Source organism: Oncorhynchus mykiss, chromosome 31 (assembly GCF_013265735.2).
Source record: "Oncorhynchus mykiss isolate Arlee chromosome 31, USDA_OmykA_1.1, whole genome shotgun sequence".
NCBI lineage: Eukaryota > Metazoa > Chordata > Actinopteri > Salmoniformes > Salmonidae > Oncorhynchus > Oncorhynchus mykiss.
Genome location: NC_050571.1, coordinates 40,981,385 through 41,208,075, shown reverse-complemented (window position 1 = coordinate 41,208,075; position 226,691 = coordinate 40,981,385). Strand labels below are relative to the sequence as shown.

The following is a 226,691-nucleotide window of genomic DNA, read 5'->3' as shown; positions in this document are numbered from 1 at the left end:
GTCACTATGTCTAAAATTAATATCGTTGGTTCAGAGATATTTCAACCTGCGTGTCCTGATCGCGTCTGGTGTGGGTGGACAAAAATCAACATGAGTGTGATGGCACGCACGCGGTCTGGTCAGCATGTTAGTGTATGCCTATTGTCTGAAATTGCCTCTGGAAACTTGGTGTGTATGCTTGTGCAAGTTAACAGATCACTAGATTAATATGCACAAATGTGCAGTGACTCCTGTTTGAAGGAGGGAAGACAAAGTGCTAAAGCAAAATATATATATATATATATATTTTAAAAACCAGCCACAACCAAAATCAAACAGTTGTCTGCATGGCGAGAGTCTCCTCAATGAATGGAGGAAAGGTGTATTTATCCCCGGGACAAACGCGAGCCCAGGTGTGTCCCATTTCGCTGAAGACCCTCCCGGCTCCACTCACCGACATCCTATTAAGGAAAACAAGAGCAAAGAGAGAGAATTCCTCAGACTGAGTGGGAGGGTTGTCACAATTAGATCATTAGATTGATGGCCATTTTGTTTTGCCGCTACTTTTTACTGCACACACACACTCATCTCTACCTGTGTAAACTATGGTTCCTCCTGAAAATATTCGGTGGCACAACCATATCCAGGTCCTAATACTTATAATAATATGGTTATTATGTGCTAAAATAGCAAGGATTTCTTTCTTACTAAAGCCAATTCTAAAGTATAATTTCAAGTATAGTAATCTAAAAGGCTCTATCTACATGGTCAATCCGACATGCATGGCCTCTGCAGAAGTCAGGATAGTAAAAGCCAATTTATCCTGGATCCGAAGATTTGGACAAGGGCTTCAAGGCACTGCATGGTCAATCTGGCGTATGCATTGGCTGTGCAGCATTTACATGATAAGGCATCTGCAGAAGTCAGGGCATTCATACTTCTTGTGCTTTGTGGAACAGCACCGAGCTGTTGTGAAGGAAGTTGTCAAGGAAGTGAGTTTGTGTTTATACAGGACCTCCTGCCCTCAACTTCCATCAACCAATCATGTCAATGTGGAGCTATACTGAGCCCTCCACATTGTTACATTTGAGAGAGGTGATGCGGTACAGAGCTCAATTTGGCCTCTGCATTGCCTCTTGAGGCTCTGCAATTGCATCACACCATCCATATGACTCCTCTGACCACATTTTCAGATCAAGCATAAATTGGCTTTTAGTATGGAGTGTGTGAAGCAATTGCAGATCCACAGGAGGCATGCAGAGTCCAAATCAAGCTCCATACCACATCGCCGTGGGCCTCTCAAATGTTTAACAATACAGAGGGCTTTGTATAGCTCCGCATTGACATGACAAATCCTGTATAAACACAAACTCACTACTTTGACAACTTGCTCTGCTCTGCTCTACTCTACTAAGAGCAAGAAGTGAAACCCCTGAAGGCTGTATCAAAGTAAATGCTGTACAGCCACTTCAGACATCAGATTGACCACGCAGAGCCTTTTATACTTCTTGCCTATGCTGAGCAGAGCAGGGCTGTTGTGAAGGAAGTTGTCAAGAAAGTAAGTTTGTGTTCATACTGGACTTCCCACACCCACCTACCATAAACCAATCATGCCAATGCTGAGCTATATGGAGCCATCTGCATTGTTACAAAATTTGGGCTGCTCACAGCGATACCCTATGAAGCTCAATTTGGCCTCTGCATGCCATGGGAGGCTCCGCAATTGCGTCACACCATCAATATGGCGCCTCCGACCACATTTTTGGGATAAAACATAAATTGGTTCAGGTATTTCAACAGTGGCATGCACAGCAACTGGGAGCCAGGGAGACATGCACTTAACCAAATCCCCCACGTTCATCTTGAAATATAACTCTGTTCTGAAAATGTAGACTTTATTCTCTAAATTCAATGTTGAGATTATTCTCAAAATATTGCTACTTTTTTAAAGTACTATTGTGCAAAAAATAAGAATCCAAGTGCCACCACCCTTTGCTGTTCCTTTTTTTCCCTCTTCACTTGGCCTTAATACTCTTCCATACATCTAGAAATGACCTCTGAGAAGAGTGGAAGGGAAACAGATGTATTGTTTGAAACTGTTGGCGAGTTAGGTGAAGACGAGAGCACGGAGAGTAAGAATGAATGGGATACACTGGTGAAAAGGAAAGTCAAAGTTGTGGTTGAAATTAGGAAACCCCTAGACTCTTTTTTTTCAGAGTGAGGGTTTTGGACCAACGTAACCTGGACGATCCTTTGGAAGTTTTGTTAAATGTCATGGGTGTGTTGGTTGAAGTGGCATCAGTGAGGGTATCAAGAAGTGGGCTTATTTTGAGTTTACAGCTGAGGCATTAAATAAATCCTGTCAAAGGATGTTCTGCCCTCACAGGCCCCTGAGCCTGTATAGGGATGAGACTTGAATTAGAATGTGACTGAAGGAGTGGGATGTTTTTTTTATGTGCCACATTTTTTATATTGTTGATGATGTTGGTTTATCCCCTTCCTACAATGGATTTTTTTCTATAGTTTACCACACGTACTGTAGGTGGCGCCAGGCACCTCTAAGGACTGTTTGGGGACCGCAATAATACCATAAAAGAAGAAAATACTTCGTTTGGAAAGAACAATCAATCATAAGGCTTGGCGCTGCAGGTAAATAACAAGTGTTACTTATAGAAGCCAACCTCATATATTGGCCTCATCCAATAATTTTGTCATGATGGATCAGCGTTTACCAAAAACGTTGCAACCTGCCGCGAACCAGGAAGCTAACATCCCTCTCCTGTAGCCAACTAACGTTAAGCTAAAGCTACTGTAGATAATTGTCCTATAAGTTATCCACAATAATCAATCAATACTAAGTTGTATCTCCCCTAATATGCATGTGAGCGAATAGATTGTATAGATACTAGGCTGCCTTAAATCACATTTATGTGATTGGCATGCAATACTCAATTGTGTAGACCGGCCTTGTGTTAGTGAATGGTGTTAGGCTAACGTTAGCCTGTAAGCTACAAACAATGCAGATTCTCTTTCGCTCATTCCTACAAAATTGGTTGTGCAGTAGTGATGGGAAGTTCGGCTCATTACTGACTCTGGTTTTTTTTAACTTAACGAGTCAAAACGATAACGAATCTTTCGACTCATTTCACCAATTTGAATCAGTAATGCCCAGAGCACGCAGGACCCCCTACCGGCGAACGATGAACTGAACACTCGAAGGAGTACATTGTACATGCCTCTCGTTCATAGGGGCCTTATTGGAGTGGGGATTTGTGACTGAGACGTATTAACATTTGTTGGTTGCTAAGCATACAAACAACGTTGCTCCACGATAGGCCTACATTTGAAATCAAATTAATTTATAAAACAATTTTCACGCCAGCAGATGCCTCAAAGCGGCTGGGTAGCCTAGAACGTTGGTGTAGTAATACTATGAAAGTTTAGATGCCAATCACCATATAAGTTCAAAGATGAAAAAGCCTGGAAGGAGGAGAGATGACTAGAAACGATTCAGTTGACCGTTTTAGCTAGCAGTGTAGTTAGTTTGCCAATTATTTTATTCACCACTCTAGCTTATAGAACAGCTAGTATAATAGGTAGCTGACTCCTACCTGCTTTTAAAGAGTGACTGCCCCTAAAAAGCAACTTCTCATTTTGAAAATGGCATATGTGCCATCGATGTGAGTCAGAAACATTTATTCTAGTGTCAACATTGACTACAAAGTGTAAATAGGAGCATTTTTGGTCACAAAGTTAGTCTCGTCCAAAACTGAGATTTGCCAGATGATAGGGAAGAATTGTCACGGAATGAAGGTTACCGTAACAGTTTTCCGTGGATTGGGTTTATTTTAATCCTGTCCACAGCTGGCCGCATCCAAGTAATCATACATTTGGAGAGCAGCTTTATGGGGCCTGTAATGTCCATGGTCAATTTGGGGCGGCAGGGTAGCCTAGTGGTTAGAGTGTTGGACTAGTAACCGGAAAGTTCCAAGTTCAAACCCCCGAGTTGACAAGGTACAAATCTGTCGTTCTGCCCCTGAACAGGCCGTCATTGAAAATAAGAATTTGTTCTTAACTGACTTGCCTAGTTAAATAAAGGTTAAAAAAAACATTTGGTTTGACATCTAACCCTATGGGGGTTAGATGGGGACCATCAGTAAACTACACAATGTACATATTTTAAAAGGTCAGTAGCTCCGCACTCCAACTATAAAATGTAATAATTCATATACAAATATTGAAAGCATTTGAGACAACTAAAACATGTGCAACCTGAAAATATCGTCAGATTTCCAGTTTGTAATTCATTGACGGTCCCTAACTAGCCCCAGAGAAAGGCTATCCAAAGTCAAACTAACTTTGCCACGGCAAGCCAGTTGAAGCTAATTGGCTAAATAATTTGTCTAACTCTTCCCACATCCACATCAAACCACACCCCGAAACCAACTCACGTTTGAATTCAGTCAAAACCAAATCACGTTTGAATTCGGTCAAGGCCGCTAGCCTTTATTATTATTGTTTAAAAAAAACAAATCAAAACCCAGAATTTTTACGTGTAATTATAGTGAGACACGGAAATTCTGGTCTTAATTTTGACAGTTCGTTGCAAAAGTGATATATTTTGGTATTTTATTGGTAAATCTAGCTCTTTTTGCCGCTAGCGGTTCAACTCTACCATTAAAATCATGATGTAGGTACGTCATCTCAAGGGAGGGTTCGGTTTGGGATGTACTGGGTGGTACCACCTCAAGGCTTACTATAAAATCAGGTGATAGGGCGCCTTATTTGACAATGGTCATGATAAGTGGAGTGTGCCAATATATTTTGCATCATGCTTCCTTGACAAGACAACTGACGTTACACCAAATTAAAATGGCCGTAAATCACATTTCTGCTTATGACCAAATTCAATGTTTTTGCTTACCGTTTCATCTGTGCTTTTACAAAGGAAAAAAAAAACATGTAGGCTATGAGGATTATATGTTTATATTCGTTGCTACATCCAAAGTAACAAGAAATAGATGACAATGGTGGTCATGTCAACTGTGTATATTTCCCTAACGCTGTGACTGGGGGCACAGCCCGCTAAAACAGTTGATTTATAGTTCAATGGTTGTGAGTTCTAATCCCACATGGGGCAGATATCTTTTTTTCTCTCCAAATCCTTTACAGTATTCATCCAATGCCCACACACCTCTAAGTCAAAAGAGTGAAAAGCATACCTGTGAGAATGGGTCACCCTGGTGGTAGTAGTAGTTGTAGGTGTTTATACAGTAAGACCAATCTGTGAGTCAATTTGACCATTTGAAAAAGGGCTACTGCATAAATACTGCGGGTTGGATTGAATTGAGCCCCTAATCTTCATTTTCAAGGTGATGATTGCACTTTTCTTCCCAATACAATACTGCAATAAACGTGAGTCCATATTTCAAATGTATTTTTTGTGCCCCATGCGTTCTTGCCCCACACCCACCCCAAAGTTAATATTTATGAGCAGTTCACCTCACCCACAACTTCTCAATTTAATGCATTTTTTTAAAATTTGAAAGGGTTGGGCAAAGGCTAAATTGGGGTTGAGAGTTACCCTTTAATGAAACAATTCTAAAATGAGGCCAAATAAGGGAGTGTAGTCGCCCTTTAAAACAATGAGCTACTACAGAGATCATTAAATGATGTCGAGATACTAATGTCTCCACCAAAACAATGGGAGTCGTTGTCCCAAAGGCAGGAAGGCGTGCTACAACCTTAGGTCCAAAATAAGCCCATAGAAACGCATTGTGCTTATTTTGGACAGATTTTGGCGAGCGTGAATCCTCTCGCTTCGCCTCTTCTTCTCTGGCTACTATGAATGCATGATTAGGTTACCCAACAAGAAGTGAAAGGGGATTTTAAATTTACTGGTAGTAGAACAAAGACCGTCAAGTGAATGCATTTGTTATTCATTGCTTTTGTCTTCACTCCACAGGGATGTCGGGCCTAAAGCTGATCTCTGCAACTGACACCCGGTATTCAGGAACGGTGCTGAAGTCGATGAATAGACAGCGGAATAATGGATTGTTCTGTGATGTCACCATAATTATACAGGACCGTAAATTTAGAGCACACAAAAACATCTTGTCCGCGTCAAGTACTTATTTCCACCAACTCTTCTCAGTGGCTGGACAGGTGATCGAGTTGAATTTCATCAAGGCGGAAATCTTTGAGGAAATCCTGAATTACATTTACAGTTCCAAAATTGTCCGCATTCGTTCCGACATGCTCAATGAGCTTATCAATGCTGGGCAGGTGTTGGGCGTGAAGTTCATTGCGAATCTAGGCGTACCGCTCTCACAAGTCAAGGGCTTACCTGGCCTGTCCAAAGACACAGAACACAATGAAGTAAGCTCCGTGGAGAAAAGCAGTACAGACTCAATGGGGATGATGCCTATTGTCACCGAGTCCTTTTCACTGTCTGCAGAGGAGTTCAGTCAAACTGACAAAAGTGCAAACAAGGATCAGGACTCGGACGAAGACGACATTATGTTTGTATCCGAAACGGACGCCACCAAGAAATGCAAGCCCTGCGAAATCATCGATTTGGATGGACCCAATACAGAGGAAGACTCTGTGACAAAGCAACCGGGAGAGGCCAGACCCGCTTTGACAAAGGACCAAGAGAAAACAGTCAAAGCAGCTCCGCACCTCAACAGCTCCTCGCAGACCTTGCAAGGCCAAACTCCTCTGATCAGACCCATGGTGTCCCCTGACACAAGCTCAAATATTGCGTCTTCACCCGCTGGAGCCTCCTCTTGCAGCACACCCACTACGCCGGCTAGAATTGGCACTTTCACCCCCGAACCCATCAGCACCTCCCTGCCCTCAGAAAACAACAAGATAATAGGAATCCACAAGAAGCAGGTTACACTAGCTCGACAGAGTGACTTAAAAATCAAGCTCTCGGCCCTTAAGTCACCTGGCGGATTCATCAACGAGGCAGGCCTCAACATTCCCCAAATATCCGCCACCACAAAAAAGACGATAACATTAGATAAAGCCTCAGAGATCGACTCGTTTTCTCCAGGCTGCAAGGTGTATGCCAATATTGGGGAAAACACATATGACATTGTCCCCATGAAGGACGACCCCGGGGAGGGAGACTCTAAAAACAGTAGAGGGGGAAAGAGGTCTCTGATGGCTACCCCTCTTCAACCTTTCAACACCTCTCAACTGCCACAGGGTGCCACGATCAAGAAGACCAAAACAGAGCAGCAAGATCACTACGAGCTCATCATGGACGGGAAGACTTTCTTTGTGTGCATGGTCTGCAAGCGTCCCTACGTGTGCTTGACGAGCCTCCGGCGCCACTTCAACACCCACTCCTGGGAGAAGAAGTACCCGTGCCACTACTGTGACAAGGTGTTTGCTCTGGCCGAGTATCGGACCAAACACGAGATCTACCACACAGGCGAGCGGAGGTACCAGTGCCTGCTGTGCAACGAGATGTTAATCAACTACCAGCTACTGTCGACTCACTGCAAACAGGCCCACAACCAGGACCCATCCGGGAGGAAACAAAAGGACGACACCGACAACAACTTGTACCGCCTGCTCCCTTGCAAAACGGTGCAGTTCAAGACCTACTCATATGAGACAGACGATTCAGATTCACGAGGAGTCCCTATTATCCAAGAGGATGGGAGCGTCCAGCACATTAACCCTGGAAGGGGGCACCTGGCCAACCCACTACAGTTACAGTCCACCCAGGGCAAGATGTTGAACTGGGATGACATCTTTGTGGAGCCTGAGGCACAGCCTGGATCAGGTGCCCACCGGCCAGGGAGCCACCCTATCCAATCTCCCCCAGGCTCTTCTGAGTTTGAGTTTGTCATACCAGAGACGTACTGAGCAGGGTGGCTCACCGCTCTGTGATCTATGCCTTGTCAGTGGGTCCCCTTATTTGAATTTTGTTTCCTGGATCCACATCGAATGTTGTCTTTTTCAAATGTTCAACAGTTGTTTTAGCTAAACTGTACAAAAATATAAACATACAACAATTTCAAATGTTGTACTGAGTTACAGTTCATATAAGGAAATCAATCAATTGAAATAAATTCATTAGGCTCTAATCTATGGATTTCACATGACTGGGCAGGGCCAGCCATGGGTGGGCCTGGGAGGGCATAGGCCCACCCACTGGGGAGCCAGGACCATCCAATCAGAAAGTTTTTATTACAAACAGAAATACTCCTCAGCACCCTGTGACCACCCCCACCTCGCCCCCATTCAGATGATCTGGCAGGTGAAGAAGCTGGATGTGGAGGTCCTGGGCCGGCGTGGTTACACGTGGTTTGCGGTTGTGAGGCCGGTTGTACGTACTGACAAATTCTCTAAAACGACATTTGTGGCGGCTTATGGTGGAAAAATGAACATTCAATTCTCTGGCAACAGCTGGACATTTCTGCAGTCAGCATGCCAATTGCACGTTCCCTCAACTTGAGACATCTGTGGTATTGTGTTGTGACAAAACTGCACATTTTCAAAGTGGCCTTTTATTGTCCCCAGCACAAGGTGCACCTGTGTAATGATCATGCTATTTAATCAGCTTCTTGGTATGCCACACCTGTCAGGTGGATGGATTATCTTGGCAAAGGAGAAATGCTAAATAACAGGGATGTAAACAAATGTGTGCACAACATTGTAGAGAAATACGCTTTTGGTGCTTATAAACAATATTCTGAGATTTGTTATTTAATCTCATGAAACACAGGACCAACACTTTACATCTTGTGTTCATATTTTTGTTAAGTGTAGTTGTTTTTAGGAAATTCCTATGTGCTCTAGCTAGCCCATCCGGAGTGTAATGTGACTTTTGTTCTTATCAAGCTCTTGTCATTGAACTATGTATTGGCGCTCATTGTATTTCTACTTACCCCTTTTTATGGTAAATATTTGTGAGTACTCTGTCTGGAGTGCCCATGCAGTTCAACAGAAGGACCCTAAATCTAGGCATACACATTTATTTATTGTTAGATCTTTATTTTTTTATGAAATATATTTTTTTATCGGGAGTCAAATTACCTTATGCCTTTCGGGAGATAAAATGTACAGTGGTGCTGAATGGTAACAGTTGATGTTTGTTGTTTGAACAGAGATTGGATCAGGATGCTGGATATTGATGGAATTAATGGATGTCATTCATCCCTTTGTTTTCTGAAATCCACACTTTTTAATTAAACTTTAATTAAAAACAACCACCGACTCTTTCCTCATTGCTGTTGCTATAAGATGAATCTCAACAAGGAAACAGTCAGTGGTTGTATTTGATTCACATTTTATTAAAAAGTATGGATTTCAGAAAACAAAGAAAGGCACACAACTACAGAGGACAAACATAGGTACAAGGTAAGTATTTCATAATTACATTTTTTAAAGTATTGATCCACAAAGCCTGGTCTCTGCTTTACTCCGTTGGTGGAGTTCATCAGAAACTTCCTTCACCATGGAGTTGAGTTTAGTCAGCTACCTCCTACTCTGTATGTATACAGTTTGCCTACATAGGAATCATGTAACTTGAAAACCATTTATTTCTGTTATGAAATAGCACCTAGTGCAGGATTGTTCTGTAGATCATTCTTTTGTTATGTCCCTTCCCCTTGTCAGTATGTATTTGAATTGAGTTAGACTGTGGAGAGCTAACTTGACATTTTATACTGCTTCATTATGTCCTTCACTGACAACTTTTATGGCAAAAAAACCTTACACAATTAACAGTGGTGTAACTTGTACATAATTGTGACCTTTTTCACTTGAAAATGTTTCTGTTTTAAAAACGTATTTATTAGGTATAGTGCTAAACAAATGTTAATAAAGATTTTTTTGTTTTAAAGTGTGCCTCATTTTGGCAGAATGGAAGAGACCTATTGAATGAGACGACTACACAGCATTTTAGTTTGAATCTGATAGTTTTCCTAAATCCCATAGTAATGAAGGCCCCTCCCCTCCATTGGCATTTTTTCCCTGGTGGATGGTGGTTCTCAAAAATGGAAAACAAAATGCACCTTGTGGGGTAGGTATTTCATTAAGGACATGTTGACTATTTAACCTTTTTGTCGTCTATGGGGAAACAACACCGTACAAGCATTTTACACAATTACTTTTAATGGCGAAACAATCAATCCACGCCAGTCAACAGAAGTCCATCTTAAGCGCAGCGGTTGAGAAAGTGCTATTCAAAACAAATTTTGCAAAACCAAAACGGACTACTTTAATCGATCATCTCAAGAGGCTGCACTTTACTTTGAGGTCAATGCATTTTGTGATTAAGACAACACAAAGGGGTGTTCTTTTGGTATACTCAAGTGTACGTGTGTAATAACCTATTATATTACACCCATATAGAGACAGGAGAGTTTAGTGTTTAGTCCCTTTACAAAAATAAATAACATTAGGAGTGATCATTTCTTTTTCAGATTCCTATGGAGCCAGATACCTGCCAAAAGGATGAATGTACATATTGTTAGGATCGTAAGAAAATCCATACTTAAATTGTTAGGATCATAACAAAAGCCAAGTGTGAAACAAACGTAAACGTGACATTTCATCTGTGAACATACAAACACCATGTTACGACTACGGACTGACATTTTAGGCTTGAACAAATCTTGTGTTGCAATTCTGACGTACAATAATACCTTAAAGAGTTTTGACAGTTTAATCTCGCCAACAAACAAAAAAACGTACACCAAATGGCCTGTGAGGAGTGCTACCCAAACAAGTATAACAGCATAAAAAAAAACAGATGTCAGAGAAACCGGAAAGAGGTATCCTGCACGTTTTCAAGTTAAAAGTCTTCATTCTCTAGTACTCATCAGTTGAGTTTATCTCACATTGACGTAGCTAATGTAATAGATTTGTTTACCAGCGCATGTCTAGATGGCATTATGCCTCTCTTTTATTGATGTATCTACAGTACCAGTCAAAAGTTTGGACACCTACATTCAAGGGTTTTTCTTTATTTTGTCTATTTTCTACATTGTAGAATAATAGTGAAGATATCAAAACTATGAAATAACACATATGGAATCAAATAGTAACCAAAAAAGTGTTAAACAAATCAAAACATATTTTAGATTTGTCAAAGTAGCCACCCTTTGCCTTTGACAGCTTTGCACACTCTTGGCATTCTCTCAACCAGCTTCACCTGGAATGCTTTTCCAACAGTCTTGAAGGAGTTCCCACATATGGTGAGAACTATTTGGCTGCTTTTCCTTCACTCTGCGTTCCAACCCATCCCAAACCTTCTCAATTGGTTTGAGGTCGGGTGATTGTGGTCATCTGATGCAGCACTCCATCACTCTCCTTCTTGGTCAAATAGCCCTTACACGGCTGGAAAACAAATGATAGCCCCACTAAGCACTAACCAGATGGTCTTCTTCTTATTGCTGTAATTTTGGTAGTGGTTTCTTTGCAGCAATTCAACCATGAAGGCCTGATTCACACAGTCTCCTCTGAACAGTTGATGTTGAGATGTGTCTGTTACTTGAACTCTGTGAAGCATTTATTTGGACCAAAATCTCTGAGGCTGGTAACTCTAATGAATTTATACTCTGCAGCAGAGGCAACTCTGGGTCTTCATTTCCTGTGGCGGTCCTCATGAGAGCCAGTTTCATCATATCGCTTAATGGTTTTTGCGACTGCACTTGAAGAAACTTTCAAATTCTTGAAATTTTACAGATTGACTGACCTTCAGGTCTTAAAGAAATCATGATGGACTGTCGTTTCTCTTTGCTTATTTGAGCTGTTCTTTCCATAATAGGAACTTGGTCTTTTACCTAATAGGGCTATCTTCTGTATACCACTCCTACCTTGTCACAACACAAATAATTGGCTGAAACGCATTAAGAAGGAAATACATTTCACAAATGAACTTAACAAGGCACACCTGTTAATTGAAATGCATTCCAGATGACTGCCTCGTGAAGCTAGTTGAGAGAATGCCAAGAGTGTGCAAAGCTGTCATCAAGGCAAAGGGTGGCTACTTTTTGAAAAATCTCAAATATAAGATATTTTGATTGGTTTAACACTTTTTTGGTTACTATATGATTCCATGTGTTATTTCATAGTTTGTCTTCTATTCTACAATGTAGAAAATAGTAAACAATAAACAAAATCCTTGAATGAGTAGGTGTGTCCAAACTTTTGACTGGTAATGTACTTTGAAATGAACAAGGGAGAGGTTAAATGTAGGCTAAGTCTGGTATAAGCTTATTCCCACACTTCACAATAACTCTGTTGCAGTGGTCTTAGGTAGTCTCCATATAGGCTATTCCCTCCATCACGACACTGCTGCCCAGTTGAAGAGCTTGTGATCTCCATGCAGCACCATGAGCCTTCAGAAAAACAACCCTCAGCCTCAGAAGATGCTCTTCTGGAGGCCTGCAGTCAGAGTCATTATACCCTAATAAAGTGCAGAGTATGCATGATGCGTGCAACTTCTCATTCCAACATATTTTAACATTTGAATTAATCCTTCATTCAGTTCAGTCAGTATGTCACCCATTCAGTCATATGTCTGAGTTGCAATAGGAACTAAATCAAAGAGAATAGAACAGTCTTATCCATTTGTTTATTTTAATCCATGTGTATTCAAACGTATTTGGCCTATCACATTAATAATATGTTTAATTTAGTCATATCCAAATTAAAAAATAGGCTTTCAACTTGTAGGCGTTGCAATTTAGGCTGTCATTTTGGGTACTGGTGTCTTGCGGAATAATTTTAGAACTCTCTTTTATGACTGTTTTTATTATAGGGCTCTCCTTAAAAAGAGACCCTAGCTCACAGGCCTCTAAATATAGCCTCCAAATAAAATTTTTACATAATAGTTAAAGCACGTGCAGTGGCTGATTGGAAAGATTTCACTCAGGACAGGTTATGACCAAGACGTAATCAATATTTAGTTTTGTCTTGTTTTGGATATGGATATATCCTCTGCGTGATGGGGTTGTGCATCGCAAAATGGCTAGAACAAGCCTACATACCGAGTCGGATTCACTAACAGTCAAAATGCCTAATATAAAGGCCTACAGTCCGTGCTCCAAATACTGGAAAAAGTGTGATTCATTAGTTTACATGATCACCACAATAGCCCCACGCGGCTATAAAATTAAAATTCTGCCATCATATAACACACAACAGCATTGCATATTTAGATAGAGTTGATTTAGGTTTATTCCGCTAACATCTGGGCTAGAGTTGCTTGATTGACTAGCTAACTTCGACTAGCTACGTTCGGTTCATGTCCTTTGCAGATGCCACATCACTGACAAAAGTTTGTACGCATAAAAAAAGATCTGTAAACGAGTAAAGGGATGTGTAAAGTGAGAATTTAACGTGTAAATGGGGCGGCAGGGTAGCCTAGTGGTTAGAGCGTTGGATTAGTAACCTAAAGGATGCAAGTTGAAATCCCCGAGCTGACAAGGTACAAATCTGTCGTTCTGCCCCTGAACAGGCAGTTAACCCACTGTTCCTAGGCCCTCATTGAAAATAATAATTTGTTCTTAACAACTTAAAGGTAAAAAATATTTTTTTTAAATTCATAGTCGTAACATAAGGTTTGTACATTGGACAGATATGTTTCACACATGGTTTTTATTACGATCCAAACAAGTCACATATGGATTTTCTTACGATCCTAATGATACGTATGTTTAACCTTTTGGCAGGTATCTGGCTCCATAGATTTCCCCCCAATCCACCCCACAACAAAGGCTTTTTTGTCATTATTGCCTCTGCTATAACCCTGCTCACAATCTGCGAACAACAACGTGAGATAAAGAGTAATATGATGAACTGTGATCTATGCTTCAAAACCTTCATTTTACATTACACTTTGAGATACAATTGTGTACCTTTACATATGTCCAAGCAACGTTACAGATTATATTTCTAATGATGTACAGTAAATTGCACGCTTTTGGTCCTAATGGAAATACACTAAAAGTTCAGCTTGAAAGCAATCTAACAGTGTTAATACTGGTTCAATGTGACATTACCAAGGCGTATCAATCAGTCCCGAATCAGACAAACCATTCCCAAACCACGACACCAGTGTCATGCCACTTAAATGTGATGCAAAAAATAAGGAGCAATCACGGTGCCACTTTTGACAGGAAGCATTCATAGAAAACAGAGAGAGAGAGAAACACACTGACTGAGGTGCGAGTCAGAGGGAGGAGACCTCATTGTCCAAGGTGGCGAGCTTCTAATCTGGTCAGGATAACTGGTGCTTCTCTGAGAGTCGACAGATATGGATAAGGCACATCTGTACAGTCGTGGCCAAAAGTTTTGAGAATGACACAATTTTCACAAAGTCTGCTGCCTCAGTTTGTAGGATGGCTATTTCTATATACTCCAGAATGTTATGAAGAGTGATCAGATGAATTGCAATTAATTGCAAAGTCCCTCTTTGCCATGCAAATGAACTGAATCCCCCAAAAATATTTCCACTGCATTTCAGCCCAGCCCTGCCACAAAAGGACCAGCTGACATCATGTCAGTGATTCTCTCGTTAACACAGGTGTGAGTGTTGACGAGGATAAGGATGGAGATCACTCTGTCATGCTGATTGAGTTCGAATAACAGACTGGAAGCTTCAAAAGGAGGGTGGTGCTTGGAATCATTGTTCTTCCTCTGTCAGCTATGGTTACCTGCAAGGAAACACGTGCCGTCATCATTGCTTTGCACAAAATGGGCTTCACAGGCAAGGATATTGCTGCCAGTAAGATTGCACCTAAATCAACCATTTATCGGATCATCAAGAACTTCAAGGAGAGCGGATGAATTGTTGTGAAGAAGGCTTCAGGGCACCCAAGAAAGTCCAGAAAGCGCTAGGACCGTCTCCTAAAGTTGGTTCAGCTGCGGGACTGGGAACCACCAGTACAGAGCTTGCTCAGGAATGGCAGCAGGCAGGTGTGAGTGCATCTCCACGCACAGTGAGGACTTTTGGAGGATGGCCTGGTGTCAAGAAGGGCAGCAAACAAGCCACTTCTCTCCAGGAAAAACATCAGGGACAGACTGATATTCTGAAAAAGGTACAGGGATTGGACTGCTGAGGACTGGGGTAAAGTCATTTTCTCTGATGAATCCCCTTTCCGATTGTTTGGGGCATCCGGAAAAAAGCTGGTCCGGAGAAGACTCGGTGAGCGCTACCATCAGTCCTGTGTCATGCCAACAGTAAAGCATCTTGAGACCATTCATGTGTGGGGTTGCTTCTCAGCCAAGGGAGTGAGCTCACTCACAATTTTGCCTAAGAACACAGCCATGAATAAAGAATGGTACCAACACATCCTCCGAGAGCAACTTCTCCCAACCATCCAGGAACAGTTTGGTGACGAACAATGCCTTTTCCAGCATTTTGGAGCACCTTGACATAAGGCAAAAGTGATAACTAAGTGGCTCGGGGAACAAAACGTCAATATTTTGGGTCCATGGCCAGGAAGCTCCCCAGACCTTAATCCCATTGAGAACTTGTGGTCAATCCTCAAGAGGCGGATGGACAAACAAAAACCCACAAATTCTGACAAACTCCAAGCATTGATTATGCAAGAATGGGCTGCCATCAGTCAGGCTGTGGCCCAGAAGTTAATTGACAGCATGCCAGGGTGGATTGCAGAGGTCTTGAAAAAGAAGGGTCAACACTGCAAATATTGACTCTTTGCATCAACTTCATGTAATTGTCAATAAAAGCCTTTTACACTTATGAAATACTTGTAATTATACTTCAGTATTCCATAGTAACATCTGACAAAAATATCTAAAGACACTGAAGCAGCAAACTTTGTGGAAATTAATATTTGTGTCATTCTCAAAACTTTTGGCCACGACTGTAAGCAGTCCTGGTGTCTTGAGCGAGGTAAGCTTGTTTTCGATACACGTACAGCTGATCCCGATCCCTTGAGCGAGGTAAGCTTGTTTTCGATACACGTACAGCCGATTCGCACCTTGGCTCTAACTCTTCGATGTTGGCAGAACTTTAAGGTGTAAACGATAGGATGTTTACATCCCCCAATACACTGTTTATACCTATCCAGACCCCTGCAAACATAGAACAGTTAAGGCCAAGGGAAAGATGTAGGGAGCGAACTGGCATCGACAGAGAGTCTGCTGAGAAAAGCGTGTTGGGCAAGCAGCATCTTGTTATATCCCCCACTCCATCCAGGTTGGGCTGAACTGAATCCTAACAGGCTATACTTATTGGGGGATGAATGAACCTTGCAGCCCTCCTATGACAAATGGCACGGGCTTCTAGTCACATCAGTGACGCATGCTATTTTTTTCTTCCAGTAACTCCTTGTCTCTGTATACACAACAAAGCCCAGGCAGGCTTGGCTGCTTTAGAACGGTATGGAGCACCAGATGTAGCAGCAGTTCTCTTTCAAACAGGTTAATATTCAAGGCCCACCGACACCTATCATTGCCCATTGTTGTTACTGCAGCTGGCAAAAGAGGAGATGATGCTGGATGCCCTCCCCTGTTCTTTCCCAGGACCAGCCACTCTCCTAGGGGCTGTATGGTGGGGGCTTCTCATCGGGGGGGGAGTAAGGGGGAGAGTAGCTTGGGGGGACCAGGGTGGGCCACATGCGGCTGGCCCCTATGCGGCTAGCCCCTGACTGGGAGTCATCAGACAGGCCAGAAGAGTCAGGGAACATCATGCTGGAGCCCTGAGGAGAAGGGAGTGAGAAGATGAGCCGGAGTTAAAACAAGACAGATGACTTGAGTTTGTACAGTACTCATCCTATGATCAAGCAGTAAGGACAGAATCTTAACTTGAAATCCACCAGTGTAACTTGAATTTGTGCATATTTACCATTGACATAAATGCGTGATCTCATCAAAAGTTTGACTTACCCACACATAGTTCATGTTAGTCTTCAGTCCTAATGCATTATTCATGTTAGTTGTGGCTATGTGGGGGATAATGTATGATGGGTATTAGTAGTATATTACCTGCAGGTCGTAGGCAGTGTAGGGTGGCAGGTAGGGGGCAGTGTTGAGGTAGGAGTTGAATGGGGGGGTGCTGGGAGCTGGAAACTCTAAGGGGAAAGAGGCTGCAGGAAGGGGCTCTGATTCACACGAGTCAGGGGTCAACATGGGCGTCTGTCCAAAACACAAAAAAATAATGAGCAATACTGATACCTGTGGTTCATGGTGTGTGCACGTCACAAAGGGCAACACTAAGGGCCACATATACTGAGAATTTGCATCCGGGGGGGGGAATACCTGGACTTGTCTAATAATAACCGCTTGCTTTCCTTTTGTCTGTTGAAAAACGCTTTAAAATGTTATGCTAGGATGTGCCCTAATAAATACAACCCTGCTGCTCATCTCACCAAGTCCTTGAAACCTCCTAGCACGCCGGCGGTAATGATGCCCAGGAAGAGAGCGACAATGTTGAGAATGATGGCGGACCACAGCAGGTGGTGGAGGTGCACCACGTCCTCGCAGCTCCCCACCTCCGTGTACTCATGGTAGCCCCCCATAAGCTCCACACGGCTGGACCAGTGTGTGGGAGAGGTGGGTGGACGAGATCAGGGAGGAGAAAGAGTAAAGACAGAAGTAAGAACCACCTTATTGAGATGCAAGGCTAAAGAGAAATGTGTAATGCCTACGACATTCAGTGTGACAAATGACAGGCAAGCATAAATCCCAAATCAACAACATAGAAATGAACACAAGTGCACCTTTGGTTGTAAAACGGATGACAGTTTCAAATCAAGTTGGAAAGGGGGAACTACTGTAGCTACAGCTACTAGAGAGAGAGAGTTGGGGGAAACCGGTATGAGGATTGGTCTTCATGTAGGAGTGAGGGCAGGGCATCCAATCATTCCCATGGTGGATTCCAAGCAGGAAGACTTATACACAGCTACTCTTAAAATCAACCACACCAACAATAATGTTTCACAAGGGGCTAAAAGAAAGGGACCTATTTCCAAATCATGGACGTTTTCCTCAACTTTTTCAAAACATCTTTATTCGCATGTCCCAAAAGAGGGTGTTCTCTGAAACATAAGCAGTGTTGACCTTAAAGCTACTAAAAAGACACTAAAACAACAAGTGTATACATTTGAGGCAAACAAGTAAATAATCAAACAAAATTGAGCTGAGTTTAGCTGCCCCTCAGGCAGAAAAATAATCAAAACAACGAAGGAGGCTTAGCAAACTCACTTGCCACAGTTGTAGAGGTCACAGCAGTAACAGGTATTGGATTTCACACGTAAGTTACAGGTAGCCCGGGATGCTGTCTGGCAGTGAACCTAGATTTAACACAGATAGTCACTGTTATGACAGGTAATGCATATGGATCATGCTCTATATTATGTGAAACTGATGGATTTTCAACTCTAAGGCAACATTTAAACAACTTTAAACCAACCAAAATGGTGAGATGAGGTGTGCACTCACATCTTCATAATCAACAGAGGGTTTGGAATTGGCGTGGAAATCACAGCGACCGGCGTAGTAGGGTCTAAGGTCCTGGGGCGCAACACAAAGTCATCATATCCACATTTTATCCTACTGATTAGGTTTTACACATCAGTAAAGAAACAACAGCAGTAGACCCTCCCTCTGCAACTGGATCCTGGACTTCCTGACGGGCTGCCCCCAGGTGGTGAGGGTAGGTAGCAACACATCTGCCACGCTGATCCTCAACACTGGAGCTCCCCAGGGGTGCGTGCTCAGTCCCCTCCTGTAATCCCTGTTCACCCACGACTGCATGGCCAGGCACGACTCCAACACCATCATTAAGTTTGCAGACGACACAACAGTGGTAGGCCTGATCACTGACAACGACGAGACAGCCTATAGGGAGGAGGTCAGAGACCTGGCCATGTGGTGACAGAATAACAACCTATCCCTCAACGTAACCAAGACTAAGGAGATGGTGGTGGACTACAGGAAAAAGAGGACCGAGCACACCCCCATTGTAACTGGATTCTTCAGTTGAAGGAGAGGCGGACCAAAACGCAGCATGGTTATTGTGATACATCTTTAATAAAGATGAAAATAGAACAATATACAAAAAACAAGAAAACGTGAAAAAAACTAAAACAGCCCTATCTGGTGTAACAAACACAAAGACAGGAACAATCACCCACAAAACCCAACACCAAACAGGCTACCTAAATATGGCTCCCAATCAGAGACAATGACTAACACCTGCCTCTGATTGAGAACCATATCAGGCCCAAACACAGAAACAGACAAACAAGACATCCAACATAGAATGCCCACTCAGATCACACCCTGACCAAACAAAACATAGAAACATACAAAGCAAACTATGGTCAGGGTGTGACAGTAACCCCCCCCAAGGTGCGGACTCCGGCCGCAAAACCTGAACCTATTGGGGAGGGTCTGGGTGGGCATCTGTCCGCGGTGGCGGCTCTGGTGCTGGACGTGGCCCCCACTTCACCATAGTCTTAGTCCGCCACATTGTCCGCTTCCGTGGCCTCCTAACCACGGCGACCCTTCTAAATGACCCCACTGGACTGAGGGGCAGCTCGGGACAGAGGGGCGGCTCGGGACAGAGGGGCGGCTCGGGACAGAGGGGCGGCTCGGGACAGAGGGGCAGCTCGGGACAGAGGGGCAGCTCCGTACTGGCTGACGACTCTGGCAGATCCTGGCTGCTTCATGCAGACTGGCGGCTCTGGCTGCTCCATGCAGACTGGCGGCTCTGGCTGCTCCATGCAGACTGGCGGCTCTGGCAGCTCCATGCAGACTGGCGGCTCTGGCTGCTCCATGCAGACTGGCAGCTCTGGCTGCTCCATGCAGACTGGCAGCTCCATGCAGACTGGCAGCTCTGGCTGCTCCATGCAGACTGGCAGCTCTGGCTGTTCCATGCAGACTGGCAGCTCTGGCTGCTCCATGCAGACTGGCAGCTCTGGCTACTCCTTGCAGACTGGCAGCTCCTTGCAGACTGGCAGCTCTGGACAGGCAGGAGACTCCGGCAGCGCTGGAGAGGAGGAAGGCTCCGGAAGCACTGGACAGGCTGTAGGGATGAGACGGAGAGACAGCCTGGTGCGGGGGGCTGCCACCGGAGGGCTGGTGCGTGGAGGTGGTACCGGATAGACCGGACCGTGCAGGCACACTGGGGCTCTTGAGCACCGAGCCTGCCCAACCTTACCTGGTTGAATGCTCCCGGTCGCCCTGCCAGTGCGGCGAGGTGGAATAGCCTGCACTGGGCTATGCAGGCGAACCGGGGACACCATGCGCAAGGCTGGTGCCATGTAAGCCGGCCCAAGGAGACGCACTGGAGACCAGATGCGTAGAGCCGGCTTCATGGCACTTGGCTCGATGCCCACTCTAGCCCGGCCGATACGCGGAGCTGGTATGTACCACACCGGGCTATGCACCCGCACTGGGGACACCGTGCGCTTCACAGCATAACACGGTGCCTGCCCGGTCTCTCTCGCCCCCCGGTAAGCACAGGAAGTTGGCGCAGGTCTCCTACCTGGCTTCGCCACACTTCCTGTGTGCCACCCCCCAAGAAATGTTTGGGGCTGACTCTCGGGCTTCCATCCACGCCACCGTGCTGCCTCCTCATACCAGCGCCTCTCCGCCTTCGCCGCCTCCAGCTCTTCTTTGGGGCGGCGATAATCTCCTGGCTGTGCCCAGGGTCCTTTACTGTCCAATTCGTCCATGTCCATTCCTCTTTGCGCCGCTGTTGCTGTTGCCCGTTACCACGCCGCTTGGTCCTGTTTTGGCGGGTGATTCTGTAACGGGATTCTTCTGTTGAAGGAGAGGCGGACCAAAACGCAGCATGGTTATTGTGATACATCTTTAATAAAGATGAAAATAGAACAATATACAAAAAAACAAGAAAACGTTAAAAACCGAAAACAGCCCTATCTGGTGTAACAAACACAAAGACAGGAACAATCACCCACAAAACCCAACACCAAACAGGCTACCTAAATATGGCTCCCAATCAGAGACAATGACTAACACCTGCCTCTGATTGAGAACCATATCAGGCCCAAACACAGAAACAGACAAACAAGACATCCAACATAGAATGTCCACTCAGATCACACCCTGACCAAACAAAACATAGAAACATACAAAGCAAACTATGGTCAGGGTGTGACACCCATTCTCATCGACGGGGCTGTAGTGGAGCAGGTTGAGAGCTTCAAGTTCCTCGGTGTCCACATCAACAACAAACTAGAATGGTCCAAACACATCAAGAAAGTCGTGAAGAGGGCACAACAATTCCTTTTCCCCCTCAGGAGAATGAAAAGATTTGGCATGGGTCCTCATATCCCCAAACAGTTGCATCACTGCCTGGTACGGCAATTGCTCGGCCTCTGACCGCAAGGCACTACAGAGGGTAGTGCGTACGGCCCAGTACATCACTGGGGCTAAGCTGCCTGCCATCCAGGACCTTTACACCAAGCGGTGTCAGAGGAAGGCTCTAAAAATGGTCAAAGACCCCAGCCACCCCAGTCATAGACTGTTCTCTCTACTACCGCATGGCAAGAGGTACCGGAGTGCCAAGTCTAGGACAAAAAGGCTTCTCAACAGTTTTTACCCCCAAGCAATAAGACTCCTGAACAGGTAATCATATGGCTACCTGGACTATTTGCATTGTGTGCCCCCCCCAACCCCTATTTTTTACGCTGCCGCTACTCTCTGTTTATCATATATGTATAGTCACTTCAACTATACATTCATGTACATACTACCTCAACTGGGCCGACCAACCAGTGCTCCCTCAGAATTGGCTAACCGGGCTATCTGCATTGTTTATCTGCACCCACCAACCGCTCTTTTACGCTACTGCTACTCTCTGTTCATCATATATGCATAGTCACTTTAACCATATCTACATGTACATACTACCTCAATCATCCTGACTAATGATTGTCTGTATGTAGCCTCGCTACTGTATATAGCCTGTCTTTTTACTGTTGTTTTATTTCTTTACTTACCTATTGTTCACCTAACACCTTTTTTGCACTATTGGTTAGAGCCTGTAAGTAAGTATTTCCCTGTAAGGTCTACACCGGTTGTATTCGGCGCACGTGACAAATAAACTTTGATTTGATTTGAACAGCATCAACCACACCAGCAGAATACACTCCAACAACACAAGATGCAAATGAACTTGTATCATAATCTATGCGTAAGTAACCTGTATGTAAAATAATCATTTCTCATGGAAAATTTAAAATGTACAAAACAATGATGTCATCATGTGGCAATGGTCAGATTCTATATTAAATCAGTTATTGGTGTGGTTACTATGTAATAACACTGAAACAGTGACATTCCATATGACTGCATGGTATCTGTGCATCTGTCTTCTGTATGATTGCTGCTTAGAACTAGGCTTACTCGCTGTGTTTGTTACTGGTACTCACAATGCGTCTTGCTGCAAACACCCCGTCCACAATGGCACAGCAGAAGGCAGCCACCACTCCGAAACTGATGAACATAATGGACACCACCAGCTGGAAGACACACAAAGAGTGACGAGAGAAGCAAAGTGTTATCCACTCAGACCTTTGTCTTATTATCTTCCATAGCAAAGTCAAATCAAGGGAAATATTCCATGAACATTCCATGAATAAATCATTGTGTTTGTTGTTCTGCATCTAATGCTGTACATTTATTTATTTTACATGATGGTGCGTTGGATGTTTGTTGTCTACTGTTAGCTATTTGCTCCTCGTCCAGTTTTTGTGTGTAAAGGCTGACAAGCTACACACTCATTCTTCATTTCGGGAGCTAGGGGGCTAGTAGCTACGCCCCTGGCAACACCCCACGGCTCTCATCTGCAGTTCCGTCCATACATTCCTGCGTGGACATCTGTCCCCCTCCTCTTACCCATGTTTATTTCTGGCTGCATCTCGCAAGAAGCCCTAAGATACATGTTCTGACAGCCATGCTAAAATCCCTGTGAGCCAACTGAGACATTCTGCTAAAGAAGGTAGCAGTGTTTCTGTGCCCATGCCACATGAAGACCACAATTTGGGCGTAGCCTATCAATGTCAAGTGATTGTAGCTTGACGAATTGAATTGGGTTATTGGCTGTGTTTGTCTGCAGAGAGCTATAGAGGTGTGGCATAGAAATGAATATGGAAGCGCAGGCGTAATATAAATACTCTTACCATCTGCCTCTTATTTTCTATCAAATGGGCTCCGATGATTCCGAGAAAGGAGCCTAGGCCCAGCTGAAAAAAGAGCACAATGTTGTTAGGTCACCAGTCGAACCAGACTAAATGGGAAATTAATTTGAATGGTAATAAAGACCAACAGCAAATAGAACACAACACTTCACTTCTGTTGACTCATTCAGGATCAGGAAATGGTCCTTCTATTTAGTTCACCCAACTGACTTTTCCCCGGAAATAATCAACCCCAATTATTGTGATAGAAAATGACCAAGTTCAAATTCTGTAGAAATGTTTCCTTGACCTAAGTGTAGCACATGTAATGTGGATGTGAAACTTACTCCTCAGCCTGAAGTGTCAATGGATACAAACAATGGATACACTCTACAAGGAAACGGTTAGGTATGTGAAGGGCAATCAAGTTATAGCGGCAATCTACCTCACCAAGCAAAGTGAGAAGAATAAGAGCACCACATTGAATCTGCCCAGCAACATCCGTGGGGATGGTGTTATCATCATGTTTGACAGTCTCCTAGAGGGGAAGGAGTCTCTCCAAGAAATGGCCATATCACAGTCTGCCGATATGGACAGCCCCATCAAGAGGATCCTCCTGGATGATGTATTTTGGGAGAGAGTGGTAAGCAGCCTGAAATCTATAGAGGTAGCCATTGATGGATTGAGGGAGACAATGCCATTCTGTCTGATGTTCAGACTCCGCTTTCAGATGTAAGAGAAGAAATCCGTACTGCCCTGCCCACTTCACTGTTGTTCCAAGCAGAGGAAACTGCAGTTCTGAAATACATCAAAAGGCGTGAAGACCTCTGCCTGAAGCCAATACACTCTGCAGCGTACAAGAGCATCCTGTCTGATGCAGAGAACAACAAGGCCTATGGTGTCATTACTACCGTGTCTCTCCACCTTGGCCTGGATGAGGGCAAGGTTCTTGGCAGTCTGGCGAAGTACACTTCCAAGCAAGGGCTTTGGGGTGGAGATGCCAACATATCTGATCAGCCACCTGGTGGAAGGGACTTTGTGGATCTGAGGCTCTTTCCCCCGTTGCCTCCATCCTCCTCCAAATCTAACCAACATCAGCCACCTCAGAGCGCAACTGGTCCTTGTTTGGAAACACACACACCAAAGCACGCAACAGACTGACCAATACAAGGGTTGGAAAATTGGTGGCCATCTGGGCAAATTTGAGGCTTTTTGAGCCTGACAACGAGCCATCCTGACCAATACAAGGTTGGAAAATGACAGTGAAGATGAAGCCTGACAGTGAAGATGTTCAGTGAAGATGTTCAAGAGGTGGACATTGAGGAGGTCCAGGGAGTAGACATGGAAGCCTGAGAGGAAGACAATGAAAGCTTTAGTTTCTAGACTATAATTTTACAGATGTATATTGAAAACATTTTTGGGAGATGCAATGGATCATTGGGGATCATTCAAAATAAATCATCCCATGAAGAGTCAACTCATTTAATTAAAGTTCAATTCGTAACATTTTTATTTTAGATATATCTATTGGAAGGATTTAATCATTTGTAATTATGTCTCTATGATGAGGTAAAAGGTTTATGTTTCTGTCTCCATATGACATGGTAAATATATCCAATGCAGAAAACATCTACATTTTTGTAAGGGGTGCATACTGGCGGCAGAGAAGTCAGACGCAGGAGAGCAACGGTGCAGTTTATTCATAAAAACATAAAAACATAACAATCAATAAATGGGTACAAAACCCGACGCACACCAGACATAACGTGCACGAGCACTTACAATAAACAATACCGGACAATGGGGGGAAGAGAGGGTTAAATACACAACATGTAATTGATGGAATGAAACCAGGTGTGTGGGAAGACAAGACAAAACAAATGGGAAATGAAAGGTGGATCGGCGATGGCTAGAAGACCGGTGACGTCGACCGCCGAACGTCGCCCGAACAAGGAGAGGGACCGACTTCGAAGGAAGTCGTGACAATTTTAAATTGCATTCATATTAATTTGCATATATTTATGTTAATTCCCATATATTCCCAAAGAAAGTTTCCACCTCTGAATATTCCCCAAAATGTGCAACTCTAAATCCAACCAATTCAGATCTGTGATTACTTCAAGGAAAGCAAGGACTTCTGGAAACAGCAGAGGGAGCACCCCCCTATCCACATCGACAGGACAGTAGTGGAGAAGGTTGAAAGTTTTAAGTTCCTCGGCGTACACATCACGGACAAACTGAAATGGTCCAACCACACAGACAGCATGGGGAAGAAGGCGCAACAGCGCCTCTTCAACCTCAGGAGGCTGAAGAAATTTGTCTTGTCACCAAAAACACTCACAAACTTTTACAGATGCACAATCGAGAGCATCCTGTAGGGCTGTATCACCGCCAGGTATGGCAACTGCTCCGCACACAACAGCAAGGCTCTCCAGAGGGTAGTGAGGTCTGCACAACGCATCACTGGGGGCAAACTACATGCCCTCCAAGACACCTACACCAGCCGATGTCACAGGAAGGCCAAAAAGATCATCAAGGACAACATCCACCCGAGCCACTGCCTGTTCACCCCGCTATCATCCAGAAGGCGAGGTCAGTGCAGATGCATCAAAGCTGGGACCGAGAGACTGAAAAACAGCTTCTATCTCAAGGCCATCAGACTGGTAAACAGCCATCACTAACATTGAGTGGCTGCTGCCAACATACTGACTCGAATCTCTAGCCACTTTAATAATTAATAATTGGATGTAATAAATGTATCACTAGTCACTTAAACAATTCCACTTTATATAATGTTTACATACCCTACATTACTCATCGCATATGTATATACTGCACTCTATACCATCTACTGCATCTTGCCTATGCCGTTCGGCCATCGCTCAACCATATATTTATATGTACATATTATTATTCATTCCTTTACACTTGTGTGTATAAGGTAGTTGTTGTGAAATTGTTAGACATTACTGCATGGTCGGAACTAGAAGCACAAGCATTTCTCTACACTCGCATTAACATCTGCTAACCATGTTTATGTGACCAATAAAATGTGATTTTGATTTGGATGCATTTCTGAAGTATTTAAACAGGGCCCATATCTATGATCGTGGCATCGATCTCCCAGTAAGAATGATGTAATGAAAGTACAACCAGTCTCTGCTCTATTAATACAAGTCTCACAATAACATTTTTCTTGATCTATAGATTGTTCTTCAATACCTGCCCTATTCTTGTACCTGAAATGTGATTCACTGGTCTTTTTCAGATGAATAACCATACATTATTTATTCTTAGAGACAACCTAGTCATCATGCACACTGAATATAATCGAGGAACTTTATTTTTCCTGTTAGGGAGCTTCTTATTTTTATAGAATATCATGTCTATAGGATCAACACAGTTAGTTTCTCCTGAGGCAGAATGCTGAGGGTTATATAGATGGGGTCTCTGAAGCCACTTTATAGGTGATCACATATATTTTAGCCTCTAATGACAACAATGCTAAATAATGAATATGGGGGAAAATCCTCCCTCTGGGAGACCATCATTAATTAGCACTGAAAATGAGGTCAAACACAGCTTACATCAGCCAGAGGATATTACCCTTGATTGTATGGAATACCCTTTCGGTAACACTTTACCTGACGTCTGCAGGTATAACACGCTTTAGAGTAGAATAGAATAGTAAATAATAACTGAATTTTTCATGTGAAGAAATGTCTTGTTTCTAACTTGTTATTATAATAACATATAAGCATGTATGAATGTATAAGCATGTGTGAATCTTTATAATGTATTATAATAATCAAACTTATAACAAGTTATGTCTCTCTAAGTATCAACATTTCAACTGACTCAAAATGGCTGGTATGTAGTCAGGATCGAGATGATTATAAGACATTGCAAGAGGGTCATATACTCATGACAAGTCTTGCGATGCATTATAACTGCATCATAATGCATTCGTGGTGTTACCCTCTTTTCATTGAGGTATGTCTCTAAGACAGTAAGATGTTAGACTGCTACTTACAAGGACTCCTGGGTAGTAGCCACCGACGGTAATGTTCTGTGTCCTGGTGGTGGCTGCCAGTCCAAAGACAAGGATGAGCACAGACACTATGAGCAACATCACAGTGACCATGATGGACTTCTGTTTCCTCTGTTTGAATGATCCTGGAAGACATGCACAGCGTTAGACAATATACTCCTATATCCATTCAATATACAGGTAATTTAACAGACCAGTTTTTGCTACTGAAAGTGTTCCTGAAAACTTAACTCCTGCCATGAAACATTTTAGTTGAATTGTATGAACAGTAGACTAGTAGACAAAGTACTTAAATATATTTTGACTGTAGTATCCCTGTGTTACGCACTCCTCTTCAATGGATAGGGTAATTTCAACAGGAGTGTGTTTTGGTTAGCTGGGTCGTTCCACCAATTAAGTGCCTTTTGAGTAGTGTACCTTAAAAAAATGTAATAAATATTTTTGTCACCTAATTTTAACATTCTGTCATAAAGACATCTTAAGAGGTTATGGTCCCGTGTGCCTCAGTTGGTAGAGCATGGCGCTTGCAATGCCAGGGTTGTGAGTTTGATTCCAATGGGGGACCCGTGTGGAAGAAAAAAAAAGTTTGAAGATGTATACACTCACTACTCTTTAGTCGCTCTAGATAAGTGTCTGCTAAATGACTAAAATGTAAACGTTAAATTAAAAAATGACTACATTAAGTGCCAAATAAAGTAACAGGCTTGACAACTTCATATTAAATCATCCAGAAATCATAAAAAAAACCTGTGAAAAAACACGTGGTTTTCAGACGTGAAAAAAATATTCAAAATACACACATATTTTTCATTTTCATGAGTCAGACAAAAACATTTACAGTGTTTTTCCCCTCATGTCCCCATAAATGTTCCCCATATTTTTCACCACTTCCAACTAAATCTGATCTCCCATCCAGGGACCGACACTGTCATGTTGTCTTGTCTCTGTCCTTTCCCTTCACCCTGTCTCCCTCTGCTGGTCGTGTTAGGTTACCTTTTCTCCCCCGCTTTCCCCCAGCTGTCCCTTGTCTCCTCTAACTACCCATTCACCCCGTTCCCCACCTGTTCCCTTTTGTCCCTCTGATTAGGTCCCTATATCTCTCTCTGTTTCTGCTCCTGTCCTTGTCGGATTCTTGTTTGTTTGTGTCATTCATGCCTGAACCAGACTGTCGTCATGTTTGCTGTAACCTTGTCCTGTCCTGTCGGAATCTGCCGGTCCATCTGAGCCTACCTATGTTTGGTAATTAAAGAAGCTCTGTTTAAGTTGATTCGCTTTTGGGTCCTCATTCACGCACCGTAACAGAAGAATCCGACCAAGAATGGACCCAGCGACTTCGGATCCTCTCCACTCAGCCGTCGAGATCCAGGGAGCGATGCTAGGCAGACACAAGCAGGAATTGTCTGCTGCTCGACATGCCGTTGAGACCCTGGCCACCCAAGTCTCCAACCTCACAGAACAGGTTCACCATCTCCGCCTCGATCCACCGGCCACTTCCAGGGCTTTCGAATCTCCGGAGCCCAGAATCAATAACCCGCCGTGTTACTCTGGGGAGCCCACTGAATGCCGCTCGTTCCTCACCCAGTGTGATATTGTGTTTTCTCTCCAGCCCAACACTTACTCCAGGAGCACTGCTCGTGTCGCCTACGTCATATCTCTCCTTATTGGACGGGCTCGTGAGTGGGGCACGGCAATCTGGGAGGCAAGGGCTGAGTGTACTAACCAGTATCAAGACTTTAAGGAGGAGATGATACGGGTTTTTGATCGATCTGTTTTTGGGGAGGAGGCTTCCAGGGCCCTGTCTTCCCTATGTCAAGGCAATCGATCCATAACAGACTACTCTATTGAGTTTCGCACTCTTGCTGTCTCCAGTGGCTGGAACGAGCCGGCCTTGCTCGCTCGTCTTCTGGAGGGTTTCCGCGCAGAGGTAAAGGATGAGATTCTCTCCCGGGAGGTTCCTTCCAGCGTGGATTCCTTGATTGAACTCGCTATTCGCATTGAGCGACGGGTTGATCTTCGTCACCGAGCTCGTGGAAAGGAGCTCGCGCTCTCCGTCGCCTCCCTCTCCGCATCACTACCATCTTCCTCTGCCGGCTCGGGTGCTGAGCCCATGCAGCTGGGAGGTATCCGCATCTCGACTGAGGAGAGGGAACGGAGAATCACCAACCGCCTCTGTCTCTATTGCGGTTCCGCTGGTCATTTTGTCACTTCATGTCCAGTAAAAGGCCAGAGCTCGTCAGTAAGCGGAGGGCTACTGGTGAGCGCTACTACTCCTGTCTCTCCTTCAAGATCCTGCACTACCTTGTCGGTCCATCTACGCTGGACCGGTTCGTCAGCTTCCTGCAGTGCCTTAATAGACTCTGGGGCGGAGGGCTGTTTTATGGACGAGACCTGGGCTCGGGAACATGACATTCCTCTCAGACAGTTAAAGGAGCCCACGGCCTTGTTCGCCCTGGATGGTAGTCCTCTCCCCAGGATTCAGCGTGAGACGCTACCTTTAACCCTCACTGTTTCTGGTAATCATAGTGAAACCATTTCTTTTTTAATTTTTCGTTCACCTTTTACACCTGTTGTTTTGGGCCATCCCTGGCTAGTTTGTCATAATCCTTCCATTAATTGGTCTAGTAATTCTATCCTCTCGTGGAACGTCTCTTGTCATGTGAAATGTTTAATGTCTGCTATCCCTCCTGTTTCCTCTGTCTCTTCTTCACAGGAGGAGCCTGGTGATTTGACAGGGGTGCCGGAGGAATATCACGATCTGCGCACGGTGTTCAGTCGGTCCAGGGCCACCTCTCTTCCTCCACACCGGTCGTATGATTGTAGTATTGATCTCCTTCCGGGAACCACCCCCCCCCGGGGTAGACTATACTCTCTGTCGGCTCCCGAACGTAAGGCTCTCGAAGATTATTTGTCTGTAGCTCTTGACGCCGGTACCATAGTCCCCTCCTCCTCTCCCGCCGGAGCGGGGTTTTTTTTTTGTCAAGAAGAAGGACGGGTCTCTGCGCCCCTGCATAGATTATCGAGGGCTGAATGACATAACAGTGAAGAATCGTTATCCGCTTCCTCTTATGTCTTCAGCCTTCGAGATCCTGCAGGGAGCCAGGTTTTTCACTAAGTTGGACCTTCGTAACGCTTACCATCTCGTGCGCATCAGGGAGGGGGACGAGTGGAAGACGGCGTTTAACACTCCGTTAGGGCACTTTGAATACCGGGTTCTTCCTTTCGGCCTCGCTAACGCTCCAGCTGTCTTTCAGGCATTAGTCAATGATGTCCTGAGAGACATGCTGAACATCTTTGTTTTCGTTTACCTTGACGATATCCTGATTTTTTCACCGTCACTCCAGATTCATGTTCAGCACGTTCGACGTGTCCTCCAGCGCCTTTTAGAGAATTGTCTTTTTGTGAAGGCTGAGAAGTGCACTTTTCATGCCTCCTCCGTCACATTTCTCGGTTCTGTTATTTCCGCTGAAGGCATTAAGATGGATCCCGCTAAGGTCCAGGCTGTCATTGATTGGCCCGTCCCTAAGTCACGCGTCGAGCTGCAGCGCTTTCTCGGCTTCGCGAACTTCTATCGTCGTTTCATCCGTAATTTCGGTCAGGTGGCAGCTCCTCTCACAGCCCTTACTTCTGTCAAGACGTGCTTTAAGTGGTCCGTTTCCGCCCAGGGAGCTTTTGATCTCCTCAAGAATCGTTTTACATCCGCTCCTATCCTTGTTACACCTGACGTCTCTAGACAGTTCGTTGTCGAGGTTGACGCGTCAGAGGTGGGAGTGGGAGCCATCCTTTCTCAGCGCTCCCTCTCTGACGACAAGGTCCACCCATGCGCGTATTTTTCTCATCGCCTGTCGCCGTCGGAACGTAACTATGATGTGGGTAACCGCGAACTGCTCGCCATCCGGTTAGCCCTAGGCGAATGGCGACAGTGGTTGGAGGGGGCGACCGTTCCTTTTGTCGTTTGGACTGACCATAGGAACCTTGAGTACATCCGTTCTGCCAAACGACTTAATGCGCGTCAGGCGCGTTGGGCGCTGTTTTTCGCTCGTTTCGAGTTCGTGATTTCTTATCGTCCGGGCTCTAAGAACACCAAGCCTGATGCTTTGTCTCGTCTCTTCAGTTCTTCAGTAGCCTCCACTGACCCCGAGGGGATTCTCCCTGAGGGGCGTGTTGTCGGGTTGACTGTCTGGGGAATTGAGAGGCAGGTAAAGCAAGCACTCACTCAAACTCCGTCGCCGCGCGCTTGTCCTAGGAACCTTCTTTTCGTTCCCGTTCCTACTCGTCTGGCCGTTCTTCAGTGGGCTCACTCTGCCAAGTTAGCCGGCCACCCTGGCGTTCGGGGTACGCTTGCTTCCATTCGCCAGCGTTTCTGGTGGCCCACCCGGGAGCATGACACGCGTCGTTTCGTGGCTGCTTGTTCGGTCTGCGCGCAGACTAAGTCCGGTAACTCTCCTCCTGCCGGCCGTCTCAGGCCGCTTCCTATTCCCTCTCGACCGTGGTCTCACATCGCCTTAGATTTTGTCACCGGACTGCCTTCGTCAGCGGGGAAGACTGTTATTCTTACGGTTGTCGATAGGTTCTCTAAGGCGGCTCATTTCATTCCCCTTGCTAAGCTTCCTTCTGCTAAAGAGACGGCACAAATCATCATCGAGAATGTTTTCAGAATTCATGGCCTTCCGTCAGACGTCGTTTCGGACAGAGGTCCGCAATTCACGTCTCAATTTTGGAGGGAGTTTTGCCGTTTGATTGGGGCTTCCGTCAGTCTCTCTTCCGGCTTTCACCCCCAGTCTAACGGTCAAGCAGAACGGGCCAATCAGACTATTGGTCGCATCTTACGCAGTCTTTCTTTTCGCAACCCTGCGTCTTGGTCAGAACAGCTCCCCTGGGCAGAATACGCCCACAACTCGCTTCCTTCGTCTGCGACCGGGCTATCTCCTTTTCAGAGTAGCCTCGGGTACCAGCCTCCGTTGTTCTCATCTCAGTTCGCCGAGTCCAGCGTCCCCTCCGCTCAGGCTCTTGTCCAACGTTGCGAGCGCACCTGGAAGAGGGTCAGGTCTGCACTTTGCCGTTATAGGGCGCAGACTGTGAGAGCTGCTAATAAGCGTAGAACTAAGAGCCCTAGGTATTGTCGCGGTCAGAGAGTTTGGCTCTCCACTCAGAACCTTCCCCTTAAGACGGCTTCTCGCAAGTTGACCCCGCGGTTCATTGGTCCATTCCGTATCTCTCAGGTCATTAATCCTGTCGCAGTGCGACTTCTTCTTCCGCGATATCTTCGTCGCGTCCACCCTGTCTTCCATGTCTCCTGTGTTAAGCCCGTTCTTCGCGCCCCCGCTCGTCTTCCCCCCCCCCCCCCCCATCCTTGTCGAGGGCGCACCTATCTACAGGGTCCGTAAGATCTTGGACATGCGTCCCCGGGGCCGTGGTCATCAGTACCTAGTTGACTGGGAGGGGTACGGTCCTGAGGAGAGGAGTTGGGTTCCCTCTCGGGACGTGCTGGACCGTGCGCTGATTGATGATTTCCTCCGTGGCCGCCAGGTTTCCTCCTCGAGTGCGCCAGGAGGCGCTCGGTGAGTGGGGGGGTACTGTCATGTTGTCTTGTCTCTGTCCTTTCCCTTCACCCTGTCTCCCTCTGCTGGTCGTGTTAGGTTACCTTTTCTCCCCCGCTTTCCCCCAGCTGTCCCTTGTCTCCTCTAACTACCCATTCACCCCGTTCCCCACCTGTTCCCTTTTGTCCCTCTGATTAGGTCCCTATATCTCTCTCTGTTTCTGCTCCTGTCCTTGTCGGATTCTTGTTTGTTTGTGTCATTCATGCCTGAACCAGACTGTCGTCATGTTTGCTGTAACCTTGTCCTGTCCTGTCGGAATCTGCCGGTCCATCTGAGCCTACCTATGTTTGGTAATTAAAGAAGCTCTGTTTAAGTTGATTCGCTTTTGGGTCCTCATTCACGCACCGTAACAGACACTGTTTAGCTTCAGAGGCAAACCAGCAGTGGGATGCAGGGTGCTATGTTGCTGGAATGAATGTGCCAAAACCTGCAACTGGAAAAAAAGGCAGCAAAAGCAAAGGCCATAGTAACATAACCAAAGACAGGGGAAATTACAGGAAAGAGGGAGGTGTTTTATATACTGATTAGAGGTCGACCGATTATGATTTTTCAACGCCGATACCGATACCGATTATTGGAAGACCAAAAAAGCCGATACCGATTAATCGGACGATTTTTAAAAATGTATTTGTAATAATGACAATTACAACAATACTGAATGAACACTTATTTTTACTTAATATAATACATCAATAAAATCAATTTAGCCTCAAGTAAAAAATGAAACATGTTCAATTTGGTTTAAATAATGCAAAAACAAAGTGTTGGAGAAGAAAGTAAAAGTGCAATATGTGCTATGTAAGAAAGCTAATGTTTCAGGTCCTTGCTCAGAACATGAGAACATATGTCCATGTCTATCCAATCCAAGATGGCGTAGCAGTCAGACGTCTTTGTCCTGTCGTGTCCCTTGTATATATCGTTTTACATCTTTTTCATTGCATATCCTTTATTTTGCTAAACCTCAACATCTAAATACTCCCCTGCAACCCGCCTCACCCAATGTGGCGTGGATCTGCTTTTTTTTCCTAAAGTATTTATATTTACTTCGGATCTGGAATCCCTCAACTGAAGCTAGCCAGCTAACTACAGCTAACTATCAGTCAGCAAACCATTGCCAGCGGTCATCAGCTAACCTTCAGCTCGGAAAGCTCTCATCAGTTCGAACAACGTGACTCTAACCAGAGCATAACGGACCTGTTGTTTTTATCCCTGGATTCCTACCGCAAACTGAACATTTTCATCTGGATCTTCACAACTAGCTAACCGCAATCCCGGATGACTACTCCTGGCTAACGTTTCCATCCCAGAGCAAGCACCAATTAGCTTGAAGCTAGCCCGGCCAGGGCTCCTGTGCTACCACCAAAGTATACTCATGGGCTTCAATATCCGGACCCCCTATACAGCCGGTACTGGGCATGGAACCCCGCAGATCCCCTACGACTGGAATACCGACATAATCTGCCCAAGGACCTCAACAGGCCCCTCAGGCGCGACGCCCGCTGAAGGCCCATTATGCTAACCAGCTAGGCCTGCTAGCTACCTAGAGCTACTTGGAACCCTGCTAATTCCACGACTGGTCTATCGACGTTACCGCACGAAGAGGAAAAAACAGATTTACCCCCACCGCAACGTCCCCCAAAGGCTAACTTTCTAGCCCTTGCTATCTGCTTGCTTGCTAACTCGGTCTGCTAACTGCTAGCTTGCCTTCCCGGTCTGCTAACTGCTAGCCCCTGCTAACTGCTTGCTAACCCGGCCTGCTAACTGCTAGTTTGCCCCGGTCTACTAACTGTTAGCTGCCGGCCTGCTAACTGCTAGCTTACCTGCCCGGTCTGTAACTGCTTGCTTGCTAACCCGGCCTGCTAACTGCTAGCTTGCCCCGGCCTACTAGCTGCTAGCTTGTTTAGCCCCGGCCTACTAACTGTTAGCTTGTTAGCATCGGTCTGCTAACTGTCTGAATCGCCGTGTCCCCAGCCAGCCCAACCACTCACTGGACCCATATGTTCACTTGGCTACGCATGCCTCTCTCTAATATCAATATGCCGTGTCCATTACTGTCCTGGTTAGTGATTACTGTCTTATTTCACTGTAGAGCTTCTAGCCCTGCTCAATATACCTTAACCAACCATGTTGTTCCACCTCCTACATATGCGATGACATCACCTGGTTTAAACATCTCTAGAGACTATATCTCTCTCTTCATTCCTCAATGCCTAGGTTTACCTCCAATGTACTCACATCCTACCTTACCTTTGTCTGTTCACTGTGCCTTGGATCTATGCTATCGTGCCCAGAAACCTGCTCCTTTTACTCTCTGTTCTGAACGTGCTAGACGGCCAGTTCGTATAGTCTCTAGCCGTACCCTTATCCTACTTCTCCTCTGTTCCTCTGGTGATGTGGAGGTTAATCCAGGTCCTGCAGTGCCTAGCTCCACTCCCACCCCCCAGGTGCTCTCATTTGTTGACTTCTGTAAACGTAAAAGCCTTGGTTTCATGCATGTTAACATCAGAAGCCACTCCCTAAGTTTGTTTTACTCACTGCTTTAGCACACTCTGCCAACCCAGATGTCTTAGCCGTGTCTGAATCCTGGCTTAGGAGAACCACCGAAAACCCTGAAATCTCCATTGCTAACTATAACGTTTTCCGACAAGCTAGAACTGCCAAAGGGGGCGGTGTTGCAATCTACTGCAAAGATAGCCTGCAGAGTTCTGTATTACTATCCAGGTCTGTACCCAAACAATTTGAGCTTCTACTTCTAAAAATGTCCCTTTCCAGAAACAAGTCTCTCACTGTTGCCGCTTGCTATAGACCTCCCTCTGCCCCCAGCTGTGCCCTCGATACCATATGTGAATTGATTGCCCCCATCTATCTTCTGAGCTCGTGCTACTAGGTGACCTAAACTGGGACATGCTTAACATCCCGGCCATCCTACAAACTTAGCTTGATGCCCTCATCACTGTCAAACGCTCCCTAAAACACTTCAGCAAGCAGGCCTTTCTAATTGACCTGGCCCGTGTATCCTGAAGGATATTGACCTCATTTCGTCAGTAGAGGATTCCTGGTTATTCTTTAAAATATCTTTCCTCACCACCTTTAATATGAATGCCCCATTCAAAAAAATGTAGAACCAGGAACAGATTGAGCCCTTGGTTCACTCCAGACCTGACTGCCCTTGACCAGAACAAAAATATCCTGTGGCGTTCTGCATTAGCATCGAATAGCCCCTGCGATATGCAACTTTTCAGGGAAGTTAGGAACCAATATACACAGGCAGTTAGGAAAGCAAAGGCTAGCTTTTTCAAACAGAAATTTGCATCCTGTAGCACAAACTCCAAAATGTTCTGGGACACTGAAAAGTCCATGGAGAATAAGAGCACCTCCTCTCAGCTGCCCACTGCACTGAGGCTAGGAAACACTGTCACCACCGATAAATCCACGATAATTGAGAATTTCAATCAGCATTTTTCTACAGCTGGCCATGCTTTCCACCTGGCTACCCCTACCCCGGTCAACAGCCCTGCACCCCCACAGCAACTTGCCCAAGCCTCCCCATTTCTCCTTCACCCAAATCCAGATAGCTGATGTTCTAAAAGAGCTGCAAAATCTGGACCCCTACAAATCAGCCGGGCTAGACAATCTGGACCCTCTTTTTCCAAAATGATCCGCCACAATTGATGCAACCCCAATTACTAGCCTGTTCAACCTCTCTTTCGTATCGTCTGGGATCCCCAAAGAATGTAAAGCTGCCGCAGTTATCCCCCTTTTCAAAGGGGGAGACACTCTAGACCAAAACTGTTACAGACCTATATCTATCCTACCCTGCCTTTCTAAGGTCTTCGAAAGCCAAGTTAACAAACAGATCACCGACCATTTCGAATCCCACTCTATCTTCTCCGCTATGCAATCTGGTTTCCGAGCTGGTCATGGGTGCACCTCAGCCATGCTTAAAGTCCTAAACGATATCATAACCACCATCGATAAGAGACAATACTGTGCAGCTGTATTCATCGACCTGGCCAAGGCTTTCTACTTTGTCAATCACCGCTTATCGGCAGACTCAACAGCCCTTGTTTCAAATCAAATCAAATTTTATTGGTCACATACACATGGTTAGCAGATGTTAATGCGAGTGTAGCGAAATGCTTGTGCTTCTAGTTCCGACCGTGCAGTAATATCTAACAAGTCAGCTAACAATTTCATAACAACTACCTTATACAAAGAAGTGTAAAGGAATGAATAAGAATATGTACATATAAATATTTGGATGAACGGTGGCCGAACGGCATAGGCAAGATGCAGTAGACGGTATAGAGTACAATATATACATATGAGATGAGTAATGTAGGGTATGTAAACATTATATAAAGTGGCATTGTTTAAGTGACTAGTGATACATTTATTACATCCAATTATTAAAGTGGCTAGAGATGTTGGCAGCAACCACTCAATGTTAGTGATGGCTGTTTTTCAGTCTCTCGGTCCCTGCTTTGATGCACCTGTACTGACATCGCCTTCTGGATGATAGCGGGGTGAACAGGCAGTGGTAGTTTGCCCCCGGTGATGCGTTGTGCAGACCTAACCACCCTCTGGAGAGCCTTACGGTTGTGGGTGAAGCAGTTGCCGTATCAGGCGGTGATACAGCCCGACAGGATGCTCTCGATTGTGCATCTGTAAAAGTTTGTGAGTGTTTTTGGTTACAAGCCAAATTTCTTCAGCCTCCTGAGGTTGAAGATGCGCTATTGTGCCTTTTTCACTACGCTGTCTGTGTGGGTGAACCATTTCAGTTTGTCTGTGATGTGTACGCCGAGGAACTTAAAACTTTCCACCTTCTCCACTACTGTCACGCGATGTGGATAGGGGGGTGCTCCCTCTGCTGTTTCTTGAAGTCCACGATCATCTCCTTTGTTTTGTTGACGTTGAGTGTGAGGTTATTTTTCTGACAGCACACTCCGAGGGCCCTCACCTTCTCCCTGTAGGCCGTCTCGTCGTTGTTGGTAATCAAGCTTACCACTGTAGTGTCGTCTGCAAACTTGATGATTGAGTTGGAGGCGTGCATGGCCACGCAGTCATCGGTGAACAGGGAGTACAGGAGAGGGCTGAGAACACACCTTTGTGGGGCCCCAGTGTTGAGGATCAGCGGGGAGGAGATGTTGTTTCCTACCCTCACCACCTGGGGGCGGCCCGCCAGAAAGTCCAGGAACCAGTTGCACAGGGCAGGGTAGAGACCCAGGGTCTCGAGCTTAATGATGAGTTTGGAGGGTACTATGGTGTTGAATGCTGAGCTGTAATCGATGAACAGCATTCTTACATAGGTATTCCTCTTGTCCAGATGGGTTAGGGCAGTGTGCAGTGTGATTGCGATTGCGTCGTCTGCAGACCTATTGGGGCGGTAAGCAAATTGGAGTGGGTCTTGGGTGTCAGGTAGGGTGGAGGTGATATAGTCTCTCAAAGCACTTCATGATGACAGAAGTGAGTGCTACAGGGCGATAGTCGTTTAGCTCAGTTACCTTAGCTTTCTTGGGAACAGGAACAATGATGGCCCTCTTGAAGCATGTGGGAACAGCAGACTGGGATAGGGATTGATTGAATATGTCCGTAAACACACCAGCCAGCTGGTCTGCGCATGCTCTAAGGACGTGGCTAGGGATGCCGTCTGAGCTGGCAGCCTTGCGAGGGTTAACACATTTAAATTCTTTACTCACGTTGGCTAGGGTGAAGGAAAGCCCGCAGGTTTTGGTAGCGGCTGGCTTCCGGGTTGGATGCGCGCTGTGTTAAGAAGCAGTGCGGCTTGGTTGGGTTGTGTATTGGAGGATGCATGACTTTCGACCTTCGCCTCTCCCGAGCCCGTACGGGAGTTGTAGCGATGAGACAAGATAGTAGCTACTAACAATTGGATACCACGAAATTGGGGAGAAAAAGGAGTAAAAATTCAACAACTAAAAAACACAAAAAAAAGCATCTCCAACCCAAAATTAAATCTAGAAATGGCTTCCTATTTTGCAACATCACTCATGCTGCCAAACATACCCTCGTAAAACGGACTATCCTACCAATCCTTGATACCTCATCCCCATTGTGTTTTATTTTTTTGCTCCTTTGTATCTCTACTTGCACATTCATCTATCACTCCAGTGTTTAATGGCTAAATTGTAATCATTTTGCCACTATGGCCTATTTATTGCCTTACCTTCCTTATCTTACCTCATTTGCACACACTGTATATAGACTTTTCTATTGTGTTATTGGCTGTATGTTTGTTTATTCCATGTGTAACTCTGTGTTGTTGCTCTTTGCTTTATCATGGCCAGGTCGCAGTTGTAAATGAGAACTTGTTCTCAAGTGGCCTACCTGGTTAAATAAAGGTGAAATAAATAAAAATAAAAAAAATAGTGGAAAGAGCAGGTGTTTATAATGTTTTGTACACTCAGTGTAACAGTATAGCTTCCGTCCCTCTCCTCCCCCTACCTGGGCTTGGACCAGGGATCCTCTGCACACATCGACAACTGACACCCAGGAAGCATCGTTACCCATCGCGCAACAAAAGTCGCAGCCCTTGCAGACTAAGGGAAACAATTACTTCAAGGGCTCAGGGCGAGTGACGTCACCGATTGAAACGCTATTAGCGCGCACCACCGCTAACATCAGCGCATGTGATGATGCATGGTAGTCTACCTTTTGAAAATACCCGTCTTTGTTAGATTCTTCATTTGAATCAATAGGTCTATTGGTGATTTTCATGATTTCAATAATTATCTGATGTAGAATCAGGTGTTATTAGGCCTACAATGTAATTAATTAATGATTATAACATCTCATGGAACTACTTTGTAAGGAATATAAATACAATGTAACCGTAACGTGTGTGAATGTAGTAAAAAAAAAAAGGTAGTAAAAACAGAATCACAAACACTTATTGGCTACATTATATTGTAACGACCCTGGGTTTATAACGTTGCTGGTTGTGAGCAAGAAGCACATCAATTACTTAGCTAATGTAAACTAGCGCTTTCCAATATTTGAATAATGTACAGCTCTACTCGTGTCAAACACATTTTATTCCCACATAGTCAGTATTACATCCTATCTAAATGATTTATCCTGTCAATATGACCACGTCGTCAAATTGTACCTTCCTTTTAGAATGTTGACAACACCACACAAAGATAAACAGTCTGACAGTTCAATGTAGCTTACAGCAGTCAATAGGCTACAGACAAAAATGTTGCTGTCGCCCACCCAGATAACCGCACAACATATGCTTCGACGTTACCAAGTAGCCTATATTGTTTTTGCTGCAACCACGCAGTTGATCTTGCACACACATACCTATAGGAGTTTCAGTCAGAATTCCGGGTTGTTGATTCTGTACGAGAGGCATTTTCTAATCAAACGAAGGAGCTGGATATAGGCCCAGAATTATGATTCAAGGATAAACACTAGATACCTGACAAGCAGAACAAATAGGCCTACTTGTTCACTGCTATGAACTAATACAGGCGTGATATTTGATTGCAGTAGCATACTCTAAAGCAGACGTCCCCGCACCGTTACGGTTGTTGTCGCTTTTACGTTAACAAATATTGACATATCCACTCTCTTCATCTTTCGTGAACAGCGGAGCATCAATAGGTGCACAGTTTGGAACATGAGTTACGCTCCAGTGACAGGTCTTGTCCTCTGCCCAGGCGTTGCCAACACATGCCAGATCTTACAACGCCTGGATAAGGTTTTTAAGTATCAGCTAACCACATCATATGTTATACCAATCTGTCAGTCGATGACATCATCGAAACGTAGCACGCAACCATTGGTTGATGCGTGCAACGTCTGAGCGGGGAACGCGACCACAGTCATACCAGACAGTCCAACTCAAGACAAAAGTACATTTAAATCAGTCCTAAAATCATCATGGGAACATTTTCATATAGACTACATCTGAAAAAGGCAAACACTCGTTTTAGCCTAGTTTTTTAAATCCCAAATAATTAGACATATTTCGTTTCTGCTTTTTTAATTCGTTTTCATTATTGTTATAATACAGTAGCCTAGTTGTAACAGTTATTTTGATCATACAGGACGACATACATATTAGCTGACAAGAGGCTCGTTTTACGCAAGAGTGGACTAAAATTGACCATTTGAGATGTTCGAGCGCCACCCCATGTCAAAACTGAAAATAGTTGCCATCAACTCCTATAAACTGCAGGGTTTTACATAGTAATCTATTAGCCTACTTATTTCAGATGTCCTCAAAGTGTTCCCTTTCATTGTGATCTGCGCTAAATAGACCTACTACCCATGATTAATTACAAACCTAATCATACGATGTTGCGTGGCGTGTGGCACAGAGGCAGACGTTATGCTGTATCTGGTTGGACAGTCAAGGTGGACGCAATTGATTTATTTAAAAAATATATAATAATATTTTACAATGATTTTAATTCAATTAGCCCATGGTCTGTTTAGGGCATCTACCTGGCCTTTCACCTGACCATCTCACATAAAAAAGCTAAGCCGTGATAATGTAACTAGGCTAATTGACCAATACCAGGGTACATAATAGATACATGATAAAATATAAGTAAAGCAAAAATGATATAGGCTAACGTTATAATGTGTAACAAGATCTAGGCCTATAACACATATATCACCCTTCAGTAGGCCTAACAAGTAAACAATTTGATTAATAAGCAGTATTAAAATAACTATCTACATTTGATTAATAAGAAAAGTGTTAAAATAACTATCTAGGCCTATAACAAATATATCACCCTTCAGTGGGCCTAACAAGCAAACCATTTGATTAAGAAGCAGTGTTAAAATGACTATCTACATTGGATTTATAAGCAAAGTGTTAAAATAACTATTTTGGTGCGTGCGAGAAAATTTCCCTTCACAAATAAGTGAAAAAAATGAGCACAATGGTAAATAAAATATGTTTTTCCATGACGACATGCCTCCTTTCATGTAAAACAATATCAAAAACGAAACAAAAAAAAACAGCAAGTCCATGGGCGAGCAGATCGGGACGTGACTGGCGTGCAGATAGATAGCCCTTGATGATGAGATATATTTGAACTTCGCAGAACGACGTTTATGGTGATCAGTCGGTGATGGGCGGTTGCACACATTGGGTCTGTACTTTCAGAGTGAGATGCAGATACTTAATGCACGATCATCAATACACTATTGAAATGTTCCAGTTGCATGCCATTTCCCCTAGCCTTCAGCAAACAATGGCCATTTAAAAAAGCACAAACATAGATTCAAAATTAGTGATAAAACCCCAGTTAATCCAGATTTGTGCACGATGGTGACTGACGGTAGCATGTTGGGAATGACAAAAAATATTTTTGGTGTGCTGCGGCTTTGCCTGAGCCTCGGCTCAGTTCAACAGACAATGGTGCTCTGGTGTGCGTGTGCAGAATACGGTGCATCGGCCCATGCACTGTTGCCAAAAGTTCTTCTCCGATAAAAAAAAAAAGCCCTTGCCCCCCCCCCCCCCCCCCCCCCACCACCAGTTTTCCTCTTTTCAGTGTGCACTCATTCATTCTATGATGCTCGCCTAGTTGAGAGGAGATTCTCTGTGCCCAGCTCCCGTTGTTTGCGTTAAACTTTCTAATGAAATCAAAAATTACTTTTTGACCAATTTAGAATTCGTTCTACTTAGGGTCAAGAGGGATTCAAGACAATCACAGAACTTTCCCTGCAAAAGAAAACTTCAGGTATGTCAAGATAAGTTTTTAATATTTTTGGGAAATCAGACCCAGGAGTTGAGCCCCAAAAATGTTTTAAATAGTTTCTCAATGTTTGGTCCTCAAACTTAAAAAACTGCAATGGATTTCCATAACTTTCTAAGGATGTTAGGATGTGTCCCTTTAATTCCTTGGGGACGCTAGTAGATGTGATTGGTTTAACAAGTACCTTTCTCCCCTGTGAAGAATTATGGAGCCCAATTGTACTGCGGGAGGGGCTGAGGAAGAGCACCATGGAAACTACTCACCAAATCCAGTAAGTCTGCTTTAGAATACAGAGGATGACATGAAAACGAATTGATTTCTGGGACTCATTCTACTGTCTACAAGTGCATGTCACAAGAGGTTTGGGGTACCATTCCTCATGAATTGAATTAATAATTAATTAAATTCCCATTTCTGTCTGAATATAATATAATAGGATACAATAGAACTTCATTAAGGAAGTGACATTCTAAAAACCCCAGGGGGTTCCACTGAACGCTGGGGATCTTTCTGGGGCCTCTCGATGCTGAGAATCAGTGTATAACATCTGGCTGTCGCCGTGACCCTCCAGCTTGGCGGCAGCTGTTTCTCCAAGCAGGAAGGTCAGCCTTGAGGAGGAGAGATCTCCCAAAGAGGGCCACTGGGGTCACGGTGAATGTCAATTTAGCAGAACATGGCGGGACATGATGGAACAGGATGAGACAGGACCATCGCGGAGTAGTGTTGCTATAGTGGATGCCATACAGTTTTAAAAAAACTGTAAATACTTGATACAAAGGAAATAATAGCATTTATCTAAATAATAAACATGGCGGTTAACCTAAAAAAACATGGCTGATTATAATAATCAAAATATGTCTTTCTGTAATGAGTTGGAACAAATAGATAGTGATTGTTAACATCGTGGCAAGGCAAAGTCAGACTGGGAAGATTCTTACCTTCCTTTTCCCGTCTCATTTGTCCCTGTGCCAGTCTGCCGAGGTGGCGCCTGGCAAGCACGCGGTGGCAGAGGCCTTGGAAGAGGTGCAGGAGGAGTTGATAGAACATCAACCTCTGGAGCAGGAAGACCTGAACTTCGAGAAGTGGAAGCCGAAGCCAAAACCCAAGAGGACGCTCCACGAGAAAGCGTTCGATGTGAAGACATATCTATGGAACGCTGAGACCAGAGAGTTCATGGGCCGCACTGGGCATAGCTGGTGTAAGTAGAAGTGCTCAGTTTGCAGAAGTGCTCAGTAGTAGCGGTAGTAACTGCGGTTGCCCATGCAAATCATATCATGCAAAATATATCACCCACAAGAAAACACATTCTGTGTTCAAAGCTGCAACAGGCCTGATGACACATTGGTTCTTAATTTCTATAAAAATCCATTAACTTCTCTCTCATTTGTAATCATTACAATTTTAATCGCCAATGGTTGAAGGCAAAAGTGCTGGTTTCGTGGCTTATTGTTTTTGGATGATGGTTGGGGTGCGCTGGGGCAGTGGGTGGGATGGGGGGAGGGGGGGGGGGGGGGGGGGTAGAAAGAAACGTGTCTCCCCAGTCCCTCGGCCCTGCTCACTGTACTGCGAGTGTGTGTGTGTCCAAGCTCAATGTTTACATAGGTGCACAGACGACTCTGTCCCGATGCGGACAAAAACAAGGCTGCCTGGGGACGGCTTCCCGGTAGGAGTGCGGTGTTCTGAGTCACACGCTGGCCAGGAATCACATTCCTCATACCCCTCACCCAGCTTTCCACTGCCTTTTTCACAAAGCCCCCGTGACCTCCGCATTTGACCCTAGCGTGCTTGTGGCCCCACGGTCGCAGGCGAACACGTAAAGAGTAGACAAGCAAGATTTTTTTCTGTAGACAGAAAAAGTTGTCAAATTTCATTGCCAGTTTTGCGCAGTCCGCCAGACAAACTTTATTGGCAGAGGCTGTTACCTAGAGTTTGTTTAGGCGGTGATGATGGAGCAGAGCTCTTTATCCGACAGCCTGGTTGCTATGCAATCTGACAGCCTCGTTACTATGTGACTCGTTTGGGTTTGAACTCCCTCAAGCCTAACCAATGCACTACCATACGAGAGCACTAACATACGAGACCGGTCCAACGGGCCAAGATTTGAGAAAATGACGCAAGCAAGAGCATGTTCCTCCTTCCTTGTCTGAAAATGATAGTTTTTTTCCCTCATCGTGCCCAGTACTGAAGAAGACAAGAGGCCAGGCTCAAGACAGGAAGCGATTGCTTAAGAAAGCAATGTGTGCACACTTGTGAAGGAATGGGGCCCCATGTGCCTCCTGGCAAGAAAGGAGGGGGGACTGAGTTTGAAGTCGGTGATGTGTGTCCTGTGTGAGAGGAGTGTGAGAGGGGGACACAATACCAGAGTGGGGTGATCGTGGCTCCTTGGAGCTGGCCGCGGCTCTATGGCTGCAAAAGACCGTCACTATGATGGCAACCGGAGGTTCACTGTGTTCCTGAGTGAAAGGACAGCTGGGAGAATTCTCACTGAGCTCAAACAGAAAGGCCTTTGTGGGCTCAGGGGACGCAAAGCTGGCTGCAACCAGCCTCCTGTGAAATTGCCTGCGCAGCAAAAGCCATTTAAATTTAGGGCACATTTGGGTTTGATTAGTTGCTAATGGACTGTTAATTGTAATTCGGGCAGAACAATGGTAGTTCTCAAGGTTTCCTTTTTCATACAGTTCAGGTCATTTGAATGAGTTTGTTAGTTAACAAATGAGTTTCGTAACAAAGTACAAACTGATTGGAGTGATTTCCATTTACAGACGTGGAGAGGCAACACTTTTGTCACATTGGAGAGCATCCAGAGCAAAGACAGTAGAAGTGTCTAGACAGCCCAGACAGTTCCAAATTCCAACATAATAACTGGAGATTCTTTATACTTCATTATTTTCCCCAACTCAAATCAAAGAATTTCCATTCTGATAGACACTGATAGCCATAACCACAACTATTACCCTTGCCGTTCTTCTAATGATCTCCATTAAACTGAATGACAGTGACCGTGAATGTAATTCATTCTCTATATCTGACCTCCATGTTACCTCCTTCTAGTTCTGATCATCCTCTTTTACACTGCGCTGTATGCCTTCCTGGCGGCCATGTTTGGTGCCTGTATGTGGTGCCTCATGCTGTCCATCAGCCCCTACCACCCAACCCACAACGACAGGGTGATGCCACCAGGTAAATATGAATTCTAACCCCCCACTCCCTATTTCTCTCTCATTCTATCCCTCTATCCATCCTCCATCCCTCTATCTGTCCATTCTATCTGAACGTAAGCACAGTTGACTGTCTATGGGTTTCCTTTGGCAGGTATGACGATGTCCCCACAACTGGATGGGCACTATGAAATCGCCTTCAACGCCTCCGACCGCAAGTCTTGGAAGAAGTATGCAAAGCTAATGGAGGAACAGCTAAGATGTGAGTCAGATACCAAACATGGTGGAATAGTTGGCATTTTGCCAAACTTGAATAGTAACTTGCAGGAGTGTGGTCTGAAAGTTTGCTGAAGATAATGTTTATTATTGCTGGGTTCGATGGGATTCAAATGTTGGGGACATGTTGGGGGTATAACATTGAAGCAGAGCAGGCACACAGTTAGTTAATCCTCTCCCCCTTACCTTCCCTACCTTTGTCCCCTGTCCCAACTGCCACTGGGAGAACAGCATGCTGGGAAGGGAAAGCCTCTTTGTGGGCAGAGCGTATCCATTGAGTTCTGCTCTTTTTTTCCGTTCTTCAGCAGTCCGCTTTTGTCAGACTGCCTGAATCAGAGGCCCGGCGGAGCAATCGGTTTATTTATGGGATCCCCCCCTCACCCCTCATGTCCCTTGTTTTTTAACATTCTCAATTTCCGTGTTTCAGTACTAACCACTAAACCCCCATTAAAAAACGAAAAATAATTGTTTCATGTCTCTCTTTCAGCGTACAATGATGCCCTACAAGAGCAGAGGAACATCCAGTGTCCGCAGGATGCGTACTTCATGCAGGACGATCAGGAGGAGAGCGCAGAGAGGAAGTCGTGCCAGTTCAAGAGGTCCTGGCTGGGCGAGTGCTCAGGGCTCCAGGACCCCCACTTTGGCTTCTCCCAGGGGAAACCCTGCATTCTCCTCCGAATGAACCGGGTAAGACACAGCTCAGATTTGATGAGATCTCCACCATGGAGGGCCCCTCTGTTAGCCTGGTTCTGGATCTGTTTGTGCTGAGAGACCACCTCCTGTGGTCATTGTCATGCTATGGAGGGCCCCTCTGTTAGCGTGGTCTTAGATCTGTTTGTGCTGAGAGAACACCTCCTGTGGTCGTTGTCATGCCAAACATGGTTGGCACGATCATAGGAGTTGGGAACGACAGTCCAAACAGATCTGAGCTCAGGCTATCACTCTATAGCATCAGTCAAGTAACATGAACTTCATCCTATAGCTGCATATATAATCAGCGATTGCTAAGAGGTAATGTTATTTGTTATAGTCGTAAAGTGGAGTTTATCGATGAAATGGAGGAAGATGCCATTGAGGTAATCTGAGATAGATGCAGACATTTCAGTGACATCTTGTGGCCATCGTGAGGAGCAGATGAAAATGTTATTGTAATGTGAATACAGCAATTCTGTGACTAGTCAATGTCATTGTTACCATTATATACTGTAGCCTAAAGTTGTATTGTCCCCATTTGGAAAAGACTAGAGTGAAACCTGGCGGGGATATCCAAAATGAATCGTATTGCTAGGTAGATGATTAGACACATTTTTTAAAATTAAATGTTAATAAATCCTGACTTGGTAAAGTTGAACAAGATACCATATACAGCTGGTCTCAGCTGGAGGTTAGAATGGATGCGTTCAACCCAACATTATTTGGATGAGACCTGATGTCATGACTGGTGAAAAGTCTCTGAAGAAAACTGAAGACAGCCACTGGGAATGATAAATATGCATCGTTTTGCAACATTGTTTCTCAACAAAAATGATGATATAACAATACAAGGGTCCCTTTTATTGCTCTCGTCCTGTAGATTCTTGGCTATTTACCTGGTCAAGGCACTCCAGTGAACGTGACCTGTGGAGTCAAGGTACAGTAACCGACAGCATTCTTCCCTTCCAAACATCTCAACCATAACCGGGGCTGTAAAAGATCTCTCCGTGACTGAATATCATAACCGCTTATGGGACATGGTGTTAGTCACAAAACACGACTCACTGTGACCTCTCACTCTTTCAGAAAGGAGTGCCAGAAAGCTTGGGAGAACTTCAGTTCTTCCCCAAGAGCATTTTCAACCTGATGTACTACCCGTTCTATGGGAAGCTGAGACACGTAAGTGAGGATTTTCAGCAGCATGATTTCCGCTGCTGCTCTCATGATCTAGATTATATGCATGATCATAGTGACGATAGCAACTCAAGTTGCTTTTGTCCCATATCCCTTCTCCCAGGTGAACTACACAGCGCCGGTGGTGGCCGTGCGCTTCAATGGGCTGCAGTACGACACCCACATCGTTGTAAAATGCAAACTCAATGGCAAGGGCATCATCAATGATTCGCCTACCGATCGCTTCCTAGGCAGTGTGTCCTTCTCCTTTGATGTGGGCGCATAGTAGTATTCCCCATCCTACTGTTGGTGTGATGTCCTCATGACAACCAGGAGACAGGAGAATATAGGGGAAAAAATCTCATTATGTTGAATCCTTGTTTTTCATAAAATAGTTGACCAGCTTCTCTCTTCTCCCATTCCCTCCTGTACCCTTGTGCCTTTTGCTGAAAATAGGGAAATATTTTTGAATGTTAATGGATCATAAGCACAGACACCTCACCAATAGTCCTGAGCACAAGTTAAGTAGACAAACGGAATATTACCATTGAATACTTAGCAATATTAATACCACTAGCTAGGTTTCTGAAATACAAGGTTCATCTCACAGATATATTATTATACAGTACAAGCTGCCCTATAGTTAGTCTCTGTAGCTATGCAATTCCATGTATAATTTAAGACATGAATAGACCATTATTAACAGACAGAAACTGTACAATACTGTACAATAAGAATATAAGCGGAACATGTTAAGCACATTTTGATTTGAAATCAAATTCTGTACTAATTTCTTTTGATTTTGTATCTCTCAACATCATATCTATTGTGTTTTGTAGACTCCAAAGGCTACCACATGAACAATGGCAGGACACTTTTACTTACACAGTAAAAAAAGAAACAGTAAATGACTAGGTTACATTTCAGGTTTTGTTGTTTGTTAACTCCTTATTCCACATGTATTGATCATATATAAGCCCTATGCTGCCATTTTGTTTCCTTTTCTTTTGTATGAACACAACAAGACTGCTACTGAGAATGTAATACCGCAGGCTGACATTGATCCCTATATTAGCTGATGGAAACTAAGATCTACTCTGTAAACAGACAAGAGTTCACACCGTTGATAAACTTGTATACCAGTCTTGCACGCTCTTAACGAAATAACAGGCTATTTTGATATAGGCCTATACTTAATCCTTGTTACTGTATTTTTGCTATGATTCTACTAAACCTGGTATCCATGTTGTATTTATTCTGATGTATACTATAATAAATACAATGTTGATAAGAACAATGTTTTTCCATAGGAATGTATTACCTAATTGTGTAGCAGGCCAAAATATATTGTTTTAAGTAGTGATATATTTTTTACATGAAACTCTTTTCTTATGTTGGTTGTCAAGCAGACTACATTAAACATAACCTATTACACACGCACAAACAAGATAGGTCTACTTTGCCCAGATATGTTCAAAGGCATTGCAGAATTATTTATTAATTTTATTCCATAATGTTGACATGGTGCAATCAATTATCAAAACTGCCTAAAGAATTGGAAATTCGAGCTAAGAAATATTCGAATAGTGAGCGTTATGCCAATTCATATTGTTTAATAAAACCATAACACTGTAGGAAATGTATACAATAAACTTGAAACTGAATTGACTAAATTAACAATGTGTATCTGTCATTGTGTACTATTAAGAAATCCTGAAAAAATGACCTGATTTGACACTTGTCAAGTATCAAACCACAACATATCAAGTAAAATCAAATGACATTGTTTATTTGAGAGGCTTACTGATGCGTAAAACAACAACACTAACATTTAGGGACTCATTCGAATGGTTAAGGTTTGGGATAAGGATACAGTTAAACTTAAGTTCACGCATTAATTCTGAGTGGTTAAATTAAGGGTTAACGTTTGGAAAGACTTAAAACAACAACAAAAAACAAGTGTCTAGCACTAGGATTAAACACTCAACTCTCAGAGCCTGACGCCTCGATCACACCGACAGCATCATTGCATTTTGGTACACCAGAAGTACATTCATTTCCAATGTAACGCTGTTTGCCTTGCAGCATTGCGTTGCAGAGGCAGTTGCAGTGCATTCTGTGTGTGGCATACGCTGGATTTATCAAACGTATGCGTCAAACTTTGCATAGAAGGCTTGACAGAAATGGTAGCAGAAGGTGAAAGTTGCACACATTTTGTTGCACACCTATCCAGATGATGCTGCGTACCATTTTGCATAATGACTCTGTCGGTGTGATCTAGGCAGAGGTCTGCAGTTTAAACGCAACAGATTAAACGCAAGCCTAGTAGATGGAAATAGGTGCTCACGTTGCCCCTAGAGGACAGTTTAGCTTCCACATTTTGCCAATTCTGGTACTTGCAGAACCGGCACCTCCTGGTGTATTCCATAAGAGAATGGGCTGACTTATCCATAAGAGATAAACTGTACATGTATCCGTTGTTCTCTATAATATGTTGAGGTCCATAGGGACAGGCTCATGTGACCTTAAAAGGAGAATGAACTTGGGCACCTACCAACATACCAGTGATGACTGCACCCACCACACAGCACTGGGACGGTTTCCCAAATGACACCCTATTCCCTTTATAGTGCACTACTTTTGATCAGAGCCTATAGAGAATATATGGGTGATTTTACAATGGCCACTTTTGGCATTGGTTGAGAAATAAACTTTTATCAACAGAAATACTTTTCTAATTTTGTCACGAACCATTGTATTGGCTTTGACCATTTTATTCGACAATACATAGATTTCACTCAATTTTGCCAAAATATTTAGGGATTTATCTGCCAGGTAATGTTAATATGATCAGCTGTCATGAATTCCAACCACAACATAATGAGATGCATTCTTTCAAGTAGAGGACAATCTAGCTGAGTGCCAGCACTTGCGGTAATAACTGAGAATACAAATACTCTTATCTTGACATATTCAAAGTTATATCATACACTCTCTCCATGTCATATCCTTGTTCTCCACTGTCACTTCCCAGTGACAGTGGACTTGACGTGTACATTAAAATATATATATATATTGAGGACTCCTTTTCTAACCAGCTGCATATAAAATACACTCTAGTTTCTAACGGACAACAAATGCGTAACACATAGCTAGTACGAATTAGATTCGTAACATATCCCTAACCCACCCCCCAAGAAAATATCACAGGAAAAGGGTGTCATAGGACACAATTTGATGACGAAGCACACACACAAAAATGGGGCCCACTTTTGTCTCGTGAGCACCACTTTCAAAACTACTGGCTGAAATTATTTTTAAAATTGTGTGCGCATAAATATGTTAAACACTTTTCTTGTTGAAATACATAGAATATCAAAAGTCAGGGTGTGGGACCATTGGCTTCTCAATGGAAAATAGTGAAATCCACAAAAACATGCAAAAAATATAAAATAAAATATTTTTTTAAACTTTGCAAAATCGCCCATAATTTGGAAAGCATTTGGAAAGTATTCTTTTTCCACATTTTGTTACATTACAGCCTTTTTCTAAAATTAAATTGTTCTTTTCCCCTCAATTTTATTTTACCTTTATTTAACCAGGCAGTTAAGAACAAATTCTTATTTTCAATGACGTAAAGTATTTTTTTATAAAAGTATTCTTTTTCCACATTACAGCCTTTTTCTAAAATTAAAATTGTTATTTTCCCCTCAATTTTATTTTACCAGGCAAGTCAGTTAAGAACAAATTCTTATTTTCAATGACGGCCTGTTCTGAAATGCCGTCACGACAGATTTGTACCTTGTCAGCTCGGGGGTTTGAACTCGCAACCTTCTGGTTACTAGTCCAACACTCTAACCACTAGGCTACCCTGCCGCCCTCCAGCTACATACAAAGCAAAAACAGGATTACAAAAATTGAAAGATCACATTTACGTAAGTTTTCGGACCCTTCACTCAGTACTTTGTTGATGCACCTTCAACTTGAAGCCTTGAATCTTCTTGGGTATGAAGCTACAAGCTTGTATTTTGGGAGTTTCAATCTCTGCAGATCCTCTCAAGCCCTGTGAGGTTGGATGGGGAATGTCGCTGCAGAGATGTTCGATCGGGTTCAAGTCTGGGCTCTGGCTAGGCCACTCAAGGACATTCAGAAACTTGTCCCGAAACCACTCCTGCGTTGTCTTGGCTGTGTGCTTATGGTCGTTGTCCTGTTGGAAGGTGAACCTTCACTCCAGTCTGAGGTCCTGAGAGCTCTGGAGGTTTTCATCAAGGATCTCTCTGTACTTTGCGCCGTTCATCTTCCCCTCGGTCCTGCCCACTCTCCCAGTCCCTGCTGCTGAAAAACATCCCCACAACATGATGCTGCCACCACCATGCTTCACTGTAGGGATGGTGCCAGGTTTCCTCCAGACGTGACGCTTGGTATTCAGGCCAAAGAGTTGTATCTTGATTTCATCAGACTAGAGAATGTTGTTTCTCATGGTCGGAGTCCTTTAGGTGCCTTTGGCAAACTCCAAGCAGGCGGTGCCTTTTACTGAGTGGCGGCTTCCATCTGGCCACTCCACCATAAAGATATAAAGGCCTGATTGGTGGAGTGCTGCAGAGATGGTTGTCCATCTCCCATTTTTTGGTACCGTTCCCCAGATCTGTGCCTTGACACAATCCTGTCTTGGAGCTCTGCAGACAATTTCTTCGACCTCATGGCTTGATTTTTGCTCTGACATCCACGGTCAACTGTGGGACCTTATATAGACAGGTTTGTGCCTTTCCACATCATGTCCAATCAATTGAATTTACCACAGGTGGACTCCAATCTCAAGAATCGTCAATGGATGAACAGGATGCACCGGAGGTCAAGTTCAAGTCTCATAGCAAAAGGGCTGAATAGTTACGTAAATAAGGCATTTCAGTTTATTTGCAATACACTTGCAAAACGTTCTAATACCCTGTTTTTGCTTTGTCATTATGGGGTATTGCGTGTAGATTAAGGTCATTTTTATTTAAGAGGGGTCTGAATACTTACTGAATGCACAGGGAGTCATTGAAGAGGTAACATTCATGACGCCATTATGCTATTCGAGATTATACAGTCATGACCCTGACCAAAGTCTCATCTTTGGGCCTGAATATTGCAGTTTTTTTTTGCCTAACACTGCCAGTTTTACAACTGTATACACAGAGATAATGCCAGTCACGAGTGATGTCCTTGTGGTTCAACAAGCGCAATAAAAAGGAAAGGAGAACACCAACGGTGGTTAATGAAATAGGAGTCAGCAAATTGCTACAAAACAGGAAAGCAACTTTATTTAAACGTTTCCCTCAACTTTAGTTCAACGAGCTTACATCATTTCACAATCGTCATGAGATAAGAGACAGACTTGGTTATGAGGGGAATAGTAGTGCAACAAAAAGGCACAAAACCCCATCTTAGAGGCAAACTTAACCAGGATCAGTATAATCATAAGTATTGGTACAAAACAGAAGTTCACACCGAATAATGAGCATGATACAAGAACAGTAAGGAAATAGCATCCTTGGTCAAAACACACTGAATTCATTTTACTGTTTTGCAAAAAAAAAAAAATGTGGCTGTTAATTTACCTGCTCTGAGATGGGGAGGTTCAGAAAGGAGTTTCCTTCCTGTCCAGGCTTTGGTCATAAAATCATTTTGGTCAATTCTTATACTTCCTATTATGAGGCCTGGGTCGCATTCAGAAGGATACGCGGTAGCAAAAAGGGTTGCAACAGAATGTTTCTATTGTTTAGGCAGTACCTCACGGTTTATAAAGTTTCAAAACATTCTCCCTACTGAACATGACGCAGTTCTTGTTGTAGATTTCTTAACTGGGCCATTTCTGATACCAGACCCAAGACTATGCCATCATCCTCCTTTCCGAGGGGACTTTGTAACATTAGTGAAAATACAAACATCAAAATGACATTTATGCAACTGCTCCAAATGCTGGTTAGTAGCTATGTGTCTTTGTAAAGTTAGTGTCCCTTTCATTGGGTCATGGCTAGAAAGGAATACAATTTCCTAACCTTAACCTAATTCTCCTAACCTGCCATGAAAAGTCAAATCTGACAAAAGCTGTATCCAGTCTAGTCAAAACCCTTTTATTGTACTACGACTAAGAGAAATAAGTGCAGGGGGTACAATCACAATTAAGAATCTGCTAATTTAATGAGGGAATTCATAAAAATAAATGGCATTTTCTAATTCTGCAAAGATTTACCAATGGATACTTAGATATAACATTGGCTCTAAATTTCAATGCGCTTTCAATATTTTCTCAGTATAATTTGACATCTCTATTCATCAAAAATGAACATTCATTCTATACAAGAGAGCAATTAAAATGTACACAAATATAATACAGGATATCAACAGAACAGTGTGAGAAAACAGCCTCATTCATATGAACCTCTGGGAACAAACAACTGATGCCCTGTTATTAAGAGGAGCCATGATACTCCATGCAATTTACATCCAAACACACTTGGTGTAAAACCACTGATCATTTTGACATGTTTTGTTGCTTGATGACTTAAGTCATACGAAAAGGACTTTCAAAAGAACTGTTGGGTGGGGTGAGAAGTAGGGTAGGTGTGTGAAAAGGGAATTTGCTGAGGGTAACATCAAGGAAAGACCCATGGGAAATGGAAAGAAACATTTGGATGCCATAGAAGAAGCTTTGGGGATGGGGAGGCAACAGGGAACATGTTGTGAGGGGCTTGGAGGATATGAGGGAATGGGTAGAGGCAAAAGCAGCTGTGATTGGTTGGATTATACAGACTGGTAGCCAGTGCGACTCTTCCTCCGGCCAATCAGGTAAGAGATAAGCACAAGGATGATTAGGAAGCTGAGGGCCACGCCCACAGCAATGGGCACCAGAAAGCTCAAATCAGAGTCCATGAAGCACTCCACGGCTGCCACAGAGAAGAGACAGAGAAGAAGGGTTAGCAATTATAGCATGCTAGTGATTAGTCAGCAGAAAAGACCAGAGTTAAGAGGAGAGAAGAAACAGGATTTGGTTAAGTCCTTCACAGACATGGAATAAATTAGATTTTTTTTAAAAGCAGCAAGTTCAGAACCAAGACATATTCATCAGGGTCCGTCAGAGCATGGGCATTAATTGCAATTAGGAAAACATTTGGTCATCAGCCATCTATAGTCAACCATGTGATGAGGAATATAAGATGTGTCAATCAAAATCAATAAATTCTAATTACACACACAGCTGTTACATGCCATCGTTAACACAGCCGCTTCTCCAAGTCATTGTTTCATGAGAAAGAGCTTTCCATCCGGTGAATTTCACCATTAAGTAAACTCTGCACAGTATATTAGTCAAATTAAATCAACAATTATCCAGATGACCGAAGTTATAGCCTCAGCATAGTGAAGATAATTTAGAAGTGCTCATAGCCAGTGCCCTGGTTTCGCTTTCTTCCAATGAAATAGGCAACCAACACAATGAGGACCAGTAAAGTCAAGGCAACCCCGACCGCTATAGGAACAAGCCAGCTCTCTGTCGTATCGTCTTGGCAATCCTCCGCTGGATGACAGTAAAGAAAGTGGGCACGGGGGGGTTGCAGGGTGGAAGAAAGGTAAAACATCAAAATGGTGAATGCATGGTCAATCATAGACACTTCTCAGTCAAGAATAGTTGGAAAACAAAGGAGGGATTTACTAAAATGTCCGGGGGACCAATAATATTGTAAAATATTACAAATGGTCCACGCCAGTTTATGCACAATTTCCATTCCCATTTATTGCAGCTAAAAGCCTATTGAAAAGGAATTCAAAAATTAACATTGTTCACCGCCACAGAAGAAAATAATGTACACCGAGTTTAAACATTATGAACACCTTGCTTTTCCATGACAGACTGACCAGGTGAATCCAGATTAAAAGTATGATCCTTATTGATGTCACTTGTTAAATCCACTTCAAATCAACCAGTGTAGACGAAAGAGGAGACCGGTTAAGTAAGTATTTTAGCCTTGCGACATCGATTGTGTATGTGTGCCATTCAGTGGGTGAAAGGGAATGACAAAATTGTGTGGGAAGCATTGGAGTCAACATGGAGTCAACATGGAGTCAACATGGAGTCAACATGGAGTCAACATGGAGTCAACATGGAGTCAACATGGAGTCAACATGGAGTCAACATGGAGTCAACATGGAGTCAACATGGAGTCAACATGGGCCAGCATCCCGGTTGAACGCTTTCGACACCTTGTTGAGTCAGCCCAGACGAATTGAGGCCGTTCTAAAGTAACAAATATTAGGAAGGTGTTCAGCGTATCTTAATTTGAAGAATGGGTCTGTCCTGTAATTGGGATTTCCCGTTTCTTAACATGCTGCTTTATGAATACATAAACTAGGAGAGAAAAAAAATATGAGCCAAATAATCCGATTCATTAATGTAAATGTAATCAAACGTGATTGAATCTCAAAATGGAGCTGCTTTGTTGAGCAAGGCACAAAATTGTCACAATCATAACATTTGATCATGTCAAGTGAATGAAAATTGGGTATAGTAAATGTTTTCAAAATTGTATTTTAGAATTGATTGTTGACGTGGTGAAGAAAAAAAATACAATTTTAAAACCAAAGTAACAAACAGAATTTGTACAAAAGCAGTCAATTTTCCAAGACAACACACTGGAATGTAAAAGCAATAATCAATAATATATTTGAAAAGGAAAAAAAAGCAGATCATTCACATATACAGCATCTTAAATGTTTTGGGGTTGACTGATTGATCAACAGAAATTAAAGGCGGCAATCAAATTTCTTCATGTCTCATGCAGACCATCTCACTACGACAAAACGATAATACACAGCAACTACCCATTTTCACCTGTCCTAACAGTACGACAATATACACATGTACTGCAAATCCTGTGGACAATCATCCTTTCTCCTACTCGATCGATTGGTGCAACTTACAAGCGGTCAACTAGGCAGGGTTAGAGTCAATTCCATTTCATTTAAGTCAATTCAGGAAGTAAGCTGAACTTATAATTCCAATTTTCCTCATGAAAAAGCTGTGAGGCAAATTGGAATTAGAATTTATTAATTGAAATGGAATAGACCCCAGCCGTGGTCACAAGTGCCCCCTTACTAAGTGGCAGCTTTCGGGAGCAACACCACAGCAACAGCTATAATATACACAGGTGTAACATTGCAGCACACATTTTCAATTTATGTCAAACTTACTGAACAATTAAGTGCATTTAAAATGTATTTTAAAAAAAGAATCACCACCATCTGCGAAGAACAGGTTTGAATGACCGCAAATAATCAGAGCTATCCCTTTTTTAAACCTAACGCCAACATGTAATGACAGGAGGGGTTTTGTGTTACCTTTCTTTTCAGGTTTGTCTTTTACATCCTCAAACTAGGCATGGACTTTTCAAAGTTAATTAAACACTTGGTAGATTTCACACTACACAATGTGAGCCAGTCAGTCAAAGTCAGAGACAGACTGACATTGGTGGCAACCATACGTCAAGTATTGCTGTGCGTGAATATAAATGACGGAGGCCTTGTTTTGTCAAATCAACTTAGAGACGGAACTATATGCCAGCAATACCACCTTTTCTTTTTACCCGAGTTGCGGCCACACATTTCAGTCAAAAAGTCACATTTCCAAATTCAAACTAATGACCGACTAGTGGATGATCAGTAACGAGCTGAAAGAGCAAGGAGCGCAAAGCAGCAGACCTTGATCCTGGTTAGTTCATAAAATAGTTCCTGAGCCAAATCAACAAAGCTACTCAATGATGTCTCATTGAGCAGCGAGGCAAATGTGAAATGTTCAAGTCAGTCAAAATGGTGCACTGCTACGATGAGTTGTGAGGATGAATAAAACCACAAAAGAAAGGTTGAATGAAAATACACAAATTCAATAAGAACATAAACAAAAAAAAGATATGCCAAAGGGAGGGAGGGAGCAAGTGCATGATTCAGAGTGAAAAGGGCACAGCCCCCAATAGTCACAGCTCCTCGTGAAAATGTGCAAACTGTAGCACAAGGACTTTAACTGGTGTTTCTATGAAATGTGCTACTTCATAAAAAGCATCCCTACCCTGAATGAGAATCCTCCGGCAAGTAATGTCAGATGGGTCAGGTGCAATCACTGAGAATGTTCAATAAATAAGGCCTTTACTGGTTCCAAAGGTTTCAAAAAATTGCACAGAGGTCAAATAATCATGCACTTGCTCCTTTACAACAGAAAAAAAAGATTAAGCAAATCAAACAAAACGGAAATCAAACAAATAAACGGGGTATGACAGTCGAACCTGGTCCCGGAGAGCATTTTGAGTCTTCAGGTTTACCTGAATAAAGCTGCTCAAGTCTACACCTAAGCAAAGCTAGACTAAGCTCAAGTCTAAGAGCAGCTCTTAAGAGTGGCTGAAGTAAGGAGGTGACAGTCTGACTATTCCAGTTGTACAAGTCAGTCGTCAATTGAAAGACTGCACTGAGACAGCCATCCAGGACCAGGCTTTGGGACCGCCACCCCACACAAGGATCAACCTGTGTTCTTGATTAATTATCACAGATTCATGATCACAGATTGCTTTTTAGAGGGTCTGATATCCCACATAGGTCTTCCTACGACCAATCACGTAAGCAATCACTACAATGAGAATCAAGCCAGCCAGGGCGGCACCAACAATGATAGGGATTAAGATGCTGGTGTCATCCAGTGAACATTCATGGGCTGCAGACGAGAGAGAGAATCAATGAGCACAACTTGGAACATCTTCTCATGATCATTTGGATGTTAACCTTTTTAGGGCAGAAGCATGGCATGACCTCAAATACTTACCTGTTTCACCAAACTGGACATGTAACCTATTCTACTGAAGCCCATAATGGTTATTACAGTCCATGTCTCAGTTTCAAGCATGTTAGCTGCATTTGGCTTTAGCGTACCACTAACATAAGGGTAATGACGCAAAGTCACCATCTCAGGAAGACACCTACCTGTAGCGAATTCGCCTTTGTTGACTTCAAAGGGCTGGACGCGAAGCTCGAACGTGTAGAGAGTGAGCGTGTCGGTGACGTTTAAGGTCTGCTCCTTGTTGCACATGTAGGAGCTGCCTACCGCCGCCGCCCAAATGGACATGTTGGTATTGACTGCAACGACGGGAGCCCCTAGACATAACACACAGAGTGAGCAATGTTCTAATATGCATTGCATGTACTGTGCAGGTGCTGAGTGTGTAATGTATACTGTTTATTACAAAGCTGCACTGTTTCGAAGAAAAATGGCACCCCGGGGAGAATAAAGTTGTCCCTAATTGGATGTTAGGATAGGATCTTGGTTTCTGAAGGGGGTTTGTAGTGCATTGCTGCTTACCAGTGGCTGGTATCACTGTGACATTCAGAGCGTGCAGTTGGAACTTCTTGCCGTCCTGTAACGTGCAAGCAAACACTTATCAGTTTGACTGAAACAGACCCTACTCTGTATTTGTCCAACTGTCTACATGCTAAATGCAGCCAACCAGGATAATACCGGACTTGGTTTCAGATTTTTTTTTTTTACGTGTCTGGCTTCATCGCCTTACGTTGCTGAACGTGAACATGATGGTGATTGTATCCGATGTCAACATGAGATCGCTGCTGTTGGCCCTACAGGCTCCGCCCACTTCAGTCATATTGGGCACCAGGTTGATGGTCTCCTCTTTCTAATAAAGAGGAAAACACAGGTCGGTAAACAACACTAACATACTAGCAACAAAGACCTTTCTTCATAGACAAGAAAATCATGTTCTCTGACAAACATATCTGAAAATGTTCAATTGAACAGACTATTGCATGCTAAAATAAGAAACATCAAAAGTAAGGGCCTATTTTACAATCGCTATCCTACTTGTATACATACGTCTCCATGCTTGTAGCCGATCTGTAGGCCGAAGGTGGCCATCAGGCAGGCTGTGCTGTTGACGTCGGTTGCGATGCTGTACTTTCCAGTAGTGGGCGTGGGCAGTGTAGGGGTAGAAGTGGGGGCAGCTGTGGTGGAAACGGTCGTGGTGGGCGCCACAGTGGTGGAGGTCATGTCAGCGGAGCATATGGTGTCTATGTAGGGAAAACAGAGAACCTATTAAGTTCAGAGAACCAACAGGGTTGGGATCAACTGCATTTCAGGAAGTAAACTGAATTTCAGTTCACTTCCCGAATTGACCCTTATTAATTGGAATTGACCACAACCCTGGAGAAAACAGTAAAATAGTTTGACATACAGTGCATTTGGAAAGTATTCAGACCCCTTAACTTTTCCCACATTTTGTTACGTCACAGCCTTATTCAAAAATGAAAAAGCAAAAACAGTTAAGACAATTTTGCAAATATCACATAAGTATTCAGACCCTTACTAAGTACTTTGTTGATGCACCTTTGGCAGCAATTACAGCCTCGAGTCTTCTTGGGTATGACAAGCCAAGACACATGTATTTGGGGAGTTTATCCCACTGTTCTCTGCAGATCCTCTCAAGCTCTGTCCGGTTGGATAGGGAGCGCCGCTGCACAGCTATTTTCAGGCTGGACCAATCAAGGACATTCAGAAACTTGTCCCGAAGCCATCAAACCAGATTTCCTCCAAACGTGACGCTTGGCATTCAGGCCAAAGAGTTCAATCTTGGTTTCATTAGACCAGATAATCTTGTTTCTCATGTTCTGAGAGTCCTTTAGGTGCATCTTGGCAAACTCCAAGCGGGCTGTCATGTGCCTTTTACTGAGGAGTGGATTCCATCTGGCCACTCTAGGCTTGATTGGTGGAGTGCTGCAGAGATGGTTGTCATTCTTGAAGGTTCTCCCATCTCCACAGAAGAACTCTGGAGCTGTCAGTGACCATCAGGTTCTTGATCATCTCCCTGACCAATGCCCTTCTCCCCCGATTGCTCAGTTAGAGCTGGCTGCCTAGACTAGGAAGTCTTGGTGGTTCCAATCTTCTTTCATTTAAGAATGATGGAGGCCACTGCGTTCTTGGGAACCTTCAATGCTGCAGACATTTTTTGTACCCTTCCCCAGATCTGTGCTTCGACACAATCCTGTCTCGGGGATCTACGGACAATTCCCTCGACCTCACGGCTTGGTTTTCGCTTTGACATGCACTGTCAACTGTGGAACCGTATATAGACAGGCGTGTGCCTTTCCAAATCATGCCCAATCAATTGAATTTACCACAGGTGGACTCCAATTAAGTTTTAGAAACATCAAGGATGATCAATGGAAATAGGATGCACCTGAGCTCAATTTCGAGTCTCATAGCAAAGGGTCTGAATACTTAGGTAAATATGGTATCTGTTTTTTATTTTTTTTAATACATTTCCAAAAACCTGTTTTCGCTTTGTCATTATTTTGTTTAGACTGACGAGGGAAAAATGATTTAATCTATTTTAGAATTAACAAAATGTGGAAAAAGTCAAGGAGACTGAATATTTTCCGAATGCACTGTGTGATTGTGGCACAGTTGATCTTACAATGGCCTGATGCTCGTACTACCTACCGGTGTCACTTTTGCTGCCGTTAATCACAAACGCCTGTAGAGCAACATCATACAGTGTCTGAATGACAGACTCTACTGTCCGGACATCTGCACTCTTGCAGGAGTAGTAGGTGTCCACACTCACGTTGGTGATAATTGACTTTACTGTCACAGACTTGGTTTCTAAAAGCAAGAAGGATTGTCAAATATCAGCATGTGTCATATCAACAACAATACTAAATGTGTATATCGTGAATTAACAGTATCATGACATCATAACTATGTAGTCACTAGTTCGTTACCTTTTGATGTAGAGTTGGGGAAGACGCTTGAGTCATTGAGATTGTAGGAGAAGACAATGGTATCTACTTGGTAGGTTTTGTTCTTTTTAGTGAAATCCACTGTCCAACTGTGCCCATCTCCAAAACTGAGTTTCAATGTCGATGTTGTGTTATCACAGGCGCTCCCTTCAGTTGTCACATTTTCAGGCAGTACCAAAATAACAGTTTCACTCTGAAAGAGGACAAATATATTGGACAGTCATTAAAATATGGATTCCCTTTTATCATTTCCCGCCAAGTACTTCCTCAGGAACAGTGCCATTTCGCATCATGACAAAATAGTACAGTAGACATAACATAACAGTGTGTCCATTATAATGATGGATTAGCAGGGGGGGGGGAATGTATATTTCATATTCTGCGACAAAGGGTGGGTCTAATCCTGATTGGTTAAAACCGGCTTCCATCCGGTGTCTATTTCACAAGTTACCTCTGGCCAAATCTATGAAGGTAAAATGTCTATTTATTCTGTTCCATCTGACTGCGCAATCCAATGTCTCATCAGCCCAGCCAAGCAATTTATAGACTTGATCTCTACTATAAAAAGCATAGACATAATCTAACATTTCTTTTAAACTAACAGTTTTCAACAGAGATTTGTATAAATCCTGCTATCCTTCTCTCCGTCATTTGCAACATTGTTTCAATATTCAAATTCAATCCATCTGTCTCATAGTAATTAACGTTTCGTGAGTAGGGACGAGACAGACAGGCAGCATTTTTCAGCCGGTCTAAATTATGAATCAGCTGGCATCATTTTTATGGATATATACAAAGATATGTCAACCGAAAATGGGTAAAACGAAATGAAGTGCAGCTAGTTTGCAGTCTTCCCAGCTTCAGTTGGAAGTGATTGTAGTAGCTGTGTTGTTGGCTGGTTCCTATGAACAACGGTGTCTTGACAGGTAAGCAAATTTTCCATGCCAGGCAAAACCGCACCTCATTAGCTCATTGTTATGGATGTATCCAAATAAATGTCAATAGAAAACCGCTTATACAAATACTTCGCAGTTATTCTAGCTGCTTTTTTAAATGACTAAGTTAGCTGTAGTTGGCTAGCTAGCAAGCAAGCGATAAGAATGTTGCCAGCCAGTATGGCAATGGAACATTTAGAATGAACGACTGGGTCGGGTCCATAAACACAGAACAAAAAGACTGAACGACTCTCTAGCAACCGAACTGATAGAACAAACGACCAGCCGGCTTGGGTAGCAACCCTAGATTTGTGCCGGGACTATATCTTGTGGAAGGATGAAATAGTATGAGTATGCCAGTCATTATTTTAATACATTGCTAACCCGGCCCTCAACATCATCTCGAGCCTAACAACATGCCAATATATCCTCCAAACACCGGCTCCGAGGGCATTTTCACTTAATTATGCTTTTTTATTGCTAGGGACAATAACTTTGACAAACCCTGGTGTAACAAGACAAGCCATGACAATTACAGGATAAACCGCTGAACAGACAGAAGACTTTTCCTTGCAGTTACTCCCTCTTGTCCCCTCTGTGATTACATTAAGAACTATATTTGTCAAAGTAGACACTCAACTCAACTTAAGCAGAGTGACAAATCATATCAAGAGTTATTTATAGGCCTATGTATATTACCATGCAGAAAAACATTTAAAGAGTAAATACACACCTTATTTACACCAACTTCATATGCGACTGAGAAGTTGACCATCAAATTGGCGTAGAGGCATAATTTGTTATCCGTGTTGTTGACTGACACTTCAGTCCCATGTGATAGATGGAGTTCTGAAATAAAAATTAACAGCAATTTTCTTGATATGTTATGAGGCAGAATTTTGGGGGACTCCTGAAAACAAACTCAATTTCAATAAATTCACAGTAAACACACAGCATAGGTAGCCTAGTTTTGGTCATTTTCTACTTGCCTTTACAAGTACCCCAAATATTTAAATTATTGTAAAACTCAGTGAGGAACACACCATATGCTAACAATTTCCAAACCTTCATTGTTGTGAAAGTGTTCATCATCTGAGCAATCTCACATGGAACTAAATGGGCCCGGTTTCCAGATTGCGACGGAAATTAGGTTTACAATTGTTTTAAAGAGGCATTGTTCCTACCACGTAGAGAGAATGTTTGAAGTGTTAATCTTATCTTAACATTAGAATTACCCCACAAAACTGATGACAGATCAGCTCCTAGAACGATATTAGCCCCTATGGCTGCAAATATTGAAGTGGCGTATTATGCTTAGGCTTCCCAACAATAATGCACCAAATTATAGATTGGGCATTTCATTGCACACATGTTACACCATCATGAAATACATTGAGGCAAAATAATTACAGACAGTAGCCTATTGGAAAAATAGAACTCAATTGATTTTTTTAGAAAACATTTATTTCACCATTATTTAACTAGGCAAGTCAGTTTAATGGAGTCATCTCAGTTTTTATTTGAAGTATATTTTCATCCTTTACTTGATTGTAACAATTTGGCAACTTTGTATTTGCAGTCAATTTCATTCTGAAGATAGAAGCAAAATATTTATCTGACTGCTGATATGTTTAGCAAAGATATTCTATGAACAAAGTGACATGGAAGGGCAAAAAAGCTCTAACTACGCACTAAGCTGTTCTAGTGGTCTGAGGCAGTCAGTTAATAACAAGAGTTTCCAAATGCAACTTTAGTACGGGTTATTTTGGGAAACAGCTGAGATGTAACGATGCTCCTACAAAAGGTTCTAACAATGAACTAAGCCTGAAGATGCTTTTGTAAAACTGGCCCTGGTAGGTTATCACCAGTGACCCTGTGTCCCGTCACCCTGAGTGACTTGATATCAGAGGCCTTAGCTTGCAACAGAGGACTGGGGCCATTTCTCAACTGAAAACATTCTAATGAAAATTGAAAAAATTGGAAGAGGGGGAGAAAAAAAAACTTGAAGGATTCTGACTTGAATATCAAATGAGTCCTGGCAACACCATGGCAGGAGGCCAAAACCTATCCAGGCTATAAAAAAAGACATGCTCATGGCTCAATGTGCAAATTCCTTCTATCAATCATAACAAGGGGATTGGTTTATAGACAGCAACTGCTATAGCAATCACTTCGGTTACTGTGCAGGTTTAAAATGTTACTGCAGCTGTTTTACAATTAAATAACAAAAGGTCAATCAGCAGATACTTGGTCACGAGACAACTTCCTGATCAACGCGCAAAGCCATATATCATAAATAAGATACAGCTAACGTTACTGAAGTGAGAATCCTTGACGTAAATTTAGCTGAGATTTTGGATTGAACTGGATTTACAACAGTATAGTAACGCTAACGTTATCTAGCTAGTACATTACATATTGATACCTAAGAAAATGTGTGACTGGTAGCTAACGTTACTTAGCAAACTACGAGTTGTGAGCCTATTTCAGTCATCTAACATGTTAGACATGTTCCAAATGAACAGGGCGAATGAAGCTGGTCGATGTTGTCGTTACCGACACATAAGGACGATATTGCTAGCTAAGCCAAATGAAAGACAATGCCAAACATTACTTGGTGTTTAAGAGACTGCTGTTATTTTCCCTGTACACCCAGAAGTCCTTTCTGTAACATGACCTGTCAACTAAGACAGATATTAAAACCACAACGAACGTTAGCTAGCTAATTTAGCATGACAGGTCAACAGTGCCATAAACTTAATGTCTTAGATTATTGGGTCTTTGATTGCCGGTAAAGTTGGGTGAAATTTACATGAATAAGTCTTTACTTTTAATTTGTTGAGTTAAACTTAGCTACAGCTAATGTTTGATAGAAAACTAGCTAACTAGCCTAGCTAGCTACTGGCGCAGCAAATAAATAACGTAGTTGGCTCAAGCAATATGGCTGAAGATAGGCCTGCCGCCCGAAGTGACGGAGCACCTTAAGTTTCCTCTTATGTATTACAATATTACCCAACGATGACACAAAACAATATTTCGTTAATTTCTGTAAACATACCATATCCCAGAGCGAGGAACAAAATCAAAAACGCACAGCGAAACATGATGACTTGGTAGCCAAAAGACCTGTTCAGGAAGCGACAACAGCTTACGACTTCAGCTACCTTCCAAGTGCAGCTCGAGAGCATCCGCTCGTCAACAATACAAAAAAAAAGAAAGTACTTCCGGGTCACGGAATTTCGGGAACAATAAAAGTCCCCCGCGTAATAGTAAAAAAATAGTGTCCTTAGTCTGTATTTATCTATGATATATGAAAAATAATTTTCTAAACATTAACTATGATAAATATTTGTTCATATTTAAGTGAAATGTGCATTAAATGTGGGTTTAAAAAAACTTGTTCCAAGGTCAAATAAATGCTCCCAATGCAGTACACTGTATATGAAATATATATTGGTTTACAGATATGGAACTATTCTAGGTGCCGAAGTAAAAGTTGAGTTGGGATTACTCACAAGGGTCTATAAAATATATATATGGTGTTATTTCATGGAGGCCTTCAATCTAAATACCCAGCAAAACGTTCTCCTCAACCCACTCCATAACCCCTAATGCAATACATTGGTCTTTAAATTACATATTGGCTTAGAGAAAAAAGTATTCTATGAACCGATGTAAAATGTATTATGCCGATGTACACTACCATTCAAAAGTTTGGGGTCACTTAGAAATGTCCTTGTTTTTGAAAGAAGCACATTTTTTGTCCATTAAAATAAAATTAATCAGAAATACAGTGTAGACATTGTTCATGTTGTAAATAACTATTGTAGCTGGAAACAGTGATATTTAATGGAATAATTACATAGGCGTACAGAGGCCCATTATCGGCCACTATCACTCCTGTGTTCCGATTGCATGTTGTGTTAGCTTATCCAAGTTTATCATTTTAAAAGGATAATTGAGCATTAGAAAACCCTTTTGCAATTATGTTAGCAGAGCTGAAAACTGTTGTTCTGATTAAATAATCAATAAAACTGGCCTTTAGACTAGTTGAATATCTAGAACATCAGCATTTGTGGATTTGATTACAGGCTCAAAATGTCCACAAAGAACTTTCTTCTGAAACTATTCAGTCTATTCTTGTTCTCAGAAATGAAGGCTATTCCATGCAAGAAATTGCCAAGAAACTGAAGATTTCGTACAACGCTGTGTACTACTCCCTTGGCCCCGGTGCACAACTGAGTACATTAGAGTGCCTAGTTTGAGAAACAGACACCTCACAAGTCCTCTACTGGCAGCTTCATTAAATAGCACCCGCAACACTCCAGTCTCAACGTCAACAGTGAAGAGGCAACTCCGGAACGCTGGCCTTCTAGGCAGGGTTCCTCTGTCCAGTGTCTGTTCTTTTGCCCATCTTAATCTTTTTAATCAGCCAGTCTGAGATATGGCTTTTTTTTTGCAACCCTGCCCGGAAGGCCAGCATCCCGGAGTCACCTCGTCACTGTGATTTTAATGGATGCCCCTCTTCCCTGATTCTATGCTGGGCATGCAATATCAAGTGTGCCTCTATGTAGTGTTGTCTCAAACAAATGATCCATAGCCTATAGGCCTAGGATATACGAAATGCATGCTCGGAGAAGCACAGGGCAAAGTTATTTAGAAGAAAATATACTTCATTTTTTTGGGCTGCTGGGATGGTGTAAATAAAACTATCCCAAACATTAACCCTAGCCTGCTCTGCTCTTGCTGATGTAAACATTTTTGTGGTGCCTAACCTATCATGACTCAGGATATGACCCAGATGCAGACACGGGAGGCGGATAGTACAGGTCCCAGACTTATTAGAAACACGGGGCAGGCAAAGGGTGTGTCGAGGGCAGGCAGGTACAGGACAGCAGGCAGGCTCGGGGTCAGGGCAGGCAGAATGTCTCCTGTTTCTCCCGGTTCTGACCAAAGGGCTGTGAGACAGAGGTTTAATCCTAGACACATGAAAAGTGTGATGGGGGCAACAGAAGACAAACAGCAGAGGGGCTAAGGATCTTGGAGATGGGGAAAGGGGGGGGACAGCTTGCGGGACTCTACCTGGAGGGGCAGATCCCGACTGGACAGCCATACCCCTCTGCCCGAGACTATAACAGGGAGCCGGGGTCTGGTGACAGTCATCTTGTCATCGATACCTGGAGGTGGTCTTGAGAAGAGCTGACCAAGATCTCTTCTAGGTACAGCGACAACGGTGGACGAACATCTGGGCTGAGGGTATGCTTACCTTCCTCTTGCTCCGGGAAGAGTGGGGGCTGATATCGGAGGGAGCACTCAAAAGGCGAGAGACCAGTGGCTGAGCAAGGGAGGTTGTTGTGGGCGTACTCTACCCACAAATCCTACTGGCTCCAGGTGGTGAGATTGGCGAAGACCAGGCAGCGAAGAGTCATCTCCGGGTCTTGATTGGCTCACTCCGACTGGCCGTTAGACTGAGGGTGGAACCCGGAGGAGAAGGCTGGCCGACGACCCAATGAGCGTGCAGAACGCCCTCCAGAACTGACGAGAACTAAGGACCCGGGTCGGAGACCACGTCCCCTGGAAGTCCATGGATCCGGAAGATGTACTGCACCATGAGCTGGGCCGCCTCCTTGGCTGAGGGTAGCTTGCGGAGAGGGATGTGGGAGGCTTGGGGAGATGGAAATGGAAGTGGGTGGCTTTGGAAAACCGGTCCTCCATGGTAAGAATAACCATGTTGCCATCAGATGGCGGGAGACCAGTGATAAAGTCCAGGGATATATGTGACCAGGGACGGGAAGGAGTTGAAGGAGGCCAGCCGGAGCTAGCAGAGAAGTCTTATTCTGGGCAAACACAGTGCAGGCCACGACAAACGCGGAGATGTCAGTAACCAAGGTGGGCCACCAAAAACGTTGTCGTACAAAAGACCAGGCTCCGATGGGAGCCAGGCTGGCAGGCCAGTCGAGAGGAAAGAGCCGATTCCAGAACCGAGGAACAGATAGAGTCTGGGACAAACATCTCGTTAGCCGCCCCCGGGGTGCAGTGATATTCCAGGTTTTTGTGATCTGTCCATACTATGAATGGGTGTTCCGTCCCCTCTAACCAGTGCCTTTATGTGGGGTTGAGATGAGAGAGGAAAGCGCAAGAATGTAGCTTTTGGTCTTGGGCTGAACGCTGGGACAAGCCAGCTCCCACGCCGATGTCCGAAGCGTCGACCTCCACCACAAACTGCCGGGACATAATAGGATGGGGGAAGTAGTGAATTAGTGTTTGAGGTCCAAGAACGCCTGGTATGCAGCTGGAGACCACGTAAATGGGACCTTGGGAGAGGTGAGTGCTGACAGGAGAGAAGCCCGAGTGTTGTAGCCCTGGATGAACCGGTGGTAGAAATTGGCGAACCCCAGGAAGTGTTGCAGCTGCACTCTGGAGGTGGGTTGCGGCCAATCCACCACCGCTCTCACCTTTTCAGGATCCATCTGGATGTTGCCTGCAGCTAAGATGTAGCCCAGATGGTGGAGCGATGGAATTTGCATTTTTCCGCTTTGGCACGTTGTGTTGGCTAATCCAAGTTGATCATTTTAAAAGGCTAATTGATCATTAGAAAAAACTTTTGCAATTATGTTAGCACAGCTGAAAACTGTTGTTCTGATTAAAGAAGCAATAAAACTGTCCTTCTTTAGACTAGTTGAGTATCTGGAGCATCAGCATTTGTGGGTTCGATTACAGGCTAAAAATGGCCAGAAACAAAGAACTTTCTTCTGAAACTCATCAGTCTATACTTGTTCTCAGAAATGAAGGCTATTCCATGCAAAAAACTGCCAAGAACTGAAGATCTCATACAATGCTTGTACTACTCCCTTCACAGAACAGAGTAAACTGGCTCTAACCAGAATAGAAAGAGGAGTGGGAGTCCCCGGTGCACAAATGAGCAAGAGGACAAGTACATTAGTGTGTCTAGTTTGAGAAACAGATGCCTCAACTGGCAGCTTCATTAAATAGTACCCACAACACACCAGTCTCAACGTCAACAGTGAAGAGGCAACTCCGGGATGCTGGCCTTCCAGGCAGGGTTGCAAAAAAAAAGCCATATTTCAGACTGGCCAATAAAAAGAAAAGATTAAGATGGGCAAAAGAACACAGACACTGGACAGAGGAAGTCTGCCTAGAAGGCCAGCATCCCGGAACCGCCTCTTCACTGTTGACGTCTGGAATATAAATACACAGAACCAGTCAAAAGTTTGGACACACCTAATCATTCAAGGGTTTTTCTTTGACTATTTTCTACATTGTAGTGAAGACATCAAACCTATGAAATAACACATGGAATCACGTAGTAACCAAAAAAGGTGTTAAACGAATCAAAATATATTTTATATTTGAGATTCTTCAAAGTAGCCACCCTTTGTCTTGATGACAGCTTTGCACACTCTTAAACAGCTTCATGAGGTAGTCACCTGGAATGCATTTCAATTAAAAGCTGTGTCTTGTTAAAAAGTTAATTTGTGAAATTTCTTTCCTTAATGCGTTTGAGCCAATCAGTTGTGTTGTGATAAGGTAGAGTTGGTATTATATTACATATTATGCCAAGAACAGCTCAAATAAGCAAAGAGAAATGACAGTCCATTACTTTAAGACATGAAGGTCAGTCAATCTGTAAAATTTCAAGAACTTTCAAAGTTTCTTCAAGTGCAGTCTATGATGAAACTGTCTCTCATGAGGACCGCCACTATAAAGGAAGACCCAGAGTTACCTCTTCTGCAGAGGATAAGTTCATTAGAGTTAACTGCACCTCAGAAATTGCAGCCCAAATAAATGCTTCACTGAGTTCAATTAAAAGACATCTCAACATCAACTGTTCAGAGGAGACTGTGTGAATCAGGCCTTCATGGTCAAATTGCTGCAACAACAAAAAAAACACTACAAAAGGACACCAATAAGAAGAGACTTTCTTGGGCCAAGAAACACGAGCAATGGACATTAGACTGGTGGTAATCTGTCCTTTGGTCTGATGAGTCCACAACAACTGTGTCTTTGTGAGACACAGAGTAGGTGAACGAATGATCTCTGCATGTCTGGTTCTCACCATGAATCATGGAGGAGGAGGAGTGATGGTGTGGAGGTGGTTTGCTGGTGACACTGTCAGTGATTTATATAGAATTCAAGGCACACTTAACCAGCATGGCTACCACAGCATTCGGCAGGGATACGCCATCCCATCTTGTTTGCTCTTGGTAGGATAGTCATTTGTTTTTCCAACAGGACAATGACCCAACACACCTCCAGGCTGTGTAAGGGCTATTTGACCAAGAAGGAGAGTGATGGAGTCCTGCATCAGAAGACCTGGACTCCAGTCACCCGACCTCAACCCAATTGAGATGGTTTGGGATGAGTTGGACCGCAGAGTGAAGGAAAAGCAGCCAACAAGTGCTCAGCATATGTGGGAACTCCTTCAAGACTGTTGGAAAAGCATTCCAGGTAAAGCTGGTTGAGAGAATGCCAAGAGTGTGCAAAGCAGTCATCAAGGCAAAGGGTGGCTACTTTGAAGAATCTAAAATATATTTTGATTCGTTTAACACTTTTTTGGTTACTACATGATTCCATGTGTTATATCAGTGTTGATGTCTTCACTATTATTCTACAATGTAGAAAATAGTAAAAATAAAGAAAAACCCTTGAATGAGTAGGTGTTTCCAAACTTTTGACAGGTACTGATTATCAACTCATCAAGAAAAGAATCATACCTTTTTCAGGACCCTGTCTTTCAAAGATAATTCGTAAAAATCCAAATAACTTCACAGATCTTCATTGTTCATTCTTCATTTAAACACTGTTTCCCATGCTTGTTCAAATGAACCATAAACAATTAATGAACATGCACCTGTCGAACGGTTGTTAAGACACTAACAGCTTACAGACGGTAGGCAATTAAGGTCACAGTTATGAAAACTTAGGACACTAAAGAGGCCTTTCTACTGACTCTGAAAAACACCAAAAGAAAGACGTCCAGGGTCCCTGCTCATCTGTGTGTATGTGCCTTAGGCATGAGGACTGCAGATGTGGCAATAAACTGCAATGTCCGTACTGTGAGAAGCCTAAGACAGCGCTACAGGGAGACAGGACGGACAGCTGATCATCTTCACAGTGGAAGACCATGTGTAACAACACCTGCACAGGATCGGTACATCCGAACATCACACCTGCGGGACAGGTACAGGATCTCAACAACAACTGCCCGAGTTACACCAGGAATGTACAATCCCCCCCATCAGTGCTCAGACTGTCCGCAATAGGCTGAGAGAGGCTGGACTGAGGGCTTGTAGGCCTGTTGTAAGTCAGGTCCTCACCAGACATCACCGGCAACAACATCGCCTATGAAGAAGACTTCATATGTGTTTTTCGTTGAGTGTGTAGAGTATACTCCAACTTGGGCGAAGCTTGCTCCTCCCAGGAGCGCTCTGCAGTGTTTTGTTGTCTGTTAAGCTTTTTTCTTACAGGTCGACAGCATGCTACGAATAAGGGTGAACGGGCTGGGCCAACCTGTTTACAGTGCGAGGCTTAGTTGTCTCGTCTGTGTCTGTCTGCCGATTAGCCTCCCGGCTAATTGCGTTACCTGTTGCTTGTCAGCTTCAGCTGGACACTAGTCTTGTACTTTTTATAAAAAATATTGCTAGCTGGTAACCCATTATAATATATTGCATGCAAAACTCTCTCTCACTCTTGGGGAAATATATAAATAAGCCTTTGAGGTTAGTGAAAGAAAGGGGGGGGAACATTTGTTGTACCTCTGATAATAGGAGTGTTAAAATTCTGATAATCTTCTATGGTATTTAAACAAGACAAATCTGTCCCGATGAGAAATCATAATTATTGATTCTTCAAGACATTTCATCCTCTCATTATTAGGATGTCAACTTTGCCTTGCATTAAGAGAAACTGCAAGAATGTCTAGGAAAATTAATAGAGGGGGGGGGGGGGGGGGGGGGGACATAGAAACACTGACAATTACTTTAATCTGAAGCAAGAAAACAATTTATTCAGACACATGGCAAAGTCCAGTCAAGCATGATTTCTCAAACAACAAAGTATATTTATCTGTTGAGATTTCAAACAACTCCATTAATGCCCAAACGCAAGGCCTGCCATAAGCCCTACAGAGAGGACTTACAAAGAATAGAATGCTTGTAAATTGAGATATTATACTTGGAAACATGAGGGGTAACAGGGACTGATGTCGCTGTGCTTTTAGTAGTAGATCATCTCTAGGAGTTAAGAACAAGACCTAAAGGCGAGGTGACTGTCGAAGTTTGTTTGCACTTAAAATGTCAATGCATTTGTAAAGTCTTGTATATACAAAAAGTAAACATTGAAACAATCAGGGCAAAAGTGAAACGGAAAACTAAATGCATACAACTTGTAAAAGTTAGTGTTTGGTTAGCAGCATTTACAACCCCTATAAGAAAAGTGCTCAATTTTTGGCACGTACTGTCAATTCCTCATAATATCGCCTAGCTACTTAATCGTCTCATTGATTGCTGTTGATGAACAGGAGTAGTTTGAGACTAATAGCTATGGAGAATCGTATGACTTGGCTGCAGGTGCCCACATCTGACACTCAAATCCACCACAGAAAAAGAAAATCCCAATGTGAATGTTTATCCATGGGTCTCACATGCAACATTGAGACAAGCTTCAGTTTATTTGTTTCGCTCTCTTCCAAGTGTAGTATGGTAAGAGTAATGATATGCATTAGAACATTTGCGCATGGGATAGTACAGAGTGAATTAAAAGTAAAAAGTAGTGACTTAAAAAAACAAGGCGCAGAACACCGATGGACAAAGATCTACGTTTGAAAAGAAACTTATTTTCCCCCTCTGTAAAAAAAAAAAAAAAAAAAAACACTGAACAACATTGGTTGGTCTGCTTTTCTTCTTGTCCAAGGTAGCTAAGTCCAATTCTCACTGAGCAGCACTGAGAAAAGAATGGACGATATTCTTGTTTTAATGGGCATGCAGTCCACAGGAAAACAGGCCCGACAAAGTCCCACAGAGCAGTATCCATTCAGTTGTCGGTCGCTGGGTTGAAGAGGGTAACGCTGACGTCCAAGGTACCGAGTGCTCAGACAAGACTTCAGCCTGACTAGACCACCTGCTTCCCCCCCCCACCCCCCCTCCTCCTCCTCCTCTTCATCCCTCGCTCTTTAAGCCACATAGTTGTATTGGTTGGGGTTCTCCTTGTCGCGCTCCATGTAATCTCTGTCAATGAGAGACTCTATTCTCTTCTTTAGGTCAGCAGGCTGTTGAGAAGATGAGTGTTAGCAAACAGAAAAACATGAAACCTCAAAGTAACAGTCCACTATGAAGTGCTTGTACAGTTTCCATGCATCTTAATACAACGGATGGGTCTAATCCTGGATGCTGATTGATTAAAACAGTCTTCCAGCTGATGTCTATTCCACAAGTTACCGCCGGCTAAGTCTATGATGTTGAAATGCCTATTCAGCAATCCACTGTCTCATCAGCCCAGCTAGGTAATTTATAAACTTGATCTCCACTGTAAGAAGCATCTAGACATCATCTCCCATTTCTTTTGGACTTCAACAGCAGAGATTTGAATAAACCTTGCCGTCTCTCCGATATTTGCAACATTGTTTCAATATTGAAATTTGATCTCCAGCTGTTCCATAGTAATGAACACGTCGGGAGTAGGAATGAGACAGACAGGCAGGCAACTCTTCTCAGCCAGTCGAAATCATGAATTAGCATGATTATGACAAAGAAATTTCAATATAAAACTGGTCAAAACACAAAAACAGCAACTATATGCTATTATCCTGGCAACGGAACATTTACAACGAACAACTGGGTCGCATCCACAGATATAGAACTCAAGGCTTCACGACTATGGCAACCTAATCGATACAATGAACAAACTGCTGGCTTGAGTAGCAACCCTAGATTTGCATTGGGACTATATGTCGTGGAAGGATGAAACAGTATGAATAAATTCATCAAAATAACATTGATATATTTTCATTATTTCAATATGTTGGTAACCCATTTAATAAAAGTGATAAAGCCCTCGAAGCCGGTGTTTGGAGGATATATTGGCACGGTTTGCGCTCCGAGACGAAACACCCGTGCCAATATATCCTCCAAACAATTACATAACCCTTTACTCAGATTTTCACTGAAGCACCCTTGGCAGTGATTACGGCCTTGAGTCTTCTTGGGTATGACGCTACAAGCTTGGCACACCTGTATTTGGGGAGTTCTCTCATTCTTCTCTGCTAATCCTCTTGCTCTGTCAGGTAGGATGGGTAGTGTCGCTGCAGAGCTCTGGCTGGGCCAATCAAGGACTCATCCCGAAGCCACTCATGCATTGTCTTGACTGTGTGCTTAGGGTCATTGTCCTGTTGGAAGGTGAACCTGTGCCCCAGTCTGAGGTCTTGAGCAGGTTATCATCAAGGATCTCTGTACTTTGCTCCGTTCATCTTTCCCTCAATCCTGACTAGTCTCCAAGTCCCTGCCGCTGAAAAACATTCACACAGTATGATGCTGCCACCACCATACTGCACCGTAGGGATGGTGCCAGGTTTCCTCCTGACGTGACGCTTGGCATTCAGGCCAGAGTGTTCAATCTTGTTTTCTTCAGACCATAGAATCTTGTTTCTCATGGTCAGAGTCCTTTAGGTGCATTTTGGCAAACTCCAAGCAGGCTGTCATGTGCCTTTTACTGAGGAGTGGCTTCCATCTGGCCATTCTACCATAAAGGCTTAATGGGTGGAGTTCTGCAGAAATGGTTGTCCTTCTGGAAGGCTCTCCCATCTTCACAGAAGACTCTGGAGCTATGTCAGAGTGACCATTGGGTTCTTGGTCACCACCCTGACTAAGGCCCTTCTCCTCCGATTGCTTAGTTAGGCTGGGCAGCCAGCTTTAGGAAGAGTGTTGGTGGTTCAAATCTTCTTCCATTTAAGAATGATGGAGGCCACCGCATTCTTGGAGACCTTCAATGCTGCAGATTTTTTTTGCTACCCATACCCAGATCTGTGCCTCGACACAATCCTGTCTCGGAGCTCTATGGACAATTCCTTAGACCTTGGGGCTTGGTTTTTGCTCTGACAACTGTTGCACATTAGAGAGACAGGTGTGTGCCTTTCCAAATCATGTCCAATCAATTGAATTAATCACAGGTGGACCAATCAAGTTGTAGAAACATCTCAAGGATGATCAATGGAAACAGGATGCACCCAAGCTTAATTTAAAGTCTCATAGCAAAGGGTCTGAATACTTATGTAAATAAGATGTTATTTATTATACATTTGCAAAAAAATAAAATACGTTTTTACACTTTGTCATTGTGGTGTATTGTGTGTAGATTGATGAATTGTTTTTATTTAATCAATTTTAGAATAAGGCTGTAACCTAACAAAATGTGGAAAAAGCCAAAGGGTCTGAATACTTTCCGAACACACTGTATGTTGGACAGTCAGTTTGGGCCATCAAGAGAAATAAAATACCACATTAGCAACAAAGTGTTTGGGAACCTCACCCGGGTGAATAGTTATCTTCCTGCACACAAGGTCGTGTGTTTCAAACATGTTTGTTCCCCGTTTACTCACCTTTACGGGGAACTTGAGTTGGTTGTACACTTCCGACACCAAGAGATTATGGCTCAGAGTTTTCCTCATCTTCATGATCCGGACGATGGCGGCGTCGATCTGATACTGCCGGTCCTGGTAGACTCGTTCCGTGGTGCTGGCTTGCTCTTCCACCTACCAAGGACAATTCACCAAATTAATAAGTGGCTAATGTTCACTTTTCCCTAGTTTTCCCCCCCTGATTTATAGACGTTAAAAATAAACCAGTACCAGGTTTCCATCCAACCTTCTTATGCGAGTAAAATGTTGGATAAAATGTTGTTGTTTTTTTTAAATCACGACATGGGCCCCCCCCGAAACATAACCCGCATGGCCGCCCTACTTCTTATCACACTGCTCACTTAACGCGGAAGTCAGCCACACCAATGTGGAGGAAACACAGCTTGACTGACGGCCAAAGTTATTTTTACGTGCACTACGTCATCACGCACAGACTTACCCACAACGACTCAATTTGATGGTAACACATCTCTGGTGGGAAAATGTTATTTATGTGGATATTAGAATATTTGCATGAAAACCTGTTGCCAATTGAAAGGAAACCTAACTATTGGAGGAGACTGATGAAGTGGAAACATATATATGACAGACTTGGTATTTGAACACCTGCCTCTAGGGGGCATTGGCTAGCTCTGTACCAGCAGCGCTACAACAAGACTAGACTGGCACTCATATTCCTATTTGAAATGCACCAAAACTGGAACAGGCATGGGCTACCTGAACCTGTCCAACCAAAAAAAAACTGCAGTCCAATAAAAACCTTTAAAAAAAACAATTATCCTAACGAACACAACCCTGCTGTGAGTGAGCGAATTTACCGTTTCTTTCATCTGGATCTGGTTGATCTTGATCCTGAAGAGTTTGTGTTTGAAGTCATCGTTGCAGGAGAACTTGTCTCCGTCCTCCACATCTTTGCTCTTGGGGACTTTGTGGATGACCCGTGCCTTGCCACACGCCAACGACTGCAGGGTCCGTCGCAGCTCGCCATCCTCTGCACATACACACAGTGCCTTCAGAAAGTATTCATACCGTTGACTTATTCCACATTTGGATGTGTTACAGCCCAAATTCAAAATGGATTACAATACCCCATAATGATAATGTGAAAATGTGTTTAGATATTTTAGCATATTTACTGAAAATGAAATACAGAAATCTCATTTACATAAGTATTCACTCTTCTGAGTCAATACTTTGTAGAAGCACCTTTGGCAGCAATTACAGCTGTTAGTCTTTCTGGATTGTGCAATATTTGCACAATTCTTCAAGCTCTGTCAAATTGGTTGTTGATCATCTTCAGGTCTTGCCATAGATTTTAAAGTAGATTTAAGTCAAAATAATAACTTGGCGAGCTCAGGAACACTTACTTTCTTCTTGGTAAGCAACTCCAGTGTAGATTTGGCCTTGTGTTTTAGGTTATTGTTCTGCTGAAAGGTAAATGAATCTCCCAATGTCTAGTGGAAAGCAGACAACCAGGTTTTCCGCTAGGATTTTGCCTGTGCTTAGCTCCAATCCATTTCCTTTTTATCCTAAAAACTCCCCAGCCCTTAACGATTACAAGCATACCCATAACATGATGCAGCCACCACTATGCTTGAAAATATGAAGAGTGATATTCAGTAATGTGTTGTATTGGATTTGCACCAAACATAAGACTGTATTCAGGACAAAAAGTTATTTGCTTTGCCAATTTTTTGTTAGCAGTATTACTTTCGTGCCCTGTTACAAACAGGGTGCGTGTTTTGTGATTTGTATTCTGTACAGGCTTCCTTCTTTTCACTGTATGTTTTAGGGTAGCATTGTGGAATAACTACAATGTTGATCCATCCTCAGTTTTACTACTATGACAGCCATTAAACTACAAATGTTTTAAAGTCACCATTGGCCTCATGGTGAAATCTCTGAGCAGTTTCCTTCTTCTCTGGCAACTAAGTTAGGAAAGACACCTGTATCTTTGTAGTGAGCGGGTGTATAGACACACCCTCCAAAGTGTAACGTATAACTTCACCATACTCAAAAAGATAATTAAAATGTCTGCTTTTTTAAAATACATTTTTACCCATCTACCAATAGGTGCCCTTCTTTGTGAGGCATTGGAAAACCCTTGTATTAGGGGTTGAATCGGTGTTTGAAATTCACTGCTCAACTGAGTGATCTTACAGATAATTGTAAGTGTGGGCTACAGAGATCAGGTTGTCATTCAAAAATCATGTTAAACACTTATTTCACACAGACAGACCATGCAACTTATGTGACTTGTTAAGCACATTTTTACTCCTGAACATATTTAGGCTTGCCATAACAAAGAGGTTGAATACTTATTGACGCTAGACATTTCAGCTTTTCATTTTTAATTAATTTGTAAGAATTTCAAAAAATAATTCAATTTTGACATTATGGGGTATTGTGTGTAGGCCTGCAACAGAAAATCTAAATTTAATCAATTTTAAATTCAGGCTGTAACAAAAATGTATTTTTTTTCAAGGGGTGTGAATACTTTCTATTGGCACTGTACATACGCACGCACATCCCACTTTAGGTCAACACAAACTCAATCCAAAAGGACTAGGCAAAAGATTGTGGTTCTCACATCAAAACAAAAGATGATATCGATCGTTTCTACTGTTTAAGCAAAATCTCTGAAAATAAATGTATCAACTTCAAGATGGCTGCTCTATTTGATCCATTATGATTTGTGTGATGACTGACACATTCAGCAGAACGTGCTACATTGTGATCATACAAACCTATTCCTGTAGCTAGCTTGATCTCCTCCAAGGTGAATTCCTCTCCTTCGTTGAACATGAGCAGCACTAGCGTCTGAAACAGGGAAACCTGAAGCTCTTTTTTGCCCTATTTGAAAAAAAAACAGGGATACTTAAAGTTTAAAAAATTAAATTCTGCCTAAATATATTACACTGAACAAAAACAAAGGCAACATGTAGAGTGCTGGTCCCATGTTTCATGAGCTGAAATAAAATGTTCTTATTTCGCTAACATCTTGTGCAAATTTGTTTACATCCATTAGTGAGCATTTCTCCTTTGCCAAGATTATCCATCCAGCTGACAGTTGTGGCATATCAAGAAGCTGATTAAACTGCATGCTCATTACATAGGTGCACCTTGTGCTGAGGGCAATAAAAGTCCACTAAAATGTGCAGTTGTGTCACACAATGCCACAGATGTGAGATGAGGGAGCAGGCAATTGGCATGCTGACTGCAGGAATGTCCACCGGAACTGTTTGCAGATAACCTAATGTTCTTTTCTCTACCATAAGCTGTCTCCAATGTCGTTTTAGAGAATTTGGCAGTACGTCCAACCATTTGCAATGTGTAACCACGCCTGCCCAGGACCTCCACATCCAGCTTTTTACCTGCGGGATTGTCTGAGACCAGCCACCTGGACAGCTGATGAAACCATGTGTTTGCACAACCGAATAATTTCTACACAAACTGTCAGAAACAGTCTCAGGGAAGCTCAGCTCGTTGTCCTCACCAGGGTCTTGACCTGACTGCAGTTCGGCATCGTAACGGACTTCAGTGGGCAAATGCTCACCTTTGATGGCCAGTGGCACGTTGGAGAAGTGTGCTCTTCACAGATGAATCCCGGTTTCAACGGTACTAGGCAGATGGAGGATAACGTGTATGGCGTTAGGTTGGCGAGTGGTTTGCTGAACGTTGTGAACCATGGCGGCCTTGTGGTTATGGTATGGGCAGGCATAAGCTACGGACAACAAACACAATTACATTTTATCGATGGCAATTTGAATGCACAGAAATACCATGACAAGATCCTGAGGCCCATTGTCATGCCATTCATCCGCTGACATCACTTCATGTTTCAGCATGATAATGCACCACGGCCCCATGTCGCAAGGATCTGTACACAATTCCTGGAGGCTGAAAATGTCCCAGTTCTTCCATGGCCTGCATACTCACCAGACATGTTACCGATTGAGCATGTTTGGGATGCTCTGGATCAACGTGTATGACAGCGTATTCCAGTTCCCGCCAATATCCAGCAACTTCGCACAGCCATTGAAGAGGAGTGGGACAATATTCCATAGGCCACAACCAGCCTGATCAACTCTATGCGGAAGAGATGTGTCGCGCTTCATGAGGCAAATAGTGGTCACACAAGATACTGACCGGTTTTCTGATCCACGCCCTTACCTTTTTCTTAAGGTCTCTGTGACCAACAGATGCATATTTGTATTCACAGTCACATTTCCTTATATGAACTGTAACTCAGTAAAATCTTTGAAGTTGTTGTATGTTGGATGTATAGTTTTGTTCAGTGTAAATGAGTTAAACATCATTCAAAAGATGGGTAGCTACCTCTTTAAATTCAGCTTTTAAAACACAATGGCCTAACGTCGACTGCCACTGTAGCTTCCTGCCGCTGTGCTTGCCCAGGTAAAACGTCTTGAAAATCTCCTGCAGTCGCACCATCTGGACAAGAGGGGCAAAAGTGTTAAACAGTAAACACTGAGGACAGGTCTATAAAAAAAAATATGACCTAGATAATAATTGTGGTTATTATTAGGCTTTGCTGTACCATTGTTTCGGAGTGCCCTAGAGGGGGGGAAAAAAGCGAGCACAGATTTTTTTTATTTTCTTCCTATCGTGGATTGACGGGCCTTATTTTACATTCATAAACCATGTGGTGGTGGGGGGGGGGGGGGGGGGGGGGGTTTGTTTACACCTCATTCAGTCACGTTGCCTCATTAGCTAGACTTGGTAAATTTACCAGCATATCCAAACTTTTGGGGGCACAGAAAGAAAGAGAAAAGGGACAGCTTTTTCAGATGTCATCGCTCACAAAATTGATGTTCTTAAAGAAACAGTGTACCATTCTCCATACAATGCATGTCAATAGGTAGTGATTTTACACAATATAGAAACCTAATATTCCACAAATGACTTTGTAATTTCAATGATAATTTTTTTTTCCATTTTTGCTTTTTATAATAAACCAATTCCCAATATAGTGTACTACTTTTGAGTCCTATGGGCCCTGGTCAAAAGTACAGCACCATAAAGGGAACAGGGTGACATCTGGGATAACAACCAAATGTATTACATATAAGGTCATAAAACAAAAGAGCCCGAAGGGTTCGATATTTGTAACCTCTGCGGGCAGATGGACCTCCATTGGGATGTAGGTGGGCCAGTATCCCATGGTGAGGATGTTCACCGTCAGCTCAATGTTACCAGGGATATTTTGACACTGCATGTAATAGAGAAAAAAAAGGCAGAAAAAAAAATACATAAGCTAATATTTCAAAGTTATTTTGATATCCAAATACTGCCACAACGACAAGCTCCCCCCCCCCCCCCCCCCCCCCCCCCCCCCCCCCCCCCCCTTACATATAGCTGACTGCGTAATGTATTTGATATTGTTGCCCTAAAAACTGAGAAATCACTACTGAAGGTCTTCCCTATTCCAGAAGCATGTGTACGTACCTGTTTGAACTGCACCATGATGTCCTTGGAAAGCTCCATGTCCTTGAACATGCCTTCCAGCTTGCTGGTGAATGCTGCTCCACATTCTAAAGAAAGGACAAAGATTACGAGCTACTGGTCTCATTCAGTATCACATGCCTCATAGTTGTTTGGTAAGAGTTGTATTCGTGTCGTTTATAGTAGTAGCTAATGGCAGTGGTGTGATCTGATGTAGACAGCGGTGGATGATTGTATGGGGCAGACCTTGGCTCAATACTATTAGAAATATTTATATTATTTTGAGCGTTTGATTGAGCCTGCCTCGAGTGTCAGATGGATAGGGATGGTGTTGCAATTATGGGACTATTCCATTGGATCAGTCAATCAAGCACAGCCATTTGATAGAAAATGTATATTATTTGAACCCGGGTCTGATGGGGAACACACTGACCATGTTTCAGTTTCGACAGCATGGACTTCTCGGCATCCACGGAGGCACTCTTTCCCACCAGCAACCTCTTGGCCAGATCTTTCTTGTAGAAGGCCTCAAAAACATCTTTGCCTATTCAAGAATCCAAAAGGGAAATATAAAGTTCAAGTACTAAGATAGACTTCTAAAGAGACCTGTCAAAGAGGAGAGAGTTAAAAGGACCTGGAAGTAGATGGTTGGCTGAATATTTGGGACTAGTATTACCATAACTGAATTTGTTGGGACGACATTACCATAAATGAATCGGAAGATGATCATGATCTTGTCCAACATCTTCTCCAGCTCCTCGTCCGTCGCCTCCTTGTTACCCGCCCTAAGCTTTGAATCCACGTGTTTTGCTACAAAATATAACCATCTGTATTGTTTAATTTAAATTTTTTTGTAGTTCAAATCTGGAAAATAAGTTTTGCTTAATAGTTTTATAAGGTAGCTTGCAACTGACACGAGCATAACACACAAACATTATGAATGAAGACATGTTGAAAAAGGGGAGCTCTGTTGCTGTCATTTTATGTAGTAGTGTCAATTTCTCCCATAGTGATAGCATTAGATCTAGTTTCCTTCCTTCATGGAACCAGGATTACATTCATAAGATGATCATCATGCAATACCAACCTATGAGCTCAGCAGGTTTGTTTGGTCTCTTGTTGATGAAGGTCTCAAAAGCCTCCTTCATGGCATTGACAAACTTCTCGTTCTTTATGAAGCAGATGTCGATGATGTGGTCCACCTTGTCCTTGAAGTCCAGGAGCTCCTGTACCATGGTCTTGTCCTTCTCAGGGTTAATGACGATCGTACTTCCAAAGGCCTGTGAGAGGTTCGTAGAGGTGTCAAGGGCGATTTTTTATTTTATTTTTTAAACTAGGCAGGTCAGTTAAGAACAAATTCTTATATACAATGACTGCCTACACCGGCCAAACCCGGACGACGCTGGGCCAATTGTGAGCTGCCCTATGGGACTCCCAATCATGGCCGGTTGTGACACAGCCTGGAATCGAACTAGGGTGTCTGTAGTGACGCATCAATCACTGAGTTGCAGTGCCTTACACCGCTGCACCACCCAGGAGCCCCACTATACTGTACAAATGAATGATCCAATTTTTCTACTGTTTTGTACTTGGAAGGAAGTGTCCCCACACCTCCAAAATGTTAATTAGTAAGAGGAAATGACTGAGTCGGTGATGGAATTGCTGACCTAAAGACCATTGATCTTTTCAAGCATACCTTGATGTACTCGATCCAATGCTGTAGGAGAACCAGCACGCCCCCTCTCACACGACTGAAAAGCTGATAGAGAAGACACAAGTCCTGGATTCTGTTCTCATCTAGCAGGTGATTCAAGCCTGGAGATGGAAAAAAAGCAATTTAGTTCATGGTACTAAACAATAACAGTCCATCTTTGATTTAAATATATATATATATATATATATGATGTCCTCATGTGATGACAATAACATTGCTATTTTTACACGGTTAAACTGTCACGATTGTTGGCAAATATATGTCCCAGTGTGTCAAGTCGGTAGTTTCTGATATATACCTTTCTGCAGAGTTGAAGTGAGATGTTCACCCAGTAGTTGTTTCTCCACAGTGGCAATGAGAGGTTTTCTGAAGAAAATAAAAAGAGGGAGGAAATGAGTCAATCGCTCTCTTTTCATCCTTTATATGTACACCGGTAGATCCTGTTGAGACCGGTGCCAAGGCAGCAGCAAATCAAACATTCATTGAGTCAAATGTAGAACTTAAATGAGGACCACAATACTCATGGGCTTTTGGAAGGCTAACCCCTTGTATTCTAAAAGCAATCCAATCAAGTAAAATAATACTCACTGTGTGCTCTGGTCTAGATATGTGATGACTCTGTCCGCTTCCTCCTCTAAGCGTTTGTTGACGTGATGGAGATACTCTGGGACCTGAAGAGACATTAGTCATTTGGCATACGAAGCCAAACAGCAGCCTATCCTTACAGGGTGAAACAAACATCTAGTATATGTAAAATTATCCCGCATATCACATCAATCCAAAATAACAAAGTAGTTCAAATATTATTTTTTTTACCAGCAGTAACTACAGTAACTAAGTTGACACAAGACTCAAAATGCAAACAGACCTGGTCTCAGATCGATTTGTGCTGTATAGCCAAACATTACATTCGAGTAAAACAAAATAAAAGTTTCGATTTGCAGAAGCTATCGCAGGTGGAGTGAAATGCCTATGTTTCTAGCGCCAACAGTGCAGTAACATAATTGTAATGTGAAGATCATAGAAGTTGGCAAGAGAGCAATAACAGATCTTACCAACTCCTATGATCATTGTCCAAGTTCGGCAGTAGTGTCATTTTTGGCTACACAGTACAAACAGATATGGGACCAGACTATCGAAAAGCTGCCTCTAGTCAGACTCCGACAGTTAGCGGTGTTGCGCTTCCCGGAGGGATAAATCACCTCTCTCTCCTGCATCAGTCGCTGTCCCTCAGCAGCATACAGCCGATTAGTCTCCTCCAGAAAGCGCTGCTCAAAGGAGTCCTGATAAATCTGTCAGGAGCGGGGAGAACATTGGGTGTCATTAAAGCTATTTCTCAAGTGGCGGAGCTGAGATCACATCAACTCGAATCCAGACGCAGGTGCTGCTGATTGCAAATAACAACGGACAAACACCCCTTGCTTTGTCAGACTTGGATTTATTTCACTGTTTTTAACTAGGCAAGTCAATTAAGAACAAATTCATAGACACAGCAGTGTTTTGTATTACTGTATGGGAGTATTGAATGTGGAGTAGTACAATGAATTGGAGCCAACAAAGAACCAATTGCATGGTCCAGGATAAACCACCATTCCAATCCTTTCAGATCTACACAAGTGCTTAGTGGGTAGAGGGGCAACGGGGTGATTCTGGACCAGGCCAATAGAACAAGATATCCACTGAGTACACTTTTCCCCATGCCCTGTGTGAAGGGGCAGAGCCATACCTGCAGGTCAGAGAGCATGCTCAGTAGGCTCCGGAGCAGGCTGCGGTCGATGGTCTCGCCGCTGCGCTCCCTCTCGATGAGCAGCAGGATGCCGTAGATGGTCTTGCTCTGGACTTTCATGTCGCTGATTATGTAAAACCTAAACAACTCTAGGCCCATGTCCCTGAAGAGAACAGGGGTTATATAAATAATAAACCATAACCAAAGACTATTGACATAATATGGCTAGAGATGACATGATCAATGTTTACTACACAGAATGTTTATTTGAGGAAGAGCAACTCACCAGATTGATGGGAGCATTGAGTTTTGTAAAACATAGGTGCGGTCCAAGAACAAAAATATACTTCTAATCATGATCTGTAAAAAAATATTTTACAAAAAAAGAAACATTTTCAGAAAAGAAATCATGTATAATCTCAATCATATTCATTGTAAATTCATTGAATAACACCTATCAAATGATATCCTGTCGAAGACAAGAGTCATAAAGACATACCATTTGTCTGCAGTGATCTTGCCAACAGTTGTCTATTTTCTTCAGGAAGAGGGTACTGTCCAGTACATCCGTGAGCATAGAGTCAAGGATGTAGCAGGTACATATGCATAACAACAAAGCTGCAGCAGTGTCATCTCAGCACATATGATTAAAAAGACATGCATTCAAGGGCCTCCTGAGTGGCACAGCAGTCTAAGGCACTGCATTGCAGTGCTTGAGGAGTCTCTACAGAGCCGGGTTCGATCCCAGGCGGTGTCACAACCGGCCGTGATCAGGAGTCCCATAGAGCAGCGCACAATTGGCACAACGTTGTCCAGGTTAGGCCGGCATTGTAAATATGAATGTTCTTAACTGACTTGCCAAGTTAAATAAAAAGGTTAAAAAAAAAAGGCTGACTTCGGTTGTCAGTTGAACAGCGTTTCCTCCAACACACTGGTGCAGCTGGCTTCCTGGGTAAAGCAGACAGGTGTTAAGAAGCACAGTTAGGAGGGTCATGTTTCGGAGGGCGCGTGACTTGACCTTCAACTCCTGAGCTTGTTGGGGAGTTGCAGCGAAGAGACAAGATCGAAATTGGGGAGAAAATACCAACCAAAATTAATGTATATAAAAAAAGTAAAACTACAACAACAACAAAAATGCATTCAATATCAAACTTTATAAGTACATGACTTGAGTTCCTGTAGTTCAAATACAAAATAATTTGACTTAGCCTCCATTGAGTGATCAAGGACTGAACAACATCTAAACATATATTGAAGTGTATTAAACATGTTATCTTTTTAGGACCACCTGTTTCCACACAGAAAAGGATATTCTCTGAATTTATCGATTTGTGCCTTGATGTGGTCTTCACAAACCACCCGTAGCTGTTTGTAGAGCCTGGCAGAGATCTTATGGGAGCAGAGGTTCTCGACAGCCTAAACAACAGAAAGATAAGCACTATCAAGTTTATTGCATTTTAGGGCTAAAACATTGATTATCTATGCATGTCATACCCTACAGAAGACTACACTCACGTCATATAATCTAAAAAGCCCATAACCAAACACAGCTATTAAATAGTGCAGACATATCACGTGAATTATTGTCAAGCTCTTTCACAAGATACTGGCCTAAAGACATGGTGAAAAAAAAGAGATTGTTTGTTCGGACTGTGTTTGGCTTACCGACTGCTAAATCACAGGGCTTGAATAAGAAGCCAAGGTCATGAAACTCACAAGGGAGGATGAAGACTTCCCATATGTGGCCAATCATAATAATAACCACAACCACAGGGTCGTATTCATCAGGCACAAAGCATAAAATATTTAGCAACGGAAAACAGGCAATTATTTTTTTCAGTCTGTTTTCTTCCATTTGGTGCTGAACGAACATGACCTAGGACTGTTCTGAAAGGAAATGAGGCAGGTGCAGAATTTTCTGGTACCTGGTAGAGTTCCTCAAGATTGTACTTGATTGAAGTGCTGTTTTGAATGGCCTCGACCGCCTCCTTTAGTTTTTGCCAGGTCTCGTGTGTGTAGTTCTCAGGCAATTTGGGCTTTTCTGTGAAGAAAATGTGCGGGAAACCGTGTGAGAACGGTCATTTTCTGTTGTGTCCTTTCAACTGTACTACAGTTAATTTAAAACATAATTAGTTTAAGACAACATATCTAACTATAACAATATTCAGACAAATGAGCTGCATCATGTCAGGCATTTGAATAGTGTATCATTGTGGATTTTTACTGACTCACATATTCACTTCAAACTTGCATAGCTAGATTAGCCAGACTAAAGCAGATAAATTGTGCTAATTACTTTGCCTAAAATTTAGTAGAAACTTTCACTAGAAGGGACTAATGTGAATACTGCACGCACCACTTGAATGTTTTGAATATACTACCTTTAAAGTTCTTGATGACTAGTTTCTTTGCAGCTCCAGGTTTGCTGCTGGAGAAGGTAGTGGAGCCTGCAGTTTTCGTCAGCCCGTTTGCATGATGCCCAACAACCCCAGCCAAAAAAACTGTTTTGGTCTTGTTTGAAGAACACGATGCAGATGACGACTCCTCGGCCATTTTCACATCCAGTCCTATGAAGTCTACGGAATCTTCGAACCTCAACTTCTTCTGGATTTGTTGCGAAGTGGAGGACGAAGAGGAATTGTGGGTTTTAGGAGATGACGATATTGAATCAATGTCTTCCCTCTCAGAACGGTTTATTTTCCTCTTCTTCGAATTCGTGATACTACTGCTGTCGTTATTTACATCTGAAGCTGCTGGTCTAGCCTCTTGGGTTGGCGGTGGGGGATTAGGGGAAGGTAAACCTGTTGGAAACATGAAAAAATATATAATATAGCCAGTCTACTAATCATAAACCTCCAGGTGTGCCGTGGGTGAACGAGTCGTGTTTCCAAGCTTTATCTTGCTATATTCCAAAATATGAATCCGGTCTTTTAAACAAGTAGCTAAGAAACATACAATAAATTGCAAACTACAGCCACACTAAAATCCTCTCTTTTCTTGTTATGGTTGCTGCTAGCAGAATAAAGATGGTTGATTACTGCTTCCTCTTGCCTTGGCCTCTCTCGAATATCCACGTTGTGGAGCTGTACTTAGTTTTATCAGCAACAAATAAAGTATGTTATTTCTGGGCGAAATATGTAATGCGGTAAATGGAAATAAAATCACAACTGAAAAGTTCAGTATCAAAACGTACCTTCTACAAGCGATTCCATGACCTACCGGAAGTACTTTACCCAACGTTCCTGCTGCAAAAGTGCCTCTGCTAGTTAGCAAGCGTTCTTTAGCTGCTCACTGTCATTTTTCGCGAGATGGCGCTAGAGACGGTGTAAATTCATCACGGTGTAGTAGAATCTCTCAAAACACCGATTTATTTATGTCATGGTCTGATAATTTTTTTATGCACCCAGCTATGTTTTACTGTCTAACGTTCAGGATATATTTTCAACGTATTGAAAGGAAGAGGGGACGGAAGGACACATCGTACATATTATGGATCTTCGTTTCGGGGATTATAGCTAGAAGGGATTCAGCTTTTGTCAAATTAACGACAGAAGTTGACATGTTTAGCATTTTAGCTAAACCTAACTATTTCCTTAAACTGTTACGTTCATTCTCCTAACCCGCTTCGAAACAAATCTAACGAATTTAACAAAAACTGAATTAAAGATTTGTATAACTAAATCAAGATAGACCACCACCTGTCGTTTCTAATCGGAACAAATGAGTCATAGTGGGCAGAACAAGCAAGGAGGTGAGCTGGGCCAAGCACGAGCTAGCGATAAACTATAAACCCGTTCTAGCATACATCGGCACATTTCCGTTAGGGAACGCCTACTATGTGAATTGCGCGTGTGCAATAACTCGATTCGCCTTTGCGCTCCTTCGAAACAAAGCGATTGTGTTTTACAACTTTGGCGAAGGTTAAGTCTACTCTGTTCATAACCGATTCTAGTTTTGGGAACAGAAAACTGTACTGAGATTAAATGTTTCATCGATGAGAAATTTTGCAGAATGTCGACCAAAATCCATCTTCTCCCACGGGGCTTTCTCTCACTAACATATTTCCTCTCACTGTGGAAACGCAAAGGGGATTCTTCACATGTATTCATCTGGTGAAATATCTGTTCCGTCTCTGGCTGGATCTCTTCAAGCCATGACCCGGTTGGGGTTCGGCGAATGTATGTCGCAAGTGACATCACTTGCGGCCAATAAACTGCGAAACTGGCGTGGAAGGACTATTTAATTGATAGATGAATTGCATCTTATTGGATTTTTGTTTGTCAAACACCAAACGACATTATAGATTAAAGACCTGTCTAGGTAGAGAAGAAACACAGTGAGCGCTACCATGTTTAAAAGCTAGCATCGTTACCATGGGGACTGGCCCCAATCGCAACCTCAGATGGCTAGCTAGATAGTTAAGCAGCTAAATCAAATCAAATTGCATTGGTCATTAGTTCCGTGTGTGCACATCAACACCCACAAATTGAGCACTATACTCAAATGTAATGTTGACAGTTTGTGGTTTACGTTACAGCTGGCTATGTGGTAGAGCTAAACAAATAACATTACCAAGTTTAGGCTTGCCAACTAACAACATGACCAGGTAGCTAGCTCCTTGGCTAGTTAGCTAACTATTCAATGTTGTTAGTCTTCCACGTAGACCTGAACTAAACTCTTGATTAGCTTTCAATTGAGTGAAGAGTCACGCTAACATGAATGTGTTCCCATTTTCTCATTTCAGATTTGATGAGAAGGAAAATGTTTCCAACTGTATTCAGTTAAAGACCTCGGTAATCAAAGGCATCAAAAAACAGCTATTGGACCAGTTTCCAGACATTGAGTCAAGGCTCAACCATATCATGCCAAAAAAGGACCCTGTCAAAATAGTGAGATGGTAAGTCAAGAAGATAACATTTTCTCCCCTTCTCAATTCAATTAGCTTTATTGGCATGACGTAACAATGTACATATTGCCAAAGCTTACTTTGGATATTTACTACATGAAAATAACAAGAATCAAAATTGACAACAGTAACAACAATAACCAAGGGTCACACTGTCCCTCAACTTGTGGCAGGCAGCAATGTAGTGCGCTGCCAACCCACAGCTCTCTGCGTCCTCCCCCAACAGGACGGGTAGCCAACTCTCATCAGAGAGGTCTTTGAAACCTTGAAAAAGGGTTTCAAATTTGGGGAAATGACACTAATTGTTTAATATTTTTCACATTTTGTCAGGAAATGCAGCTCTGTCTCAGGTTCTGCTGTTGTATAGTGGCTGCACAGCCTTTCCTCTACAGGGAGCCAGGTTTTCCTGTGTCTACCCTTCTCAAGGTTGTGCTTACTGAGCCTGTACTTTGACGGTTTTCTAAGGTTTTGATCAGTAACCATGGTCAAATAGTTAGCCACGATGTACTGTCGATTTAGGGCCAGATAGAAAAACCTTCAAAGTACAGTGCTATCTGGCCCTAAATCGACAGTACATCGTGGCTAACTATTTGACCATGGTTACTGATCAAAACCTTAGCACTGTACTTTGAAGGTTTTTCTAAGGTTTTGATCAGTAACCATGGTCAAATAGTTAGCCACAATGTACTGTCGATTTAGGACCAGATAGCACTGTACTTTGCTTAGCACTGCATTTTCTTAGCACTGTGTTTTCTCCGTGGCTGTGTTTGAGAGCGTCAAATCCATTACACTTGCTGTACATGGTTTTAAGTTGCAGTTGCAGCCGATAACACTTTTCTAGTTTCTTTTTTCCATTATACACAGGTGTTTGGAAATGCTGGTTAGCTAATTAGAAAAAGGTGGTCGCCTTTCTCTTCCATATGTGGAAATATGGCCATCTGGGATCAGTTTGAAAAAGGTGTATAGTAATATAACTGTTTTTAATTGTTTACATTTTATTTAGAGATGATATGAAAATAAAGTTCCGAAGGTTTACAAAACCATATTGCAAGTAATAACGTTTAGACAGCGTCGGGGCTGTTGTACACATTGGCCGTGCCGCATTGCATGCTTCGGCTGAGAACCCAAGAGGTCACCCTTGGGTGAACGAGAGCAACTGTTTGACATGTTATGTTTTGTGTTCCATCATCCAACCCACAGCCATGAACACATTGAAATCTTGACAGTGAATGGAGAATTGCTCTTCTTCAGACAAAGAGAAGGATCGTTCTACCCAACTTTCTGACTGCTGCATAAGTGTAAGACCTCAGCTCTTTTTGATGTGCAGGTACTGTCTGTGATTTGAATTCAATCACTTTTTGACAGCACCCCTTTTGATTTGAACAAAACTTACCATACATATTTGTCCATAGTAGAAGTGATCAGGAAGTGACTTTATGCCAAAATGTTAACTTGAATGGGAAAATCTGTTTTAAAGTATACTGTCAATCCTCCATAGGGAACCTATTGATCATAGAAATATAGATAACAGAATAAACATGTTAGCAGTTGATGTTACTCTTCAATAACACAGACCCCAAAGCAAATCAAGGGGAGAAAAATAGGTTTATTCAAAGAGGACAAATCATAGATGTTATGCGAGAGGCAGATGCTCATTCTCCCCTGTCCTCAGTGATTCTTCCACAGAACAAATAGACAGGATGTAATTTTAAATCCTCCAAACCTAGCCTGCGGTTGACCAATTAGAATTACTTGCAGTAAAATTGGGCCAACAGCCAGATTACAAATATCCTGTTTCAGATTCGATGTATAGACCATTTGAACCAATGAAAACTTCACGCACGTAGCTATGAGTCCAGGACTGACATTCCTACACACATTCTAAACAGATGAACAACTATTTCCATTGATCATTTATTCCCTATTGACCTCTAGTCCTCTGCGTTGTGTATTATCTTAAAATATTCTGACAGACATGAACATTAAGTTGATATTTGACGGTGGGTAGACCCGCGGCCCTCTGTGGTAGTAATTAAAGTTAAAATTTCAAATCAATTGACATTTCAAAGGGGTACCAGCTAAATTGCAGTGGTCTGAAGGGATAAGTCCGTTCAATTAATTATATTTCTGTTTATGTTGTTATATTTGGAAACACATTTTCCTTGACTCTAACCCCATTCACTGCACTGAACGGATGTGGGTGGGCAATGTCTACATAAGGGTACATAATAAAAAACTCTGACGAAGGCCTTGGGGCTGATACGTAAAGTGTAATACTAGCAAGAGCAGCGTGCAGGATCCTATTTTATCTCATATTATTGTAATGACACCCACCCTGTATTCAACTGCATGTTGTGTCTCAACCGAGGGCAGACCCAAAACAAACCTCAAATGATGTTAGGGTAGGGTCTAAGCTAAAATAAATGTAATCATATAAATGGACATTTTCCTTTAACATGAATGATCTAAAAAAATAAATAAAAAAAGTTAACCCCTTACATTTTATATATATATATATATATATATATATATATATATACAAAAAAAATTAAGGGGTTAACTTTTTTTATATATATATATATATATATATATATACAAAAAAAATTAAGGGGTTAACTTTTTTTTGGGGGGGGGGATCATTCATGTTAAAGGAAAATGTCAATTTCTATGATTACATTTATTTTTTAAGGATATTATGAAATAGTTAGACAACCTTGTTTTGTAAGCGTTTAAATGTTATCAATTGTTTATTTTCCAGTGATGAAGACATGAATGCCTCATGGTATGGTGGGGTATGCAAAATGGGTCAACTTTGAGTACCTTTATCTCCTGAATGTTTTGGCATTCAGGTCTAAAAGTCACTTTCTGACCACTTCTTCCATGGCCAAACATGTTCGGAAAGTTTTGAGTAAATCAAAAAGGGAGGCTGTCAAAAAGTGAATGAATTCAAATGGATTTACCCTATGTGCTTTGTGTACTTGTACTGTTTGGTAAGTTACTCTTTTTTTCTGTTCGTATTTTACAGACCCCTTTATTCTTCCACACCAACAAGTAAAGGGGCCATCAAGTTTGTCCTAAGTGGAGCCAATATCATGTGCCCTGGATTGACATCCCCAGGTGCCAAACTCTACCCTTCTGCCTCAGAAACAGTAGTTGTATCCTTCCTTTGACCGATATGCTGATCATGTACGGTGCCTTGAGAAAGTATACATACACCTTGACTTATTCCACATTTTGTGTTACAGCCTGAATTCAAAATTGATTAAATGCTTTTTCTCACCCATCTACACACAATATCCCATTACGAAAGTTAAAACCTGTTTAGACATTTTTGCAAATGTATTGATAATGAAATGGAGAAATATCACATAAGTATTCATACCCCTGAGTCAATGTCAGAATCACCCTTGGCAGTGATTACACCAGGATTGTTCAATATTTGCACATTATTTTTAAACTTATTCAAGCTTTGTCAAGTTGATGTTGATCATTGCAAGACACCCATTTAAGTCTTGCCATAGATTTAAGTAGATTTAAGTTGAAATTGTCACTCGGGAACGTTCAATTTGATCTTGGTAAGCAACTCGTGTATATTTGGCCTTGCGTTTTAGGTTATTGTCCTGCTGAAAGGTGAATTTTGTCACCCAGTGTCTGTTGGAAAGCAGACTGAACCAGATTTTTCTCTGATTTTTTTCTGAGCTTAGCTATATTCCATTTATTTGTATCCAAAATAAATCCCTTGTCCTTGCCCATGACAAGCATACTCATAACATGATGCAGCCACCACCATGCTTGAAAATATGAGGAGTGATACTCAGTGATGTGTTGGATTTGCCCCAAACATAATGCTTTGTATTCAGGACAAAAGTACATTTCTTTGAATTGTATTTTTGAAGTTTTATTTCAGTGACTTATTGCAAACAGGATGTATGTTTTGGAATATTTTTTATTCTGTACAGGCATTCCTTTCACTCTGTCATTTAGGTTATTTACTCCACAATACAATGTTGTTGATCCATCCTCCGTTTTCTTCTATCACAGCCATTAAACTCCACAACTGTTTTAAAGTCACCATTGAGCTCATGGTGAAATCCCTACTCCAGAAACTGAGTTAGGAAGGACACCTGTTTTTTTTGTAGTGACTGGGTGTATTTATACACCATCCAAAGTGTAATTAATAACTTCACCATGTTCAAAGGCATATTCAATGTTTATTTTTTACACATCTCACAATAGGTGCCCTTCTCTGGTCTTTGTGATTGAATCTGTGTTTGAAATCCACTGCTCGACTTGAGGGACCTTACAATTATCTGTATGCGTGGGGTGCAGAGATGAGGTAGTCATTCAAAAAGTCATATTGCACACAGTGAGCCCCATGCAACTTATGTGACTCGTTAGGCACATTTTCACTCCTGAACTTATTTTGGGCTTGCCATAATGAAGGGGTCGAATACTTATTGACTCAAGACATTTCAGTTGAAGATAAAAAATAAAAACAGAATTCCACTTTGGGGGTATTGTGTAGGCCAGTGACACAAAATATCAATTGAATACATTTTAAATACAGGCTGTAACACAAAATGTGGAGAAAGTCAAGGGGTGTGGATACTTTCTGAAGGCACTGTTTGTTCAGTACAACGTCTTACTTGGCCCGTTTTCTACATGGACGAGCCTTTAGGATCAGGCTCCGTCCATGTAATCCTGTTAATTAATGGCCACGATGATGCTTTCATTAACTCAAGAGTTCCAGAGTTGGAAATGGCTTACCACTAGATCGGCCCTCAGTAAATCTGAGTTCCAAGTGGGAAACTCAGACCAGAATGTTGATACCCGAGTTTACAAGTTGTGATGTTTCTCCACTTACCTTTTAACTCTAACCAAAAGATTGTAAAACAAATCAAAATCGAATTTATTTATATAGCCCTTCGTACATCAGCTGATATCTCAAAGTGCTGTACAGAAACCCAGCCTAAAACCCCAAACAGCAAGCAATGCAGGTGTAGAAGCAAAACAAAGCCATTTTCAATGCAGTTTGACCCATACAGTATAGTACAGTGTATTCAGATCCCTTCCCTTTTTCCACATTTTGTTACATTACAGCCTTATTCTAAAATGGATTAAATACATTTCTTCTACTCAATCTACACACCCCATAATGACTAAGCAAAAACAGATGTTGAATTTTTAAAACAGATACCGTACTTGCACGAGTATTCAAGACCCTTTGCTATGAGACAAGAAATTGAGCTCAGGTACATCCATATGATTTGTCAGTACAATATATAAATGTTTTGCTGATACAGTGGTTCAGTTTGATCATCCTTGAGATGCTTCTACAACTTGATTGCAGTCCACCTGTGGTAAATTCAATTGATTGGACATGATTTGGAAAGGCACACACCTGTCTATATAAGGTCCCACAGTTGACAGTGCATTTCAGAGGACAGTGTATGTTGCATTGATCTGATCTGTAATAGACTATGGCAGTATAGTGTATAGTTCGGCAGCCCGGACATCTTTGGAAAGGCTAGTTGTCATACAGGGGCAAGGACTCAGAATATGTAGTGGGGCGTTTCGGACGTCCCCAATGGCTGCACTACATGTGGAGAAGGGGGATATGTCATTGCAGATTAGGAGACGACAGCTGGAAATTAATTATTCTGTTAACCTACAGGGACATGGGGTGTCTCATCCTGCAAAAGGGATTTTACAGGCCTGCTGGGAACATGAGAGAAGACAGAATACGAGCTTTGGGTGGGTGGGTAATATCCAGGCGAAGGAAATGGGACTGTATGGAAGGGAGTTTAGTACAAAGGTAGCCATTCCTGTAAACCCACCATGGCTACTCCTGCCTCTAGTAGTTGATCTAGAAGTGTTGGAGAGACGACAGAAAGATAGGGAGGGTGATGATCCATCTGATTTGTTTAAGAGACGTCTGGATACTGTGTATCAGGATTTTGTGGCCAAATACACAGATGGTTCAAAAGATCCAAAGACCGGACGTCAGCATTTGTAGTGCAGGAATCTGGGGTGGAAGTCAGGAAATGTATTACAGATGGTCTTGCAGTGGGTGGAGGAAATCAAAGCAGATGGAGTAGTTATTTGCTCTTATTCATGTGTAGTGTTGATAAGTCTCCAAGTCATTTAGGTCACGTAGCAGACAATACCTGCTTTATGAGGTGCTAAAAACCCATGGCAGGATTAGACAGATGGGTATATAGGTTTACTTGGGTCCCAGCCCATGAGGGGATGGAGGGGAACGAGGCAGTTGATGTACTGGCTAAACAAGCACTTAGAAGTGGGAATGTTGATGTTGAAGTTACAATGAGCAAGGCAGAGGCAAAAAGCCTGATATGGACCGTGATGGTGCAGAGATGGCAGGAGTAGTGGAATAGAGATGCTAAGGGTAGGCATTTATTTCAAGTACAGAGGAAAGTCAGTGAGGGGAAGACTGTAGGAAGGGACAGAACAGAGGAGGCTATTTTTACAAGATTAAGGGTGGGACACAGCCGGTCCGTAAAGTGTGATTTATTGCCAGGAAACCGAGACGTGGAGCATGTATCACTACAGTGTGGGCAGTTTAGAGGGAAAGAGAGGCTGAGGTCTAGTATGAGGGAGAAGGAGATACAGGATATTAGTTTAGAGGTATATTGAGTAGAACGTCATTAGAAATAGTCTCAAATATTTTATATGTTTTAAGAGCAACAGGGCTGGCAGGTAGGATTTAGTTTCTCCCGGTCTCTGGCCCACACTCCAGTACAGTAGGTGGCGGTAATGCATCAAAACATTTCTGCAGCATCGAAGGTCCCCAAGAACACACTGGCCTCCATCATTCTTAAATGGAAGAAGTTTGGATCCACCAAGACTCTTCCTAGAGCTGGTCGCCCTGACAAACTGAGCAATCGGGGTTGAAGGGCCTTGGTCAGGGAGGTGACCAAGAACCCGATGGTTACTCTGACAGAGCTCCAGAGTTCCTCTGTGGAAATGGGTGAAACTTCCAGAAAGACAACCATCAATGCAGTACTCCACCTTCAGTAAAAGGCACATGACAGCCCGCTTGGAGTTTGCCAAAGGCACCTAAAGACTCTCAGACCATGAGAAACAAGATTCTCTTGTCTGAAGAAACCAAGATTGAACACTCTGGCCTGAATGCCAAGTGACACATCTTGAGGAAACCTGGCACCATCCCTACGGTGAAGTATGGTGGTGGTAGCATGCTGTGGGGATGTTTTTCAGCGGCAGGGACTGGGAGACTAGTCAGGATCGAGGAGAAAAATGAACGGAGCAAAGTACAGAGATCCTTGATGAAATCCTTCTCCAGAGCCCTCACGACCTCTGACCAGGGCAAAGGTTCACCTTCCAACAGAACAATGACCCTAAGCACACAGCCAAGACAATGCAGGAGTGACTTCGGGACAAGTCTCTGAATGTCCTTGAGTGGCCCAGCCAGAGCCTGGACTTGAACCCCATCGAACATCTCTGGAGAGAGCTGAAAATAGCTGTGCAGTGACGCTCCCCATCCAACCTGACAGAGTTTGAGAGGATCTGCAGAGAACAATGGGAGAAACTCCCCAAATACAGGTGTGCCAAGCTTGAAGCGTCATACCCAAGAAGACTTGAGGCTGAAATCGCTGCCAAAGGTGCTTTAGCAAAGTACTGAGTAAAGGGTCTGAATAATTATGTAAATGTTTATTTTTAATACATTTTGAAAAATGCCGAAACCCGTTTTTGTTTTGTCATTATGTGTGTGTAGCTTGAAAGGGGGGGTTTAATCCATTATAGAACAAGGCTATAACATAACAAAATGTGGAAAAGGTCTAGGTCTGAATACTTCCCGAAAGCACTGTTTTGACACATTGTCAATATAAGCAAGCAAACAAATTTATTAATAGCTACATTAATCCCACTGGTTGAAAAGCACTAATGCATTCATGCCTTAGTTATGACTCACCAACTGGGAATTAACGAGTTCCTGAAAACCTTCCGAAAGCACCATTATGTCAGCCTGTAATTGTCATACACCAACATTGCTGTTTTGACACTTCCTGTTGGTATGAAGTGCATGTGAGGTGGTGTTTCCTTGACAATTGGTTTCAGGCCATAATGGTGGAGGGCAAGCAATATGCGCTTGGTGTCGGAGTCATGAAGATGTCTGCAGAAAACATGTAATTATCACGACTTTCCTATTTACACCACAGAAATGTACTTGTACACGACATCACCAAAAGTATGTGGACACCCCTTTAACACCTGTTGCTGACTATCAAATCGCGCACACAGCCTTGCAATCTCCATAGACAAACATTGGCAGTAAAATGGCCTTACTGAAGAGCTTAGTGACTTTCAACATGGCACCGTCATAGGATGCCACCTTTCCAACAAGTCAGTTTGTCAAATTTTCGACCTTGTAGAGTGGCCCGGTCAACTGTAAGTGCTGTTGTTGTGAAGTGGAAACGTCTAGGAGCAACAACGGCTCAGCCATGAAGTGATAGGCCACACAAGCTTACAGAATGGGACCGCCAAGTGCTGAAGCGCATAAAAATCGTCTGGCCTCGATTGCAACACTCACTATCGAGTTCTAAACTGCCTCTGGAAGCAATGTCAGCACAAGAACTGTTCGTTGGAAGCTTCATAAAATGGGTTTCCATGGCTGAGCAGCCGCACACAAGCCTAACACGGAACCCAAATCGGCTGCGCGCGTGCGCTATTGTGCATACATTTATTTTGTCCCCCTACATCAAACGCGATGATGACACAAGGGTTAAAATATCAAAACATACCTGAACCAATGACATTAATTTGGGGACAGGTCGAAAAGCATTAATAATCTTAGAACTACCCATCCTGGATCCGGGAGAATTGTCATCAACTACACTAATTAGCATAGTGCAACGGTCAAAAAATATTACTAGAAAATATTCATGAAACACAGCTTAGCCTTTTGTTAATTACCCTGTCATCTCAGATTTTGAAATTATGCTTTACAGCCAAAGCAAGACAAGCGTTTGTGTAAGTTTATCGATAGCCTAGCATAGCATTATGTCCAGCTAGCAGCAGGAAGCTTGGTCACAAATCAGACAAGTAATCAAATAAAATTGTTTACCTTTGATGGGCTTCAGATGTTTTCACTCACGAGACTCCCAGTTAGACAGTAAATGTTCCTTTTGTTCCATAAAGATTATTTTTATAGCCGAAATACCTCCGTTTCTTGTCCACGTTTTGTTGAGAAATCCACCGGAAATTGCAGTCACTACATCGCTGAAAAAAACTCAAAATTAGATCCATAATATCGACAGAAACATGGCAAACGTTATTTATAATCAATCCTCAAGGTGTTTTTCAAATATCTATTCGATAATATATCAACCGGGACAATTGGCTCTTCGGTAGGAGCGAGAGGAACAATGGCCGCTTTTGTCTATTACGCACAAATCACTCTGAGAGCCACCACCTGACCACTGACGCAATGTTGTCGTTCACGCTCATTTTTCAAAATAAAAGCCAGAAACTATGTCTAGTGGCTGTAGACACATTAGGGAAGCCATAGAAAAAGGAATCTGGTTGAAATCAAATTGATTTATATAGCCCTTCGTACATCAGCTGATATCTGTACAGGTGCTGTACAGAAACCCAGCCTAAAACCCCAAACAGCAAGCAATGCAGGTGTAGAAGCACGGTGGCTAGGAAAAACTCCCTAGAAAGGCCAAACCCTAGGAAGAAACCTAGAGAGGAACCAGGCTAAGTGGGGTGGCCAGTCCTCTTCTGGCTGTGCTGGGTGGAGATTATAACAGAACATGGCCAAGATGTTCAAATGTTCATAAATGACCAGCATGGTCCAATAATAATAAGGCAGAACAGTTGAAACTGGAGCAGCAGCACGGCCAGGTGGACTGGGGACAGCAAGGAGTCATCATGTCAGGTAGTCCTGAGGCATGGTCCTAGGGCTCAGGTCCTCCGAGAGAGAGAGAAAGAAAGAGAAAGAGGGAATTAGAGAGAGCACACTTAAATTCACACAGGACACCGAATAGGACAGGAGAAGTACTCCAGATATAACAAACTGACCCTAGCCCCCCGACACAAACTACTGCAGCATAAATACTGGAGGCTGAGACAGCTGTGCTATAGTCATTTACCAGCTATGGAAATACGTTGTACAGGACTTATTCACTTTTATTTTCATTCAATGTCACTATTATTCACTTTGGTTTTAGAAGTGGGGGGACATAACCTGGGGGAGGACACCCAGACCACCGCCAGGTTATGTCCCCCCACTTCAAATGTCAATAATTTGATTCATTTAACATTTGAAGTGGGGGGACATAACCTGGCGGGGGTCTGGGTGTCATCCCCCAGATTTTTTGGGTGCAACTAAAGCTAATTTCCTGCATTTTTACACAATCCAATATGTTGTCTCCATTTAGAACAAAAAGTAAGGAAAAATACCCATTGTCATCAAGCTAGGTAAGAGCTCATTATTAAAAATGTTTAAGTGATTAATAAGACTGAACTAGATAAAAGGTAATTCAATAACAAATACTGTTACACCGTTAACCAGTAGCCTAACAAATGCTCCACTCTTGAAAAAATACAGACTTCACTGTCTTTATTAAGACATCCTCTATATCAAATTTCAACCAGACCAACCAGACCAACCAGCCAGCCCAACCCCCACGCCTAACCCCCACCAGTCTAGTCAATAACTCAACTCTCTCCCAACACAATTGAATTCCCAGTTCACACCTTCATTTTTTAAAATTCCCACAGGAAAGGTTTGGGGGGGGGAAAAAAAACAAAAAAAACACATACCTCATATATATTAACACACAGAAACTGCAAATCCTCCATATAATTAATCTCATATTACTAATAGTAGTGTAGAGCTCTTTTTAGTTGCATACAATATAACTGTCGCCTCATTCTGTCCCTAGGGGTCTAACACCCTACAGCTCCCCAACACACCCCACCCCCGCTTTAGGATCTTAGTTAAACATTCATTATTGGTTTTGGGTGTGTTAGGCCAATCCCAGAGTGACAACCCACAGGACGGAAGACCACCAGGGCCAGGACTGAGCAGCCCAGCAGCTAGGGATAGCCTAAATGGGCATCTCCCCTGACGTGAGCACGTTTTCAATACAGATATCTTTAGTCATACTGTATTCCATATAAGGCATTCAGACCTTATGAAAGTTGCCCAATATACCCTTAATATAGTAATACATAACTTGACATTCTGGGAGGATAACCAACCCTCCAATTAATTGCAATGCATTTCTTAGCTGCTATAAATGCTTGGTTACACAGTTTCTTCAGATAACAGTCTCCAGTATCAACATTTCCAAGCAAACAAAACAGGGAGAAGGGAGATTCTGTAGACTTGCTGAGATAAAAGAACACACTATTTGGCAGAATTTAGCCAGCCTTTGTAAGACCAAAACATATGCAAATATGTCCCCTTTTGTGTTTTACACCTCCGGCAGAGGAATGACATTTCTGAGTGCATGGAATTCAGTTTCACTGGCATATAGTACATTCTATGGATGGCCTTAAACTGCAGTCATTTATGTCTGAGATGATACGAACACGACTGGACATTCAAACACATCTGTATCCATTCATCATCATCAATAGCTTCTAACAGGTCTTCCTCACATCCTTGTTTTACATGTTTTGTGTCATCGATAAAAGCTTCTAACAACCCTTGATAGTTTGGAAATCAAGTTTGGAGGTTTGTCATACTGCCTTAAAATAGCATCTGGCCTGTCCTTGTCCAGAGTTTACTGCGCAGAGAGAATAAAGGTTTGTATCTGCAAAACTGTATCTCACCTCTGTCACAGACTGGTCTTCCCTGACTGTCTGAACCTGCTGAGACCCCTGTCACCATCTGATCTTCCTAAAATGAGGCATGACAAGGAATTGCCTTGGTGTACATGTATACATTATATTATCCAAGAATAGAACCAATGGTTGAATAATGGAAATGACCATTATTCCCAAATCCCACACTGTAGCTTTAAACTTAATCCACTGCCCTGTAGCTACTGTAGGTCTACCCATCATTTCAAGATGGAACTTTGTATCAGTCACTGATATTGTTAATATACTGCAAAATTCACCTGTGCTCTGTAGACTGGACTTCCCTGGCTGTCTGAGCATGCTGAGACCCCAGTCACCATCTGATCCTGCTAAGACACGATGAGCATAGTTTTGTGTACTGACTGCACAAGAGGGCTGCATTCCCGTGGGATGCTTGTGTAACAGGGTTGGTTATGTTTCCACTTGCCTGAAAAGAAAGGTGTGTTTAATGTTCAAGCATTCTTATTGCATTCTTATTCTTCTCCGCTGTGCAATCCAGTTTCCGAGCTGGTCATGGGTGCATCTCAGCCACGCTCAAGGTACTAAACAATCGATAAGACAGTACTGGGCAGCCGTCTTCATTGACCTGGCCAAGGCTTTCGACTCTGTCAAATCACTGTATTCTTATTGGCAGACTCAACAGCCTTGGTTTCTCAAATGACTGCCTCGCCTGGTTCACCAACTACTTCGCAGACAGACTTCAGTGTGTCAAATCGGAGGGCCTGTTGTCGAAACTTCTGGCAGTCTCTATGGGGGTACCACAGGGTTCAATTCTCGGGCCAACTCTTTTCTCTGTATATATCAACGATGTCGCTATTGCTGTGGGTGATTCCCTGATCCACCTCTACGCAGACGACACCATTCTGTATACATCTGGCCCTTCTTTGGACACTGTGTTAACTAACCTCCAAATGAGCTTCAATGCCATACAACACTCCTTCCGTGGCCTCCAACTGCTCCGAAACACTAGTAAAACCATATGCATGCTTTTCAACCGTTCGCTGCCCGCACCCGCCCGCCTGACTAGCATCACTACTCTGGACGGTTCTGACCTAGAATATGTGGACAACTACAAATACCTAGGTGTCTGGCTAGACTGTAAACTTTCCTTCCAGACTCGTATCAAACATCTCCAATCCAAAATCAAATCTAGAATCGGCTTTATATTTTGCAACAAAGCCTCCACTCACGCCGCCAAACTTACCCTAGTAAAACTGACTATCCTACCAATCCTCGACTTTGGCGATGTCATCTACAAAATAGCTTCCAACACTCTACTCAGCAAACTGGATGCAGTCTAAGCCTTATACCACCCACCACTGCGACCTGTATGCTCTAGTCGGCTGGCCCACGCTACATATTCGTCGTCAGACCTACTGGCTCCAGGTCACCTATAAGTCTATGCTAGGTAAAGTTCCGCCTTACCTCAGCTCACTGGTCACGATAACAACACCCACCCGTAGCACGCGCTCCAGCATGTATATCTCACTGGTCATCCCCCAAGCCAGCACTTCCTTTGGCGCCTTTCCTTCCAGTTCTCTGCTGCCAGTGACTGGAACGAATTGCAAAAATCTCTGAAGCTGGAGACTTACATTTTCCTCACTAACTTTAAACATCAGCTATCTGAGCAGCTAACCGATCGCTGCAGCTGTACATAGTCCATCTGTAAATAGCCCACCCAATCTACCTACCTGACCCCCATATTGTTTGTATTTACTTTTCTGCTCTTTTGCACATCAGAATCACTACTTGCACATCATCATCTGCTCATCTATCACTCCAGTGTTAATCTGCTAAATTGTAATTACTTCGCTACTATGGCCTATTTATTGCCTTACCTCCTCACACCATTTGCACACACTGTATATAGACTATTTTCTTCTATTGTGTTATTGACTGTATGCTTGTTTATTCCATATGTAATGCTGTGTTGTTGTTTGTGTCACACTGCTTTGCTTTATCTTGGCCAGGTCGCAGTTGTAAATGAGAACTTGTTCTCAGCCGGCTTACCTGGTTAAATAAAGGTGAAGTAAAACAAAAAAAGGGGGAGATCGCGAATGTCAGGTCTCCCCAGTATGAAAATGTGATGCAAGGGGTAGGTCACGTTCTGAATACTATTTTACAATGTGTACAAGTTTGCTGTCCATTGCTGATTTATACATATGGCACCTGTTAGAGATCGAGGGGCTTTCTGGGATGTGCTTTGGTATATGATTGCTGTATATAAGTCTGTTAGCTAGCATGCACCGATGTAATGGTCACATAAGCTCACTGCTAACACAGTTGCGTTCATGCTACAGATTTTACCATTGACAGCCATCAACATCATTAAGCCCTGCACAACTAACGTGCTGTTTCCTATTTAACAACAGATTATAAATAATGCTCAACTGGGACCACTGGCTGGGGTGATTTATTTGGACAAAACACAACGCAACGATTAACATATGTCATGCTAGGGGCAGTCAGACAGACGATGTTGGGATTCTTTTTTTTTTTGTTGGTGTCCCACAGATTATTTGGAAACTATCCTCGTTCTGCATTGTATGCGTTGGCCTACCTATTGTATTAAAATCACTTTTTTTTTTGCATTATTCACACAGAATTTGCAGCTTCAACTTCAGTAGCCTACCTCTCCTATTTGGGCGTGAGCGTTCAAGTGCGCCAAGTATGTGTGATCTCTTTGAAATAGAGTAGGTTGCCGACATGGATGGAGAATCACGTGGCAGTTAACTTGAATTTGAAATTAACTTAAATATGATTAGACTGTAGTTTACTACTGTGTCTGTATATAAATATTGATAATGGAAAGAAGTGGAGGGCGCTCAAACAACGTGAGTTGAAGTGCAATCAAAATATTTAATCGTGCCCACGTAACAGACCACTGCGCCACTCGGGAGGCTCCACAAACAATTTCAAATGAAAGTTTGCAAAAAATAGATAAGATTCGGCAGCCATGTAATAAATGAAGTAAATACTTGTCTATTTTTGGAAAAATCACATTGATTAACTATTTGGTCCTATCACAGTGTACTTACTTACTAATGTGTAATCATATGGAGTGAGTTTTAATAAATAAATTAAACCAGACACACGAACAACACACAGACAGGAAACAGAAACAATGACGCCTGGGGAAGGAACCAAAGGGAGTGACATATACAGTGGGGAGAACAAGTATTTGATAACCTGCAAAATCGGCAGTGTTTCCTACTTACAAAGGATGTAGAGGTCTGTAATTTTCATCATAGGTACACTTCAACTGTGAGAGACGGAATCTAAAGCAAAAATCTAGAAAATCACATTGTATGATTTTTAAGTAATTCATTTGCATGTTATTGCATGACATAAGTATTTGATCACCTATCAACCAGTAAGAATTGCGGCTCTCACAGACCTGTTAGTTTTTCTTTAAGAAGCCCTCCTGTTCTCCACTCATTACCTGTATAAAAGACACCTGTCCGCACACTCAATCAAACAGACTCCAACCTCTCCACAATGGCCAAGACCAGAGAGCTGTGTAAGGACATCGGGGGTTAAATTGTAGACCTGCACAAGGCTGGGATGGGCTACAGGACAATAGGCAAGCAGCTTGGTTCAAGTTCAAGATGACGGTCAATCACCCTCGGTCTGGGTATCCATGCAAGATCTCACCTCGTGGGGCATCAATGATCATGAGGAAGGGGAGGGATCAGCCCAGAACTACATGCCAGGACCTGGTCAATGACCTGAAGAGAGCTGGGACCACAGTCTCAAAGAAAACCATTAGTAACACACTACGCCGTCATGGATTAAAATCCTGCAGCGTACGCAAGGTCCCCCTGCTCAAGCAAGCGCATGTCCAGGCCCGTCTGAAGTTTGCCAATGACCATCTGGATGTTCCAGAGGAGGAATGGGAGAAGGTCATGTGGTGTGATGAGACAAAAATTGAGCTTTTTGGTCTAAACTCCACTCGCCGTGTTTGGAGGAAGAAGAAGGATGAGTGCAACCCCAAGAACACCATCCCAACCGTGAAGCATGGAGGTGGAAACATCATTCTTTGGGGATGCTTCTCTGCAAAGGGGACAGGACGACTGCACCGTATTGAGGGGAGGATGGATGGGGCCAAGTATCGCGAGATCTTGGCCAACAACCTCCTTCCCTCAGTAAGAGCATTGAAGATGGGTCGTAGCTGGGTCTTCCAGCATGACAATGACCCGAAACACACAGCCAGGGCAACTAAGGACTGGCTCCGTAAGAAGCATCTCAAGGTCCTGGAGTGGCCTAGCCAGTCTCAAGACCTGAACCCAATAGAACATCTTTGGATGGAGCTGAAATTCCGTATTGCCCAGCGACAGCCCGAAACCTGAAGGATCTGGAGAAGGTCTGTATGGAGGAGTGGGCCAAAATCCCTCCTGAAGTGTGTGCAAACCTGGTCAAGAACAACAGGAAACGTATGATCTCTGTAATTGCAAACAAAGGTTTCTGTACCAAATATGAAGTTCTGCTTTTCTGATGTATCAAATACTTATATCATGCAATAACATGCAAATTAATTACTTAAAAATCATACAATGTGATTTTCTGGATTTTTGTTTTAGATTCCATCTCTCACAGTTGAAGTGTACCTATGATCAAAAATGACAGACCTCTACATGCTTTGTAAGTAGGAAAACCTGCAAAATCAGCAGTGTATCAAATACTTGTTCTCTCCACTGTATAGGGAAGGTAATCAGGGAAGTGATGGAATTTTGTTTAAAGTATCGCCCTTTCTTAAACATGCCATACAAAACTGGTTACAATTCCATTTTCCCTGACACCCAAAAGTACTCATTACATTTTGACAGGAAAATGGTCCAATTCACACACTTCTCAATAGAACATCCCTTGTCATCCCTACTGACTCTGATCTGGCGGACTCACTAAACACAAATGCTTAGTTTGTAAATGATGTCTGAGTGTTGGAGTGTGCCTCTGGCTGTCCGTCAAAAATAAATACAAAATTGGGTTGTCTGGTTTGCTTAATATAAGTTACTTGAAATTCTTTATACTTATACTTTTTATACTTAAGTACATTTTAGAAATTCCATTTACTTTTGATACTTAAGTATATTTAAAACCAAATACTTTGACTTTTACTCAAGTAGTGATTACTGGGTGACTTTCACTTTTACTTGAGTAATTTTCTATTAAGGTATCTTTGCTTTTACTCAAGTATGACAATTGAGTACTTTTTTCACCACTAGGTATCGCTGCAAAATGCGGTGGTAGCCATGCTGGTTAAATGTGCCTTGAATTCTAAATAAATCAGACCGTGTCACCAGCTAAGCTCATCCACGCAATCAGACCTTCTCCTCCATGCTCCACACTGGCAACCACACATGCGCAGATCCTCCATTCACCTACTCTGCTTCTCACAAAGACACGGCAGTTGGAACCAAAAATCTCCAGTTTGGACTCATCAGGCCAAAGGCCAGATTTCCACGGGTCTAATGTCCACTGCTTGTGTTTCTTGGCCAAAGCAAGTCTTCTTCTTATTGGTGTCCTTTAGTAGTGGTTTCTTTGCAGCAATTCGACCATGAAGGCCTGATTCACACAGTCTCCTCTGAACAGTTGATGTTGAGATAGTTCTGTTACTTGAACTCTGTGAAGCATTTATTTGGGCTGCAATTTGTGAGACTGGTAACTCTAATGAACTTATCCTCTGCAGCAGAGATAACTCTGGGTCTTTCTTTCCTGTGGCGGTCCTCATGATAGCCAGTTTCATCATAGCGCTTGATGGTTTTTGCAACTGCACTTGAAGAAACTTTCAAAGTTCTTGAAATTGTACAGATTGACTGACCTTCATGTCTTAATGATGAACTGTTTGCTTATTTGAGCTGTTCTTGCCATAATATGGACTTGGTCTTTTGCCAAATAGGGCTATCGTCTGTATACCACCCCTACCTTGTCACAACACAACTTGTTGGCTCAAACCCATTAAGAAGAAAATAAATTTCACAAATAAATTTAAGACACACCTGTTAATTGAAATGCATTCCAGGTGACCTGAAGATGGTTGAGATCATACCAAGAGTGTGCAAAGCTCTCAAGACAAAGGGTGGCTACTTTGAAGAACCTCAAATATAAAATATATTTTGATTTAACACTTTTTTGGTTATTACATGATTCCATGTTTATTAAGATGTGTGTGTGTGTGGGGGGGGGGGGGGGGGGGTTATACAAAAAAAGGGATCACTACTTTCTCCTGGCCAGTCTGTCATGGAAAGAGCAGGTGTTCCTAATGTTTTGTACACTGTGTATAAAGATGATACTGTATCTCTATCATTCTCTTTGGTTACCACATATGACTGGGAAAAATCTATTCGAACGGCGCTACAACTGGTAATTACTAGTCAGAAACATCTATTTTAGCCATATTACATTAGTCCCTAAAAGTGTGTGTGTAAGTGTGCGTGTCATATATATATATTTTTAGCTTATCAAAAACAAGGGGTAAGATGATAATGCTTCACTATGAGCTAGGACAATTTTGCTTTACAGTCCTCTATATTTGGTTTAGCACTTTTTATCATTAAGAACTATGATTTGCCACTGACTGAATGCAGCAACAGAACAGTCATTTCATTTAGTTGTTGGTATTAGGAGGATAAACATGGCTGTCAATTTCAGTCAATTTTTATTTCACCTGGTTTTCCAAGTGGGTAAAATAGTTACAAAATAAACAAAAAACAAATCCACCAACATTCATTTCATTACAATGACAACAATCATGTGTAGCAAACTATTTGTTTACAGACTTTTACAGTCATCTCAATACTTGATCAATTTCACCAAATGTTCACTCTGTGTGGCCTTGTATTAGCCTAATTAAACCAAATTAGCCACACATACCAATGAAAATAAATAAATCAATTGTGTGAAAGAAGTAGATATATTTCTTCATAGCACTGCATTAGCCTACATCTGTTCATTCATTCTTCACAACCACAATTGTATTGTGCGGAGTGCAAATTTCAAAAGGTATAAAAGACTAAAGACTAATGATTTGCCACCCTCCCTCATGTATACAAACTGAATAAGAAAACAGTTCAACAGTTCAACTTGACATTACACAGCAGCAGTCTTTTTAATTCCATGTCTGGCCCAAAGGGGGAAGCCTTGCACTTTAATCATTGTCAGAGCCATCGGGGGGCAGGAATATCAAGGAATCATGGAAGTTGTGCCCATACGGGCGTAGTCTGTAAACCCCAAACATCATGACCTGCATCTGGTTTGGTGACATTCCGCTAAAGGTGATGGCTAAGTCAGAGCAACAGCCCTCCACCACATCCAAAGAGTTTTTTGACATGCCGTCTTCGATGAGTGAACCCACACTCTTACTGTTGAACAGCCCCTTGCCCTGTGTGTCCTCACCATTCTCTGCAAAGACCCCAGTGTACTTCAGACATATAGCCAGCTGTTTCTCCTCGCTTAGCTTCCAAAGGGACCTGCCTCGCTCTGGACACTTCTCCCCGTCTTTGAACACGTTCACCAGCCTTCTGAGGGCCTCGTAGCTCAGCACGATGCCGCTCTCATACTCAACGTACTCCAGTTCGCCCGATTTCACGGTGTGGCCGATGTAAAAGGGCTCGTTGGGGTCTTTGGCCAGAACGAGGTACTTGAGGTTCTCAATAATGGCAAAGGTGGTAGGCCGCGCCACAAAGAACCAGCGCAGGTCACCGGAATTGTCGTACGCGTGCTTCAGGGCCTTGTGCAGCTTGGCCCACTCGTCCTGTTCGTTAAGGTCCACCGCTTCCAGAGCTTTGGCTGACTCAGAGCTGTAGAATACAGCCTGGTCGCAGTGTTTACCCCAGGTGTCCTTGGCTGTGGCCCAATACACTAGGACCTTAGGCTGAACCATGATGACGCAATAGACTCGCACCTTCTGGCTCAGCTCCACCATCTGGGGCTCGGACAGGCTCTGTAGCTCATCGTTGGTGGGAGCCTTGATGTGGTGGTGGTGGTGCTGGTCCTCTGGGCTAGACTGCATGCCCGGTGTGAAGCTCCCTAACAGGGACAACAACAGGCAGAATATGCCTCCCAGGGCCATCCCCTTCATGAAGGAGCTGCCTTCCGACAACATGTTAGTTTGTCAGCAGCACACACTGTGAAAGTAGGAAACAAACATTAATTTGCCCTATTACTAATCAAATGGATAGTCATGGTGGTGGTAAAAGGCTCAAAATAAAGAAGCTAGCTATCTAGCTACATAACAAGTGACTGTCATTTCATGTTGAGTGTAAAAAAAAACTATACTGAACAAAAATACTACAATACTACATGCAACAATTTCAACGATTTTACTGAGTTACAGTTCATATAATGAAATCTGTCAATTGAAATAAACGAGGCACTAATCTATGGATTTCACATGACTGGGCAAGGTCTCAGCCATGGGTGGGCACAGGCCTAACACTTGAGACAGGCTAGGCCTTGCTCCCAAGTGGGTGGGCCAATCAGAAGGAGTTTTTCCTTACAAAAAGGCTTTATTACAGACATGAAACTGAGTAGTATTTCTCAGGTGTTTCTCAGGTGAATAAGCCGGATGTGGAGGTTCTGGGCTGGCGTTGTTACACGTGCTCTGCGGTTGTGAGGCCAGTTGGACGTACTGACAAATTATCTGGCAACAGCTCTGGTGGACATTCCTTAGTCAGCATGCCAATTGCACATTTCATCAACTTGAGTTATATTGTGTTGTGTGACAAAACTGCACAATTTAGAGTGGCATTTTATTGTCCCCAGCACAAGGGTAATGTAATGATCATGCTGTGTAATGTTCATGCTGTTGAATCAGATTATTGATATGCCACACCTGTCAAGTGGATTATCTTGGCAAATGTAAACATATGAGAGAAATAAGCTTTTTGTGCATATGGATCTTTCTAGGATCTTTCATTTCAGCTCATGAAATCATGGGACCAACACTTTCCATGTTGCGTTCGTGCAGTGTGGGGAGGTGCGCGCTCGGACTGTACATCCCCCGAGAATGGTGGTATATGAGCCGCGTAGTAATGTTACAAAGGGACGCCGTACTATCGCGTCTCGGCGTCTGTATGATTTACGCTTAATTTACGTCTCGGCGTCTAGACTATGATTTACGCTTAATGAAGCTGTCGAACTACCGTCAGTACAATCTTGTTAGCTTGCTTGTTAGGTAACAGTACAGATAGCTAGCTACCTTAGCTATAATCACAACATGGCAAAATATCTCATTAAGACAAACGTTTAAACCAAAACATCAAGAAAACACTTACCTACAAACGACTGCCGCTGGCTAAGAATTCCCTCCCTTATTTTTAGTTTCCACTCCTGTCGAGAGCGGTGTCAGGTGCTGTGGCAGATGAAGGGGCCTGGGTTCCGGTCTAGAAGCAAAGTTTCGACTGCTCCTACAGTTTTGCTTCGGTACTGCAGTCTAACTGACGCTCGGACCAGAAAGACAATTCCCACAAACGTTTAAACCAAAACATCAAGAAAACACTTACCTACAAACGACTGCCGCTGGCTAAGAATTCCCTCCCTTCTTTTTAGTTTCCACTCCTGTCGAGAGCGGTGTCAGGTGCTGTGGCAGATGAAAGGGCCTGGGTTCCGGTCTAGAAGCACAGTTTCGACTGCTCCTACAGTTTTGCTTCGGTACTGCAGTCTAACTGACGCTCGGACCAGAAAGACAATTCCCACATAGACAAATCAGATTAGAAAATTCCTAACATGAGACATTGGTCTTGATCTCCACTATAAAAAGCATCTAGACATTATCTCACGTCTTTTACAATAACATTATCTCACATTTCTTTTAGAATAACATTACGTTTTCAACAGCGGAGATTTGTATAAACCTTGAAGTCTGTCTCTCTGACATTTGCAACATTGTTTCAATATTCAAATTCGATCTCATACTGTCCCAAAGTGTCGGGAGTCGGGACGAGACAGACAGGCAGCGTTTCTCAGCCAGTCGAAATCATGAATCGGTTGGCATAATTTTATGGATATATGCAACAAAAAATCTATTGAAAAAATGTTAAACAAAACGCAGCTAATTTGCATTCTTTCCAGCATCAGTTTGAAGACGTGTTGCTCCTGACGAGTGAGCACATTTTCTATGCCAGGCGAAATCGCGCCTCATCTAATGAATTTATCCCCTGCAGCAGAGGTAACTTTGGGTTTTCCTCTCCTTTGGTGGTCCTCATGAGAGCCAGTTTCATCATAGCGCTTAATGTTTTTTGTGACTGCACTTGAATAAACTTCCAAAGTTCTTGAAATGTTCCGTATTGACTGACATTAAAGTAACAATGGACTGTTGTTTCTCTTTGCTTATTTGAGCTGTTCTGGCCATAATATGAACTTGGTCTTCTACCAAATAGGGCTATCTTCTGTATAGCTTCTCATGAAGCTGATTGAGAGAATGCCAAGAGTGTGCAAAGCTGTCATCAAGGCAAAGGGTGGCTGCTTTGAAGAATGTCATATATCAAATATATTTTTTATTTGTTTAACACTTTTGTGGTGTCTACATGATTCTATATATGTTATTTCATAGTTTTTATATCTTCACTATTATTCCACAATGTAGAAAATAGTACAAATAAAGAAAAACCTTGAATGTGTCCAAACTTTTGACTGGTTCTGTATATCTGTTTTCTATAAATCTCAGATACAGATACACTGGGATATTATCAAGACTAGCAATTTAGCTTATTTTCCCATTCTTTTGGACAATAGCCAATTTCTTCTTGTTTCCACTGCCATCAGATTCAAGTTCACCATCCGCTTCCGCCATCGTCCTCGAGTCCATCCACCTTCCATAGTCTTTCAGAAGGCTGATAATATCCTCAAAAAGTTCTACAACTGCACCATTGAGCTCCACCATCTTGACTGGCTGCATCATCGCTTGAAATGACAACTGCTCGGGGCCAAACCAGGAGGAAGGCCCTAAAACTTGTCAGACTCCAACCACCCAAGTCATAGACTGTTCTCTCTGCTACCGCATGGCAAGCGATACCGGAGCACCAAGTCTGTGACCAGAAGGCACCTGAGCAGCTCCTACCCCCAAGCCATAAGATTGGTTAATCAAATGGCTACCTGGACAATTTACTTTACACTGACCCCCTCTAATATTTATGCTTGTAAGCATTTCATTGTAAAGTTGTACCTGTTGTATTTGATGCATTTGACCAATACAATTTTATTTGATTTGATTTAGTCCTCCACTCCATCCTGCTCTTGGAATCCTCTTGATAGCTCATATCTGTGGCTTGGGGGGACCATTGATTCATGAAAAATATAACTTATAATTGCCTCATGAGCTTAGTTGAACTGTACCTCATCAGAACCTAAAATATAAGCTTGATTTACTCCAGTGTTTGTATCAAAGTAAATGTGAACAAACACTATATAGCCTCAAAAGATGGTTAAAGCTATCATTTAGATGTCATGGATGGTCAGTCCTTGCATCCTATTGCTCTGTCTATGAATTTGAGAGTGGTTGCATTTCTCCAGCCCCATCCCTCTTTACCGAAACGGGGGCAGGGAGAAAGCTTAGTTATTGTTTCAACTGCTGATTACCGCTTTAAACTATTTGTGTGACAATAGTAAATGTCACTTATTTCGACACGAACCAGATACAATGCCATTGTACAAACTTTGAAATGGATATCATCACCATAACTCATCATATAATATTTTATTTTGTATAGCCTAATGTTGAAATTAGATTTTGACACATCATAATTGTTTTTTCATTTTGAAATTGAGTAATACAATATTCTATGATGGAAGTCTAGTCCTGCTTGTTTTCATGACTATTTTTTCATCACTATTTTTCACCTAAGAATGAGCAGATGAGATGATGTATAGAGGTAAGATCAAGACACCAGATTGTTTTCAACAGCAATTTCTGAAACCTGTAGACAACCATATGACAACCTTATAAATCACTTACAACATTCTGGGCCTTTTGATCATACTCCTATTTCCTGTTATTAAAAACCTTTCATTTTGACAAAGAGACCTTAAAACCTCTTTGACACACCACACACTACGTCATACTTTGTACCCTATTGAACTTTTCTCTGATCTTTTTTTCAACAATCACTAAGGTTATATATGATCAAGGTTGTGTGAAATGTAAATGATAGGATGGTTTTGCAAATACATATACAATAATACTTAATTTGTTATGTATAACATTCAACAGGCTTCCCATATAAACTGACATTAGGAAAGCAGGGCACACAATTGTCTTTGTCAATAGCTTCATGTTCGGACAATGAGAAATGGCTGAAGACCACCCAGTGAGTAATTTCCCTGAAGCTTGCCTAATGATGGTCTCTAAACACAACATTATGTATTCTTGGTTTAGAATTGTACTTAAAGGGGTACAAACATTTGTCACTGTAGTGGCACCCTGTGTGGTACGCTCAAGAGCAAATAGTGTACCTTAGGGGATGAGTTAGTATGCTACCTTTCTTACATATAGTCCAAGGGTGCAAAAGAGAACCTTTAGAAAATGTACAATTTGCCATTTAAGGGTACAACCAGAGTGACAAATCCGTTTCTTTTAAGTGGCAAAAATGTACCCCTAAAAAGGTTTGCAAAGCCTTATTTGCATATTTCCCAGGGTGCATTTCAAGTGAAATTTAGAGTACCACCCATGACTGTGTTTGCTAGTGACAGCGACATGGTTTTTGCATTCAAGGGTACTCAGACCTGTAGTATTCATCGAGTGAGTGTCTAAGTAAGTCTTTTTGACAATGTACTATGTACACTGAGTGTACAAAGGCAGAAGAGCACCTGTTTTTTTCATGACAGTGACTGACCAGGTGAATCCAGGTGGAGGCTATGATCCCTTATTGATGTCACTTGTTAAATCCACTTCAAGCAGTGTAGATGAAGTGGAGGAGACCAGTTAAAGGATAAAAAAAAAAAAATTCAGACAATTGAGATATGGCCATTCAGAGGGTGAATGGGCAAGACAAAAAAATATAAGTGCCTTTCAATGGGGGTATGGTAGTAAACTCAGCAAAAAAAGAAACGTCCTCTCACTGTAAACTGCGTTTTATTTTCAGCAAACTTAACATGTGTAAATATTTGTATGAAGATAACAAGATTCAACAACTGAGACATAAACTGAACAAGTTCCACAGACGTGACTAACAAATTGTATAATGTGTCCCTAAACAAATGGGGGGTCAAAATCAAAAGTAACAGTCAGTATCTGGTGTGGCCACCAACTGCATTAAGTGCTGCAGTGCATCTCCTCCTCATGGACTGCACCAGATTTTCCAGTTCTTGCTGTGAGATAATACCCCACTCTTCCACCAAGGTATCTGCAAGTTCCCTGACATTTCTGTGGGGAATGGCCCTAGCCTTCACCCTCCGATCAAACAGGTCCCAGACATGATCAATGGGATTGAGATCCGGGCTCTTCGCTGGCCATGGCAGGACACTGCCATTCCTGTCTTGCAGGAAATCACGCACAGAATGAGCAGTATGGCTGGTGGCATTGTCATGCTGGAAGGTCATGTCAGTATGAGCCTGCAGGAAGGGTACCACATGAGGGAGGAGGATGTCTTCCCTGTAATGCACAGCGTTGAGATTGCCTGCAATGACAACAAGCTCAGTCCGATGATGCTGTGACACACCGCCCCAGACCATGTTGGACCCTCCACCTCCAAATCGATCCCGCTCCAGAGTACAGGCCTCGGTGTAACACTCATTCTTTGACGATAAACGCAAATCCGACCATCACCCCTGGTGAGACAAAACTTGACTTGTCAGTGAAGAGCGCTTTTTGCCAGTCCTGTCTGGTCCAGTGACAGTGGGTTTGTGCCCATAGGCAACGTTGTTGCCGGTGATGTCTGGTGAGGACCTGCCTTACAACAGGCCTACAAGTCCTCAGTCCAGCCTCTCTCAGCCTATTGCAGACAGTCTGAGCACTGATGGAGGGATTGTACATTCCTGTTTTAACTCAGGCAGTTGTTGAGATCCTGTACCTGTCCTGCAGGTGTGATGTTTGGATGTACCGATCCTGTGCAGGTGTTCCACATGGTCTACCACTGCGAGGACGATCAGCTGTCCCTCTTGTCTCCCTGTAACGTTGTCTCAGGTTTTTCACAGTATGGACATTGCAATTTATCTCCCTGGCCACATCTGCAGTCCTCATGCCTCCTTGCAGCATGCCTAAGGCACGTTCACACAGATGAGCAGGGACCATGGGCATCTTTCTTTTGGTGTTTTTCAGAGTCGGTAGAAAGGCCTCTTTAGTGTCCTAAGTTTTCATAACTGTGACCTTAATTGCCTACTGTCTGTATGCTGTTAGTGTCTTAACGTCCGTTCCACAGGTGCATGTTCATTAATTGTTTATGGTTCATTGAACAAGCATGAGAAACAGTGTTTAAACCCTTTACAATGAAGATCTGTGAAGTTATTTGGATTTTTACGAATTATCTTTGAAAGACAGGGTCCTGAAAAAGTTTAGGTGCCAGGTGCGTCAAGAACTGCAATGCTGCTGAATTTTTCATGCTCAACAGTTTCTCATATGTATTAAAAATGGTCCACCACCCAAAGGACATCCAGCCAACTTGACACAACTGTAGGAAGCATTGGAGTCAAAATGGGCCCTGATATACTCAATGTATATCGTAACACCATACTTTGACAGGCTTGTTTTACCCCAACATAGTGGTTGGAAACTCCTGGTTTGCAGGCCACATCAGACAAGTCCTATTATGCTGGCTTGCAAAGTGAAATGTAATTCCTATTGAATTTCAACCAGAGTTAGGATATCCAAAAATGGGAAAGAACCAAAGGGAGAGACAGATATAGGGGAGGTAATCAGGAAAGTGATGGAGTCCAGGTGAGTCTCAGGCGCTCATAAAGATGATGGCAGGTGTGGGTAATAATGAGTAAACTGGCAACATCGAGCGCCGGGGAGCGGGAGTAAACATAACAGCAGCCTGCATTTAGAATGACTGCCAAGGTAGGGAAAATGTATAAATGAGACTACCTAAACACTTTAAACAGGAAGAACTACTTTCATATTGGGTTAGTTCATTTTATGTAGCATACGATCAATCAATGTGCATGCAAAAACACATTCTAAAAATCCACCTGCAATAGAGCATGCTGGGACATATGATAATGATCAATTTGTTTTTTTGTGTGTGTGTTATGATTGTACAGAAATGTACCATTATACTAGATTATTCGCATATGTAGGCAAACCCTAAAAGGTACCAAACAGTACAATATTATATGTGTATCTCTGAAGGTACATTGTGTATTCTGATCTATTTGTACCTCAGGGAACAATACTGTACCCTAACCATATCATTTTTTTCTGAGAGTGTATGACTACAAGGGTAAGGGAATAAAATAAACAGTCTGTGCGTAGAAGGGGCTGTGATTAGAACAGTGAATCATGTTGTCTGTGATAGGATGAACAACCCATTAGAACAATAAAATGGTGTTAGTCAGACATATAGAATCTGAGGATGCTGACTGGCCTCTGATTGCTATTGGAGAGTAAACATTTGTTAGGGCCCTCTGAACAAGCAGAGATAGGCCCTCGATACATTGACAGAATCCCCGAATTGTGTCTATGACGATGGGGCCATTACATCAAAACCATTTAGACTGAGACTGGGTGACATGATAATGTATCGATCCCGTCATGATGGATGGTTGAGGAAGATATAAAAGTGAAGTTCCCAGTCAGGGTAAGATAGTACAGTCCAGAGCCACCTAAGCTATTGTCATCATGCTGTCCTTAGCACTGTTCTACATTTTGGCTGTTATTTGCTCTGCCAGACGGACGCATGCTCTACCACTGTATCCAGACACAAGCTTGGAACCTCAAGAAGGTATGCAAGAGAATCTGTGCTGTAGGGAAAATTTCCCTTGATTTGATCATTTCTGAATAGTCTGTCTGTAATGTTCTATTTTAGGGCATGTCTTGCTGAACCTTATGAGACAATTAAGGTCTCGTCTTTTCTTGGTGGAATTGATAGTGTTCAGGTTTCTGATATTCATTCTTAGATCCCTATGCATAATGCTGTGAGGGAAATGTTGAACTCTGAAATTCTTTGTCTGTTGACAGAGTTTTCTATAACCATGTAGGTCTCCCGTAGATGGCAAAGGGGATAGATTTTCCTCTGAGAACATTGAAGGCAATAGCTATTTTGACTGTTAAGTTCAGGGTTCGAGTCTGGATTAGGGTGACATCATTGGGTTCACTGGAACTTTCAGCAATGGCGTGGGTCTCAGTATTGATGATGGTGATAATACGGTTTGATAATTGAGAGCTGTTATGCCTGAGCAGAGCTGATCCAGAAGTTGGTGGCGGAGGTGGAGGATGGAGAGAACGCTGAGCTGACTGACCAGAGAGAGGTGAAGAATCTCTACCCTCTCCTGATGCAGCGCAGTGGCGCCAGGGGTGCATGGAATAAAGCAGGTGAGGAGAGACGAAACCTAGAATCAAGACACCAAGGATTGGACATGAATGTTCTGATATCCCATAACTCTTTGCCATATGTTAATCAAAAAGCACAATTGGTTTTATTCTCAACAGCTAGTCACCCATGTAACGTGATTAGTTCTATATTGAATTGGGTTTATGTTCTCAATTTTCCATCAGGAGCTAAAGATTCTGTGCAGCAGGATAAATTTGTCAACATGGTAAGAGTGTTAGACATTTTTATTGAATATGTAATACAGAAGAACCCTCTAGGAAAAGCCATTATATTCTGTCCTGTTCTATTTTGCTCCACGTGTCATAAAATGTATTGTGCTTTTTTAGGTTGATGATCTGAAGGAGGTGGTGTTGAAGCTCGCTGCAGCCGACAAGCTTCGCTCTCAGGGCTTCCTTCGGTCTGAGCAGAATTTGCCGAAAACCAACAAGAGAGGTGAGTAAAAGAAGAACGTTATCCTGGACCCGACTCCGTTGCCATACCTTTCTTTATGTTCCTTATGTACATAGTAAGAACAGATGTTTGCTGAGGACAATCAAAAACAGTGTTGCGTCAACAACAGAAGAAAATTAATTTATGCCGGCATATTTGCAATGCAATGACGTGTTTGGTAAGGATGTTTAACTAAGGATTGTTCTGTGGAAGGTCAGATGGAGTAACTATAGCATTGCAGGATACAAACAGGATATGATAGGACTCATGAAAGCAGAACTGATGCACATAATCTTGACATTTGTCTTTCTCTTTCTTCCCTGGATAGCTTGCTTCTGGAAATACTGTGTGACAAACTAGAAGCTGTGTGCTGGAGGAGAATAAGATCATTTTTGACGATACCTGTACAAGAACACCTTCTCACCACCCTCACCCCAAGCTGTGTCCCTTATTAAATATTCAAATTACAGCCCCAAGACAATGGGTACATTGTTCATACATAGAAACCTAGAGTAAATGATTGGTTTGAAATATATTTTTTAATCCCGTTGAAAATGGCCTTGCATTGAGGCTGGCTGACAATAAAATGAAATATACAGTATAATGTGGATTGAATGGAACAACTTTGTTTTTGAGACCAACACTGTGTCAGATTGCATATACATTTCTACACAAATACACAGCGTACATGCCTAGAACCAATGCTTGGAAGTGAAAAGAAGTCAACAACATTAGTCTAAGACAGTAAAAAAATGTATCATAAGGAATGAGGTTTTGAAGTGTCTGTCGTATGTCTAGGAGATATTAAAAAGCTCAGGATATATTTAACCCCTTATTTGTTTGGGCACAAACTGCAACAATACTTCCATTTGTACCTTACAACCATCGCGAGAGTCTCCTCTTTTCAAAGTGGTGTCATATTAGTTTGTAGCTTAACGGATCGGACGCAACAGACAGAAGTTGGCACCTCAGTGTTACCGAATTCAGACGAGTCCAGTGACACGTGGAGGTCGTAGAGCAAAATGTAAAACCCCTTTCTCTAGAGTGGTCATAATAGTTTTATAGGCCAAACCGGTCGGATGCTACAGACGATTTCACAAGAAGACCGATTTTTGGGAGGTCTTATGGTCTGACAAACTGCTGTACAGTAGCTCGGCCACCTTCCACCGCAGATGTGGAAGGCCGACATCGGTGGGTGTGTCAATAGATTTAAGGATTAAACACAAATTAGCTGTCAATTTATTTAAATTGACAAATGTAGAAATGCACAGTAGATAAATATTTAGGGTAATCATGCAACATAAATCAGATATGACTACACACAGTATATATGGATTTCTTTGACATGATCAGCAATGGTTTCTGTGTTTCCTTTTTACACCCACAAGGGAGCAGCAGAGTCCTAGAGATTTACACACACACACACACACACACACACACACACACACACACACACACACACAAACACACTCTCGAGGGTCAGACTCATAAAATAGATTTTATTTGAGTTCACGTCATAGTTTGAAAAAACTAGAATCAGACAGGTGTAAGGTATTATGGTAAAACATTTGACCTAAACGTATTTACATGATAATTGACTATTCTTTATGGTAATCATGAGCAACTGCTAAAATAGATTTTATATCACTACATTCAATCACACATAAACATAATTAGAATACACTCTTATGGTCTTATACATTCTAATTTTATGGGTGTTCAGGTGAAAAACTAAATGTGAAAAAAATATATATATTTACACTATGTACAAAGAAACACTTAATTAGATAAACAGTCAAATTGCACACTTGGCCTATTTAGTGTGGCATATAATGGGAATTGGCAGTATAATTACTTGAAATAAACATCATACATAGACCTTAGTTACTGTAGCAGCCTATTAGTCAATTGTCTGTAAAACACAAGGCATTTTGTAAATAATGCACTTTTTAACATAATGCACTTTAATTAAGCGGGTGTGGACTTCTGTACTGATTTGATTCCTAGAATGCCTATCGATTTCAAAGGCATCCTGATGCAGGATTGACTTGAGATACTTTGATAATGATTGCTGGGGCCTCCCATAAATGTGTTATATTTTTTTGGGGGTGAATGAGTTACCATTTCCATGTAAGGTAATAGTAAAAGAAGACATGTTGTGTAATGATTGGTTAAAGGTTGGTTATAGGTTTACAGCCTCTTATTGGTCACGTCCAGGTAAGCCTTCTCGATCTCGATGTTGGCAGGGCAGGTCTGACTGAACTCCTCCCTCTCGTAGGCATTGTTCAGGTACCTCCAAACACCGGTGAACTGCGCCGGGATGTCAAAGTCACAGTACTTCTTGGCAGCAATCTATCATATAAAACAGAATACATGGGAAAATTGTTGAATTGTGAGACACTATAAACCATAATAGTCATGTTACACTATTTAAATAATGAAGACTGGAGAACAAGGACGGAGAATGTTTATTCCCAATGGTTAAAAATGAAGTTACACTTCTCTCAGGATTAGAAAGTAAGGACGGGCCCTGTCATTGCATAGGTTGTGTTCTACACTTCACAAGACATGCCTAATACCAGAAAATAATAAAATGTGTATTCTAACCGTTTATGTATGGACCTATTTGTCTCACCTTGATGACATGCAGCTTGGGCAGCAGGTTGCAATCTGCCAGGGTGAGATGGTTGCCATCCAGGAACTTTCTCTTGGAGAGGGTGATGCTTTCTCTGGAGTTGTGGTCAATCTCTTCGGGGACGGGGGAGTTCAGGTAGAGATCCAGCCGCTTGAACTCCCGGAGCAGCGCCTTCTCTTGGACTATGGATTGAGAGAAACACAGGTATGTATATCAGAAATATATTATGTATCTATAGCTTTAGAGGTGTTCCTTATGGGCACCTTTCCCAGACCCAGATTAAGTTTATATATTGGGTTGAAAAAGTGCTTTCAATTGAGATTCTCCATTGAGCCTGCTTTTCATGGCCAGGATTAGGCATGGTCTGGTCTCTAACATTCGCATCAAACCAGCATTTCATGAAGGCATACGCCCATAGCGTGTATTCCGTTGAGTACGTATTTTCCATTGCCTCATAAGACATGGACTAATAGAGGAATGTGGACTGACTGTAACTTCACTTACAAGTAGTGTTGGCTGGGTTGTTCTTGATGAAAGAGGAGAACTTGGCGAAAATGTCCGCACCCACGTCAAAGGACTCTTTGTTGACTGGGCTAAGGTGTGGATACCTGAAGGGAGGGAGATGAGATGAGCCTGAGTATGAATTTGTTTTGAAGAAGGTCAGTGCATTTCACTTTCTTTAATATAATAACACTATACCTGGGAGGGGCCAGTGTTTGCTCCAGAAACTCCTCGATCTTGATAAAGTCTGTCTTGAGGGTTCCGTTGTACAGGAGGAACGGGGGGTTGGTCCCTGGTGCCAAATCCTTCAGCTCTGCTGGCTTCCTAGAGTGTACCAGGGCAGGGTTGGGTGGAGAGGTGGGTGAAGGGGAGGGAGAAAGGAAGTAGACAAGGTCATATATGTGATCCTTCCAGCTTTATATCAATAGATACGATGTCGATCATTCAGCGACACAATCACAATGAACACAATGGTTATCAAGCCATGTCAAAAATCCAGTGTTAGCATTCTTGATGAATGATTCCAACAATGCCCATGATTCAGTAAGTAAAACACACAGGCATGGGAGTGGCTAGCACAAAGGGTGCATGTTGTGTGTTTTCTTAATCACTCAGTTATCAGCATCCTTTCAACGTTTCCTGATCTTATTAGCTCACTGGTAATGGGCCTGAGAAATTCACACGGGTTAGATTAAGAAAATATGTTTGTTCAATAACACACGGACCATTCTGCTATTGCTTTAGCCTTGAAAGCACCGCCCTCTATCCCCTCTCTGTATCACACCCCATTGAGTGTTACTTTTTCCCTATTAAACGGCTTGGTTTCTGAAAAACATCCTTGTTCTCCCTCAACTCTTAATAGAGCCCTGCGTGAGGGAGGGTTTTGTCTAGAAGGGATACAGCTTATGTCAAAATGGACTTTTCGTAGCAGGTTAGGACAACTCATGCAGTTGGTTAGGAGAATTAATATAGCAAGTTAGGGTAATTAGGTTAAGATTAGGGAAACGGTTGGGGTTAAGGTTAGCTAAAATGCTAAATATTTACATTTTTGAAGTCCATTTTACATAATCTAGACATGACCCTGTGTAAGGGGATCTTTAAACAGATGCACAGGAAGTGGAAGGGTGGGAGGCGGGGGGGCTTACTTCCTCATGTCGACGGTGGTAACGGTGAACTTGACTCCTTTCAGCCACAGGACCATGAAGAGCCTCTGGCAGAATGGGCAGTTGCCCACGTTCTCTCCATCGTGGCCAGCCTGAAGGACAAGCAGCATTAATAATTGGGTTTAGGTTTGGTTATAGCCTGGTTCTGTTTGTGCTGTATTGCCAACTCCTTTGGTCATTGTCATACCAAAGGAGTTGGGGCGGTAGGGTAGCCTAGTGGTTAGAGCGTTGGACTAGTAACCGAAAGGTTGCAAGATTGAATCCCCGAGCTGACAAGTTAAAAATCTGTCATTCTGCCCCTGAACAAGGCAGTTAACCCACTGTTCCTAGGCCGTCATTGAAAATAACAATTTGTTCTTAACTGACTTGCCTAGTTAGATAAAGTTAAAATAAAAAAGTTGTCAAGACAATATTAGCATATCTCGGACCAGGCTAGTTTACCAGTAGTATATTTCATAGACAGCAATATACGATAACTGCCTCAAACACAGAAGACTCATGGTCACATGTAAGAAAGTGCCCTTTCCAAATTCCAATAGCTTTATGTTGACATTGTCCATGTTATCCATTACAGTAAGTCCTGATCTCCAACCCTATCATGCAATTCATATTAATCTCATGTCATGACAAAAGACACAAATATACACACTTGTAGTGGTGGGAGTGGCTGGGGTATTTTAGGAGCTGCTACTTGATAGAAAAAGCAGACATTGTGTTGGAGAGGAAGATAACGGTAGATAACGGCCTCTGGTATTGAGAAACTAATTGAATTGTTCACTCACTGTTGTACGCAATTTGATTTTGTGTGTGTGTGTGTGTGTGTTTTAAGCAACGCTCCCCACACAACCTGACAGAGTTTGAGAGGATTTGCAGAGAAGAAGGTGAGAAACTCCCCAAATACAGGTATGCCAAGCTTGTAGCGTTGTACCAAAGAAGACTCAAGGCTTTAATCACTGCCAAAGTTGCTTCAACAAAGTACTGAGTAAAGGGTATGAATACTTATGTAAATATGAAATGTAAAAAAAACGTTTTTGCTTTGTCGTCCATTTTACAATAAGGCCGTAACGTAACAAAATGTGGAAAAGGTTAAGGGGTCTGAATGCTTTCCGAATGCACCGTGGCTTCACCTCCCTTTTACCAAAAATCGTTATCTCACAGACACCCTTCGGCTCCCCCTCAAAAGGAAGTAGGGATACATGGACATGCCCAGAGTTGCGGAACAAACACCCTGAGATTTGACGTGTCTCCTCACGAGGAAAAGGGGGGATCTGGCGCCGAAGGGGTGGATTACGTTTCTGGGATATGACTTCACATAGAAACATACGTGTGTATGTGTCTTCTTATTTGATATTTTTGTGTAAATGTGCGTATGTGTAATAGAGCATGTGCAAATGTGTCAGTGTGTGGGCGTGTCTGTCTCATCGGGGGCCAGGGGTCTCCAGCGTCCTGCCAGCACCTCCTGGGCGTGTGGTGATAAGGTGGCTTCCAGTATCTGGCGTCATTACCCAGGGATAAAGGCCACTCTCACTGTCACTGAGGAGTGTATGCTCAGTCACACACACACACACACACACACACACACACACACACACACACACCAGCCTCCACAAGGCTTTACGTAACCCTAGATGACGATCGTTCATGGAGTGCCAACCATTGGATTGATGGTGCCCATAATGAAGATCTCTGACCCTCTACAATGCTGAGGGCTGATAAGTGAACTACAAATCTTGGTCAAATTCCAGTTTTTACCAATCCTGAACACAACACTACAAGTATTGAGCCCTTATTTGAAACAGAGGCTATGGCTGAAGTAGCTGAAGCTTACATTACAGCTTGATTTTGTACATTTCATTTGCTTTCACATGAAACACTTTCGAGGTATGTTTTTCTGTATTTCAATCATCGCATAATTTACATCTTTTTACATATTTTTGAAATAATAGACATTCATAGGCGGTATGTTAGAATTAATACAAATTCTTATTATTTTTATTCTAAACTAAAGGAAACACAATACTAAACTAAACACAATACTGACCTTTATGAAGAGTTCAATAGTCGGGTCTTTGTCGGAGTTCTGTCGTAGTGCCATTTTGTCCAAAAGCTGTGTTGTGTGGTGCCAAGTTCAGAAACGTTTTTCCCAACAAGTGTCCTCAGACCCAACCAAAACCTCTTAACGCTGAAGACTCCAAGTCCACTGAAGTGAAACCTCACTATGCCCTTGAGTCTGCTATATATCTGTGTGCTCTAGTGTGCTGGTTTATATATGGATCTTAGGAGGCAGTGTAAGACCCTTGTGGCTGGCATGCTTTGTCTGAGGGCTTCATGAGGCTATCACTGTGAAAAGTCAGAGGAGGGGGTGGGTCCAGAGGATGGGCGTGGTCCTCCCTTATATAAACAGTGCCAAGCTCTCTCTATGAGGAGAGCCTAAAATAGGTCCTATTATTTGTCTGTTGATAACGGTTAATCAAACAATGTAGACATATAGTTTCACCATGTGACAAAAAAGCTGACAGCCATCATATTCCCCATACTGACAGTATAGCCATATTGAATACACTGTTTTGATGATTTGTCACATTAGTAACTAGTGTACACTTTCTACTTTTTGGCTCGTCCTTACAAAACATGTACTGTGTTGGAATATACTGCGAACCATTAACACCTCATTTGATTTGGAAATGTTAAAACACAAGTGGCTCTCATCTGTTTGAGCAAGTGATTGCTTTGGTAACTGGACTTCCAGATGAGGATATTTTGTGATGAGACCCAATTGCGCATGAGAAACAAATATATATATATCAAACATTTTTGATGCCGTGTTATGGTAAGGATTTCTGGAAAAAAATTCAAACATTTGCGCAGAATTGCCAGTAACCTTTATGTCACGACTTCCACCGAAGTCGTTTCCTCTCCTTGTTCAGGCGGTGTTCGGCAGTCGGCATCACCGGTCTTCTAGCCACCGTGGATCCATTTTTCATGTTCCATTTGTTTTGTCTTGTTTTCCTACACACCTGGTTTCAATATTCCTAATTTATTGTTGTGTATTTAACCCTCTGTTCCCCCCCATGTCTTTGTGTGGAATTGTTTATTAGTAAGTGCTTGTGCACATGTTACTGGGTTTTGTACCCATGTTTGTTTATTTCGTTATGCCGTTGGTTTTACAATTAAACTGCTTCGGCTATTACCTAGTTCTGCTCCCCTGCATCTGACTTCCCTGCCACCAGTTACGCACCCCTTCCACTTTAAGACTACACGGTTAGCTACTTTAATATAAAACTAAGATCTACGACTGTTATCCCTGTAAAAATACATCTGTGATAAAGCGTTTATTTAATTACATTTTTTAATATGTCAGGAATGCATGATATCTTGCCAGCAGTAGAAACTGGCTGGCATGATTTTAGTGAAATCACATGGGTGTTTGTGGTTAATGTTGGTACTTGGTGAGTCACAGGGGAGGTGGAGGCACGGGTCATTGTGTCATGATGGGAGAACCCCCAGCCTACATCCCTTGGGTAGAGGGAATGGAGCGGATTAGTTTTGCTTTCAGTTACCATCTGAGGGTATGGTGGTGGAGGGGGGAACTTTAAGAAAACCAAAAGGGTTTGTCCATAATCCATAAATAGGCACAAGTCCGTAGCGCATCGAATAAAGCAATGATCAAATCAAATCAAAGTTTATTTGTCACGTGCGCCGAATACAACAGGTGTATTCACATTACAGTGAAATGCTTACTTACAGGCTCTAACCAATATTGCAAAAAAGGTATTAGGTGAACAATAGGTAAGTAAAGAAACAAAGCAACAGTGAAAAGACAGGCTATATACAGTAGCGAGGCTATAAAGGTAGCAGGGCAACATACAGACACCGGTTAGTCAGGCTGATTGAGGTAGTATGTACATGTAGATACGGTTAAAGTGACTATGCATATATGATGAACAGAGAGTAGCAGAAGTGTCAAAGATCTGCTGATTATTTGTGAGGACATAGGTAAATATGAACGAACCAGTCAGCACGTTATCAATGACAATCCATTATAATGCAGTTATCATAAGCATGTATGATCTCTTCTCATTTAATCAGGCCCGTACATGCTTATAGCAAATAAAGCATTAAAACTGTGAGGTGTTATATTATTATATCTACAGTACATCATATTCTAGATGCAAATTCATTGAATTAATTTGATATGATTGCCACTTTACACCTCCCTGGAGACCAGGTTTTAGTTCCACTGTTCACTGAAGTGTGTGCATCTGTGAGAAATCAGTTGACAGTTGCAACATCTGCCGGGGAATTTAGTTGCTCCAGCTGTACATACGTAAACCCAGTATAAATAAGTCTAGGGGGGGAGTTCACCGATTTCTGACATCTTTCAGCAGTGTGGAGACGGCTCATGAAACACATGCCTTCCGAGGGGCTAAAACCTTGATAAGACAAGGAGTCCAGGGACAAATGACTGAACAATATGGACCTCTGCTCAGTGTACTTCTAGTCTCAGATATATAGTATCTGCCGCCCCAGGGTCTGATGGGTATTTCCATCACAGAGGGGGGAGGATAAAAAGTAAACGCTCGACATGGAAACTCCCAACAAATCCTGGAAATGAGGCAAATAACCCGCAGCCAGAACAGGAAATTAGCAAGCATGGAGAGTAACAAAGTATCCTCTACCAATGAAGAAAGAATAGGAGGTCATGCCATAGACATCAGCAAAGGCTGTGGAGGAGAGGACGGCTCATAATAATGTCTGGAACGGAGCGAATGGAATGGCACCAAACCATGTGTTTGATGTATTTGATACCGTTCCACTCATTCCGCTCCAGCCATTAACACAAGCGTGTCCTCCCCAATTAAGATGCCACCAACCTCCTGTGATAGACATAGGCGGAGTTCCCCTACAGGACTTAGGACGCCTTGACACTCATTGGGAGGTGTTCTGGATTTCAACGGGGCGTATGTTGGATCACTTGTCAAGTTAAAATAACTGAAGGGAAAGTTGGAAATGTGGGATCAATAGGTTTTCTCAATAGGATCAAAAAGCAGGGATGTGTATCTATCCAAGCCCCTATGAATTCCATCTGAATTACTGTATCGCTCCAAGAGTGTCCAAGAGTGTGACTCATCTCAGAATTGGTTGACCTTTAGAGCAGGGCTCCCCAACTGGCGGCCAGTGGGCCGAATTTGGGCCAGGGATGGTTTCATTTGGTCCTGCCAAGTTTTCTGAGCTAAAAAAAAAAAAGATTTTTACATTTTCATTGTTGGACATAAAACACCAGGATATCAGCTCCAAGTGATTTTGATTAAATGAATGAAATCTGTTTCAATTATTCCCACGCATAATAGAGAGACGTGATCGTATACAAATGTAAGCAACATTTGAAATGATTATGTTTTAGTCAAACATTATATCGGTTTGGGCTTCTTGCAGTCAATTTGCAGTTTACAAATGATTTGTAATTCTGTTCCGGCCCCCTGACCATCCTCTCAACAGAGTTAATAAACACTGCTCTAGAGTTATGGAGGGAGTTTGTGTTTGGGAGGGCAGGGCTGATAGTAATTTCTGAATGGCATCCAGTGTTTGACTATGAGATCTCCTACACGATAAACAACTATCTGATCTTATCTGAGAGAAGCCAATCAACTCTCTCTGATCCTCACTCTAGTTGGCGCAATTGTGAACCTACGTAGCAACTGAGTTCACCAGTTTTGGTTTTGGTTGCTATGACAACTGCACGAGTGGCGCTGACAGCTCAGTTGAAGCATGATGGGTTTGGTTCCCATGTGCATCACATCTTTTAAACATACAGGTCACTGGAGGCGGCTGAGGGGACGACGGCTCACAATAATGGTTGGAACGGAGAGAATGGAATTAAGGTGCCACCAACCCCCTGTGAGACAGGCATGCATTTCAGTTGCCTTGAATAAACCTGTCTCGTAAAAAGACAATATTTGTTCATTAATGTGTTTGCAACACTACTGTTATTTGATATACTACTTACTATTTACTTTGATCCTTTCTTACATTTGAACAGCTGAAGCAAGCACACAACCTTTCTTCAGGTAATGCACCTTTCCTAGTAAATCATTTTTTTGGACCAGGATAAGAAAAATGGAAACAACAGATATGTCACAAACCTACGGAGCAATGAAACAAGTATTAACATAAACATTGTGACAATTAAGTGTGATATCTGGAGTGTTACTGGAAAAGCAGAGCTGGCTGGAAATGTGTTACTTGCCATTGACCTCTCTCTTCCCCTTCCACAGAGCAGAGGGAAAGAAAAGGCCTATCTCAGGGAGACAGACTAGCCATATCTCCATTAGACACACAGCATCTGGAAGTGAGCACCTCTGGAAAACCACCTCTTTGAGGAAGTCCCAAATGGCACCCTGTTGCCTATATAGTGCACTCATTTTGACCAGGACTCTTTACATGTAGTGCAGTATAAAGGGATTAGGGTTCCATTTGGACAGAGGTGTGAAGTAACTAATTACAGCTACTCTCGTTACTGTAATTGACTAGCTTTTCCGAGTACTTATACTTTGAATATTTTTGAAAGTCAGTATTTGTACTTATACTTGAGGAAAATTGCCTTTTAGTAACAGTACTTCTAGTTGAGTAGGATATTTTAGTACTCTTAAAATATACATTTTGTGAGTGAGAGACTGAGTGTGTGAAGGAAAGAGTGTGAATGGTGGAGGGAGTGAATATCGGAAGGGACCCTGGACAAGTAAAAAGTAACAGAGGGGGGAATGAGGGATTGAATAAGTCTGTATATATACTGTATATAGAAGTCTGGCAACTTTGTTTATTAACTTTATTTTGTATATATTTTTTACCAATACATCTTCATTGCTTTGAATGTTTAAGTTGACAAATGTTAATAGTATATTTTTGACAAATCCTTCTTTTTCACATGTAGATGCGCCTTGCTGCAACTCATAAAATAAATAAAAACGTAGTTCCTACTGTACATACATTTCCTCTCATGTGTAACGACGTTCAGGTAACCTTAAATTAGCTAATTATCGAGGTCAATGTTTTTATTTTAAATTACTTTTGCTCTGAGTACTTTTAAATTAGCTACTTTTTAATTTGAATGTATTTAAAAAATATAAAAAAATTGACACCGGTAATTTTTACCTCTACTTGAGTAAAATGTCATTAAAGAAACAATAGTCCTACTTGAGTAGGATATTTCACTACTCTTTCCACCCCTGCATTTGTCTATATGAACAGGACTCTCATACAGTCAACTCTCATGTTGACCAGTGGGCTGCTGGGGGTCTTGATTTGGCCGTTACACACGCAGAGTCAATACATGTTATCACACTAAACAAAGAAGGTATCCACGTGGACCTAATAGCTGTGTTGAGCTTATTTATTGTCAATAACAATAACATAACATTGGTCTCTTCTTATATACAGTAGGTCGATAGTTCTCACACCTTGGACGGTAGGTGATAAACAAATGGACAAAAATGCTTGCATGCACACCCACAAGCACATGCATGCACACAATTGTACGTATGTATACACACACACACACACACACACACACACACACACACACACACACACACACACACAGACGTACACACAACAGTCAGCTGATCCTTTTGACTGTGAAAAGGGGGACTGTTCGACGGTCAAGACAATGGGTATCATTGACCACTCGCTCACGGTCAGTAAACAGCCAAGCAGCATCGCATAGTGATAAACCCCACTGGTGGTGTGTAATATAGGATGGGCACCATGACAGTCCCATGGAGCTTCTGGAGGTCCTGCTGGTCTCTGTTCCTCTTCCTCATCCTGGCTCTGAACACACACAGTGCATGGTCCTCTCCCGATTTCTCCGGTAAGTGTGTTTTCGGCCTTTGTTATTGCTGTTATATAGAAAAAGTGGGGAAAATAGATACTGGTATGGCTCACTCAGCACTACATGTTGTGTAGAGAGGAAGCCTGCGCAAGACACGAGCAGCATCCCAAATGGCACCCGGTTTGCTCACAGGGCTCTGGTCAAAGTTGTGCACTATGTAGGGAATAGGATGTCATTTGGGACGGTACATTCCCTGATTTATCTCCTGGACATCCTGTGCCAACAAACAGCGGCAGCGGTTCACTGTGAGAGACAATTGTCAGGGTTAAAGCACCCTGTCCTCCTCATTGACAATAATGTCATTATAATAACCATTATAATTCTGAAAATAGAATTATTGCTTAATTCTCCACATATCACTGATAATGGCCATGCCATTATCTGTTTCAATACACATATCAAGCAAACATTATCTAGAATTATAGGCCTGAGTAATAGTATTTTTTTTGTAGTTAATTAAATAAGAATGACATTGACACCCGTTTGAGCTGATAACAGTGATTAAGTACACCACCCCGTTCATGAAAATGGTTTGCTCATACAGACTATATATATGCTATATAAAGCAGGCAGACAGGCATCAAGGAATTCAGTTACTGTTTATTTGAACGTTACAACTGGCAAAACGAGTCACCTAAGCGACTTTCAGCGTGGTATGATCGTCGGTGCCAGGCATGCCGGTTCCAGCATCTCAGAAATGGCCTGACTTCCTGTGCTTTTCACCCATGACAGTGTCTAGGGTTTACAGAGAATGGTGCCACAAACAAAAAGCATTCAGTCAGCGGCAATCCTGTGGGCGTAAATAGCTTGTTGATAAGAGGTTTAAGGAGAATGGTAAGAATGGTGCAAGCTAACAGGCGGGCCACAAACATACAAATAACGGCGCAGTGCAACAGTGGTGTGCAGAACGACATCTCGGAACACAAAACTCATCGGTCTTTGCCACAGATAGGCTATTGCTGTACACCACCACACCGGATTCCATTCCTATCAGCTAAAAACAAGAAGAAGCAGCTCCAGTGGGCACGCAATCAATAAGACAGAACAATTGAGGAGTGGAAAAACATTGTCTTGTATGACAAATCCCGGTTCCTGTTGTGTCATGCTGATGGCAGTCAGGATTTAGCATAAGCAGCATCAGTCCATGGCCCCATCTTGCCTGGTATCAATAGTACAGGCTGGTGGCGGTGGTGTAATGGTGTGGGGAAGGTTTTCCTGGCACATGTTAGGTCCCTTGATATTAATTGAGCAATGTTTCCATGCCCTGAAGAAGTCAGGCTGTTACTAGATGGATGTACCTAATAAAATGGCCAGTGAGTGTATTTGTGTTGTCCTGGTTGCATATTCATTGATGAATGTCAGACACATCAGCATGACAACAGTCAGAGATGTTACATGATGATTTGTTTGGACAAGATAGACAGCCAGTCCATGCAGGGTGACCACTACTGCCTTTGTCTGGGGCTTGTCATTGTCACTCTATCTCTATATCTGACCATTACAGGGATCAACATCTGTGTATGGGTGTGAGCAATGAGCTGCTCTAAGAATAGCACATTGTGAGGGAGAGACTGGTACTGCCCTGCCGTGGCTCTGCAGAGCTGCATAACATTGGGGAACACAAAACAGACCCAGCCAGGAAGAGACAGACAGGGGCCAGGGCATAGAAATAGAATGACTAGAAAGGACATTCATTCTATTTCTATGGCCCAGGAAATCGCTGTGACAATAAGATGAGTCCAAATCCAACAATAGAATAAGAATGACTAGAAGAGATCATTTCCCTTTATGTCAACATTTTGTCCATTCTAGGAATTCTATTTATATGGATCCAACTCTGTTATGAACTCTGTTATCCTATGTGATTGTGTATCATAGCACAACACTGCTCAGGAGAGCTACTCCCAATGTTTGGGACACAACCCTCTTGTAACCAGGGCTGGGTGACCATGAGTACAATGACACAGGACACAGAATGTGCAATGTGTCAAACTGTTGCTTCACAGATGAAGCCTAGTCCTCATTTAAGAAGCATTTTCAATCAAGGGAGATTCTCCATTAAAAGGGCTTTTTTTGTCCAGGATTCGTCAGTGTCAGGTAAACCGGCCAAGATGGTCTATCAAATCAAATCAAATTAATATATGAAGCCCTTCTTACATCAGCTGATGTCTCAAAGTGCTAAAACCCCAAACAGCAAGTAATGCAGGTGTAGAAGCACCTGCATTACATGAGATGTAATGTAATTCCATTGTTAAAAGATGATGACTTAGGAAAAACAAACTCCTTCTGTGTTAAGTCAATTCTTTTATTTGTATGGCAATTGATTTATTACTAACTCTACTTTATTTGGTCTTGGTTCAACAAGTCAAGAGTATCAAGCCCTATATGGCTTCTTGAATGTGAGGTCATCCTTTATTTCTTAAATATGTTTCATAAACTCTGAACAGCTTGTCATCTAGTAAAAAGCTGATTAAAACCACTCCCAGAAGATTAGATACAGACTTCAGAAAGTACACTACATACACAAACGTATTTGGACACCCTATCAAATGAGTTGATACGGCTATTTCAGCCACACCCGTTGTTGACAGGTGTATAACATCGAGCACACAGCCATGCAATCTCCATAGACAAACATTGGCAGTAGAATGGCCTTACTGAAGAGCTCAGTGACTTAAAACATGGCACTGTCGTAGGATGCCACCTTTCCAACAAGTCAGTTTGTCAAATTCCTGCCCTGCTAAAGCTTCCCCGGGTCAACAGTAAGTGTTGTTATTGTAAAGTGGAAACATCTGCGAGCAACAACAGCTCTGCCACGAAGTAGTAGGCCACACAAGCTCACAGAACTAGACCGCCGATTGCTGAAGCACATAGCGAGTAAAAATCGTCTGTCCTCGGTTGTAACACTCACTACCGAGTTCCAAACTGCCTCTGGAAGCAATGTCAGCACAAGAACTGTTAGGTGGGAGCTCACAAAATGGATTTCCATGGCCGAGCAGCCACACACAAGCCTAAGGTCACAATGCGCAATGTCAAGTGTTGGCTGGAGTGGTGTAAAACTCGCCGCCATTGGACTCTGGAGCAGTGGAAATGAGTTCTCTGGAGTGATAAATCACGATTCACCATCTGGCAGTCCGATGGACAAATCTGGGTTTGGCGGATGCAAGGAGAACGCTACCTGCCCCAATGCACAGTGGCAACTGTAAAGTTTGGTGGAGGAATAATGGTCATCGACTGTTTATCATGGTTCGGGCTAGACCCCTTAGTTCCAGTGAAGGGAAAGCTTAACGCTACAGCATACACTGCATCTAGACAATTCTGTGTTTCCAACTTTGTGGCAACAGTTTGGGGAAGGCCCTTTCCTGTTTCAGCATGGCAATGCCCCCGTGCACAGAGCGTGGTCCATACAGAAATGGTTTGTCGAGATTGGTGTGGAAGAACTTGACTGGCCTGCGCAAAGCCCTGACCTCAACCCCATCGAACACCTTCGGGATGAATTGGAATGCCGACTGCGAGCCAGGCCTAATCGCACAAGATCAGTGTCCGACGTCACTCATGCTCTTGTGGCTGAATAGAAGCAAATCCCTGCAGCAATGTTCCAACATCTAGTGGAAAGCCTTCCCAGAAGAGTGGAGGCTGTAATAGCAGCAAAGCAACTCCATATTAATGCCCATGATTTTGGAATGAAATGTTCGACGAGCACATACTTTTGGTCATGAAGTTTATTTACACCCCTTGACCTTTTCCACATTTTGTTGTGTTAAAATTGTTAAACACATTGTTGAGTACCTGTCACGCCCTGGCCTTAGTTATCTTTGTTTTCTTTATTATTTTGGTTAGGTCAGGGTGTGACATGGGGGATTTATGTGTTTGCTGGTCTAGGGGTTTTGTATGTTTATGGGGTGTTACCTAGTCTATGTGTTTATGTAAGTCTATGGTTGCCTAGATTGGTTCTCAATTAGAGGCAGGTGTTTATCGTTGTCTCTGATTGGGAACCATATTTAGGCAGCCATGTTCTTTGGGTATTTTGTGGATGGTTGTCTTCTGTCATTGCACCAGATAGGACTGTTTTGGTTTTCACAGTTGTTGTGTTGGCATTTTGTAGTGGTCATGGTTTTTGTCTTTATTAAACATGTTGAACACTAACCACCCTGCATTTTGGTCCTCTTCTCCTTCAACGGAAGAAAACTGTTACAGTACCACTCTCCATATTTTCAAGAATAGTAGTGACTGCATCATGTTATGGGTATGCTTGTATTCGTTAAGGACTGGATAGTTATTTTAAGTTTAAAAAAGAAATGGAATGGAATAACCTAAAACACAAGGCCAAATCTAGAGTTGCTTACCAAGAAGACAGTGAATGTTCCTGAGTGGGGGAGTTACAGTTTTGTCTTAAATCTGCTTGTGAATCTATGGGAAGACTTAAAGGGTTGTCTAACAATGATCAACGACCAATTTGACAGAGCTTGAAGAATTTTCTAAAGAATAACGTTTGAATATTGTACAATCCAGGTGTGCAAATCTCTTAGAGACTAACCCTATCACACCCTGATCTGTTGCACCTGTGCTTGTCTCCACCCCCCCTCCAGGTGTTGCCCATCTTCCCCATTATCCCCTGGGTACTTATACCTGTGTTTTCTGTCTGTTTGTTGCCAGTTCATCTTGTTTGTTCAAGCCTACCAGCGGGTTGTTTCAGCTCCTAGTCGCTCTTTTGCATGTCCTCCTGGTTTTTGACCTTTGCCTGTCTTGACATGTTTTCACTTTGACAAACATGTTTTCACTTTGACATTAGGGGCATTGTGTATAGACGGGTAATAAATTCAACCCATTTTGAATTCAGGCTGTAACACAACACATTTTTGGAATAAGTCATAAGTTTATTGGTCACATACACATGGTTAGCAGATGTCAATGCGAGTGTAGCGAAATGCTTGTGCTTCTAGTTCTGACAGTGCAGTAACAACTAACAAGTAATCTGACAATTCCACAACAATTTCCTCATACACACAAATGTAAGTGGATGGAATAAGAATATGTACATATAAATATATGGAGGAGCGATAGCTGAGTGGCATAGGCAAGATGCAATAGATGGAATAAAATACAGTATATACATATGAGATGAGTAATGTAGGATATGTAAACATTAAAGTGGTATTATTTAAAATGACTAGTGATCCATTTATTAAAGTGGTCAATGATTTGAGTATGTATGTAGGCAGCAGCCTCTGTGTTAGTGATGGCTGTTTAACATTCTGATGGCCTTGAGATAGAAGCTGTTTTTCAGTCTCTCGGTCCCAGCTTTGATGCACCTGTACTGACCTCGCCTTCTGGATGGTAGCGGGGTGAACAGGCAGTGGCTCGGGTGGTTATTGTCCTTGATGATCTTTTTGGCCTTCCTGTGACATCGGGTGCTGTAGGTGTCCTGGAGGGCAGGTAGTTTTCCACCGGTGATGCGTTGTGCAGACCGCACCACCCTCTGGAGAGCCTTGCGGTTGATGGAGGTGCAGTTGCCATACCAGACAGTGACACAGCCCGACAGGATGCTCTCAATTGTGCATCTGTAAAAGTTTGTGAGTGTTTTAGGTGCCAAGTCAAATTTCTTCAGCCTCCTGAGGTTGAAGAGGCGCTGTTGTGCCTTCTTCGCCACACTGCCTTCTTCACCACAATTTGTCCAAGATGTGTATGCCAAGGAACTTAAAACTTTACACCTTCTCCACCACTGTCTCGTCGATGTGGATAGGGGGGTGCTCCCTCTGCTGTTTCCTGAAGTGCATGATCATCTCCTTTGTTTTGTTGACGTTAAGTGAGAGGTTGTTTTCCTGGCATCACACTCCAGTCAAGGGGTATGAATACTTTCTGAAGGCACTGCATGACAAGTCACTGCATGACACTGCATGACTGTTTGAACAGTGTTATATTGTACTGTTGGCAGTGCCTGCCTCTAAAATGTAAAATCAATTACAGTACAATATTTTGGCATAATAATCCCCATTCTTGCTTAATAGGGCCTATTTCTTTGAATTGTTTTCTATGTGCATTTTCTGCTCCATTTCTTGAGAAGTGGTGGATTTGATCAAAAGCATTGACAGTTGTCAGTTTGATCTTTGAGGTCTGTCTTATCTCCATGCACACCTTCTGTTCCTTTTCAGTGTACCTCCACACAATACTAAGAAACCACACTGCTCATGCCTGCGATGGAGACACGCTTTCTATCAAGTGTCCCTCCAGAACCTCTGTGTCTGTCCTGTCAGCATTCTACGGACGTCGTGTCCCCAGCAAGAACTTATGTCCCCCTGCAAACACAAACATGACTGAGGACAACACTGGATGCACTTCCACTGTCGCTATCCAGGTACAGTATAGTAATTAGCCATACAGAGTTGTCCTCTATTACTGACAGCAAAACAGAAGCCAACTTATCAGCAGTTAGCTCCACAAGTTGATAACTTAAGAACATTGGACTCTTCACTTAAATAATATGAATCACATACTGTTAGGACTTACTACAGCAGTGATTGAATATGTTGTGGGTTTGAACCTGGGTATGCCTCAAGACTGTCTGCTGAGCTAAAGCCTTTTGATGAGTAACCTTGCCTGAGACCTAAGGACTTGCATGTAAATGTGCATATTTTTCTCACACTCAAACATTGTTGTGTTGTCCCTGCAGAAAGTGGTGTCGGAGTGTCAGGACCGGCGTTCCTGTCATATACCTGTCATTAGCCCAGTGTTTGGTCAGGACCCCTGTCCCCTCACCAGCAAGTACCTCATAGTGTCCTACAAGTGCCGCCCAGGTGAGACGAGTCCACAGGGTTTGATTGTGTGAGGGTAACACAAACTGTCCTAAAGTGTGGTTGTGAATTTAGGAGACAAAAGATCTTGAATAGTACTCCACAACTGAATACATCAGATACATCAGGAAATTCAATAGGTCTGTTTCTATTTAACGGAATAGGATAATATCTAATTCTATTGAAATATACAGTATTATACAGTAAGTTTGTCAGTGATCGATACTGCTGTTTTTATCTTTCAGAGCACCACCGTACTAGGTTGGTGTGTGAAAACGAGAGACTGAGGCTGGTGTGTAAGAATAACACTGTCCTGGCTATCTACTCGGCTACATTTGGCCACCTGCTGCACGGGAGTCCCAACTGTCCTCAGGAAACTGCACCACAGCCTGACATGGGTCTGAAACCATAGTCATTGGTGTGAAACAGGGAACTAAAGTGTCATCTAGTGGTCAAATACTAGGATACAAATAATGTGTAGTGTGTGTTACTATGTTACTTACTACAGATGAGTAACACATGAGTAGGCATAAGGTACATGGATATACCCTTGACCTATGCATGTTTTCAACCTCTATAGCCTACTGTATATCAGAGTCAGACCAGGATCAAATGCCTATTTTAAATACTTGTGCTTGATTAAGGTTGGAGTTTATACTTTAGGGACTAGTCATTTTGCTTGTTTGTATCAGACTATATCAAGCACAGCTCAAGTATTTGACTTATTTGACCCACATCTGATCAGAGTATACATCTATCCTTCAGAGTGTCTGTCACCATCTGCCCTGAGGAAGGTGTCACGCAGGTGTCATGGCCGAGCCAACTGCTCAGTGCTGGCTGACACTCAGAACTTTGGGGACCCGTGTTTTCCTGGCACCAGGAAGCACCTGAGAGTGTCCTTTACATGTGGTATGTGACTAGAAGTCAAAGAGCCACAACCATGTGAGAGACACAAACATCATGCTGTCTATAACTCACCAGATTACTGAGAAAATGTTTCAGGAGAAATTGATCAAAATGAACCCTCTTTTGCCTCACCAGTTCCTCGATATCTCTTGGAGGATGTGCGACGGAGTGGATCAACATCAGACCCTTTCTTGATCTCAGACTACACACATGGTAAGACACCTACAAATACACGTATCCAAGTAAATGTAGCTAGCTCAGCTACTAGTAGTGCAATTAGGTCGGTGGACAATATGATTTGCAGCCGTTGGGCAGAAGGCACAGTAAGTCCCTTCTCATCTGCAGGAGGCTGGTACACTGGCCCCGGCGTCATCAGGCCTCAAAACGTGCTTTATACCAACTCTCTGGAAATTTTTGACAAAATGCTGGGTAGGTCTATTGTTTTCTGTGTGCATGTAGGGCTGGTTACTCATTAGCAGGGCCTCTTTGTACTTTATATAATATGCCTTGTCTTACTTAATGATCAGCAGGCACCCATCATTAGCCTGGTGCCAGATCTCTTTGTTCTGTATAGCTGTAGGATTTGGCAAGACAGCACAAATAGATCTGGGAACAGGCCAACAAATTGTAACTATCTCGATTGTATAGCTGTTAATATAGGCTTTGTACTTCTATCTATTTCTCATTGAGCAATATCATGCTAATTTCACCCCAGACTAGTGTGTCATCCCTCCACCCACAGGTCTTCCAGAGAGAGTGGCCCTCTACTTTGTCTCAGGGATCTGCGCTGGTCTAGTCTTCCTACTCTGTCTGTTCGGCCTGCGCTCCACCTTGGTGAGGGATGTCAAGGACTTGGCAACAGAGCTGGGGGATGAGCTCAAGGCCAGCCGCAGACCCCGCCGGGAAGTCATGGAGGACCAGTATGACGACGACACCTCTGATGCCTCCTCCTTCCGCCGCCTCACCCAGTCCTACCGTGCGGCGGATATCTTTAGTCCAGCGACCATGACGGTGGAGATGGTGGAGAGGGAGGGAGAGGAGAAGGAGATGCCCAAGTTCGGAGACATCTGGCCCCACAGGGACTCCAGCCCATACGCCATCCATAAGATAATAGGGAATAGAATAGAATATCCATAAAATAAAAGCCTGCAGTGCCCGAGACTCCACAGGAGTAGAGTAGAATAGAATCAAATTGAATAGACATAAGATAAAGGCCAGCAATGTATGAATATCTATAGGTATTTTATTGTATTCTATACTACACACAAAATAAAAGGCCTGCAATGCCTGAGAATCCACAGGAAAGCTTGTGGGAACAGACAGCAGCAACACATTAATCATAGACTGAAAATGAATATATATACATTATTTTCTTGTAATTCCATGTTATCTATCTTTCCTTAATGTACGTTTTATATGATATGGTGTCCTAACCTCATTATATTCAGATAACTGGAATGAAGCACACACATGGATAACAAGTTCAACATGTTTTTGGTTGGTGGGTTTCAATAAACGTAATAACTTTTTGCCTAGAAGTTTGGGGAAATGGTAAGACAATTTCAATTGCACTGAGTCAAATCAAATGTTTCTTTGATTTAGGCCTTTTTTGTACCATTAAATTCCATCTATTGGTGATCTTCATGTAAACTGTCCAGTAGATGACGCCATCCTCAAGCATAGTGTAGGTCCAGCTCATGCTATGGTATACAGACCTCCATTGTTCTCACTGTTTTTCCTCATCCACGTTATTGATAATCTTAGTCCAGGTAAGAGATTAGTAGCTGGAAACGTTTTTGAATACATAGATCCAAGAGTTTTGTCAGTGTAGTCCCTAATTACGTACTGTATTGCCCTAATACAGTGTAGAGGGGCTAAAGGGTTTTTGTGGGCTCATTCCTTATGGTATGATCAATTCACACACGAACAGGCTTTATGATTATCATAATGATATTCAATTGACTGTTCTGATGTAGCCTGTTTTCTTTCCCCGGACGACCTCGTCCCCACTGCTCTGGAGAAAGTATCCGTGCGCAAATGCTGCGAAGCGGGCAAATTCACATGAGTGAATCTGTAACCAAATGTGGTACACCAATGGTCGCAACGCAAGTGCCGAGTTTTCGGGTTTATGTAGGCGCTGGATGGCTAGCTAGCCTGCCATTGAAGAGGGGAGAAGACAGCACCGCAGACGAGGTGCCACGATGGAGGAGTTACTAGCAATATAATGGCATTCTTATCAAACCTAGGTAGCTAATTATGCCACCGGCATGTTGATTAGCACAGCTAGCACGCATTCTCCGTGTGCGTGTGGATGACACATTTTATGCCAGGACCAGTCTAGCCATATGAACATAGCATGCAGCCTACCTCTTGCAACAATTTATTGAACCAGCCAAGCTAGACTGAAAATGTATATTTAGTAGACAGTATTTTCTTGTCACTTCATGTTATCTTTCCTTAATGTAAGTTTTATATGATATGGTGTCCTAACCTCATTATATTCAGATAACTGGAATGAAGCACACACACACAGACTAGCCTGCCCTAGTCTGTGTCCCTGCCCTCTCATGATTGCGGCTGGTTCCTTATTAGTGGCGTTTAAACTGCAAGAGGACAGGAGCTAAGGCTGTCTGGTCAGAAGGAGCCCAGGCTATTGTCGCTAGATAACCACACGGCACTGGCTGTCAAGTGGTTGATGGTGGAATTAGCTAGCTAGCTACCTAGCCTATTGCAAGCTTAGCATTACCCGCCCCCCGCCCGCAGCTGTCACCCGGAAGGCCGCGGGTCAGGGGTGGGCCCGGGATTGAACAACTTTCCTTGCCTAAAACGTCTGGATGGACCCGAGTAAATATAGCTAGTTGCCTATAACTACCATACGCGTGTATATTATATAGCTGATAATGGATTCCTCTTTGGCCTTCGGACGTGACGAGCAGTGTTTGGCAATATCCTTTTGAAAGTCTGTGCCATTTTTTTTGTTCTGCTTTTAAAACCTAGCTAGCTAGCGTTACGCTAGCACGCTAGCTAACGTTAGCTTCCTGAATATTGTCCAACTGTTTAGGTTCGCTTGCATTTGAATGTAAATTGAAACATGACAGTTCGTGTAGCTAATACTGTCTTGCGGGTCAAACGTTTGGGTGTGCTACTCTGAACATGTCAGATGTTTATTGATTTGATAACCCATTTAGCCTAGTTACTAAACTAGTTAGATTGGAATGCTATGTTCAGAAGTGCATGCCAGTGTTGGTGGAATGCCTACAGCCTAACGTAACTAACGCTTGCTTTTTTTTGCTTCAGTTTCCAAAACAATGTAGCTATCAATGTAACCAAATAACCCATTGCTTGGCCCATACAATCTATGGTCATGATGCCTTACTCTTTGAGGCTTGTGCAAATGTACTAACTTTAGTTAACATTTTGTTTCTTTAATAATACCACAAGCATTATAGGCTTTAGATACATTTGAAGAATTTCACAACAGCCTTGAGTAGACAGTCTTGAATAGTTAGTGGCTAAAATATTTGTTCACAAAATCATAGTCAATATTCTGGTCTTATGTTCAAGCAGGGACACAGACTAGAATGCCCTAGTCTGTGTCCCTGCCCTCTCATGATTGCTGCTGGTTCCTTAATAGTGGTGTTCAAACTGTAAGAGGACAGGAGCTAAGGCTGTCTGGTCAGAAGGAGCCCAGGCTATTGTCGCTGATTGAGTGCTCTGGGGAGTTTATGTAAGTACTAACAATAGAGAACTCATTGTCTGAAATGTAATGTTAATTCATATCTAGGGCTGTTGTGGTGACCGTATTACCGACCACCACACTGGCAGTCATGAGTCATGACCGCAGTCAAATTCCACGTAACTGTTGAGTCATGGTAATCTCCTTTTACGCACTCTGGACATGCGTTAGTAGTACCCAACTCTATCGTACTGTCAGGTCACTAATGGCCTGGTACTCGGCACTCTATTGTCCCTCTAACCACTCACAATGCAAATGCAATTGAAAATCACGACAAACACTTGTCATCAAAACAGTACCATGCTTTTAAAACTCACCTACTGTGATCAATCAATTTGAAGAAAGAAATTCAACAACAGGTTGAAACTGAGTGGAAAACATGGTCGTTGTGTATGTGTTTTCTAATCCAAACGCAAACAAATTGACAGCTTTTTGTAAGGTGATGATTCATTCTAAACACCAATGCGCATGGGCCTATATATGACCCCCAGATCTGTAAAAAAATATATTTAAAAAATGAATTCAAATAATGATTGTGGCATTATACAATACATAGTCTAATATCCTACCACATATTACGCACGGGAGAAAAAAACAGATTTAAGATGTCTTCGGTACTTAATTGGTCTAGCCTCTACTGCAAAATTAAACAAATTCTAGTAATCGCCTTTGAGTGGACTGCATTATTCATTATGGATGGACTGGTTACCTTATGCTACAGTCCAAACTTTGTATCCATGAGCCTGTAGACGATGCTGTTGGTTCATTGATGGTGCAGGGCGGCTTAGAGTTAAGCCCATTAAGCCTAAATCAATCAAAAAGCGGTTTATTTTGTTCGTTTACATTTTTTATTTTTTTAAAGAACACCTGGAATTAGAATGCACTGGAGTGACCGAGAGAATAGACAGCCATGACCGTCTACAGCGTCAGCGCGTCAAATTAGAAAGCAAGTCTATTTTTCTCGACGTATTGGGTTGTGAGCTAAGGTTTATCAGTCAAATAGGCTGCAATTGTTTTCATATATGTAGCCTGTGTTTGGCATTTTTTATATTTTCATAATGACTAGGCTGACACCTTTAGCTACAGAATATCTCACCGAGTGTTTCTTTCCCCTCTATCCTTCATTCCTTTCTCGAGCCTGCAGAGTGAGTGGCTGTCAACATTTTAATGAAATACACTGCTCAAAAAAATAAAGGAAACACTAAAATAACACATCCTAGATCTGAATGAATGAAATATTCTTATTAAATACTTTTTTCTTTACATAGTTGAATGTGCTGACAAGAAAATCACACACAAATTATTAATGGAAATCAAATTTATCAACCCATGGCGGTCTGGATTTGGAGTCACACTCAAAATTAAAGTGGAAAACCACACTACAGGCTGATCCAACTTTGATGTAATGTCCTTAAAACAAGTCAAAATGAGGCTCAGTAGTGTGTGTAGCCTCCACGTGCCTGTATGAAGTCCCGACGACGCCTGGGCATGCTCCTGATGAGGTGGCGGATGGTCTCCTGAGGGATCTCCTCCGAGACCTGGACTAAAGCATCTGCCAACTCCTGGACAGTCTGTGGTGCAACTTGGCGTTGGTGGATGGAGCGAGACATGATGTCCCAGGTGCTCAATTGGATTCAGGTCTGGGGAACGGGCGGGCCAGTCCATAGCATCAATGCCTTCCTCTTGCAGGAACTGCTGACACACTCCAGCCACATGAGGTCCAGCATTGTCTTGCATTAGGAGGAACCCAGGGCCAACCGCACCAGCATATGGTCTCACAAGGGGTCTGAGGATCTCATCTTGGTACCTAATGGCAGTCAGGCTACCTCTGGCGAGCACATGGAGGGCTGTGCGGCCCCCCAAAGAAATGCCACCCCACGACTGACCCACCGCCAAACCGGTCAAGCTGGAGGATGTTGCAGGCAGCAGAACGTACTCCACGGCGTCTCCAGGCTCTGTCACGTCTGTCACGTGCTCAGTGTGAACCTGCTTTCATCTGTGAAGAGCACAGGGCGCCAGTGGCGAATTTGCCAATCTTGGTGTTCTCTGGCAAATGCCAAACGTCCTGCACGGTGTTGGGCTGTAAGCACAACCCCCACCTGTGGACGTTGGGCCCTCATACCACCCTCATGGAGTCTATTTCTGACCGTTTGAGCAGACACATGCACATTTGTGGCCTGCTGGAGGTCATTTTGCAGGGCTCTGGCAGTGCTTCTCCTGCTCCTCCTTGCACAAAGGCGGCGGTAGCGGTCCTGCTGCTGGGTTGTTGCAGCCTCCTCCACGTCTCCTGATGTACTGGCCTGTCTCCTAGTAGCGCCTCCATGCTCTGGACACTACGCTGACAGACACAGCAAACCTTCTTGCCACAGCTCGCATTGATGTGCCATCCTGGATGAGCTGCAGTACCTGAGCCACTTGTGTGGGTTGTAGACTCCGTCTCATGCTACCACTAGAGTGAAAGCACCGCCAGCATTCAAAAGTGACCAAAACATCAGCCAGGAAGCATAGAAACTGAGAAGTGGTCTATGGTCACCACCTGCAGAACCACTCCTTTATTGGGGGTGTCTTGCTAATTGCCTATAATTTCCACCTGTTGTCTATTCCATTTGCACAACAGCATGTGAAATCAATCAGTGTTGCTTCCTAAGTGGACAGTTTGATTTCACAGAAGTGTGATTGACTTGGAGTTACATTGTGTTGTTTAAGTGTTCCCTTAATTTTTTTGAGCAGTGTATGTTTTGTTGTGAAAACATGTTACTATAGATGTTCCCAAGCAGATTTCACTTTGTTTCCCAAATGTAACCACTGGGTAGCTGCTGGAACAGGGTTGGAGAGTCCATGGCATACAGAATTTGGGTGGAATATCCCCTGCCATGCAGCGAGAGGCTGCATACTACTCAAACAGTGGTTGATGACTTGAGTGAAATAAGTGTTCTTATAAGCCCAGACATTTCTAAATGCTATCCTGTGTGAAGCACAGTTTTGATGGTGGCCTCTAAAAAAGGATCCCAGCTTTCTACTGCTTCTATATATATTTCTCAGCTTCTAATATTAAGCATTGCTCCACTATAAACGCTATATACTCGGCATGATTAAAAAAACAAACCAGGGAGAAAAGAGGCCTCCATTCACTATTCGATGGGAAAGCGGCCTCCATTCACTAATCGAGTGCATACGGATTAGGTATTTTTTCACCCTGCCCCTGTTCCTGCCCATTTTAATAACTGGCCATTCTAAATCTGAACTCCTTTTACATGTTAGCAAAGATGAGGTTAAATTGAGAATAGTCTGATCATGATGAGAGAACAGTGTGTGCAGCCTGAGGCAAGGAACAGACCGCAAGCTTTTTTTGCGACTTTTTCATATCATCAATAGCCTATAAACTGAGAGTACAAAACATTAGGAACACCTTGCTCTTTCCATGACAGACTGACCATGTGAATCCAGTTGAAAGCTATGATCCCTTATTGATGTCACTTGTTAAATCCATTTCAATCAGTGTAGATGAAGGGGAAGGAGACCGGTTTAACAAGGATTTTTAAGCCTTCAAACAATTGAGCCATGGATTGTTTATGTGTGCCATTCAGAGGTTGAATGGGCAAGACAAAAGTTTTGTCCCTTTGAACAGGCTTGGTTGTAGGTGTCAGGCGCGCCGGTTTGAGTGCCTTCGAGAAATCCAACACTGCTGGGTTTTTCACGCTCAACAGTTTCCAATGTGTATCAAGAATGGTCCACCACCCAAAGGACGTCAAGTCAACTTAACACAACTGTGGGAAGCATTGGAGTCCACATGGGCCAGCATCCCTGTGGAACGCTTTCGACACTGTAGAGTCCACGACCCGACGAATTGAGGCTGTTCTGAGGGCAAAAATGGGTGCAACTCAGTATTAGGAAGGTGTTCCTAATGTTTTATATACTCAGTGTAGTCACATCATGCAGCCCATATATGTGTTGATTTCTAAGACATTCTAAGGTTTGTATCGTTCACAACTAAAGTTGTCAAATAACTCTAAATCTAGCATATAGGACCTTTTCAAATTATCATTTTTATGCTCAATGTAGCCACTTCATATGTGCACTCGTTCTGGAATGGTGAAAATATAATTTCTATCTTATACAGCTAAGTTAAATTATATCCTTCTTACTATAAAATCATATAACATAAAATAATGGCACAGGACTTATAAGCATATCTTGTCTGCTAATTGAAGTAGCCTACAGCCTATGGCATGGCGCATAGCCAGATAACAAACAGTAGGCCGACTCATATTTTGTTATTCTGAAATTCATTTTCTTCATATCATGTTTCTTTAGACCTAAAATAAATAATGGATTTATTGTGATGGTGTATATTAAAAGGCTTGGAGATGCTAAAAGTGTTTACGTTTTAATTAAGTCAATTACCGTTAGACCGGCAGTAATTTGCATGACAATTACCGGCTGACACATTTTCATGACCGCCAAAGCCCTATTCATATCTGCCTTTCTCACTCAGACTGGGTCAACAAACATGCACATAATGATGAGTTGCACTCAAGTGGTCAGGTTTATTTTTGTCAAGCTGTGGTGCACAATTTAAGATGACACATTGCATTGCAAAACGTCTTCCGCTCCGACTGCTACTTGTAAGGCATTTTGCTTCTTGTGAACCATCTCTACAAGACAATCTGCAGAACCACCATACCAATATTGGCTGTGGTGCTGTGTATACTGTAGTCTACCTTGAAAAACAAGGTTGCGTCGTTACAATTTTGGCAGTTTAATGTTTGAGGTGGAGTGATAATTCCAGGTACAGTGCCTTGCGAAAGTATTCGGCCCCCTTGAACTTTGCGACCTTTTGCCACATTTCAGGCTTCAAACAAAGATATAAAACTGTATTTTTTTGTGAAGAATCAACAACAAGTGGGACACAATCATGAAGTGGAACGACATTTATTGGATATTTCAAACTTTTTTAACAAATCAAAAACTGAAAAATTGGGCGTGCAAAATTATTCAGCCCCTTTACTTTCAGTGCAGCAAACTCTCTCCAGAAGTTCAGTGAGGATCTCTGAATGATCCAATGTTGACCTAAATGACTAATGATTATAAATACAATCCACCTGTGTGTAATCAAGTCTCCGTATAAATGCACCTGCACTGTGATAGTCTCAGGGGTCCGTTAAAAGCGCAGAGAGCATCATGAAGAACAAGGAACACACCAGGCAGGTCCGAGATACTGTTGTGAAGCCGGATTTGGATACAAAAATATTTCCCAAGCTTTAAACATCCCAAGGAGCACTGTGCAAGCGATAATATTGAAATGGAAGGAGTATCAGACCACTGCAAATCTACCAAGACCTGGCCGTCCCTCTAAACTTTCAGCTCATACAAGGAGAAGACTGATCAGAGATGCAGCCAAGAGGTCCATGATCACTCTGGATGAACTGCAGAGATCTACAGCTGAGGTGGGAGACTCTGTCCATAGGACAACAATCAGTCGTATATTGCACAAATCTGGCCTTTATGGAAGAGTGGCAAGAAGAAAGCCATTTCTTAAAGATATCCATAAAAAGTGTTGTTTAAAGTTTGCCACAAGCCACCTGGGAGACACACCAAACATGTGGAAGAAGGTGCTCTGGTCAGATGAAACCAAAATTGAACTTTTTGGCAACAATGCAAAACGTTATGTTTGGCGTAAAAGCAACACAGCTGAACACACCATCCCCACTGTCAAACATGGTGGTGGCAGCATCATGGTTTGGGCCTGCTTTTCTTCAGCAGGGACAGGGAAGATGGTTAAAATTGATGGGAAGATGGATGGAGCCAAATACAGGACCATTCTGGAAGAAAACCTGATGGAGTCTGCAAAAGACCTGAGACTGGGACGGAGATTTGTCTTCCAACAAGACAATGATCCAAAACATAAAGCAAAATCTACAATGGAATGGTTCAAAAATAAACATATCCAGGTGTTAGAATGGCCAAGTCAAAGTCCAGACCTGAATCCAATCGAGAATCTGTGGAAAGAACTGAAAACTGCTGTTCACAAATGCTCTCCATCCAACCTCACTGAGCTCGAGCTGTTTTGCAAGGAGGAATGGGAAAAAATTTCAGTCTCTCGATGTGCAAAACTGATGGAGACATACCCCAAGCGACTTACAGCTGTAATCGCAGCAAAAGGTGGCGCTACAAAGTATTAACTTAAGGGGGCTGAATAATTTTGCACGCCCAATTTTTCAATTTTTGATTTGTTAAAAAAGTTTGAAATATCCAATAAATGTTGTTCCACTTCATGATTGTGTCCCACTTGTTGTTGATTCTTCACAAAAAAAATACAGTTTTATATCTTTATGTTTGAAGCCTGAAATGTGGAAAAAGGTCGCAAAGTTCAAGGGGGCCGAATACTTTCGCAAGGCACTGTATGCCTCTAAAGAGAAACAGTGCAGCACTGCAGCATAAAGCGATAGACCTCAGTGCATCATGCCAGAAAGAGCCTGAATTGATCCGCTGTGTCCTGATGGGAGTTCACTGTCAAATGCACGCAGGCCATTTATTACAGATCTCAGATGTCCTAGTGGTTTTCACGTCAGAATCTCATGTTGATGTAGTCTGCTGCCGAAGTGGCTTTTCCTGCAATCAGATGTTTCAGTATAAAAGTGAAAAGTACTGAACTCACGTTGTTGCTAAGTTCTTAATATGGACAGTCAGGAGCAAGAAGAACAGCCACAGTCTCTAAGTAAACTGTTTACAGCACCCATCTTGGCTTCACACGAGGAGATTCTCAGCCTGCAGCTCGAGCACATGGTTGCTTGTTGGATGTTTTTGTTTAGCGAGCAGTAAGACTCAGGAACATTACATCTGGTGTGTGGCAGAGAGAGGGCAATTAGCCCCAGTACCAGCCACTGTATTATACCGGCATTCCACCACCATGTCCTAGATTCTAATGAGACTGGCATGGGAGCTACCTAAATGCATCAAAACTGTACACACTGAACCAAGTCCTGCTCCAGTCTGACTCGTAGGTCTATGCTTTGCTCTCATAAGCTGAGAGAGGTCCCAGGCCCTCTGTATGACTAGCCTATAGTTGATTACCAACTTGAAGGAAACGTGCTGAAAGTGCTCGTAAGGCAGTGATTGCAAGGAGAGGTGCCAGGAGGGGATGATGTCAGGCTTTTTTTCAATGATGTCACGTGTTGAATTGATTGTTTCTTGCTGGAATGATGGTGAGGGACAATGGTTGTCATGGTAATAGAGGCCTACTTGTTGAAGTTAAATGTAGCCTAAATTACGAAGGGTATAAAACATTGTGATTTGATTTATATTTTTTAAAAGTTGGGTGTACTACTTACTGAGCGATCTCCAGCTAGCCTTTTTGGAAAGGAGTGTCCCGACTTGACACATTCCGACAAGCAGCCAGGGTTGAATAATTTTCTACAACTCCACAGTAATCACATTTCCTGGTTAGACTTGAATGGATGTGTGGACATGTTCTGCCGAACCCGGTGCCCTGGCTGCTGCTGCACAGTCATTGTTGGGGACTGAAACATGACCTACATTAACCCACGTAACAGCTCGGGCAAACTCTCCATTTGATATGGATTAAAGCTCAGGCCTTGTAAGCATTTCATATGAGGTTAAGCTGTCTGTTATTTGAGTGTCTTGCATGGATTTCAATTGGAATCGGCTTCAGTTCGCTGATGCTTTGGCTGTTGCGTTGTCATCATCAGGGAGAGAGAGAGAGATATATGACCCTATATTAACCCTAGCATCACAGCTCTGAAGCTCTAACATTCAGACCTAATCATTTACATTTCCTTTCATTGCACTTGCATTTGAATGTCTTGCATGAAACTGCAAAAGTTATGCAAGTTATTTAGAAATGTATTTTTTTCCTCCCTGATACATTTTTTGAGATGAGGTCCATGAAATCGCTATGACAAAACCTTTCGCTCACTATATTGCATGAGGCATTATGCAAATTGGATCAAATTAAACTTTTTAGCTGAAAACCAACCATTTAGGGTGCTGTATTTAAATATAATTTCCTCTTCTCCCTCCAGGTTGGGTGTTTTGGCTAACCCTGATGCTGTTGTGTCCTCTCCGGTACCTCAGTTGTCCATACCCATCAACAGTCATTTTCAGATAGTGCAACGTAAGTGAACATATGGTTTCTCTAAGTTATCCTTTGAGACTAAATTCCATGCAGTTTGTAATGCAGGCTAAGTAAATGATTTTGAAATTAACTTCCAACAGGCTAGTTTTCAGAGATTTTTATATGACATTTTTGTGCTTCCAGTCACGAAACAGTTATTTTTGATGCAGAGTCCCTCTCTCCTCAAAATCCTGCAGCTATTTCACTTCACATTCCTTAACTCCTTACCATGGGAGGAGTATTTACTCAAGGTTATTGCTTGTTGTAGTGTGCAACAAGTCCAAGGTGCTTTCTTTTCTCTTGCTAGACAGCATTTAAAAGTCAACAGCAAGTCAAAGTCAACAGCAAGAGCCTATTGGATCCTTCTCATGACATAAACCCCCCCCCCCCCCCCCCCCCTTTTACCCGCTTTATTTCAGAGGCCGAAGAAGCGCTGTTCATTGACTTACCATTAAAAAGTAAGACTTTTCTCCTCATACTTCCATTTCTTTTAAAAATGTGCATCCGTCTTGATAGGAATTGTTTCTAATGGAGATTTACTGTAAACAATGGATTAGGTTGTTGTTTCTACCTTTTTATAATATGAGTTTATGTGCAAGACCAGTGTTGTGGCAACAATACTACAAAAAAACATTTCAGTCGGTCTACATTCAATTTGGCTACATTTTTAGAGCATGCAATGCCCTGAGCTCCATGCCTGGATGTGTCTGCAGCTTTATTTGGTTGCAAAAGTTGGTCATGAGTTGCCTATGGCAATGGGGCAATCTGCACTCGGTTGAAGTGGGTCACTGTTTCCAAATCACTGTTTACCTAATTTTGTGCATAGTGGGTAGACATGCGTGTAGACATGGGTATTGTCTCCATGGTTGTGGTGAGTGAGTCAATGGTATATTTGTGTCGAATGTAACTCATTTATCCATGTGTTGTCTGCATGTCACTCCTGCCCGTGTCACACACTATGTCCAGCAATAATTGCCCCTTGAAAATGAAGTGTTTTGAATTGAAGGGGTCTGTGTTGGCCATAAGGTGAGTCAATGATGAATGTGTTTGTTTTAATTAATCTGTCTTTCTCCCTGCCCCTCCAGCTTGCATTAGGATTCGTGTCAGAGGGGAGAAAGCCCCAGAGCTGGTGCTGGAGTTACAGGACGATGAGCGCAGCCAGTCTTTCTTCTCCCAGGTGAAGAGAGCCAAGCAGCAAGGTGAGCCAGTCTCTCTCTCTTCTCTCTCGCACTGCTCAACACTGCCGAACCGGACAGACATCCCTACTCCCTTGGGCATGTATTATTCACTTAGCACTGCTTCACGTTACTGATATATCTCTACATTCTCTTCTCTCACTTTGAACCCATGCCTGCCTGTGACATTCCTCAGATATGTCGAAGCTCTGGGGAAGAGTCTACCAAGGGGACGGGGCGGGGGCAGAAAGGGGCGGTTACCTTCGGTCGCGCAGCCTTATCCATTATAAATGCAGGTTCTGAAGCAGTTTGGCTAGATGGGGTATAGTAACTGTTCAATATGACAACCTGCCCTTTTAAGTTTTGAACAGTTCCTGTCTGTGTCAATGGTTGCCTTGACATTGCTGGTTAATAATTGAGAAAGCCCACTGTAATGAGGTCACACTGATACATTGTCCCAAATGGCACCTTATTCCCTATATAGTGCACTGCTTTTGACTAGGGCCCATAGGCTGCACTATATAAGGAGTAAGGGTCCCATTTGGGACGCAGTGTCACAGCGAGCTTGTAAAAATATTGCAACACAGCCTCTTACATCAACCAGTTCCTTCCTAGTTTCTAGATACCACCCAAACTGCCCACGCGCTGTCTCTCTGACTGTCCCAAGTGGCACCCTATTCCGTGCACAAATTTTGACCAGTGGCAATTTGGATCCCCATTAGCTTTTGCAGAAGCAGCAGCTACTCTTGCTGTCCACATAAAACAGAACATGGAAAGTAACAAAACACTGATAGACAAGGAAAGTCACACAAATTAACCTCAAATTACCCCCTTTTCTCCCCAATTTCGCGGTATTCAATTGTCCCATCACTGCAACTCCCGTACGGACTCGGGAGAGGTGGAGGTCGATAGCCGCGCGTCCTACGAAACATGACACAGCCAAGCCGCACTGCTTCTTGACACAATGCCCGCTTAACCCGGAAGCCAGCCGCACCAATGTGTCGGGAGGAAACGCCACAGACTTGTCGACCGTGTCAGCATGCATACGCCCGCCCCGCCACAGGAGTTGTTAGAGCGCGACGGCCAAACCCTCCCCTAACCCGTACAACGCTGGGCCAATTGTGCGCCGCCCCATGGGTCTCCCGGTCACGGCCGGCTGCAACCGAGCCTGGACTCAAACCAGGATCTCTAGTGGCAGAGCTAACACTGCGAGGCAGTGCCTTAGACCACTGCACCACTCGGGAGGCTTAATACATTTTTTTGAAGGTAATTCTTCTGTTTGCTTGAGTAATTGGAAGGGAGTTCCATGCGATCATAGCTCTGTATAGAACTGTGCGTTTCTGTGAATTTGTTTTGTACTTGGACTGTGAAGAGACCCCTGGTTGCATGTCTTATGTATTGGAATCTGAGCTGAATGTTATTTGATTTTTGCAGACAATCTGGAATTTGTCACAGTAACATTTCTCATGTTGTTGATATTAGTTCTTTATGTGCAGTTAAGGGCAAGGCGTTCTGCTCTGTTTTGAGCTAGCTGCAGCGTTGCTTGGTCTTTCGTTGCAGCACGTGACAATATTAGAGGACAAAAATCAAGATGGGACAAGACCATGTGTCAAAATGCAGAACATATTTTTATAACAGACACCCCTCCCCATCTTCACAACAACTTTGTCAGTGTGAGTTGCCTATGATAATTGGCCATCCAATGATAAACTCCTAAGTGTAAGGCAGTACAAGTACAAGCCCTTCTCTAAATGCATGCTGGAAGTCAGTAGTTAACTTGTGCTCTGAAAAATAGCAGGTAGCAAACTGATTGGGCGGCTGCTAGAGCCAGCAAAAGGTGCTTTACTATTTTTAGGCAGTGGAATTCCTTTAGCTTCCTTCCATGCCTGTGGATGCACACACTCCTTTAGGCTTTGGTTACAAATATGGCAAATATGGGTGGCGATACAGTCTGCTACCATTCTCAATAGTTGCCCATCAAGGTTGTCTATACCTGGTGCCTTATCATTATTGATTGATAACAATGGTTTTTCGACATCTGTCACACTAACTTGACCAAATTCAAAACGGCAATCCTTCTCTTTCATTATTTGATCTTTTACTGTAAAACTTAAATTAATAGCCCAGGCGCTTATTCACTGAATCACTGGACACAACAGGCTTTTATTTAAGTCAGGCTTCTATTTGAGCCAGCCTTTTGTTTTCATAAGGCACGGCACACAGCTTTTGCTCATTTGCATAGTAAATGTTTTAACTCCAGCAATTTCAGTTTCAATTCCAGCATTTAAATTACTTTCTTAATTTCCTGCAATAATGTGTTGTCATTTACACACTGTCAGGTTTACTTACTGGTGATACAAATGGATGATTGACATTTTTTGTTGTCATTACTGAATTATTTAATGTAACAAATCTACATTTAAACCTCATCAACAATTTGTTTAGACCCACCGTTTATTTGAAACGGGCATTTATTTACTGAAATGTGTGCCGTTCAACGGCTATTAAAAGGTCAGGTGGCTATTTGAGACTGCGCATAATTTAAGTTTTACAGTATACACAAATATGATGGTTCACTGTAAAATTGTAATTTCACTTTACTTGTGAAATAGTCATTGAAATGATTGACAATATAGAAATATTTTGTTATAAATGACCCATGAACTTGATTTCATGTACTCCAAAGTATGTTTCCATTGTTTTATGTCATTTATCTTTGTTTTGTCGTATAATTTCTTTACGTTTAATCATTACATTTCTCAATTTACAGTATATCACTCCATCAGCTGAGCAGCCTCTTTTGCATAATTTTCTTTTAACCAATTTTTCAATTTGTCATCAAACCAGGGAGCTTTAACAGTTCTCACAGCTAGTTTCTTAACAGGTGCATGCTTGTCAACAATTGGCATTAATAATTTTACAAATGCTTCCAGTGCTGTGTCTGGATTCACTTCATACTTCCAGTGCTGCGTCTGGATTCACTTCATACTTCCAGTGCTGCGTCTGGATTCACTTCATACTTCCAGTGCTGCGTCTGGATTCACGTCATACTTCTAAAGCTGCGTCTGGATTCACTTCATACTTCCAGTGCTGCGTCTGGATTCACTTCATACTTCCAGTGCTGCGTCTGGATTCACTTCATACTTCCAAAGCTGCGTCTGGATTCACTTCATACTTCCAGTGCTGCGTCTGGATTCACGTCATCCTTCCAGTGCTGCGTCTGGATTCACTTCATACTTCCAGTGCTGTGTCTGGATTCACGTCATACTTCTAAAGCTGCGTCTGGATTCACTTCATACTTCCAGTGCTGCGTCTGGATTCACTTCATACTTCCAGTGCTGCGTCTGGATTCACTTCATACTTCCAAAGCTGCGTCTGGATTCACTTCATACTTCCAGTGCTGCGTCTGGATTCACGTCATCCTTCCAGTGCTGCGTCTGGATTCACTTCATACTTCCAGTGCTGTGTCTGGATTCACTTCATTACACTTCAGACCAACAATTTTTTTTCACATCTTCAACAAAAAAATCCTGAGAGCATTTTGTATCATCTCTTTTAAATTACTTTAGGTCAAACCTTTGGTACTTTGGCATTCCGTGTTATTGCCACAATGTTATGGTCTCTTCAGCCAATGGAAACTGATATTGCTTTGAAGCAAAAGCTCTGCAGATCAATAGAAGTGAATGTCACAGATCCAATATTGGTATGCACTCTAGTTTGTTGAGTGATAACCTGAGTCATATTACAGGCATTAGTCACAGTTAGAATCTTCCTCTTGAGAGGACAGCTAATTGCTAACCAGTCAATGTTAATTTTACCCAGAAAATTTACCTCTGTTAACATCACACACAATTCATCGAAATATTGACTTTTAGCACTTGGTGGCCTATAGCAGCACACCAAAAGAAGAAGCTTTAGATGAGGCAGATGAACTGCAAACACAACACGTGAACAACATTCGACATGAGATCCTCTCTAAGCTTAAGAAGAATATTGCTCCGAACATATTTAGCGACATCTCCCCCATAGGCATTCCTGTCTTTTCTGTAGATGTTATCCTTGTATTGCTGCTGCTGTATCATCAAAGGAATTATTTGACTTTCAGAGATGGCCAGTATATGAATGTTATCCAGTGTCAGTCAGCAAGTTATTGATTTCATGAACCTTATTTCTAAGGCTGCATATATGAATATGGGCCTTAGCCCTTTCCTTGGCAGTTAAACGGAGCTAGATATAATACGGAGAGAAAATAAATAAAAATGTTTGGCTCTCATTCCTCCCAGGCTTTTGGGAGGGAGGGTGGTCAATGAGTCTGTCATAGTCAATGTAAGCAATGTTCCCATGCTCTCTGGCAGCTTTCATAGCTGGGATAAGTTCTTTCCGCCTCTGGTGCACAGCTTCAGAGAAGTCCAGGTTGAGGAAGATGTTGGTTCCTCTAAAGATTTTGTCTCTCTCCAGAACAGCCATCTTGTCTTTAAACCTCAGGAGCTTGACCACTATTGGCATGGGTCTGTCACCTAGGCTGGTTAATCTTTCCAGACCTGTAAGCGCGCTCCACCTCAATCTTCGTATGATCCATCTGCAGCTATTCACTGAGCATTTTTCTTCATACGGCCCAGTTCTCATATGAAGACTCTGGAATGACATCCACAACAATCTTATTCCTCCTGGATTGTCCCTCCTAGATAAGTCTGTTTTCCCAGTCATTGTAATAATGATTCACAGAAACTGCTGATGTCAGCTTGAGATGGTCAATAGAAACAAGATGGCAAATTTCATAGAAAAATGGGTTGGATCCTTTTGAAGGGAGTAGTGATATTGCTATTTGCATTTCTCCTTAGATCCACAAAAAAATGACATTTACTGTACATTCTTGGAACTATACACATTTGAAAGACTGCATTTATTGGTACTATGTACTATGCAGGTTGCAACTTGTACAGAAATGCTGTCTTATGTAACTCAGAACATTTATCTCTTAAGTGATCCAGCGCTGTCGTCAAACCCAAGGTTCTCTTTTTTAATGTTTTGATGTATTTAAATTATTATTATTTTTTTTTTCTCCAGTGGAGTCCAAAAGCACACAAATCAAGGTGATGGATCCCATCATACCGGCTCCCATAATGTCGTCTCCTCGCAAAGTTTCTGCCCCAGTCCCACCCATCCCTCCACAAAGAGGGATCCATAAAGCTGTCAACACTCATACCAAGCCCACCGGCGTACCGCCACCGCCTCCCAACCTCACCAATAGCTCTTCAGCTAACCAGACCTGCACAGGTATGGATACAACCTGCACAGGTATGCACATGGATAATATAGTTCAAATTGAATGCATTTATATAGATAGTGCTTTTCCAGCTGCTCAAAGCGCTTGACATTGTATAGGGTCAACTCACCTTGTCCCCCACTTATGTCTAGCAACTACCTGGGTGATGGTGCTTCAGCCATTTTACATCAGCACACAATACAGTGAAGAGGTCAGGAGTGAATCAATACTTGTTGAATGTCACAGGGTTTCTCACATCTGAATCTTTCCATCTCAGCAGATAGACAGGACACAGCTCTCTCCCTGGCCACGGACTTTGGCTTTGAGGACAACTTCAACCACTCCCTCAAAGTGGAGGAGAAGAAGAACCAGCAGAATCGCATTGTGCCCCCCCGGGAAGCCCCTCCAGTTCCCCCTCTACCTCCACGTAAAGGCTCGTACACTCCCTCCAATCCTCTCCCCCCTGCTCCCATCCCCACCTCCAAAGACAGAGCATCGTCCACACAGGCTAAAGATGCTGCCTTCGTCACGCCTGCCAAAACAGAGTGAGTGGTACCAGTAGGACGGTGCCATAGTATGCCCATCCTGTTGGAGATATTTTTCCCTGTACAGAACTGTATTTGGCTTCAATTGGTGTCAGAGGGCCTCTATTTATTTCTAGAGGGCCTAGATCAGTGGTCACCAACCTTTTTGAGTCAAGGTCACTTTCTGATTCCAAAATAAACGTGACTTAAAAAACATAAGCATATGCAACATTAAAGTTAATATTTGTGCTGTAGGCCCAATATATTATCACTACATATTGGCTATACTTGCCTTGCCAATGAATTGCCTTGCAAATGTTGTTCCTCTCAGACCATTTTGAAATTATATTGCGAAATCTTTCGTATTTGACCACACTAGTAATAGATAGATAGATAATAATTTGCTTTTTTTTTGTTTTACTGGACTGATGGCCTGCATCTGATTGTCAGTCTGAGGGGAGGGAGGGAGGGAGAGAGCAGCGATAAGGCTGTCTCTCACCCGACTCACTGTCGCTCCACTCTCCCTCCCTCCCTTCGCTAAGAAAAAGGGGACACAGTCTTCCTTCCCAGCTGATGGTCGAAATTCGAGTCGCACTGCATTATTTCTGCCTCATGCACCAATTCATGTTGTTATTCCTATGACCAGAGAAAGTCATATTTCTCGAATATATATTTTTTTTAAAGTCAAGCGTTAAAAGTCAATGTTAATGATAACACAAGCTTATGGAAACATTTTGATAAACTCATTAATTGCAGCTGCAGTGCTGGTTGTAGCGTGAGTGGAGGTAAGCAGAATGACTTATAAAAAGTGTTGAACAAAGTGTTTACAGTGCTGAATAACTTAAACATGAACGTATGCCAAGTTCTGCCTTCAGACACATGAAATGGTTCACAATGGGAACACTTTACCTTCTTGGCCCTAAGGCTGCTGAATCAAGTGCACCTACTGCCAACAGTGCTAAACAAAAAAAAATAGGAACACATGGTGTTTATTGTTGGCTTTTCTATAGAAATGTTTGGTGATCGCCTACTAATGCATTGTTCCGATCTCTCGATCGGTTGGTGACCACTTGCCTAGTTGTTGATGTGTCGGCTTTACACCCTGCTTGGAAAATAATGATGTGGAAATACTGTGGTGATGACTTAGCTCATTTGATCTTGCAGTCTTAGGACTTCAGTGGACCGGCCGACCTCGTGGAACGACAGCCCCACCACCAACAGCATGCGGAATGCCATGTTCTCCACTCAGGCCGGCCAGAGAGAGTACCTCATCAAACACCGCCTGGGCAAGAAGGAGAAGGAGTATGTGGACATCAAGGACTTCAGGTGAGTGCCCGTTGGTTTGTGGGGGTGTGTGTGACCGACTGGGGGTTTGAACCCGGGTCTCCTGTGTGCCACAAGCGAAACACTAGGCATTACCTTGGAGAGCTAATCCGAGTATTCAGGTCTCGGCAAGGTAACGTCACACAAGCGTGATTCGTTTAGCCAGCTTCATTACATGTGCTCCCCTGCAGTAGACAGTTGTGATTCTGGACAGAACATTGAGGAGATCGATTGAAAGGGGATTATAGCAGCATCACCCTTTTTTAAAATTCCATTCTGGTGAGATTAAATCAAATGTGCCTATTTTAGTTATTATACATTTTTCTGGAGGCTGTAGTGGGCAGGATCCTGCATTGTTCTAAAAATTACCTTCACTCACTGAGCCATTGTCCCTATTCTTACCTGCAACCCTTATCAGTCTACTCACTTATGTGTCTGTCCACTTAAGCATGTGAATGTCTATATAAGACTGTTGTGTGTGTTTCAGATTGTTTACCGGAACGTGGAATGTGAATGGCCAGTCCCCAGACAGCAGTCTAGAGCCCTGGCTGTGTTGTAACCAAGAACCTCCTGACGTCTACGCTCTGGGGTCAGTGACATGTCTATCTGAGTATCCTATGTCTTCTACACAGAATGTATGAGTGAATGGACCTGTTGTATTCATCAGTGCACGCCGTTGCAAAATGTTTTGCTACGGAAAACAGAAACAAGCAACAAGCTTTTCTTATCGGACAACCTCAGGTATTCCCTCCCTGATTCAGTCCGTTTTCTTCCGTTTGAGGCCTAGTGAATACAACCCAGATTTGTGCAAATAACATACTTTTCGGGAAACGGATCCTCTGAATGCCACATCATTAATGATGGATGGACTTAGTTATAACCTAAATTTCATTGCATACTCTAAAGAGTGTTTTTGTGCACTTTCCCATGCATGAGTGCTGATTGCACTTTACTAAGCATTGAAACACTGACTTCCCTGTGCATTCTGGGTGCTGTAGTTTCCAGGAGTTGGACCTGAGCACAGAGGCCTTCTTCTATCTGGACTCATCGAAGGAGCAGCTGTGGGTGGAGGCTGTGGAGAGAAGTCTTCACCCCAAAGCCAAGTACAAAAGGGTGAGCCAGTGAGAGGTCTCTTCTCATCTTCCGTGTAAAACAGGAATGGTTCAATCAACTAAACTAAAAATATTACATTCTTGTAATTACATAAAATAATGGCTGTAATCACACACTTATCAATGGCAGCAGATGCCCTTATCAATCTATTTTGTTCATACACAAATAGACGTAATATTATTTGGATATGAATGTCGTCCACAATGGATGCTTTTGTCCCCGCAGGTGCGCACCATCCGACTAGTGGGCATGATGCTGGTGGTGTATGTCAACAAGGTGCACAAGAATCACATCAAAGAAGTGGCTGCAGAGCAAGTGGGAACTGGCATCATGGGAAAAATGGTACGAATGAGTAAGGGGAAGTGTTTGTTCTCCTATTTCATCAACTTTATAACTTTATACCATTTTATAGGTAGGTATACAGAACATATACACTATATTTATGCGCAAATGTAAATTAACAGATATTTTCATGCAATATGAAATACACTGAACAAAAATATGAACGCAACATGTAAAGTTTTGGTCCCATGTTTCATGAGCTGAAATAAAAGTTCCCAGAAATGTTCCATACGCACAAAAAGCTTATTTCGCTCAAATTTTGCACACAAATGTGTTTACCATCCCTGTTAATGAGCATTTTTCTTTGCCAAGATAATCCATCCACCTGACAGGTGTGGCATATCAAGAAGCTGATTAAACATCACAATCATTACACAGGTGCACCTTGTGCTGGGGACAATTAAAGACAACGCCACAGATGTCTTAAGTTTTGATGGGCTGAGCGTCTGTTGGGGGACACTTCACTGAACAAACAAATCAGTCAATCAACATTCAATGCTTTCTTTTCCCATTAGGGGAACAAGGGAGGCGTGGCGGTGCGCTTTGTGTTCCACAACACCAGCTTCTGCTTTGTCAACTCCCACCTGGCGGCCCACGTCGAGGACTTTGAGAGGAGGAACCAGGACTACAAAGACATCTGTGCCCGCATGAGCTTCCACCTGCTAGACCACCCTCCCCTCACCATCGTCAAACACGAGTCAGTCCCTTACAAGACCCATACTGTAAAGTCATAGGCATTGATCCAGTGACCACACTAGCATACCACTTAGTGTGAAGCATTGGGCAATGCATTGGGCATGTGTTCTCAATAATAGTATTTCAAGACCTAAGGGGCTTACAGTAGTCGTCATTGCCCATAATACATGTAATTCTTTGAAATAGTACTTACAAAGTGCCGTGGTGATTATGTTATTGAATACCCAATAAACAATTCTCAGGTAAAAACTAATGTAATTCAACATAATTTCAAAGTAAATAGTGGACTGTAAAATGGTGTAACCATGTCACAGATGTACTTTCGTAGAGTTTTATATTATGTGTAAACTTATGGTGTTACTGTAAGACTTTACATGCTGTTGTGTTACAATGCATAACTCTTCATCCATTCTGTGGTCCAGTGTAGTGATCTGGGTAGGAGATCTGAACTACCGGTTGTTTGTGTACGATGCAGCTGAGGTCAAACAGCTCATCTCCCACAACGAACTAAGGAAGCTGCAGGAGTATGACCAGGTGGGAATATTTACACACACACACCCAGTGAGTTTTTACAGCTTGTTTATGCAAATAACCTAAAGTGTAAGGTTCAGCGCTGTCATAAATCGTTGACATTTAATTCAACAATACTGCACATCAATCATGTTGTCATTCTGCACTGTGACAAATCAGTTACCAAAACAAAAAACGGCAACCTCAACGATAAGAGTGACACTAAATAAAAGTAAATGTTTTTTGGGTGGAGACTTCTATATTCTGCAATAACTTTGGTGTAATCCCTCCTCCTTCCCCTTTTTCTCTCTGGTTGTTTATGAGGGTTATAAATACAGGAGTTCCTCTGTCTGTCTCTGAATAACCTTTGTTGTTGGTATATTTCCCCTCCTTCCTCTGTGTGAAGCTGAATATCCAGAGACAGACCAGGCGAGCCTTCACAGACTTCATTGAGGGAGAGATCAATTTCATGCCCACATATAAGTATGATGCCAAGACGGACCGTTGGGACTCTAGGTAAATGTACCACTGATCCTGATTCCTTTCCCTCCAAGTACGTACTTACAGTATATAATACCCAGAGAGTTTGGTATTTTGAGCTGTAAACTATTACTCCCCCACCCAACAGAGTGCAAAGGAAATACCCTGTGTTGGATAGTCCTCATATGCCATAGCACCTTGATTATTCATGTTTATATGTAAGGTCAAATCTGAAAAGCCACCTTTCCAAACATTCTGTCCCAGTAATGAAACGAGTCCTTACTCAAATATAGACAGCTGTTTGAGGCAATGTTTTTTCAGTATTGAATAGGCATGGTAGGCCCCCCTAACTAGCTTTGTTCCCCTCCTGCCTAAAATAATTTGAAGAGACTCAGGAGGTTGCTTTGGGGGCCTTTGTGATTTACCAGGAAAAAAATTGAAGGTATCTAGGGAGACACTGGGTTGTGTGGCATGCAACTGAACATGTTTGGAAAACTTTTCAGCTGAAAGCAAAAATTACTGTTTCATATTGGATGTTGTCTATCACTGTTTCAATCCGCTGTCTTTCATTTAGTGCCCAAATGAACACGATCCTTGTGTGAGGTTAGCTGACATTGTGCCTCCTAACCACTGTCTCTCTGTCTGGGGTTCTCCTGCAGTGGTAAGTGTCGTGTCCCGGCGTGGTGCGACCGGATCCTGTGGAGGGGTAGTAACGTTAAGCAGCTCCACTACAGGAGCCACATGGAACTGAAGACCAGCGACCACAAGCCCGTCAGCTCCCTCTTCAGCGTAGGGGTAAGGATCATGGAGCCACTTACTCACTACATTGTCTGTCAGCATCTGGAAATCACATCTGACTGATTCAGGTCGAGGCAGTCAATGGAGACCTCACATTCACAATAAACACATATCTGCTAAGCCAAAGGAGTCCATTAAGTAAAATAGACATAAAAATCTTTTAACATACTATACAGCTTATTGAGAATCATAAATACATATAAATTGGCTTAAAATGTGTTTATTCTCGAATAGCGTGCTTAGTTATGCTATAATGAATGAATCGGTGTTGATGGAAAATGAATCTGTGTGTAACAGGTGAAGGTGGTGAACGAGGCACGCTACAAGAAGGTCTTTGAGGAGATTGTGCGCATGATGGACAGGATGGAGAACGAATTCCTCCCGTCTCTGTCACTGACCGACAGAGAGGTGAGTAGACAGAACATGCACACCTACAGAGCCATGACTCTCATCGTATTGATTTCCTGTCCAGCATGTCCTCCCCACTGACATGTTGTTTCAGATCAATAATTCTCTGTTTTTGTCAGTAAGCAAGGGACATGGTCGTTTTGAATTGAATCAGGGACTTGTGACAGGCAATTTTTTGGTCTGAATTTAAATCACTCAGAAAATTGATATAAGCCTGCCAAGATGCTTGAGTTACTTTGCACAGGTAGAATGGCATGGGCATCTATTTGTATTTTAAACAATCTGCTTTGCATAGATCAATCAAATATTATTGCACTCTGGCTTACTGTGTGTCTGTCCTCCTCCCAACATCTCTCTCTTTCTCTCTCTCCCTCTTCTCCCGTAGTTCACCTTTAAGGACGTCAAGTTCCGCCAGCTTCAGCGGGAGCGTTTTGTGATCTCCAACGACGGGCAGGTCCCCTGTCACTTTGCCTTCATTCCCAAGCTGAACGACTCCCAGTACTGCAAGAATTGGCTCCACGCCGAGCCCAGCGAAGGCTTCCTAGAGCCCAGTGAGTCCACTTCACTTTCAGCCATGGCACCTACCTTCCACAGTCAGTCACAGGCCCTGTCTGGTGGGGATACTTTCACAATGTATCCTTTACTCCTTCCTTGGTGGGATTTCACTGATCTAAGTGGATCTAAGGATTTACTGATCAATCGGTTTAATAATCTCCTAGAGGAGGGAGAAGGAAGGCCTGTCCAGATACGACCCCTAGCCCCTACTCCTTAAATACGCTTTTGATACTTATACAATATGTTGAAAGTCCTACCAAGCCTGTCAGAGGGCATGCTGCTACCATATTATTTATAGGCCTACCAATCAAATATTTTACCCTAGGGTCTAGGGGTTGTTTTGCAACTGGACCGAAGAATGCATTTGTATAGCATCTATACTCTGTCATAACCCATTGTGTGCATGTATCTTTTGTTCCCAGTGTGGCTATCCCTCTTCAGTTATCATACCACTAGAGCTTTGTTCTTGAGGCACCAAAACGAAAGAAAACCGATTGAAACAAGGATTTTGGCCTACCTGGATTTGTTCAATAAGAAAAGCCCACGTCCACTTTCCATTGCAGAATGTTTTCCATCCCAAACCCTAATGAACACTTACCCTCTTTGTCTCTCCCCACCAGACGAAACTTTAGAGATCTTCCTGGATGTGTATGTGAGCAAGGACTCGGTGACTCTGCTCAACTCAGGAGAGGACGCCATCGAGGATATTCTGGTGCTGCATCTGGACCGAGGCAAGGACTACTTCATCACCATCTCAGGCAACTACCTACCCAGCTGCTTCGGTACCTCACTGGAGACCCTGTGCCGCATGAAGAAGCCCATCCGGGAGATCCCCATCACCAAGCTCATCGACCTGGTGAGTGGGACTAGTTAACGTGATAGCAAGCAGGAAGGAATACTTTCGAAGTAGGTTAGGAGTGATGTATATATTGTTCTGTATTGAAGAGATGTTTTTTATATTATGTACACACACAGTACCAGTCAATAGTTCGGACACAACCACTCATTCAAGGGTTTTTCTTTATTTTTACTACTAGATCAAAACTATGAAATAACACATATGGAATCATGTAGTAACCAAATAAGTGTTCAACAAATCAAAATATATTTTAGGTTCTTCAATGTAGCCACCCTTTGCCTTGATGACAGCTTTGCGCACTCTTGGCATTCTCTCAACCAGCTTCATGAGGAATGCTTTTCCAACAGTCTTGAAGGAGTTCCCACATATGCCGAGCACTTGTTGGCTGTTTTTCCTTCACTCTGCGGTCCATCCCAAACCATCTCAATTGGGTTGAGGTCAGGTGATTGTGGAGGCCAGGTCATCTGATGCAGCACTCAATCACTCTCCTTCTTGGTCATATAGCTCTTACACAGCCCGGAGATGTGTTGGGTCATTGTCCTGTTGAAAAACAAATAATAGTCCCATTAAGCACAAACCAGATGAGATGGCGTATCGCTGCAGAGTGCTGTGGTAGCCATGCTGGTTAAGTGTGCCTTGAATTCTAAAAAAGCCAGACTTCGGTTTGCAACTACACATGGGGACAAAGATTGTACTTTTTGGAATATCCTCTGGTCTGATGAAACAAAAATAGAACTGTAATGGCCATCGTTACGTTTGGAGGAAAAAGGGGGAGGCTTTCAAGCCAAAGAACACCATCCCAACCGTGAAGCTTGGGGGTGGCAGCATCATGTTGTGGGGGTGCTTTGCTGCAGGAGGGACTGGTGCACTTCACAAAATTGATGGCATCACGGGGAGGAAAATTATGTGGATATATTGAAGCAACAGCTCAAGACATCAGTCAGGAAGTTAAAGCTTGGTCACAAATGGGTCTTCCAAATGGACAATGACCCCAAGCATACTTCCAAAGTTGTGGCAAAATGACTTAAGGACAACAAAGTCAAGGTATTAGAGTGGCCATCACAAAGCCCTGACCTCAATCTCATAGAACATTTGTGAGCAGAACTGAAAAAGCGTGTGCGAGCAAGGAGGTCTACAAACCTGACTCAGTTACAGCAGCTCTGCCAGGAGGAATGGACCAAAATTCACCCAACTTAGCAACCAAAAAGCTTCCACGGGAAGCATTTTCAGGAATTGTAAAACATTTAAACTCAGTTTATTTGGCTAAGGTGTATGTAAACTTCCAACTTCAACTGTAACTCTGGGTCTTCTATTCCTGTGCTGGTCTTCATGAGAGCCGGTTTCATCATAGCTCTTGATGGTTTTTGCGACTGCACTTGAAGAAACTTTCAAAGTTCTTGAAATGTTCCTCATTGACTGCCCTTCATGTCTTAAAGTAATGATGGACTGTTGTTTCTCTTTGCTTATTTGAGCTCTTCTTGCCATAACATGGACTTGGTCTTTCACCAAATAGGACTGTCTTCTGTATACCAGTCCTACCTTGTCACAACCCAAATGATTAGCTCAAACGTTTGAGAGAATGCCAAGAGTGTGCAAAGGTGACTACTTTTAAGAATCTCAAATGTTATATGACACTTTTTTATTACTACATGATTCCATATGTGTTATGTCATAGTTTTGATGTCCTCACTATTATTCTACAATGTAGAAAATAGTAAAAATAAAGAAAAACCCTTGAATAAGTAGGTGTGTCCAAACTTTTGACTGGTACTGTGTATATTTTTAAATATTGCTATTTTGTTTTCCCTTTATTTAACTAGCCATGTCAGTTAAGAACCAATTGTTATTTACAATGGTGGCCTACCAAAAGTCAAAAGGTCTCCTGCGGGGACTGGGGCTTGGATTAAAAATATAGGACAAAACACACATCACAAAGAGAGACACCACAGCACTACATAAAGAGAGACCTAAGATGACAACACAGCATAAACATAGTATTCATTGCCAGATTAGGTGAACTGTCAATGCAACAGCTTATTTTTTTATATACAGTACTTCAGTCTTTGAAGGAACTGAAGGCAGCAATGGCAGGAAGTTGTTTTTTCTTCGTGACACTTTTGGCAAAGAGATTCTGCTAAAGTTGTTTTCCCTAACCCTAAACCATCTAAACGGGTAAGACATGAAAAGCAGCCAACACTGCAGCAGGCCTCAAAGGTTGGTGTTGAAGAGCACATAGATTTGCTCTTGATCGTCCTCCATTGGCCCCCTCCCTTATTTGTTCAAAAAGCCGGTTCAGAAAGTGATATCTGGCAGGGACACATGAAGGCCTGTTTGTCCACTCCTTTAAGGGATTGTAAGAGTCTCCACTATGGCTGTTGCGGTGACCGTATTACCGCCACACCAGCGGTCATGAAGGCAGTCAAATTCCACGTGACTGTTTAGTCACGGTAATTAGGCTTCTCCAAGTTCTGATGCTGCTGATGGTCATTAATAGCCTACCAAACATGCTAACTGCTTGGTACTCAGCACTCTATTGTCCCTCGAATCCCTCTGACAATTCCAATGTAATTGAAAATTAAATCAAACACTTCATGAGACCTCATGTTGCGCAACATTTCTATTGGCTTCGCAATTGCATGAGAAAACAGTGATGGTCTCTACTAAAAAGAGGAGGATCCCATCAGCTTTCTATAGGCTAGGCCTACTATATTAATTTCTCAACTTTCATAATATTAAGCACATTGCTTATCTTTACAACAGGAGTATAGCCTACCTGGCTGGCATGAAAATGAACCACGGGAAAAGCGTCCTCCATTCGCTACTTAAGTGCATAGATGGCATGTATGTTTTCACACTGCCCCTATTTCAATACAGGTGCATGATAATGGTCCATTCTAAATCAAAACAAATTTCACACATATTATTTAGTAAATGTAAAGACGGGATTCAATTAAGAATAGTCTGATGGGTGACAATATTAGCCTGAATTATATATTATCACTTGTGAATTATGCCCAGCATAAGAAACAATGCCTTTAAAAAAATAAAAAAAAATGTCTAATCATAGTCGAACACCTCATGTAACCTAGCCCATAGTTTATATGTTTTGATAAGGTTTGTATCACAACTAAAGTCGCCAAATAACTTCTTAAAATGAAGCACATTAATCCGCTTTACAAGGGGTGTAGAGCCTAACTGGCGTACATAAGCAGCGCGTGAGTTTCAAGTTTGGGGAAGATAATTTTATAATAAAAGCATTACATGCATAATCACAATTGCGGTCACTTTTAATAATGGTGTTTTCCTGTTAACATTTGCACTTATAGCCTACTGCAATGTGCACATTGCTGCGCTTATAAAGTGAAGAAATAGCCTAATTTATCAACTTTGTAAGCTAAATGTTCTGCTCTATTTTGTCAGCCAAAATTGCAAGAAAAAGGTTTTTGGATATTAGTGGTTGTATTAATTTGGGATCTATCAACTGTTCCAGACTGTTTTGAAATATTTATTTCTCGCACAGAATAGGTTGACTATTGTACTATGGGGGATAGTAGATTGACATAGGCTAGTGCTTTTGCTGTTCGGTAGGCCTACACATCTTGTTTGCTGATGAAAAGTCAATGTGGACAGTTCTTCCAATATCTTTAATATGCACCTCGGAATTTGATAAGGACGTGCGCAGTTGCATCCCAGATGTCCGTCTTCACTTGTAGCCTGTGAGAAAGACCCGATCACGTGATGGAGAGCCATGTGAGTAAGAGGTGCTTCGGAGCGCACAGGACTCCGGGAGAAGGGCACAACAGCCACTGGCCGCAAAAGGCATGGATTTTTTTAGGGCACATTACGGCCACACGAAGGGGAGGCCGCCGTGAAATTCAAGGCATTTTCAAGTGCTTGTCAAATTGTGAATGAGATACTGATGAAGTGTGTACAGCCTGCACAAAAAAACTAAGCAGAGTTCATGCCTTTTCAAGCAACTTTTTTCAAATCATCATTAGTCTCATCATGCAGCCTTACAATGTATTAAAAATCAAAACATATAGCCCAACGTTTGTAGAACAACTAAAGTCGCATAAATAACTCTAAATTAAGCATATAGGAGTACCTATTTCTTTGTTAACCGCTCAATACAGAATAGCCGCACACCCTCAAATCGTTTCTATTTTATTCAGCTTTGTTCAATTGTATTCTTCATAATATAAAATAATGCCATGGAATTCTAAGCAATTGTGGTCTACTAAATGAACTAGTGTAGCCCAAATCCATTTGGCATAGCCAGATCAGGACCTAACATAAAGACAACTCAGAGTATGCTATTCTGTTCCTTTGAAATAGACTGTATTTTCTTTTTTATCATGCTTCTTTAAAATAAATAATGGATTTATTGTGAAGGTGTAGGCTATATTACATGTATTTTTTAGCCTTTTAAATTGTAGATGTTCCAAAGGTCTGCATGTGGAAGCTACATGTTTATTTTAATTAACGGTCAATTGCCATGAGACCAACAGTTATTTGCTTGACATCACCGGCTGACAAAATTTAGTGACCGCCACAGCCCTAATCTCCACAGTCTGTCGAGTGCAGCGAGAATGTTTCAACCTGTGCCATTGTTTAGAATCTCCAAGGGAATAAGGAAGTGGCACATGGTGTGTACAAATGTCAGAAGGGCTTTCCTGAAATGCTGGGATCATTGACTAAAAGTCTAGGGATAGCCTGCCCATGCATTTCTATCTATATCCACCTTGGCCACTAGTGTTAGATTAGTATGTTATGTTTATATGATCCATTGGTATTTCAAATGATCTCTTGCTTCCACTGTTACTTTTCTACTGTCATTCCTTGCATGGATTACTTTTGGGTGAAATCATTCATTTTTAAAGGTACAATCTGTAACTTCTTAAACCCCTGTAATGCTCAAGGAGTCAATGCTCAAACAAAAACACACACAAAACAAAACTCAATTTAGGCCAATCAGTGCTCGATACACTCTCAAAGACCCTTTCCCCCAATCCTGCCGGCCTGGGACAATACTTAAAAAAAACAGAAAGTAACCTACAGATTGCACCTTTCAAACAGCATGTCATTATCTTACTCCCTTACTCCTCTGTGGTTACGCTTTATGTCCTATCTACAGTATCTTCTCTGTTCTCTATTTCTCTTTCCTCATTGCGTTGATCATTCCTTTCCAACTCTTCACTGCTGTGCTGGTGGCTGCTGGGTGCTCAGGGAGAGGACAGCTACATGGAAAAGGTAAAGTCAACATGGTGTGCCCATTTATAGAAATATATAATGATTAGAATCCTTCTATTTCTATGGTGTCCCACTATGGGACTGTCCACTAACACCGAACCCAAACAGTGTTTTGTGCTCCATCGTGCATACATGTATTTTGTCCCCCTACACCGAACGCGATCACGACACACAGGTTAAAATATCAAAACAAACTCTGAACCTATTGCATTAATTTTTGGACATGTCGAAAAGCATTAAACATTTATGGCAGTTTTAGCTTGCACTTGCTAGCGAATTTTTCCTATTTAGCTAGCTTGCTGTTGCTAGCTAATTTGTCCTGGGATATAAACATTGAGTTGTTATTTTACCTGAAATGCACAAGGTCTTCTACTCTGACAATTAATCCACACATAAAATGGTCAACTGAATCGTTTATAGTCATCTCTCCTCCTTCCAAGCTTTTTCATCTTTGAACTTATATGGTGATTGGCATCTAAACTTTCATAGTTTTACTACGACGACCGACAACACAGTTCGTCTTTCAATCACCCACTTGGGTATAACCAATGAGGAGATGGCACGTGGGTACCTGCTTCTATAAACCAATGAGGAGATGGGAGAGGCAGGACGATCTGCGTCAGAAATAGAACTGACTTCTATTTTAGCCCATGGCAACGCAGACACAAGCAGTGTGGGTGCAATAATTGAATAACATAGATTTCTACATTTATTTTGCAACGCTCGCTCATGCGATGCGAGCTGTGTAGTCAGGGTATAAGGCTAGTCTGTTGCCCCGCTGTTGGTCAGCGGAATAGGCAACCCAGGTTCTAGTCTAGTAATGTTGCTTTCTAGATTTGACATAAAAACACCTTAGATTAACCAAATATACAGTACTTCATGTTCTGAATTAGGGAAGGACATTGGTTCAGACAGGACCATGATCAAATATTCTGTTTTGGGATCCAATACTAAAGGCTTAATTACTACAGCTCTAGACGCAGGGGTTGCATGTCCGTCTCTGCCATAGCAGTACTAGCTGTAAGTGCTGAGCATTTAGTTGAATTGTGGTATTTTTTCGTTTTTTAAAACAACTCATTGACTGTTGTTGGTTCAATTATTTTAATTCCTTTTTTGCTGTGGGCGCCATGTGCAGGTTCTCTAGAGAGAAATCCGATCAAGCCCCAACTGCGTGATATATATATATATAGTAGGGCGTTTTAGTTTCCAGCAGGCCAATATTCTGTTTTGTCAGACAGCATAGGCAGCTGCTCTATAGAGATGATCACTTGAAATGAAATAATAAAGTCATCAACTAGGCCAAAAACAAATGTAATATACACAACTGAAATATTAGATTGAAGTAATGTGAATAAATTGTGGTTAATAAGTGATAAGCAGTAATGGGCAGTCACTACCATCATGGGACTTTTTACTCTCTGTTACAGCATTCAACCCACATAATGCGTATTGCATTTAATGTCTACAAAAATATTTGAAATCGCAAAAAAAAAAAAAAAAAAAAAATATATATATATATATATATATATACAATCGACCTAAATACCTAATCTCTCAGCACTACTAGCTGTACTAGTCTTCAATCTGAGATATTGGTGGCCCGCATAAGACCGTCATGAAATGTGCATATTATATGCTTTAAATATTTCAAATTATTGTTTAAAAAACAAACATTTTCTCTAAGCTTTATTGTACAGTTAAATGTAAAATACAATGCATTTCAAACAGTCAGCAATAATCTAATGAATTCAGGGCGTGTGAAATTAGGCTTAAAGCCCCACTGATAATGTAATTATTTATTCTAAATAGTTTATCCTGCTTTTTTGCCAACAACTCTGATTTGGCTTTCAAGTCTATGAAAATGCCCTCGTTATACATTTAACCAGAACCATTCATAATGCACATTCACTAATAATGACCAACTTATTGTAGCAGGCATTAGAGAAAATGAACACAGGTCTCCACAGCAATCTCTCAAGCACAATCCCACATGCTAGTGAGTAGCCAGCTAATCTTTATATTTCAAGTTTGGCCAACTTGGATATGTTTTGTAGCTAACACGGCAGAACAGTTGAATTGTTATGAAGACTACCTTCTATGCGTCTCCAACTGTTTGAACAGCATGCCAGCCTCTTCACTTTGTTCAGATGTTGAAATCAAGTAACCTACCGTATTTCTCCGAATGATAATAAGTGGCCAATTCCTAATATAGCTGTGTTTTATGCTTATTGCACATTTTATAAAAGACTAGACAGCTGAGTTGTTGAGACATATAAAGGATATTGTTAGACAGGTTAACTTCTACTATTACAGTAAAATGTCTCAATGTGTTTGGGTGACCGATTCTGTTGGACCAAACCTCAAATGCAAACCGAGAGGAAGAAGTGATCTCTCAACTTTGTTGGTGTTAGTTTCAGGGGCTTGTGTGTGTGAACAGAGGAAGAGGCGAAGCGAGAGGTTTTGCTCTCGTTAAAATCTGTCCAATGCGTTTCTATGGGCTTATTTTGGACCTAAGCTTGTCGCCTGGCTTCCCGCCTTTGGGACAACGACTCCTATTGTTAGGCTGGAGTCATGAGCATCTTGTCATTATATTCAGATCTCTAGTGTAAATGGTAAGGTGCAAAGAAGGAGCGATACAGGCATTTAGAATATCGCGCAAAAACATTAATTTGATTAATTCAAATGTATTCGATATATCGCCCAGCCCTACAAGAGAGGAGTCTGGTTTTCACACTTGCGTGCGTGTGTGATCATAGAAGTGACACCACATGTACCACTGCAGTACACTCGCATCACAACTGTCCCTCCACACACACATACAGTCCTTTTTCCGCACACCCAAGCTCATTTCACAGCAGGTCACCCTACAGTGCACAGGCCTTCACACACATGATTAAGGCTAATGAGAGTTTAGGGAGAAGCAGAGGGGGCCTGTGCTCAGTTAAGCAGAATCAACTTCACCCATATAAAGCCTGATGTTAATCCCATCTTCACCTTCCGTATCTGAGCAGCTCACCGGCCAGTGAAACTGAATCACTGCATGGCTAAACCCACTACAGATAGCACCATAAATATGTAACTGCCAAAATAAAGGAAACACCAACAGTGTTTTAATAGGGCGTTGGGCCCTACTGCAAGCCACCAGAACAACTTCAATGCGCCTTGGCATCTATTCTACAAGTGTCTGGAACCCTATTGGAGGGATTCAACACCATTATTCTACAATAAATTCCAAAATTGGTGGAAAACGATGTCTGTTGCCACTCCAGAATCTCCAGTAAGTGTTCAATTGAGTTGGGATCTGGTGACTGAGAGACACACACACACACACACACACACACATATCCTTTAAACCCCCTATGCTCCTTTTGAGACCCCTCTTCAAAGTCACTGAGATCCTTCTTCTAACCATGGTAGGCAAAATAATGTGCAACTTGGCATTTTATACATGACCCTAAGCATGATGGGATGTTAGTTGCTAATTAACTCAGGAACTACCAGTAGTGGTGCGTGGGATAAATCACTGGTCAAGCCAAGACGGTAATAAAAGCTGTATTACAACCTATGTTATGATAATTGCATTGCGTGCTTTATAACCCATTCATTCATACGCCACTGTGATATACAGTAGAATAAGACCGAGACAACAAAAAGACAAGTCGCACAGAGGTGGAATAAATTCAACTACACATTCGTTTGTTTCATGACAAAACTGGAAAGCAACATCTGTCCGGTGAAGTCCACAAAGCAAATATTAGATGTAACAGACAGTTAAATGACCTGCAGCATGGTCCAGCAAGTTAATGTTTCCTACAGTTTACTGAACAACTACTGATTTAGAACCATGGAGTTACTGCAGGTCAGCACAAAGCCTCTGCTATTCCAGCACCATTTACACTTAAAGATCATCAAATCAACTAGGCTTTAATACAGTGAAAACTAACTTAGATACCAAAAACTATTTATTCCAATCAATGTTGCGAAATGTAATGTGGCTGTCCATGGAACTGATTTCTGTGTGTTTTATTTGTGTGTGTGCGCACGCCCAAGTAAAACATTTTTTGAACTCACCCTACTTGTAGACTAGTTGAACGCCAATGCCATCCTCTTTCATGTTGGCAAAATGGTCTATGGATTTTAGTTTTTGTTGTCATAGGCTACCTAGCTAAAAATGCTTGCTAGCCTAACTTCCTCGCATAGGCAACAATGGACCAGCTAAGTTAGCCAGCTAGTTAACGTGTTATGGTGGGCCAGCAGCATACTGCCCTGCTTCCCACTTCTGGCTTGCTTTTGAAGCTAAGCAGGGTTGGCCCTGGTCGGTCACTAGATGGGAGACCAGATGCTGCTGGAAGTGGTGTGGGAAGGCCATTAAGAGGCACTCTTTCCTCTGGTCTAAAATAACATCCCAATGCCCCAGGGCAGTGGTTGTGGACATTACCCTGTGTAGGGTGCTCTCTTTCGGATGGGACTTTAAATGGGTTTCCTGACTCTCTGTGGTCACTAAAGGTCCCATGGCACTTATCGTAAGAGTAGGGGTGTGAACCCCGGTTTCCTGGCTAAATTCCCAATATGGCCCTCATACCATCATGGCCACCTAATAATCCCTCCAATTTTTTTAGAAGTTATTATTTATTTTTTTGTTTCCTGACCTCAAAATTGGTCTTCTGATGTGGTTTAAGCATTTTTGTGAATTTAGAACTTCCAGTTTTTAGTTTTTTGATAGTGTGATTTTGAGAGTGAAAACCAGAAACCTAGAAAAATAAAACAGAATTTACCAAAATATAAAAAGGGCTCTTGAACTGTGGAGTGACTTAAAAATCCCTAACAAAAACACCCTTTTTGAGATTGCGCCGTTATTGAAGTCGTTTTTGGTGACGAGGGGTGTTTGTACAAAACAAAGTCATCAGCGATTGGATCGTCTCTATCCAATCTTAGTATCAGATCCAATGAGGAATTGTCAAACTGCCGGTTGACCCATGTGTCTCTGGCCCAACCCATCGGTGTCTGTACCAATAAGATGGCCCCGAATGTGTTCGCATTCGGTAAAGGGTTGGGTAGGTACTCCGATCCAGACTAATTACGGTGAAGAAACTAACGTCCGTGGCGTAGCGTTTGGATGGAGCAAGGAGTCTGGGTAGCCCGGGAAATAGGGTATTAGCTCAGCCCTCAAATGAAATATAACATTTAAGTAATGTGAGCATCATCTGCTTTCCCAGGCCAGTGTTCTTTTCATTCAGGCCAGTAGCTTTCAGTTGTCACTGACCAGAATGTCGAGCCCTGCAATGGCATGTTACTTTAAAAGATGGCTCCTCTTTTAGCCTGGTTCTATGGAATGAAGGTACATTATGGGACACTGGTGAGGTAAAGATATTGGTGCGACCAAATCAAGTGCTGGTGCCATCAACTGAAAAAATTGGTAGCACCAGTGGAAAAAGCCCCCCCCCCCCCCCCCCCCCCCCCCCAAATCAACATCCAGGGCCTGATGTATTTGAGTTCTGTAAAAGCCTTTATTTCTGGTCATCTAACCATAGCCTAGGCTACATCTCTTGTAGAAGCTGCACTCCTAGACACTTAACAGTAACACTTTGAGAGGCTCTCTAGCTCTCGATGTTGTATATGGCTCTGCAGGCTATCACTGTGTCCCATTCGTGTGTGTGTGTGTGTGACCCCCCATTGCCAGTGGTTATTTTTGGCCCGACTCTCCCTAGTTCTCAGGGATCCATTTGCAGCTAGACACAAAACAACGTGATCCGCTTCCAGTCAGATGGCTCTCCTGCAAGCCGACCCGACATCCAACCCTTGCGTTAATCCGCTCTATGTTCCCAATACCTATAATGACAGGCAATGTGCCATGTGGAATCATCTTTGGAATGGAATCAACATTTTGATAAATGGGATACTTTTAAAAAGGATGAATCTAACCAAATCCTCCCTAGGGAATTAAGCAGTTCATAAGTTTATGACTCGACCGGGTAAAGCTGGTTTCAGTCACATTACTAACAGAGACTTTGTGTCAGAATCTGGTATGCTTATGCTCTGACGACAGTCTTTTTTTGACCGAAAGTTGCGCTGAAATGCCAACTATTTTCTTCAGTATACTGTGGTTGTGTGTGTTGTCATTATGGTATAGTATGCCATTGACATGCTGTGGTTGTGTGTATTCTCTGTCTAGTATTTATGTTTCTGACATCTTGTGGTGTTCTCTCAGTATATTATCTATGTTTCTGACATCTTATGGTGTTCTCTCAGTATAGTATCTATGTTTCTGACATCTTGTGGTTGTGTGTGTTACTTCAGGAGAAGTCCAAGATGAGCTTCCTTATGGTGGACAGTGCTGGCACGGAGGACAAGCCTTTAAAAATCCCCAAGGAGGTGTGGCTGCTGGTGAACCACCTCTTTACCAAGTCCTGCCAACAGGTGAGAGGATAGTAAGGGATTCCGTCTGGAATCCAAACGGAATATCGCTCCATTTCACTATTGTCACGTCAATGATTCTGTTTGGACGGAGCGAAACAGCACAACATTTTGTTTTTCTATTCAAGGCTAACCTTTCCAAGCACTATTCTAGACTTAGCGTCTCAACCTCTAAATTGTCTTCTAACCTACCCTTATTCCAAGGACAAACAAAATGGCTGTAAACTCCTTACCATTATTCCAGGAGGACCTGTTCCAGACTCCGGGCCTGCAGGAGGAGCTGCAGAGTATCATTGACTGCCTAGACACCAGCATTCCTGACTCCATCCGTATCCTTTGCTCATATGTCCCAAGTCATTCCAAACCCTTTGGCCCAGATCCACTAGTAGGCCCAGCCCTGTAACGGGAGACTGTGACTGAGATGCCACACAGCTATATGGGTCACTGTGATAAAGCGGCTGCTATACACCGACTGCTGCCAAGGTGCATGGGGTGGTAGTATTAGGAGGTGCTACATTCACGACATATGCTACGTAGATTTGCCATGTGGATGAAAAATGATGTGTGTGGTTTTTATGGTGTGCAATTCTCCCTATCATCAGTGTTCCTGCCCGTACGTGCGCTGTGCTCGCACACACACACACAACCAGTGTGTTTGAGAGGATCAGTTTGAGCAAGGAGAGGCACAAGATTTCTATTCTTCATCACATAATGGGTAACCATTTCGAGGGTGATTCTGCACAGTATGACAGCAATGTGGTTCAAACACGCACACCGACCCTCGGGCCCCAAATCTGTGTGTTATTCCCCGACTGTGTGTGTGTCAGCTGGTTGTAACCACTCTGTGGCCGAGGCCCTGCTGATATTTCTGGAAGCTCTGCCCGAGCCAGTGGTGTGTTACGAGCTCTACCAGCGCAGCCTGGACTGCTCCCACGACAGCCGCCTCTGCAAACAGGTGCATTGTGTACATATTTCCACATAAAAATGTATGTGTTTGATACCATATGAATCGTAATGGATACAAGTAGGAGTCATTGACTTCTATTGAATCGTTAAAAGCTCATATGGTCATTGCACACCATGAGACATAGTTTGTCATCTATGTTCTAGAAGGGTCTGGTTGGGGTTCTCATTTGTCTTTTCTCTGGGCTGTTTTGACAGTTGATCTCCCAGCTGCCCCGGGCTCACCGCAACGTGTTCCGCTACCTGATGGCCTTCCTCAAGGAGCTGCTGAAATACGCCCACAACAACAACCTCACTGCCAACCTCATAGGTCAGTTCCCCATGGCCACATTCTCTCACATTCGCTTTCTGAGGTTGAGTTCACTAGGGTTCAATGTAGGAAAACATTTGACAACAGAATGCAAATATCAGTGTTCTTATTGGACATGTTCAGGTAGAGTAGTTTGTCCCCACTTGACTCAATTTCAACATGTATCCTCTCTACTGAACACAACCCAGATTCAGGGTCAATACCACTTCAATTCTGGAAATTAAATACTCAAGTTTAGAATTGAAAGAAAATATTCAGGAACTGGAATTCACTGAATTGAAAGGAAACGGATCCAAACTCCTGTTTCTAACATCTTCCTCTACCTCTCTCTCTCCTCCACTGTGCCCCATGCCAGCTACCCTCTTTGCCAGCTTGCTCATCCGGCCCCCGCCCAAAATGGTGGGCCGACAGACCCCGCAGGACCGACAGAGAGCCGTCCTCTTCATGCTGGGCTTCCTCACGGGAGTGGACGACGAGTGAGGGGTTAAGAGTCAGGGGTTAGGGCTCAGACATCCTCCAGGCTGGACCTTTTGATAACTGTTATAAGAGTGGAGTTTTGGTGCACACAAGGCGTGTGTGTGGGGGACCATGGTGTGACTCCCCTGACGTCCCCTGGCCCTTAGGGGAAGTGTGTTGGATCCTGTGGTGGGAGAACAAACAGTGTAGTTATATGGGACCCTCTCTTTTATCACAGGCTCTTACCAATTGCCCCAGCCTTTGTTGTTCTGTGCTTCAGTCACTCACATCCATCACCATAGTTTTCACTTCTGATCATAGTGTAGCTGCAGATTAGGTGTCGGTAGCTTGGAGTGACAGTGAACTGACTGATGCCTCTCTGCACTTTTTTCTGTACCAGAAGACCTGTATGCCCTGTCTATGGATCCACCCCCCCCCCCCCCCCCCCCCCCCAGGCAACCCCCAAGACCCCCAAGACCCCCATGCTTCATATAACATGTTCCATGCCAAAATGACTACCTATACCTTATCTGAACTCTGAATGAAAATACAATATGTATGTGTGTAATGTATTATGTATGTATGTACGTACGAACCCATAGATACTAAGATAATGATGATCCGTTAGTCCATGACACTAAAGATGGACCACACAGGTGGTCGTCCAGAAGATTTGAATTGCAGCTATCCGATGGATACTACTCTCGGGGTGAACTATTCAAAACCATCAGTAGACAGTGATATTGGGCACAAAATACTTCTAGTGAACACAGAGAGACTGAGTGAGTCCTTTCTTGTTTGGAAAAATCTGATAAAGGAAGATTTTTCTGTTGTTACAAGACAATGGGGAGAAGTCCCGTCTGGGTTCTGTGATGTTGGGAGATGTTAGAACGATCAGTGGGCTGTCCTTTAAACCAATGTTATTTATTCTCTCTTTTTTTCTTACATTACTCTTTTTTTCACCATCTTCTATAGTTTATTTCACCTTCATAATTGTTTTAAAAGACCACATTTTGTGTATTATTTAACTGCCCGTGGTTGTTCAAACCCACCTTTTTGCTTCTGTCGTTCAATATTAGTGAGAGTACATTGCAACTCTGAACCCGTCACACTAACTTCACAATAGAGTGATCAGTCATCATGCCTGCATTTATTTGCCATTTTTATAGGCCAGTTTTTCAGACCCAGAGATGAACATTCTCTATTGAGCATGCTTTTTTTTTAGTTCAAGAGTAGGCTTTTAATATGAGTCCCAGAAACCAGTCCTACAGAACCTCAGAGAGAAAACACCTCTACGGTATCGGTGTCTTTTAACTGTTGTAAATAGTCCTCCTGTCCCCATTGTCCACGATGTTTGACTCTGCTGTCAACTCTTACTATGCTGGTGCAAACTATGTGTTCTTGTTTTCAAAAATGTATGTGCAGGTGGTACAGTCGTTTTTTAATGTCTGCCATGTCCTCATTTAGTTTTTTCTGTCTTTGCTTCAGCCTCACTATCTGCCTTCATGCCAATTTAGAGCGTCATTGTTTTGGTCTTGTGTGCTAATGCAAGGGTATTTTTTGTCACTTTGTCTCCCGCAGTATATTCAGACAATATAATGTCCTGTTTTGCTGTCTGTGTGTCCCAAATAGCCGCCTATTCCCTTTATAGTGCTCCACTTTAGACCAGAGCTCTGATCCAAAGCACTGCATTATATAAGGGTGCCATTTCGGAAAAACAGTTTTTTTCAGTCACTAAGTATTTTTTACAGTGCAGGTTGAACAGGATTTAGTTGTTCATTACACCCTGAGAAACAAAATTGTGTCTGGAAAACAGTTATCCTTTCTGGGCCACAAAGGAAATGTTTTTCCCCAAACGCTGTCGTGGATCGTGTTATGGTTATGAAATGGGGAACTCCAATGCTGTGGAATTTCAACAGTGTTTCCTCCCTGTGTTTGACACTGTCTAGTCATTTTAGAAGTTATATGTCAAAATTTCTCCTGGCCGGCACTTTACAGGCCGGTTATGTGACACGGTTGGTATATGACGCCCGTTTCCACAGGAACTGTTGCCCTGGCGTAAGTCTCCAGTCAACTAATCATGCCAGAAAAGCCTGTTGCTTAGTCAACAGACACTTCAAGACTAGCCTGGTTCCGTACACTGTATGTGGTGTAGCCAACCCCTCTATTGTTGTCATTCCATGCTAAGGTATGACATCGAGTATTGATTTGCCTACTACAGGTCCAGGCTAATGAATACATTTCAAACAGTGTTTCAATGGGTTAAATAACATTATAGCTAACACACCGACAGTCTTGCCAGAAAAGCCTGTACTTCGTCATCTCGTTTAACAGGCATTGCTAAACCAGAAAATGCGTTCTGAGACGGAAGCCTTTGTTTCAGTGTGTTACATAATCTTATAGCTATAACACTGATAGAAACCGGTAAGTGCTTTGATTAACGAACTATGTCAGTGTTAGCTCTTTACCTGACATGAGTTTGAGTGGAGTGGGCCTTGTGTACATTTCTGTGCCTCGCTGCAATCATCCCAGACAGTATATTTCTAAAATGGGCCAGGCATGTCTTTTAGCGTTCCTCAGAGTTGTCATAGACTTAAACGCTTTGCTTAGTTTGGCCGAACCATGGCTGGCCCTGGATGGATTTGTCCTTCCGGTTGTCTCTGAGTCAAAAGAGGAGGAACAGGAAATCTGGTCTTTTCATCTCATTCACAACACAAAGCTTTTACATCAGAAATAAGGTCAACCCAAGCTGAGGAGAGATAGCCAGGACTGAATAGTCATATTTGGGAGAGAAATCCACATTCATGTTTCCTTATTCCTCTTCATCTGGCGCCTGTCTGTGTATTCATGTGTTGGCTTATGCGCTCTGCTCCTCTTCATGCCTCAAGTTTCGTAATGGTCTGTCTAGTAATAATGCTACATATGCAAAGGAAGACTTGCACAACTGTTTTCAATGTATATTTTGTGTGGTACTTTTAATTTATTTAACGGAAATAAAATAGTGTACAAAAAACATCCTTTGTTTGAACTTTTTTTCCTACGAAATACCCAATTGTTCACATATGATACTCTTAAGTAATTACAGCCCCCCCCTTTTTTGGAAATCCTAAGAAAACATTCAGATAAACAATATGGTGACATCGTTGCTATGGCCGACTTGTCTGCTCCATGTGAAATGGCCAGCTGTTGGTGTGAGCCCCTATAGTTAGTCCAGTCAGCGGGCCGTGAGAGATCCATCGCCTGGATGCAACATTCCCCTTCATCTCCATGTATAAAGTCCTCAAACTGGACTCACTGTCATCCGTTTGCCGTTATTTGTTACTGTAGCCCCAGCCTGCAGTACGTGTCCCAGTATCAGCCATGGCCATGCTGAGAGTGTCGTCCTACCGCCGGCAGTTTGAGGAGCAGTGGAGTCAGAATGGACGGTCCGGCGGAGGCTGTGGAGGGCAGTACCGCTCCTCAGCGGTCAAGGCCAGGTCAGTGTGTGGTTTCTTGGTAGCCCCCTCACCTCTTCCTGGCTTAGAGGGCCTGGGTCCTGTTCAGTAGGGGGGTGGGGAATCATTTAGAAACTGAGTGAAATGTGGAGGTACTACCTAAACTCAAGGATTTATGTTTTCTGTCACAAAATGTTTTGCTACGGTAAGCCCTATCAAACATGACTCAGCATGCGTATGGTGCACTGGAAAGGGCTTTATGGAGAACACCCTGTGCACTGAGGATGGTTTACTACGGTGTACCACAGGCCGGCAAGCTAGTGTCCTTTCTTCTTGGGGGACTGCTTAGATTAAAACTAGAACGTGTCCGACAACATCTGTGGGACCAGGCAGCAACATCCTAGGGACCAGATGTTTGTTTCCTTTTACTCTTTAAGTATTTCTAAATATTTATTTCATTGAATTGCAGGCACATGTGTGGTAGCTTTGCATGGTTTTCATATGCAGTATTGAATGTTGCCCAGTTGGCTATTGTGTGTTTAGTGTTAGTTAAGCACGTTGGTTACGTTAGTTGTCAGTCCCAAGGGAAAAGTTTGAAGGGTGTTGACAAATGCCTTTTTTTACTTCCATCAGATAATGACAATATATTCCCCTCAGTTGTGTTTATTTACACAGATCTAATTTGGGTGGGGCAGCAATGCTATGCATTAAAGACTTTTTAGGGATTGCTATCTTTGATTTTCTATGTACATGCACAAAACTCATGCTGATACTTTTGTGAAATGTATTGTGCTAGTGTGTCTCTCTCTCCAGGGCTTTATACAAACTCAGGCATCTCATAAGCTGTGTGTCTCCCACAGGGGTGCGGCTGCTGAGGAGTGTACGTGTGTCCAGCTGGACTTTGTGGCTGCCAAGATGCTCAATAAGGAGAGTCTGGTCCGATTCGCTAAAGACCGCAGCATCATTGCCGCCCTAAATGATCGCTTTGTCGCCCTCATCAACATGGTGAGCAAAGGATGGATTCAACCCTTGAAACATTATTCTAAGGTTCTATAATGTTATATAAACTTGACACCTAAGGGTCACAATGAACACTAACTTGAGCACTGTGCTCGATTTTAGTGACCAACAAATACAGTAGAACCAATGGGATAGTCCCAAAAGTTCAAAGTTATTTCTTATGCATTTGACCCAAGTCTATTCTACACAGATGGTCCAAGGAAAAAAATTCTGGTAACCTTCCCCAAATTCCCAGATTTTCCAGAAATCACACTTGGAATATTCCTGCAATCAAGAAAGGAATAAGCAGGAATTCTAATAGTCAAACTGGGATTTCTGGAAAAACTGGGAATTATGGGAAAATGACCAGAATTTTGCAACTCTTAACATTCATGTACATTCCCATACCATTTGTACATGCTGTGTGCGCCCTATAGGCACGCTGCTTTGAGGAGGACAATGAGTCTCTGGAGGCCCAGATCTGTGAGCTGGAGGAGAGGATGACCGGCCAACAGACCACCTCCACTACCGTAGCTGTCCCTGAATACAGCCTGGACGCCGTGATGGAGAGACTGCGCAAGGAGAGGGTACATATTAACAATGCAGCAGAGTGGAGGCATTCATGTCACACGAATGCTAGGAGAAAAGGAACCTATTGTCTAATGGTGGTTGGTTCCCGTGACAGATAAGTAGTGTGTGTGTGTCTGTGAACGAATGTGAGTGTGTATGTGTCAGCGTGAGCGTCTATATTTACAGCCACTGTGCAGATGGAAAGAGGGGATACCTAGTCAGTTGTACAACTGAATGCATTCAACTTAAATGTGTCTTCCACATTTAACACAACCCCTCTGAATCAGAGAGGCACGCGGGCTGCCAAATTGACAGGTAGCCATTGTCACAGACCATTACCATTACTTACCAATGCCAGACTGATAAGTCATTGTGTGTGTCCAGGACCAGAGCCTGTTTGATGTGGAGGAGCTGAGGAGAGAGCTAGAGTGTCTGCAGGAGCAGTATGAGGAGACCGTTCAGCAGAGGACCCTCGTCCAACTGGAACAGGAAGACGTTGGCCTGGTAATGACCTCGCTTCCTGTGCTATTTTGGTGTCACTGTTTAGTAATTGTGTTGAACTGGTGTCTTCGTTGGTCTTTTATTCTCTGACAATAAGTAGACTTTTCGTGTGTGCGTGCTACTGTCAATTTAGAACCTGTACATAGACATAGATCTAACTTGTGGTAGCTCAACTTTTATACCCAATTTGCCCAGTTTGTTCATTCCTCAAAATGAAAGATTGCAAATAGGCAAGGAAGGATGGAAAGCAACCTGAATTATCTAAACATTCAAAGAAGGCCAAAATCTCTTTAGAAGCACTAATAAACTGACTGTACTAATGTATAACTACCACTAGACGGCACTATTGCCATGATTTGCCAACACAGTTTTATTCTCTACTATTCAAAAAAACGAATTTCATAAGCTGTGTGGCTCAGCATAGCCCTGCTGCTCCTCTGTATCTCTACCCACAGGGTGTTGATTAATTATCAGTCCTACAGTCTGGGCCGGTGGCCACAACACAACCACAAAACCCCAGTCCTAACAAACCCTACTATCCCATTCCTTCACTGCCTGCCACACCACACATGTCCCTACCGTCACAGCCCATCTCCCCACTGCCAGCCCAGATGTGGGAGAGGCTGTTGACGTGTCTCCTTATTGAGTCATTCAGTCTTTAATTTCTCCTATACAGATGCAATACGGACTGTAATGTAGTCGGTGCAGTAATGGTGCTGGCTGGCTCAGCTTCTGGCTCCGATTGGAAAGCAGCTGGAGCGTGGAGAGAGCTTAGAGTCGGGTGGCAAACAAACCGACAGAAACAGGCAGGGAGAGGAGAGATTGTATGTGATTGTGAACCGGTGTTGGAAGCAGCTCCACGAGAGGAGGCTGCAGGCTTTCTCAGTAGGCAAGCAGACAGACTTTGGAAGAGGCTTAAAACAAGGCATGGCTGGGTATTTAAAATCCAGCCTTGCCATTAGCTATTGATTAAGCCTGTTTGTATTTTGTGGTAAAGCTGCCCACATCTTGGACAACCTCCATGGTCTGTCTGTCCGTCTCTCTGCCAGCCAATTCTCAGAGTGTTCTTTTGAGCTTTTATCTGGGGCTGAGGCTTATAGTGTTTAAAAGGTTCAGCAGGCTCCCACCAAGGCTTCCCACAGTGGAAGAAGGCTGGAGGAGCTGGCTGGTTCTCATCCAAATCCAAAGTAGGAGACGGTGCTATAAAGCACAGCTAGCCTGATGCGATGGATGGGGAACAAGAGAAGAGAAGGGTGATCTAGGGGGGATTTCTTTGGTCTTTACAGCCCATAGACTGTGAGTGCATGACTCTCCAATTTACGGCCTTGTGTTTGCCCAGAGATAACAGTAACAGACCGCTTGCCTTACGTGTGACGTCCATCAGGGACCCATGTGTTCAGGCAGCCACAGCAGGAAGATTCCACCGTTGGACCCTACCCTTTCAGCATGACAATGCAAGGCTCCATGTCACAAGGATCTGTACACAATTCCTGGACGTTGAAAATGTCAAGGTTCTTCCATGGACTGCATACTCACCAGAGATGTCACCCATTTAAGCAAGTTTGGGATGCTCTGGATCGACGTGTATGACTGCATATTCCAGTTCCCGCCAATATCCAGCAACTTCACACAGCCGTTGAAGAGGAGTGGGACAATATTCCACAGGCCACAATCAACAGCCTGATCAACTCCATGTGAAGGAGACGTGTTGCGCTGCAAATGGTGGTCACACCAGATACTGACTGGTTTTCTGATCCAGGCCCCTACCTTTTTTTAAGGTATCTGTGACCAACAGATGCATATCTGTATTCCCAGTCATGTGGAAGATTAGGGCTAAATGAATTTATTGCAATTTACTTTCTTGTAACTCAGTAAAATATTTGAAATTGTTGCATGTTGCGTTTTATGTTGTTAAGTGTAGATATTAAAGGATTGAATTGGTGTAAGCCAGTGTGTCCCAATTATGGTTCTAGGGACCCAAAAGGGTAGACATTTTAGTTTTTGCCCGAGCAGTAACACACCTGATTCAACTAAAGGCTTAATGCCGAGTTGATTAGTTGAATCAAGCGTCTTAGTGTGGGGTCAAAAACAAACATGTGCACCCATTTGGGGCCCCAGCACCCGGTTTGGGAAACACTGGTGTAAGCAATCTTGTGAAAATGACATCTAGTCTATCAAAAGACAAGCGGGAGCTTTCAACATACGAGTGCATTCGGTTTTCTATTGACCTGGCTATCTGCTACCCCTTTGTAGGAAGTGGATGTAGTGACCACAGACTGTCTGGCCCTGAGGGAGCAGGTGAAAATCTATGAGGAACAGCTCGCTCACATGGAGGCACAGCATGAGACGGTAAGAGAGAAGGGACCTAGATATGGCTGGATGGCAAACATTGATTATCCCACAGTATTAGTACACAAATGAGGAAAATTATACTACTCATTGGCTCTCTGAGTCATTACTTACATGTGTGACTGGGTTTGAACCCATATTTCATGCATGCCAATAGACTGCTTACCCAATGAGTCTTCAGATCTCTGGCAAGGTTTGCTGAACCACCACCTTTACACAAGCAGCAAGCTTTTCTGTTTAGCCAAAGCCACTAAAACTCCAGACAAGGGCAGGTGTTGGAGAGATTCCCATTAGGGTTTGCCGGAGGCCATCACGGGTTCAGATGACCCCGGCCACCTTGTTGACCAGGTTTTTACCATGAACAGTAGTTATTTTACGAGGAACAATTGTGGTACTGAGACAGGATTAGAGCAAAGCAGGGTAGAGCCAGAATAAGCCTTGCCAAGGATAGATCTCACAGGTGATATGACCAGTTGTTGAAGGAAATTTCTAACATGTGAAGTTCACAAGAGCATATCAAGTAATGGCTTTAATTTCTGGTCAAACAGAGGGAAAGGGGAGGAAAACATCTGCAAACAAAAAGTCTTAAAGGGTATTAGAAATACATCCAAACACAAGTTGAGGTAAAGACCTCTGCCAACTAATATCAACACTTATATTTTGTTTTGGAGAAATTATTTTCCTTTCCTGTTATTTTTATAAATATCGCCTTGTGCCTTGTAATTTCATTACCCAAAACCCACATATCTTTAAAGGCCCAGTGCAGTCAAAAACATAATTGACCTGTGCCAGGACACTGGGGTTAACACCCCTACTCTTACCATAAATGCCATGGGACCTTTAGTGACCACAGAGAGTCAGGGCACTCGTTTATCGTCCCACCCGAAAGACGGCACCCTACACAGGGCAATGTCAGAAGCATACCACCCTGCATCCCACTGATGGCTTGCTTCTGAAGCTAAGCAGGGTTGGTCCTGGTTGGTCCCTGCAAGGGAGACCAGATGCTGCTGGCAGTGGTGTTGGAGGGCCAGTAGGAGGCTCCCTTTCCTCTGGTCTAAGAAATATATTCCAATGCCCCAGGGCAGTGATTGGGGACATTGCCCTGTGTTGGGTGTAGTCTTTCGGATGGAACATTAAATGGGTGTCCTGACTCTCTGTGGTCACTAAAGATCCCATGGCACTTATCGTAAGAGTAGGGGTGTTAATGCAATATCAGAGGGAGAGGGTCAGAGGGAGACAGCATAATAGAAGATAGGCGAGGCCGAGGCGGTAGGAGAGGCCGAGGCGGTAGGAGAGGCCGAGGCGGTAGGAGAGGCCGAGGCGGTAGGAGAGGCCGAGGCAGAGAGAAAATAAACTGGGAGCAGTGAGAGAGGGAGAAAGCGAGGCAGTTCCATCACTCAGTTTTTTTTTTCTCCTCTGTGAAGCCCGGCCACTCGGCTGGCCGGCTACGTTTAACACACTCCCTCAGGGACATGCTCGATAACTCCCTGCACTGAATAACTCACAGCACCGGCTCAATACCAAATGAAAACAGAAGTCCCCCTTTGTTTTATTAACTGCTATTATTATCAGGCATTTCCAAACACCTATTCTCCTGATGAATCAGCCGCCGTTACTCATGTCGAGGAAAAATTAGATGAGGGTCAAGCTGCTTGGGTATTTCTCCAGCACTTCATTCTGCTATCATAGATGCATGGAGGTTAATAATGGAGTTTTAGGTATTGTGACCTGAAGACGTACACGGTGGGGGCTTAATGTTGTTATCTACTTACTTAATGGTGTGTGTGTCTGCAGACGGTTCAGAACATGGTGGCCCCTGTAGAGGGTCCAGCTGCAGCAGGGAGAGGAGTCCTGGAGTTCTGCAACCCTGACATCAAGTCAGCCCTCATAGATATCAAGGAGAACTACAGCCAGCTGGCTGAGACCATCCAGGTACAGAGTCTGGAGCATACACACAATGTGCATGTCACAAAAACAGAACACACACCCCCGTCAATGTAACTCCTGACAGTGCACTCACCGGCTACACACCACTCCCCCTTTCTTCCCCAAACCGTCCTGCTAAATCTGAGCCTTCTCACATCGCAGAGGGACGTGCCCGCTTGTTTTCTTTTCCTCTTGACATAACACTAGAGGAGAACCTTAGAATCGGAGGTGCTGCCGCACACCAGTACAGACCCACTTTGTCCCTCTGTGTCTTGCGTTGGTGTGTCTATGTTGGTGTGTTTTACAGAAAGAGAGTTTGTGTGAGTGTGTTACAAGCTAGAGGTGCTCTGCTGGGGTCAACCTTGCTCTCCAGGGGGGTCTGACCCACCATAGGGTCCCGGGTCGGGGATGTCTGCCCCCCCAAGTGAGGTCACGTTCGTAATCAGACCCCTGGGCTCCTTCCCAGGCCCCTTGGCGGTGTGTATGTGAAAAGGCTTTGGGCTAAATTTACAGCCAGGTTACCTTTGATTAAAGTCAATAGTTGATGTCCATTTGTCTGTGGACGTCAAAAGATGACATGGAAACCGGCCACTATAGGCAACAGTGAGCGCTGTTACCGTCAAGTAAGTTTTGGTTTTGCGAGGCCGACGGGGATGGTGGATGGGCGTGAGCATCTACCTCTGATTCCAAAGGTTGCAAATTTGAATCCAGCGATAGAAACTTCAAGATTTCGGACTTAATGCCTAAACTTAACCCTAACCTTTAACATTCAAAGTTAATTCCTAAGTGTAGCCCTAACCTTAAACATTAGAAGTTAATTCCTTAACTTAACCTTACAAATTTGACATTTGTAACTACTTCGAAATTTGACGTTTGCAAAACATGGATGAACATTTAATTCGGATGTGAGACTGTGAGAACTAGTTGAAATTGACCACTGTTCTTAGTCTCTCTAACCCAGACACTTACACTCTCCTTCCCACTTCATCCTCCTCCTCCTCCTTCCCTCGTTCATTGCCAGCTGGACAGCTTGCGGTCTGGGCCTGGCCTCCATTAGTGTCTCACAAGGTGCAATTGTCTCCATCCCCAAATGATTGCCATTGGGATTGAAGTGTGATTGTGATTGCTGGCTGACTCTGACACACCTGTGAGCCCTTGTTGCCACTCGTTTGCTGTCTAAGTTGTTCCTCTTCACCATTCCCTTTATGGGGGAAAGGGTAACACTTTATTGGAAGTGTATCTACATAAGGACTTCATTGCACATGAATAACTCACGCATACTGCATTGTTAAACAACGACCCCCCCTGGAAAGTAATTTAAGGGAAACTCTGTCAACTAGTGTCATGCAGTGAACTATGTTATGTTTCCAGTGTGAGTGCAGGGAAACTGGTGCGGTTGTTGCTGGTGCTGTTGTCGCCATTGGAGCTGGAAAGGAGCTGACGGTGGCCAGACCTGCGGGGGTCACAGGCGTTGGCCAAATAACGGACGTCAACGAACTGAAGAAACTGGTGAGGAACTGTTATCTCTCTCTCTGGCATTCACCTACTTTTTCTCAGACAATCACTACCTGCTGATTTTGACTGTTTCTCAAGTTTCTTTCTCTCCCGTAAACTTTCCTTCCAGTAAATTCACAGTTCTCAGACATCTCCTCAGAAAAACCAGCCCCACCATGAGTTCAGCATCAAACATCAGCCACGAAATCAAGAGGAATTGTAGAAAATGTATGGCTTCTTCCCACAGACAGTAAAGTTTAGGGAGAGAAAGGCAGTTCACTCCTCAGGAGTTCTCAATGAGTGTCTTCTCTAGCGTTTTCTCTCTCTCTCTCTCTCTCTCTTTATCTCTCTCGCTCTCTCTCTCATTATTAGACAGACTTTTCACAGTACTCTCTCTTCTTCATCATCAACTTCTTAAAACTTCACACATTCCTCCTCTGTGTCTCCAGAGACTCCAACCCCAAACTGAACAATGGAAATAGAACATCATATATCACCCATCCCCGTCTCCTAGAGAAAAAGAAACACACAACAGAGAGGCTTTATTGATAAAATGGTAGAATGTCTTAGTACAGTCTTTCAAGAATTAGTCTCCAACCACCCCAAAACTCAATGATTCACTCAAGTTTACAGTTTTCAAGGAAATGCTGGAACTTCCCATTGCAGTTCATCTATCATTCAAGAATCCACACTTTATAGAATCAGTCAATGACTTAAATCGACAGTAACTGGTTTAATTGCTCTCTCCACCGTAATCATCAGTGGTCGGACCACAGCCGACACCTCTCCATTTCCACAACAAACATGGCGGTTTGGTTCCCATTACCGAGGTTGTGGTCTTTAAATAAACAGGCCCCCTCGGTAACCGCAGTCGCACTCTCATAACACCGTCTCCTCTTCCCTTAATGTGCAGCACGCGAGCCCTCGCTCTGCCTAGCCTGGGCCTAGTCTGATGGACACGTCCCTGCCTGTCTTTCTCCCCTCCCTTAATCTATCTCTCACCGGCCGTGATGGATGTCCCAGTTCTGGTTTCTCACTGAGACACAACTTGGCCAAACAAACAACCTTGCAGTGAAATCAGGCTCAGCTTAGAGGTGTGTATAATAGAGTAGAACATGTATTGATGGGGATGACACACACCCAACCCCCCCTGCCCACATACAGGGCATCCGACCAGGGGAGGGAGAGAGAGAGACCTAGTTGACTGGGGCCGTCTGCCAGATTGCTGCATATATAGTTCACTACTTTTTTCCAGATGACAAAAGTAATGCACTATATAGAGAATCGAGTACCATTTAGGACGTATCCTCATCCGTCTCTGACAGCTAATTGTTTAACTTCGCTGGACAAAAATATAAACGCAACATGCAACAATTTCAAAGATTTTACTGAGTTACAGTTCACGTGAGGGAATCGAAATGTGAACTGAAATAAATAAATGCATTGAGGCCCTAGTCTATGGATTTCACATGACTGGAAATACAGATATGCAATCTGTTGGTCATAGATACCTTTCACGGTATTTCTGTGCGTTCCACTTGCCATCGATAAAATGCAATTGCATTTGTTGTCCGTAGCTTAAGCCTGCCGATACCATAACCCCACCGCCACCATGGGGCACTCTGTTCACAACGTTGACATCAGCCAACATGACGCCATACACGTGGTCTGCAAATTTTCTAAAACGTTAGAGGTGGCTTATGGTAGAGAAATCAACATTAAATTCTCTGGCAACAACTCTAGTGGACATTCCTGCAATCAGCATGCCAATTGCACGCTCCCTCAACACTTTAGACATCTGTGGTATTGCGTTGTGTGACAAAAAACTGCACATTTTAGAGTGGTCTTTTATTGTCGCCAGCACAAGTTGCACCTGTGTATGATCATGATGTTTATTCAGCTTTGTGATATGCCACACCTGTCAGGGGGATGGATTATCTTTGCGAAGGAGAAATGCTCACTAACAGGGATGTTAACAAATTTCTGCGATCTTTTATTTCAATTCATGAAACACTTCACATGTTGGTGTTACGTACGCCTCTCGGAAGAGGGAACGCAACGCCCTGCTACAACTCAACTCCCCATAGAGTGAAAGAGGTATGGGATTATAGGTGCGAGTAAAGATGACAAAGGCAGAGAATTTACCGTTTACTGGGAATTTATTTCATCACACTGTAATTTTGGGGAAAAGGGTCTGGATGGAACCAAAGCAAATAAAGTTAATGTCAAAGTCCCCTCTCCTACCTTACCTGCCTACCCACTACTTAGCACCACCTGGTGCGCTAACCAAAATACAGGGGGTGGTCCGCCCAGGTCTTACCTAGTGTGCATAGACAGTGAATACTACGGGTTATGTATGCCCACGCGGGCCTCTTGCCTAAGCACTCCCTAGGTGCCTTCCCCTTTCCCCCTGGGAACAAAAACAGAATACAAACGTAAGTAAAAAAAATTCAATAATCAAAAACACTGCCTCCTATGGGGACACACATACCTTAAAAGCAGCGGCTACAAAGTACTTAACAAAAAAACCTGTCTCTCAGCAAAAACCAACACATGACATACTAATCATCTCCCTCAGCAACAATCACAGAACATAACCATCAGCTCTATCTGAGAAACAACCAACACATGATATAACCCTCAGCTCTCTTCTGAGTAACAGAACACTGGCTTATATAGCTGAAAGAAGGAGTCTAGTGGGATACAGCTGTATCCTGACGAGGGGGCGGGGTCAGCTCTCCAATGTTTGATGTGGCCGACCAATCAGCTGCTTGGGGGGAATTTCAGGAAGCCATCCTGAAACACACACATACAAACAAAAACCGGGGAACGTAACAGTTGGATTCATATTTTTGTTCAGTGTACTTACAGCAGGGAGCCAGGTGTGATTGTATGTATGTGTGTGTGTTAGTAAGAGAGTATACAGTTAGAGGTTTCAATGTGCTGTTTAGAATGACATTGGCAGAGATTAAGTCACGCATCTCATGTTTCCTCTGACCATGTACCTGAATTTCTGTGTTTTTGCGTTTGTACCTGTGTGTATAGATTGCAGAGCTTGAAAAGGAGCTTGCAGAGCTGGAGAAGTGTGGTGAGGAGCTGGAAGATGAGATTGAGATGAAGAGAGAAGCGTATGTGGAGGAGATATTTCAGCTGGAGGTAAGAGGGACAGACCCCACTGAGCTTAAACTGACCCCAGTACAGTACCCCACCATCTCTGCTCCAAGTAGACACGGCCCCTAATCACAGATCTATGAACAGTTAACCCTTCCCTCAATCCGAATCAAAGATCTAGAAACAGTTTTTCCCACCCTCAAACCTAATCATAGGTCTAGGAATAGTTTAGCCTACCCTCAATCTTAACCATAGTTATAGGATAAAATGTTCCTACACTCAATCATAATCACAGATCTAGGAACAGTTTACCTTACCTTCAATCCTAAGGGTAGAAAGTTCAATATCAGACCATAGACCAGCTGTTAGGGTCAACCTCTACCTCCACCCATCCCATAAACCCAATGGCTCTATTCCAATAACTTCTACCTCCACCAATCCCATAAACCCAATGGCTCTATTCCAATAACTTCTACCTCCACCAATCCCATAAACCCAATGGCTCTATTCCAATAACTTCTACCTCCACCAATCCCATAAACCCAATGGCTCTGTTCCAATAACCACACTAGCATACCACTTAGAATGTGTCCAATACATTAGATACATGGCTTAGTACTAAGTGGTAGTATGCTTGTGCGGCTATTAGAACTTGGCCCATTATCTCTCTGTTTCTCCTCAGTGTCGTCTTGAGGAGATGCGGAGGCAGCAGCATGAACTGCAGGTCCAGATGAGGGAACAATGTGATGACTACGAGGAGCTACTGGGTCAGAAGATGGCCCGGGAAATCGAGATCGCTGCCTACAGGTGGGCCTTATCAAATCAAATTGTATTTGTCACATGCGCAACAACCTTACCGTGAAATGCTTACTTACAAGCCCTTAACCAACATTGCAGATCAAGAAATACAGTTAAGAAAATAATTACTAAATAAAATAAAATAAAATAAAAATTAAATATATACTATATATATATAGTATACAGTGGGGCAAAAAAGTATTTAGTCAGCCACCAATTGTGCAAGTTCTCCCACTTAAAAAGATGAGAGAGGCCTGTAATGTTCATCATAGGTACACTTCAACTATGACAGACAAAATGAGAACAAAAAAATCCAGAAAATCACATTGTAGGATTTTTTATGAATTTATTTGCAAATTATGGTGGAAAATATTTATTTTGTCAATAACAAAAGTTTATCTCAATACTTTCTTATATACCCTTTGTTGGCAATGACAGAGGTCAAACGTTTTCTGTAAGTCTTCACAAGGGTTTCAGACACTTGCTGGTATTTTGGTCCATTCCTTCATGCAGATCTCCTCTAGAGCAGTGATGTTTTGGGGCTGTTGCTGGGCAACACGGACTTTCAACTCCCTCCAAAGATTTTCTATGGGGTTGAGATCTGGAGACTGGCTAGGCCACTCCAGGACCTTGAAATGCTTCTTACGAAGCCACTCCTTCGTTGCCCGGGCGGTGTGTTTGGGATCATTGTCATGCTGAAAGACCCAGCCACGTTTCATCTTCAATGCCCTTGCTGATGGAAGGAGGTTTTCACTCAAAATCTCACGATACATGGCCCCATTCATTCTTTCCTTTACACGGATCAGTCGTCCTGGTCCCTTTCCAGAAAAACAGCCCCAAAGCATGCTGTTTCCACCCCCATGCTTCACAGTAGGTATGGTGTTCTTTGGATGCTACTCAGCATTCTTTGTCCTCCAAACACGACGAGTTGAGTTTTTACCAAAAAGTTATATTTTGGTTTCATCTGACCATATGACATTCTCCCAATCTTCTTCTGGATCATCCAAATGCTCTCTAGCAAACTTCAGACGGGCCTGGACATGTACTGGCTTAAGCAGGGGGACACGTCTGGCACTGCAGGATTTGAGTCCCTGGGGGCGTAGTGTGTTACTGATGGTAGGCGTTGTTACTTTGGTCCCAGCTCTCTGCAGGTCATTCACTAGGTCCCCCCGTGTGGTTCTGTGATTTTTGCTCACTGTCCTTGTGATCATTTTGACCCCACGGGGTGAGATCTTGCGTGGAGCCCCAGATCGAGGGAGATTATCAGTGGTCTTGTATGTCTTCCATTTCCTAAAAATTGCTCCCACAGTTGATTTCTTCAAAGCTTCAAGCTGCTTACCTATTGCAGATTGTCTTCCCAGCCTGGTGCAGGTCTACAATTTTGTTTCTGGTGTCCTTTGACAGCTCTTTGGTCTTGGCCATAGTGGAGTTTGGAGTGTGACTGTTTGAGGTTGTGGACAGGTGTCTTTTATACTGATAACAAGTTCAAACAGGTGCCATTAATACAGGTAACGAGTGGAGGACAGAGGAGCCTCTTAAAGAAGTTGTTACAGGTCTGTGAGAGACAGAAATCTTGCTTGTTTGTAGGTGACCAAATACTTATTTTCCACCATAATTTGCAAATAAATTCATAAAAAATCCTACAATGTGATTTTCTGGATTTTATTTTCTAATTTTGTCTGTCATAGTTGAAGTGTACCTATGATAAATTACAGGCCTCTCTCATCTTTTTAAGTGGGAGAACTTGCACAATTGGTGTCTGACTAAATACTTTTTGCCCCACTGTATATATAGAAGTAACACAAGAGAATTACATAACAATAACGAGGCTATAATAAGGGTGTACCGGTACCGAGTAAATGTACGGGGCTACAGTTAAGTCAAGGAAATTTGTAATGTGACTATGCGTAGATAATACACAGCGAGTAGCAGCAGTGTAAAAACAAAGGGGGGGGGGGGGGGGGGGGGGGTGTAAATAGTCCGGGCGGCCATTTGATACATTTTTCAGCAGTCTTATGGCTTGGGGTAGAAGCTGTTATGGAACCTTTTGGTTCTAGACTTGGCGCTCCGGTACCACTTGCCATGCGGTAGCAGAGAGAACAGTCTATGACTTGGGTGACTGGAATCTTTGACATTTTTGGGGCCTTCCTCTGACATCGCCTAGTATATATGTCCTGGATGTCCGGAAGCTCTGGGCCATACACACAAGCGCCTTACGGGTCAGATGCCGAGTAGTTGCCATACCAGGCGGTGATGCAACCGGCCAGGATGCAGCTGTAGAACTTTTTGAGGATCTGGGGACCTATGCCAAATCTTTTCAGTCTCGCGAGGGGGAAAAGGTTTTGTTGTGCCCTCTTCACAACTGTCTTGGTGTGTTTGGACCATGATAGTTCGTTGGTGACACCAAGGAACTTGAAACTCTCGACCCGCTCCATTTCAGCCCTGTAGTCCATGATCATCTCCTTTGTCTTACTCACATTGAGGGAGAGGTTGTTGTCCTGGCGCCATACTACCAGGTCTCTGACCTCCTCCCTATAGACTGTCTCATCGCTGTCGGTAATCAGGCCTACCACTGCTGTGTCGTCAGCAAACTTAATGATGGTGTTGGAGTCGTGCTTGGCCATGTAGTCATGGGTGAACAGGGAGTACATGAGGGGACTGAGCATGTAGCTCTGAGGGGCCCCAGTGTGTTGCTGCTTACCCTTACAGGAAGTCCAGGATCCCGACAGGAAGTCCAGGATCCAGTTGCAGAGTGAGGTGTTTAGTCTGCACTATGGTGTTGAATTCTGAGCTGTAGTCAATGAACAGCATTCTCACATAGGTGTTCCTTTTGTTCAGGTGGGAAAGGGCAGTGTGTAGTGTGACTAAAAATTGTGTCATCTGTGCATCTGTTAGGGTGGTATGTGAATTGGAGTGGGTCTAGGTTTTCCGGCATGATGATGTTGTGAGCCATAACCTTTCAAAGCACTTCATGGCTACCGATATGAGTGCTACGGGGCGGTAATCATTTAGGCAGGTTACTTTCACTTTCTTGGGCACAGGGACTATGGTGGTCTGTTTGAAACATGTAGGTATTACAGACTCGGTCAGGAAGAAGTTGAAAATGTCAGTGAAGACACTTGCCAGTTGGCCCGTGCATTCTTTGAGTTCACGTCCTGGTAATCCATCTGGCCCCACGGCTTTGAATATTGACCTGTTAAAAGGTCTTGCTCACGGAGAGTGTAACCACACAATTGTTCCAAACAGCTGGTGCTCTCATGCATGTTTCAGTGTTGCTTGCCTCGAAGCGCATATAAAAACATTTAGCTCTTCTGGTAGGCTTTCGTCACTGGATAGCTTGCGGCTGGGTCTCCCTTTTGTAGTCCATAAAATATTTTTCAAACTTAGTCCTGTATTGACACTTTGCTTGTTTGATAGTTCATCTGAGGGCATAGCGGGATTTCTTATAAGTGTCCGGATTAGTGTCTTGCTCCTTGAAAGCGGCAGCTCTAGCCTTTAGCGCGGTGTGGATTTTGCCTTTAACCCATGGCTTCTGGTTCGGAAATGTACGTACGGTCACTGGGGACGACGTCGTCAATGCACTTATTGATGAAGCTAGTGAATGAGGTGGTATACTCCTCAATTCCATTGGATGAATTCTGGAACATATTCCAGTCTGTGCTAGGAAAACAGTCCTGTAGCATAGCATCTGTGTCATCGGACCACTTCCGTATTGAGCGAGTCACATGTACTTTCTGCTTTAGTTTTTATTTGTAAGTAGGAATAAGGGGATAGAATTATTGGCAGATTTGCCAAATGGATGTCGAGGGAGAGCTTTGTATGTGTCTTTTTTTCTCCTCTGGTTTCTCCTCTGGTTGCACATTTGACATGCTGGTAGAAATAAGGTAAAACAGATTTAAGTTTGCCTGCATTAAAGTCCCCGGCCACTAGGAGTGCCCCTTCTGGATGTGCATTTTCCAGAAGCTTATGCTTATGGCCTTGTACAATGAGCCACACATTGAGTATGGTCTTAGTGCCAGCATCGGTTTGTGGTGGTAAATAGACGGCTACGAATAGTATAAATGAGAACTGGCTTGGTAGATATTGTGGTCTACAGTTTATCATGAGGTATTCTACCTCAGGTGAGCAATACCTCAACACTTCTTTAATATTAGACATCGCGCATCATCAGTTACTGACAAACAGACACACATCCCCGACCCTCGTCTTACCAGATGTAGCTGCTCTGTCCTGCTGATGCACGGAGAAGCCAGCCAGCTCTGTGTCGTCGTTCGGCCACGCCTCGGTGAAATATAAGATATTACAGTTTTTAAAGTTCGTTGGTAGGGTAGTCTTAATCATAGATCGTCTAGCTAATTTTCTAATGATTCCACGTTGGCCAATAATATAGAGGGTAGTGGTGGTTTACTTACTCATTGGCAAATTCTTACAAGGCACTCCTCCCCCTTTTCTCTGTCTTCACGCTGATGACGGGAATTTGTACCATGTCTTGACAAAGCAAATCCTTCACATCGGAATCTTTAAAGAAAATTTTTTTTTCCAGTTCGAGGTGAATAATCGCTGTTCTGATGTCCAGAAGGTCTTTTCGGTCATAAGAGACGGTAGCAGCAACATTATGTACATTATGAGTTACAAAAATGCAGAAAAAAAACTAATAAAATAGCACAGTTGGTCAGGAGCCCGTAAAATGGCAGCCATCCCCTCCAGCGCCATACTCGAGACATTGATACATTTCACCCAAATGTCCCTATGCATAACAATGGATAACCTACAGGGCTTATGGCTTATGTAGTAGTGAAAAAGACTGCACAGCAGTGTTTACTCTTGGAACTACCCATCCCGGATCCGGGAGAATTGTCATCAACTGACACTAATTAGCATAACGCAATGGACAAAAAATATTACTAGAAAATATTCATATTCATGAAATCACAAGTGAAATATAGTGAAACACAGCTTAGCCTTTTGTTAATCACCCTGTCATCTCAGATTTTGAAATGATGCTTTACAGCCAAAGCAAGACAAGCATGTGTAAGTTTATCGATAGCCTAGCTATAGCATTATGTCCAGTTAGCAGCAGGAAGCTTGGTCACGAAAATCAGAAAAGCAATCAAATTAACCGTTTACCTTTGATCTTCGGATGTTTTCACTGACGAGACTCCCAGTTAGACAGCAAATGTTAATTTTGTTCCATAAAGATTATTTTTATAGCCGAAATACCTCCGTTTGTTCTTCACGTTTGGTTGACAAATCCACCGGAAACTGCGGTCACGACAACGCCGGAAAATATTCCAAATTAGATCCATAATATCGACAGAAACATGGCAAACGTTTTTTATAATCAATCCTCAAGGTGTTTTTCAAATATCTATTCGATAATATATCAACCGGGTCAGTTGGCTTCTTAGTAGGAGCGAGAGAAACAATGGCCGTCTATTAAGCACATATCACTGAGAGCCACCAGCTGACCACTGACGCAATGTTGTCGCTCACGCTCATTTTTCAAAATAAAAGCCTGAAACAATGTCTCGTGACACTAGACACATTAGGGTAGCCATAGAAAAAATAATCTGGTTTATCCCTTTCACTGCTCAATAGGGACGTATAAGAACGCAGAGGTTTCTAAGTAAGAGTCACTTCCTGATTGGATTTTTCTCAGGCTTTCGCCTGCAATATCAGTTCTGTTATACTCACAGACAATATTTTTTACAGTTTTGGAAACTTTAGAGTGTTTTCTATCCTAAACTGTCAATTATATGCATATTCTACTATCTGGTCCTGAAAAATAGCCCGTTTACTTTTTCCAAAAATGAAAATAGTGCCCCCTAGTTTCAAGAGGTTAACTAATGATTGTTCAAACATGATTGGTCACAGGTAAGAAGGTAGAGGAGACAATGCATCACACAAAGCAGCCACAGCTGTCAGTAAGTGTCCATGATTGAGTCTTTGAATGAAGAAATTGAGATTAAACTGTCCAGTTTGAGTGTTTGTTGAAGCTCGTTCCAGTCACTAGCTGCAGCGAACTGAAAGGAGGAGTGACCCAGGGATGTGTGTGCTTTGGGGACCTTTATCAGAATGTTACGGACAGAACGGGTGTTGTATGTGGAGGATGAGGGCTGCAGTAGATATCTCAGATAGGGGGGAGTTTTATAAATAAGCATCAACCAGTGGGTCTTGCGACATGTATACAGAAATGACCAGTTTACGGAAGAGTATGGAGTGCAGTGATGTGTCCTATAAGGAGCATTGGTGGCAAATCGGATGGCTGAACGGTAAAGAACATCTAGCTGCTTGAGAGCACCCTTATCTGCCGGTCTATAAATGACGTCTCTGTAATCTAGCATCGGTAGGATGGTCATCTGAATCAGGGTTAGTTTGGCAGCTGGGGTGAAAGAGGAGCGATTACGATAGAGGAAACCAAATGTAACTTTAGCCTGCAGCTTTTGATATGTGCTGAGAGAAGGACAGTGCACCGTCTAGCCATACTCCCAAGTACTTGTATGAGGTGACTACCTCAAGCTCTAAACCCTCAGAGGTAGTAATCACACTTGTGGGGAGAGGGGCATTCTTCTAAACAAACCACATTACCTTTGTTTTGGAGGTGTCCAGAACAAGGCAGAGAAAGCTTGTTGGACACTAAAAAAGCTTTCTTGTAGGGCGTTTAAAACTAAATCCGGGGAGGGGCCGGCTGAGTAGAAGACTGTATCATCTGCATATAAATGGATGAGAGCGCTTCCTACTGCCTGAGCTATGTTGTTGATGTAAATTGCGAAGAGTGTACAGAGGCCTATGTAGTATTACAATGACGTCTTCAGATGACGCAATATTTTCGATTCTGTTCACAATATTTGTGTAGCCCTACACTGTGAACATGTAGTATGTGTGACATGTCACCTGGGCAACTCCATATCCATATTAAGACATTCCTGAGAACAAAGGCCTGACATTCAAGGTTAACTGGGGTCACAGGAAACAGACCCTACGACAGCCCCAGAAAACATGATGCAATTTCCTGTCCGGTGTGCCTATTGAAGACGTTTTTTTTTGTGTTTCTGTCATGCCTCCCTCCTGTTGTGTCTGTCTGTCTGTGCGCTCAACCATCTGCCATCCTGGTATGTAGAGTGATTTTTTCACTTTGCCCTTGCCGACTCCCCTACATTTGGACTCCCCTTCCTCACGCATCCGATCCTTGGGAGCCCCCCCTCCCCTCCATACATCCTTGCGGCTCAGGAAGAGGCAGCCTCAAACAATTCCTCATTAGAATGGACAGGGGGTGGGGGGGACCTCACACTGTCAGGACCGTGGGCTGGGTCTCTGCCAAGCCACTTTATCCGCCAGCCTTTTAATGTCAGCAGCCCCGCAACCCACCGTAGCATCTTTTAAACACTCTGGTTCCTGAACAGACTGTTCCAACGACGCGCACCACATAGACTCAAGACATGCTCACACATTTACATACACACACACACACACTTTGTCAAGACACAGGCAGGCAAGACGGTCTGGGTGCGACATTGCTTAACTTTTTTAAACATCTTGTTAACAGGGCTGTTTTGTCATCTGTGATTTAAAAGCATGAATAAGAAATGGAAAAAAAAGCTTCTCTCCACACCTTGGAAATGTGTCTGCAGAAGAGAGCCTTATGACACTTATGGCCTGTAAAATGTACACTGAGCCATTTGGACCAGATGCTCGCCGCTGTTGTAGCTCCCCAGTGATGGAGTCTTAATGTTGACAATTCACTTGCTTGCAGTGTTACGTGTGTAACTCGGACTGTGAGCAGGGACAATAGGGCTCTGGTCAAAGGCAGTGCACTATAGGGAATAAGGTGCCATTTGGGACACAAACAATGTCTTAGTGGTAGACGACACAACAACAGCAAGCAGAGGTTTAAACAGATATTGAGATTACCCCTAGCCCTGATATGGTGGCTATAATTAATGAAATAGGAAAAATAGGCACAACTGATGGAATTCATCTGATCTAATTCACATCTTATCTAAACAATCTGGTTGAAATCAATAATATGAAAAAGCAATATCCGTAACTCCGATAGGTATGCTTTCATAGTGGCTTATTAAGAAGTAAATAAAACAGACAATGTTTCTATGGAGGCTAGCCATGTTGGGTCTAAGTCCTCCTAGCTGAAGTGGAAGAACTCTGTGTGTGTGTGTGTGTGTGTGTGTGTGTGTGTGTGTGTGTGTGTGTGTGTGTGTGTGTGTGTGTGTGTTATCAGCAGACCTTCTTACAGTTTTCCTTTTCCTCTCTTCCCTTTCCTCTCTTCTATTGCCAGAGGTTTGGTGGAAGAGGAGGATGAGAGGCTTTGCTACCTGTGAGAGGAACCGATGCAGACCAGACCAACCAACCTGCTTTCGGCGATGGATATCCTCCCATACAGATTTCATGCGTTGCCAAAACACAACAGACCTAAGTCAGCCATTAGAGATCACATGAAGCTAACCGCCACACAACCATTTGAGCAGATGTAAAAGTATCATGACAGATTAACGAGGTCGTGCCAGGGCCATTGATAACAGGTCACTGGCAGGTGACCCCTGTTCTATAAGAAAGATGAAGTTGTCTAACATTGGGGTGGAGGGGGATGGGACTGGATAGAGTGTGTATTCAGTGTCTGTGAAATGTCCCTAAGTGGTCTCTATCTGTTGTGGCTATAGTCTCTGGAGCTAACTCACTGATATGACACACACACACACACACACTGACTGACTCTGCAGAATCATTTACCTCCCGTTAACCCTCACTCCAGCATGAGCCCATTAAACACTCTTAACCACTGACCTCTCCACTGTTCACAGCCATTGGACAGCTCTTATATCCAATAAGATAGCCTTAACCGATCATGGCAGGTCACCATTCATTTGTTTTACAGTCATGCATTAATGTGGGTTTTTACACAGAAATGACAGTCAAGTCAGTTACACTGTTCATGTATACTTGCGAACTGGTATATTAGCTTTGCAAATGGTTGTTGAAGTTGACATTCTGCAGCTCCCATACAGCTGGCCAGCAGATAGCTTGTGTGCTGTTCCTGACTTATTTGCTCATTCTCTGCCCATGACACCTGGAGGAACTTAGTCAAGTTAAAACCATAACAATAAAAAAAAACATTTTCCTTGACATCACCTTCTTGTCCTTTTCACTCTCCACTTAAGTGCCTTACCTCGCAATCATAACTGTACCATTTAACAGAGGATGAGTTATGCCGTGTGATCCCTGCCCCATTTGTCTTCATGCTTAACCTCACATGTGAACGTTCTCGGCTGTTAACGGTATCGGAGGCTTGTTTGCTCAGCCATAAAGATGAACAATACTGCTAATAATGGCTCAGATAAGATTTGCGACAGCCGGTGATCTCCTGGTGAATTGAAACGCATCCACACACACACACTAGGAGAAGGCTGCAAGCGGTCAGGGGGACTTGTTTAATTGTGTGGACATGAAACATGGTGAGCAGTGGAGGAAGCAGACCGGTGGGTCTGTGGGGCCTTTATTTTCTCAGGGCTGCAGCACTCAATCATGTTCTCTGCTTCCGAGGACTGGACCCACAAAAGACTTATATCCCACCCAGCCCCCTCTTTTTTAAAAAATGTATTTTATTTAAACTTTATTTAACCAGGTAGGCCAGTTGAGAACAAGTTCTCATTTACAACTGCGACCTGGCCAAGATAAAGCAAAGCAGTGCAACACAAATGACAACAGAGTTACTCATGGAGTAAACAAACGTACAGTCAATAACACAATAGAAAAATCTGTATACAGTGTGTGCAAATGAAGTATGGAGGTAAGGCAATAAATAGGCCATAGTGGCGAAGTAATTACAATTTAGCAATTAACACTAGAGTGATATATGTGCAGATGAGGATGTCCAAGTAGAAATACTGGTGTGCAAAAGAGCAGAAAAACAAACAAAAAATATGAGATGAGGTAGTTGGTTGGATGGGCTATTTACAGATGGGCTGTGTACAGCTGCAGTGATCAGTAAGCTGCTCTGACAGTTGACGCTTAAAGTTAGTGAGGGAGATATGTCTCCAACTTCAGTCATTTCTGAATTTCGTTCCAGTCATTGGCAGCAGAGAACTGGATGGAAAGGCGACCAAAGGAGGAGTTGGCTTTGGGGATGACCAGTGAAATATGCCTGCTGGGAGCGTGTGCTAGACGATAAGGCGGAGCTTTACTAGCAAACACTTAAAGATGACCTGGAGCCAGTGGGTTTGGTGACGAATATGTAGTGAGGACCAGCCAGCGAGAGCATACAGGTCACAGTGGTGGGTAGTATATGGGGCTTTGGTGACAAACGTATGGCACTGTGTAGACTGCATCCAATTTGCTGAGTAGAGTGTTGGAGGCTATTTTGTAAATTACATCACAGAAGTCAAGAATTGGTAGGATAGTCAGTTTTACGAGGGTATTTTTGGCAGCATGAGTGAAGGAGGCTTTGTTGTGAAATAGGAAGCCGTTTCTAGATTTCATTATGGAGTGGAGATGCTTAATATGAGTCTGGAAGGAGAGTTTACAGTCTAGCCAGACACCCAGGTATTTGTAGTTGTCCACATTCTTATTCTGAACTGTCCAGAGTAGTAGCTAGTCGGGCGGGCAGCGATCAGTTGAAGAGCATGCATTTCGTTTTACTAGCATTTAAGAGCAGTTGGAGGCCATGGAAAGAGTGTTGTATGGCATTGAAGCTCGTTTGGAGGTTAGTTAACACAGTCTCCAAAGAAGGGCATCAGATGTATACAGAATGGTGTCGTCTGCGTAGAGGTGGATCAAAGAATCACCCGCAGCAAAAGCGACAACATAGATATATACAGAGAAAAGAGTCGGCCCGAGAATTGAACCCTGTGGCATCCCCATAGAGACCGCCAGAGGTCCGGACAAAAGGCCCTCCAATTTGACACACTGAACTCTAATGGAGAAGTAGTTAGTGAACCAGGTGACGCAGTCATTTGAGAAACCAAGGCTGTTTAGTCTGCTGATAAGAATACGGTGATTGACAATCGAAAGCCTTGGCCAGGTCGATGAAGACGACTGCACAGTGCTGTCTTTTATCGATGGCGGTTATAATATCATTTAGCACCTTGAGCGTGGCTGAGGTGCACCTGTGACCAGCTCGGAAATCGGATTGCATAGTGGAGAAGGTACGGTGGGATTCGGAATGGTCGGTGATCTGTTTGTTCACTTGGCTTTCGAAGACTTTAGAAAGGCAGGGCAGTACGGATATAGGTGTCTGACGGCCAACCACCCATCTCCTCTACTACATGGGACTGCTAGGGCCCCGATGGTCGATTTCTGGACCTTCTGTACAAGTGTCAAAAAGGGGTGGAAGATAAACTCATATGTGCTTAAAGAGATAGTATAGTATGGCCTCTCTCTCCCTCTATCATTCACACTAATTCTGTCTTTTGACGGTCTCATGGGGAAATGTTCTTACACAGCAGAACTATACAAACGCACAAAAACAAACACTCAATCTGGTCACTAAGGGTTATTTTATTGCTCTCTTTATTTACTGGGATATTAACTGGCTTATTGTCACTGCTGGTGTATTATTTCTAATGCAAATCTTTGTCATTTGAGTTTAGCAGAGCTGGTATAAAAACATGACAGCTAACTATACTGAACAAAAATATAAACTCACCATGTAAAGTGTTGGTCTATTGTTTCATGAGCTGAAATAAAAGATCCCAGAACCTTTCCATATGCACAAAAAAGTTTTGTGCACAAATTTGTTTACATCCCTCTTAGTGAGCATTTCTCCTTTGCTAAAATAATCCATCCCCCTGACAGGTGGGGCATATCAAGAATCGGATTAAACCGTGTGATCATTACACAGGTGCACCTTGTGCAGTTTTGTCACAAAACACAACAGATGTCTCATGTTTTGAGGGAGCATGCAACTGGCATGCTGCCTGCAGGAATGTCCACCAGAGCTGATGCCAGAGAATTGTTGGTTGGCACAACCAAAGATTTTCTGCACAAACTGTCAGAAACTGTTTCAGGGATCTCATCTGCATGCTTGTCGTCCTCACCAGGGTCATGATCTGTTTGCAGTTTGGCATCGTAATCGACTTCAGTGGGCAAATGCCCACCTTCGATTTCCACTGGCACTCTAGAGAAGTGTGCTCTCCATGGACGAATCCCAGTTTCAACTGTACCGGGTAGATGGCAGACAGCATGTATGGCGTTGTGTGGGCGAGCGGTTTACTGATGTGAACAGAGTGCCCCATGGTGGGGTTATGGAATGGGCATGCATAAGCTACGGACAACGAACACAATTGCATTTTATCGATGGCAATTCGAATACACTGAGATACTGTGACGAGATCCTGAAGTCCATTGTTGTGCCGTTCATCTGATGCCATCACCTCATGTTTCAGCATGATATTGCACAGCCCCATGTCGCAAGGATCTGTTGCACAATTCCTGGAGCTGAAAATGTCCCAGTTCTTCCATGGCCTGCATACTCACTCAACATGTCACCTATTGAGCATGTTTGGGATGCTCTGGATTGGCGTGTATGACAGCTTGTTCTAGTTCCTGCCAATATCCAGAAAGTTCACACAGCTATTGAAGAGGAGTGGGACAAAATGTTATTTTTGTACACAAACTCAATGTTCACCAGCTGCTAACTCTGTTTTTTAGCATTTTAGCAATGCTGTTATTTTCATTGGTAAACCGAGTTTATTGTATCTGTCATGACTCTCTCTCCTCATTGAGGATCAAAGGTGCGGTTTCAGCTACCCCCAGGGGTACGCCAAATAAAAATGTGATTCCCATTTTATTTTAAATCATTTGTATAAATATTTACATTTTCAAATAGTCCATTTAGATTTTCCAACAGGGCTATTACATTTGGGTGAGGTTCTTTTCTCGCCTGAGTAGCCTTGTTTCACTGCCAAAAATAAAATGAAACTATCTAGTGTTTAGCCGAAATAACAACACAATGTCAGATAAAGGTAGCCGAGTGAAATAATTAACATCCAATCACATTAACCATTGTTCTCTGGCGGGAATTCCACTAAAGGTCCGTATGTAGCCTAACGTAGCTGCTGCTCATTCCGTTTGCTCAAAAATTGATAAATGGTTAAAAAAAAGTAAGGCCCGCGTCCAGAGACACACACCTAAACCTGTCGACAACACAAGTTGGTCTGCTTCCACATGCACATCCAATGCTAGCATCAGTAATTCTACGTTTGTTGTTAGCCCAGCTAGCATGGACACTGACAGTTGTGAATGGGATGCAGCCAAAGAGCTACTGCACCCTTACCCTGGAAAGCACCGAACAACAGACGGGGACGTTGAACCATCGAAGAGGCGCAAATATGATGAGCACTACATTGATTTGGGGATCACTTATATTGGGAGTAGTGCCTTTCCTCAGCCATATTGTGTTATATGTGCAAAAGTACTATCTCACAACTTGATGGAACCTTCACTCTTGCGCAGACATTTAGAAACAAAACATGCCAATTTGAAAAATAAGCCACAGGAGTTTGAGTGAGAATTAAGACGACTTCGAGTACAAAAGCAACAGATGCCATTAATAAGAAGGGGCTAGAAGCGTAATATATGGGGAGCTACTGAGTGGCTAGCACAGGCAAGCCCCATACTATTGTGGAGGACTTCATTCTTCCTGCTACCGCGGATATGGCTGGGGAATGCTGGGGGAAAAGGCAAAAAAACTCTACAGACAATGCCTTCATCAAACAACACTGTTTCACGACGCATCAGTGACATGGCAGGAGATGTTTTGAAACAATTACTGCTTCGCATACAAGCCAGTGAATTCTATGCCTTACAGCTGGATGAGTCAACAGACGTGGCGGGCCTGGCACAGCTCCTGGTATATGTCCGTTATGTTTATGGCGGGTCAATTAAAGAAGACATCCTCTTCTGCAAACCCACTGGAAACCAGGACAACAGGAGAGGATATTTTCTAAGTATTGGACAGCTTTATGACATCAAATGGACTTTGGTGGTCAAGATGTGTTGGTATCTGTACTGATGGCGCAAAAGCCATGACAGGGAGACATAGTGGAGTGGTAACGCGCGTGCAAGCAGTTGCTCTGCAGCATCAACCGAGAGGCTCTTGCTGCCAAAGGAATGCCTGACAGCTTGAAATACGTTTTGGACACTACAGTGAAAATGGTTAACTTTGTTAATGCAAGGCCGCTGAACACTTGTGTATTTTATGCACTATGAAATGATATGGGCAGCGACTATGTAATGCTTTTACAACATACAGAAGTGCGCTGGTTATCAAAGGGCAAAGTATTGACACGTTGTTTTAAAAATTTACACATGAGCTTAAGGTTTTTTTCCCGGCCATAATTTTCACTTGTCTGACCGCTTGCATGATGATGAGTTTCTCACATGGCTGGCCTATTTGGGTGATGTTTTTTCTCGCCTGAATGATCTGAATCTAGGATTACAGGGACTCTCGCAACTATTCAATGTGCGGGACAAAATTGAGGTTATGATTAAGAAGTTGGAGCTCTTCTCTGTCTGCATTAACAAGGACAACACACAGGTCTTTCCATAATTATATGATTTTTTTGTGTGCAAATGAACTCAAGCTTAAGGACAATGCAAAACGTGATATAGTGAAGCACCTGAGTGAGAGTATTCTTCCTTGGCAATTCGCGCTGTTAAGACACTGATGCCCTTTGCAACTTCGTACCTATGTGAGAGTGGATTCTTGGTTCTCACTAGCATGAAATTTAAATACAGGCACAGACTGTGTGTGTAATGGTATTGCTTCCATCCCTCTCCTCGCCCCTACCTGGGCTCGAACCAGGGATCCTCTGCACACATCAACAACTGACACCCTCGAAGCATTGTTACCTATTGCTCCACAAAAGCTGCAGTCCTTGCAGAGCAAGGGAAACAACGACTTTAAGTTCTCAGAGCGAGTGATGTCACCGATTGAAACGCTATTAGCATGCACCCCGCTAACTAGCTAGCCGTTTCACACCGGTTACATGGAAAATGATTTAAGACTGAGACTTTCTCCAATACAACCCACATTGCATATCTATTTGCATCCTTTCAAGCACAACCTTCTCATTAACCGGTGGTGAGTTATTCACAATTTTCGATTAACAAATAAAGTTTTACACGTAAGATGGCTAAATAAAGAGCAAATGATTGATTATTATTATATTATTGTTTGTGCCCTGGTCCTATAAGAGCTCTTTGTCACTTCCCACGAGCCGGGTTGTGACAAAAACTCACACTCATTCTTATGTTAAATAAATATATTGTATAGTGTGTGAGTGGCAGGCTTACAATGATGGCAAAAAACAACATTTGAGAGTGCACTGACCCTGGTGCTAGAGGGGGTACGCAGCTGGAGGTTGAATGTTTGAAGGGGTACGGGACTATAAAAGTTTGGGAACCACTGAGCTAGGCCAATGGCTGACAGATAGTCAAACTCTCTCTCTCCTGGGGGAATTGGTCAGGTTTTATGACTTAACTGCCAGATCGTAAATACCTAGCAGAAACCTTCCCTTTGGCTCTGCAGTATTTAGAATGGAATGTCTTAGTGTTACAGAGAGACTCTTGCCAAATAACTAAAACATCAAACAATGAACATTGAAACAATATTTCTAACATAAAGAATGTTGGTAATGATGTCAGATGGAAAATGAATGTCTATTTTGTGATGTCATTGAGATTTTCAGAAAGACTGTTATAGCAAGATAGCTGTAGCTCTGAAAGTGTTATCAGGTTTGCATCTGAATGTTGTATAAAATAGGTGTGATTAAGTATAGGAATACTTTTGAGACGATGGAAGCGGGATTTTGGCCTTCTAAACGGGATAACGACTCTTCATGTAGACCTGGGCCAGGTCAGTGACCACGCTCATGTGAGCGCACACATTGTGTCAACAGGATAGAACACCCTCCAAGACCAGAGTGCTTAAAAGGACCAATCAGGTGGACGGTGTAAGCCGTCCAATGGTTAGACTCTACCAGACCAGACAGCATGGAGCGGTGGCTACAACGATGGAAATGGTTAAAACTACAAGACCAGAAAATGGTAAGACCCCCTGAAACGCTCAAAGAGTGACGAAGGTGAAGACTAAAACATGCACCGCCAGCAGCTCTACATGTAACGTAGTCTAGGACAATTGACCAAGATGAGAGGGAAGGACAAATTCCTCTCACCATCATAGGTACCTCTGTATCTATTCTAAAAAACATAGGGAAATACAGATCCCTCTGAACACCCGCTTGGTACACCTCTGATGTATCCATTTTAACGAACACTCCGAGACAAAACAGACTACAACTAAAGACATTGTGATCTCTGGTGGACATCCAGAGACTTACACAACCAGAAACTTCCATCGAACCAGTTCCCAAAGATGGATCGAGTTCAACAGAGAGGCGACAAAGACATCCACGTGTAAATATATACATTGCAATTATTTTCGAATGAGCGGTCGTTCATGTGCAAAGTAATTGATATTCCCATGTGCATAGCTTCCACATGTATGTTTGATAAGTCCACTCACTTTGTCTCTCCCGCTCTTTATTTCCCCACCCCCTTTCCATTGTGTAACAAGCCATCATATTAGGTTCGTCCACTGGGGACTTTTCATTGCATTATGTTAGTAATCAATATAACCTATACCGTGTGTGTGTGTGTTTATGTAATTCTGTGTGATTATTTAGTTATTAAGTCAATTTGATTATCGCTGATTCATCACTTAGGCTAGGTTTCGTGCAGATTTATGAGGTCACGACGTTCAGAATGAGACTGATATGAGGAAATGATTAAATTATTAATTGATGACTGGCAATTGAACAGAACATTTTATTTCTGTAACTATGCAGGCAGGTAACTCCGATCCACCAAGACAGAAGTTGGCATGAACTCTCCTCAAAATGCAGTGAAACCTGTTACAACTGCATGGCAAGTCAGTTATATATTCGACTATGCCGAATGAAGACCTTAACATCGTTAAGAGTCTATTTGTTCACCTGTGCATCAATCTATGTAATATAATATACAAATCCCTATCAAAGTCTGTCAGTTTAAGCTCGAGATATCTGTTTTTTTTGTATGTGCTGTCTCAATCCCCCGCATCCACCTATGTCGGCCTTTCGCAGTTCTCATAGCCTGGTTCCTCTCTAGGTTTCTTCCTAGGTTCTGGCCTTTCTAGGGAGTTTTTCCTAGCCACTGTGCTTCTACACCTTCATTGCTTGCTGTTTGGGGTTTTAGACTGTGTTTCTGTACAGCACTTTGCTATATCAGCTGATGTAAGAAGGGCTTTATAAATAAATTTGACTTGATTTGGCATCTGCAGAAGTGACAGAGCTACCGCGCTGTTTGTCAGACCAGCGGACGTCCCGAGAATCTGGTCTTCTCACGAAAATACCTGTAGTGTCTGAACGGTTTGGCCTGCTAACTATGACCACTTCATTGAAAGATGAGACTCTCACGAACATGATGGTGTTCTCCTTTTTTAAAATTAGCCTCACAATTGTCACAGGACTCGTCTGAAGGTGAATGAATGGAAGTATGGAGATTATTGCCAACAAAAACAAATATTTGTCCAAAATACTACAATATTTCCTGAAATTTCTTTTATATCATAAATCAGATATAGGATAGACTCTTCAAAAATATTTTTCCTCATGATGTATTTTTTTTTACTGTCAGTTTTGTCCTTTTTGATTGTGTTATTCAATGCGTTTCTATGGGCTACACTAGTAAAGGCCAAATTTAATACATATATTTATTTTGTTGGACACCTAAAGGGGTCCTAAAATTCTAAATCAAATAGCTAAATGATCCACGTTATGACCATCTTCAAACAACTCCATATGTTAGCTTAGTGGAATATGGCTGCTGTTAACCCCAAAAAGCTTGTCTGTGACATTAACCACGTTTCCATCTACAGTTTGTATGCGAGTAAAGTCAAACCATATAAAAACAAATCACGACAGCTGTGATTGAAACATGTACAATTTTATAAATACCAACAGATCATTTGTTTGTTCGACATGGTGGGATCTTTTTGTGTCGGTAAAACAAATGATGCGAGGAACGGTGGTAGAAACGTATCTAATAACCATCACATCAAAGTAAACTTAGAGTCAAGCGATGATATGGTGTTTGGTCATCCCTCTATGACTTGGGAAACCATGCAGTTTATTGGGCTACAGATGAAATAAGTTATGATGAACTTCATAGGGTGGTGAAAGTGCACACGGTGATCTTGATGCTCCTTTCCAACAAAAACAAAGGGTCTGGTGAAATGATGATCGATGCTTGACTACCGTTTCGGCAAATAAAAATATTCTCGCTCTTATCCATAATAATTTCATCACATAGATCACCCTACCCGCACAGCAAACTATTAGCTAGAGCACACATGCCAAGACATGATTAGGCACATTTTCTATTTAACACAACAATATTTGTGACAAAACTATCAGTAGAGTTGAAAATGTGATGGAAACATAGTGCACACACAATGTCATCACCCACTGACTTTTATCCACAACAAGTCCCGTTTGGTAGAAACACCACTGGTGGGAAAATGTGCATATTTTCTTCACACAATTTTAGAATATTCGCATGGAGATCTGTCGCCAATTGAATGGAAACCAAGCTATTGAAGGGGCCTAGGGCAGCCCTCGATAACTGGACAATTTTACTTTAAGGAAGGGTCGTAGGGGTCATCAAAGCTGTGTCACGGGTCAGTGGTCAGTGGCTTGGTTGGCCTTTTAATCCTGTTGCCCTTGATGAGTTTCAAGGAGAGGAGAAAACGGCAATCAACAGACCAAGGAATAATTTAACATAATTGACTGTTTGGCTCTTTTACCCAAACTACAGGGTGGAATTGAAATTGAGTGTAATATTGAAATGTAATATTGAACCTGTTAATATGAGACAGGGCCTTTGCCTATGAATTATGACATTTGAGACCAACAGCAGGAGCTGGATCAGTCAACATATCTCTCCCATCTGCAGCTGAGGAATTTGATTAGAACCTGAGGTAATGGTAACCAGGTCAGCTTTTATGCTTCAATTCAGCTCTCGCCTACTCATAGGTACCCCCAAAATACCCTTATCCCAACCAGATCGCCCAGGCAAATAAACACAGTCTTCAATGGGAAGAAACATCATAAAAAATAAAAAATAATTCAACCCTGGGTGGAAGCTGGGGACAGAGCTGGTGTTTATACAGCAAATAAATAGGAGAAAAAGTGGGTTGAATCAAGGAAGAAAATTAAGACTGTACAAATATACAAACCTGAGGAGGCTATTGAGAAAGTATTTCCTTAAGAAGAGGGGAAGAAATAATAAATGATGGGGCCCCTCTCCCTGGGGGGTGCGACTGGCAGGCCCCAGGGTAGAAGGACGTGGGCATCCCTCTATCTTTATAGGGGTCATGGACTTAGAACCACTGTAGGAGAAGAAGACTAGCATCAAAGTACATAGGATTCGTTCCCGAGTCCCTGAAAAAATACCAGAACTCTAGCATTGTCTCCATAAGGGAATGTGACCCCATGCCCCCCCCTTCCAACCTCTTTCTCACACCTTTGCCCTGACCACATTGTGATGGCAGTGGTTTAGTCATGTGGCCTAAGGGTCTCTATCCTTTCATCAATGTGTTTTTGTGGCCCCTCGTGTCTTCAGTCTCCACTTGGTGTGCATAACTGAAAGACTGTTGACAGCCATGGCCCCTCATTTATCCCACACTCCCCATATGTCTCTCCATAGCAGGTGGCAAACAGTACATTTCAGTACAACTCATTAGTGTTCCGTGTTTGAATCTTGTGTATTTTGCTGTTTTGAGACCCTGGTTACTTACCCATTAATATTGTAGTAGGCCCTTTTATAAATAATGTCTGTATTTTCTATGGAAATTATCCTAGTGATGATAATGTTGCCTCTGATCTAATGATAATAAGCGTAATTTGGCATATTTACGCTGGATTTCGCACCACTACACAGCGAATCGGTCTTGATCAAAGCTGATAAAAGGTTCCCCTTTTTTTCAAGTGTTCAATTAATCAACATCAGAAGGGTGTAATGGATGGCGGCGGATAACAGTCTTGACTACGGGAACACTTGTAAATTGGCAGGATTTGTATGGCGCTTTAGCTGTGGCTTTCATTTGCGTTACAAGGTGTCAGCAACATTTTCAGCATAGTGACTTTGTTAGGCCATGGCTTACACAGATCCATCCATTTTCCTTATTGGACTCTTGGCAGATGGCCTGAAAGGATCATGGCTTCCCTGGAGTTGAACATCGAGTTCCCATGTTTAAGCCTCATCTTCAACCTAAATGTCCCCGTACCCTGTCCTTGCAGTGGATATCCAAGCTTAGGCTAGAATGCTGTAATATGCCTGTATTGCCAATGGAATGAAGGAGGTTCATTGTTTTAAAGAATTAATTGCAATGTGTGTTTCTCAAATACACTCATTGACTTTTATTTAAGTTCGTTGTCAATTCCTTTTCGTCCGCCTCATAAGACATGGAGCCAGAACACCAGAAATCCAGCTTGAAACCAAAAAATGACACGTTACAATTTATGTAGGCAGCCATAGCCTGGAGGTATGGCTGGTTTTTAGTATTTGGAGAAATTTCCAAGATCATTTTCTTGGAGTGCCAGTCATTCATCTTGTCCCAGACGACTAGGTCTGGTTCCTCACAACATTGACAGACCAAGCAGGTAACTTAACTCCCATGTAGGTTTGCGAACACATTAAACATGTTGGTGCCCATCTAATCCCAAATGGGACTTCCAGTTAGCTGACGTAAGACATCTAAGCCGAAAATACGCAAACTGTGCAGACAAAACCAACATGTTTTTAATTATCCGGATAAAGACTTAGGAGGCCTACATAAAGGGGGTCAACATATGGAGCACAGTGACATCACTCCATGGTGTTAGTAAGAAGGCTATCCTCCACTTAATCTCAGAATTATTTTCCCGCTATCACCTACAATGGGGGCAGGGCAAGGCTCAAGTGCTCTACATAGACTCAATCCCTGTTGTATTCAGACTGTTAAAGGAGTATCTCCCTTTGGGAACTTGTTTCCTGAAGACCCCTCATCAGTGACCATTAAATGCCTGGTGGAGTGTTTAGCCACCAATAAACCAGCAGAGCCACCGGACCCATATCGCCTGCGCCTCAACTCCATGGAGGTTCCACCCGAGGACGTGTCTGCCCTGTAAGGTTTTACAGCTCCAGTTGGAGAAAAAAAAAATGTTTTAACCCAATCCCCCCCAACAACATCTGCTGCCAATTTAGCAGGCTAGCATTCCTGCAGTCACTGCTGTTTAATATTCACAGGAGCTAGCTAGAAGAATCCCCCCCCCCTTCTCGATCCTCAGGTCCAGAGTCCAGACAGTGAAAAATTAGGGGTTAAAAGACAGCGAAGCCGGAGCAGGGGCGTGGTTAACCAGGCTAATTAGCAGGGTTAATAACGGTGTTCACAGAAGGCCTTTGGGGAGTGGAGGTGGAGAATGAACGCAGACCTGACTGGTTGCACCCGCACAGGAAGTTTACGACACAGCTAGCTCGGCAAATCAAGATGTATTTAATCATCAAACAATCAGAGAGGAGCTGGCGGCCATGCCCAACTCAGCTGCCAGCCAGAGATGGAGACAAATGTGCAGAGAAACAGGGAGGAGAGGGAGTGCCAAATGTGCACCACGAATTAAGTAGCATATTTCGGGGAGTTTAAACCCCTTGATGTTATGGGCATCACCAAACATGTCCAAGGTGCATATTTAATTTTACTTTTGCCAAGCCCCTTTGGCAGAATGGAAGCGATATTGAGTGCTTTTTAAAATGTTTTTAATCGGTTTCATGTGTGTATCCAAATATAAATGTTGTTTTAACATTGGAAAGACAGTAAAGATTAATGCATTGCAACTTTTATAGGAAATTACTTGAGTGAGAGACTCGATCCTTTCTTTTAATGGCAACAGTTAAAATTCCCTGTGTACATAAACACTTGCCATGTGCATTTCTGATTAATTTAAGCCAGAGAGCATTAACTCTTTTAATTGATAATTAGTTCAATTGCTTGGCCTTTAATATGACATGACCTCATAAAGTACTGTTGAATGTCTAAGGATATGTATACACTGAGTGTACAAAACATTAGGAACACCTTCTTCATATTGAGTTACACCCCCTTTCGCCCTCAGAACACCCTCAATTCGTCGGGGGCGTTGACTCTACAAGGTGACGAAAGTGTTCCACATGGATGCTGGCCCATGTTGACTCTAATGCTTCCCAGAGTTGTGTCAAGTTGACTGGATGTCCTTTGGGTGGTGGACCATTCTTGATACACACAGGAAACTGTTGAAAAACCCAGCAGCGTTGCAGTTCTTGACACACTCAAATCGGTGCACATGGCACCTACTACCATACCCAGTTCAAAGGCACTTATTAAATCTTCTGTCTTTCGCGTTCACCCTCTGAATGGCACACATACTCAGTATCTCAATGATCTCAAGTCTTAAAATCCTTCTTTAACCTGTCTCCTCCCCTTCATCTACACTGAATGAAGTGGATTTAACAAGTGACATCAATGCACCTGGTATTCCTAATGTTTTGTGAAGTCAATGTATTGACAAAGCACTCCTAACCATTTCCATTCCCTTAAAACATTTGCATCTGTTTCTGCGTGTCTATGAGAAAGCTGGCATACATTCTTCTGGCACACATTCTATTCATATTGTCTCACAGGGAATGCAATCTCTAACGAAAGCAGAGAAGATTTTGGACCTTTGAAATGCAAACAAACAAAGAGCTAAAAATATAGAATTCATGTCACATTTGTTACAGTGGGATCTGTTCCACAATTGTGGGAATATTTGTATTTCGGCTAGTTCAGCAGCTATCATTAACTCTCTTCTGGGTGGTATTACAATGAATGCAACAAAAATGACTTCTCTTTGGATTGATTGTGATGCATCGTCTCTTCATTCCTCTCTCCCCAGCGCACTCATCCAGACTGCCGAAAGAGGAGAGATGGTATTTCTGTGGTTGACATCCAGACTTGTCTGATTACCCTGGAAGGATGATGTGGATCATGCGACACCTCCCTTGCTCCTCTCCAAAAGGACAGCCCTTGCCATGGCAACTGCATAAACATCAGACTCCCTATCCAAGGAGAGTTCTACAGGGGATATACAAGGGCACAATGTATTATAGAGAGGAAGGAAGGGACCCTTCCTGCACGTATGCAGACCCAGTGTTCTGCACGGGTAGCTGATGTAGCCGCATGATAATGAGAGCATTGTGCCTCATGTTTGCACACACACGCCTTGTTGCTGCACATTGTTACACAACCAACAAGAAAGGGAAACAATTTAAGGCAATGTAATGTAAAGCAAGCAGATGATGCATGGTTTGCGTTTCATACATGGAATCCAAAATCGCCACGAACAACCAGAAACAACTGAGATATCTTTCCCTCTAGTCTAGCAGTCTAGGCTGCTTTAATTCAATTGTCTAGCCTGGTTCCTCTCTAGGTTTCTTTCTAGGTTTTGGCCTTTCTAGGGAGTTTTTCCTAGCCACCGTGCTTCTACACCTGCATTGCTTGCTGTTTGGGGTTTTAGGCTGGGTTTCTGTACAGCACTTTGAGATATCAGCTGATGTACGAAGGGCTATATAAAAAATATAAAAATTTGAAATAAATTAGAATTTCTAGAATTGAGAGCATGGGGAACTTGATTTCACATTGTGTAACAGACATGGTTCGGTGATGACTGATCTTGCCCGAGACCTGAATACTTGCATATGCTCCCCTAGCGATTACCCAAACTTAAACTCAGCGGGCTAACACAGTCTTTTGGCTCGCAGGTGACTTGGGTTCAAACACAGTCGATCATACTTGTGTGAGGACCAGGACATAGGCCCGTAGCCTGTCATGTTTAACTCAACAATGTTCCCTTCTGTCAGTTAGGTGCTATATACTGTAGCATATGTGAAGATATGTTATGGGACCAGACCTATACAAGACCTCAACACATTAGAACATGTTTCACATTACCTCTGCATGCCTCCGATTACAATGGCTTAACGATGACAGAAGCTGTAAACAGGACATCTATGACGAACAGGCTACACATTTGGGTACTGTATGAACTGAAAGGTGTTTTCTCTACCAGAACCATAGTATTTGTTCGCATTTGTACCAATTCTTTGCTTATGTCTGGATAGTGAAACAGAGCATTATACGTTTGGATTCCAGGCTATATAGCTCTGCTCTGGCTATATTTAACCATAGTATGAACATTCTTCTTTACTTGATCCCCATTACCTGATGCCTTAGCGACCACTAGTCTTCCTGAGGTCCACAAAACTAGGCTGTGAATGACCCTAGGTAATGGCCATGAATAGTACCAGATCTCTATCTTAGTCTTTCTGTCTCAGCAACCTTAAGCTTTTGCTTGATTACCCGACTGTAAGTTAAGTGTAGCGAATGGGCTAATAATGTGTCAGATACCATTGTTGTCCAGCAGATGTTAGCCAAGACTAATTCACAGAGCTTTTGGGATGGTTTGTGTTTCTCTCCTTGTTGCCTTTTGAATTGTGTTGTTGGCACATGGCAAAGTCCATGGACAGAAACCAGCAAGACTAGGGCCACTCCGTTGTAAGGTCCTCCGTACTGCTTACGTCTTACTGGGACCACAGAGCTACTGGTGGCTAATCAGATTAACAAAACACACACAATTTATTCAAGCTCTATTCTACTCACTGCTTGTGTTTACATAGAAGACTCATTATGGTAGTCAATGTAACAAATCCTTTTACAGTGCCTTCAGAAAGTATTCATATCAACGTCCCAGATGTTGTTTTGTTACAGACTGAATTCAAAATGGATTAAATATATTTTGAAGGCCATCTACACACAATACCCCATAATGACAAATGAAAACATGTTTTTAGACTTTTTTGCAAATACATTTTATCAGGACGTCATACTGAGACAAAGGTTAATTTTACACATGAGCCCTGAATTACATAAATTACAGAAAATACACACATCAAAATATAAATACAAAATGCATGCAGAAAGAAAAACATTTTGAAGATTGAAAATGAAATGCTGAAATATCTCATTGACGTAATTATTCACACGCCTGAGTCCATGCATTGTTGAAGCAACTTTGACAGCGATTACAGCTGTGAGTCTTTCTGGGTAAGTCTCTAAGATCTTTCCAGACCTGGATTGTGCAACATTTGCCCATTATTATTTTCTAAATTCTTCAAGCTCTTTCAAATTCACCAGCAGCATACCACCCTGCATCGTTAAGCAGGGTTGGTCCTGGTCAGTTCCTGGATGGGAGACCAGATGCTGCTGGAAGTGGTGTTGGAGGGCCAGTAGGAGGCACTTTTCCTCTGGTCTAAAAAAATATCCCAATGCCCCAGGGCAGTGATTGGGGACACTGCCCTGTGTAGGATGCTGTCTTTTGCATGGGTTGTTAAACAGGTGTCCTGACTCTCTGAGGTTATTAAAGATCCCATGGCACTTATTGTAAGAGTAGGGGAGTTAACCCTGGTGTCCTGGCTAAATTCCCAATCTGGCCCTCAAACCATCACGGTCACCTAATAATCCCCAGTTTACATTTGACTCATTCATCCCCCTCCTCTCCCCTCGAACTATTCCCCAGGTTGTTGCTGCAAATGAGAAAGTGTTCTGAGTCGACTTACCTGGTAAAATAACGGAGAAAAAAAAAATTGGTTGTTGATCATTGCTAGAAAACCATTGTCAGTTCTTGCCATAGATGTTCAAGTAGATTTAAGTCAAAACTGTAGCTCGGCCACTCAGGAACATTCACTGTCTTCTTGGTAAGCAACACCAGTATAGGTTTGGACTTGTGTTGTAGGTTATTGTCCTGCTCAAAGGTGAATTCACCCCCCAATGTCTGGTAGAAAGCAAACTGAAACAGGTTTTCCTCTAGGATTTTGCCTGTGTTAGCACCACTCTGTTTATTTTTTATCCTGAAAAACTCCCCAGTCCTTAACGATTACAAGCATACCTGTAACACGATACAGCCACTACTATGCTTGAAAATATGGAGAATGGTACTCAGTAATGTGTTGTATTGGATTTGCCACAAACATAACACTTTGTATTCAGGACAAAAAAATTTTTTTTTTGCAGTATTACTTCAGTGCCTTGTTGCAAGCTGGATTCATGTTTTGGGATATTTGTATTCTGTACAGGCTTCTTTCTTTTCACTCTGTCATTTAGGTTAGTGCTGTGGATGAACTACAATGTTGTTGATCCATCCTCAGTTCTCTCCTATCACAGCCACTCTGTAACTGTGTTAAAGTCACCAATGACCTCACGGTGAAATCCCTGAGCAGTTTCCTTCTTCTCCGGCAACTGAGTTTGGAAGAACGCCTGTATCTTTGGAGTGACTGGGTGTATTGATACACCATCCAAAGTGTAATTCATAACTTCACCATGCTCAAAGGGATATTCAGTGTCTTCTTTTTTTTACCCATCTACCAATAGGTGCCCTTCATTGTGAGGCATTGGATAACCTGGGGGGTACAGAGATGAAGTATTCATTCAAAAATCATATTAAACAAATGTATTAGTCCATGAAATGTATTATGTGACTTGTTAAGCAAATGTTTACTTCTGTAGTTAATTAGGCTTGCAATAACAAAGGGGTTGAATATTTATTGTCTCAAGATATTTCAGCTTTTCATTTTGAATTAATTTGTAAACATTTCAAAAACATAATTCCATTGATGCTTGGGTGCCGGAGGTTTGACAAGCCAGCGTGGGATTATTTGTCTGTTCGTAGGATGGAGCCACAGCCGGCAGCTACTGCGGATGTCAAGTGCAGCCAGGACATTGAGGCTTCTCCTGCCCTGTCTGCTAGCACTGTGCTAGTTCCATCCCTGAGGGTCCTGCTACCTCCAGACCCTTCAGATCTCACCTCTGGGAATCATATGGACATCACCTTGGGTGACCAGAAGTCATCCCTAATGTCTCCCCTGACCTAGACATCCAATTTCCTGCCATCACTGTAGGGTCAGTGTTCCCTTTCTTCCTGGTTGACTCAGAGTTCCCTTCCCTCCTTGGAGATTCAGAGTACCTTCCTTCCTGGTAGGGTCAGAGTTTAAGTTTCTTGCCTACCTGGCAGGTGTAAAGTGTCCAGGCTTTGAGTGTCCTCCCCCAGTGTATCCTGCCCCTGCGGTAGGTCTAGAGTTCCCTGCCTTCCTGGTAGGTCCAGTCAATCCTGCATAATTATAATACTTTTCCTTGTCAGGTCCAGAGTCAGTTTCCCTGTCAGGTCCAGAGTCAGTTTCCCTGTCAGGTCCAGAGTCAGTTTCCCTGTCAGGTCCAGAGTCAGTTTCCCTGTCAGATTCAGAGTCCGTTTCCCTGTCAGGCCCAAAGCTATCAGCACTAGTATGTCAGCCATTTTAGCTTCGCTGTCTCCAGCCCTGGTCAGCCCATGATCCTCTCTGCTCTGCCAGGCTTTCGGTTACCTGCCTCCCTAGATCCACAGGCTCTGCCCTCAGTTGGTTAGCAGCCCCCAGCCTCAGTTGGTAAGCAGTAAGCTCCCTTAGTGCTACACATCAACGCCTACGGACTGTTCACGTGCTGTTTTCCAACCAAAGTGTTGTGTGCATCCATTGAAATAAGTAATGCCCTGTTTACATTGTGATGTATTTCATTATGCCGTACGTTATCTTCATGGAGTCTTGCCCTGTGAGTTCTCGTCAGAGATTGCATTTCTTTTGGGAGATTGCAATATATGACCTTTTCATTCAAGACAGGATAAATGTTTTGTTTCAGGTGATAATAAAACATGTTTTGTTTACTTACTTTTTCCTCAACTTGTTACTCTAACTTTATAGCAAGTCAAGCTTGCACTGCAGAGCAGCTAGCTAGCTAGCTAACTAAAAGATAGGTTAGTTTGAAGATACCACTGTATCTAGTGACCTTCACCTCATAATTCTTATCAAAAACAAACCATCACAATAAATGGGAGGCAACAGTCATATAATACAATTGGCTTAACAGACAATGTGTATTTTTTAACATTACTATTACAAAAGTACTCACTTATAGGAATAAGTAATAGTTTACACATTGCTATCTATCCCATAAAGCCATCACCAAAAACCACATATTTTCATCTTCTTCTGTGGTTTAGTAACTTCTGTTCCTCGACGGACTCTGTCTGGACTGAAGACAACGTAAAGTCTCGCAACGGAGCCTTCAACCGGAAGGGGGCATTGCGATTCCACTCCATTGTGGATGTATCCATTGAAATGCATGACATCCGGTGCAACGTAACAGAGTGCTTATGGGTAATGTGAACGAAGTTAAGTGTTGGAAATGTTAATGGGATAAGATTAGATGTAATATTAGTGAGTGATCTTACTGTGCAATGTAACGGTGCAGACAAGTTTGTAAGTAAGAGGTTTGAATTGTTGTTGCTAGCTCTGAGCTAATGGTAGCACTGTCTGGTTATATGTACCCTGTGCATGCTACCTCATCCAGTTAGTATTGTTTATTCATTGTTACAAGAGTGTTTACTGAATGCAGCTAGCTTACTCAGTATTAAGTGTGTTAACAATGGTTATATTGTTTACATGCTACCGCTGCAAAGTACAGCCTCTCTCGTGCCCCCACACATGCAGTTGTTAATTGCCCCAGATAAGATCTGTAGCCAGGCCATAGAGGGCCATACATCTTAATATCCCTAGACTCAGTTCTCTTTCCCTCTCTGGCAATATGTTTACATTGCTGATGTGTGAATATCCCTGTGTTAGCCTGTATTATTATTGCATTCGTTGATATGCTTTCATCAGGTCATATGTTAACACTTCCTGATCTCCACTTATAGTTTGCATGTCTGCTGTATTGCATCTATTTATCTCATTTGCTCTCCCTTTTTTAGAACCACACTTACATGAAACCCTTCCGAATGGAAGCAGTTGTGTCCGTGTGTGTGTGTGTGTGTGGTGGTGACCAAGTTACAGTAATGGGCCTCAACATCACGTTTTAATAACCGGACAGCAAAATAATGGGCAGAACCAAAACCAATCAGCAGCAAATAGCGGGTGAGGGCATATCCAGCCAACCGCTCAGATGAGCTCCAGCATGCCGTTCCTAGTTCCGGATTTAGCAACCAACTGTCTTTTTTTTCTCAAAGCGCATGGCTTTGTTTTTTTTTTACATTGTGTTCCTGTTCAAATTAGATTACACTGACAATATTTCAGGCTGTTCGTGTGCTCGACGTCATGTTTACACAACTAAAGGAGCTGTTGAGGAGATGACACCCATGTGGATACCACTTTCCTGAGCAAAGAGAGAAAAGTGATTTGGCTGTTAATGTTCAAAACCTTGGGAATTGTCTCTCTATACACTGTGAGGCTATTGAGTTGAAGTGCTTTGACCGCAGTGCGATGAACATGATTCATATCATTATTCATATCATTATTCATAACATAGTAAAGTATGTGACTGTTACTGTAGCCAGGTTTACAGCTGCGAGTAGTTAACTTGAGAATATTAGGCTTGTCAATATTGATTTCCCAAAATGTCATAGACAATACTGAACACAGGTAGATATATAAAATACTTCTGATATTTCTCAGTAATAACACTGTAATGACTTCCAATACAAGGCTAGATTATGTTTGTGATCATGTTATGGTTGACACACGCGTAAACTTTGAAGAACAGGTCCAACTAGCCTGCCAAATAGCCCCTCTCCAGTGCTACCCTTATCTCTCTGTGTGTACATTTAATAATCATTTAATAATCCTCTGAGTTTGTCTGAGCTGTGATTGGCTAGGTTTTGGTTGGTCCATTGCCTGACAGCACGCTCTGTCACGTGGCCTTGGCAGTTGCCTGCCCTCGCGGTGGACAATCCATTCCCCAGGAACCCTGGGAACTCTGAGAACTCAGGAGCTTGCCTTCCCTTAACCAGCCAGGCTAACGCTGATGTTATGAAGCCATACGGCTGAGAGTAAGACTATTATCCCAGGCTGCACCTCCATGTTGTGTATCCCTGTAGCACAGCAACCACATCCCCTATCCGCTTGTGAAACTCTACACACCCCTTGCACGGTCTTCACATTTTGCTGCCTTTTAAGATGTCTTGATTGCGTATGTCTTGGATGCACTTTTGGCAGCCATTACACAGCTGTGAATCATTCTCAATAGGATTCTACCAACTTTGCACAACTCTTAGGGCCACATTTATCCATTGTTTTTGGTCAAAATTGCTCAAGCTCAGCACATTTGGTTGTGAGTCATTGATGGACAGCAAACCTTGTCTCTGATTTTCAAGCAAATTTTCAAGTCAGGTCTGAGGCTGGACCACTCAGGAATACTCAACACCTATTTGAAAGCCATTTTGGTGTGTCTTTGGCATACATGTTTTTGTAATTGTCCCACTGAAAAGAAAAACTCTTCCCCAGGGTTAAGTTTTTAGAAAACTGAGGCGTGTTTTCCTCAAACTTTTTACCTGGGCTTTGCTCTTTTCATATTTATTTGGATCCTGATAAACTCCCCAGTCCATGCCGGTTACAAGCACACCAATAATATGATCCTGCCACCCACAATACAGAGGTTTTCACTCTGTTTTGTGTTGTATTGGAGTTGACCCAAGCCTGTATTTTTTTTATTGAGGCCAAAAGGTTCATTCCTTTGCCGTGTTGTCTTGTAGTATTACTAAACATCCTTGTTGCAAACATAATGGATGATTTGGAGTGTATTTTTTAAAACAGGCCTCATTCTTTTAACTTTGTCATACAGGCCAGTAATGTGGAGTGAATGCAATGCTGTTGATCCTCTGAATTTTCAAGTATAGTGGTGGCAGCATCATGCTATAGGACTGCTTGTCACTGCCAGGGACTGTGGAGTTTGTCAGGGTCAAAATAAATATGAAAGGAGCAAAGAACAGATCACAAGTTAAAGGAACCTTTGCCATAGGCTTCTGAATACCTAACCCTGGGATAGAGTTGTATTTTTTTCAGGGCTGAAAATGACACAAACGTTAATGCAAAAGACACCCCAGAGTGGCTTTCCAATAAATGTTGAGTGTTCCTGAATGGTCAAGTCTCAGTCCTGACTTAAATTTGCTTGAAAACCAGAGACAGGGTTTGAATATTGCTGTCCATCAATGACTCCCAACCAAATTCACTGAGCTTAAAAATATGGATGTATGTTGAATCTTTTTCAAAATGTTTTGTGGCTGTAATCTTCAATTATTTATTTTTTTGGAAAGCTTTATATTATTTTTCGTTGATTTTGGAAATGTGGAGTAGGTTATGTACATTGGCAGATTTCATTTTGTAACCCATTTTTAGATCAAATGCTAAGGCAGCGAGATGTGAAACTGTGCAAGGGGTGTGTAGACTTTCACAAGGCGCTGTATATCTATGCTACCCATTAGCTTGGTATGCATTGCTAGCATATGCTATACATTACTAGGATGCTATGCGTTAGTAGTAGCAATAGCTATGCTATCCGCTAGCAGTCACGGCCTCACGATGCTAGCTCTTAGCACCCTATGCATGTCTTTTCGGTAATCTGCTCTGTATATTCCTCCCATCTGTGTTTACTAACCCTGGGCTCGGAATGCTAACCAGATATGTCACACACACACATGCACAGAGTGGAGGAGGAAAGGAATTCAGGGTTTGTGTTTGATAAACAATTCTGAGAAAATAATTAGATGATATGACACCACTTTCATTAACCGCAGGGACTCCGACGTCATATATCGCCTACAACCAGTCACAGTTAAAAGCCTGCCTAATATTACCATACCATATTCATTTTTAATCAATTAAGGACCTAAAGGGAGAAATTAGAAAATGCAGATTTACTCCACTGGGATTGTGGGGGCAAGGACAATTATTTTATATTTGCATATGGCTCATATTTATACCCATGTATACAGTGATCTGCAGTACATACAGTTTGAGTGGCTGTCTAATACCCTTTCCATACCAGTGAGCCAAGCCAAACTGTATTTTGCTGGCCTGGCTACGCATCCACCATAGTTGTTGGAACTGGACAATGTTAAGAGAAAATATCTGAGCCAGCACAGTATGGTTCCACTTGGCACGATTAGAGAGCGGTTGTCTGCCATAAATGATGCGCCTGCCACTGCCGCTGCCTGACTGATGTTGATGTGTGGAGCATTGGCTTCACACTGAGGTGTAGATGGGTCTACACAGTCTTCTCCTTAGTGTGTGTGTGTGTGTGGGGGGGGGGGGGGGGGAGGTGCCAGAAACGACTGGCTGGGCCTGAAATGCTGTGTCTGTCAGAGAGAGGGGAGAGATAGAGGGAGCTGGCTGGTTTATGGGTCCACTCCATGTTCTTACTCTCTACTTCTTGCTCTCCTTCTCATTCAATAAAGAAATATGTGGCGTATTTCTCCCTCTGGTGTTCTTATATTGCTGTTCTTTCTATCTCTTTTCTCTGCAGCTGGTTTGTGGCACCTGAGAGTTGACCTGCATTAAGGCATCAAGAACAGCCTGACGGTTAAAGGGGGCTGGTCTTAGTGCACATCTTCAAAAGCTTGTTAAAGAGGAAAGCTTTGGCAGTGATTTAGGGAAATCTGCTATTACAGTTTTAATAGGGTTCATCTAATCTATGCTGGCAGATTAGAGCTGTCTGGACGTGGCCCAAATACTTGCTGCTTCACTTAATGTCTCCGTCTCCAAGCTAATGCATTTATGAGCTGTATAGTATTCACTAAGGCAACCTGTTTCTGTCTCATCGGATGAATGAATCTCCAGAGCCAAGATCTTTCGAGTACTACTACACTACTTTCCAAGTAACCTAATGCGTTCAAGCAGCTTGAGGTAATGTTGTCATTGTGGGGGACCACTATCGAGATTTAAAAGCTCAATTTCTCCTCTCCTTTGCTAATGGAGCCTGTTCGGGGATTGTGTTTTAAGATCATTGCGTTGACATCTGTCTATTAGGCCACTACAAATTGTAGTCTATCCTTGTCTCTCTCCCTACCTTGTGCTTTGTAAACTTCTTCACACTTATGGGAAAATGGGTTTCTTTTGGAAAGGTTTAGCCGGTGGCCATCTGACAGTGATTTGCTGATCCTGTGCAATTTCATGATGGCTTTCATCCTCGGAGGCCACAGGGCCCTGGAGAGGCAGCCAATGACTGGCCTCGCATCCTGTGCTGTGTTCAATTATAGGTTAGTGTGTGTCACAGCATCATTGTCTTCAGTTTTGAATGCTTTTGTGCCCTGTTTCCTGCTGCATTCAGTTAGATGTTTATTCCCGTTCAATTTTGACTGGGAAGACATCCAGTAAGGACATGGCCACTGTACTCAAGAGTCATTGTTGTGTGATGTGTTTTTTGGAATACTGCTAAGTTACAAAGGGAACTGGGGGAGGGAGAAGCTGAATGGATTTTCATTGTGATGGGTTTTTCCCCCTGTTATTTTAAGGACTGTCACTGTCCCATTCTTTCAATTTGAAGCTGCCCATATAA

The 226,691-nt window shown here is 42.8% G+C and overlaps 11 protein-coding genes and 1 long non-coding RNA gene across 39 annotated transcripts; 7 read left to right on the top strand and 5 right to left on the bottom strand.

Annotated features, from left to right (window-relative positions):
- The first annotated feature begins 2,482 nt into the window (after positions 1-2,482).
- On the top strand, positions 2,483-9,844 carry LOC110505178 (transcriptional regulator Kaiso). The gene is made up of 2 exons (XM_021584210.2): positions 2,483-2,628; positions 5,945-9,844. The coding sequence occupies exon 2, from the start codon at positions 5,947-5,949 to the stop codon at positions 7,861-7,863; it is 1,917 nt and encodes a 638-aa protein (XP_021439885.2). The 5' UTR covers positions 2,483-2,628; positions 5,945-5,946; the 3' UTR covers positions 7,864-9,844.
- Positions 9,845-15,724: 5,880 nt separating this feature from the next.
- Positions 15,725-40,502, bottom strand: LOC110505177 (transmembrane protein 255A). The gene is made up of 9 exons (XM_036970096.1): positions 40,101-40,502; positions 27,163-27,305; positions 23,133-23,195; positions 22,383-22,472; positions 18,421-18,492; positions 18,184-18,272; positions 17,349-17,541; positions 16,966-17,115; positions 15,725-16,679 (listed from the first exon to the last, which is right to left on the bottom strand). The coding sequence occupies exons 1-9, from the start codon at positions 40,150-40,152 to the stop codon at positions 16,518-16,520; spliced, it is 1,014 nt and encodes a 337-aa protein (XP_036825991.1). The 5' UTR covers positions 40,153-40,502; the 3' UTR covers positions 15,725-16,517.
- Positions 40,503-42,306: 1,804 nt separating this feature from the next.
- Positions 42,307-49,491, top strand: LOC110505176 (protein ATP1B4). Its single transcript, XM_021584206.2, has 9 exons — positions 42,307-42,499; positions 42,716-42,785; positions 43,487-43,712; positions 45,566-45,694; positions 45,827-45,934; positions 46,436-46,635; positions 47,522-47,578; positions 47,728-47,820; positions 47,939-49,491. Exons 2-9 carry the CDS (start codon positions 42,720-42,722, stop codon positions 48,098-48,100), a joined length of 1,041 nt encoding a protein of 346 aa, XP_021439881.1. The 5' UTR covers positions 42,307-42,499; positions 42,716-42,719; the 3' UTR covers positions 48,101-49,491.
- Positions 49,492-53,091: 3,600 nt separating this feature from the next.
- On the bottom strand, positions 53,092-65,789 carry lamp2 (lysosomal-associated membrane protein 2). 3 transcript variants are annotated; one of them, XM_021584205.2, is made up of 9 exons: positions 65,632-65,789; positions 63,307-63,422; positions 61,621-61,831; positions 61,340-61,501; positions 59,717-59,910; positions 59,400-59,519; positions 59,192-59,246; positions 58,816-58,986; positions 53,092-58,549 (listed from the first exon to the last, which is right to left on the bottom strand). In XM_021584205.2, the coding sequence occupies exons 1-9, from the start codon at positions 65,759-65,761 to the stop codon at positions 58,410-58,412; spliced, it is 1,299 nt and encodes a 432-aa protein (XP_021439880.2). In that variant the 5' UTR covers positions 65,762-65,789; the 3' UTR covers positions 53,092-58,409. The 3 variants fall into 3 exon arrangements, with proteins under 3 accessions (XP_021439880.2, XP_021439878.2, XP_021439879.2); XM_021584203.2 differs by having other exon boundaries at positions 53,092-55,372; XM_021584204.2 differs by having other exon boundaries at positions 53,092-54,743.
- A 6,784-nt stretch (positions 65,790-72,573) lies between these two features.
- On the bottom strand, positions 72,574-88,926 carry LOC110505172 (cullin-4B). Of its 7 annotated transcripts, none has more exons than XM_036970484.1 (22): positions 88,826-88,926; positions 87,509-87,928; positions 87,053-87,168; positions 86,440-86,543; positions 85,627-85,696; positions 85,414-85,487; positions 85,128-85,290; positions 84,604-84,693; positions 83,990-84,072; positions 83,700-83,767; positions 83,384-83,502; positions 82,775-82,967; positions 82,393-82,497; positions 82,121-82,231; positions 81,691-81,776; positions 81,356-81,454; positions 80,563-80,676; positions 79,781-79,948; positions 78,972-79,077; positions 77,043-77,215; positions 76,186-76,338; positions 72,574-73,860 (listed from the first exon to the last, which is right to left on the bottom strand). In XM_036970484.1, exons 1-22 carry the CDS (start codon positions 88,854-88,856, stop codon positions 73,765-73,767), a joined length of 2,742 nt encoding a protein of 913 aa, XP_036826379.1. In that variant the 5' UTR covers positions 88,857-88,926; the 3' UTR covers positions 72,574-73,764. The 7 variants fall into 7 exon arrangements, with proteins under 7 accessions (XP_036826379.1, XP_036826382.1, XP_036826380.1 ...); XM_036970487.1 differs by lacking the exon at positions 88,826-88,926 and adding an exon at positions 88,347-88,477; XM_036970485.1 differs by lacking the exon at positions 88,826-88,926 and adding an exon at positions 88,321-88,461.
- Positions 88,400-114,113, top strand: LOC110505174. Of its 9 annotated transcripts, none has more exons than XR_002470703.2 (6): positions 89,356-89,463; positions 89,872-90,024; positions 91,234-91,331; positions 93,059-93,188; positions 98,131-98,198; positions 112,651-114,113. It is a non-coding gene; the product is annotated as an uncharacterized LOC110505174 (long non-coding RNA). The 9 variants fall into 9 exon arrangements; XR_005041254.1 differs by lacking the exon at positions 112,651-114,113 and adding an exon at positions 101,050-102,397; XR_005041255.1 differs by lacking the exon at positions 112,651-114,113 and adding an exon at positions 102,160-102,394.
- On the bottom strand, positions 108,526-111,487 carry LOC110505171 (C1GALT1-specific chaperone 1). Of its 3 annotated transcripts, none has more exons than XM_021584199.2 (2): positions 111,390-111,487; positions 108,526-110,012 (listed from the first exon to the last, which is right to left on the bottom strand). In XM_021584199.2, the coding sequence occupies exon 2, from the start codon at positions 109,988-109,990 to the stop codon at positions 109,034-109,036; it is 957 nt and encodes a 318-aa protein (XP_021439874.2). In that variant the 5' UTR covers positions 109,991-110,012; positions 111,390-111,487; the 3' UTR covers positions 108,526-109,033. The 3 variants fall into 3 exon arrangements, with proteins under 3 accessions (XP_021439874.2, XP_021439875.2, XP_021439873.2); XM_021584200.2 differs by lacking the exon at positions 111,390-111,487 and adding an exon at positions 111,166-111,376; XM_021584198.2 differs by lacking the exon at positions 111,390-111,487 and adding an exon at positions 111,162-111,371.
- A 3,511-nt stretch (positions 114,114-117,624) lies between the features above and the next one.
- Positions 117,625-119,831, top strand: urp1 (urotensin-related peptide 1). Its single transcript, XM_036970006.1, has 5 exons — positions 117,625-117,761; positions 118,220-118,351; positions 118,535-118,575; positions 118,697-118,802; positions 119,128-119,831. Exons 1-5 carry the CDS (start codon positions 117,659-117,661, stop codon positions 119,157-119,159), a joined length of 414 nt encoding a protein of 137 aa, XP_036825901.1. The 5' UTR covers positions 117,625-117,658; the 3' UTR covers positions 119,160-119,831.
- A 447-nt stretch (positions 119,832-120,278) lies between these two features.
- clic2 (chloride intracellular channel 2) lies at positions 120,279-125,436 on the bottom strand. Its single transcript, XM_021584197.2, has 6 exons — positions 125,140-125,436; positions 123,081-123,190; positions 122,134-122,259; positions 121,939-122,042; positions 121,435-121,616; positions 120,279-121,151 (listed from the first exon to the last, which is right to left on the bottom strand). Exons 1-6 carry the CDS (start codon positions 125,191-125,193, stop codon positions 120,990-120,992), a joined length of 738 nt encoding a protein of 245 aa, XP_021439872.1. The 5' UTR covers positions 125,194-125,436; the 3' UTR covers positions 120,279-120,989.
- A 5,328-nt stretch (positions 125,437-130,764) lies between these two features.
- On the top strand, positions 130,765-140,221 carry si:ch73-335m24.2 (protein eva-1 homolog C). Of its 2 annotated transcripts, XM_021584195.2 has the most exons (8): positions 130,765-130,965; positions 137,139-137,341; positions 137,657-137,780; positions 138,023-138,175; positions 138,543-138,686; positions 138,819-138,896; positions 139,029-139,112; positions 139,426-140,221. In XM_021584195.2, the coding sequence occupies exons 1-8, from the start codon at positions 130,854-130,856 to the stop codon at positions 139,818-139,820; spliced, it is 1,293 nt and encodes a 430-aa protein (XP_021439870.2). In that variant the 5' UTR covers positions 130,765-130,853; the 3' UTR covers positions 139,821-140,221. The 2 variants fall into 2 exon arrangements, with proteins under 2 accessions (XP_021439870.2, XP_021439871.2); XM_021584196.2 differs by lacking the exon at positions 139,029-139,112 and having other exon boundaries at positions 130,768-130,965.
- A 148-nt stretch (positions 140,222-140,369) lies between these two features.
- On the top strand, positions 140,370-181,008 carry ocrl (OCRL inositol polyphosphate-5-phosphatase). 9 transcript variants are annotated; one of them, XM_036970379.1, is made up of 24 exons: positions 141,192-141,628; positions 142,328-142,410; positions 150,462-150,553; positions 150,973-151,011; positions 151,639-151,752; positions 156,796-157,026; positions 157,275-157,539; positions 158,683-158,844; positions 159,329-159,430; positions 159,840-159,954; positions 160,180-160,296; positions 160,812-160,993; positions 161,415-161,526; positions 161,909-162,018; positions 162,642-162,777; positions 163,078-163,188; positions 163,574-163,739; positions 164,364-164,599; positions 169,829-169,852; positions 176,150-176,269; positions 176,511-176,595; positions 177,094-177,221; positions 177,428-177,539; positions 177,895-181,008. In XM_036970379.1, exons 1-24 carry the CDS (start codon positions 141,584-141,586, stop codon positions 178,017-178,019), a joined length of 3,012 nt encoding a protein of 1,003 aa, XP_036826274.1. In that variant the 5' UTR covers positions 141,192-141,583; the 3' UTR covers positions 178,020-181,008. The 9 variants fall into 9 exon arrangements, with proteins under 9 accessions (XP_036826277.1, XP_021439868.1, XP_036826276.1 ...); XM_021584189.2 differs by having other exon boundaries at positions 157,272-157,539; XM_021584191.2 differs by having other exon boundaries at positions 141,193-141,628; positions 156,796-157,005.
- Positions 181,009-181,276: 268 nt separating this feature from the next.
- vimr2 (vimentin-related 2) lies at positions 181,277-202,320 on the top strand. Its single transcript, XM_021584188.2, has 10 exons — positions 181,277-181,471; positions 182,290-182,434; positions 182,866-183,015; positions 183,383-183,502; positions 185,753-185,848; positions 187,643-187,780; positions 189,146-189,283; positions 192,314-192,424; positions 193,062-193,186; positions 201,471-202,320. Exons 1-10 carry the CDS (start codon positions 181,356-181,358, stop codon positions 201,511-201,513), a joined length of 1,182 nt encoding a protein of 393 aa, XP_021439863.1. The 5' UTR covers positions 181,277-181,355; the 3' UTR covers positions 201,514-202,320.
- Positions 202,321-226,691: the final 24,371 nt, after the last annotated feature.

Bases quoted from the DNA above. Each gene is read 5' to 3' on its own strand.
- LOC110505171 (XM_021584199.2), bottom strand. From the start codon at position 109,990: ATGTTGTCGGAAGGCAGCTCCTTCATGAAGGGGATGGCCCTGGGAGGC.
- lamp2 (XM_021584203.2), bottom strand. From the start codon at position 65,761: ATGCTCTCGAGCTGCACTTGGAAGGTAGCTGAAGTCGTAAGCTGTTGT. The intron at 63,423-65,631 runs GTATGTTTACAG...TTTTTATTTCAG, and splicing joins GTTCCTCGCTCTGGGATATG to AACTCCATCTATCACATGGG. The intron at 61,502-61,620 runs GTAACGAACTAG...TCTTGCTTTTAG, and splicing joins CCCCAACTCTACATCAAAAG to AAACCAAGTCTGTGACAGTA.
- LOC110505177 (XM_036970096.1), bottom strand. From the start codon at position 40,152: ATGCCTCTCGTACAGAATCAACAACCCGGAATTCTGACTGAAACTCCT. The intron at 23,196-27,162 runs GTAAGTAGCAGT...CTCTTTTTTCAG, and splicing joins GCTACTACCCAGGAGTCCTT to CTGGGCCTAGGCTCCTTTCT. The intron at 22,473-23,132 runs GTAAGAGTATTT...TGTGTCTTCCAG, and splicing joins TAGAAAATAAGAGGCAGATG to CTGGTGGTGTCCATTATGTT.
- urp1 (XM_036970006.1), top strand. From the start codon at position 117,659: ATGCTGTCCTTAGCACTGTTCTACATTTTGGCTGTTATTTGCTCTGCC. The intron at 118,352-118,534 runs GTGAGGAGAGAC...ATTTTCCATCAG, and splicing joins GGGTGCATGGAATAAAGCAG to GAGCTAAAGATTCTGTGCAG. The intron at 118,803-119,127 runs GTGAGTAAAAGA...TTCCCTGGATAG, and splicing joins GCCGAAAACCAACAAGAGAG to CTTGCTTCTGGAAATACTGT.
- LOC110505172 (XM_036970484.1), bottom strand. From the start codon at position 88,856: ATGACTCATTTGTTCCGATTAGAAACGACAG. The intron at 85,697-86,439 runs ATATCCTTTTCT...CTCTATGCTCAC, and splicing joins CAAATCGATAAATTCAGAGA to GGATGTACTGGACAGTACCC. The intron at 77,216-78,971 runs GTTTGTATGATC...GTGTATGTGCAG, and splicing joins CAAGCTAGCTACAGGAATAG to AGGATGGCGAGCTGCGACGG.
- vimr2 (XM_021584188.2), top strand. From the start codon at position 181,356: ATGGCCATGCTGAGAGTGTCGTCCTACCGCCGGCAGTTTGAGGAGCAG. The intron at 181,472-182,289 runs GTCAGTGTGTGG...TGTCTCCCACAG, and splicing joins TCCTCAGCGGTCAAGGCCAG to GGGTGCGGCTGCTGAGGAGT. The intron at 187,781-189,145 runs GTACAGAGTCTG...TTATGTTTCCAG, and splicing joins AGCTGGCTGAGACCATCCAG to TGTGAGTGCAGGGAAACTGG.
- clic2 (XM_021584197.2), bottom strand. From the start codon at position 125,193: ATGGCACTACGACAGAACTCCGACAAAGACCCGACTATTGAACTCTTC. The intron at 122,260-123,080 runs GTAAGCCCCCCC...GGTACACTCTAG, and splicing joins ACCACCGTCGACATGAGGAA to GAAGCCAGCAGAGCTGAAGG. The intron at 122,043-122,133 runs GTATAGTGTTAT...CCCTCCCTTCAG, and splicing joins CAAACACTGGCCCCTCCCAG to GTATCCACACCTTAGCCCAG.
- LOC110505178 (XM_021584210.2), top strand. From the start codon at position 5,947: ATGTCGGGCCTAAAGCTGATCTCTGCAACTGACACCCGGTATTCAGGA.
- LOC110505176 (XM_021584206.2), top strand. From the start codon at position 42,720: ATGGAGCCCAATTGTACTGCGGGAGGGGCTGAGGAAGAGCACCATGGA. The intron at 45,935-46,435 runs GTGAGTCAGATA...TCTCTCTTTCAG, and splicing joins AATGGAGGAACAGCTAAGAT to CGTACAATGATGCCCTACAA. The intron at 47,821-47,938 runs GTAAGTGAGGAT...CCCTTCTCCCAG, and splicing joins TCTATGGGAAGCTGAGACAC to GTGAACTACACAGCGCCGGT.
- ocrl (XM_021584189.2), top strand. From the start codon at position 141,584: ATGGATTCCTCTTTGGCCTTCGGACGTGACGAGCAGTGTTTGGCA. The intron at 157,027-157,271 runs GTATGCACATGG...TTTCCATCTCAG, and splicing joins TATGGATACAACCTGCACAG to CAGATAGACAGGACACAGCT. The intron at 177,222-177,427 runs GTGCATTGTGTA...CTGTTTTGACAG, and splicing joins ACAGCCGCCTCTGCAAACAG to TTGATCTCCCAGCTGCCCCG.
- si:ch73-335m24.2 (XM_021584195.2), top strand. From the start codon at position 130,854: ATGGGCACCATGACAGTCCCATGGAGCTTCTGGAGGTCCTGCTGGTCT. The intron at 137,342-137,656 runs GTACAGTATAGT...TTGTCCCTGCAG, and splicing joins CTTCCACTGTCGCTATCCAG to AAAGTGGTGTCGGAGTGTCA. The intron at 138,687-138,818 runs GTATGTGACTAG...TTGCCTCACCAG, and splicing joins GAGAGTGTCCTTTACATGTG to TTCCTCGATATCTCTTGGAG.